This window comes from Lithobates pipiens, unplaced genomic scaffold (genome assembly GCF_037356315.1).
Source record: "Lithobates pipiens isolate NorthernLeopardFrog02 unplaced genomic scaffold, aLitPip1_a1.2 Scaffold_28, whole genome shotgun sequence".
NCBI classification, from domain to species: Eukaryota; Metazoa; Chordata; class Amphibia; order Anura; family Ranidae; genus Lithobates; species Lithobates pipiens.
This window is the reverse complement of record NW_027507789.1, coordinates 82042362-82289926: the sequence shown is the minus strand read 5'-3', so window position 1 is coordinate 82289926 and position 247565 is coordinate 82042362. Positions and strand designations below refer to the sequence as shown.

At 47.3% G+C, this 247565-nt stretch overlaps 63 pseudogenes; 31 read left to right on the top strand and 32 right to left on the bottom strand.

Annotated features, from left to right (window-relative positions):
* Positions 1-8406: 8406 nt before the first annotated feature.
* LOC143937023 (5S ribosomal RNA) lies at positions 8407-8525 on the top strand (annotated as a pseudogene).
* A 3531-nt stretch (positions 8526-12056) lies between these two features.
* On the top strand, positions 12057-12175 carry LOC143937493 (5S ribosomal RNA; annotated as a pseudogene).
* Positions 12176-12497: 322 nt separating this feature from the next.
* Positions 12498-12616, top strand: LOC143937305 (5S ribosomal RNA; annotated as a pseudogene).
* A 12122-nt stretch (positions 12617-24738) lies between these two features.
* LOC143937237 (5S ribosomal RNA) lies at positions 24739-24857 on the bottom strand (annotated as a pseudogene).
* Positions 24858-25185: 328 nt separating this feature from the next.
* LOC143937491 (5S ribosomal RNA) lies at positions 25186-25304 on the bottom strand (annotated as a pseudogene).
* A 3274-nt stretch (positions 25305-28578) lies between these two features.
* LOC143936429 (5S ribosomal RNA) lies at positions 28579-28697 on the bottom strand (annotated as a pseudogene).
* A 694-nt stretch (positions 28698-29391) lies between these two features.
* On the bottom strand, positions 29392-29510 carry LOC143936681 (5S ribosomal RNA; annotated as a pseudogene).
* A 15993-nt stretch (positions 29511-45503) lies between these two features.
* LOC143937051 (5S ribosomal RNA) lies at positions 45504-45623 on the bottom strand (annotated as a pseudogene).
* A 95-nt stretch (positions 45624-45718) lies between these two features.
* On the bottom strand, positions 45719-45837 carry LOC143936864 (5S ribosomal RNA; annotated as a pseudogene).
* A 3934-nt stretch (positions 45838-49771) lies between these two features.
* On the bottom strand, positions 49772-49890 carry LOC143937036 (5S ribosomal RNA; annotated as a pseudogene).
* Positions 49891-52832: 2942 nt separating this feature from the next.
* LOC143937743 (5S ribosomal RNA) lies at positions 52833-52951 on the bottom strand (annotated as a pseudogene).
* Positions 52952-53272: 321 nt separating this feature from the next.
* On the bottom strand, positions 53273-53391 carry LOC143937252 (5S ribosomal RNA; annotated as a pseudogene).
* Positions 53392-53711: 320 nt separating this feature from the next.
* On the bottom strand, positions 53712-53830 carry LOC143936411 (5S ribosomal RNA; annotated as a pseudogene).
* Positions 53831-54152: 322 nt separating this feature from the next.
* Positions 54153-54271, bottom strand: LOC143936387 (5S ribosomal RNA; annotated as a pseudogene).
* Positions 54272-62738: 8467 nt separating this feature from the next.
* Positions 62739-62857, bottom strand: LOC143936395 (5S ribosomal RNA; annotated as a pseudogene).
* Positions 62858-62960: 103 nt separating this feature from the next.
* On the bottom strand, positions 62961-63079 carry LOC143937395 (5S ribosomal RNA; annotated as a pseudogene).
* Positions 63080-66475: 3396 nt separating this feature from the next.
* On the bottom strand, positions 66476-66594 carry LOC143936963 (5S ribosomal RNA; annotated as a pseudogene).
* A 616-nt stretch (positions 66595-67210) lies between these two features.
* On the bottom strand, positions 67211-67329 carry LOC143936826 (5S ribosomal RNA; annotated as a pseudogene).
* A 13363-nt stretch (positions 67330-80692) lies between these two features.
* Positions 80693-80812, bottom strand: LOC143937082 (5S ribosomal RNA; annotated as a pseudogene).
* A 95-nt stretch (positions 80813-80907) lies between these two features.
* Positions 80908-81026, bottom strand: LOC143936782 (5S ribosomal RNA; annotated as a pseudogene).
* Positions 81027-84964: 3938 nt separating this feature from the next.
* LOC143936891 (5S ribosomal RNA) lies at positions 84965-85083 on the bottom strand (annotated as a pseudogene).
* A 1772-nt stretch (positions 85084-86855) lies between these two features.
* Positions 86856-86974, top strand: LOC143937343 (5S ribosomal RNA; annotated as a pseudogene).
* Positions 86975-87295: 321 nt separating this feature from the next.
* Positions 87296-87414, top strand: LOC143936360 (5S ribosomal RNA; annotated as a pseudogene).
* A 101-nt stretch (positions 87415-87515) lies between these two features.
* On the top strand, positions 87516-87634 carry LOC143936657 (5S ribosomal RNA; annotated as a pseudogene).
* An 8568-nt stretch (positions 87635-96202) lies between these two features.
* On the top strand, positions 96203-96321 carry LOC143936483 (5S ribosomal RNA; annotated as a pseudogene).
* Positions 96322-110918: 14597 nt separating this feature from the next.
* LOC143936825 (5S ribosomal RNA) lies at positions 110919-111037 on the top strand (annotated as a pseudogene).
* Positions 111038-111653: 616 nt separating this feature from the next.
* LOC143936962 (5S ribosomal RNA) lies at positions 111654-111772 on the top strand (annotated as a pseudogene).
* Positions 111773-115154: 3382 nt separating this feature from the next.
* On the top strand, positions 115155-115273 carry LOC143937394 (5S ribosomal RNA; annotated as a pseudogene).
* A 103-nt stretch (positions 115274-115376) lies between these two features.
* LOC143936713 (5S ribosomal RNA) lies at positions 115377-115495 on the top strand (annotated as a pseudogene).
* An 8638-nt stretch (positions 115496-124133) lies between these two features.
* LOC143937447 (5S ribosomal RNA) lies at positions 124134-124252 on the top strand (annotated as a pseudogene).
* A 322-nt stretch (positions 124253-124574) lies between these two features.
* Positions 124575-124693, top strand: LOC143936669 (5S ribosomal RNA; annotated as a pseudogene).
* Positions 124694-125013: 320 nt separating this feature from the next.
* LOC143937251 (5S ribosomal RNA) lies at positions 125014-125132 on the top strand (annotated as a pseudogene).
* Positions 125133-125453: 321 nt separating this feature from the next.
* LOC143937742 (5S ribosomal RNA) lies at positions 125454-125572 on the top strand (annotated as a pseudogene).
* A 2882-nt stretch (positions 125573-128454) lies between these two features.
* LOC143937035 (5S ribosomal RNA) lies at positions 128455-128573 on the top strand (annotated as a pseudogene).
* Positions 128574-132513: 3940 nt separating this feature from the next.
* Positions 132514-132632, top strand: LOC143936324 (5S ribosomal RNA; annotated as a pseudogene).
* Positions 132633-132727: 95 nt separating this feature from the next.
* LOC143936792 (5S ribosomal RNA) lies at positions 132728-132847 on the top strand (annotated as a pseudogene).
* Positions 132848-145320: 12473 nt separating this feature from the next.
* On the top strand, positions 145321-145439 carry LOC143936824 (5S ribosomal RNA; annotated as a pseudogene).
* Positions 145440-146132: 693 nt separating this feature from the next.
* LOC143936385 (5S ribosomal RNA) lies at positions 146133-146251 on the top strand (annotated as a pseudogene).
* A 3546-nt stretch (positions 146252-149797) lies between these two features.
* LOC143936558 (5S ribosomal RNA) lies at positions 149798-149916 on the top strand (annotated as a pseudogene).
* A 100-nt stretch (positions 149917-150016) lies between these two features.
* On the top strand, positions 150017-150135 carry LOC143937623 (5S ribosomal RNA; annotated as a pseudogene).
* Positions 150136-150457: 322 nt separating this feature from the next.
* On the top strand, positions 150458-150576 carry LOC143936420 (5S ribosomal RNA; annotated as a pseudogene).
* A 13888-nt stretch (positions 150577-164464) lies between these two features.
* On the bottom strand, positions 164465-164583 carry LOC143937304 (5S ribosomal RNA; annotated as a pseudogene).
* A 321-nt stretch (positions 164584-164904) lies between these two features.
* LOC143937711 (5S ribosomal RNA) lies at positions 164905-165023 on the bottom strand (annotated as a pseudogene).
* A 3581-nt stretch (positions 165024-168604) lies between these two features.
* LOC143937208 (5S ribosomal RNA) lies at positions 168605-168723 on the bottom strand (annotated as a pseudogene).
* Positions 168724-173516: 4793 nt separating this feature from the next.
* Positions 173517-173635, bottom strand: LOC143936428 (5S ribosomal RNA; annotated as a pseudogene).
* A 694-nt stretch (positions 173636-174329) lies between these two features.
* LOC143936823 (5S ribosomal RNA) lies at positions 174330-174448 on the bottom strand (annotated as a pseudogene).
* Positions 174449-178272: 3824 nt separating this feature from the next.
* Positions 178273-178391, top strand: LOC143936535 (5S ribosomal RNA; annotated as a pseudogene).
* A 7579-nt stretch (positions 178392-185970) lies between these two features.
* On the top strand, positions 185971-186090 carry LOC143936585 (5S ribosomal RNA; annotated as a pseudogene).
* Positions 186091-196082: 9992 nt separating this feature from the next.
* LOC143937455 (5S ribosomal RNA) lies at positions 196083-196201 on the bottom strand (annotated as a pseudogene).
* A 103-nt stretch (positions 196202-196304) lies between these two features.
* Positions 196305-196423, bottom strand: LOC143937490 (5S ribosomal RNA; annotated as a pseudogene).
* Positions 196424-208862: 12439 nt separating this feature from the next.
* Positions 208863-208981, bottom strand: LOC143937303 (5S ribosomal RNA; annotated as a pseudogene).
* A 322-nt stretch (positions 208982-209303) lies between these two features.
* On the bottom strand, positions 209304-209422 carry LOC143937489 (5S ribosomal RNA; annotated as a pseudogene).
* A 3526-nt stretch (positions 209423-212948) lies between these two features.
* LOC143936623 (5S ribosomal RNA) lies at positions 212949-213067 on the bottom strand (annotated as a pseudogene).
* Positions 213068-213733: 666 nt separating this feature from the next.
* On the bottom strand, positions 213734-213852 carry LOC143936672 (5S ribosomal RNA; annotated as a pseudogene).
* A 13692-nt stretch (positions 213853-227544) lies between these two features.
* On the bottom strand, positions 227545-227664 carry LOC143937081 (5S ribosomal RNA; annotated as a pseudogene).
* Positions 227665-227759: 95 nt separating this feature from the next.
* LOC143936939 (5S ribosomal RNA) lies at positions 227760-227878 on the bottom strand (annotated as a pseudogene).
* Positions 227879-231813: 3935 nt separating this feature from the next.
* Positions 231814-231932, bottom strand: LOC143936703 (5S ribosomal RNA; annotated as a pseudogene).
* A 1774-nt stretch (positions 231933-233706) lies between these two features.
* LOC143936808 (5S ribosomal RNA) lies at positions 233707-233825 on the top strand (annotated as a pseudogene).
* A 320-nt stretch (positions 233826-234145) lies between these two features.
* LOC143936359 (5S ribosomal RNA) lies at positions 234146-234264 on the top strand (annotated as a pseudogene).
* A 101-nt stretch (positions 234265-234365) lies between these two features.
* On the top strand, positions 234366-234484 carry LOC143936655 (5S ribosomal RNA; annotated as a pseudogene).
* A 3716-nt stretch (positions 234485-238200) lies between these two features.
* Positions 238201-238319, top strand: LOC143937182 (5S ribosomal RNA; annotated as a pseudogene).
* A 5609-nt stretch (positions 238320-243928) lies between these two features.
* On the top strand, positions 243929-244047 carry LOC143936482 (5S ribosomal RNA; annotated as a pseudogene).
* A 95-nt stretch (positions 244048-244142) lies between these two features.
* On the top strand, positions 244143-244262 carry LOC143936993 (5S ribosomal RNA; annotated as a pseudogene).
* Positions 244263-247565: the final 3303 nt, after the last annotated feature.

Here is a 247565-nt window from a genome sequence, read left to right as displayed (position 1 = left end):
CGGACTAGTGTAGACAGAGGACCGGCTAGTTTATACAGAGAGGTTAATGTGTACAAAAGACAGGCTAGTTTATACAGATAGGCTAGATTATACAGAAGAACGTCCTGGGTATGCAGAGATGGATGGCTAGTGTATACAGATAGGCTAGATTATACAGATAGGCTAGATTATACAGAAGAACGTCCTGGGTATGCAGAGATGGAGGCTAAGTTATACAGAGAGAGAGGCTAGAGTACGCATAATTGCTAGTGTATACAGATGGACTAGTGTATACAGAGGACCGGCTAGTTTATACAGAGAGGCTAATGTGTACAAAAGACAGGCTAGTGTATACAAATAGGCTAGATTATAGAGAAGAACGTCCTGGGTATGCAGAGATGGAGGCTGGGTTACACAGAGAGGCTAGTGTATGCAAGCTTGCTAGTGTATACAGACGGACTAGTGTATACAGTAGACCAGCTAGTTTATACAGGGAGGCTAATGTCTACAGAAGACCGGCTAGTGTATACACATAGGCTAGATTATAGAGAAGAACGTCCTGGGTATGCAGAGATGGAAGCTAAGGTATACAGAGAGAGAAGTTGAGTTACAAAGAGAGGATAGTGTAGGCAGACTTGCTAGTGTATACCGGTGGACTAGTGTATACAGAGAGGCTTGGGTATACAGAGAGCTGTATATGTATATGTATAAAGAGATGCTAGTGTATACAAAAGACAACCAAGAGTAGACAGTGAGGATCGTGTATACAGAAGACCGGCTACAGAGAAGCTAATTTGTACAAAAGACAGGCTAGTGTATACAGATAGGCTAGATTATACAGAGGAAGGTCCTGGGTATGCAGAGATGTAGGCTAGGGAATCCAGAGAGAGACTGTGTTACACAGAGAGGCTAGAGTATGCAGAAGAACGGCTATTTTTTTTACAGATAGGCTTGTGTATACAGAATACAGTCTGGGGAATTCAGTGAGGCTAGTGTATGCAGAGAGGCTGGGACACCAAGACTATTGTAAAAAGAAGGCAGGCTAGTGTATATAGATTACGGGCACCTGTATACAGAAGACAGAGAGGCTAGTCTATATTGAGTGGCTGGTGTACACAGAGAGATTAATGTATACAGAAAAGCTAGCGTGTAAAGAAGACAGGACTTTATTTTTTGCTAATGCAACTACTTTTGAAACATATAAAGTGCTTTTTTCATATTTTGGTGCTGTTAAAAAGTGGTGTATTGTCAGTGGTGATATCAATGTGACAGTTAATGTGGAGAACTACAACTATTCAAAATAGAGCAAAAGAGTGCTAAGTTTATTTTGTTAAGTCATTGACTGATAGACGTTAAGTAATTGGCCGTTATTGGTTTGGCAGTACATGGTTTATTTTGATGTAAGATAGTTTTATTCTCTACTTATAGCCGAGTTTTAGACGACTTTATTATTAGCATTATTCGCATTATTCATATATATTATGCAGAGTGTAAGTATTGCAGTGAGACGATATTGCTTTTAAAAGATTTGTATTATTATACATAGCATTGTTAGCAGACCAATAGGACAATTTACATGGCTTAATATTGCAGAGCGTAATTTATCAGGAAAGAGATTCAAAGCGTTAGTTGCAGTAGCTTCATAAAACTGAGAAATCGTTGCATTACTCTAAATTTAAAATATGTTCCGGCAGCACTGAAAAGACGATATTAGATGAGTGATCTACACATTTCGTTTACTATTTCACTATACCGGCTAAATGTTAATATGTTAATATGTGCTGCGTGTAAGGTAGAAATTTGATGGTTTAGTGTGAGCTGGTTTACCAGGATTTAGAGATAGTAATCTGTTTATACTAGTAATAAATATAGCAAAATAACTATAACGGGTTTAAGTGGAAATACACGAAATAACAGCAACAACGTGTGTAGGTTTTTATCAATCAAGTTCATTACGTGTCTTTAATCATGTAGTGAATATACCCCAATATTGGAGCACAAGGATGAGAAAGCATAATAACTAACAGAGGATGACATGGCAAAAAGACAAACTGCATTAGAAATGTGAATATGAATTAGAGTTGAAATGCCAATCGCCACGGCTACGTACAGCAAAGTGTGAGCTAAGCAGCTAAATATTCTGCAATAGCAGAGATTAAGTATTGCAGTCGAAATGAGATCGGAAGCGTTAGTTGCAGTAGCTCCAAAATGACTGAGAAATCATTTCATTACTCTAAATGTAAAAGTTATCCCGGTAGCACTGAGTGGACTGATATTAGATGAGTGATCGTTGTAGTACAAATTCAGTTTCCTATAGCAGAGAGATACCAGCTAAATGTGAGACGAGCAATTAAACTGTTCACGGTAGCATTGCATTACTCTTAATATGTGCAGCGTGTAAAGAAGCAATAAGATGGTTTTGTATTATCCTAAAATTAGCAGTATACGTAATAAAGGTGAGTAGGTAACCTGGATTTAGACATAGCAAACTCTATAATCTAATTTAGCAAAATTAGAAAAGATAATATTGAGAGAGTATATACAGGTCGAGTTTAAGTGGAAATACACAAAATATCTAGCTTACCTTTACATTGTTCAATAGAGCGTTGCAAAGAAATACCAAGGCAGAATGTCGGAATAGCAATTAGATGAGATGATTGCTGTAATCATGAAATATCAGCAACGCCTAGGTTAATATCGGATGAGAAAGTATAATAACTGGCAAAGTATGACATGGCAAAGAGACAAATTGCATTAGAGATGTGAGATGGACATGAAATGTCAATCCCCATTGGTTACTTACATGTAAACGCGGCTACATACAGCAAAGTGTGAGCTAAGCAGCTAAAGGGTATTTAAGAGTAAATTGACGTAGCTTGAAAATTCCAACGTGTAAATCGTTCCATTAATTATGTTACGCACGAAGACGGCTTACACTGACTGTTTTCCGTTTCCACTGGTCATCGGCATAATGTATCAGTAACCATGAACATTAATAATGATAGACAGCTTACATTAGGATGTATGCATGATGTGAATGTAAAATGAATGTAAAATAGTTGCATTATGTGTTATTAATGTATTGCTATGCTTTGCTACTGCAACCACTTCTCAATCAAGTAAACCGTCCCACTGCTTTTCTCACATTTTGCCGCTGTTAAAAAATGTGTTGCAAATGGTTATCAGTGTGACAGTTAATGTGGAGAAGAAGTAATACACAAAATAGAGTCAGAAAGAGAATCCTATTGCATAGAGGTAGCGAGATATGGTTGCATTAATCTTAATGTGCAGTGTGTAAAAGGTTTTAAAAAGATGGTTTTGTGTGACTTTTGCTTTAACGTAAAATTAGCTGTAGACATTATAACTTGTTACAATGATTTAGAGATAGTAATCTCTATAAAATAATAATAATAAGTATAGCAAAACAAATTAGGAAAATTCTGAGGCAGTATGTATAGGTCGAGATATAGTGAATACACAAAAGGGATCAAGGGATAGTAGCAAAGTCAAGGGATAAATGCAAAGGTACTCTATTTAACAGTAAATTGACGTAGCTTGCAAATTCCAACGTGTAAATCGTTCCATTCATTTTGCTGCTCAAGAAGACGGCTTACACTGACTGTTTTCCGTTTCCACTGGAAAGAGAATCCTATTGCATAGAGGTAGCGAGAGATGGTTGCATTACTCTTAATGTGTAAAGGTTTTAAAAAGATGGTTTTGTGTGAATTTTGCTTTAACGTAAAATTAGCTGTGGACATTATAACTATGGTTAGGTTTACAATGATTTAGAGTTAGTAATCTCTATGATATAATAATAATAAGTATAGCAAAACAAATTAGGAAAATATTGAGGCAGTATATATAGGTCGAGATAAAGTGAATACACAAAAGGGATCAAGGGATAGTTGCAAAGTCAAGGGATAAATGCAAAGGTACTCTATTTAATAGTAAATTGACGTAGCTTGCAAATTCTAACGTGTAAATCGTTCCATTAATTTTGTTACGCACGAAGACGGCTTACACTGACTGTTTTCCGTTTCCAATGGAAAGAGAATCCTATTGCATAGAGGTAGCGAGAGATGGTTGCATATGGCAGAAAGACGGCTTACACTGCTTTTCTCACATTTTGCTGCGGTAAAAAGAAATGTTTTGTCACTGTGTTTTAACTGTGACAGATAAGGTGGAGAAAAAGAAGTAATACAGAAAATAGAGTCAAAACGTGGAAACGTTTATTTGTCATGACAGCTGATACTGGTTGAGCAATAAAACTGTTTTATTAAGATGTAAGACTAGTTTTATTCTCTACATGTAGGCTTTTAACCGAGTTGTATAATATAGGCGACCAATAGGACATTTAAATGGCTTAATATTGTAGGGAGGAAGTATCGCTGTTCAAAGGTAAGAGATTGAAAGCTTAGCTTGAAAATGGCCGAGAAATAGTTGCGTTAGTCTAAATTTAAAGGATATGCCGGTACCAATGAGAAAGCTTATTGATTGACTAGTTGATCTTTGCATTACACAATCCTATTATTATTATTATTATTAAGATCATAGTGCAGAGAGATACTCAGTTAATGTCAGAGATACTCGGTCAATGTCAGAAAAGCAATAAAACTGTTTACATCGTTAGAGAGCGATGGTTACATTACTCTTAGTATGTGCAGCATGTCTGGTAGCAAAAAGCGGTAGAAGTGAATAGATTTAAGCGGATTTTGAGATAGTACTCTCCATTTCTAATAAGAAATAAAGAAAAATAAGTCAGGATGGTGTGTCAGGACTGTCACATACTCAAGGTCCCGGTACAAATATGCAAAATAGAGCAAAAGAGTACATGGTTTATTTTGATGTATGATAGTTTTATTGCATGCTTGATGTGGATGATTAAAATCGTGTAGTGATCTATATTTAGCATAAGAATGAAAAGGCATAACATGGCAATGAGACAAACTCCATTAGAGATGTGAGCTAGATGAAATGATGAAATGTCTCTGTATAGCCCAGATTGTCTTCTGTTATCACTTAGCCTACCCTCTAAATTCACTAGCCTCTCTATATACACCAGCATGTTTACACTAGCCGGTCTTCTGCATACAATAGCCTGTCTTCGATATACACTAGCCTATGTTCTGAATACACTAGCCCGTCTTCTGTCTTCTGTATGCCCTAGCCTGTCTTCTGTATACATTAGTCTCTCTGTATAAACTAGCATCTCTGTATACCCCAAACTGTCTTCTGTAAAAACTTGTCTCTCTTTATAGCCTGTCTAGCCTTTCTTCTGTACACACTAGCTTCTCTGTATACACTAACCAGGCTTCTATATACAATAGCTTCACTCTATGCACTAGCCTCTCTGTATAATCTAGCCTCTCTATATACCCTCTATATACCCTCTCTCTATATATAGTGTTCTAGTGGTATAGTGGTAGCCTCTCCGTAGAAGCCAGCCTTTATTCTGTATTCACTAGCCTTTCTTCTGTATGCTGTAGTCTTTTATATATACTAGCTTCTCTGTACACCCTTGCATCTCTGTAATACACTAAACCCTCTGTATACCACAGCCTGTCTTCTGTATACACTAGACTGTAAACACTAGCTAGAATACACCAGCCTGTCTTCTGTACCCACTAGAATCTCTGTATACACTACCCAGTCTTCTGTATACACTGTCAGCTTGGATGTATACCCAAGCCTGTCTTCTGTATACACTCGACTCTCTCTATACACTAACCTCTCTATATACACTAACATCTTTGTATATACTAGCCTCTCTTTAAATTAGCCTCTCTGTGTACCCCAGCCTCATTGTTTACTCTAGCATCTCTGTATACTCAAGCCTATCTGCATTCACTAGCCTGTATTCACTAGCCTAATATATACTAGCTTCCTGCTTCTCTGTACACCCTTGCATCTCTGTACACTAGACTCTCTGAATACACTAAACCCTCAGTATACCACAGCCTGTCTTCTGTATACATTAGACTGTAAAAACTAGCTAGAATACACCAGCCTGTCTTCTTTACCCAATAGACTCTCTGTATGCACTACCCAGTCTTCTGTATACACTGTCAGCTTTGATGTATACCCAAGCCTGTCTTCTGTATACACTAGTTTCTCTATATGCACTGTCCTTTCTGTATACTCTCGACCCTCTAATTTATACCCTCTCCTTTATACACTCTATATACACTAACATCTTTGTATATACTAGCCTCTCTTTAAATTAGCCTCACTGTTTACTCTAGCATCTCTGTATACTCAAGCCTATCTACATACACGAGTCTTCTGTATTGTGTATTAACTAGCCTTTCTTCTGTATGCTGTAGTCTTCTATATATACCAGCTTCTCTGTACACCCTTGCATCTCTGTAAACACTGTGTAAACTAGCCAGTCTTATGTATACACTCGCCGACTGTATACACTAGACTCTCTGAATACACTAAACTCTCTGTATACCACAGCCTGTCTTCTGTATACACTAGACTGTAAAAACTAGCTAGAATACACCAGCCTGTCTTCTGTACCCACTAGACTCTCTGTATACACTACCCAGTCTTCTGTATAGAATGTCAGCTTTCATGTATACCCTTTCTGTATACACTAGCTTCTCTATATGCACTGTCCTTTCTGTATACACTCGACTCTCTCTATACACTAACCTCTCTATATACACTAACATCTTTGTATTTGTCTTTAAACTAGCCTCTCTGTGTACCCCAGCCTCACTGTTTACTCTAGCATCTCTGTATACTCAAGCCTATCTACATACACGAAACCTGTATTCTGTATTCACTAGCCTTTCTTCTGTATGCTGTAGTCTTCTATATATACCAGCTTCTCTGTACACCCTAGCACTGTAACAGTACTAGGTTCCTGTATTACAGAAACAGAACACCAGCAATAAGGTGTATACTGTGCAGGAGGCACACAACACCGACTCTAACTTCTGCACTGCAGATGCATGTATTGCAGAAATTGAACACCAGTAATAAAGGGTAGCTTCAGGTGTGTACTGTGCAGGAGGCACATAACACCCATTGTAACAGTGCTAGGTTCCCAAGCAGTAAAGACACTGTCCCTGCCTATCGTCCTCTTTCCCTGACCACCGCAACACACTATACAAGGCCGCCATGCTGGCGGCCTTATATAGTGTGGGGTGTGTACTAAACCCCCCTGAGCTATAATTGGCCGCAGGAATCCTGCCTGTGGTGAATTGTGGCTCTCCTCACACAGGATGTCACATCTGTTCTTATTATATAGAACCTATTATGCTCCTCGTAAACTTTTTCAGTTTGGCCAAACGGCCGGACGCAAGTTGCCCCCGGTGCGGGAACATGGGGGGAGACATGATGCACATGTTTTGGAGATGCCCGAAGTTGATCCGCTACTGGACAGAGGTGACAGGAACCATTGATCGGGTGGTTGGAACCTCCACCATGATGGAGGCAAAGTATTGTCTCCTGGGATTAGTTGAAGGAGTTGGAAACCCGGGAAGTAGCCAGATGGCAGTTCTGAGATGCCTATTTCAGGCAAGGAAACTGATTGCCCAACCCTGCTTAGCCTCCAATGTTGGCAATGACTTGGTTTTTTTCGCTTGTTTCCCAAGATGACCATGTTGGCGTTTGTCAAGATGGTTGAGAGTGCCCGAAGAGATCGCCTATGGCCCCATCACCTTGAAAGTGCCTGATCTTGTCTGATCTCGGAGGCTAAGCATTGTCGGGCCTGATTAGTAACTGGATGGGAGACCAACTGGGAATACCAGGTGCCGTAGCATTCTTTTTATGTTGTTGGCGTTGACATGCTTTTTTTTTTCCGCTTGTTTCCCAAGGTGATCATCTTGGCATTTGTCAAGAGGGCTGAGAGAGCCCAAAGAAATCTCTTACGGCCACATCCCCCTGAAAGCGCCCGATCTCATCTGATCTCAGAGGCTAAGCAGGGTCCGGCCTGGATAGTACTTTGACCTGTTTTTCTTTCGCTTGTTTCCCAAGGTGACCATTTTAGCATCAGTCAAGAGTTTTGAGTATGTCCCAAAGCGTTCGCCTGAGGTCACATCACCCTGAAAGCGCCCGATCTCAGAGGCTAAGCAGGGTCTGGGTCAGATGGGAGACCGCCAGGGTCTATGTTGTTGGCGTTGACCTTTTTTTTTTCACTTGTTTCCCAAGATAACCATCTTGGTATTTGTCAAGAGGGTTGAGAGTGTCTAAATAGAACACCTATGGCCACATCACCCTGAAAGTGCACAATCTCATCTGATCTCGGAGGCCTAGCAGTGTACGGCCTGGTTAATACCTGTATGGGAGACCATCTGTGAATACCAGGTGCCGTAGGCTTCTTTTTATGTTGTTGGCATTTACCTGTTTATTTTCGCTTGTTTCCCAAGGTGACCATCTTGGTGTTTAACAAGAGGGTTGAGAGTGCCCAAAGAGATCACCTACGGCCCCATCACCCTGAAAGCGCCCAATCTCATCTGATCTCAGAGGCTAAACAGTGTCGGGCCTGGTTAGTACCTGAATGGGAGACCGCCTGGAAATACCAGGTGCCATAGACTTCTTTTTTTGTTGTTGGCTTTGAACTGTTTTTTTCGCTTGTTTCTCAAGGCGACCATCTTGGCGTTTGTCAAGAGGGTTGGCCGTGTCTTGAAGAGAACGCTTACGGCCACATCACACTGAAAGCACCCGATCTCGTCTGATTTCAGAGGCTTAGCAGCATCAGGCCTGGTTAGTACCTGGATGGGAGACTGCCTGGGAAGACCAGGTTACATAGAAGGATCTGGTCTGGTAGTGTCTTGATTGGGAGATCGCCTGGGAATACCGGATGCCGTAGGATTCTTTTTATGTTGTTGGCTTTGACCTGTTTTTTTTCCCTTTTTTCCCAAGGTGACCATCTTGGCATTTGTCAAGAGGGTTAAGAGTACACAAAGAAATTGCCTACGGGCACAACACCCTGAAAGCGCCCAATCTCGTTTGGTCTCAGAGGCTAAGCAGGGTTGGGCCTGGTTTGTACCTGGATGGGAGACCGCCTGGGTTTTCCAAATGCTGCAGGCTTCTTTTTATGTTGTTGGCATTGACTTGTTTTTTTTTGTTTGTTTCCCAAGGTGACCATCTTGGCGTTTGTCAAGAGGGTTGAGCGTGCATTTGATCTCAGAGGCTAAGCAGGGTTGGGACCTGGTTAGTACCGGGATGGGAGACCGCCTGGGATTTCTCGATGCCATAGGCTTTTTTTTTAAGTTGTTGGCATTGACTTATTTATTTTTTTTGTTTTATTCTTTTATTAAGTATAAGTAGAACAATATAAATATAACAGTCAACCATACAGCATGACCCAGGGTCACAATTACATGCTAACAAAAAATAGGCAGCCAAATAACTCTGGGTTCTCAGAGGGGAGTCCTACAGTTTCATGCAGAAAATAGAGAAACCCCACCTCCGACATGTAGTACAGTATAACTAGTGCAGCTCCGTTCGGACAAATGTAATCATGGAGAACAACTGGGACCACAGCGAGCCAGCTTATCATGACCTACGTGAACCAGAGCAAAATATGAGCCGGTCATGTCCAGAACCCTGGGGTTCTTCTGGGTCCCGAAGGCTAGTAAGGAGACAAGGCATAGTCAAAAGGGAGGACGGGGGAAGAAGAGAGTGCAAAGACGGAGAGAAGAGGAGGTGGGGGGATGGCGACGGGGAAAAAAAGAAAAATAAAGACAAAAAGGAGGGGGGGAATGCCACCCAGGGCAGACATGGCCTACGTAGGTAAACGTTAGATGTTCAGTCGTTTTCTGGGACGGAGGCACTGCTCACCTCCCGAATGTAGTCTCGAGTACCAGTAAAATACGTCCAGGGCCTCCATGTAACACTAAATGCCTCTTCAGTGTTGTGAAGGGTGGCGGTCAATTCTTCCATCCGGAGAATATGATTGACTTTGGAATACCACAGCACCTTGGATGGGGGCTGAGGCTGCCTCCACAGTGCGGGAATGCAGGCCCGGGCGGCATTCAGGAGTTGCATCGTGAGGGTTTTTTTGTATTTTCGAACAGGCTGTTCGGTCAAGTGTAGAAGGCACGCTACTGGGAACCCAAAAGTTCCTCAAGGTCGGGCATGCCCAGAAAAGGTGTCCCATGGTCCCCATATCTGAATTTCACCTCCAACAAACATCCGGGATCGATCTATCCATTTTATTCAGAAGGTATGGGACTCTATACCAGCGTGAGACTATCTTGTATCTTGATATTGGTTTGCGATGGAAGCTTTATGTACTAAGGTCAGGATCTTCCCTATCTGTTGTGGGGTAAATGTGATGCCTAAGTCCCTCTCCCATTTGTGGATAAATGGTGGGGGTCGACTCCTCCTTCTGACTACTCAATAGGTTGTACAGGAGGGAGAGGGTGTGTCGCACAGGTTCCCTTTTGTGACAGATGGATTTATAGGGTGTCAGGTCTCTAGGAGTGTAGGGGGCCCTTTGTATGGCCAGAAGAAAGTGACGAAGTTGATAAGCACTAAACAAGTCAAGCGGAGGGTCAGAAAGCTCGGCGACAGTTTACGTGGTCGGGAGCCCTCCCGTGGGCCACACCTCTCCCAGACGCTGTTTCCCCACCACTGTCAACTGTCGCAGTTTCTTGTTGGTAAATCCCGATGGGAAGTCTGGATTACCTATAACCGGAGTCATTGGTGATGGCAGGGGAGCAATGTGTGTGCAGCGGAACAACCTCCGCACAACAGCCAACGTAGCTCCCACTACGGGGTGACCTCTGAGGTCTTTTGGTAGGGAGGACAGGAGCCACGGGGAGGTCAATAGGGGAATGGATCCATCCTCAATCTCCATCTCCACCCACTGCTTGTATGGGCCATTACAATGCCAATCAACGACTCTCGCTAGCAGAGTCACTCTGTAGTATTGTCTGAGATCTGGGAGACCCAGACCCCCCTTGTCCTTTGGTCTGGCAAGCAATTGCAAACGGGCTCTGGGCGGTTTGCGCGCCCAAATAAAGTCCCGGAGCAGCACCTGCAGTTGTCTGAAAAAAATTGGGGGTAACCGGATCGGTAATGTCTGGAACATGTATAAGATCCGAGGGAGGGCCATCATTTTGAATGCATTACAGCGCCCGAACCAGGTCAGTGTTAAAGCATTCCAGTTTCCCAAATCAGATTTCAGTCTATCCAGGAGAGGGACAAAATTAAGCAGGTACAATTGCGCTAAATCCGCTGCGATGTCAACGCCCAGTTAACGTATAGATTTTTCAGCCCAGTAGAATGGAAAAGAGGAGCGGAGCCTCTTGGCCTCACCATCCGGAACCGATATATTCAATACATATAGGCTGTCGTGTCGCTGTAGAGACGCAAGTATTTTGGGAAGCAAAATGTGTGGATTGGAGACAGAAAAAATTAGATCGTCAGCGTACGCCGCAATTTTGTGGTGTGCCGAGGGTTTGGATATGCCAGTAATATTCGGGTCATTCCGAACGTGACACATAAGTGGTTCCAGTGTCAGAATTAAAATTAGGGGAGACAGAGGGCACCCCTGCCTCGTCCCATTAGTGATGGGGAAAGAGTCCGAGCACCACTCGGTCACCCGTACCGCTGCCGATGGCGTGGAGTAAAGCGAAATTACCCAGCTCATCATGTTGGGGCCAAGACCTATATGTTCCAGGGTGGCCTGCATAAAGTGCCAGGCCACCCTGTCAAAGGCCTTCTCCGTGTCCGTTGACAACATAAGCAAGGGCCTTCCCTGTACATGCGCCGCATGGATTAAATTGAGGACTCGGGCCGTATTGTCTCTAGCTTCCGACTTATTTTTATTTTTTTGCTTGTTTCCCAAGGTGACTATCTTGGCGTTTGTCAAGAGGGTTGAAAGTGCCTGAAGAGATTGCCTACGGGCACATCACCCTGAAAGCACCCGATCTCGTTTGATGTTGGAGGCTAATAGAGTCGGGCCTTGTTAGTACCTGGATGGGAGACCGCCTGGGAATACCAGGTGTCGTAGACTTCTTTTTATGTTGTTGGCGTTGACCTGTTTTTTTTTCGCTTATTTCCCAAAGTGACCATCTTGGTGTTTGTCAAGAGGGTTGAGAGTGCCTGAAGAGATTGCCTATGGCCACATCACTCTGAAAGCACCCAATCTCGTCTGATCTTGGAGGCTAAGAAGAGTCGGGCCTGGTTAGTACCTGGATGGGAGACCACCTGGGATTACCAGTTATTGTAGGCTTCTTTTTATGTTGTTGGCGTTGATTCGTTTTTTTTTTTTTGCTTGTTTCCCAAGGTGACCATCTTGGCATTTGTCAAGAGGGTTGAGAGTGCCCAAAGAGATCGCTTACAGCAGCATCACCCTGAAAGAGCCCTATCTCTTCTCTTTTCTGAGGCTAAGAAGGGTTGGGCCTTGTTAGTACCTGGATGGGAGATGGCGTTGGAATACCAGGTGCCGTATTCTTCTTTTTATGTTGTTGACATTGACCTGTTTTTTTTTCACTTGTTTCCCAAGGTGACCATCTTGGCATTTGTCAAGAGGGTTGAGAGTGCCCGAAGAGATCACCTACGGCCCCATCACCCTGAAAGCGCCCAATCTCGTCTGATCTCGGATGCTAAACAGTGTCGGGCCTGGTTAGTACCTGGATGGGAGACCGCCTGGGAATACCAGGTGCCATAGGCTTCTGTTTTTTTTGTTTTTTTATTTAGTAGTATGCGACATACAATGCAAAGGCAACTTCACAGAATGTGTGATACAAATAGTTACAAACAAACGATCATATTGCATGGATATCAGAGCCAATGGTAAGAAGTCTGAGGAGAATAGCACGTGTACAGCTTTACGGTCATATCAAGATGAGATTAAAGCTCCATCTCGTTGGGATCCTCTACCACTTAAAATATTATTGATACTAGCCCTGCTACCCTCGAAGAGTTTAGATATCCATAGATAGGGGAAGAGTATTGTGTAGTAGTCAAATGGGGTCGGAACATACCATTTTCTTTTCCCTTTTTTGAGTTAAGAAGGGAAATAGTAGAACTGAAAGGAGGGAGAAGGGGAAAGAGAAGATTGGGGAAGGAAATGGCAGAAAAGGAAAAGAAGGGGTAAGGGGGTGTCGTGGGTAGAGTGGATAGTGTGGGGTCCCCTCCCAGGGAGCAAGAGACGCCCTCGGCTCACCAGTTCATCAGCTGTCCAACGTTTGGAACAGCGATCTCCAACGATCACCATGAGCTTACTATGTCTCGCGGAGGTATTCTTCCGAAAAGCGAAACTGGGTCCAGTAGAACCATCTGTTCCCATGCTCCTCCGTTTTATCCCTCATTGTGGCAGTCAGGTCTTCCATTCGTTCAATATCATTTACCCTTGCGAACCACTGGGTCACCATTGGAGCAGATTGCTCTTTCCACTGACTTGGGATGCAGGCCCTAGCTGCATTGAGGAGATGTTTAAGTAAGGACTTATGATAACGCTTTCTCGACATAGGAGTTAGATTGAGAAGAACTGCTGCGGGATCATTGGCTAAGGAAATGTCTGTGAACTTGTGGATGAGTCTCAGGACAGGCTGCCAGAATGTTTGTAATTTAGGGCATTCCCAGAAAATGTGGAGAATGGTGCCAGTCTGTTGCCCACAGTGACAGCAGCGGTCAGATTGACCGGGGAATATTTTGGCCAACACCACCGGTGTACGATACCAGCGTGTGATCAGCTTATATGAGATCTCCTGATATTTACTGCAGAGTGACGACTTATGGGCGAAAAAGAGTATTCTGTCCTTCTGTGGTTTGGAGAATGTAGTTTGTAAGTCCCTTTTCCATTTAGCTAGGAAGGGTGGATCCGTTGAGGATTGTGCGTCTGTCAGGATTTGGTAGGACCTAGAGAGGGAACCACGAATTGGGCCATCATCCAGGCAAAGTTCCTCGAAGGGGTGGAATTGTCTAGAGAAGAACGAATGGTTAGGTAGTGATCCGAGGAAATGGATTAGCTGTCTAGCTCTCCAGCTATCCAATGCAACAGGTACTTGCTCTAGCAGTATGGTCCCCACGGGAATCAAGCCCGTGGGTCCAAAAATAGGGCTGCTCTCAGAAGCCCTTTCGAGGCTTGCCTGGTAAAGGCCTGGTCAGACAGGCCCGGAGGGAATCTAGGATGTCCAATAATTGGGGTCATAGGAGAAGGGAAGTTAGTCAGGTGGGAAAGGTGAAAAAAACTATCCATCTCGGCGAGCGAGGGGCCAATTAACGGGTGAGTAGTCACACAGGGCTCCAATGGCCTCCCCGCCCAAGGCAGACCAGCCAGTGGAACCCGCGCCATCTCCTGCTCTAGCTTGACCCATAGCTTCAGTTCCCCATGCCGGTGTTTTATCACATATGGTCCCCCATCGGATAGTGTCCGCTGTGTACTGCGCATGCGCAGTACACAGCAACACAGATTCCGAAAATTGCGGAGCATGAACGGCGCCTGCGCACTGAGTCCAGGTTCTATCCCCACTATCCAAGTGGACATAGAGTAAGAATATAAAAGAGGCGAGCGCAGCGAGGCCGAGCCCGAAGCGTGGCGAGCAAAGCTCGCCTGCGAGGGACCCTCTAATATTCACAACCCTATGTCCGCTTGGATGGTGGGGCTACCACCTCCACTCACCGCGCAGGCGCCGTTCAGCTTCGGAGATTTTCCGAAGCTTCGTCTGCTCCGTACTGCGTATGCGCAGTACGGCGCGGACACTATATCATGGCCGGACAGTATATGGCAGAACACCGGCACCAGTCAACCACCGGTGTCATGTGCGTCGCTGTGTAATATAGAGCAGGGTCCGGGAAGCCATTACCTCCCCGCAATTTCGGTCGCAATAGCATTGTCCTACCAATACGCTTATGTTTTCCGCGCCAGAGGAACTTGATAAAGATTGAGCGAACCGCATGAAAGAAAGTCTGGGGTATTTTGATAGGTAAGGCTTGTAGTAGATACAGAAGTCGTGGCATCGCGTTCATCTTCAACACATTACAGCGTCCGAACCATGACAGAGCTAGTGGGTCCCATCTTTTAAGGTCCGCTGTAAGCCCATAGGCTTCTTTTTATGTTGTTTTTTGCTTGTTTCTCAAGGCGACCATCTTGGCGTTTGTCAAGAGGGTTGGGCGTGTCTTGAAGAGAACGCTTACGGCCACATCAACCTGAAAGCACCCGATGTCGTCTGATTTCAGAGGCTAAGCAGCGTCAGGCCTGGTTAGTACCTGGATGGGAGACTCCCTGGGAAGACCAGGTGCCATAGAAGGATCTGGTCTGGTCTGGTTAGTGTCTTTTTTTTTTTTTTATTCTTTATTTACGGATTGCAGGTAATACAGAGACAAACTTTAAAAGACATAGATCCCTCAGTTTTCCAGGTTAACAAAAATACATAGTTAATACTTCGTGGGGGACCGGGGGAAACCTAACAACTTATGTCAGCAGCAGCCCCAGCCGTGGCTAGGCCACCACATTATCCCACTCTAATGATCTGGCACCCCAGTGTCTACTTATAAACCAGGGCAGTCCGCGGGGCGATCCCCCTCAAGGCCCAGATTGAGGGGCCTCTAACATCGGTCACCTTCATTCTATTGGTCAAAGAGCTCAGCCGGGACCACCCCGAGGGCCGCCAACCCCTGGCTGGGAAATCGAGGGAACAAAACGAAAAGATCCTTGCAATCACCATGTATTTTAATTATACTTGGGAGTTAGGGGGTAGGGAAAGAGGGGGGAGCAAATGGGCAGGAGAAGGGGATGGGGGGCTCCAAGACAACCAACGACAACCAACGAGCAGTGTGCTCTTCCTCCCTGTCGCCTAACGCTGATGTGAGCTGTTCCATACGGTAGATGTCGCAAACTCTTGCAAACCAGTGAGACACCAGTGGAGCGGCCTGCTGTTTCCACATGCTAGGTATACATGCCCTGGCCCCACTCAGAAGATGTTTTAAGAGAGATTTATGGTACTTCTTGCTCGAGAGTGGGGTCAGATTGAGGAAGATCGCAGCTGGGTTGTTCTGGAGATCAATAGCCGTGAGGTCATAAATGATATTGAGAACCTGTCTCCAGAAATGGGCCAGTTGAGGGCATTCCCAGAAGATATGTAGTAACGTGCCGGCTTGTTCACCGCATCTCCAGCACAAAGGGCTGTGACCGGGAAACATAGCCGCCAGGACAGTGGGGGTCCTGTACCATCGGGTCAAAATTTTATAAGCTATTTCCTGGTATTTACTGCATAGGGATGACTTGTGCGCAAAAAGAAGCGCGCGGTTCTTCTGGTCTGGCGAGAGCCGGATATGCAGGTCTTGCTCCCATTTTTCCACGAACACCAGGTTACCCTGGGAGAGTTGGTCAAGTAGGATGCGATATGACAGGGAAAGAGACCCTCGGGTCGGTCCCTCTCCTGAGCATACCTCCTCAAACGATGTTAGGGGTCTGCGGAATTCGCCACTGTTTGGCAAAGATTTCAAGAAGTGGGAGAGTTGGGCAAGCTTCCACTGTCCCAGGGCAGTGGTTGCTAACGCCTCGTACATAGTGGAGACCGCTGTCCACGTCCTAGGGCCAAGAAAAGAAGAGGCCCGCACAAGGTCCCGGTCAGGGTCGAGGCGGAAAGACTTTTCCGTCATGCCGGGTTCAAAGCGTGGGTGTCCAATAATAGGAGTCATGGGCGAAGGGAAACTGGGCACGCCCATCAGGGTAAAATATCTGTCTAGCTCTTGTAACATTGGCTCAATGAGTGGGTGTGCCTGCGTCGCTCCCGACCAGCCCGGTCCACTCCAGGGCAAACCTGGAAATGGTACGGATTCACGCTCCAGACGAACCCACAGCTTATCCTTCAGGTGTCTGCACCAGTCAACTACTCTGTTCATGTGCACCGCCGTATAGTACCATGCCGGATCTGGGAGGCCAATCCCTCCCTTGTCTTTTGATCTGAGCAGTAATGTTCGGCTGAGTCTTGGAGGCCTGCCCTGCCATACGTATCGAATAAAGATGGAGCGCATGGCTTTAAAAAATGATTGGGGGATTTTTATCGGTAAGGCTTGTAATAGGTACAAGAGTCTGGGCATTACATTCATTTTGAGCACATTGCATCTCCCAAACCAAGAGGTCGCCAACTTTGACCACCTCTCTAGATCTACGGCAAAATTTTTTAGAAGCGGCTGGAAATTCAATTGGAAAATCAGATGTGGGTCCGGGGGAACCTTGGTACCCAGATATTGTATAGCCCCAGTTGCCCAACGAAAGGGAAAATTAGTGCTTAGACTCGTCTGGGCGTTGGTAGACAGGGAGACGTTGAGTGCTTCCGATTTCTGTAAGTTAATTTTAAAATTTGACAGGGTGCCATATCGTCTTATTTCCGCTAAGAGATTCGGCAATGTAATGTGAGGCTCCGAGACATAGAACAAGAGGTCTGCAAAGGCTGCGACCTTATGGTGGTGTGAGGGGGTGTCCAGTCCCTTGATGTCTATGTTCTGCCTGATGTGGTGCAGCAAGGGTTCAAGCGATAGGACAAACAAAAGGGGGGACAATGGGCATCCCTGCCTCGTTCCATTGCCAATAGTGAAACGCGACGAGGCAAACCCATTGACCCTAACCATCGCCGTCGGTGACGAGTAAAGAGCTGTAACGCATGAAAGCATGGGGGGGTACACCCAAGCTTCGCAGGGTGGCTAGCAAAAAAGGCCAGCTCACCCTGTCAAACGTTTTTTCTGCGTCCACAGAGAGCAACATAATCGGTAGTTTAAGGCGTCTGACGCGTTCTATAACATTGATTGTCCTGGTAGTGTTGTCTCGGGCTTCCCTGTTACGAATAAACCCCACCTGATCCAGAGGTATCAGGCGTTGGAGAATGGGCGCCAACCGCTCCGCCAGTATCTTAGTGAAGAGCTTAAGGTCGCTGTTTAATAAGGAGATGGGCCTGTAGTTCGCACAGAGAAGCGGATCCTTCTCCGGCTTGAGTATGACCGAGATGCTTGCCTGCAACAGCTCCGGTGGAAAGGTCTGGCCCTCCAATAGGGCGTTAAAAGCTGACACAAACGGCGTGGACAACAGGGAGAGGAAGGCCTTATAATAAGGGACCGTAAACCCATCTGGGCCTGGTGCCTTGCCCTTGGGTGAGTCTCTTAACGCTGCCGACAATTCCTCCGGGGAGATAGGTTGCGAGAGAAGCTCTATCTCTTCCTGTGTCAGCGACGGGAGGTTTGCCGAAGCTAGGTACTCGTCAATGGCCGCTGTGCCGGCCTGGAGGGCGTCTCCTGAGTCCCGGGGGTGCAAGTTATAAAGGGCTTCATAGAAAGATCGGAAACACTCCGCTATCTCCCGTGAATCATGAAGCTTGGCACCCGAAGGGGAGGTTATGGTTGGAATGAAGGACGCGTTGCGTTGGGCACGCAGGGAGTTCGCTAGGGACCTACTACACCTGTCTCCATATTCATAATACGTCCTGCGAACCCACATGAGTCTGGTTCTAGCCTGAAAGAGAGAGAAATCTCTGATTTGTTCTCTAAGATCTCTCACCTCCACCTCCAGCGCAGCAGTCGGCTGGGATTTGTGTCGTTGTTCACACGCATGCAACTTGGCAATAAGTTTGGAGAGAGCATCAGTTTTGGCCACTTTGAGTCTATGACCATGTTTAATAAGAATGCCCCTAATGTAGCATTTATGAGCTGCCCATAACATGAGGGGGTTGGAAACAGAATCACGGTTATGATCAAAGTAACTTTCTAATTCCCTAAGCAGGTCTGCGTGGGTCTCAGGGTCCTTCAGGAGAGACTCGTTCAGTCTCCACCAGGACTGCCCACGCGACTCCTGTTGTAGCTTCAGCATCAAAGAAATCGGGGCATGGTCAGACAGGGCTATGTGGCCTATCTGAGCGTCTGTGACCGCCGGAATAGCATTGTGGGTGACTAAAAACATATCTATACGTGAGTAAGAACCATGAGCGGTGAAAAAGAATGTATAGTCCCTATCCTGTGGGTGAAGCGTACGCCACACATCGATCAGTCGGTGGGAGTGTAGCAGGTCTCTTATGTGTGAACGCGTTCTCGCAGAAATCGCAGAGGTGCCCGATGATGAGTCTCTGCGGGGGTCCAAGGTGAGGTTAAAGTCCCCCCCAACGATCAAAGTACCCTCCGAGAATGCAGCCAGGGCATCCAAGCATGCTTCTAAGGCCGGCAGCTAGTCCACATTTGGCATGTATAGGTTGGCAAGAGTAAAAGTTTGCGAGTGGAGAGTTCCCTTAATGAAGAGATATCTCCCTTCACTATCGGCTTGGACAGCTAACAGGCGCCACGGCAAGTTTTTAGCAAGAAGAACACACACTCCTCTCGATTTGGAAGTAGGGGACGTGCTGTGGTGGGCCAGGGGGAAGTGCTTACTATAAAGCCGTGGTATTTGGTCTGTCCTGAAATGGGTCTCCTGGAGGAAAACTATTTGGGGCTTCATCCGCCACAATTCTGTTAGGCAGCTGGACCTTTTTTCAGGTACATTCAGCCCTTTCACATTCCAGGAAACCAGCTTCAGGGCCATGACGGCAGTGGTACCCGGCCGGCGGTCTCCACCAGAGTCAGTAGTAGATATAGAGTTCAAGCACAGAGGAAGAGGAGGAGAAAAAGGAAAAGCAGTAACGAAGCGGAGAAGGTCCGGAGTTAGTAGGGAGGAGGAGGGTAGGAGGGGTGGGGATAGATCGGGGAATTGCTAAAGCTCCTATCAGAGAGAACCTGCCGGTTAGGGCAGAGGGGCCTAGTGGGGGAAGAGGTAAGGCACTGCAGAGGGAGGAACTCATCGGTGCAGTACCCCTCCAGCATCCCATGGTCCATGCAGTCGCAATCGGGCATGCACGGAGCTTCTTTGGCATCTTAACTACGACATCAAACGCATTATAGAACATCACTGCAGCAGGTATCGGGCAGTTAACAACAGTAGAACAGTGCATAATTAGACCAACATATTAAACTTTTCAACACAGAGTATAGATAACTTTATACCACCCAGGCACCCGCCCCTCCCCCCCCCAAAAAAAAAATGGAAAAAAGGGGGGGGGGGAGAGGGGGAGGGAGCGGGAACGCTGCCCAGGGGCACCCGGGGGGCACCACCAGGCAGTCCAAAAACACAAAGAGCGCCGAGACTAGGGCAAGTGTAGATAAACAGTAACGAGAATGGTGAACAGTACCGCCAATAACTCAGGGCTTCGTCCAGGAAGTGCAGTGTCCAACTCTGTTCTTCCAATGTCCTTCCTCTCCCCTAGCGGGGGCGCTGGGAACAATGGCCCGTGGCATGGTAAACAACACAAAGCTGGATACTCCAGCCGTCTATGTTGGTAGAGAAAAAGAAAACAAAAAAAAAAGGGTATAACACAGGAATAACGGAAAATTACTGTACTCTCTCAGGGTTCACGATCTTGAGGGGCCTGCGATCTCTGACGTTAGGATCGATGGTGGCGTCTCACTCTCTGTGGCCTGGTTGAGGGGTTGTTCGTCGGGGCCACTGCTCCCTGGGGGACAACAGGAGCCAACCAGTCGGGGACCTGAACCGAGGGCAGGCCCAAAGCCTCCAGAAAGGACGGGACCTCCGAAGGGTGTCGTAGCGCAAGGGGCCTCCCATTTTTGCGCACTATAAGGTGAAACGGATGGCCCCACTTGTATGGAATCCTCCGTTCAGTTAGGTGTTCCAGAAGGGGTCGCAGACAGCGTCTCATCTGGAAGGTCTTGCGGGATACATCTGGCAGAAGGGTGACTTGGGCCCCGTCAAAATCAATGCTGCCTTTGCGCCACGACGCTTGCAGGACATCCTCCCTAACTGAGTAATTGTGGAGACAGCATAAAACGTCACGTGGCCGGTTCTCTGTGGGGCTCCTGGGGCCCAGGGTCCTGTGGACTCTATCAATGGCTATTACTGTGTCAGCAGCGCGGTCCAGACAGGCGTTAAATATAGCTGTAACTGTGGCTTTGAGGTCTGCCTGGCCAGTGGCTTCGGGCAAGTCTCTGATCCTGATGTTGCGTCTGCGGTTGCGATTCTCAAGGTCATCCACTAGGAGTTGCAACTGTGCCACTCTGTCAGCAAGGGTATCATGTGCGGCTTGCAGGCCAGAAACATCAGTGGTCAGGGAGGTCACATCCGATGCCAGGGTGGTCACCCGCTCGTTCGTAGCCGACACGTCACGTTTGACCCCTGCGATTTCATGTCGCAAGGTCGTTTCAATCCTGGCTGCCATACAGCTAAAGTCTGCTTTAGTGGGAAGGTTTTGGAGTAAAGCTAGGATGGCCTTGTCCCCCAATAATGCCGGTGCTGGTGGCAGCGGTGGGTCCCCCTGTGTGTCTGAGGCGAGAGCAGCCTGGCCATTCGGTCCTGGGATGAGGCTTCCACTGCGGGAGGGTCTCTGGGACAGTTGGGAGTTGTGAGGGAACCAGGGTGGCAGGCCGCTATGGTCCGGGCTGTCAAGCGAGGCCATGGACAGTGAGCGTGGGAGACACGGGGACAAGTCACTAGGCGGGGAGAACGGGGGCATGTCGTGTCCCTGCATAGCAGTCTGCTCACCTTCCCTCTGTGCCTGGAGCGCCGGAGGCCGCGGGCGCCATCTTGGCTGGATCCGGCGTGGAGGCCGGAGGCTGCAGCGGGACCAAGTACCTGTCCATGGCAGCAGCGGCGGACCCCGCTCAGCTGGCTGTGTTCCGCCGAAGCGCGGGGATGTCGGCGATGCCGAAATATGCAACCAGACTGTGGTAAAGGGGTGCGGAGGGGTCACGGACCGGGAGCTCCAGAAAAGAGCGTCCTCACTCCTTCATGCCTAGGCCACGCCCCCCCTGGTTAGTGTCTTGATTGGGAGATCGCCTGGGAATACTGGATGCCGTAGGCTTCTTTTTATGTTGTTGGCTTTGACCTGTTTTTTTTAGCTTGTTTCCCAAGGTGACCATCTTGGCCTTTGTCAAGAGGCTTCAGAGTGCCCGAAGAGAGTGCCTACGGCCAAATCACCTATATAGTATCTTATATATAATAACTAAAAATATTATTTATTATTATAGATATAGATATATAGTATAGTGATTTGGTCGTAGGCACTCTCTTTGGGCACTCTGAAGCCTCTTGACAAAGGCCAAGATGGTCACCTTGGGAAGCAAGCTAAAAAAAACAGGTCAAAGCCAACAACATAAAAAGAAGCCTACGGCATCCAGTATTCCCAGGCAATCTCCCAATCAAGACACTAACCAGACCAGATCCTTCTATGGCACCTGGTCTTCCCAGGGAGTCTCCCATCCAGGTACTAACCAGGCCTGACGCTGCTTAGCCTCTGAAAACAGACGAGATCGGGTGCTTTCAGGTTGATGTGGCCGTAAGCGTTCTCCTCAAGACACGCCCAACCCTCTTGACAAACGCCAAGATGCTCACCTTGAGAAACAATCAAAAAAAAAACAGGTCAAAGCCAACAACATAAAAAGAAGCCTATGGGCTTACAGCGGACCTTAAAAGATGGGACCCACTAGCTCTGTCATGGTTCGGACGCTGTAATGTGTTGAAGATGAACGCGATTCCACGACTTCTGTATCTACTACAAGCCTTACCTATCAAAATACCCCAGACTTTCTTTCATGCGGTTCGCTCAATCTTTATCAAGTTCCTCTAGCGCGGAAAACATATGCGTATTGGTAGGGCAATGCTATTGCGACCGAAATTGCGGGGAGGTATTGGCTTCCCGGACCCTGCTCTATATTACACAGCGATGCACATGACACCGGTGGTTGACTGGTGCCGGTGTTCTGCCATATACTGTCCGGCCATGATATAGTGTCCGCGCCGTACTGCGCATGCGCAGTACGGAGCAGACGAAGCTTCGGAAAATCTCCGAAGCTGAACGGTGCCTGCGCGGTGAGTGGAGGTGGTAGCCCCACCATCCAAGCGGACATAGGGTTGTGAATATTAGAGGGCCCCTCGCAGGTGAGCTTCGCTCGCCACGCTTCGGGCTCGGCCTCGCTGCGCTCGGCTCTTTTATATTCTTACTCTATGTCCACTTGGATAGTGGGGATAGAACCTGGACTCAGTGCGCAGGCGCCGTTCATGCTCGGCAATTTTCGGAATCTGTGTTGCTGTGTACTGCGCATGCGCAGTACACAGCGGACACTATCCGATGGGGGACCATATGTGATAAGACACCGGCATGGGGAACTGAAGCTATGGGTCAAGCTAGAGCAGGAGATGGCACGGGTTCCACTGGCTGGTCTGCCTTGGGCGGGGAGGCCATTGGAGCCCTGTGTGACTACTCACCCGTTAATTGGCCCCTCGCTCGCCGAGATGGATAGTTTTTTTCACCTTTCCCACCTGACTAACTTCCCTTCTCCTATGACCCCAATTATTGGACATCCTAGATTCCCTCCGGGCCTGTCTGACCAGGCCTTTACCAGGCAAGCCCCGAAAGGGCTTCTGAGAGCAGCCCTATTTCTTGGACCCACGGGCTTGATTCCCACGGGGACCATACTGCTAGAGCAAGTACCTGTTGCATTGGATAGCTGGAGAGCTAGACAGCTAATCCATTTCCTCGGATCACTACCTAACCATTCGTTCTTCTCTAGACAATTCCACCCCTTCGAGGAACTTTGCCTGGATGATGGCCCAATTCGTGGTTCCCTCTCTAGGTCCTACCAAATCCTGACAGACGCACAATCCTCCACGGATCCACCCTTCCTAGCTAAATGGAAAAGGGACTTACAAACTACATTCTCCAAACCACAGAAGGACAGAATACTCTTTTTCACCCATAAGTCGTCACTCTGCAGTAAATATCAGGAGATCTCATATAAGCTGATCACACGCTGGTATCGTACACCGGTGGTGTTGGCCAAAATATTCCCCGGTCAATCTGACCTCTGCTGTCACTGTGGGCAACAGACTGGCACCATTCTCCACATTTTCTGTGAATGCCCTAAATTACAAACATTCTGGCAGCCTGTCCTGAGACTCATCCACAAGTTCACAGACATTTCCTTAGCCAATGATCCCGCAGCAGTTCTTCTCAATCTAACTCCTATGTCGAGAAAGCGTTATCATAAGCGTTATCATAAACATCTCCTCAATGCAGCTAGGGCCTGCATCCCAAGTCGTGGAAAGAGCAATCTGCTCCAATGGTGACCCAGTGGTTCGCAAGGGTAAATGATATTGAACGAATGGAAGACCTGACTGCCACAATGAGGGATAAAACGGAGGAGCATGGGAACTGATGGTTCTACTGGACCCAGTTTCGCTTTTCGGAGGAATACCTCCGCGAGACATAGTAAGCTCATGGTGATCGTTGGAGATCGCTGTTCCAAACGTTGGACAGCTGATGAGCTGGTGAGCCGAGGGCATCTCTTGCTCCCTGGGAGGGGACCCCACCCTATCCACTCTACCCACGACACCCCCTTACCCCTTCTTTTCCTTTTCTGCCATTTCCTTCCCCAATCTTCTCTTTCCCCTTCTCCCTCCTTTCAGTTCTACTATTTCCCTTCTTAACTCAAAAAAGGGAAAAGAAAATGGTATGTTCCGACCCCATTTGACTACTACACAATACTCTTCCCCTATCTATGGATATCTAAACTCTTCGAGGATAGCAGGGCTAGTATCAATAATAATTTAAGTGGTAGAGGATCCCAACGAGATGGAGCTTTAATCTCATCTTGATATGACCGCAAAGCTGTACACGTGCTATTCTCCTCAGACTTCTTACCATTGGCTCTGATATCCATGCAATATGATCATTTGTTTGTAACTATTTGTATCACACATTCTGTGAAGTTGCCTTTGCATTGTATGTCGCATACTACTAAATAAAAAATAAAAAAAACAGAAGCCTATGGCACCTGGTATTCCCAGGCGGTCGCCCATCCAGGTACTAACCAGGCCCGACACTGTTTAGCATCCGAGATCAGACGAGATTGGGCGTTTTCAGGGTGATGGGGCCATAGGTGATCTCTTCGGGCACTCTCAACCCTCTTGACAAATGCCAAGATGGTCACCTTGGGAAACAAGTGAAAAAAAAAACAGGTCAATGTCAACAACATAAAAAGAAGAATACGGCACCTGGTATTCCAACGCCATCTCCCATCCAGGTACTAACTAGGCCCAACCCTTCTTAGCCTCAGAGAAGAGAAGAGAAGAGATAGGGCTCTTTCAGGGTGATGCTGCTGTAAGCGATCACTTTGGGCACTCTCAACCCTCTTGACAAATGCCAAGATGGTCACCTTGGGAAACAAGCAAAAAAAAGAAAACGAATCAACGCCAACAACATAAAAAGAAGCCTACAATAACTGGTAATCCCAGGTGGTCTCCCATCCAGGTACTAACCAGGCCCGACTCTTCTTAGCCTCCAAGATCAGACGAGATTGGGTGCTTTCAGAGTGATGTGGCCATAGGCAATCTCTTCAGGCACTCTCAACCCTCTTGACAAACACCAAGATGGTCACTTTGGGAAATAAGCGAAAAAAAAACAGGTCAACGCCAACAACATAAAAAGAAGTCTACGACACCTGGTATTCCCAGGCGGTCTCCCATCCAGGTACTAACAAGGCCCGACTCTATTAGCCTCCAACATCAAACGAGATCGGGTGCTTTCAGGGTGATGTGCCCGCAGGCAATCTCTTCAGGCACTTTCAACCCTCTTGACAAACGCCAAGATGGTCACCTTGGGAAACAAGCAAAAAAATATAAATAAGTCGGAAGCTAGAGACAATACGGCCCGAGTCCTCAATTTAATCCATGCGGCGCATGTACAGGGAAGGCCCTTGCTTATGTTGTCAACGGACGCGGAGAATGCCTTTGACAGGGTGGCCTGGCACTTTATGCAGGCCACCCTGGAACATATAGGTCTTAGCCCCAACATGATGAGCTGGGTAATGTCGCTTTACTCCACGCCGTCGGCAGCGGTACGGGTGACCGAGGGGTGCTCGGACTCTTTCCCCATCACTAATGGGACAAGGCAGGGGTGCCCTCTGTCTCCCCTAATTTTAATTCTGACACTGGAACCACTTATGTGTCACGTTCGGAATGACCCGAATATTACTGGCATATCCAAACCCTCGGCACACCACAAAATTGCGGCGTACGCTGACGATCTAATTTTTTCCGTCTCCAATCCACACATTTTGCTTCCCAAAATACTTGCGTCTCTACAGCGACACGGCAGCCTATCAAACTATAAAAACAATTGCACCAAGTCGGCTGTATTGAATATATCGGTCCCGGATGGTGAGGCCAAGAGGCTCCGGTCCGCTTTTCCATTCTACTGGGCTGAAAAATCTATACGTTAACTGGGCGTTGACATCGCAGCGGATTTAGCGCAATTGTACCTGCTTAATTTTGTCCCTCTCCTGGATAGACTGAAATCTGATTTGGGAAACTGGCATGCTTTAACACTGACCTGGTTCGGGCGCTGTAATGCATTCAAAATGATGGCCCTCCCTCGGATCTTATACATGTTCCAGACATTACCGATCCGGTCACCCCCAATTTTTTTCAGACAACTGCAGGTGCTGCTCCGGGACTTTATTTGGGCGCGCAAACCGCCCAGAGCCCGTTTGCAATTGCTTGCCAGACCAAAGGACAAGGGGGGTCTGGGTCTCCCAGATCTCAGACAATACTACAGAGTGACTCTGCTAGCGAGAGTCGTTGATTGGCATTGTAATGGCCCACACAAGCAGTGGGTGGAGATGGAGATTGAGGATGGTTCCATTCTCCTATTGACCTCCCCGTGGCTCCTGTCCTCCCTACCAAAAGACCTCAGAGGTCACCCCGTAGTGGGAGCTACGTTGGCTGTTGTGCGGAGGTTGTTCCGCTGCACACACATTGCTCCCCTGCCATCACCAATGACTCCGGTTATAGGTAATCCAGACTTCCCACCGGGATTTACCAACAAGAAACTGCGACAGTTGACAGTGGTGGGGAAACAGCGTCTGGGAGAGGTGTGGCCCACGGGAGGGCTCCCGACCACGCAAACTGTCGCCGAGCTTTCTGACCCTCCGCTTGACTTGTTTAGTCCTTATCAACTTCGTCACTTTCTTCTGGCCATACAAAGGGCCCCCTACACTCCTAGAGACCTGACACCCTATAAATCCATCTGTCACAAAAGGGAACCTGTGCGACACACCCTCTCCCTCCTGTACAACCTATTGAGTAGTCAGGAGAAGGAGTCGACCCCCACCATTTATCCACAAATGGGAGAGGGACTTAGGCATCACATTTACCCCACAACAGATAGGGAAGATCCTGACCTTAGTACATAAAGCTTCCATCGCAAACCAATATCAAGATACAAGATAGTCTCACGCTGGTATAGAGTCCCATACCTTCTGAATAAAATGGATAGGTCGATCCCGGATGTTTGTTGGAGGTGAAATTCAGATATGGGGACCATGGGACACCTTTTCTGGGCATGCCCGACCTTGAGGAACTTTTGGGTTCCCAGTAGCGTGCCTTCTACACTTGACCGAACAGCCTGTTCGAAAATACAAAAAAAACCTCACGATGCAACTCCTGAATGCCGCCCGGGCCTGCATTCCCGCACTGTGGAGGCAGCCTCAGCCCCCATCCAAGGTGCTGTGGTATTCCAAAGTCAATCATATTCTCCGGATGGAAGAATTGACCGCCACCCTTCACAACACTGAAGAGGCATTTAGTGTTACATGGAGGCCCTGGAGGTATTTTACTGGTACTCGAGACTACATTCGGGAGGTGAGCAGTGCCCCCGTCCCAGAAAACGACTGAACATCTAACGTTTACCTACGTAGGCCATGTCTGCCCTGGGTGGCATTCCCCCCTCCCTTTTTGTCTTTATTTTTCTTTTTTTCCCCGCCGCCATCCCCCCACCTCCTCTCTCTCCGTCTTTGCACTCTCTTCTTCCCCCGTCCTCCCTTTAACTATGCCTTGTCTCCTTACTAGCCTTCAGGACCCAGAAGAACCCCAGGGTTCTGGACATGACCGGCTCATATTTTACTCTGGTTCACGTAGGTCATGATAAGCTGGCTCGCTGTGGTCCCAGTTGTTCTCCATGATTACATTTGTCCGAACGGAGCTGCACTAGTTATACTGTACTACATGTCGGAGGTGGGGTTTCTCTATTTTCTGCATGAAACTGTAGGACTCCCCTCTGAGAACCCAGAGTTATTTGGCTGCCTATTTTTTGTTAGCATGTAATTGTGACCCTGGGTCATGCTGTATGGTTGACTGTTATATTTATGTTGTTCTACTTAATAAAAGAATAATAAAAATAAAAAAAATAAGTCAATGCCAACAGCTTAAAACTAAAGCCTATGGCATTGAGAAATCCCAGGCGGTCTCCCATACAGGTACTAAGCATGTCCCAACCCTGCTTAGCCTCTGAGATCAAATGCACGCTCAACCCTCTTGACAAACGCCAAGATGGTCACCTTGGGAAACAAACAAAAAAAACAAGTCAACGCCAACAACATAAAAAGAAGCCTGCGGCATCTGGAAAACCCAGGCGGTCTCCCATCCAGGTACAAACCAGGCCCAACCCTGCTTAGCCTCTGAGACCAAACGAGATTGGGCGCTTTCAGGGTGTTGTGCCCATAGGCAATTTCTTTGTGCACTCTCAACCCTCTTGACAAATGCCAAGATGGTCACCTTGGGAAACAAGGGAAAAAAAACAGGTCAAAGCCAACAACAAAAAAAGAAGCCTATGGCACCTGGTATTTCCAGGCGGTCTCCCATCCAGGTACTAACCAGGCCCGACACTGTTTAGCCTCTGAGATCAGATGAGATTGGGCGCTTTCAGGGTGATGGGGCCGTAGGTGATCTCTTTGGGCACTCTCAACCCTCTTGTTAAGCGCCAAGATGGTCACCTTGGGAAACAAGCGAAAATAAACAGGTAAACGCCAACAACATAAAAAGAAGCCTACGGCACCTGGTATTCACAGATGGTCTCCCATACAGGTATTAACCAGGCCGTACACTGCTAGGCCTCCGAGATCAATGAGATTGTGCGCTTTCAGGGTGATGTGGCCATATGTGTTCTATTTAGACACTCTCAACCCTCTTGACAAATACCAAGATGGTTATCTTGGGAAACAAGTGAAAAAAAAAAGGTCAACGCCAACAACATAGACCCTGCCGGTCTCCCATCTGACCCAGACCCTGCTTAGCCTCTGAGATTGGGCGCTTTCAGGGTGATGTGACCTCAGGCGAACGCTTTGGGACATACTCAAAACTCTTGACTGATGCTAAAATGGTCACCTTGGGAAACAAGCGAAAGAAAAACAGGTCAAAGCCATTAATATAAAAAGATTCCTACGGCACCTTTAATTAGGTACTATCCAGGCCGGACCCTGCTTAGCCTCTGAGATCAGATGAGATCGGGCGCTTTCAGGGGGATGTGGCCGTAATAGATTTCTTTGGGCTCTCTCAGCCCTCTTGACAAATGCCAAGATGATCACCTTGGGAAACAAGCGGAAAAAATAAACCATGTCAACGCCAACAACATAAAAAGAATCCTACGGCACCTGGTATTCCCAGTTGGTCTCCCATCCAGTTACTAATCAGGCCCGACAATGCTTAGCCTCCGAGATCAGACAAGATCAGGCACTTTCAACGTGATGGGGCCATAGGCGATCTCTTCGGGCACTCTCAACCATCTTGACAAACGCCAACATGGTCATCTTGGGAAACAAGCGAAAAAAACCAAGTCATTGCCAACATTGGAGGCTAAGCAGGGTTGAGCAATCAGTTTCCTTGCCTGAAATAGGCATCTCAGAACTGCCATCTGGCTACTTCCCGGGTTTCCAACTCCTTCAACTAATCCCAGGAGACAATACTTCGCCTCCATCCTGGTGGAGGTTCCAACCACCCGATCAATGGTTCCTGTCACCTCTGTCCAGTAGCGGATCAACTTCGGGCATCTCCAAAACATGTGCATCATGTCTCCCCCCATGTTCCCGCACCGGGGGCAACTTGCGTCCGGCCGTTCGGCCAAACTGAAAAAGTTTACGAGGAGAATAATAGGTTCTATATAATAAGAACAGATGTGACATCCTCTGTGAAGAGAGCCACAATTCACCACAGGCAGGATTCCTGTGGCCAATTATAGCTCAGGGGGGTTTAGTACACACCCCACACTATATAAGGCCGCCAGCGCGGCGGCCTTGTATAGTGTGTTGCGGTGGTCAGGGAAAGAGGACTATAGGCAGGGACAGTGCCTTTACTGCTTGGGAACCTAGCACTGTTACAGTGGGTGTTATGTGCCTCCTGCACAGTACACATATTATTACTGGTGTTCAATTTCTGCAATACATGCATCTGCAGTGCAGAAGTTAGAGTCGGTGTTGTGTGCCTCCTGCACAGTATACACCTTATTGCTGGTGTTCTGTTTCTGTAATACAGGAACCTAGTACTGTTACAGTGCTAGGGTGTACAGAGAAGCTGGTATATATAGAAGACTACAGCATACAGAAGAAAGGCTAGTGAATACAGAATACAGGTTTCGTGTATGTAGATAGGCTTGAGTATACAGAGATGCTAGAGTAAACAGTGAGGCTGGGGTACACAGAGAGTCTAGTTTAAAGACAAATACAAAGATGTTAGTGTATATAGAGAGGTTAGTGTATAGAGAGAGTCGAGTGTATACAGAAAGGACAGTGCATATAGAGAAGCTAGTGTATACAGAAAGGGTATACATGAAAGCTGACATTCTATACAGAAGACTGGGTAGTGTATACAGAGAGTCTAGTGGGTACAGAAGACAGGCTGGTGTATTCTAGCTAGTTTTTACAGTCTAGTGTATACAGAAGACAGGCTGTGGTATACAGAGAGTTTAGTGTATTCAGAGAGTCTAGTGTATACAGTCGGCGAGTGTATACATAAGACTGGCTAGTTTACACAGTGTTTACAGAGATGCAAGAGTGTACAGAGAAGCTGGTATATATAGAAGACTACAGCATACAGAAGAAAGGCTAGTTAATACACAATACAGAAGACTCGTGTATGTAGATAGGCTTGAGTATACAGAGATGCTAGAGTAAACAGTGAGGCTGGGGTACACAGAGAGGCTAATTTAAAGAGAGGCTAGTATATACAAAGATGTTAGTGTATATAGAGAGGTTAATGTATAGAGAGGGTCGAGAGTATACAGAAAGGACAGTGCATATAGAGAAACTAGTGTATACAGAAGACAGGCTTGGGTATACATCAAAGCTGACAGTGTATACAGAAGACTGAGTAGTGCATACAGAGAGTCTATTGGGTAAAGAAGACAGGCTGGTGTATTCTAGCTAGTTTTTACAGTCTAATGTATACAGAAGACAGGCTGTGGTATACTGAGGGTTTAGTGTATTCAGAGAGTCTAGTGTACAGAGATGCAAGGGTGTACAGAGAAGCGAGAAGCTAGTATATATAAGGCTAGTGAATACAGGCTAGTGAATACAGAATACAGACTCGTGTAAGCAGATAGGCTTGAGTATACAGAGATGCTAGAGTAAACAATGAGGCTGGGGTACACAGAGAGGCTAATTTAAAGAGAGGCTAGTATATACAAAGATGTTAGTGTATATAGAGAGGTTAGTGTATAGAGAGAGTCGAGTGTATACAGATAGGACCGTGCATCTAGAGAGACTAGTGTATACAGAAGACAGGCTTGGGTATACATCCAAGCTGACAGTGTATACAGAAGACTGGGTAGTGTATACAGAGATTCTAGTGGGTACAGAAGACAGGCTGGTGTATTCTAGCTAGTGTTTACAGTCTAGTGTATACAGAAGACAGGCTGTGGTATACAGAGGGTTTAGTGTATTACAGAGATGCAAGGGTGTACAGAGAAGCTAGTATATATAGAAGACTACAGCATACAGAAGAAAGGCTAGTGAATACAGAATAAAGGCTGGCTTCTACGGAGAGGCTACCACTACGGAGATGCAGAACACTATCTAGGTTATATAGAGAGGCTAGATTATACAGAGAGGCTAGTGCATAGAGTGAAGCTATTGTATATAGAAGCCTGGTTAGTGTATACAGAGAAGCTAGTGTGTACAGAAGAAAGGCTAGACAGGCTATAAAGAGAGACACGTTTTTACAGAAGACAGTTTGGGGTATACAGAGATGCTAGTTTATACAGAGAGACTAATGTATACAGAAGACAGGCTAGGGCATACAGAAGACAGAAGACGGGCTAGTGTATTCAGAACATAGGCTAGTGTATATCGAAGACAGGCTATTGTATGCAAAAGACCGGCTAGTGTAAACATACTGGTGTATATAGAGAGGCTAGTGAATTTAGAGGGTAGGCTAAGTGATAACAGAAGACAATCTGGGCTATACAGAGACATCTCATCATTTCATCTAGCTCACATCTCTAATGGAGTTTGTCTCATTGCCATGTTATGCCTTTTCATTCTTATGCTAAATATAGATCACTACACGATTTTAATCATCCACATCAAGCATGCAATAAAACTATCATACATCAAAATAAACCATGTACGCTTTTGCTCTATTTTGCATATTTGTACCGGGACTGTGAGTATGTGACAGTCCTGACACACCATCCTGACTTATTTTTCTTTATTTCTTATTAGAAATGGAGAGTACTATCTCAAAATCCGCTTAAATCTATTCACTTCCATGAGTTCTACCGCTAATTGTACCTTAATGCAAAATGTTCACAAAACCATCCATTTGCTAGCAGACATGCTGCACATACTAAGAGTAATGTAACTATCGCTCTCTAACGATGTAAACAGTTTTATTGCTTTTCTGACATTGACCGAGTATCTCTGACATTAACTGAGTATCTCTCTGCACTATGATCTTAATAATAATAATAATAATAATAATAATAGGATTGTGTAATGCAAAGATCAACTAGTCTAATATAAGCTTTCTCATTGGTACCGGCATATCCTTTAAATTTAGACTAACGCAACTATTTCTCGGCCATTTTCAAGCTAAGCTTTCAATCTCTTACCTTTGAACTGCGATACTTCCTCCCTACAATATTAAGCCATTTAAATGTCCTATTGGTCGCCTATATTATACAACTCTCTGAAAAGCCTTATATGTAGAGAATAAAACTAGTCTTACATCTTAATAAAACAGTTTTATTACTCAACCAGTATCAGCTGTCATGTACTGTATTACTTCTTTTTCTCCACCTTATCTGTCACAGTTAAAACACAGTGACAAAACATTTCTTTTTACCGCAGCAAAATGTGAGAAAAGCAGTGTAAGCCGTCTTTCTGCCATATGCAACCATCTCTCGCTACCTCTATGCAATAGGATTCTCTTTCCAGTGGAAACGGAAAACAGTCAGTGTAAGCCGTCTTCGTGCGTAACAAAATTAATGGAACGATTTACACGTTAGAATTTGCAAGCTACGTCAATTTACTATTAAATAGAGTACCTTTGCATTTATCCCTTGACTTTGCAACTATCCCTTGATCCCTTTTGTGTATTCACTTTATCTCGACCTATCTATGCTGCCTCAATATTTTTCCTAATTTGTTTTGCTATACTTATTATTATTATATTATAGAGATTACTAACTCTAAATCTTTGTAAACCTAACCATATTTATAATGTCTACAGCTAATTTTACGTTAAAGCAAAATTCACACAAAACCATCTTTTTAAAACCTTTTACACACTGCACATTAAGATTAATGCAACCATCTCTCGCTACCTCTATGCAATAGGATTCTCTTTCCAGTGGAAACGGAAAACAGTCAGTGTAAGCCGTCTTCGTGCGCAGCAAAATTAATGGAACGATTTACACGTTGAAATTTGCAAGCTACGTCAATTTACTGTTAAATAGAGTACCTTTGCATTTATCCCTTGACTTTGCTACTATCCCTTGATCCCTTTTGTGTATTCACTATATCTCGACCTATACATACTGCCTCAAAATTTTCCTAATTTGTTTTGCTATACTTATTATTATTATTTTATAGAGATTACTATCTCTAAATCATTGTAACAAGTTATAATGTCTACAGCTAATTTTACGTTAAAGCAAAAGTCACACAAAACCATCTTTTTAAAACCTTTTACACACTGCACATTAAGATTAATGCAACCATCTCTCGCTACCTCTATGCAATAGGATTCTCTTTCTGACTCTATTTTGTGTATTACTTCTTCTCCACATTAACTGTCACACTGATAACCATTTGTAACACATAACACTTGCAACACATTTTTTAACAGCGGCAAGAAGTGGTTGCAGTAGCAAAGCAAAGCAATACAGTTTGGTTACATTAATAACACATAATGCAACTATTTTACATTCATTTTACATTCACATCATGCATACATCCTAATGTAAGCTGTCTATCACTATTAATGTTCATGGTTACTGATACATTATGCCGATGACCAGTGGAAACGGAAAACAGTCAGTGTAAGCCGTCTTCGTGCGTAGCATAATTAATGGAACGATTTACACGTTGGAATTTTCAAGCTACGTCAATTTACTCTTAAATACCCTTTAGCTGCTTAGCTCACACTTTGCTGTATGTAGCCGCGTTTACATGTAAGTAACCAATGGGGATTGACATTTCATGTCCATCTCACATCTCTAATGCAATTTGTCTCTTTGCCATGTCATACTTTGCCAGTTATTATACTTTCTCATCCGATAGAAACCTAGTCGTTGCTGATATTTCATGATTACAGCAATCATCTCATCTAATTGCTATTCCGACATTTTGCCTTGGTATTACTTTGCAACGCTCTATTGAACAATGTAAAGGTAAGCTAGATATTTTGTGTATTTCCAGTTAAACTCGACCTGTATATACTGTCTCAATATTATCCTTTCTAATTTTGCTAAATTAGATTATAGAGTTTGCTATGTCTAAATCCAGGTTACCTACTCACCTTTATTACGTATACTGCTAATTTTAGGATAATACAAAACCATCTTATTGCTTCTTTACACGCTGCACATGTTAAGAGTAATTGCAATGCTACCGTGAACAGTTTAATTACTCGTCTCACAGTAACTGGTATCTCTCTGCTATAGGAAACTGAATTTGTACTAGAACGATCACTCATCTAATATCAGTCCACTCAGTGCTACCGGGATAACTTTTAAATTTAGAGTAATGAAATGATTTCTCAGTCATTTTGGAGCTACTGCAACTAACGCTTCCGATCTCATTTCGACTGCAATACTTAATCTCTGCTATTGCAGAATATTTAGCTGCTGACACGTAATTAACTTGATTGATAAAAACCTACACACGTTGTTGCTGTTATTTCGTGTATTTCCACTTAAACCCGTTATAGTTATTTTGCTATATTTATTACTAGTATAAACAGATTACTATCTCTAAATCCTGGTAAACCAGCTCACACTAAACCATCTAATTTCTACCTTACACGCAGCACATATTAACATATTAACATTTAGCCGGTATAGTGAAATAGTAAACGAAATGTGTAGATCACTCATCTAATATCGTCTTTTCAGTGCTACCGGAACAACTTTTAAATTTAGAGTAATGCAACGATATCTCAGTTTTATGAAGCTACTGCAACTAACGCTTTGGATCTCTTTCCTGATAAATTACGCTCTGCAATATTAAGCCATGTAAATTGTCCTATTGGTCTGCTAACAATGCTATGTATAATAATACAAATCTGTTAAAAGCAATATCGTCTCACTGCAATACTTACACTCTGCATAATATATATGAATAATGCGAATAATGCTAATAATAAAGTCGTCTAAAACTCGGCTATAAGTAGAGAATAAAACTATCTTACATCAAAATAAACCATGTACTGCCAAACCAATAACGGCCAATTACTTAACGTCTATCAGTCAATGACTTAACAAAATAAACTTAGCACTCTTTTGCTCTATTTTGAATAGTTGTAGTTCTCCACATTAACTGTCACATTGATATCACCACTGACAACACACCACTTTTTAACAGCACCAAAATATGAAAAAAGCACTTTATATGTTTCAAAAGTAGTTGCATTAGCAAAAAATAAAGTCCTGTCTTCTTTACACGCTAGCTTTTCTGTATACATTAATCTCTCTGTGTACACCAGCCACTCAATATAGACTAGCCTCTCTGTCTTCTGTATACAGGTGCCCGTAATCTATATACACTAGCCTGCCTTCTTTTTATAATAGTCTCGGTGTCCCAGCCTCTCTGCATACACTAGCCTCACTGAATTCCCCAGACTGTCTTCTGTATACACAAGCCTATCTGTAAAAAAAAAAATAGCTGGTCTTCTGCATACTCTAGCCTCTCTGTGTAACACAGTCTCTCTCTGGATTCCCTAGCCTACATCTCTGCATACCCAGGACCTTCCTCTGTATAATCTAGCCTATCTGTATACACTAGCCTGTCTTTTGTACAAATTAGCTTCTCTGTAGCCGGTCTTCTGTATACATGAGCCTCACTGTCTACTCTTGGTTGTCTTTTGTATACACTAGCATCTCTTTATACATGAGCTCTCTGTATACCCAAGCCTCTCTGTATACACTAGTCCACCGGTATACATTAGCAAGTCTGCATACACTAGCCTCTCTTTGTAACTCAACTTCTCTCTCTGTATACCTTAGCCTCCATCTCTGCATACCCAGGACGTTCTTCTCTATAATCTAGCCTATGTGTATACACTAGCCGGTCTTCTGTATACACTAGTCCGCCTGTATACACTAGCAAGTATGCATACTCTAGCCTCTCTCTCTGTATACCCTAGCCTCCATCTCTGCATACCCAGGACGTTCTTCTGTATAATCTAGCCTATCTGTATACACTAGCCTGTCTTTTGTACACATTAGCCTCTCTGTGTAAACTAGCCGGTCTACTGTATACACTAGTCCATCTGTATACACTAGCAAGTCTGCATACTCCTGCCTCTCTGTGTAACCCAGCCTCGCTCTCTCTCTCTGTATACCCTAGCCTCCATCTCTGCATACCCAGGACGTTCTTCTGTATAATCTAGCCTATCTGTATAAACTATCCTGTCTTTTTTACACATCAACCTCTCTGTATAAACTAGCCGGTCCTCTGTATACACTAGTCCGTCGGTATACACTAGCATCTCTTTATACATTAGCTCTCTGTATACCCAAGCCTCTCTGTATACACTAGTCCACCGGTATACACTAGCAAGTCTGCATACACTAGCCTCTCTTTGTAACCCAACTTCTCTCTCTGCATACCCAGGACGTTCTTCTCTATAATATAGCCTATTTGTATACACTAGCCTGTCTTTTGTACACATTAGCCTCTCTGTATAAACTAGCCGGTCATCTGTATACACTAGCAAGTATGCGTACTCTAGCCTCTCTCTCTGTATACCTTAGCCTCCATCTCTGCATACCCAGGACGTTCTTCTGTATAATCTAGCCTATCTGTATAATCTAGCCTATCTGTATACACTAGCCATCCATCTCTGCATACCCAGGACGTTCTTCTCTATAATCTAGCCTATTTGTATACACTACACTGTCTTTTGTACACATTTGCCTCTCTGTATAAACTAACCGGTCTTCTGTATACACTAGTCCACCTGTATACACTAGCAAGTATGCATACTCTAGCCTCGCTCTCTGTATACCCTAGCAAGTCTGCATACTCCTGCCTCTCTGTGTAACCCAGCCTCACTCTCTCTCTGTATACCCTAGCCTCCATCTCTGCATACCCAGGACGTTCTTCTGTATAATCTAGCCTGTGTTTTGTACACTTTAGCCTCTCTGTATAAACTAGCCGGTCTTCTGCATACACGAGTCTCTCTGTATACCCTTGGATGTCTTTTGTATACACTAGCTGCTCTTTATACATTAGCTCTCTGTATACCCAAGCCTCTCTGTATACACTAGTCCGTCTGTATACACTAGCAAGTCTGCATACAGCAGCCTCTCTGTGTAACCCAGCCGCTCTCTCTGCATACCCAAGATGTTCTTCTCTATAATCTAGCCTATTTGTATACACTAGCCTGTCTTTTGCACACATTAGCCCCCCTATATAAACTAGCCGGTCTTCTGTATACACTAGTCCGTCTGTATACACTAGCAAGTATGCATACTCTAGCCTCTCTCTCTGTATACCCTAGCCTCCATCTATGCATACCCAGGACGTTCTTCTGTATAATCTAGCCTATCTGTATAAACTATCCTGTCTTTTTTACACATCAACCTCTCTGTATAAACTAGCCGGTCCTCTGTATACACTAGTCCGTCGGTATACACTAGTGTATACAGACAGACTAGTGTATACAGAGGACCGACTAATGTGTACAGATAGGCTAGATTATACAGAAGAACGTCCTGGGTATGCAGAGCGCTCAGCTTCAAGGTATGGCCAATGTGAGTAATATGAGGGACACTCCTCACCCCCGCCCCCACCTACCAGATCTGACTTTCATCCCCTTGCCCTCTCTGCCCCGGTCATCTGGTGGCAGTTTTATGCACTCCCTGGCCCCCACCCATTCATAATCCTTACCGACCTTTCTTTCCGCTGCTCACAGAAACACACTGGATGACTTGTCTAATTAACCAACTTGTACAAGACACAGCTATCCTCCTGTCTGACACCGGTCCCCCTTGGAGGCTTTACCCCTCACAGTTTGGGTGGTCCCTGCCTCTCCCTGGATGCTCCACATACTGTATACCACAACGACATTGTCAGAGGGGCACCACTTGACAGGACACGGGGCTTTCATTCCGGTGGCATCTCCCATTGGAGGAAGGGATGATGGCCCCAACCCCTTGGCAGCAGGTTCTTTCATGTACAGACCAGGGCGGCTCATCTTCCCTTCTGGAGTCTTCACCTTAGATGGGGGAGTTGCACTTTGGGGGGTCTGAGTGATACCTAATGCGCTGTACTGGAAGGGCTTGACATTCCCGCATATGTGTCCCCTCCCCCTGGATGCGCCCCTTGTCCCCCCCTCTGGCTCCCACCTACTCTTTGCCGACATTGCCTTCTGCAGCTTTCGGGGACCCTGGATGACTTATTTATTGAGCCTATTGGTATGAGACACTGCTTCCCTCCAGGGTGACTCTGGACCCCCCTGGAGGATTTACCCCTTACTGTTTGGGCGGTCCCAGCCTCCCTCTGGATTCTCTACACAGCCCCCGATGGCGATGCAGGAGAGACACTAATTGGCGGGCCCCAGGACTGCTGCTCGGGTGAAGCCTCTCATTGGATGGAGGGATGGTGGCACCAGCCCCTTGCCTGCCGGATTTTCCATGCACCGACCAGGGCTGCTCCTCTTTCATCTTGATGTGGTGACCATGAACTAACCGGTCTTCTGTATACACTAGTCCACCTGTATACACTAGCAAGTATGCATACTCTAGCCTCGCTCTCTGTATACCCTAGCAAGTCTGCATACTCCTGCCTCTCTGTGTAACCCAGCCTCACTCTCTCTCTGTATACCCTAGCCTCCATCTCTGCATACCCAGGACGTTCTTCTGTATAATCTAGCCTGTGTTTTGTACACTTTAGCCTCTCTGTATAAACTAGCCGGTCTTCTGCATACACGAGTCTCTCTGTATACCCTTGGATGTCTTTTGTATACACTAGCTGCTCTTTATACATTAGCTCTCTGTATACCCAAGCCTCTCTGTATACACTAGTCCGTCTGTATACACTAGCAAGTCTGCATACAGCAGCCTCTCTGTGTAACCCAGCCGCTCTCTCTGCATACCCAAGATGTTCTTCTCTATAATCTAGCCTATTTGTATACACTAGCCTGTCTTTTGCACACATTAGCCTCCCTATATAAACTAGCCGGTCTTCTGTATACACTAGTCCGTCTGTATACACTAGCAAGTATGCATACTCTAGCCTCTCTCTCTGTATACCCTAGCCTCCATCTCTGCATACCCAGGACGTTCTTCTGTATAATCTAGCCTATCTGTATACACTAGTGTATACAGACAGACTAGTATATACAGAGGACCGACTAATGTGTACAGATAGGCTAGATTATACAGAAGAACGTCCTGGGTATGCAGAGCGCTCAGCTTCAAGGTATGGCCAATGTGAGTAATATGAGGGACACTCCTCACCCCCGCCCCCACCTACCAGATCTGACTTTCATCCCCTTGCCCTCTCTGCCCCGGTCATCTGGTGGCAGTTTTATGCACTCCCTGGCCCCCACCCATTCATAATCCTTACCGACCTTTCTTTCCGCTGCTCACAGAAACACACTGGATGACTTGTCTAATTAACCAACTTGTACAAGACACCGCTATCCTCCTGTCTGACAACGGTCCCCCTTGGAGGCTTTACCCCTCACTGTTTGGGTGGTCCCTGCCTCTCCCTGGATGCTCCACATATACCACAACGACATTGTCAGAGGGGCACCACTTGACAGGACACGGGGCTGTCATGCCGGTGGCATCTCCCATTGGAGGAAGGGATGATGGCCCCAACCCCTTGGCAGCAGGTTCTTTCATGTACAGACCAGGGCGGCTCATCTTCCCTTCTGGAGTCTTGACCTTAGATGGGGGATTTGCACTTTGGGGGGTCTGAGTGATACCTAATGCGCTGTACTGGAAGTGCTTGACATTCCCGCATATGTGTCCCCTCCCCCTGGATGTGCCCCTTGTCCCCCCCTCTGGCTCCCACCTACTCTTTGCCGACATTGCCTTCTGCAGCTTTCGGGGACCCTGGATGACTTATTTATTGAGCCTATTGGTACGAGACACTGCTTCCCTCCAGGGTGACTCTGGACCCCCCTGGAGGATTTACCCCTTACTGTTTGGGCAGTCCCAGCCTCCCTCTGGAGATGCAGGAGAGACACTAATTGGCGGGCCCCAGGACTGCTGCTCGGGTGAAGTCTCCCATTGGATGGAGGGATGGTGGCCCCAGCCCCTTGCCTGCCGGGTTTTCCATGCACCGACCAGGGCTGCTTCTCTTTCATCTTGATGTGGTGACCATGGAGGGGAGGAGTTGAAATTTATGGGGTCCGGGTGTTTGCTGGTGGGAGTGCGCTAAAGGACTTGACATTTCTGCATGTTTGTCCCCTCTCCCCTGTTTCCCCCCTCCCTTCCCCCCCTTCCCACCCTTCCCTTCCCTCCTTTCCCTCCCCCTTTCCCCCTTCCACTCCCCCTTTCCCCCCTTCCACTCCCCCTTTCCCCCCTTCCCTGCCCCTTTTCCCCCCGGGGCGTGGACGGGGGAGCGGGGGTAAGGAGAGGACAATCTGCCAAAGGGAGAAAGGCATTTGTTTGGGGACTGCATGTACTTTAGGGGTATGGGACGGGGGGTGGTGGATCCCATTCTGTGATGCCTTTTCTGTTGTGACGGGCTCCCTCGTGCATGCCTACGTTTAGGGCGAGCCGAGGAGACCCCTCAGTGCTAACAGTTATATGCTCTACCTCTGTTTTGGTTATACTATTGTTTTTTGTTTCTTTGATGTTACTGATTGTCTTTTATTTGCATACCGGTATCAGACGTGACATTTACCACTGCCGGGGCTGGGGGGACTAGGATTCGGGGGCTCCCTCTCCAACCTGTCTACCCAATTACCCAAGTAGGACAGCGCGTTAAACCCAGTGTACATCTGGTAAGCGCTATAGCATAATTGTGCTGTTTTAGTATACCCTTCCTGTACTGTTGAGTGCGGACAACCCTTAATTTCCCTCTCCCCCTGGGGTTGAGGTGCCCGGCCTCTTTTTCCCTTTACCTTTCCTTGCATTTGCCCTTCCTTTCTCCCCCTTAGTTCCCACCATGCATTACCTACCCAAAACCTACCTTGGTTCAACTTTCTTTGCTTTTCTCTGATGTCCCCCCCCCCCCTCCCCGAGGAGCGATGGCAGACTCAGTCAAGGTCACCTCTCTAAACGTTAAGGGACTGAACTCCCCTGAAAAACGGTGGATCCTCCTGTGAGAACTGAACACATCCTGTACTGATGTGGCCTTTATACAAGAAACACATTTTAAAAATACTAGCCTCCCCTTTCTATGGTCGAGATCCTTCCCTAAGGTCTACCACTCTACTAACCCCTCCTCTCCATTCTGATCTCTAGCAGGCTCCCCTGGGTTCTCCAGGATTCTCTGGTGGACCCTGGGGGCCAATATCTTTTTCTTAGGGGCCACATTGGAGAGCGCCTTTTTACATTTGCCACTGTGTACGCTCCCAATGATCACCAAGACACGTTCCTCAGAACTACCCTGCACAGATGATGTGACTTTCGGGAGGGCCAATTGATATTAGGTGGGGACTTTAATGTCCCCTTTCGCCATCGGTTGACACTTCTGCCTCTTGCTCCTCGCTCCCTACCCCTCACCTAGGTCTCTATTCTGGCACCTTAATGAGAGCCTGCTCCAGATACCGGAAGTTTTAGCAGATGTGACCAGGGAATTGGACCTTTATTTCCAAGAAAACTAAAGCAGGACTGTGACCCGGGGATAATTTGGGAGGCTCACAAGTCAGTACTCCGCAGGGTACTTATCAGGCACGGGGCGCGCATCAAACGAACACGGAAGGAACAGCTTGCTAATCTGTTTCGTGAACTTGCCTCTGTGGAAGCGAAACATAAACATACCCCCTTACGGACCTTAGAGATTGAATTGGGGACACTCCATACCCATATTGCTGTCCTACTCCATTATAAAGCGAAAGCGGCACTCCAGTTTTGTCGTAAACTGACGTAGGAGTCAGAGGACAAATGCAGAAAAATCTTAGCCAGGTCGGTAAAGGAGTTGAAATCTGGCTCTTACATACCACAGTTGATAGATGAGAATGGCCAGAGGGCCTCTACCCCAACCCAAATAGTCGAAGTCTTTGAAAAATGTTACTCTGATCTCTACAACCTGCCCGATTCAGGGTCTGGACAGGACAATATAGACAGATATGTAACCGGTTCTGGTCTACCAACCCTCTCATCGGAATCACGGGAGTACTTGGAGGACCCGATCACACTGGAAGAAGTCCAGACGGCCGTGGGACCTCCGAAGGTGGGTAAGGCTCCGGGCCCTGACGGATATACCGCACAATACTTTAAGACCTTCCTCCCTATTCTCGGCCCGCGCTTGGTGAATTTATTTAATACTCTGAGCTCGAATGGGGATTTTCCTGAGGATACCCTTAGAGCCCACATCTCGTTGATACCTAAGGAGGGCAAAGACCCAGGCCTATGTGGGAGCTACAGACCCATTTCCCTCCAAAATTCGGTCCTAAAACTATTCTCTAACTCCTCGCCACGTGATTGGCACATCACTTGTAGTCCCTTATACATATTGACCAGTTAGGTTTTATTCCCACCAGGGAAGATAGGGACAACACCACTAAGGTGCTTACCCTGATCCGTAAAGCAAAGTCATCTGGGACCCCTTGTCTTTTCATGAGTACTGATATTGACCAGTTAGGTTTTATTCCCACCAGGGAAGATAGGGACAACACCACTAAGGTGCTTACCCTGATCCATAAAGCAAAGTCATCTGGGACCCCTTGTCTTTTCATGAGTACTGATGCCGAGAAGGCTTTTGATCGGGTCAAATGGACATTAATGTTCTCGGTCCTTCGCCATATAGGTCTGAGTGAACGGATGCTGGCATGGATAAGTAAGATATACTCACGTACTTACATTCCACCGGACATCGCGCGTACGTTTATGTTGAACTTCCCCCCACCCCTTGTCACTAAGATCCGCAGTTTGCTTCACGGGTGGCATTCTGGCCTCCATTCCTGGTTCAGCAGATGCAATCTCATTAAAATGAACATACTCCCTAAATTTACTTATCTTTTCCAAGCTCTCCCGATCCAGATTCCAGTCCTGTTTTTTAAGCAAGCTCAATCCTTGCTCACTCAATTTAACTGGGCCCACAAAAATCCCAGACTTAAGCGGTCACAGCTGACATTGTCTAAACAACAGGGAGTGTTGGTTCTCCCTAACTTGCGACGCTACTACCTGGCCTCCCATCTGGGGCGTGTATTGGACTGGAATCGAAACAAACTTTCTAAGCTCACTCCCGAATCCCGCTAAGAAGCGCCATGTGGTGCTATAAGTATTTACCCACAGAATTTATGTCACATCCCACTATAGGGGCTTAGTTGAAAGTCAGTCACCTGATCGCTACCCAAAACACACTCACGTCTTTGACTTCCCCCCTATTCCCTATACGTGGCCATCCAACCTTTGAACTGGGGACCCACTTAGAAATTCCAACCTAGACAATGCGTCTAAATTCGTCATTGATGGAAAATGGCCTTCTTTCTCAACCCTAACAGATCCGACAGGGCTTTTCCAACTGCCTTTTTGGAGAGCGGCGCAACGACATCATTTTCTCCATTCCATCCCCAATCCTCAAACGTTCGCCCGCCCTCAGACGGAGTTTGAGACTCTATGCAGGAGCGAAGGCCCTTTGGCCCACATTCTCTCTCAAACAGATTACCCACACTTAACCTGTCTGGCCAACTGGGAAAAGGACCTTAATTGCTAATTTTCCCCAGCACAGAGACAACGCATTATCACTTTGGCTCTCAAAATGTCGCTGTGCACGAAGATACAGGAGACGAATTTTAAACTTCTCACCAGGTGGTATTTGACACCATCAAAGCTGCAGAAATGTTTCCCCTCTTCCTCGAACATATGCTGGAGGTGTGGAGAAGAAGAGGGCACGTTGCTGCACATTTTTTGGTCCTGCCTCAGCTTGGTGGACTTCTGGACAGAGATCCGATGCATGACACAAAAATTCACAGACTTCTCCATCCAGGAAGAGGCTGCATTCTTTCTCTTGTACCATTCACAGATTCCCATTAAGAAGTACAAAAAAATCTATTTTACGGCATGTGATTAATGCGGCGAAATCCTGCATCCCTCTCTATTGGAAAAAATGTTCCCCCCCTTTCATTACTCACTGGCTTAGGAAAATAGAGGACATTAAAAAAAATGGAGGACTTGATCCTCACATCACAAGGTAAACAAGAATTTTTTAAACAAACCTGAGACATCTGGAATACCTTTATATTCTCGCTAGAAGGATGTCGCCTGCTATCGCCTTAGTGCTCTGAGCTTTCCTTGACTGGCCCCTTGGACAGTGGCTGCCATCGTGTCTCGTCCCCTCTTCTCCTTTTCTGATCTTTCAACCCTTCTCTTTTCGGCCTTCCTCCCCTATCTCTCACCCCCTCCACCCCCTCTCTCTTTTGGAAAGAGTGGAAAATTGGGAATGACGGCCCCACACCCCCCTCTGGATGGATTATGCCGGAGGGACCTGGGGTTTGTGTGACCCTGGATCTTGGTACAGTACTTTATCCGTGCCTCGAATCATTGTGATTGATGGAAGGCAGACTCACAGTTGCGAATATACCTGTATCAAGTATTGTTCAGCTGCTTTTTGCTCTGTATTTCTCTGTTGCATTATGTACTTGGGGGACCGTCTTCCCCTATTTGGAGAAAAAATTATATTTGAAAAAAAAAGAAGCCTACGACACCTGGTATTCCCAGGCGGTCTCCCATCCAGGCATTAACCAGGCCGGACCCTGCTTAGCCTCCAAGATCAGATGAGATGGAACAGATTCAGTGTGATGTGGCCATAGCCAATATCTTCAGGCACTCTCAACTCTCTTGACAAACACCAAGATGGTCACCTTGGAAACAAGCGGAAAAAAATAGGTCAATGGCCACAACATAAAAAGAAGCCTACGGCATCTGGAAATCCCAGGCGGTCTCCCATCCAGGTACTAAACTGGTCCCAACCCTGCTTAGCCTCTGAGATCAGATAAGATTGGGCTCTTTCAGGGTGGTGTGGCCGTAGGACATTTCTTCAGGCACTCTCAACCTTGACTAACGCCAATATGGTCACCTTGGGAAACAAACAAAAAAATCAAGTCAACGCCAACAACATGAGAAGAAGTCTACAGCACCTAGTATTCCCAGGTGGTCTCCCATCCAGGTATTAACAAGGCCCGACCCTGTTTAGTCTCTGAGAACAGACGAGATCTGGTGCTTTCAGGGTTATGTGGCCATAGGCGAGCTCTTCAAGCACTCTCAACCCTCTTGACAAACACCAAGATGGTCACCTTGGTAAACAAAAAAACAAGTCAACGCCAACAACATAAAAATAAGCCTCCAGCACCTAGTATTCCCAGGTGGTCTCCAATCCAGGTACTAGCAAGGCCCGACCCTGTTTAGCCTCTGAGATCAGAGGAGATCGGGCGCTTTCAGGCTTATGTGCCCATAGGCAATCTCTTTGGGCACTCTCAACCCTCTTGACAAATGCCAAGATAGTCACCTTGGGAAACAAGCGAAAAAAAAACAGGTCAATGTCAACAACATAAAAAGAAGACTACGGCACCTGGTATTCCAAAGCCATCTCCCATCCAGGGACTAACTAGGCCCAACCCTTCTTAGCCTCAGAGATGAGAAGAGATAGGGCTCTTTCAGGGTGATGCTGCTGTAAGCGAACTCTTTGGGCACTCTCAACCCTCTTGACAAATGCCAAGATGGTCACCTTGGGAAACAAGCGAAAAAAAAAAAAAACGAATCAAGGCCAACAACATAAAAAGAAGCCTACAATAACTGGTATTCCCAGGTGGTCTCCCATCCAGGTACTAACCAGGCCTGACTCTTCTTAGCCTCCAAGATCAGACGAGATTGGGTGCTTTCAGAGTGCTCGGACTCTTTCCCCATCACTAATGGGACGAGGCAGGGGTGCCCTCTGTCTCCCCTAATTTTTATTCTGACACTGGAACCACTTATGTGTCACGTTCGGAATGACCCGAATATTACTGGCATATCCAAACCCTCGGCACACCACAAAATTGCGGCGTACGCTAACGATCTAATTTCTTTTGTCTCCAATCCACACATTTCGCTTCCCAATATACTCGCGGCTCTCCGGCGATACGGCAGCCTATCAAACTATAAAATCAATTGCACCTTTGTCTGTATTGAATATATCGGTCCCGGATGGTGAGGCCAAGAGGCTACGCTCCGCTTTTCCATTCTACTGAGCTGAAAAATCTATACGTTACCTGGGCGTTGACATCGCAGCGGATTTGGCGCAATTGTACCCGCTTAATTTTGTCCCTCTCCTGAATAGACTGAAATCTGATTTGGGAAACTGGCATGCTTTAACACTGACCTGGTTCAGGCGCTGTAATGCATTCAAAATGACGGCCCTCCCGCGGATTTTATACTTGTTCCAGACATTACCGATCCGGTTACCCCCAATTTTTTTCAGACAACTGCAGGTGCTGCTCCGGGACTTTATTTGGCCGCGCAAACCGCCCAGAGCCCGTTTGCAATTGCTTGCCAGACCAAAGGACAAGGGGGGTCTGGGTCTCCCAGATCTGAGACAATACTACAGAGTGACTCTGCTAGCGAGAGTCGTTGATTGGCATTGTAATGGCCCACACAAGCAGTGGGTGGAGATGGAGATTGAGGATGGATCCATTCCCCTATTGACCTCCCCGTGGCTCCTGTCCTCCCTACCAAAAGACCTCAGAGGTCACCCCGTAGTGGGAGCTACGTTGGCTGTTGTGCGGAGGTTGTTACGCTGCACACACATTGCTCCCCTGCCGTCACCAATGACTCCGGTTATAGGTAATCCAGACTTCCCACCGGGATTTACCAACAAGAAACTGCAACAGTTGACAGTGGTGGGGAAACAGCGTCTGGGAGAGGTGTGGCCCTCGGGAGGGCTCCCGACCACGCAAACTGTCGCCAAGCTTTCTGACCCTCTGCTTGACTTGTTTAGTGCTTATCAACTTCATCACTTTCTTTTGGCCATACAAAGGGCCCCCTACACTCCTAGAGACCTGACGCCCTATGAATCCATCTGTCACAAAAAGGAACCTGTGCGACACACCCTCTCCCTCCTGTACAACCTATTAAGTAGTCAGGAGGAGGAGTCGACCCCCACCATTTATCCACAAATGGGAGAGGGACTTTGGCATCACATTTACCCCACAACAGATAGGAAAGATCCTGACATTAGTACATAAAGCTTCCATCGCAAACCAATATCAAGAATCAGGATACAAGATAGTCTCACGCTGGTATAGAGTCCCATACCTTCTGAATAAAATGAATAGATCGATCCCGGATGTTTGTTGGAGGTGCAATTCAGATACGGGGACCATGGGACACATTTTCTGGGCATGCCCGGCCTTGAGGAACTTTTGGGTGGAGGTGACCGAGACGATAAAAACTCTCAGAAATGTAGATATCGCAGACAACCCAGCAGCGTGCCTTCTACACTTGACCGAACAGCCTGTTCGAAAATACAAAAAAACACTCCCGATGCAACTACTGAATGCCGCCCGGGCCTGCATTCCCACACTGTGGAGGCAGCCTCAGCCCCCCATCCAAGGTGCTGTGGTATTCCAAAGTCAATCATATTCTCCGGATGGAAGAATTGACCGCCACCCTTCACAACACTGAAGAGGCATTTAGTGTTACATGGAGGCCCTGGAGGTATTTTTCTGGTACTTGAGACTACATTCGGAAGGTGAGCAGCGCCCCTGTCCCAGAAAAAGACTGAACATCTAACGTTTACCTACGTAGGCCATGTCTGCCCTGGGTGGCATCCCCCCCCTCCCTTTTTGTCTTTATTTTTCTATTTTTCCCCGCCGCCACCCCCCCCCTCCTCTCTCTCCGTCTTTGCACTCTCTTCTTCCCCCGTCCTCCCTTTTGACTATGCCTTGTCTCCTTACTAGCCTTTGGGACCCAGAAGAGCCCCAGGGTTCTGGACACGACCGGCTCATATTTTACTCTGGTTCACATAGGTCATGATAAGCTGGCTCGCTGTGGTCCCAGTTGCTCTCCATGATTACATTTGTCCGAACAGGGCTGCATTAGTTATACTGTACTACATGTCCGAGGTGGGGTTTCTCTCTTTTCTGCATGAAACTCTAGGACTCCCCTCTGAGAACCCAGAGTTATCTGGCTGCCTATTTTTTGTTACCATGTAATTGTGACCCTGGGTCATGCTGTATGGTTGACTGTTATATTTATGTTGTTCTACTTATACTTAATAAAAGAATAAAACAAAACAAAAAAAAATAAGTCAATGCCAACAACTTAACAAAAGCCTATGGCATCGAAAAATCCCAGGCGTTCTCCCATCCAGGTACTAAATAAGTCCCAACCCTGCTTAGCCTCTGAGATCAAATGAGATTTGGCTCTTTCAGGGTGATGCAGCCATAGTAGATTTTTTCAGGCACGCTCAACCCTCTTGACAAACGCCAAGATGGTCACCTTGGGAAACAAACAAAAAAAAACAAGTCAACGCCAACAACATAAAAAGAAGCCTACCGCACCTAGTATTTCCAGACGGTCTCCCATCCAGATATTAACAAGGCGCGACCCTTTCTAGCCTCTGAGATCAGCGGAGATTGGGCGCTTTCAGGGTGATGTGCCCATAGGCAATCTCTTTGGGCACTCTCATCCCTCTTGAAAAATGCCAAGATAGTCACCCTGGGAAACAAGCGAAAAAAAACAGGTCAACGCCAACAACATAGAAAGAAGACTACGGCACCTAGTATTCCAAGGCCGTCTCCCATTCAAGTACTAACTAGGCCCAACCCTTCTTAGCCTCTGAGATCAGAAGAGATAGGGTGCTTTCAGGGTGATGCGGCTGTAAGCGATCTCTTTAGGCACTCTCAACCCTCTTGACAAATGCCAAGATGATCACTTTGGGAAACAAGCGAAAAAAACAGGTCAACACCAACAACATAAAAATAAGCCTGCGGCATCTGGAAAACCAAGGCGGTCTCCCATCCAGGTACAAACCAGGCCCAACCCTGCTTAGCCTCTGAGACCAAACGAGATTGGGCGCTTTCAGGGTGTTGTGCTCGTAGGCAATTTCTTTGTGCACTCTCAACCCTCTGGACACATGCCAAGATGGTCACCTTGGGAAACAAGGGAAAATAAAACAGGTCAACGCCGACAACATAATGAGAAGCCTACGGCACCTGGTATTCCCAAGCTGTCTCCCATCCAGGTACTAACCAGGCCCATTGCTGCTTAGCCTCAGAGATCAGATGAGATTGGACTCTTTCAGGGTGATTTGGCCGTAGGCACTCTCTTTGGGCACTCTGAAGCCTCTTGACAAAGGCCAAGATGGTCACCTTGGAAAACAAGTTAAAAAAAACAGGTCAAAGCCAACAACATAAAAAGAAGCCTACGGCATCCAGTATTCCCAGGCGATCTCCCAATCAAGACACTAACCAGACCAGATCCTTCTATGGCACCTGGTCTTCCCAGGCAGTCTCCCATCCAGGTACAAACCAGGCCTGACGCTGCTTAGCCTCTGAAATCAGACAAGATCGGGTGCTTTCAGGTTGATGTGGCCGTAAGCATTCTCTTCAAGACACGCCCAACCCTCTTGACAAACGCCAAGATGGTCGCCTTGAGAAACAAGCAAAAAAAACAGGTCAAAGCCAACAACATAAAAAGAAGCCTATGGGCTTACAGCGGACCCTAAGAGATGGGACCCACTAGCTCTGTCATGGTTCGGACGCTGTAATATGAACGCAATGCCACGACATCTGTATCTACTACAAGCCTTACCTATCAAAATACCCCAGACTTTCTTTCATGCGGTTCGCTCAATCTTTATCAAGTTCCTCTGGCGCGGAAAACATATGCGTATTGGTAGGGCAATGCTGTTGCGACCGAAATTGCGGGGAGGTATTGGCTTCCCGGACCCTGCTCTATATTACACAGCGACGCACATGACACCGGTGGTTGACTGGTGCTGGTGTTCTGCCATATACTGTCCGGCCATGATATAGTGTCTGCGCCGTACTGCGCATGCCCAGTACGGAGCAGACGAAGCTTCGGAAAATCTCCGAAGCCGAACGGTAGCCCCACCATCCAAGCGGACATAGGGTTGTGAATATTAGAGGGCCCCTCGCAGGCGAGCTTCGCTCGCCACGCTTCGGGCTCGGCCTCACTGCGCTCGGCTCTTTTATATTCTTACTCTATGTCCACTTGGATAGTGGGGATAGAACCTGGACTCAGTGCGCAGGCGCCGTTCATGCTCGGCAATTTTCGGAATCTGTGTTGCTGTGTACTGCGCATGCGCAGCACACAGCGGACACTATCCGATGGGGGACCATATGTGATAAGACACCGGCATGGGGAACTGAAGCTAAGGGTCAAGCTAGAGCAGGAGATGGTGCGGGTTCCACTGACTGGTCTGCCTTGGGCGGGGAGGCCATTGGAGCCCTGTGTGACTACTCACCCGTTAATTGGCCCCTCGCTCGCCGAGATGGATAGTTTTTTTCACCTTTCCCACCTGACTAACTTTCCTTCTCCTATGACCCCAATTATTGGACATCCTAGATTCCCTCCGGGCCTGTCTGACCAGGCCTTTACCAGGCAAGCCCCCCGAAAGGGCTTCTGAGAGCAGCCCTATTTCTTGGACCCACGGGCTTGATTCCCATGGGGACCATACTGCTAGAGCAAGTACCTGTTGCATTGGATAGCTGGAGAGCTAGACAGCTAATCCATTTCCTCGGATCACTACCTAACCATTCGTTCTTCTCTAGACAATTCCACCCCTTCGAGGAACTTTGCCTGGATGATGGCCCAGTTCGTGGTTCCCTCTCTAGGTCCTACCAAATCCTGACAGACGCACAATCCTCCACGGATCCACCCTTCCTAGCTAAATGGAAAAGGGACTTACAAACTACATTCTCCAAACCACAGAAGGACAGAATACTCTTTTTCGCCCATAAGTCGTCACTCTGCAGTAAATATCAGGAGATCTCATATAAGCTGATCACACGCTGGTATCGTACACCGGTGGTGTTGGCCAAAATATTCCCCCGGTCAATCTGACCGCTGCTGTCGCTGTGGGCAACAGGCTGGCACCATTCTCCACATTTTCTGGGAATGCCCTAAATTACAAACATTCTGGCAGCCTGTCCTGAGACTCATCCACAAGTTCACAGACATTTCCTTAGCCAATGATCCCACAGCAGTTCTTCTCAATCTAACTCCTATGTCGAGAAAGCGTTATCATAAGTCCTTACTTAAACATCTCCTCAATGCAGCTAGGGCCTGTATCCCAAGTCAGTGGAAAGAGCAATCTGCTCCAATGGTGACCCAGTGGTTCGCAAGGGTAAATGATATTGAACGAATGGAAGACCTGACTGCCACAATGAGGGATAAAACGGAGGAGCATGGGAACAGATGGTTCTACTGGACCCAGTTTCGCTTTTCGGAAGAATACCTCCGCGAGACATAGTAAGCTCATGGTGATCGTTGGAGATCGCTGTTCCAAACGTTGGACAGCTGATGAGCTGGTGAGCCGAGGGTGTCTCTTGCTCCCTGGGAGGGGACCCCATCCTATCCACTCTACCCACGACACCCCCTTACCCCTTCTTTTCCTTTTCTGCCATTTCCTTCCCCAATCTTCTCTTTCCCCTTCTCCCTCCTTTCAGTTCTACTATTTCCCTTCTTAACTCAAAAAAGGGAAAAGAAAATGGTATGTTCCGACCCCATTTGACTACTACACAATACTCTTCCCCTATCTATGGATATCTAAACTCTTCGAGGATAGCAGGGCTAGTATCAATAATATTTTAAGTGGTAGAGGATCCCAACGAGATGGAGCTTTAATCTCATCTTGATATGACCGCAAAGCTGTACACATGCTATTCTCCTCTGACTTCTTACCATTGGCTCTGATATCCATGCAATATGATCGTTTGTTTGTAACTATTTGTATCACACATTCTGTGAAGTTGCCTTTGCATTGTATGTTGCATACTACTAAATAAAAAAAATAAAAAAAGAAGCCTATGGCACCTGGTATTCCCAGGCAGTCTCCCATCCAGGTACTGTTTAGCGTACTGTTTAGCATCCGAGATCAGACGAGATTGGGTGCTTTCAGGGTGATGGGGCCATAGGTAATCTCTTCGGGCACTCTCAACCCTCTTGACATACGCCAAGATGGTCACCTTGGGAAACAAGTGAAAAAAAAAACAGGTCAAGGCCAACAACATAAAAAGAAGCCTACAGCACCTAGTATTCCCAGGTGGTCTCCAATCCAGGTACTAGCAAGGCCCAACCCTGTTTAGCTTCTGAGATCAGAGGAGATCGGGTGCTTTCAGGGTTATGTGCCCATAGGCAATCTCTTTGGGCATTCTCAACCCTCTTGACAAATGCCAAGATAGTCACCTTGAGATACAAGCGATAAAAAACAGGTCAATGTCAACAACATAAAAAGAAGAATACGGCACCTGGTATTCCAACGCCATCTCCCATCCAGGTACAAACTAGGCCCAACCCTTCTTAGCCTCAGAGAAGAGAAGAGATAGGGCTCTTTCAGGGTGATGCTGCTGTAAGCGATCTCTTTGGGCACTCTCAACCCTCTTGACAAATGCCAAGATGGTCACCTTGGGAAACAAGCAAAAAAAAAAAACCGAATCAACGCAAACAACATAAAAAGAAGCCTACAATAACTGGTATTCCCTGGTGGTCTCCCATCCAGGTACTAACCAGGCCCGACTCTTCTTAGCCTCCAAGATCAGACGAGATTGGGTGCTTTCAGAGTGATGTGGCCATAGGCAAACTCTTCAGGCACTCTCAACCCTCTTGACAAACACCAAGATGGTCACTTTGGGAAACAAGCGAAAAAAAAACAGGTCAACGTCAACAACATAAAAAGAAGTCTACGACACCTGGTATTCCCAGGCGGTTTCCCATCCAGGTACTAACAAGGCCCGACTCTTCTTAGGCTCCAACATCAAACGAGATCGGGTGCTTTCAGGGTGATGTGCCCGTAGGCAATCTCTTCAGGCACTTTCAACCCTCTTGACAAAAGCCAAGATGGTCACCTTGGGAAACAAGTGGAAAAAAAAACAGGTCAAGGCCAACAACATAAAAGGAAGCCTACAGCACCTAGTATTCCCAGGTGGTCTCCAATCCAGGTACTAGCAAGGCCCAACCCTGTTTACCTTCTGAGATCAGAGGAGATCGGGTGCTTTCAGGGTTATGTGCCCATAGGCAATCTCTTTGGGCATTCTCAACCCTCTTGACAAATGCCAAGATAGTCACCTTGAGACACAAGCGAAAAAAAACAGGTCAATTTCAACAACATAAAAAGAAGAATACGGCACCTGGTATTCCAACGCCATCTCCCATCCAGGTACCCACTAGGCCCAACCCTTCTTAGCCTCAGAGAAGAGAAGAGATAGGGCTCTTTCAGGGTGATGCTGCTGTAAGTGATCTCTTTGGGCACTCTCAACCCTCTTGTCAAATGCCAAGATGGTCACCTTGGGAAACAAGCAAAAAAAAAAAAAACGAATCAACGCCAACAACATAAAAAGAAGCCTACAATAACTGGTATTCCCAGGTGGTCTCACATCCAGGTACTAACCAGGCCCGACTCTTCTTAGCCTCCAAGATCAGACGAGATTGGGTGCTTTCAGAGTGATGTGGCCATGGGCAATCTCTTCAGGCACTCTCAACCCATCTTGGCCTTTGTCAAGAGGCTTCAGAGTGCCCAAAGAGAGTGCCTACGGCCAAATCACTATACTATATATCTATATCTATAATAATAAATAATATTTTTAGTTATTATATATAAGATACTATATAGGTGATTTGGCCGTAGGCACTCTCTTTGGGCACTCTGAAGCCTCTTGACAAAGGCCAAGATGGTCACCTTGGGAATCAAGCTAAAAAAAACAGGTCAAAGCCAACAACATAAAAAGAAGCCTACGGCATCCAGTATTCCCAGGCGATCTCCCAATCAAGACACTAACCAGGGTGGGCGTGACCTAGGCATGAAGGAGTGAGGACGCTCTTTTCCGGAGCTCCCGGTCCGTGACCCCTCCACACCCCTTTACCACAGTCTGGTCGCATATTTCGGCATCGCCGACATCCCCGCGCTTCGGCGGAACACAGCCAGCCGAGCGGGGTCCGCCGCTGCTGCCATGGACAGGTACTTGGTCCCGCTGCAGCCTCCGGCCTCCACGCCGGATCCAGCCAAGATGGCGCCCGCGGCCTCCGGCGCTCCAGGACACGCGGTACAGAGGGAAGGTGAGCAGACTGCTATGCAGGGACACGACATGCCCCCGTTCTCCCCGCCTAGTGACTTGTCCCCGTGTCTCCCCCGCTCACTGTCCATGGCCTCGCTTGACAGCCCGGACCATAGCGGCCTGCCACCCTGGTTCCCTCACAACTCCCAACTGTCCCAGAGACCCTCCCGCAGTGGAAGCCTCATCCCAGGACCGAATGGCCAGGCTGCTCTTACCTCAGACACACAGGGGGACCCACCGCTGCCACCAGCACCGGCATTATTGGGGGACAAGGCCATCCTAACTTTACTCCAAAACCTTCCCACTAAAGCAGACTTTAGCTGTATGGCAGCCAGGATTGAAACGACCTTGCGACATGAAATCGCAGGGGTCAAACGTGACGTGTCGGCTACGAACGAGCGGGTGACCACCCTGGCATCGGATGTGACCTCCCTGACCACTGATGTTTCTGGCCTGCAAGCCGCACATGATACCCTTGCTGAAAGAGTCACACAGTTGCAACTCCTAGTGGATGACCTTGAGAATCGCAACCGCAGACGCAACATCAGGATCAGAGACTTGCCCGAAGCCGCTGGCCAGGCAGACCTCAAAGCCACAGTTACAGCTATATTTAACGCCTGTCTGGACCGCGCTGCTGACACAGTAATAGCCATTGATAGAGTCCACAGGACCCTGGGCCCCAGGAGCCCCACAGAGAACCGGCCACGTGACGTTTTATGCTGTCTCCACAATTACTCAGTTAGGGAGGATGTCCTGCAAGCGGCGTGGCGCAAAGGCAGCATTGATTTTGACGGGGCCCAAGTCACCCTTCTGCCAGATGTATCCCGCAAGACCCTCCAGATGAGACGCTGTCTGCGACCCCTTCTGGAACACCTAACTGAACGGAGGATTCCATACAAGTGGGGCCATCCGTTTCACCTTATAGTGCGCGTCGATCCCAACGTCAGAGATCGCAGGCCCCTCAAGATCGTGAACCCTGAGAGAGTACAGTAATTTTCCGTTATTCCTGTGTTATACCCTTTTTTTTTTTGTTTTCTTTTTCTCTACCAACATAGACGGCTGGAGTATCCAGCTTTGTGTTGTTTACCATGCCACGGGCCATTGTTCCCAGCGCCCCAGCTAGGGGAGAGGAAGGACATTGGAAGAACAGAGTTGGACACTGCGCTTCCTGGACGAAGCCCTGAGTTATTGGCGGTACTGTTCACCATTCTCGTTACTGTTTATCTACAGGTGCCCTAGTCTCGGCGCTCTTTGTGTTTTTGGACTGCCTGGTGGTGCCCCCGGGTGCCCCTGGGCGGCGTTCCTGCTCCCTCCCCCTCTCCTCCTCCCCCCCCCCCTTTTTTTCCTTTTTTTTTTTTCTGGGGGGGGGGGGGAGGGGTGGGTGCCTGGGTGGTATAAAGTTATCTATACTCTGTGTTGAAAAGTTTAATATGTTGGTCTAATTATGCACTGTTCTACTGTTGTTAACTGCCCGATACCTGCTGCAGTGATGTTCTATAATGCGTTTGATGTCGTAGTTAAGATGCCAAAGAAGCTCCGTGCACGCCCGATTGCGACTGCATGGACCATGGGATGCTGGAGGGGTACTGCACCGACGAGTTCCTCCCTCTGCAGTGCCTTACCTCTTCCCCCACTAGGCCCCTCTGCCCTAACCGGCAGGTTCTCTCCGATAGGAGCTTTAGCAATTCCCCGATCTATCCCCACCCCTCCTACCCTCCTCCTCCCTACTAACTCCGGACCTTCTCCGCTTCGTTACTGCTTTTCCTTTTTCTCCTCCTCTTCCTCTGTGCTTGAACTCTATATCTACTACTGACTCTGGTGGGGACCGCCGGCCGGGTACCACTGCCGTCATGGCCCTGAAGCTGGTTTCCTGGAATGTGAAAGGGCTGAATGTACCTGAAAAAAGGTCCAGCTGCCTAACAGAATTGTGGCGGATGAAGCCCCAAATAGTTTTCCTCCAGGAGACCCATTTCAGGACAGACCAAATACCACGGCTTTATAGTAAGCACTTCCCCCTGGCCCACCACAGCACGTCCCCTACTTCCAAATCGAGAGGAGTGTGTGTTCTTCTTGCTAAAAACTTGCCGTGGCGCCTGTTAGCTGTCCAAGCCGATAGTGAAGGGAGATATCTCTTCATTAAGGGAACTCTCCACTCGCAAACTTTTACTCTTGCCAACCTATACATGCCGAATGTGGACCAGCTGCCGGCCTTAGAAGCATCCTTGGATGCCCTGGCTGCATTCTCGGAGGGTACTTTGATCATTGGGGGGGACTTTAACCTCACCTTGGACCCCCGCAGAGACTCATCATCGGGCACCTTTGCGATTTCTGCGAGAACGCGTTCACACATAAGAGACCTGCTACACTCCCACCGACTGATCGATGTGTGGCGTACGCTTCACCCACAGGATAGGGACTATACGTTCTTTTCCACCGCTCGTGGTTCTTACTCACGTATAGATATGTTTTTAGTCGCCCACAATGCTATCCCGGCGGTCACAGACGCTCAGACGCTCAGGCCACATAGCCCTGTCTGACCATGCCCCGATTTCTTTGATGCTGAAGCTACAACAGGAGTCGCGTGGTCAGTCCTGGTGGAGACTGAACGAGTCTCTCCTGAAGGACCCTGAGACCCACGCAGACCTGCTTAGGGAATTAGAAAGTTACTTTGATCATAACCGTGATTCTGTTTCCAACCCCCTCATGTTATGGGCGGCTCATAAATGCTACATTAGGGGCATTCTTATTAAACATGGTCATAGACTCAAAGTGGCCAAAACTGAGGCTCTCTCCAAACTTATTGCCAAGTTGCATGCGTGTGAACAACGACACAAATCCCAGCCGACTGCTGCGCTGGAGGTGGAGGTGAGAGATCTTAGAGAACAAATCAGAGATTTCTCTCTCTTTCAGGCTAGAACCAGACTCATGTGGGTCCGCAGGACGTATTATGAATATGGAGTCAAGTGTAGTAGGTCCCTAGCGAACTCCCTGCGTGCCCAACGCAACGCGTCCTTCATTCCAACCATAACCTCCCCTTCGGGTGCCAAGCTTCATGATTCACGGGAGATAGCAGAGTGTTTCCGATCTTTCTATGAAGCCCTTTATAACTTGCACCCCCGGGACTCAGGAGACACCCTCCAGGCCGGCACAGCGGCCATTGACGAGTACCTAGCTTCGGCAAACCTCCCGTCGCTGGTTCCCCCGGACCCACATCTGATTTTCCAATTGAATTTCCAGCCGCTTCTAAAAAAATTTGCCGTAGATCTAGAGAGGTGGTCAAAGTTGGCGACCTCTTGGTTTGGGAGATGCAATGTGCTCAAAATGAATGTAATGCCCAGACTCTTGTATCTATTATAAGCCTTACCGATAAAAATCCCCCAATCATTTTTTAAAGCCATGCGCTCCATCTTTATTCGATACGTATGGCAGGGCAGGCCTCCAAGACTCAGCCGAACATTACTGCTCAGACCAAAAGACAAGGGAGGGATTGGCCTCCCAGATCCGGCATGGTAATATACGGCGGTGCACATGAACAGAGCAGTTGACTGGTGCAGACACCTGAAGGATAAGCTGTGGGTTCGTCTGGAGCGTGAATCCGTACCATTTCCACTTGAGGGTTTGCCCTGGAGTGGACCGGGCTGGTCGGGAGCGACGTGGGCACACCCACTCATTGAGCCAACGTTACAAGAGCTAGACAGATATTTTACCCTGACGGGCGTGCCCAGTTTCCCTTCGCCCATGACTCCTATTATTGGACACCCACGCTTTGAACCCGGCATGACGGAAAAGTCTTTCCGCCTCAACCCTGACCGGGACCTTGTGCGGGCCTCTTCTTTTCTTGGCCCTAGGACATGGACAGCGGTCTCCACTATGTACGAGGCGTTAGCAACCACGGCCCTGGGACAGTGGAAGCTTGCCCAACTCTCCCACTTCTTGAAATATTTGCCAAACAGTGGCGAATTCCGCAGACCCCTAACATCGTTTGAGGAGGTATGCTCAGGAGAGGAACCGACCCGAGGGTCTCTTTCCCTGTCATATCGCATCCTACTGGACCAACTCTCCCAGGGTAACCTGGTGTTCGTGGAAAAATGGGAGCGAGACCTGCATGTCCGGCTCTCGCCAGACCAGAAGAACCGCGTGCTTCTTTTTGCGCACAAGTCATCCCTATGTAGTAAATACCAGGAAATAGCTTATAAAATTTTGACCCGATGGTACAGGACCCCCACTGTCCTGGCGGCCATGTTTCCCGGTCACAGCCCTTTGTGCTGGAGATGCGGTGAACAAGCCGGCACGTTACTACATATCTTCTGGGAATGCCCTCAACTGGCCCATTTCTGGAGACAGGTTCTCAATATCATTTTTGACCTCACGGCTATTGATCTCCAGAACAACGCAGCTGCGATCTTCCTCAATCTGACCCCACTCTCGAGCAAGAAGTACCATAAAACTCTCTTAAAACATCTTCTGAGTGGGGCCAGGGCATGTATACCTAGCATGTGGAAACAGCAGGCCGCTCCACTGGTGTCTCACTGGTTTGCAAGAGTTTGCGACATCTACCGTATGGAACAGCTCACATCAGCGTTAGGCGACAGGGAGGAAGAGCACACTGCTCGTTGGTTGTCTTGGAGCCTGTTCAGGTTTTCCGACGCATACAGATCCTATCTGTAGGCTCTGGCACGTGTATAGAGGGAAGGGTCCGGTCGTGGGAACCCATCGGAGTCCTCTTTCTTTCTCTCCCTTCTCGTATACCACCCTGGTTCACTCTCTCCCCCGTCTGCCTCGTAGCACTGTTAGCCCCCTATAACTTTCATTCTTTCTACCCCCATACCCTTCTCCTGCCCATTTGCTCCCCCCTCTTTCCTTACCCCCTAACTCCCAAGTATAATTAAAATACATGGTGATTGCAAGGATCTTTTCGTTTTGTTCCCTCGATTTCCCAGCCAGGGGTTGGCGGCCCTCGGGGTGGTCCCGGCTGAGCTCTTTGACCAGTAGAATGAAGGTGACCGATGTTAGAGGCCCCTCAGTTTGGGCCTTGAGGGGGATCGCCCCGGGGACTGCCCTGGTTTATAAGTAGACACTGGGGTGCCAGATCATTAGAGTGGGATAATGTGGTGGCCTAGCCACGGCTGGGGCTGCTGCTGACATAAGTTGTTAGGTTTCCCCCGGTCCCCCACAAAGTATTAACTATGTATTTTTGTTAACCTGGAAAACTGAGGGATCTATGTCTTTTACAGTTTGTCTCTGTATTACCTGCAATCCGTAAATAAAGAATTAAAAAAAAAAAAGTCACTAACCAGACCAGATCCTTCTATGGCACCTGGTCTTCCCAGGGAGTCTCCCATCCAGGTACTAACCAGGCCTGACGCTGCTTAGCCTCTGAAAACAGACGACATCGGGTGCTTTCAGGTTGATGTGGCCGTAAGCGTTCTCTTCAAGACACGCCCAACCCTCTTGACAAACGCCAAGATGGTCGCCTTGAGAAACAAGCAAAAAAAAACAGGTCAAAGCCAACAACATAAAAAGAAGCCTATGGGCTTACAGCGGACCTTAAAAGATGGGACCCACTAGCTCTGTCATGGTTCGGACGCTGTAATGTGTTGAAGATGAACACGATGCCACGACTTCTGTATCTACTACAAGCCTTACCTATCAAAATACCCCAGACTTTCTTTCATGCGGTTCGCTCAATCTTTATCAAGTTCCTCTGGCACGGAAAACATATGCGTATTGGTAGGGCAATGCTATTGCGACCGAAATTGCGGGGAGGTATTGGCTTCCCGGACCCTGCTCTATATTACACAGCGACGCACATGACACCGGTGGTTGACTGGTGCCGGTGTTCTGCCATATACTGTCCGGCCATGATATAGTGTCCGCGCCGTACTGCGCATGCACAGTACGGAGCAGACGAAGCTTCGGAAAATCTCCAAAGCTGAACGGCGCCTGCGCGGTGAGTGGAGGTGGTAGCCCCACCATCCAAGCGGACATAGGGTTGTGAATATTAGAGGGTCCCTTGCAGGCGAGCTTCGCTCGCCACGCTTCGGGCTTTGCCTCGCTGCGCTCGGCTCTTTTATATTCTTACTCTATGTCCACTTGGATAGTGGGGATAGAACCTGGACTCAGTGCGCAGGCGCCGTTCATGCTCGGCAATTTTCGGAATGCGCAGTACACAGCGGACACTATCCGATGGGGGACCATATGTGATAAGACACCGGCATGGGGAACTGAAGCTATGGGTCAAGCTAGAGCAGGAGATGGCGCGGGTTCCACTGGCTGGTCTGCCTTGGGCGGGGAGGCCATTGGAGCCCTGTGTGACTACTCACCCGTTAATTGGCCCCTCGCTCGCCGAGATGGATAGTTTTTTTCACCTTTCCCACCTGACTAACTTCCCTTCTCCTATGACCCCAATTATTGGACATCCTAGATTCCCTCCGGGCCTGTCTGACCAGGCCTTTACCAGGCAAGCCCCGAAAGGGCTTCTGAGAGCAGCCCTATTTCTTGGACCCACGGGCTTGATTCCCATGGGGACCATACTGCTAGAGCAAGTACCTGTTGCATTGGATAGCTGGAGAGCTAGACAGCTAATCCATTTCCTCGGATCACTACCTAACCATTCGTTCTTCTCTAGACAATTCCACCCCTTCGAGGAACTTTGCCTGGATGATGGCCCAGTTCGTGGTTCCCTCTCTAGGTCCTACCAAATCCTGACAGACGCACAATCCTCCACGGATCCACCCTTCCTAGCTAAATGGAAAAGGGACTTACAAACTACATTCTCCAAACCACAGAAGGACAGAATACTCTTTTTCGCCCATAAGTCGTCACTCTGCAGTAAATGTCAGGAGATCTCATATAAACACGCTGGTATCGTACACCGGTGGTGTTGGCCAAAATATTCCCCGGTCAATCTGACCGCTGCTGTCGCTGTGGACCAAATGTGGCACCATTCTCCACATTTTCTGGGAAAGCCCTAAATTACAAACATTCTGGCAGCCTGTCCTGAGACTCATCCACAAGTTCACAGACATTTCCTTAGCCAATGATCCCGCAGCAGTTCTTCTCAATCTAACTCCTATGTCGAGAAAGCGTTATCATAAGTCCTTACTTAAACATCTCCTCAATGCAGCTAGGGCCTGCATCCCAAGTCAGTGGAAAGAGCAATCTGCTCCAATGGTGACCCAGTGGTTCACAAGGGTAAATGATATTGAACGAATGGAAGACCTGACTGCCACAATGAGGGATAAAACGGAGGAGCATGGGAACAGATGGTTCTACTGGACCCAGTTTCGCTTTTCGGAAGAATACCTCCGCGAGACATAGTAAGCTCATGGTGATCGTTGGAGATCGCTGTTCCAAACGTTGGACAGCTGATGAGCTGGTGAGCCGAGGGCGTCTCTTGCTCCCTGGGAGGGGACCCCATCCTATCCACTCTACCCACGACACCCCCTTACCCCTTCTTTTCCTTTTCTGCCATTTCCTTCCCCAATCTTCTCTTTCCCCTTCTCCCTCCTTTCAGTTCTACTATTTCCCTTCTTAACTCAAAAAAGGGAAAAGAAAATGGTATGTTCCGACCCCATTTGACTACTACACAATACTCTTCCCCTATCTATGGATATCTAAACTCTTCGAGGGTAGCAGGGCTAGTATCAATAATATTTTAAGTGGTAGAGGATCCCAACGAGATGGAGCTTTAATCTCATCTTGATATGACCGCAAAGCTGTACACGTGCTATTCTCCTCAGACGTCTTACCATTGGCTCTGATATCCATGCAATATGATCATTTGTTTGTAACTATTTGTATCACACATTCTGTGAAGTTGCCTTTGCATTGTATGTCGCATACTACTAAATAAAAAAACAAAAAAAACAGAAGCCTACGGCACCTGGTATTCCCAGGCGGTCTCCCATCCAGGTACTAACCAGGCCCGACACTGTTTAGCATCCGAGATCAGACGAGATTGGGCTCTTTCAGGGTGATGCTGCTGTAAACGATCTCTTTGGGCACTCTCAACCCTCTTGACAAATGCCAAGATGGTCACCTTGGGAAACAAGCAAAAAAAAGAAAACGAATCAACGCCAACAACATAAAAAGAAGCCTACAATAACTGGTAATCCCAGGTGGTCTCCCATCCAGGTACTAACCAGGCCCGACTCTTCTTAGCCTCCAAGATCAGATGAGATTGGGTGCTTTCAGAGTGATGTGGCCATAGGCAATCTCTTCAGGCACTCTCAACCCTCTTGACAAACACCAAGATGGTCACTTTGGGAAATAAGCGAAAAAAAAACAGGTCAACGCCAACAACATAAAAAGAAGTCTACGACACCTGGTATTCCCAGGCGGTCTCCCATCCAGGTACTAACAAGGCCCGACTCTATTAGCCTCCAACATCAAACGAGATCGGGTGCTTTCAGGGTGATGTGCCCGTAGGCAATCTCTTCAGGCACTTTCAACCCTCTTGACAAACGCCAAGATGGTCACCTTGGCACTTTATGCAGGCCACCCTGGAACATATAGGTCTTGGCCCCAACATGATGAGCTGAGTAATGTCGCTTTACTCCACGCCATCGGCAGCGGTACGGGTGACCGAGTGGTGCTCGGACTCTTTCCCCATCACTAATGGGACGAGGCAGGGGTGGTCTCTGTCTCCCCTAATTTTAATTCTGACACTGGAACCATTATGTGTCACGTTTGGAATGACCCGAATATTACTGGCATATCCAAACCCTCGGCACACCACAAAATTGCGGCGTACGCTGACGATCTAATTTTTTCCGTCTCCAATCCACACATTTTGCTTCCCAAAATACTTGCATCTCTACAGCGACACGGCAGCCTATCAAACTATAAAAACAATTACGCCAAGTCGGCTGTATTGAATATATCGGTCCCGGATGGTGAGGCCAAGAGGCTCCGCACCTCTTTTCCATTCTACTGGGCTGAAAAATCTATACGTTAACATCGCAGCGGATTTAGCGCAATTGTACCTGCTTAATTTTGTCCCTCTCCTGGATAGACTGAAATCTGATTTGGGAAACTGGCATGCTTTAACACTGACCTGGTTCGGGCGCTGTAATGCATTCAAAATGATGGCCCTCCCTCGGATCTTATACATGTTCCAGACATTACCGATCCGGTTACCCCCAATTTTTTTCAGACAACTGCAGGTGCTGCTCCGGGACTTTATTTGGGCGCGCAAACTGCCCAAAGCCCGTTTGCAATTGCTTGCCAGACCAAAGGACAAGGGGGGTCTGGGTCTCCCAGATCTCAGACAATACTACAGAGTGACTCTGCTAGAGAGAGTCGTTGATTGGCATTGTAATGGCCCACACAAGCAGTGGGTGGAGATGGAGATTGAGGATGGATCCATTCCCCTATTGACCTCCCCGTGGCTCCTGTCCTCCCTACCAAAAGACCTCAGAGGTCACCCCGTAGTGGGAGCTAGGTTGGCTGTTGTGCGGAGGTTGTTCCGCTGCACACACATTGCTCCCCTGCCATCACCAATGACTCAGGTTATAGGTAATCCAGACTTCCCACCGGGATTTACCAACAAGAAACTGCGACAGTTGACAGTGGTGGGGAAACAGCATCTGGGAGAGGTGTGGCCCACGGGAGGGCTCCCGACCACGCAAACTGTCGCCGAGCTTTCTGACCCTCCGCTTGACTTGTTTAGTGCTTATAAACTTTGTCACTTTCTTCTGGCCATACAAAGGGCCCCCTACACTCCTAGAGACCTGACACCCTATGAATCCATCTGTCACAAAAGGGAACCTGTGCGACACACCCTCTCCCTCCTGTACAACCTATTGAGTAGTCAGGAGGAGGAGTCGACCCCCACCATTTATCCACAAATGGGAGAGGGACTTAGGCATCACATTTACCCCACAACAGATAGGGAAGATCCTGACCTTAGTACATAAAGCTTCCATCGCAAACCAATATCAAGATACAAGATAGTCTCACGCTGGTATAGAGTCCCATACCTTCTGAATAAAATGGATAGATCGATCCCGGATGTTTGTTGGAGGTGAAATTCAGATATGGGGACCATGGGACACCTTTTCTGGGCATGCCCGACCTTGAGGAACTTTTGGGTTCCCAGTAGCGTGCCTTCTACACTTGACCGAACAGCCTGTTCGAAAATACAAAAAAACCCTCACAATGCAACTCCTGAATGCCGCCCGGGCCTGCATTCCCGCACTGTGGAGGCAGCCTCAGCCCCCATCCAAGGTGCTGTGGTATTCCAAAGTCAATCATATTCTCCGGATGGAAGAATTGACCGCCACCCTTCACAACACTGAAGAGGCATTTAGTGTTACATGGAGGCCCTGGAGGTATTTCACTGGTACTCGAAACTACATTCGGGAGGTGAGCAGTGCCTCCGTCCCAGAAAACGACTGAACATCTAACGTTTACCTACGTAGGCCATGTCTGCCCTGGGTGGCATTCCCCCCTCCCTTTTTGTCTTTATTTTTCTTTTTTTCCCCGTCGCCATCCCCCCACCTCCTCTCTCTCCGTCTTTGCACTCTCTTCTTCCCCCGTCCTCCCTTTTGACTATGCCTTGTCTCCTTACTAGCCTTCGGGACCCAGAAGAACCCCAGGGTTCTGGACATGACCGGCTCATATTTTACTCTAGTTCACGTAGGTCATGATAAGCTGGCTCGCTGTGGTCCCAGTTGTTCTCCATGATTACATTTGTCCGAACGGAGCTGCACTAGTTATACTGTACTACATGTCGGAGGTGGGGTTTCTCTATTTTCTGCATGAAACTGTAGGACTCCCCTCTGAGAACCCAGAAATATTTGGCTGCCTATTTTTTGTTAGCATGTAATTGTGACCCTGGGTCATGCTGTATGGTTGACTGTTATATTTATGTTGTTCTACTTAATAAAAGAATAATAAAAATAAAGAAAATAAGTCAATGCCAACAACTTAAAACTAAAGCCTATGGCATCGAGAAATCCCAGGCGGTCTCCCATCCAGGTACTAACCATGTCCCAACCCTGCTTAGCCTCTGAGATCAAATGCACGCTCAACCCTCTTGACAAACGCCAAGATGGCCACTTTGGGAAACAAACAAAAAAAACAAGTCAACGCCAACAACATAAAAAGAAGCCTGCGGCATCTGGAAAACCCAGGAGGTCTCTCATCCAGGTACAAACCAGGCCCAACCCTGCTTAGCCTCTGAGACCAAACGAGATTGGGCGCTTTCAGGGTGTTGTGCCCGTAGGCAATTTCTTTGTGCACTCTCAACCCTCTTGACAAATGCCAAGATGGTCACCTTGGGAAACAAGGGAAAAAAAACAGGTCAAAGCCAACAACATAAAAAGAATCCTACGGCATCCGGAATTCCCAGGCGATCTCCCAATCAAGACACTAACCAGGCCAGATCCTTCTATGTCACCTGGTCTTCCCAGGCAGTCTCCCGTCCAGGTACTAACCAGGCCTGATGCTGCTAAGCCTCTGAAATCAGACAAGATCGGGTGCTTTTAGGGTGATGTGGCCGTAAGCGTTCTCTTCAAGACACGCCCAACCCTCTTGACAAACGCCAAGATGGTCGCCTTGAGAAACAAGCGAAAAAAACAGTTCAAAGCCAACAACAAAAAAAGAAGCCTATGGCACCTGGTATTTCCAGGCAGTCTCCCATCCAGGTACTAACCAGGCCCGACACTGTTTAGCCTCTGAGATCAGATGAGATTGGGCGCTTTCAGGGTGATGGGGCCGTAGATGATCTCTTTGGGCACTCTCAACCCTCTTGTTGGGCACCTGGTATTCACAGATGGTCTCCCATACAGGTATTAACCAGGCCGTACACTGCTAGGCCTCCGAGATCAGATGAGATTGTGCGCTTTCAGGGTGATGTGGCCATAGGTGTTCTATTTAGACACTCTCAACCCTCTTGACAAATACCAAGATGGTTATCTTGGGAAACAAGTGAAAAAAAAAAGGTCAACGCCAACAACATAGACCCTGCCGGTCTCCCATCTGACCCAGACCCTGCTTAGCCTCTGAGATCGGGCGCTTTCAGGGTGATGTGACCTCAGGCGAACGCTTTGGGACATACTCAAAACTCTTGACTGATGCTAAAATGGTCACCTTGGGAAACAAGCGAAAGAAAAACAGGTCAAAGCCAACAATATAAAAAGATTCCTACGGCACCTTTAATACTATCTAGGCTGGACCCTGCTTAGCCTCTGAGATCAGATGAGATCGGGCGCTTTCAGGGGGATGTGGCCGTAGGAGATTTCTTTGGGCTCTCTCAGCCCTCTTGACAAATGCCAAGATGATCACCTTGGGAAACAAGCGGAAAAAAAAACCCATGTCAACGCCAACAACATAAAAAGAATCCTACGGCACCTGGTATTCCCAGTTGGTCTCCCATCCAGTTACTAATCAGGCCCGACAATGCTTAGCCTCCGAGATCAGACAAGATCAGGCACTTTCAAGGTGATGGGGCCATAGGCGATCTCTTCGGGCACTCTCAACCATCTTGACAAACGCCAACATGGTCATCTTGGGAAACAAGCGAAAAAAAACAAGTCATTGCCAACATTGGAGGCTAAACAGGGTTGAGCAATCAGTTTCCTTGCCTGAAATAGGCATCTCAGAACTGCCATCTGGCTACTTCCCGATTTTCCAACTCCTTCAACTAATCCCAGGAGACAATACTTCGCCCCCATCCTGGTGGAGGTTCCAACCACCCGATCAATGGTTCCTGTCACCTCTGTCCAGTAGCGGATCAACTTCGGGCATCTCCAAAACATGTGCATCATGTCTCCCCCCATGTTCCCGCACCGGGGGCAACTTGCGTCCGGCCGTTCGGCCAAACTGAAAAAGTTTACGAGGAGCATAATAGGTTCTATATAATAAGAACAGATGTGACATCCTGTGTGAGGAGAGCCACAATTCACCACAGGCAGGATTCCTGTGGCCAATTATAGCTCAGGGGGGTTTAGTACACACCCCACACTATATAAGGCCGCCAGCACGGCGGCCTTGTATAGTGTGTTGCGGTGGTCAGGGAAAGAGGACGATAGGCAGGGACAGTGTCTTTACTGCTTGGGAACCTAGCACTGTTACAGTGGGTGTTATGTGCCTCCTGCACAGTACACACCTGAAGCTACCCTTTATTACTGGTGTTCAATTTCTGCAATACATGCATCTGCAGTGCAGAAGTTAGAGTCGGTGTTGTGTGCCTCCTGCACAGTATACACCTTATTGCTGGTGTTCTGTTTCTGTAATACAGGAACCTAGCACTGTTACAGTGCTAGGGTGTACAGAGAAGCTGGTATATATAGAAGACTACAGCATACAGAAGAAAGGCTAGTGAATACAGAATACAGGTTTCGTGTATGTAGATAGGCTTGAGTATACAGAGATGCTAGAGTAAACAGTGAGGCTGGGGTACACAGAGAGGCTAGTTTAAAGACAAATACAAAGATGTTAGTGTATATAGAGAGGTTAGTGTATAGAGAGAGTCGAGTGTATACAGAAAGGACAGTGCATATAGAGAAGCTAGTGTATACAGAAAGGGTATACATGAAAGCTGACATTCTATACAGAAGACTGGGTAGTGTATACAGAGAGTCTAGTGGGTACAGAAGACAGGCTGGTGTATTCTAGCTAGATTTTACAGTCTAGTGTATACAGAAGACAGGCTGTGGTATACAGAGAGTTTAGTGTATTCAGAGAGTCTAGTGTATACATAAGACTGGCTAGTTTACACAGTGTTTACAGAGATGCAAGGGTGTACAGAGAAGCTGGTATATATAGAAGACTACAGCATACAGAAGAAAGGCTAGTTAATACACAATACAGAAGACTCGTGTATGTAGATAGGCTTGAGTATACAGAGATGCTAGAGTAAACAGTGAGGCTGGGGTACACAGAGAGGCTAATTTAAAGAGAGATATACAAAGATGTTAGTGTATATAGAGAGGTTAATGTATAGAGAGGGTCGAGAGTATACAGTAAGGACAGTGCATATAGAGAAACTAGTGTATACAGAAGACAGGCTTGGGTATACATCAAATCTGACAGTGTATACAGAAGACTGGGTAGTGCATACAGAGAGTCTATTGGGTAAAGAAGACAGGCTGGTGTATTCTAGCTAGTTTTTACAGTCTAATGTATACAGAAGACAGGCTGTGGTATACTGAGGGTTTAGTGTATTCAGAGAGTCTAGTGTACAGAGATGCAAGGGTGTACAGAGAAGCGAGAAGCTAGTATATATAAGGCTAGTGAATACAGGCTAGTGAATACAGAATACAAACTCGTGTACGCAGATAGGCTTGAGTATACAGAGATGCTAGAGTAAACAATGAGGCTGGGGTACACAGAGAGGCTAATTTAAAGAGAGGCTAGTATATACAAAGATGTTAGTGTATATAGAGAGGTTAGTGTATAGAGAGAGTCGAGTGTATACAGATAGGACAGTGCATATAGAGAGACTAGTGTATACAGAAGACAGGCTTGGGTATACATCCAAGCTGACAGTGTATACAGAAGACTGGGTAGTGTATACAGAGATTCTAGTGGGTACAGAAGACAGGCTGGTGTATTCTAGCTAGTGTTTACAGTCTAGTGTATACAGAAGACAGGCTGTGGTATACAGAGGGTTTAGTGTATTACAGAGATGCAAGGGTGTACAGAGAAGCTAGTATATATAGAAGACTACAGCATACAGAAGAAAGGCTAGTGAATACAGAATAAAGGCTGGCTTCTACGGAGAGGCTACCACTACGGAGATGCAGAACACTATCTAGGGTATATAGAGAGGCTAGATTATACAGAGAGGCTAGTGCATAGAGTGAAGCTATTGTATATAGAAGCCTGGTTAGTGTATACAGAGAAGCTAGTGTGTACAGAAGAAAGGCTAGACAGGTTATAAAGAGAGACAAGTTTTTACAGAAGACAGTTTGGGGTATACAGAGATGCTAGTTTATACAGAGAGACTAATGTATACAGAAGACGGGCTAGTGTATTCAGAACATAGGCTAGTGTATATCGAAGACAGGCTATTGTATGCAGAAGACCGGCTAGTGTAAACATGCTGGTGTATATAGAGAAGGCTAGTGAATTTAGAGGGTATGCTAAGTGATAACAGAAGACAATCTGGGCTATACAGAGACATTTCATCATTTCATCTAGCTCACATCTCTAATGGAGTTTGTCTCATTGCCATGTTATGCCTTTTCATTCTTATGCTAAATATAGATCACTACACGATTTTAATCATCCACATCAAGCATGCAATAAAACTATCATACATCAAAATAAACCATGTACTCTTTCGCTCTATTTTGCATATTTGTAACGGGACTGTGAGTATGTGACAGTCCTGACACACCATCCTGACTTATTTTTCTATATTTCTTATTAGAAATGGAGAGTACTATCTCAAAATCCGCTTAAATCTATTCACTTCGATGAGTTCTACCGCTAATTGTACCTTAATGCAAAATGTTCACAAAACCATCCATTTGCTACCAGACATGCTGCACATACTAAGAGTAATGTAAATATCGCTCTCTAACGATGTAAACAGTTGTATTGCTTTTCTGACATTGACCGAGTATCTCTGACATTAACTATGTCTCTCTCTGCACTTGGATCTTAATAATAATAATAATAATAATAGGATTGTGTAATGCAAACATCAACTAGTCTAATATAAGCTTTCTCATTGGTACCGGCATATCCTTTAAATTTAGACTAACGCAACTATTTCTCGGCCATTTTCAAGCTAAGCTTTCAATCTCTTACCTTTGAACAGCGATACTTCCTCCCTACAATATTAAGCCATTTAAATGTCCTATTGGTCGCCTATATTATACAACTCTCTGAAAACCCTATATGTAGAGAATAAAACTAGTCTTACATCTAAATAAAACAGTTTTATTGCTCAACCAAGTATCAGCTGTCATGACAAATAAAGTTTCCACTGTTTGACTCTATTTTCTGTATTACTTCTTTTTCGCTACCTCTATGCAATAGGATTCTCTTTCCAGTGGAAACGGAAAACAGTCAGTGTAAGCCGTCTTCTTGAGCATCAAAATTAATGGAACGATTTACACGTTGGAATTTGCAAGCTACGTCAATTTACTGTTAAATAGAGTACCTTTGCATTTATCCCTTGACTTTGCTACTATCCCTTGATCCCGATTTATACGTTGGAATTTGCAAGCTACGTCAATTTACTGTTAAATAGAGTACCTTTGCATTTATCCCTTGACTTTGCTACTATCCCTTGATCCCTTTTGTGTATTCACTATATCTCGACCTATACATACTGCCTCAAAATTTTCCTAATTTTTTTTCCTATACTTATTATTATTATTTTATAGAGATTACTATCTCTAAATCATTGTAACAAATTATAATGTCTACAGCTAATTTTACGTTAAATCAAAAGTCACACAAAACCATCTTTTTAAAACCTTTTACACACTGCACATTAAGATTAATGCAACCATCTCTCGCTACCTCTATGCAATAGGATTCTCTTTCTGACTCTATTTTGTGTATTACTTTTTCTCCACATTAACTGTCACACTGATAACCATTTGTAACACATAACACTTGCAACACATTTTTTAACAGCGGCAAAAAGTGAGAAAAGCAGTGGGACTTGATTGAGAAGTGGTTGCAGTAGCAAAGCATAGCAATACAGTTTGATTACATTAATAACACATAATGCAACTATTTTACATTCATTTTACATTCACATCATGCATACATCCTAATGTAAGCTGTCTATCACTATTAATGTTCATGGTTACTGAAACATTATGCCGATGACCAATGGAAACGGAAAACAGTCAGTGTAAGCCGTCTTCGTGCGTAACATATTTAATGGAACGATTTACACGTTGGAATTTTCAAGCTACGTCAATTTACTCTTAAATACCCTTTAGCTGCTTAGCTCACACTTTGCTGTATGTAGCCGCGTTTACATGTAAGTAACCAATGGGGATTGACATTTCATGTCCATCTCACATCTCTAATGCAATTTGTCTCTTTGCCATGTCATACTTTGCCAGTTATTATACTTTCTCATCCGATAGAAACCTAGTCGTTGCTGATATTTCATGATTACAGCAATCATCTCATCTAATTGCTATTCCTACATTCTGCCTTGGTATTACTTTGCAACGCTCTATTGAACAATGTAAAGGTAAGCTAGATATTTTGTGTATTTCCAGTTAAACTCGACCTGTATATACTGTCTCAATATTATCCTTTCTAATTTTGCTAAATTAGATTATAGAGTTTGCTATGTCTAAATCCAGGTTACCTACTCACCTTTATTACGTATACTGCTAATTTTAGGATAATACAAAACCATCTTATTGCTTCTTTACACGCTGCACATATTAAGAGTAATGCAAAGCTACCGTGAACAGTTTAATTGCTCGTCTCACATTTAGCTGGTATCTCTCTGCTATAGGAAACTGAATTTGTACTAGAACGATCACTCATCTAATATCAGTAGCACTCAGTGCTACCGGGATAACTTTTACATTTAGAGTAATGAAATGATTTCTCAGTCATTTTGGAGCTACTGCAACTAACGCTTCCGATCTCATTTCGACTGCAATACTTAATCTCTGCTATTGCAGAATATTTAGCTGCTTAGCTCACACTTTGCTGTACGTAGCCCTGGAGATTGGCATTTCAACTCTAATTCATATTCACATTTCTAATGCAGTTTGTCTTTTTGCCATGTCATCCTCTGTTAGTTATTATGCTTGCTCATCCTTGTGCTCCAATATCACTACATGATTAAAGACACGTAATGAACTTGATTGATAAAAACCTACACACGTTGTTGCTGTTATTTCGTGTATTTCCACTTAAACCCGTTATAATTATTTTGCTATATTTATATACTAGTATAAACAGATTACTATCTCTAAATCCTGGTAAACCAGCTCACACTAAACCATCTAATTTCTACCTTACACGCAGCACATATTAACATATTAACATTTAGCCGGTATAGTGAAATAGTAAACGAAATGTGTAGATCACTCATCTAATATCGTCTTTTCAGTGCAACCGGAACATATTTTAAATTTAGAGTAATGCAACGATTTCTCAGTTTTATGAAGCTACTGCAACTAACGCTTTGGATCTCTTTCCTGATAAATTACGCTCTGCAATATTAAGCCATGTAAATTGTCCTATTGGTCTGCTAACAATGCTATGTATAATAATCTGTATACACTAGCCTATCTTTTGTACACATTTGCCTCTCTGTATAAACTAACCGGTCTTCTGTATACACTAGTCCGCCTGTATACACTAGCAAGTCTGTGTAACCAAGCCTCTCTCTCTGCATACCCTAGCCTCCATCTCTTGCATAAACCAGGACCTTCTTCTGTATAATCTAGCCTAACTGTATACACTAGCCTGTATGCATACTCTAGCCTCTCTCTCTCTGTATACCCTCGCCTCCATCTCTGCATACCCAGGACGTTCTTCTGTATAATCTAGCCTATCTGTATACAATTGCCTTTCTTTTGTACACATTAGACTCTCTGTATAAACTAGCCGGTCCTCTGTATACGCTAGTCCGTCTGTATACACTAGCAAGTCTGTGTAACCAAGCCTCTCTCTCTGCATACCCTAGCCTCCATCTCTTGCATAAACCAGGACCTTCTTCTGTATAAATTAGCCTATCTGTATACACTAGCCTGTCTTTTGTACAGATTAGCCTCTCTGTGTAAACTAGCCGGTCTACTGTATACACTAGTCCATCTGTATACACTAGCAAGTCTGCATACTCCTTCCTCTCTGTGTAACCCAGCCTCGCTCTCTCTCTCTGTATACCCTAGCTTCCATCTCTGCATACCCAGGACGTTCTTCTGTATAATCTAGCCTATCTGTATAAACTAGCCTGTCTTTTGTACACATTAACCTCTCTGTATAAACTAGCCGGTACTCTGTATACACTAGTCCGTCTGTATACATTAGCAAGTCTGTGTAACCAAGCCTCTCTCTCTGCATACCCTAGCCTCCATCTCTTGCATAACTAGGACCTTCTTATGTATAATCTAGCCTATCTGTATACACTAGGCTGTCTTTTGTACACATTAGCCTCTCTGTATAAACTAGCCGGTCTACTGTATACACTAGTCCATCTGTATACAGTAGCAAGTCTGCATACTCCTTCCTCTCTGTGTATCACAGTCTCTCTCTCTGTATACCCTAGCCTCCATCTCTGCATACCCAGGACGTTCTTCTGTATAATCTAGCCTGTGTTTTGTACACTTTAGCCTCTCTGTATAAACTAGCCGGTCTTCTGCATACACGAGTCTATCTGTATACCCTTGGATGTCTTTTGTATTCACTAGCTGCTCTTTATACATTAGCTCTCTGTATACCCAAGCCTCTCTATACACTAGTCCGTCTGTATACACTAGCAAGTCTGCATACACCAGCCTCTCTGTGTAACCCAGCCTCTCTCTCTGCATACCCAAGATGTTCTTCTCTATAATCTAGCCTATTTGTATACACTAGCCTGTCTTTTGCACACATTAGCCTCCCTATATAAACTAGCCGGTCTTCTGTATACACTAGTCCGTCTGTATACACTAGCAAGTATGCATACTCTAGCCTCCATCTCTGCATACCCAGGACGTTCTTCTGTATAATCTAGCTTATCTGTATACACTAGTGTATACAGACAGACTAGTGTATACAGCGGACCGACTAATGTGTACAAAAGACAGGCTAATGTATACAGATAGGCTAGATTATACAGAAGAACGTCCTGGGTATGCAGAGCGCTCAGCTTCAAGGTATGGCCAACGTGAGTAATATGAGGGACACTCCTCACCCCCGCCCCCACCTACCAGATCTGAGTTTCATCCCCTTGCCCTCTCTGCCCCGGTCATCTGGTGGCAGTTTTATGCACTCCCTGGCCCCCACCCATTCATAATCCTTACCGACCTTTCTTTCCGCTGCTCACAGGAACACACTGAATGACTTGTCTAATTAACCAACTTGTACAAGACACCGCTATCCTCCTGTCTGACACCGGTCCCCCTTGGAGGCTTTACCCCTCACTGTTTGGGTGGTCCCTGCCTCTCCCTGGATGCTCCACATATACCACAACGACATTGTCAGAGGGGCACCACTTGACAGGACACGGGGCTTTCATTCCGGTGGCATCTCCCATTGGAGGAAGGGATGATGGCCCCAACCCCTTGGCAGCAGGTTCTTTCATGTACAGACCAGGGCGGCTCATCTTCCCTTCTGGAGTCTTGACCTTAGATGGGGGAGTTGCACTTTGGGGGGTCTGAGTGATACCTAATGCGCTGTACTGGAAGGGCTTGACATTCCCGCATATGTGTCCCCTCCCCCTGGATGCGCCCCTTGTCCCCCCCTCTGACTCCCACCTACTCTTTGCTGACATTGCCTTCTGCAGCTTTCGGGGACCCTGGATGACTTATTTATTGAGCCTATTGGTACGAGACACTGCTTCCCTCCAGGGTGACTCTGGACCCCCTGGAGGATTTACCCCTTACTGTTTGGGCGGTCCCAGCCTCCCTCTGGATGCTCTACACAGCCCCCGATGGCGATGCAGGAGAGACACTAATTGGCGGGCCCCAGGACTGCTGCTCGGGTGAAGTCTCCCGTTGGATGGAGGGATGGTGGCCCCAGCCCCTTGCCTGCCGGATTTTCCATGCACCGACCAGGGCTGCTCCTCTTTCATCTTGATGTGGTGACCATGGAGGGGAGGAGTTGAAATTTATGGGGTCCGGGTGTTTGCTGGTGGGAGTGCGCTAAAGGACTTGACATTTCTGCATGTTTGTCCCCTCTCCCCTGTTTCCCCCCTCCCTTCCCCCCCTTCCCACCCTTCCCTTCCCTCCTTTCCCTCCCCCTTTCCCCCTTCCACTCCCCCTTTCCCCCCTTCCACTCCCCCTTTCCCCCCTTCCCTGCCCCTTTTCCCCCCGGGCCGTGGACGGGGGAGAGGGGGGTAAGGAGAGGACAATCTGCCAAAGGGAGAAATGCATTTGTCCGGGGACTGCATGTACTTTAGGGGTATGGGACGGGGGGTGGTGGATCCCATTCTGTGATGCCTTTTCTGTTGTGACGGGCTCCCTCGTGCATGCCTATGTTTAGGGCGAGCCGAGGAGACCCCTCAGTGCTGACAGTTATATGCTCTACCTCTGTTTTGGTTATACTATTGTTTTTTGTTTCTTTCATGTTACTGATTGTCTTTTATTTGCATACCGGTATCAGACGTGACATTTACCACTGCCGGGACTGGGGGGACTAGGATTCGGGGGCTCCCTCTCCGACCTGTCTACCCAATAACCCAAGTAGGACAGCGCTTTAAACCCAGTGTACATCTGGTAAGCGCTATAGCATAATTGTGCTGTTTTAGTATACCCTTCCTGTACTGTTGAGTGCGGACAACCCTTAATTTCCCTCTCCCCCTGGGGTTGAGGTGCCCGGCCTCTTTTTCCCTTTACCTTTCCTTCCATTTGCCCTTCCTTTCTCCCCCTTAGTTCCCGCCATGCATTACCTACCCAAAACCTACCTTGGTTCAACTTTCTTTGCTTTTCTCTGATGTCCCCCTCCCCCTCCCCGAGGAGCGATGGCAGACTCAGTCAAGGTCACCTCTCTAAACGTTAAGGGACTGAACTCCCCTGAAAAATGGTGGATCCTCCTGTGAGAACTGAACACATCCTGTACTGATGTGGCCTTTATACAAGAAACACATTTTAAAAATACTAGCCTCCCCTTTCTATGGTCGAGATCCTTCCCTAAGGTCTACCACTCTACTAACCCCTCCTCTCCATTCTGATCTCTAGCAGGCTCCCCTGGGTTCTCCAGGATTCTCTGGTGGACCCTGGGGGCCAATATCTTTTTCTTAGGGGCCACATTGGAGAGCGCCTTTTTACATTTGCCACTGTGTACGCTCCCAATGATCACCAAGACATGTTCCTCAGAACTACCCTGCACAGATTATGTGACTTTCGGGAGGGCCAATTGATATTAGGTGGGGACTTTAATGTCCCCTTTCGCCATCGGTTGACACTTCTGCCTCTTGCTCCTCGCTCCCTACCCCTCACCTAGGTCTCTATTCTGGCACCTTAATGAGAGCCTCCTCCAGATACCGGAAGTTTTAGCAGATGTGACCAGGGAATTGGACCTTTATTTCCAAGAAAACTAAAGCAGGACTGTGACCTGGGGATAATTTGGGAGGCTCACAAGTCAGTACTCCGCAGGGTACTTATCAGGCACGGGGCGCGCATCAAACGAACACGGAAGGAACAGCTTGCTAATCTGTTTCATGAACTTGCCTCTGTGTAAGCGAAACATAAACATACCCCCTTACGGACCTTAGAGATTGAATTGGGGACACTCCATACCCATATTGCTGTCCTACTCCATTATAAAGCGAAAGCGGCACTCCAGTTTTGTCATAAACTGACGTAGGAATCAGAGGACACATGCAGAAAAATCTTAGCCAGGTCGGTAAAGGAGTTGAAATTTGGCTCTTACATACCACAGTTGATAGATGAGAATGGCCAGAGGGCCTCTACCCCAACCCAAATAGTCGAAGTCTTTGAAAAATGTTACTCTGATCTCTACAACCTGCCCGATTCAGGGTCTGGACAGGACAATATAGACAGATATGTAACCGGTTCTGGTCTACCAACCCTCTCATCGGAATCACGGGAGTACTTGGAGGACCCGATCACACTGGAAGAAGTCCAGACGGCCGTGGGACCTCCGAAGGTGGGTAAGGCTCCGGGCCCTGACGGATATACCGCACAATACTTTAAGACCTTCCTCCCTATTCTCGGCCTGCGCTTGGTGAATTTATTTTCCTGAGGATACCCTTAGAGCCCACATCTCGTTGATAACTAAGGAGGGCAAGGACCCAGGCCTATGTGGGAGCTACAGACCCATTTCCCTCCAAAATTCGGTCCTAAAACTATTCTCTAACTCCTCGCCACGTGATTGGCACATCACTTGTAGTCCCTTATACATATTGACCAGTTAGGTTTTATTCCCACCAGGGAAGATAGGGACAACACCACTAAGGTGCTTACCCTGATCCGTAAAGCAAAGTCATCTGGGACCCCTTGTCTTTTCATGAGTACTGATGCCGAGAAGGCTTTTGATCGGGTCAAATGGACATTAATGTTCTCGGTCCTTCGCCATATAGGTCTGAGTGAACGGATGCTGGCATGGATAAGTAAGATATACTCACGTACTTACATTCCACCGGACATCGCGCGTACGTTTATGTTGAACTTCCCCCCACCCCTTGTCACTAAGATCCGCAGTTTGCTTCACGGGTGGCATTCTGGCCTCCATTCCTGGTTCAGCAGATGCAATCTCATTAAAATGAACATACTCCCTAAATTTACTTATCTTTTCCAAGCTCTCCCGATCCAGATTCCAGTCCTGTTTTTTAAGCAAGCTCAATCCTTGCTCACTCAATTTAACTGGGCCCACAAAAATCCCAGACTTAAGCGGTCACAGCTGACATTGTCTAAACAACAGGGAGGGTTTGTTCTCCCTAACTTGCGACGCTACTACCTGGCCTCCCATCTGGGGCATGTATTGGACTGGAATCGAAACAAACTTTCTAAGCTCACTCCCGAATTCCGCTAAGAAGCGCCATGTGGTGCTATAAGTATTCCCCCACAGAATTTATGTCACATCCCACTATAGGGGCTTAGTTGAAAGTCAGTCACCTGATCGCTACCCAAAACACACTCACGTCTTTGACTTCCCCCCTATTCCCTATACGTGGCCATCCAACCTTTGAACTGGGGACCCACTTAGAAATTCCAACCTAGACAATGCGTCTAAATTCGTCATTGATGGAAAATGGCCTTCTTTCTCAACCCTAACAGATCCGACAGGGCTTTTCCAACTGCCTTTTTGGAGAGCGGCGCAACTACATCATTTTCTCCATTCCATCCCCAATCCTCAAACGTTCGCCCGCCCTCAGTCGGAGTTTGAGACTCTATGCAGGAGCGAAGGCCCTTTGGCCCACATTCTCTCTCAAACAGATTACCCACACTTAACCTGTCTGTCCAACTGGGAAAAGGACCTTAATTGCTAATTTTCCCCAGCACAGAGACAACGCATTATCACTTTGGCTCTCAAAATGTCGCTGTGCACGAAGATACAGGAGACGAATTTTAAACTTCTCACCAGGTGGTATTTGACACCATCAAAGCTGCAGAAATGTTTCTCCTCTTCCTCGAACATATGCTGGAGGTGTGGAGAAGAAGAGGGCACGTTGCTGCACATTTTTTGGTCCTGCCTCAGCTTGGTGGACTTCTGGACAGAGATCCGATGCATAACACAAAAATTCACAGACTTCTCCATCCAGGAAGAGGCTGCATTCTTTCTCTTGCACCATTCACAGATTCCCATTAAAGTGGAGGGCCGGTTATAAAAAAAAAAAAAAAAAAAAAAAAAGTCAGCAGCTGCAAACACTGCAGCTGCTGACTTAATAAACACACTCACCTGTCCAGGGCGCCCGCGATGTCGGCCGCCCGAGGCCGACCCGTCCCTCGGCTCTCGGGTCCCGGCGCCGCCATCCCTTGTAAGGGAAACAGGCAGCGGAGCCTTATGGCTTCACTGCCCGTTTCCTACTGCGCATGCGCGAGTACCGCAGCTACTGCGCATGCGCGAGTCCCACAGCGCTTTCTGAATGGGACGCGCTGTGTTCTGGAACACACAGTTCCCAGAACACAGCGCGACTCATTACCCAGAAGACGCCGCGACGAAGACAGAAGACAGAAGATCTCCGCGGAGGAGGAAGAGGAAGATTAGGAGAAAGTGCCTAGCAACAGGCATTTCTGGTAAGTAAAAAAAAAAAATTTTTTTTCATTTTTTTTTTTTTTAGATGTTTTGTAATTTTTAACATTTTTTTGTTTTTCAGGGTGGCCCTCCCCTTTAAGAAGTACAAAAAAATCTATTTTACGGCATGTGATAAATGCGGCGAAATCCTGCATCTCTCTCTATTGGAAAAAATGTTCCCCCCCTTTCATTACCCACTGGCTTAGGAAAATAGAGGACATTAAAAAAAATGGAGGACTTGATCCTCACATCACAAGGTATACAAGAATTTTTTAAAAAAACCTGAGACATCTGGAATACCTTTATATTCTTGCTGGAAGGATGTCGCCTGCTATCGCCTTAGTGCTCTGAGCTTTCCTTGACTGGCCCCTTGGACAGTGGCTGCCATCGTGTCTCGTCCCCTCTTCTCCTTTTCTGATCTTTCAACCCTTCTCTTTTCTGCCTACCTCCCCTATCTCTCACCCCCTCCACCCCCTCTCTCTTTTGGAAATAGTGGAAAATTGGGAATGACGGCCCCACACCCCCCTCTGGATGGATTATGCCGGAGGGACCTGGGGGTTTGTGTGACCCTGGATCTTGGTACAGTACTTTATCCGTGCCTCGAATCATTGTGATTGATGGAAGGCAGACTCACAGTTGCGAATATACCTGTATCAAGTATTGTTCAGCTGCTTTTTGCTCTGTATTTCTCTGTTGCATTATGTACTCGGGGGACCGTCTTCCCCTATTTGGAGAAAAAATTATATTTGAAAAAAAAAAAGAAGCCTACGACACCTGGTATTCCCAGGCGGTTTCCCATACAGGCATTAACCAGGCCTGCTGGTCTGCTTAGCCTCCAAGATCAGACGAGATGGAACAGATTCAGGGTGATGTGGCCGTAGCCGATATCTTCAGGCACTCTCAACTCTCTTGACAAACACCAAGATGGTCACCTTGGAAACAAGCGGAAAAAAATAGGTCAATGGCCACAACATAAAAAGATGCCTACGGCATCTGGAAATCCCAGGCGGTCTCCCATCCAGGTACTAAACTGGTCCCAACCCTGCTTAGCCTCTGAGATCAGATGAGATTGGGCTCTTTTAGGGTGGTGTGGCCGTAGGAGATTTCTTCAGGCACTCTCAACCTTGACTAACGCCAATATGGTCACCTTGGGAAACAAACAAAAAAATCAAGTCAACGCCAACAACATGAGAAGAAGTCTACAGCACCTAGTATTCCCAGGTGGTCTCCCATCCAGGTATTAACAAGGCCCGACCCTGTTTAGTCTCTGAGATCAGATGAGATCTGTTGCTTTCAGGGTTATGTGGCCATAGGCGAGCTCTTCAAGCACTCTCAACCCTCTTGACAAACACCAAGATGGTCACCTTGGTAAACAAACAAAAAAAAAAAAACAAGTCAACGCCAACAACATAAAAATAAGCCTTCAGCACCTAGTATTCCCAGGTGGTCTCCAATCCAGGTACTAGCAAGGCCCGACCCTGTTTAGCCTCTGAGATCAGAGGAGATCGGGCGCTTTCAGGCTTATGTGCCCATAGGCAATCTCTTTGGGCACTCTCAACCCTCTTGACAAATGCCAAGATAGTCACCTTGGGAAACAAGCGAAAAAAAAACAGGTCAATGTCAACAACATAAAAAGAAGACTACGGCACCTGGTATTCCAAAGCCATCTCCCATCCAGGGACTAACTAGGCCCAACCCTTCTTAGCCTCAGAGATGCGAAGAGATAGGGCTCTTTCAGGGTGATGCTGCTGTAAGCGAACTCTTTGGGCACTCTCAACCCTCTTGACAAATGCCAAGATGGTCACCTTGGGAAACAAGCGAAAAAAAAACAAAACGAATCAAGGCCAACAACATAAAAAGAAGCCTACAATAACTGGTATTCCCAGGTGGTCTCCCATCCAGGTACTAACCAGGCCTGACTCTTCTTAGCCTCCAAGATCAGATGAGATTGGGTGCTTTCAGAGTGCTCGGACTCTTTCCCCATCACTAATGGGACGAGGCAGGGGTGTACTCTGTCTCCCCTAATTTTTATTCTGACACTGGAACCACTTATGTGTCACGTTCGGAATGACCCGAATATTACTGGCATATCCAAACCCTCGGCACACCACAAAATTGCGGCATGCGCTGACGATCTAATTTTTTTCGTCTCCAATCCACACATTTCGCTTCCCAATATACTCGCGGCTCTCCGGCGATACGGCAGCCTATCAAACTATAAAATCAATTGCACCGTCGGCTGTATTGAATATATCGGTCCCGGATGGTGAGGCCAGGAGGCTACGCTCCGCTTTTCCATTCTACTGAGCTGAAAAATCTATACGTTACCTGGGCGTTGACATCGCAGCGGATTTGGCGCAATTGTACCCGCTTAATTTTGTCCCTCTCCTGAATAGACTGAAATCTGATTTGGGAAACTGGCATGCTTTAACACTGACCCGGTTCGGGCGCTGTAATGCATTCAAAATGACGGCCCTCCCGCGGATCTTATACTTGTTTCAGACATTACCGATCCGGTTACCCCCAATTTTTTTCAGACAACTGCAGCTGCTGCTCCGGGACTTTATTTGGGCACGCAAACCGCCCAGAGCCCGTTTGCAATTGCTTGCCAGACCAAAGGACAAGGGGGGTCTGGGTCTCCCAGATCTGAGACAATACAACAGAGCGACTCTGCTAGCGAGAGTCGTTGATTGGCATTGTAATGGCCCACACAAGCAGTGGGTGGAGATGGAGATTGAGGATGGATCCATTCCCCTATTGACCTCCCCGTGGCTCCTGTCCTCCCTACCAAAAGACCTCAGAGATCACCCCGTAGTGGGAGCTACGTTGGCTGTTGTGCGGAGGTTGTTCCGCTGCACACACATTGCTCCCCTGCCGTCACCAATGACTCCGGTTATAGGTAATCCAGACTTCCCACCGGGATTTACCAACAATAAACTGCGACAGTTGACAGTGGTGGGGAAACAGCGTCTGGGAGAGGTGTGGCCCTCGGGGAGGGCTCCCGACCACGCAAACTGTCGCCGAGCTTTCTGACCCTCCGCTTGAATTGTTTAATGCTTATCAACTTCGTCACTTTCTTCTGGCCATACAAAGGGCCCCCTACACTCCTAGAGACCTGACGCCCTATGAGTCATCTGTCACAAAAAGGAACCTGTGCGACACACCCTCTCCCTCCTGTACAACATATTAAGTAGTCAGGAGGAAGAGTCGACCCCACCATTTATCCACAAATGGGAGATTGCATTTGGCAACACATTTACCCCACAACAGATAGGGAAGATCCTGACATTAGTACATAAAGCTTCCATCGCAAACCAATATCAAGAATCAGGATACAAGATAGTCTCACGCTGGTATAGAGTCCCATACCTTCTGAATAAAATGAATAGATCGATCCCGGATGTTTGTTGGAGGTGCAATTCAGATACGGGGACCATGGGACACATTTTCTGGGCATGCCCGGCCTTGAGGAACTTTTGGGTGGAGGTGACCGGGACGATAAAAACTCTCAGAAATGTAGATATCGCAGACAACCCAGCAGCGTGCCTTCTACACTTGACCGAACAGCCTGTTCGAAAATACAAAAAAACCCTCACGATGCAACTCCTGAACGCCGCCCGGGTCTGCTTTCCCACACTGTGGAGGCAGCCTCAGCCCCCATCCAAGGTGCTGTGGTATTCCAAAGTCAATCATATTCTCCGGATGGAAGAATTGACCGCCACCCTTCACAACACTGAAGAGGCATTTAGTGTTACATGGAGGCCCTGGAGGTATTTTACTGGTACTTGAGACTACATTCGGGAGGTGAGCAGCGCCCCTGTCCCAGAAAACGACTGAACATTTAACGTTTACCTACGTAGGCCATGTCTGCCCTGGGTGGCATTCCCCCCCCCCCCTCATTTTTTGTCTTTATTTTTCTATTTTTCCCAGCCGCCATCCCCCCCCTCCTCTCTCTCCGTCTTTGCACTCTCTTCTTCCCCCGTCCTCCCTTTTGACTATGCCTTGTCTCCTTACTAGCCTTTGGGACCCAGAAGAACCCCAGGGTTCTGGACACGACCGGCTCATATTTTACTCTGGTTCACGTAGGTCATGATAAGCTGGCTCGCTGTGGTCCCAGTTGTTCTCCATGATTACATTTGTCCGAACGGAGCTGCATTAGTTATACTGTACTACATGTCGGAGGTGGGGTTTCTCTCTTTTCTGCATGAAACTCTAGGACTCCCCTCTGAGAACCCAGAGTTATTTGGCTGCCTATTTTTTGTTACCATGTAATTGTGACCCTGGGTCATGCTGTATGGTTGACTGTTACATTTGTGTTGTTCTACTTATACTTAGTAAAAGAATAAAACAAAAAATAAAAAATAAGTCAATGCCAACAACTTAAAAAAAAAGCCTATGGCATCGAGAAATCTCAGGCGGTCTCCCATCCACGTACTAACCAGGTCCCAAACCTGCTTAGCCTCTGAGATCAAATGAGATTTGGCTCTTTCAGGGTGATGCAGCCATAGTAGATTTTTTCAGGCACGCTCAACCCTCTTGACAAACGCCAAGATGGTCACCTTGGGAAACAAACAAAAAAAACAAGTCAATGCCAACATAAAAAGAAGCCTACCGCACCTAGTATTTCCACGCGGTCTCCCATCCAGGTATTAACAAGGCGCGTCCCTTTCTAGCCTCTGAGATCAGCGGAGATTGGGCGCTTTCAGGGTGATGTGTCCATAGGCAATCTCTTTGGGCACTCTCATCCCTCTTGAAAAATGCCAAAACCCTGGGAAACAAGCGAAAAAAAACAGGTCAACGCCAACAACATAAAAAGAAGAATACGGCACCTGGTATTCCAAGGCCGTCTCCCATTCAAGTACTAACTAGGCCCAACCCTTCTTAGCCTCTGAGATCAGAAGAGATAGGGTGCTTTCAGGGTGATGTGGCTGTAAGCGATCTCTTTAGGCACTCTCAACCCTCTTGACAAATGGCAAGATGATCACTTTGGGAAACAAGCGAAAAAAACAGGTCAACACCAACAACATAAAAAGAAGCCTGCGGCATCTGGAAAACCCAGGCGGTCTCCCATCCAGGTACAAACCAGGCCCAACCCTGCTTAGCCTCTGAGACCAAGCGAGATTGGGCGCTTTCAGGTTGTTGTGCTCGTAGGCAATTTCTTTGTGCACTCTCAACCCTCTTGACACATGCCAAGATGGTCACCTTGGGAAACAAGGGAAAATAAAACAGGTCAACGCCGACAACATAATGAGAAGCCTATGGCACCTGGTATTCCCAAGCTGTCTCCCATCCAGGAACTAACCAGGCCCATCGCTGCTTAGCCTTCGAGATCAGATGAGATTGGGCTCTTTCAGGGTGATTTGGCCGTAGGCACTCTCTTTGGGCACTCTGAAGCCTCTTGACAAAGGCCAAGATGGTCACCTTGGGAAACAAGCTAAAAAAAACAGGTCAAAGCCAACAACATAAAAAGAAGCCTACGGCATCCAGTATTCCCAGGCGATCTCCCAATCAAGACACTAACCAGACCAGATCCTTCTATGGCACCTGGTCTTCCCAGGCAGTCTCCCATCCAGGTACTAACCAGGCCTGATGCTGCTTAGCCTCTGAAATCAGACGAGATCGGGTGCTTTCAGGTTGATGTGGCCGTAAGCGTTCTCTTCAAGACACGCCCAACCCTCTTGACAAACGGCAAGATGGTCGCCTTGAGAAACAAGCAAAAAAAACAGGTCAAAGCCAACAACATAAAAAGAAGCCTATGGGCTTACAGTGGACCCTAAAAGATGGGACCCACTAGCTCTGTCATGGTTCGGACGCTGTAATGTGTTGAAGATGAACGCGTTGCCACGACTTCTGTATCTACTACAAGCCTTACCTATCAAAATACCCCAGACTTTCTTTCATGCGGTTCGCTCAATCTTTATCAAGTTCCTCTGGCGTGGAAAACATATGCGTATTGGTAGGGCAATGCTATTGCGACCGAAATTGCGGGGAGGTATTGGCTTCCCGGACCCTGCTCTTTATTACACAGCGACGCACATGACACCGGTGTTGACTGGTGCCGGTGTTCTGCCATATACTGTCCGGCCATGATATAGTGTCTGCGCCGTACTGCGCATGCGCAGTACGGAGCAGACGAAGCTTCGGAGATTTTCATGCGCGGTGAGTGGAGGTGGTAGCCCCACCATCCAAGTGGACATAGGGTTGTGAATATTAGAGGGCCCCTCGCAGGCGAGCTTCGCTCGCCACGCTTCGGGCTTGGCCTCGCTGCGCATGCGCAGTACACAGCGGACACTATCCGATGGGGGACCATATGTGATAAGACACCGGCATGGGGAACTGAAGCTATGGGTCAAGCTAGAGCAGGAGATGGTGCGGGTTCCACTGGCTGGTCTGCCTTGGGCGGGGAGGCCATTGGAGCCCTGTGTGACTACTCACCCGTTAATTGGCCCCTCGCTCGCCGAGATGGATAGTTTTTTTCACCTTTCCCACCTGACTAACTTCCCTTCTCCTATGACCCCAATTATTGGACATCCTAGATTCCCTCCGGGCCTGTCTGACCAGGCCTTTACCAGGCAAGCCCCGAAAGGGCTTCTGAGAGAAGCCCTATTTCTTGGACCCACGGGCTTGATTCCCATGGGGACCATACTGCTAGAGCAAGTACCTGTTGCATTGGATATATATATATATATTGGACCTATATGTTTCAGGGTGGCCTGCATAAAGTGCCAGGCCACCCTGTCAAAGGCCTTCTCCACGTCCGTTGACAACATAAGCAAGGGCCTTCCCTGTACATGCGCCGCATGGATTAAATTGAGGACTCGGGCCGTATTGTCTCTAGCTTCCGACTTATTTTTATTTTTTTGCTTGTTTCCCAAGGTGACCATCTTGGCGTTTGTCAAGAGGGTTGAAAGTGCCTGAAGAGATTGCCTACAGGCACATCACCCTGAAAGCACCCGATCACGTTTGATGTTGGAAGCTAAGAAGAGTCAGGCCTTGTTAGTACCTGGAGGGGAGACCGCCTGGGAATACCAGGTGTCGTAGACTTCTTTTTATGTTGTTGGCGTTGACCTGTTTTTTTTCCGCTTGTTTCCCAAAGTGACCATCTTGGTGTTTGTCAAGAGGGTTGAGAGTGCCTGAAGAGATTGCCTGTGGCCACATCACTCTGAAAGCACCCAATCTCGTCTGACCTTGGAGGCTAAGAAGAGTCGGGCCTGGTTAGTACCTGGATGGGAGACCACCTGGGAATACCAGTTATTGTAGGCTTCTTTTTATGTTGTTGGCGTTGATTCGTTTTTTTTTTTTTGCTTGTTTCCCAAGGTGACCATCTTGGCATTTGTCAAGAGGGATGAGAGTGCCCAAAGAGATCGCTTACAGCAGCATCACCCTGAAAGAGCCCTATCTCTTCTCTTCTCTGAGGCTAAGAAGGGTTGGGCCTAGTTAGTACCTGGATGGGAGATGGCGTTGGAATACCAGGTGCCGTATTCTTCTTTTTATGTTGTTGACATTGACCTGTTTTTTTTCGCTTGTATCTCAAGGTGACTATCTTGGCATTTGTCAAGAGGGTTGAGAATGCCCAAAGAGATTGCCTATGGGCACATAACCCTGAAAGCGCCCGATCTCCTCTGATCTCAGAAGCTAAACAGGGTTGGGCCTTGCTAGTACCTGGATTGGAGACCACCTGGGAATACTAGGTGCTGTAGGCTTCTTTTTATGTTGTTGGCCTTGACCTGGTTTTTTTTTCACTTGTTTCCCAAGGTGACCATCTTGGCGTTTGTCAAGAGGGTTGAGAGTACCCAAAGAGATCACCTACGGCCCCATCACCCTGAAAGCGCCCAATCTCGTCTGATCTCGGATGCTAAACAGTGTCGGGCCTGGTTAGTACCTGGATGGGAGACCGCCTGGAAATACCAGATGCCATAGGCTTTTTTTTTTTTTTTTTTATTTAGTAGTATGCGACATACAATGCAAAGGCAACTTCACAGAATGTGTGATACAAATAGTTACAAACAAACGATCATATTGCATGGATATCAGAGCCAATGGTAAGAAGTCCGAGGAGAATAGCACGTGTACAGCTTTGCGGTCATATCAAGATGAGATTAAAGCTCCATCTCGTTGGGATCCTCTACCACTTAAAATATTATTGATACTAGCCCTGCTACCTTCGAAGAGTTTAGATATCCATAGATAGAGGAAGAGTATTGTGTAGTAGTCAAATGGGGTCGGAACATACCATTTTCTTTTCCCTTTTTTGAGTTAAGAAGGGAAATAGTAGAACTGAAAGGAGGGAGAAGGGGAAAGAGAAGATTGGGGAAGGAAATGGCAGAAAAGGAAAAGAAGGGGTAAGGGGGTGTCGTGGGTAGAGTGGATAGGATGGGGTCCCCTCCCAGGGAGCAAGAGACGCCCTCGGCTCACCAGCTCATCAGCTGTCCAACGTTTGTAACAGCGATCTCCAACGATCACCATGAGCTTACTATGTCTCGCGGAGGTATTCTTCCGAAAAGCGAAACTGGGTACAGTAGAACCATCTGTTCCCATGCTCCTCCGTTTTATCCCTCATTGTGGCAGTCAGGTCTTCCATTCGTTCAATATCATTAACCCTTGCGAACCACTGGGTCACCATTGGAGCAGATTGCTCTTTCCACTGACTTGGGATGCAGGCCCTAGCTGCCTTGAGGAGATGTTTAAGTAAGGACTTATGATAACGCTTTATCGACATAGGAGTTAGATTGAGAAGAACTGCTGCGGGATCATTGGCTAAGGAAATGTCTGTGAACTTGTGGATGAGTCTCAGGACAGGCTGCCCGAATGTTTGTAATTTAGGGCATTCCCAGAAAATGTGGAGAATGGTGCCAGCGAATTGCGAGCATGAACGGCACCTGCGCACTGAGTACAGGTTCTATCCCCACTATCCAAGTGGACATAGAGTAAGAATATAAAAGAGCCGAGCGCAGCGAAGCCAAGCCCGAAGCGTGGCGAGCGAAGCTCGCCTGCGAGGGGCCCTCTAACCACTTTCAGACCGGACCAATTTGCTGGTCAAAGACCAGACCACTTTTTGCGATTCGGCACTGCGTCGCTTTAACTGACAATTGCGCGGTCGTGCGACGTGGCTCTCAAACAAAATTAACGTCCTTTTTTTCCCACAAATAGAGCTTTCTTTTGGTGGTATTTGATCACCCCTGCGGTTTTTATTTTTTGCGCTATAAACAAAAATAGAGCGACAATTTTGAAAAAAACGCATTATTTTTTTACCTTTTGTTATAATAAATATCCCCCAAAAATATATAAAAAAACATTTTTTTCCCTCAATTTAGGCCAATACGTATTCGTCTACATATTTTTGGTAAAAAAAATCGCAATAAGCGATTATTGATTGGTTTGCGCAAAAGTTATAGCGTTTACAAAATAGGGATAGTTTTATAGCATTTTTATTAATAATTTTTAATTATTTTATTTTTACTAGTAATGGCGGCGATCTGCGATTTTTATTGTGACTGCGACATTGTCGGGGACCCATCGGACATTTTTGACACATTTTTGGGACCATTGTCATTTATACAGTAATCACTGCTATATAAATGCAGTGATTCCTGTGTAAATGACACTGGCAGTGAAAGGGTTAACCAGTGGGTGGCAGTGTAGGGGTTAAGTGTTCCTAGGGGAGTGTTACTAACTGTGGGGGGGTTGGGCTTTCATTTAGTGTACACTGATCTCTGCTCCAATCACATGGAGCAGAGATCAGCGTCACTAGTTGCTAGGCAGAATGAGAAAATGTTGTTTATACAGCATTTCCTCACTTCCGCGGCTCCGTGAGACGATCGCGGGGATGCCCGCGGCGATCGAGTCCGCGGGTCCCGCGACCGGACTCACGGGGGTCCCGACCAGCGCGGGAGTGCGCCGCCGGCGGCGCGCTCCCGATGGCACGGCGGCAACGAATATTGGACGTACATGTACGCCAATATGCCTGCCCGTGCCATGCTGTCGACGTACATCGTCGTGCGCTGGTCGGGAAGTGGCTAATATTCACAACCCTATGTCCGCTTGGATGGTGGGGCTACCACCTCCACTCACCGCGCAGGAGCCGTTCAGCTTCGGAGTACACAGCGGACACTATATCATGGCCGGACAGTATATGGCAGAACACCGGCACCAGTCAACCACCGGTGTCATGTGCCTCGCTGTGTAATATAGAGCAGGGTCCGGGAAGCCAATACCTCCCCGCAATTTCGGTCGCAATAGCATTGCCCTACCAATACGCATATGTTTTCCGCGCCAGAGGAACTTGATAAAGATTGAGCGAACCGAATGAAAGAAAGTCTGGGGTATTTTGATAGGTAAGGCTTGTAGTAGATACAGAAGTCGTGGCAACGCGTTCATCTTCAACACATTACAGCGTCCGAAACATGACAGAGCTAGTGGGTCCCATCTTTTAAGGTCCGCTGTAAGCCCATAGGCTTCCTTTTATGTTGTTGGCTTTGTCTGTTGTTCTCAAGGCGACCATCTTGGCGTTTGTCAAGAGGGTTAGGCGTGTCTTGAAGAGAACGCTTACGGCCACATCAACCTGAAAGCACCCGATCTCGTCTGATTTCAGAGGCTAAGCAGCGTCAGGCCTGGTTAGTACCTGGATGGGAGACTGCCTGGGAAGACCAGGTGCCATAGAAGGATCTGGTCTGGTTAGTGTCTTGATTGGGAGATCGCCTGGGAATACTGGATGCCGTAGGCTTCTTTTTATGTTGTTGGCTTTGACCTGTTTTTTTTAGCTTGTTTCCCAAGGTGACCATCTTGGCCTTTGTCAAGAGGCTTCAGAGTGCCCAAAGAGAGTGCCTACAGCCAAATCACCCTGAAAGAGCCTAATCTCATCTGATCTCGGAGGCTAAGCAGCGATGGGCCTGGTTAGTACCTGGATGGGAGAAAGCTTGGGAATACCAGGTGCCATAGGCTTCTCATTATGTTGTCGCGTTGACCTGTTTTTTTTCCCTTGTTTCCCAAGGTGACCATCTTGGCATGTGTCAAGAGGGTTGAGAGTGCACAAAGAAATTGCCTATGGGCACAACACCCTGAAAGCGCCCAATCTCGTTTGGTCTCAGAGGCTAAGCAGGGTTGGGCCTGGTTTGTACCTGGATGGGAGACCGCCTGGGTTTTCCAGATGCCGCAGGCTTCTTTTTATGTTGTTGGTGTTGACCTGTTTTTTTCACTTGTTTCCCAAAGGGATCATCTTGGCATTTGTCAAGAGGGTTGAGAGTGCCTAAAGAGATCGCTTACAGCCACATCACCCTGAAAGCACCCTATCTCTTCTGATCTCAGAGGCTAAGAAGGGTTGGGCCTAGTTAGTACTTGAATGGGAGACGGCCTTGGAATACCAGGTGCCGTATTCTTCTTTTTATGTTGTTGGCGTTGACCTGTTTTTTTTCGCTTGTTTCCCAGGGTGACTATCTTGGCATTTTTCAAGAGGGATGAGAGTGCCCAAAGAGATTGCCTATGGGCACATCCCCCTGAAAGCGCCCAATCTCTGCTGATCTCAGAGGCTAGAAAGGGTCGCGCCTTGTTAATACCTGGATGGGAGACCGCCTGGAAATACTAGGTGCGGTAGGCTTCTTTTTATGTTGTTGGTGTTGACTTGTTTTTTTTGTTTGTTTCCTAAGGTGACCATCTTGGCATTTGTCAAGACGGTTGAGCGTGCCTGAAAAAATCTACTATGGCTGCATCACCCTGAAAGAGCCAAATCTCATTTGATCTCAGAGCAGGGCCGGCGCTACCACTAGGCGAAGTAGGCAGCCGCCTAGGGCGCACTACCACCTAGGGCGCAACTACGGCCTCTGCCCAGTGTGAGCTCCTCTTCTACTCTCTCGCCCCCCCTGTGGTGTTCCACCGGCGCCACCAATCCCCCATGTTTCCCGCTGAGCGCCCCACCGTACTCATCTCACAGCGCCGCTCCGGGACTCCTTTGCTCCAGCCTGTCCCTCTGGAGCTGCGCTGTGTGTCTGTGTGAGTGCAGCGGAGGGGCGGGGCTCGGCGGAGATGGGAGCTTCGAGAGGTCGGTCAGCTGACCTCCTGCCCGGCGGGGACATCATGGAGCGGGGTTGACGGCGCTGGCCTGGTCCCGGCGGGGATATGATGGAGGCGGAGCGGATGGATGGCGCTGGTGTGGCCCCGGCGGAGAGGGTGGACGGCGCTGGTGTGGCCCCGGCGGAGCGGATGGATGGCGCTGGCAGTGCGGAGGAGTCGGAGAGGCCCGGTGGGATGATGGTCGCTGAAGGCAGCATCAAAGAGCAGAGGTAAGGAGGAGGATTGATCCATTGAGCTGTATGGAGGGGGTTTGTGTGTGAGTAATGCAGGAAGTAGGAGTCAGGTAGGTCAGTGTGATGTGTGTCAGTGTCATGCCAGTGTGGTGTGTCTGTGTATGTGTCATGTCAGTGTGAAGTGTCTGTGTATGTGTCATGTCAGTGTGATGTGTCTGTGTATGTGTCATGCCAGTGTGATGTGTCTGTGTATGTGTCATGTCAGTGTGATGTGTCTGTGTATGTGTCATGTCAGTGTGATGTGTCTGTGTATGTGTCATGTCAGTGTGATGTGTCTGTGTATGTGTCATGTCAGTGTAATGTGTCAGTGTATGTGTCATGTCAGTGTAATGTGTCAGTGTATGTGTCATGCCAGTGTGATGTGTCAGTGTATGTGTCGTGTCAGTGTATGTGTCATGTCAGTGTAATGTGTCAGTGTATGTGTCATGTCAGTGTAATGTGTCTGTGTATGTGTCATGTCAGTGTGATGTGTCTGTGTATGTGTCATGTCATTGTGATGTGTCTGTGTATGTGTCATGCCAGTGTGATGTGTCAGTGTATGTGTCATGTCAGTGTATGTGTCATGTCAGTGTAATGTGTCAGTGTATGTGTCATGTCAGTGTGATGTGTCAGTGTATGTGTCATGTCAGTGTGATGTGTCTGTGTATGTGTCATGTCAGTGTATGTGTCATGTCAGTGTGATGTGACTGTGTATGTGTCATGCCAGTGTGATGTGTCTGTGTATGTGTCATGCCAGTGTGATGTGTCAGTGTATGTGTCATGCCACTGTATGTGTCATGCCAGTGTGATGTGTCGTGTCAGTGTATGTGTCGTGTCAGTGTAATGTGTCAGTGTATGTGTCGTGTCAGTGTATGTGTCATGTCAGTGTATGCGTCAGTGTATGCGTCAGTGCCATTTTATGTGTCAGGGTATGTGTTTTCAGGGTATGTGTTTTCAGGGTATGTGTTTTCAGGGTAGGTGTCAGCGTGATGGTCAGTGTAGGTGTCAGCGTGATGGTCAGTGTAGGTGTCAGCGTGATGGTCAGTGTAGGTGTCAGCGTGATGGTCAGTGTAATTGGCAGTGTAGGTGCCAGGTGGGTTGGTGTAGGTGCCAGGTGGGTCGGTGTAATTATCAGGTGGGTCAGTGTAGGGGTCAATGTGATGTGAGTAGTGCAGGAAGTAGGAGTCAGGTGGATTAGTTTATGTGTCAGGGGGTCAGTGTAGGGGTCAGATAGGTCATGTGTAGCAAGGGCAGGGTAAGGTGGAGTCATGGGCGCAGCCGGGGGGGGTGGCAAAATTAGGTTTTCGCCTAGGGTGTCAACGATCCTTGCACCAGCCCTGTCTCAGAGGCTAAGCAGGGTTGGGACCTGGTTAGTACCGGGATGGGAGACCGCCTGGGATTTCTCGATGCCATAGGCTTTTTTTTTAAGTTGTTGGCATTGACTTATTTTTTTTTTTTTTGTTTTATTCTTTTATTAAGTATAAGTAGAACAACATAAATATAACAGTCAACCATACAGCATGACCCAGAGTCACAATTACATGGTAACAAAAAATAGGCAGCCAAATAACTCTGGGTTCTCAGAGGGGAGTCCTAGAGTTTCATGCAGAAAAGAGAGAAACCCCACCTCCGACATGTAGTACAGTATAACTAATGCAGCTCCGTTCGGACAAATGTAATCATGGAGAACAACTGGGACCACAGCGAGCCAGCTTATCATGACCTACGTGAACCAGAGTAAAATATGAGCCGGTCGTGTCCATAACCCTGGGGTTCTTCTGGGTCCCAAAGGCTAGTAAGGAGACAAGGCATAGTCAAAAGGGAGGACGGGGGAAGAAGAGAGTGCAAAGACGGAGAGAGAAGAGGGGGGGGGATGGCGGCAGGGAAAAAAAGAAAAAAAAGACAAAAAGGGAAGGGGGGGGAATGCCACCCAGGGCAGACTTGGCCTACGTAGGTAAACGTTAGATGTTCAGTCGTTTTCTGGGACAGGGGCGCTGCTCACCTCCCAAATGTAGTCTCAAGTACCAGTAAAATACCTCCAGGGCCTCCATGTAACACTAAATGCCTCTTCAGTGTTGTGAAGGGTGGCGGTCAATTCTTCCATCCGGAGAATATGATTGACTTTGGAATACCACAGCACCTTGGATGGGGGCTGAGGCTGCCTCCACAGTGTGGGAATGCAGGCCCGGGCGGCGTTCAGGAGTTGCATTGTGAGGGTTTTTTTGTATTTTCGAACAGGCTGTTTTTATTGTCCCGGTCACCTCCACCCAAAAGTTCCTCAAGGCCGGGCATGCCCAGAAAATGTGTCCCATGGTCCCCGTATCTGAATTGCACCTCCAACAAACATCCGGAATCGATCTATTCATTTTATTCAGAAGGTATGGGACTCTATACCAGCGTGAGACTATCTTGTATCCTGATTCTTGATATTGGTTTGCGATGGAAGCTTTATGTACTAATGTCAGGATCTTCCCTATCTGTTGTGGGGTAAATGTGATGCCAAATGCAATCTCCCATTTGTGGATAAATGGTGGGGTCGACTCCTCCTCCTGACTACTTAATAGGTTGTACAGGAGGGAGAGGGTGTGTTGCACAGGTTCCTTTTTGTGACAGATGGATTCATAGGGCGTCAGGTCTCTAGGAGTGTAGGGGGCCCTTTGTATGGCCAGAAGAAAGTGACGAAGTTGATAAGCATTAAACAAGTCAAGCGGAGGGTCAGAAAGCTCGGCGACAGTTTGCGTGGTCGGGAGCCCTCCCGAGGACCACACCTCTCCCAGACGCTGTTTCCCCACCACTGTCAACTGTCGCAGTTTCTTGTTGGTAAATCCCGGTGGGAAGTCTGGATTACCTATAACCGGAGTCATTGGTGACGGCAGGGGAGCAATGTGTGTGCAGCGGAACAACCTCCGCACAACAGCCAACGTAGCTCCCACTACGGGGTGATCTCTGAGGTCTTTTGGTAGGGAGGACAGGAGCCACGGGGAGGTCAATAGGGGAATGGATCCATCCTCAATCTCCATCTCCACCCACTGCTTGTGGTGGCCATTACAATGCCAATCAACGACTCTCGCTAGCAGAGTCGCTCTGTTGTATTGTCTCAGATCTGGGAGACCCAGACCCCCCTTGTCCTTTGGTCTGGCAAGCAATTGCAAACGGGCTCTGGGCGGTTTGCGCGCCCAAATAAAGTCCCGGAGCAGCACCTGCAGATGTCTGAAAAAGATTGGGGGTAACCGGATCGATAATGTCTGGAACAAGTATAAGATCCGCGGGAGGGCCGTCATTTTGAATGCATTACAGCGCCCGAACCAGGTCAGTGTTAAATCATGCCAGTTTCCCAAATCAGATTTCAGTCTATTCAGGAGAGGAAGAAAATTAAGCGGGTACAATTGCACCAAATCCGCTGCGATGTCAACGCCCAGGTAACGTATAGATTTTTCAGCTCAGTAGAATGGAAAAGCGGAGCATAGCCTCTTGGCCTCACCATCCGGGACCGATATATTCAATACAGCCGATGGTGCAATTGATTTTATAGTTTGATAGGCTGCCGTATCGCCGGAGAGCCACGAGTATATTGGGAAGCGAAATGTGTGGATTGGAGACGAAAAAAATTAGATCGTCAGCGTACGCCGCAATTTTGTGGTGTGCCGAGGGTTTGGATATGCCAGTAATATTCGGGTCATTCCGAACATGACACATAAGTGGTTCCAGTGTCAGAATAAAAATTAGGGGAGACAGAGGGCACCCCTGCCTCGTCCCATTAGTGATGGGGAAAGAGTCCGAGCACTCTGAAAGCACCCAATCTCGTCTGATCTTGGAGGCTAAGAAGAGTCAGGCCTGGTTAGTACCTGGATGGGAGACCACCTGGGAATACCAGTTATTGTAGGCTTCTTTTTATGTTGTTGGCCTTGATTCGTTTTGTTTTTTTTTCGCTTGTTTCCCAAGGTGACCATCTTGGCATTTGTCAAGAGGGTTGAGAGTGCCCAAAGAGATTGCCTATGGGCACATAAGCCTGAAAGCGCCCGATCTCCTCTGATCTCAGAGGCTAAACAGGGTCGGGCCTTGCTAGTACCTGGATTGGAGACCACCTGGGAATACTAGGTGCTGAAGGCTTATTTTTATGTTGTTGGCGTTGACTTGTTTTTTTTTTTTTGTTTGTTTACCAAGGTGACCATCTTGGTGTTTGTCAAGAGGGTTGAGAGTGCTTGAAGAGCTCGCCTATGGCCACATAACCCTGAAAGCACCAGATCTCGTCTGATCTCAGAGACTAAACAGGGTCGGGCCTTGTTAATACCTGGATGGGAGACCACCTGGGAATACTAGGTGCTGTAGACTTCTTCTCATGTTGTTGGCGTTGACTTGATTTTTTTGTTTGTTTCCCAAGGTGACCATATTGGCGTTAGTCAAGGTTGAGAGTGCCTGAAGAAATCTCCTACAGCCACACCACCCTAAAAGAGCCCAATCTCATCTGATCTCAGAGGCTAAGCAGGGTTGGGACCAGTTTAGTACCTGGATGGGAGACCGCCTGGGATTTCCAGATGCCGTAGGCTTCTTTTTATGTTGTGGCCGTTGACCTATTTTTTTCCGCTTGTTTCCAAGGTGACCATCTTGGTGTTTGTCAAGAGAGTTGAGAGTGCCTGAAGATATCGGCTACGGCCACATCGCCCTGAATCTGTTCCATCTCGTCTGATCTTGGAGGCTAAGCAGGGTCAGGCCTGGTTAATGCCTGGATGGGAAACTGCCTGGGAATACCAGGTGTCGTAGGCTTCTTTTTTTTTTTAAATATAATTTTTTCTCCAAATAGGGGAAGACGGTCCCCCGAGTACATAATGCAACAGAGAAATACAGAGCAAAAAGCAGCTGAACAATACTTGATACAGGTATATTCGCAACTGTGAGTCTGCCTTCCATCAATCACAATGATTCGAGGCACGGATAAAGTACTGTACCAAGATCCAGGGTCACACAAACCCCCAGGTCCCTCCGGCATAATCCATCCAGAGGGGGGTGTGGGGCCGTCATTCCCAATTTTCCACTCTTTCCAAAAGAGAGAGGGGGTGGAAGGGGTGAGAGATAGGGGAGGAAGGCAGAAAAGAGAAGGGTTGAAAGATCAGAAAAGGAGAAGAGGGGACGAGACACGATGGCAGCCACTGTCCAAGGGGCCAGTCAAGGAAAGCTCAGAGCACTAAGGCGATAGCAGGCGACATCCTTCCAGTGAGAATATAAAGGTATTCCAGATGTCTCAGGTTTGTTTAAAAAATTCTTGTATACCTTGTGATGTGAGGATCAAGTCCTCCATTTTTTTTAATGTCCTCTATTTTCTTAAGTCAGTGAGTAATGAAAGGGGAGGAACATTTTTTCCAATAGAGAGGGATGCAGGATTTCGCCGCATTTATCACATGACGTAAAATAGATTTTTTTGTACTTCTTAATGGGAATCTGTGAATGGTGCAAGAGAAAGAATGCAGCCTCCTCCTGGATGGAGAAGTCTGTGAATTTTTGTGTTATGCATCGGATCTCTGTCCAGAAGTCCACCAAGCTGAGGCAGGACCAAAAAATGTGCAGCAACGTGCCCTCTTCTTCTCCACACCTCCAGCATATGTTCGAGGAAGAGGAGAAACATTTCTGCAGCTTTGATGGTGTCAAATACCACCTGGTGAGAAGTTTAAAATTCGTCTCCTGTATCTTCGTGCACAGCGACATTTTGAGAGCCAAAGTGATAATGCGTTGTCTCTGTGCTGGGGAAAATTAGCAATTAAGGTCCTTTTCCCAGTTGGACAGACAGGTTAAGTGTGGGTAATCTGTTTGAGAGAGAATGTGGGCCAAAGGGCCTTCGCTCCTGCATAGAGTCTCAAACTCCGTCTGAGGGCGGGCGAACGTTTGAGGATTGGGGATGGAATGGAGAAAATGATGTCGTTGCGCCGCTCTCCAAAAAGGCAGTTGGAAAAGCCCTGTCGGATCTGTTAGGATTGAGAAAGAAGGCCATTTTCCATCAATGACGAATTTAGACGCATTGTCTAGGTTGGAATTTCTAAGTGGGTCCCCAGTTCAAAGGTTGGATGGCCACGTATAGGGAATAGGGGGGAAGTCAAAGACGTGAGTGTGTTTTGGGTAGCGATCAGGTGACTGACTTTCAACTAAGCCCCTATAGTGGGATGTGACATAAATTCTGTGGGTAAATACTTATAGCACTACATGGCGCTTCTTAGCGGAATTCGGGAGTGAGCTTAGAAAGTTTGTTTCGATTCCAGTCCAATACACGCCCCAGATGGGAGGCCAGGTAGTAGCGTCGCAAGTTAGGGAGAACCAACCCTCCCTGTTGTTTAGACAATGTCAGCTGTGACCGCTTAAGTCTGGGATTTTTGTGGGCCCAGTTAAATTGAGTGAGCAAGGATTGAGCTTGCTTAAAAAACAGGACTGGAATCTGGATCGGGAGAGCTTGGAAAAGATAAGTAAATTTAGGGAGTATGTTCATTTTAATGAGATTGCATCTGCTGAACCAGGAATGGAGGCCAGAATGCCACCCGTGAAGCAAACTGCGGATCTTAGTGACAAGGGGTGGGGGGAAGTTCAACATAAACGTACGCGCGATGTCCGGTGGAATGTAAGTACGTGAGTATATCTTACTTATCCATGCCAGCATCCGTTCACTCAGACCTATATGGCAAAGGACCGAGAACATTAATGTCCATTTGACCCGATCAAAAGCCTTCTCGACATCAGTACTCATGAAAAGACAAGGGGTCCCAGATGACTTTGCTTTACGGATCAGGGTAAGCACCTTAGTGGTGTTGTCCTTATCTTCCCTGGTGGGAATAAAACCTAACTGGTCAATATGTATAAGGGACTACAAGTGATGTGCCAATCACGTGGCGAGGAGTTAGAGAATAGTTTTAGGACCGAATTTTGGAGGGAAATGGGTCTGTAGCTCCCACATAGGCCCGGGTCTTTGCCCTCCTTAGGTATCAACGAGATGTGGGCTCTAAGGGTATCCTCAGGAAAATCCCCATTTGAGCTCAGAGTATTAAATAAATTCACCAAGCGCGGGCCGAGAATAGGGAGGAAGGTCTTAAGGTATTGTGCGGTATATCCGGCAGTGCCCGGAGCCTTACCCACCTTCGGAGGTCCCACGGCCGTCTGGACTTCTTCCAGTGTGATCGGGTCCTCCAAGTACTCCCGTGATTCCGATGAGAGGGTTGGTAGACCAGAACCGGTTACATATCTGTCTATATTGTCCTGTCCAGACCCTGAATCGGGCAGGTTGTAGAGATCAGAGTAACATTTTTCAAAGACTTCAACTATTTGGGTTGGGGTAGAGGCCCTCTGGCCATTCTCATCTATCAACTGTGGTATGTAAGAGCAAGATTTCAACTCCTTTACCGACCTGGCTAAGATTTTTCTGCATTCTCTGGTGGACCCTCTGACTCCTACGTCAGTTTACGACAGAACTGGAGTGCCGCTTTCGCTTTATAATGGAGAAGGACAGCAATATGGGTATGGAGTGTCCCCAATTCAATCTCTAAGGTCCGTAAGGGGGTATGTTTATGTTTCGCTTCCACAGAGGCAAGTTCACGAAACAGATTAGCAAGCTGTTCCTGATAAGTACCCTGCGGAGTACTGACTTGTGAGCCTCCCAAATTATCCCCGGGTCACAGTCCTGCTTTAGTTTTCTTGGAAATAAAGGTTCAATTCCCTGGTCACATCTGCTAAAACTTCCGGTATCTGGATGAGGCTCTCATTAAGGTGCCAGAATAGAGACCTAGGTGAGGGGTAGGGAGCGAGGAGCAAGAGGCAGAAGTGTCAACCGATGGCGAAAGGGGACATTAAAGTCCCCACCTAATATCAATTGGCCCTCCCGAAAGTCACATAATCTGTGCAGGGTAGTTCTGAGGAACGTGTCTTGGTGATCATTGGGAGCGTACACAGTGGCAAATGTAAAAAGGCGCTCTCCAATGTGGCCCCTAAGAAAAAGATATTGGCCCCCAGGGTCCACCAGAGAATCCTGGAGAACCCAGGGGAGCCTGCTAGAGATCAGAATGGAGAGGAGGGGTTAGTAGAGTGGTAGACCTTAGGGAAGGATCTCGACCATAGAAAGGGGAGGCTAGTATTTTTAAAATGTGTTTCTTGTATAAAGGCCACATCAGTACAGGATGTGTTCAGTTTTCCCAGGAGGATCCACCGTTTTTCAGGGGAGTTCAGTCCCTTAACGTTTAGAGAGGTGACCTTGACTGAGTCTCCCATCGCTCCTCGGGGAGGGGGAGGGGGACGTCAGAGAAAAGCAAAGAAAGTTGAACCAAGGTAGGTTTTGGGTAGGTAATGCATGGCGGGAACTAAGGGGGAGAAAGGAAGGGCAAATGGAAGGAAAGGTAAAGGGAAAAAGAGGCCGGGCACCCCAACCCCAGGGGGAGAGGGAAATTAAGGGTTGTCCGCACTCAACAGTACAGGAAGGGTATACTAAAACAGCACAATTATGCTATAGCGCTTACCAGATGTACACTGGGTTTAAAGCGCTGTCCTACTTGGGTTATTGGGTAGACAGGTCGGAGAGGGAGCCCCCGAATCCTAGTCCCCCCAGTCCCGGCAGTGGTAAATGTCACGTCTGATACCGCTATGCAAATAAAAGACAATCAGTAACATCAAAGAAACAAAAAACAATAGTATAACCAAAACAGAGGTAGAGCATATAACTGTCAGCACTGAGGGGTCTCCTCGGCTCGCCCTAAACATAGGCATGCACGAGGGAGCCCGTCACAACAGAAAAGGCATCACAGAATGGGATCCACCACCCCCCATCCCATACCCCTAAAGTACATGCAGTCCCCGAACAAATGCATTTCTCCCTTTGGCAGATTGTCCTCTCCTTACCCCCTCTCCCCTGTCCACGCCCCGGGGGGAAAAGGGGCAGGGAAGGGGGAAAGGGGGAGTGGAAGGGGGGAAAGGGGGAGTGGAAGGGGGAAAGGGGGAGGGAAAGGAGGGAAGGGAAGGGTGGGAAGGGGGGGAAGGGAGGGGGGAAACAGGGGAGAGGGGACAAACATGCAGAAATGTCAAGTCCTTTAGCGCACTCCCACCAGCAAACACCCGGACCCCATAAATTTCAACTCCTCCCCTCCATGGTCACCACATCAAGATGAAAGAGGAGCAGCCCTGGTCGGTGCATGGAAAATCCGGCAGGCAAGGGGCTGGGGCCACCATCCCTCCATCCAATGGGAGACTTCACCCGAGCAGCAGTCCTAGGGCCCGCCAATTAGTGTCTCTCCTGCATCGCCATCGGGGGCTGTGTAGAGCATCCAGAGGGAGGCTGGGACCGCCCAAACAGTAAGGGGTAAATCCTCCAGGGGGGTCCAGAGTCACCCTGGAGGGAAGCAGTGTCTCGTACCAATAGGCTCAATAAATAAGTCATCCAGGGTCCCCGAAAGCTGCAGAAGGCAATGTCGGCAAAGAGTAGGTGGGAGCCAGAGGGGGGGACAAGGGGCACATCCAGGGGGAGGGGACACATATGCGGGAATGTCAAGCCCTTCCAGTACAGCGCATTAGGTATCACTCAGACCCCCCAAAGTGCAACTCCCCCATCTAAGGTCAAGACTCCAGAAGGGAAGATGAGCCGCCCTGGTCTGTACATGAAAGAACCTGCTGCCAAGGGGTTGGGGCCATCATCCCTTCCTCCAATGGGAGATGCCACCGGAATGAAAGCCCTGTGTCCTGTCAAGTGGTGCCCCTCTGACAATGTCGTTGTGGTATATGTGGAGCATCCAGGGAGAGGCAGGGACCACCCAAACAGTGAGGGGTAAAGCCTCCAAGGGGGACCGGTGTCAGACAGGAGGATAGCTGTGTCTTGTACAAGTTGGTTAATTAGACAAGTCATCCAGTGTGTTCCTGTGAGCAGCGGAAAGAAAGGTCGGTAAGGATTATGAATGGGTGGGGGCCAGGGAGTGCATAAAACTGCCACCAGATGACCGGGGCAGAGAGGGCAAGGGGATGAAACTCAGATCTGGTAGGTGGGGGCGGGGGTGAGGAGTGTCCCTCATATTACTCACGTTGGCCATACCTTGAAGCTGAGCGCTCTGCATACCCAGGACGTTCTTCTGTATAATCTAGCCTATCTGTATACATTAGCCTGTCTTTTGTACACATTAGTCGGTCCTCTGTATACACTAGTCTGTCTGTATACACTAGTGTATACAGATAAACTAGATTATACAGAAGAACGTCCTGGGTATGCAGAGATGGAGGCTAGGGTATACAGAGAGAGAGGCTAGAGTATGCATACTTGCTAGTGTATACAGACGGACTAGTGTATACAGAAGACCGGCTAGTTTATATAGGGAGGCTAATGTGTGCAAAAGACAGGCTAGTGTATACAAATAGGCTAGATTATAGAGAAGAACATCTTGGGTATGCAGAGAGAGAGGCTGGGTTACACAGAGAGGCTGGTGTATGCAGACTTGCTAGTGTATACAGACGGACTAGTGTATAGAGAGGCTTGGGTATACAGAGAGCTAATGTATAAAGAGCAGCTAGTGTATACAAAAGACATCCAAGGGTATAAAGAGAGACTCGTGTATGCAGAAGACCGGCTAGTTTATACAGAGAGGCTAAAGTGTACAAAACACAGGCTAGATTATACAGAAGAACGTCATGGTTATGCAGAGATGGAGGCTAGGGTATACAGAGAGAGAGACTGTGTTACACAGAGAGGCAGGAGTATGCAGACTTGCTAGTGTATACAGATGGACTAGTGTATACAGTAGACCGGCTAGTTTATATAGAGAGGCTAATGTGTACAAAAGACAGGCTAGTTTATACAGATAGGCTAGATTATACAAAAGAACGTCCTGGGTATGCAGAGATGGAGGCTAGGGTATACAGAGAGAGAGTGAGGCTGGGTTACACAGAGAGGCAGGAGTATGCAGACTTGCTAGTGTATACAGGGGGACTAGTGTAATACAGAAGACCGGTTAGTTTATACAGAGAGGCAAATGTGTACAAAAGACAGGCTAGTGTATACAAATAGGCTAGATTATAGAGAAGAACGTCCTGGGTATGCAGAGATGGATGGCTAGTGTATACAGATAGGCTAGATTATACAGATAGGCTAGATTATAGAGAAGAACGTCCTGGGTATGCAGAGAGAGCAGTTGGGTTACAAAGAGAGGCTAGTGTAGGCAGACTTGCTAGTGTATACCGGTGCACTAGTGTATACAGAGAGGCTTGGGTATACAGAGAGCTAATGTATAAAGAGATGCTAGTGTATATCGACGGACTAGTGTATACAGAGGACCGGCTAGTTTATACAGAGAGGTTAATGTGTACAAAAGACAGGCTAGTTTATACAGATAGGCTAGATTATACAGAAGAACGTCCTTGGTATGCAGAGATGGAGGCTAGGGTATACAGAGAGAGAGAGCGAGGCTGGGTTACACAGAGAGGCAGGAGTATGCAGACTTGCTAGTGTATACAGATGGACTAGTGTATACAGTAGACCGGCTAGTTTACACATAGAGGCTAATGTGTACAAAAGACAGGCTAGTGTATACAGATAGGCTAGATTATGCAGAAGAAGGTCCTGGTTTATGCAAGAGATGGAGGCTAGGGTATGCAGAGAGAGAGGCTTGGTTACACAGACTTGCTAGTGTATACAGACGGACTAGTATATACAGAGGACCGGCTAGTTTATACAGAGAGGTTAATGTGTACAAAAGACAGGCTAGTTTATACAGATAGGCTAGATTATACAGAAGAACGTCCTGGGTATGCAGAGATGGATGGCTAGTGTATACAGATAGGCTAGATTATACAGATAGGCTAGATTATACAGAAGAACGTCGTGGGTATGCAGAGATGGAGGCTAAGTTATACAGAGAGAGAGGCTAGAGTACGCATACTTGCTAGTGTATACAGATGGACTAGTGTATACAGAGGACCGGCTAGTTTATACAGAGAGGCTAATGTGTACAAAAGACAGGCTAGTGTATACAAATAGGCTAGATTATAGAGAAGAACGTCCTGGGTATGCAGAGATGGAGGCTGGGTTACACAGAGAGGCTAGTGTATGCAAGCTTGCTAGTGTATACAGACGGACTAGTGTATACAGTAGACCAGCTAGTTTATACAGGGAGGCTTATGTCTACAGAAGACCGGCTAGTGTATACACATAGGCTAGATTATAGAGAAGAACGTCCTGGGTATGCAGAGATGGAAGCTAAGGTATACAGAGAGAGAAGTTGAGTTACAAAGAGAGGATAGTGTAGGCAGACTTGCTAGTGTATACCGGTGGACTAGTGTATACAGAGAGGCTTGGGTATACAGAGAGCTGTATATGTATATGTATAAAGAGATGCTAGTGTATACAAAAGACAACCAAGAGTAGACAGTGAGGATCGTGTATACAGAAGACCGGCTACAGAGAAGCTAATTTGTACAAAAGACAGGCTAGTGTATACAGATAGGCTAGATTATACAGAGGAAGGTCCTGGGTATGCAGAGATGTAGGCTAGGGAATCCAGAGAGAGACTGTGTTACACAGAGAGGCTAGAGTATGCAGAAGAACGGCTATTTTTTTTTAAAGATAGCCTTGTGTATACAGAACACAGTCTGGGGAATTCAGTGAGGCTAGTGTATGCAGAGAGGCTGGGACACCGAGACTATTGTAAAAAGAAGGCAGGCTAGTGTATATAGATTACGGGCACCTGTATACAGAAGACAGAGAGGCTAGTCTATATTGAGTGGCTGGTGTACACAGAGAGATTAATGTATACAGAAAAGCTAGCGTGTAAAGAAGACAGGACTTTATTTTTTGCTAATGCAACTACTTTTGAAACATATAAAGTGCTTTTTTCATATTTTGGTGCTGTTAAAAAGTGGTGTATTGTCAGTGGTGATATCAATGTGACAGTTAATGTGGAGAACTACAACTATTCAAAATAGAGCAAAAGAGTGCTAAGTTTATTTTGTTAAGTCATTGACTGATAGACGTTAAGTAATTGGCCGTTATTGGTTTGGCAGTACATGGTTTATTTTGATGTAAGATAGTTTTATTCTCTACTTATAGCCGAGTTTTAGACGACTTTATTATTAGCATTATTCGCATTATTCATATATATTATGCAGAGTGTAAGTATTGCAGTGAGACGATATTGCTTTTAAAAGATTTGTATTATTATACATAGCATTGTTAGCAGACCAATAGGACAATTTACATGGCTTAATATTGCAGAGCGTAATTTATCAGGAAAGAGATTCAAAGCGTTAGTTGCAGTAGCTTCATAAAACTGAGAAATCGTTGCATTACTCTAAATTTAAAATATGTTCCGGCAGCACTGAAAAGACGATATTAGATGAGTGATCTACACATTTCGTTTACTATTTCACTATACCGGCTAAATGTTAATATGTTAATATGTGCTGCGTGTAAGGTAGAAATTTGATGGTTTAGTGTGAGCTGGTTTACCAGGATTTAGAGATAGTAATCTGTTTTTACTAGTAATAAATATAGCAAAATAACTATAACGGGTTTAAGTGGAAATACACGAAATAACAGCAACAACGTGTGTAGGTTTTTATCAATCAAGTTCATTACGTGTCTTTAATCATGTAGTGAATATACCCCAATATTGGAGCACAAGGATGAGAAAGCATAATAACTAACAGAGGATGGCATGGCAAAAAGACAAACTGCATTAGAAATGTGAATATGAATTAGAGTTGAAATGCCAATCTCCAGGGCTACGTACAGCAAGGTGTGAGCTAAGCAGCTAAATATTCTGCAATAGCAGAGATTAAGTATTGCAGTCGAAATGAGATCGGAAGCGTTAGTTGCAGTAGCTCCAAAATGACTGAGAAATCATTTCATTACTCTAAATGTAAAAGTTATCCCGGTAGCACTGAGTGGACTGATATTAGATGAGTGATCGTTCTAGTACAAATTCAGTTTCCTATAGCAGAGAGATACCAGCTAAATGTGAGACGAGCAATTAAACTGTTCACGGTAGCTTTGCATTACTCTTAATATGTGCAGCGTGTAAAGAAGCAATAAGATGGTTTTGTATTATCCTAAAATTAGCAGTATACGTAATAAAGGTGAGTAGGTAACCTGGATTTAGACATAGCAAACTCTATAATCTAATTTAGCAAAATTAGAAAAGATAATATTGAGACAGTATATACAGGTCGAGTTTAACTGGAAATACACAAAATATCTAGCTTACCTTTACATTGTTCAATAGAGCGTTGCAAAGTAATACCAAGGCAGAATTGTCGGAATAGCAATTAGATGAGATGATTGCTGTAATCATGAAATATCAGCAACGACTAGGTTTCTATCGGATGAGAAAGTATAATAACTGGCAAAGTATGACATGGCAAAGAGACAAATTGCATTAGAGATGTGAGATGGACATGAAATGTCAATCCCCATTGGTTACTTACATGTAAACGCGGCTACATACAGCAAAGTGTGAGCTAAGCAGCTAAAGGGTATTAAAGAGTAAATTGACGTAGCTTGAAAATTCCAACGTGTAAATCGTTCCATTAAATATGTTACGCACGAAGACGGCTTACACTGACTGTTTTCCGTTTCCATTGGTCATCGGCATAATGTATCAGTAACCATGAACATTAATAGTGATAGCCAGCTTACATTAGGATGTATGCATGATGTGAATGTAAAATGAATGTAAAATAGTTGCATTATGTGTTATTAATGTAATCAAACTGTATTGCTATGCTTTGCTACTGCAACCACTTCTCAATCAAGTCCCACTGCTTTTCTCACTTTTTGCCGCTGTTAAAAAATGTGTTGCAAGTGTTATGTGTTACAAATGGTTATCAGTGTGACAGTTAATGTGGAGAAAAAGTAATACACAAAATAGAGTCAGAAAGAGAATCCTATTGCATAGAGGTAGCGAGAGATGGTTGCATTAATCTTAATGTGCAGTGTGTAAAAGGTTTTAAAAAGATGGTTTTGTGTGACTTTTGCTTTAACGTAAAATTAGCTGTAGACATTATAATTTGTTACAATGATTTAGAGATAGTAATCTCTATAAAATAATAATTATAAGTATAGCAAAACAAATTAGGAAAATTTTGAGGCAGTATGTATAGTCGAGATATAGTGAATACACAAAAGGGATCAAGGGATAGTAGCAAAGTCAAGGGATAAATGCAAAGGTACTCTATTTAACAGTAAATTGACGTAGCTTGCAAATTCCAACGTGTAAATCGTTCCATTAATTTTGATGCTCAAGAAGACGGCTTACACTGACTGTTTTCCGTTTCCACTGGAAAGAGAATCCTATTGCATAGAGGTAGCGAGAGATGGTTGCATATGGCAGAAAGACGGCTTACACTGCTTTTCTCACATTTTGCTGCGGTAAAAAGAAATGTTTTGTCACTGTGTTTTAACTGTGACAGATAAGGTGGAGAAAAAGAAGTAATACAGAAAATAGAGTCAAACAGTGGAAACTTTATTTGTCATGACAGCTGATACTTGGTTGAGCAATAAAACTGTTTTATTTAGATGTAAGACTAGTTTTATTCTCTACATATAGGGTTTTCAGAGAGTTGTATAATATAGGCGACCAATAGGACATTTAAATGGCTTAATATTGTAGGGAGGAAGTATCGCTGTTCAAAGGTAAGAGATTGAAAGCTTAGCTTGAAAATGGCCGAGAAATAGTTGCGTTAGTCTAAATTTAAAGGATATGCCGGTACCAATGAGAAAGCTTATATTAGACTAGTTGATCTTTGCATTACACAATCCTATTATTATTATTATTATTAATAAGATCCAAGTGCAGAGAGATACTCAGTTAATGTCAGAGATACTCGGTCAATGTCAGAAAAGCAATAAAACTGTTTACATCGTTAGAGAGCGATATTTACATTACTCTTAGTATGTGCAGCATGTCTGGTAGCAAATGGATGGTTTTGTGAACATTTTGCATTAAGGTACAATTAGCGGTAGAACTCATCGAAGTGAATAGATTTAAGCGGATTTTGAGATAGTACTCTCCATTTCTAATAAGAAATATAGAAAAATAAGTCAGGATGGTGTGTCAGGACTGTCACATACTCACAGTCCCGTTACAAATATGCAAAATAGAGCAAAAGAGTACATGGTTTATTTTGATGTATGATAGTTTTATTGCATGCTTGATGTGGATGATTAAAATCGTGTAGTGATCTATATTTAGCATAAGAATGAAAAGGCATAACATGGCAATGAGACAAACTCCATTAGAGATGTGAGCTAGATGAAATGATGAAATGTCTCTGTATAGCCCAGATTGTCTTCTGTTATCACTTAGCATACCCTCTAAATTCACTAGCCTTCTCTATATACACCAGCATGTTTACACTAGCCGGTCTTCTGCATACAATAGCCTGTCTTCGATATACACTAGCCTATGTTCTGAATACACTAGCCCGTCTTCTGTATACATTAGTCTCTCTGTATAAACTAGCATCTCTGTATACCCCAAACTGTCTTCTGTAAAAACTTGTCTCTCTTTATAACCTGTCTAGCCTTTCTTCTGTACACACTAGCTTCTCTGTATACACTAACCAGGCTTCTATATACAATAGCTTCACTCTATGCACTAGCCTCTCTGTATAATCTAGCCTCTCTATATACCCTAGATAGTGTTCTGCATCTCCGTAGTGGTAGCCTCTCCGTAGAAGCCAGCCTTTATTCTGTATTCACTAGCCTTTCTTCTGTATGCTGTAGTCTTCTATATATACTAGCTTCTCTGTACACCCTTGCATCTCTGTAATACACTAAACCCTCTGTATACCACAGCCTGTCTTCTGTATACACTAGACTGTAAACACTAGCTAGAATACACCAGCCTGTCTTCTGTACCCACTAGAATCTCTGTATACACTACCCAGTCTTCTGTATACACTGTCAGCTTGGATGTATACCCAAGCCTGTCTTCTGTATACACTAGTCTCTCTATATGCACTGTCCTATCTGTATACACTCGACTCTCTCTATACACTAACCTCTCTATATACACTAACATCTTTGTATATACTAGCCTCTCTTTAAATTAGCCTCTCTGTGTACCCCAGCCTCATTGTTTACTCTAGCATCTCTGTATACTCAAGCCTATCTGCGTACACGAGTCTGTATTCTGTATTCACTAGCCTGTATTCACTAGCCTTATATATACTAGCTTCTCGCTTCTCTGTACACCCTTGCATCTCTGTACACTAGACTCTCTGAATACACTAAACCCTCAGTATACCACAGCCTGTCTTCTGTATACATTAGACTGTAAAAACTAGCTAGAATACACCAGCCTGTCTTCTTTACCCAATAGACTCTCTGTATGCACTACCCAGTCTTCTGTATACACTGTCAGATTTGATGTATACCCAAGCCTGTCTTCTGTATACACTAGTTTCTCTATATGCACTGTCCTTACTGTATACTCTCGACCCTCTCTATACATTAACCTCTCTATATACACTAACATCTTTGTATATCTCTCTTTAAATTAGCCTCTCTGTGTACCCCAGCCTCACTGTTTACTCTAGCATCTCTGTATACTCAAGCCTATCTACATACACGAGTCTTCTGTATTGTGTATTAACTAGCCTTTCTTCTGTATGCTGTAGTCTTCTATATATACCAGCTTCTCTGTACACCCTTGCATCTCTGTAAACACTGTGTAAACTAGCCAGTCTTATGTATACACTAGACTCTCTGAATACACTAAACTCTCTGTATACCACAGCCTGTCTTCTGTATACACTAGACTGTAAAATCTAGCTAGAATACACCAGCCTGTCTTCTGTACCCACTAGACTCTCTGTATACACTACCCAGTCTTCTGTATAGAATGTCAGCTTTCATGTATACCCTTTCTGTATACACTAGCTTCTCTATATGCACTGTCCTTTCTGTATACACTCGACTCTCTCTATACACTAACCTCTCTATATACACTAACATCTTTGTATTTGTCTTTAAACTAGCCTCTCTGTGTACCCCAGCCTCACTGTTTACTCTAGCATCTCTGTATACTCAAGCCTATCTACATACACGAAACCTGTATTCTGTATTCACTAGCCTTTCTTCTGTATGCTGTAGTCTTCTATATATACCAGCTTCTCTGTACACCCTAGCACTGTAACAGTGCTAGGTTCCTGTATTACAGAAACAGAACACCAGCAATAAGGTGTATACTGTGCAGGAGGCACACAACACCGACTCTAACTTCTGCACTGCAGATGCATGTATTGCAGAAATTGAACACCAGTAATAAAGGGTAGCTTCAGGTGTGTACTGTGCAGGAGGCACATAACACCCACTGTAACAGTGCTAGGTTCCCAAGCAGTAAAGACACTGTCCCTGCCTATCGTCCTCTTTCCCTGACCACCGCAACACACTATACAAGGCCGCCGTGCTGGCGGCCTTATATAGTGTGGGGTGTGTACTAAACCCCCCTGAGCTATAATTGGCCACAGGAATCCTGCCTGTGGTGAATTGTGGCTCTCCTCACACAGGATGTCACATCTGTTCTTATTATATAGAACCTATTATGCTCCTCGTAAACTTTTTCAGTTTGGCCGAACGGCTGGACGCAAGTTGCCCCCGGTGCGGGAACATGGGGGGAGACATGATGCACATGTTTTGGAGATGCCCGAAGTTGATCCGCTACTGGACAGAGGTGACAGGAACCATTGATCGGGTGGTTGGAACCTCCACCAGGATGGGGGCGAAGTATTGTCTCCTGGGATTAGTTGAAGGAGTTGGAAACTCGGGAAGTAGCCAGATGGCAGTTCTGAGATGCCTATTTCAGGCAAGGAAACTGATTGCCCAGCCCTGCTTAGCCTCCAATGTTGGCAATGACTTTTTTTTTTTCGCTTGTTTCCCAAGATGACCATGTTGGCGTTTGTCAAGATGGTTGAGAGTTCCCGAAGAGATCGCCTATGGCCCCATCACCTTGAAAGTGCCTGATCTTGTCTGATCTCGGAGGCTAAGCATTGTCGGGCCTGATTAGTAACTGGATGGGAGACCAACTGGGAATACCAGGTGCCGTAGGATTCTTTTTATGTTGTTGGCGTTGACATGGGGTTTTTTTTCCGCTTGTTTCCCAAGGTGATCATCTTGGCATTTGTCAAGAGGGCTGAGAGAGCCCAAAGAAATCTCCTACGGCCACATCCCCCTGAAAGCGCCCGATCTCATCTGATCTCAGAGGCTAAGCAGGGTCCGGCCTAGATAGTATTAAAGGTGCCGTAGGAATCTTTTTATATTGTTGGCTTTGACCTGTTTTTCTTTCGCTTGTTTCCCAAGGTGACCATTTTAGCATCAGTCAAGAGTTTTGAGTATGTCCCAAAGCGTTCGCCTGAGGTCACATCACCCTGAAAGCGCCCGATCTCAGAGGCTAAGCAGGGTCTGGGTCAGATGGGAGACCGGCAGGGTCTATGTTGTTGGCGTTGACCTTTTTTTTTTCACTTGTTTCCCAAGATAACCATCTTGGTATTTGTCAAGAGGGTTGAGAGTGTCTAAATAGAACACCTATGGCCACATCACCCTGAAAGCGCACAATCTCATCTGATCTCGGAGGCCTAGCAGTGTACGGCCTGGTTAATACCTGTATGGGAGACCATCTGTGAATACCAGGTGCCCAACAAGAGGGTTGAGAGTGCCCAAAGAGATCATCTACGGCCCCATCACCCTGAAAGCGCCCAATCTCATCTGATCTCAGAGGCTAAACAGTGTCGGGCCTGGTTAGTACCTGGATGGGAGACTGCCTGGAAATACCAGGTGCCATAGGCTTCTTTTTTTGTTGTTGGCTTTGAACTGTTTTTTTCGCTTGTTTCTCAAGGCGACCATCTTGGCGTTTGTCAAGAGGGTTGGGCGTGTCTTGAAGAGAACGCTTACGGCCACATCACCCTAAAAGCACCCGATCTTGTCTGATTTCAGAGGCTTAGCAGCATCAGGCCTGGTTAGTACCTAGACGGGAGACTGCCTGGGAAGACCAGGTGACATAGAAGGATCTGGCCTGGTTAGTGTCTTGATTGGGAGATCGCCTGGGAATTCCGGATGCCGTAGGATTCTTTTTATGTTGTTGGCTTTGACCTGTTTTTTTTCCCTTGTTTCCCAAGGTGACCATCTTGGCATTTGTCAAGAGGGTTGAGAGTGCACAAAGAAATTGCCTACGGGCACAACACCCTGAAATCGCCCAATCTCGTTTGGTCTCAGAGGCTAAGCAGGGTTGGGCCTGGTTTGTACCTGGATGAGAGACCTCCTGGGTTTTCCAGATGCCGCAGGCTTCTTTTTATGTTGTTGGCGTTGACTTGTTTTTTTTGTTTGTTTCCGAAAGTGGCCATCTTGGCGTTTGTCAAGAGGGTTGAGCGTGCATTTGATCTCAGAGGCTAAGCAGGGTTGGGACATGGTTAGTACCTGGATGGGAGACCGCCTGGGATTTCTCGATGCCATAGGCTTTAGTTTTAAGTTGTTGGCATTGACTTATTTTTTTATTTTTATTATTCTTTTATTAAGTAGAACAACATAAATATAACAGTCAACCATACAGCATGACCCAGGGTCACAATTACATGCTAACAAAAAATAGGCAGCCAAATAACTCTGGGTTCTCAGAGGGGAGTCCTACAGTTTCATGCAGAAAATAGAGAAACCCCACCTCCGACATGTAGTACAGTATAACTAGTGCAGCTCCGTTCGGACAAATGTAATCATGGAGAACAACTGGGACCACAGCGAGCCAGCTTATCATGACCTACGTGAACTAGAGTAAAATATGAGCTGGTCATGTCCAGAACCCTGGGGTTCTTCTGGGTCCCGAAGGCTAGTAAGGAGACAAGGCATAGTCAAAAGGGAGGACGGGGGAAGAAGAGAGTGCAAAGACGGAGAGAGAGGAGGTGGGGGGATGGCGACGGGGAAAAAAAGAAAAATAAAGACAAAAAGGGAGGGGGGGAATGCCACCCAGGGCAGACATGGCCTACGTAGGTAAACGTTAGATGTTCAGTCGTTTTCTGGGACGGAGGCACTGCTCACCTCCCGAATGTAGTCTCGAGTACCAGTGAAATACCTCCAGGGCCTCCATGTAACACTAAATGCCTCTTCAGTGTTGTGAAGGGTGGCGGTCAATTCTTCCATCCGGAGAATATGATTGACTTTGGAATACCACAGCACCTTGGATGGGGGCTGAGGCTGCCTCCACAGTGCGGGAATGCAGGCCCGGGCGGCATTCAGGAGTTGCATTGTGAGGGTTTTTTTGTATTTTCGAACAGGCTGTTCGGTCAAGTGTAGAAGGCACGCTACTGGGAACCCAAAAGTTCCTCAAGGTCGGGCATGCCCAGAAAAGGTGTCCCATGGTCCCCATATCTGAATTTCACCTCCAACAAACATCCGGGATCGATTTATCCATTTTATTCAGAAGGTATGGGACTCTATACCAGCGTGAGACTATCTTGTATCTTGATATTGGTTTGCGATGGAAGCTTTATGTACTAAGGTCAGGATCTTCCCTATCTGTTGTGGGGTAAATGTGATGCCTAAGTCCCTCTCCCATTTGTGGATAAATGGTGGGGGTCGACTCCTCCTCCTGACTACTCAATAGTTTGTACAGGAGGGAGAGGGTGTGTCGCACAGGTTCCCTTTTGTGACAGATGGATTCATAGGGTGTCAGGTCTCTAGGAGTGTAGGGGGCCCTTTGTATGGCCAGAAGAAAGTGACAAAGTTTATAAGCACTAAACAAGTCAAGCGGAGGGTCAGAAAGCTCGGCGACAGTTTGCGTGGTCGGGAGCCCTCCCGTGGGCCACACCTCTCCCAGATGCTGTCAACTGTCGCAGTTTCTTGTTGGTAAATCCCGGTGGGAAGTCTGGATTACCTATAACCGGAGTCATTGGTGATGGCAGGGGAGCAATGTGTGTGCAGCGGAACAACCTCCGCACAACAGCCAACCTAGCTCCCACTACGGGGTGACCTCTGAGGTCTTTTGGTAGGGAGGACAGGAGCCACGGGGAGGTCAATAGGGGAATGGATCCATCCTCAATCTCCATCTCCACCCACTGCTTGTGTGGGCCATTACAATGCCAATCAACGACTCTCTCTAGCAGAGTCACTCTGTAGTATTGTCTGAGATCTGGGACACCCAGACCCCCCTTGTCCTTTGGTCTGGCAAGCAATTGCAAACGGGCTTTGGGCAGTTTGCGCGCCCAAATAAAGTCCCGGAGCAGCACCTGCAGTCGTCTGAAAAAAATTGGGGGTAACCGGATCGGTAATGTCTGGAACATGTATAAGATCCGAGGGAGGGCCATCATTTTGAATGCATTACAGCGCCCGAACCAGGTCAGTGTTAAACCATGCCAGTTTCCCAAATCAGATTTCAGTCTATCCAGGAGAGGAACAAAATTAAGCAGGTACAATTGCGCTAAATCCGCTGCGATGTTAACGTATAGATTTTTCAGCCCAGTAGAATGGAAAAGAGGTGCGGAGCCTCTTGGCCTCACCATCCGGGACCGATATATTCAATACAGCCGACTTGGCGCAATTGTTTTTATAGTTTGATAGGCTGCCGTGTCGCTGTAGAGACGCAAGTATTTTGGGAAGCAAAATGTGTGGATTGGAGACGGAAAAAATTAGATCGTCAGCGTACGCCGCAATTTTGTGGTGTGCCGAGGGTTTGGATATGCCAGTAATATTCGGGTCATTCCAAACGTGACACATAAATGGTTCCAGTGTCAGAATTAAATTAGGGGAGACAGAGACCACCCCTGCCTCGTCCCATTAGTGATGGGGAAAGAGTCCGAGCACCACTCGGTCACCCGTACCGCTGCCGATGGCGTGGAGTAAAGCGACATTACCCAGCTCATCATGTTGGGGCCAAGACCTATATGTTCCAGGGTGGCCTGCATAAAGTGCCAAAGTGACCATCTTGGCGTTTGTCAAGAGGGTTGAAAGTGCCTGAAGAGATTGCCTACGGGCACATCACCCTGAAAGCACCCGATCTCGTTTGATGTTGGAGGCTAATAGAGTCGGGCCTTGTTAGTACCTGGATGGGAGCCCGCCTGGGAATACCAGGTGTCGTAGACTTCTTTTTATGTTGTTGGCGTTGACCTGTTTTTTTTTCGCTTATTTCCCAAAGTGACCATCTTGGTGTTTGTCAAGAGGGTTGAGAGTGCCTGAAGAGATTGCCTATGGCCACATCACTCTGAAAGCACCCAATCTCATCTGATCTTGGAGGCTAAGAAGAGTCGGGCCTGGTTAGTACCTGGATGGGAGACCACCTGGGATTACCAGTTATTGTAGGCTTCTTTTTATGTTGTTGGCGTTGATTCGTTTTCTTTTTTTTGCTTGTTTCCCAAGGTGACCATCTTGGCATTTGTCAAGAGGGTTGAGAGTGCCCAAAGAGATCGCTTACAGCAGCATCACCCTGAAAGAGCCCAATCTCGTCTGATCTCGGATGCTAAACAGTGTCGGGCCTGGTTAGTACCTGGATGGGAGACCGCCTGGGAATACCAGGTGCCATAGGCTTCTGTTTTTTTTGTTTTTTTATTTAGTAGTATGCGACATACAATGCAAAGGCAACTTCACAGAATGTGTGATACAAATAGTTACAAACAAATGATCATATTGCATGGATATCAGAGCCAATGGTAAGACGTCTGAGGAAAATAGCACGTGTACAGCTTTGCGGTCATATCAAGATGAGATTAAAGCTCCATCTCGTTGGGATCCTCTACCACTTAAAATATTATTGATACTAGCCCTGCTACCCTCGAAGAGTTTAGATATCCATAGATAGGGGAAGAGTATTGTGTAGTAGTCAAATGGGGTCGGAACATACCATTTTCTTTTCCCTTTTTTGAGTTAAGAAGGGAAATAGTAGAACTGAAAGGAGGGAGAAGGGGAAAGAGAAGATTGGGGAAGGAAATGGCAGAAAAGGAAAAGAAGGGGTAAGGGGGTGTCGTGGGTAGAGTGGATAGGATGGGGTCCCCTCCCAGGGAGCAAGAGACGCCCTCGGCTCACCAGCTCATCAGCTGTCCAACGTTTGGAACAGCGATCTCCAACGATCACCATGAGCTTACTATGTCTCGCGGAGGTATTCTTCCGAAAAGCGAAACTGGGTCCAGTAGAACCATCTGTTCCCATGCTCCTCCGTTTTATCCCTCATTGTGGCAGTCAGGTCTTCCATTCGTTCAATATAATTTACCCTTGCGAACCACTGGGTCACCATTGGAGCAGATTGCTCTTTCCACTGACTTGGGATGCAGGCCCTAGCTGCATTGAGGAGATGTTTAAGTAAGGACTTATGATAACGCTTTCTCGACATAGGAGTTAGATTGAGAAGAACTGCTGCGGGATCATTGGCTAAGGAAATGTCTGTGAACTTGTGGATGAGTCTCAGGACAGGCTGCCAGAATGTTTGTAATTTAGGGCTTTCCCAGAAAATGTGGAGAATGGGGCCACATTTGGTCCACAGCGACAGCAGCGGTCAGATTGACCGGGGAATATTTTGGCCAACACCACCGGTGTACGATACCAGCGTGTGATCAGCTTATATGAGATCTCCTGACATTTACTGCAGAGTGACGACTTTTGGGCGAAAAAGAGTATTCTGTCCTTCTGTGGTTTGGAGAATGTAGTTTGTAAGTCCCTTTTCCATTTAGCTAGGAAGGGTGGATCCGTGGAGGATTGTGCGTCTGTCAGGATTTGGTAGGACCTAGAGAGGGAACCACGAACTGGGCCATCATCCAGGCAAAGTTCCTCGAAGGGGTGGAATTGTCTAGAGAAGAACGAATGGTTAGGTAGTGATCCGAGGAAATGGATTAGCTGTCTAGCTCTCCAGCTATCCAATGCAACAGCTCCTTGCTCTAGCAGTATGGTCCCCATGGGAATCAAGCCCGTGGGTCCAAGAAATAGGGCTGCTCTCAGAAGCCCTTTCGGGGCTTGCCTGGTAAAGGCCTGGTCAGACAGGCCCGGAGGGAATCTAGGATGTCCAATAATTGGGGTCATAGGAGAAGGGAAGTTAGTCAGGTGGGAAAGGTGAAAAAAACTATCCATCTCGGCGAGCGAGGGGCCAATTAACGGGTGAGTAGTCACACAGGGCTCCAATGGCCTCCCCGCCCAAGGCAGACCAGCCAGTGGAACCCGCGCCATCTCCTGCTCTAGCTTGACCCATAGCTTCAGTTCCCCATGCCGGTGTCTTATCACATATGGTCCCCCATCGGATAGTGTCCGCTGTGTACTGCGCATTCCGAAAATTGCCGAGCATGAACGGCGCCTGCGCACTGAGTCCAGGTTCTATCCCCACTATCCAAGTGGACATAGAGTAAGAATATAAAAGAGCCGAGCGCAGCGAGGCAAAGCCCGAAGCGTGGCGAGCGAAGCTCGCCTGCAAGGGACCCTCTAATATTCACAACCCTATGTCCGCTTGGATGGTGGGGCTACCACCTCCACTCACCGCGCAGGCGGCGTTCAGCTTTGGAGATTTTCCGAAGCTTCGTCTGCTCCGTACTGTGCATGCGCAGTACGGCGCGGACACTATATCATGACCGGACAGTATATGGCAGAACACCGGCACCAGTCAACCACCGGTGTCATGTGCGTCGCTGTGTAATATAGAGCAGGGTCCGGGAAGCCAATACCTCCCCGCAATTTCGGTCGCAATAGCATTGCCCTACCAATACGCATATGTTTTCCGCGCCAGAGGAACTTGATAAAGATTGAGCGAACCGCATGAAAAAAAGTCTGGGGTATTTTGATAGGTAAGGCTTGTAGTAGATACAGAAGTCGTGGCATCGTGTTCATCTTCAACACATTACAGCGTCCGAACCATGACAGAGCTAGTGGGTCCCATCTTTTAAGGTCCGCTGTAAGCCCATAGGCTTCTTTTTATGTTGTTGGCTTTGACCTGTTTTTTTTGCTTGTTTCTCAAGGCGACCATCTTGGCGTTTGTCAAGAGGGTTGGGCGTGTCTTGAAGAGAACGCTTACGGCCACATCAACCTGAAAGCACCCGATGTCGTCTGATTTCAGAGGCTAAGCAGCGTCAGGCCTGGTTAGTACCTGGATGGGAGACTCCCTGGGAAGACCAGGTGCCATAGAAGGATCTGGTCTGGTTAGTGACTTTTTTTTTTTTTTAATTCTTTATTTACGGATTGCAGGTAATACAGAGACAAACTGTAAAAGACATAGATCCCTCAGTTTTCCAGGTTAACAAAAATACATAGTTAATACTTTGTGGGGGACCGGGGGAAACCTAACAACTTATGTCAGCAGCAGCCCTAGCCGTGGCTAGGCCACCACATTATCCCACTCTAATGATCTGGCACCCCAGTGTCTACTTATAAACCAGGGCAGTCCCCGGGGCGATCCCCCTCAAGGCCCAAACTGAGGGGCCTCTAACATCGGTCACCTTCATTCTACTGGTCAAAGAGCTCAGCCGGGACCACCCCGAGGGCCGCCAACCCCTGGCTGGGAAATCGAGGGAACAAAACGAAAAGATCCTTGCAATCACCATGTATTTTAATTATACTTGGGAGTTAGGGGGTAGGGAAAGAGGGGGGAGCAAATGGGCAGGAGAAGGGTATGGGGGTAGAAAGAATGAAAGTTATAGGGGGCTAACAGTGCTACGAGGCAGACGGGGGAGAGAGTGAACCAGGGTGGTATACGAGAAGGGAGAGAAAGAAAGAGGACTCCGATGGGTTCCCGCGACCGGACCCTTCCCTCTATACACGTGCCAGAGCCTACAGATAGGATCTGTATGCATCGGAAAACCTGAACAGGCTCCAAGACAACCAACGAGCAGTGTGCTCTTCCTCCCTGTCGCCTAACGCTGATGTGAGCTGTTCCATACGGTAGATGTCGCAAACTCTTGCAAACCAGTGAGACTTCAGTGGAGCGGCCTGCTGTTTCCACATGCTAGGTATACATGCCTTGGCCCCACTCAGAAGATGTTTTAAGAGAGATTTATGGTACTTCTTGCTCGAGAGTGGGGTCAGATTGAGGAAGATCGCAGCTGCGTTGTTCTGGAGATCAATAGCCGTGAGGTCAAAAATGATATTGAGAACCTGTCTCCAGAAATGGGCCAGTTGAGGGCATTCCCAGAAGATATGTAGTAACGTGCCGGCTTGTTCACCGCATCTCCAGCACAAAGGGCTGTGACCGGGAAACATAGCCGCCAGGACAGTGGGGGTCCTGTACCATCGGGTCAAAATTTTATAAGCTATTTCCTGGTATTTACTACATAGGGATGACTTGTGCGCAAAAAGAAGCATGCGGTTCTTCTGGTCTGGCGAGAGCCGAACATGCAGGTCTCGCTCCCATTTTTCCACGAACACCAGGTTACCCTGGGAGAGTTGGTCCAGTAGGATGCGATATGACAGGGAAAGAGACCCTCGGGTCGGTTCCTCTCCTGAGCATACCTCCTCAAACGATGTTAGGGGTCTGCGGAATTTGCCACTGTTTGGCAAAGATTTCAAGAAGTGGGAGAGTTGGGCAAGCTTCCACTGTCCCAGGGCCGTGGTTGCTAACGCCTCGTACATAGTGGAGACCGCTGTCCACGTCCTAGGGCCAAGAAAAGAAGAGGCCCGCACAAGGTCCCGGTCAGGGTCGAGGCGGAAAGACTTTTCCGTCATGCCGGGTTCAAAGCGTGGGTGTCCAATAATAGGAGTCATGGGCGAAGGGAAACTGGGCACGCCCGTCAGGGTAAAATATCTGTCTAGCTCTTGTAACGTTGGCTCAATGAGTGGGTGTGCCCACGTCACTCCCGACCAGCCCGGTCCACTCCAGGGCAAACCCTCAAGTGGAAATGGTACGGATTCACGCTCCAGACGAACCCACAGCTTATCCTTCAGGTGTCTGCACCAGTCAACTACTCTGTTCATGTGCACCGCCGTATATTACCATGCCAGGTCTGGGAGGCCAATCCCTCCCTTGTCTTTTGGTCTGAGCAGTAATGTTCGGCTGAGTCTTGGAGGCCTGCCCTGCCATACGTATCGAATAAAGATGGAGCGCATGGCTTTAAAAAATGATTGGGGGATTTTTATCGGTAAGGCTTGTAATAGATACAAGAGTCTGGGCATTACATTCATTTTGAGCACATTGCATCTCCCAAACCAAGAGGTCGCCAACTTTGACCACCTCTCTAGATCTACGGCAACATTTTTTAGAAGCGGCTGGAAATTCAATTGGAAAATCAGATGTGGGTCCGGGGGAACCAGCGACGGGAGGTTTGCCGAAGCTAGGTACTCGTCAATGGCCGCTGTGCCGGCCTGGAGGGCGTCTCCTGAGTCCCGGGGGTGCAAGTTATAAAGGGCTTCATAGAAAGATCGGAAACACTCCGCTATCTCCCGTGAATCATGAAGCTTGGCACCCGAAGGGGAGGTTATGGTTGGAATGAAGGACGCGTTGCGTTGGGCACGCAGGGAGTTCGCTAGGGACCTACTACACTTGACTCCATATTCATAATACGTCCTGCGGACCCACATGAGTCTGGTTCTAGCCTGAAAGAGAGAGAAATCTCTGATTTGTTCTCTAAGATCTCTCACCTCCACCTCCAGCGCAGCAGTCGGCTGGGATTTGTGTCGTTGTTCACACGCATGCAACTTGGCAATAAGTTTGGAGAGAGCCTCAGTTTTGGCCACTTTGAGTCTATGACCATGTTTAATAAGAATGCCCCTAATGTAGCATTTATGAGCCGCCCATAACATGAGGGGGTTGGAAACAGAATCACGGTTATGATCAAAGTAACTTTCTAATTCCCTAAGCAGGTCTGCGTGGGTCTCAGGGTCCTTCAGGAGAGACTCGTTCAGTCTCCACCAGGACTGACCACGCGACTCCTGTTGTAGCTTCAGCATCAAAGAAATCGGGGCATGGTCAGACAGGGCTATGTGGCCTATCTGAGCGTCTGTGACCGCCGGGATAGCATTGTGGGCGACTAAAAACATATCTATACGTGAGTAAGAACCACGAGCGGTGGAAAAGAACGTATAGTCCCTATCCTGTGGGTGAAGCGTACGCCACACATCGATCAGTCGGTGGGAGTGTAGCAGGTCTCTTATGTGTGAACGCGTTCTCGCAGAAATCGCAAAGGTGCCCGATGATGAGTCTCTGCGGGGGTCCAAGGTGAGGTTAAAGTCCCCCCCAATGATCAAAGTACCCTCTGAGAATGCAGCCAGGGCATCCAAGGATGCTTCTAAGGCCGGCAGCTGGTCCACATTCGGCATGTATAGGTTGGCAAGAGTAAAAGTTTGCGAGTGGAGAGTTCCCTTAATGAAGAGATATCTCCCTTCACTATCGGCTTGGACAGCTAACAGGCGCCACGGCAAGTTTTTAGCAAGAAGAACACACACTCCTCTCGATTTGGAAGTAGGGGACGTGCTGTGGTGGGCCAGGGGGAAGTGCTTACTATAAAGCCGTGGTATTTGGTCTGTCCTGAAATGGGTCTCCTGGAGGAAAACTATTTGGGGCTTCATCCGCCACAATTCTGTTAGGCAGCTGGACCTTTTTTCAGGTACATTCAGCCCTTTCACATTACAGGAAACCAGCTTCAGGGCCATAACGGCAGTGGTACCCGGCCGGCGGTCCCCACCAGAGTCAGTAGTAGATATAGAGTTCAAGCACAGAGGAAGAGGAGGAGAAAAAGGAAAAGCAGTAACGAAGCGGAGAAGGTCCGGAGTTAGTAGGGAGGAGGAGGGTAGGAGGGGTGGGGATAGATCGGGGAATTGCTAAAGCTCCTATCGGAGAGAACCTGCCGGTTAGGGCAGAGGGGCCTAGTGGGGGAAGAGGTAAGGCACTGCAGAGGGAGGAACTCGTCGGTGCAGTACCCCTCCAGCATCCCATGGTCCATGCAGTCGCAATCGGGCGTGCACGGAGATTCTTTGGCATCTTAACTACGACATCAAACGCATTATAGAACATCACTGCAGCAGGTATCGGGCAGTTAACAACAGTAGAACAGTGCATAATTAGACCAACATATTAAACTTTTCAACACAGAGTATAGATAACTTTATACCACCCAGGCACCCACCCCTCCCCCTCCCCCAGAAAAAAAAAAAGGAAAAAAAGGGGGGGGGGAGGAGGAGAGGGGGAGGGAGCAGGAACGCCGCCCAGGGGCACCCGGGGGCACCACCAGGCAGTCCAAAAACACAAAGAGCGCCGAGACTAGGGCACCTGTAGATAAACAGTAACGAGAATGGTGAACAGTACCGCCAATAACTCAGGGCTTCGTCCAGGAAGCGCAGTGTCCAACTCTGTTCTTCCAATGTCCTTCCTCTCCCCTAGCTGGGGCGCTGGGAACAATGGCCCGTGGCATGGTAAACAACACAAAGCTGGATACTCCAGCCGTCTATGTTGGTAGAGAAAAAGAAAACAAAAAAAAAAGGGTATAACACAGGAATAACGGAAAATTACTGTACTCTCTCAGGGTTCACGATCTTGAGGGGCCTGCGATCTCTGTTGTTGGGATCGACGGTGGCGTCTCACTCTCTGTTGCCTGGTTGAGGGGTTGTTCGTCGGGGCCACTGCTCCCTGGGGGACAACAGGAGCCAACCAGTCGGGGACCTGAACCGAGGGCAGGCCCAAAGCCTCCAGAAAGGACGGGACCTCCGAAGGGTGTCGTAGCGCAAGGGGCCTCCCATTTTTGCGCACTATAAGGTGAAACGGATGGCCCCACTTGTATGGAATCCTCCGTTCAGTTAGGTGTTCCAGAAGGGGTCGCAGACAGCGTCTCATCTGGAGGGTCTTGCGGGATACATCTGGCAGAAGGGTGACTTGGGCCCCGTCAAAATCAATGCTGCCTTTGCGCCACGCCGCTTGCAGGACATCCTCCCTAACTGAGTAATTGTGGAGACAGCATAAAACGTCACGTGGCCGGTTCTCTGTGGGGCTCCTGGGGCCCAGGGTCCTGTGGACTCTATCAATGGCTATTACTGTGTCAGCAGCGCGGTCCAGACAGGCGTTAAATATAGCTGTAACTGTGGCTTTGAGGTCTGCCTGGCCAGCGGCTTCGGGCAAGTCTCTGATCCTGATGTTGCGTCTGCGGTTGCGATTCTCAAGGTCATCCACTAGGAGTTGCAACTGTGTGACTCTTTCAGCAAGGGTATCATGTGCGGCTTGCAGGCCAGAAACATCAGTGGTCAGGGAGGTCACATCCGATGCCAGGGTGGTCACCCGCTCGTTCGTAGCCGACACGTCACGTTTGACCCCTGCGATTTCATGTCGCAAGGTCGTTTCAATCCTGGCTGCCATACAGCTAAAGTCTGCTTTAGTGGGAAGGTTTTGGAGTAAAGCTAGGATGGCCTTGTCCCCCAATAATGCCGGTGCTGGTGGCAGCGGTGGGTCCCCCTGTGTGTCTGAGGTAAGAGCAGCCCGGCCATTCGGTCCTGGGATGAGGCTTCCACTGCGGGAGGGTCTCTGGGACAGTTGGGAGTTGTGAGGGAACCAGGGTGGCAGGCCGCTATGGTCCGGGCTGTCAAGCGAGGCCATGGACAGTGAGCGGGGGAGACACGGGGACAAGTCACTAGGCGGGGAGAACGGGGGCATGTCGTGTCCCTGCATAGCAGTCTGCTCACCTTCCCTCTGTACCGCGTGTCCTGGAGCGCCGGAGGCCGCGGGCGCCATCTTGGCTGGATCCGGCGTGGAGGCCGGAGGCTGCAGCGGGACCAAGTACCTGTCCATGGCAGCAGCGGCGGACCCCGCTCGGCTGGCTGTGTTCCGCCGAAGCGCGGGGATGTCGGCGATGCCGAAATATGCGACCAGACTGTGGTAAAGGGGTGTGGAGGGGTCACGGACCGGGAGCTCCGGAAAAGAGCGTCCTCACTCCTTCATGCCTAGGTCACGCCCACCCTGGTTAGTGTCTTGATTGGGAGATCGCCTGGGAATACTGGATGCCGTAGGCTTCTTTTTATGTTGTTGGCTTTGACCTGTTTTTTTTAGCTTGTTTCCCAAGGTGACCATCTTGGCCTTTGTCAAGAGGCTTCAGAGTGCCCAAAGAGAGTGCCTACGGCCAAATCACCTATATAGTATCTTATATATAATAACTAAAAATATTATTTATTATTATAGATATAGATATATAGTATAGTGATTTGGCCGTAGGCACTCTCTTTGGGCACTCTGAAGCCTCTTGACAAAGGCCAAGATGGGTTGAGAGTGCCTGAAGAGATTGCCCATGGCCACATCACTCTGAAAGCACCCAATCTCGTCTGATCTTGGAGGCTAAGAAGAGTCGGGCCTGGTTAGTACCTGAATGGGAGACCACCTGGGAATACCAGTTATTGTAGGCTTCTTTTTATGTTGTTGGCGTTGATTCGTTTTTTTTTTTTTTGCTTGTTTCCCAAGGTGACCATCTTGGCATTTGACAAGAGGGTTGAGAGTGCCCAAAGAGATCACTTACAGCAGCATCACCCTGAAAGAGCCCTATCTCTTCTCTTCTCTGAGGCTAAGAAGGGTTGGGCCTAGTGGGTACCTGGATGGGAGATGGCGTTGGAATACCAGGTGCCGTATTCTTCTTTTTATGTTGTTGAAATTGACCTGTTTTTTTTCGCTTGTGTCTCAAGGTGACTATCTTGGCATTTGTCAAGAGGGTTGAGAATGCCCAAAGAGATTGCCTATGGGCACATAACCCTGAAAGCGCCCGATCTCCTCTGATCTCAGAAGGTAAACAGGGTTGGGCCTTGCTAGTACCTGGATTGGAGACCACCTGGGAATACTAGGTGCTGTAGGCTTCCTTTTATGTTGTTGGCCTTGACCTGTTTTTTTTTCCACTTGTTTCCCAAGGTGACCATCTTGGCTTTTGTCAAGAGGGTTGAAAGTGCCTGAAGAGATTGCCTACGGGCACATCACCCTGAAAGCACCCGATCTCGTTTGATGTTGGAGCCTAAGAAGAGTCGGGCCTTGTTAGTACCTGGATGGGAAACCGCCTGGGAATACCAGGTGTCGTAGACTTCTTTTTATGTTGTTGGCGTTGACCTGTTTTTTTTTCGCTTGTTTCCCAAAGTGACCATCTTGGTGTTTGTCAAGAGGGTTGAGAGTGCCTGAAGAGTTTGCCTATGGCCACATCACTCTGAAAGCACCCAATCTCGTCTGATCTTGGAGGCTAAGAAGAGTCGGGCCTGGTTAGTACCTGGATGGGAGACCACCAGGGAATACCAGTTATTGTAGGCTTCTTTTTATGTTGTTGGCGTTGATTCGTTTTTTTTTTTTTGCTTGTTTCCCAAGGTGACCATCTTGGCATTTGTCAAGAGGGTTGAGAGTGCCCAAAGAGATCGCTTACAGCAGCATCACCCTGAAAGAGCCCTATCTCTTCTCTTCTCTGAGGCTAAGAAGGGTTGGGCCTAGTTAGTACCTGGATGGGAGATGGCGTTGGAATACCAGGTGCCGTATTCTTCTTTTTATGTTGTTGACATTGACCTGTTTTTTATCGCTTGTATCTCAAGGTGACTATCTTGGCATTTGTCAAGAGGGTTGAGAATGCCCAAAGAGATTGCCTATGGGCACATAACCCTGAAAGCACCCGATCTCCTCTGATCTCAGAAGCTAAACAGGGTTGGGCCTTGCTAGTACCTGGATTGGAGACCACCTGGGAATACTAGGTGCTGTAGGCTTCTTTTTATGTTGTTGGCCTTGACCTGTTTTTTTTTTCACTTGTTTCCCAAGGTGACCATCTTGGCGTATGTCAAGAGGGTTGAGAGTGCCCGAAGAGATTACCTATGGCCCCATCACCCTGAAAGCACACAATCTCGTCTGATCTCGGATGCTAAACAGTACGCTAAACAGTACCTGGATGGGAGACTGCCTGGGAATACCAGGTGCCATAGGCTTCTTTTTTTTTTTTTTATTTAGTAGTATGCAACATACAATGCAAAGGCAACTTCACAGAATGTGTGATACAAATAGTTACAAACAAACGATCATATTGCATGGATATCAGAGCCAATGGTAAGAAGTCAGAGGAGAATAGCATGTGTACAGCTTTGCGGTCATATCAAGATGAGATTAAAGCTCCATCTCGTTGGGATCCTCTACCACTTAAAATATTATTGATACTAGCCCTGCTATCCTCGAAGAGTTTAGATATCCATAGATAGGGGAAGAGTATTGTGTAGTAGTCAAATGGGGTCGGAACATACCATTTTCTTTTCCCTTTTTTGAGTTAAGAAGGGAAATAGTAGAACTGAAAGGAGGGAGAAGGGGAAAGAGAAGATTGGGGAAGGAAATGGCAGAAAAGGAAAAGAAGGGGTAAGGGGGTGTCGTGGGTAGAGTGGATAGGATGGGGTCCCCTCCCAGGGAGCAAGAGACACCCTCGGCTCACCAGCTCATCAGCTGTCCAACGTTTGGAACAGCGATCTCCAACGATCACCATGAGCTTACTATGTCTCGCGGAGGTATTCTTCCGAAAAGCGAAAACTGGGTCCAGTAGAACCATCTGTTCCCATGCTCCTCCGTTTTATCCCTCATTGTGGCAGTCAGGTCTTCCATTCGTTCAATATCATTTACCCTTGCGAACCACTGGGTCACCATTGGAGCAGATTGCTCTTTCCACTGACTTGGGATACAGGCCCTAGCTGCATTGAGGAGATGTTTAAGTAAGGACTTATGATAACGCTTTCTCGACATAGGAGTTAGATTGAGAAGAACTGCTGTGGGATCATTGGCTAAGGAAATGTCTGTGAACTTGTGGATGAGTCTCAGGACAGGCTGCCAGAATGTTTGTAATTTAGGGCATTCCCAGAAAATGTGGAGAATGGTGCCAGCCTGTTGCCCACAGCGACAGCAGCGGTCAGATTGACCGGGGAATATTTTGGCCAACACCACCGGTGTACGATACCAGCGTGTGATCAGCTTATATGAGATCTCCTGATATTTACTGCAGAGTGACGACTTATAGGCGAAAAAGAGTATTCTGTCCTTCTGTGGTTTGGAGAATGTAGTTTGTAAGTCCCTTTTCCATTTAGCTAGGAAGGGTGGATCCGTGGAGGATTGTGCGTCTGTCAGGATTTGGTAGGACCTAGAGAGGAAACCACGAACTGGGCCATCATCCAGGCAAAGTTCCTCGAAGGGGTGGAATTGTCTAGAGAAGAACGAATGGTTAGGTAGTGATCCGAGGAAATGGATTAGCTGTCTAGCTCTCCAGCTATCCAATGCAACAGGTACTTGCTCTAGCAGTATGGTCCCCATGGGAATCAAGCCCGTGGGTCCAAGAAATAGGGCTGCTCTCAGAAGCCCTTTCGGGGGGCTTGCCTGGTAAAGGCCTGGTCAGACAGGCCCGGAGGGAATCTAGGATGTCCAATAATTGGGGTCATAGGAGAAGGAAAGTTAGTCAGGTGGGAAAGGTGAAAAAAACTATCCATCTCGGCGAGCGAGGGGCCAATTAACGGGTGAGTAGTCACACAGGGCTCCAATGGCCTCCCCGCCCAAGGCAGACCAGTCAGTGGAACCCGCACCATCTCCTGCTCTCGGATAGTGTCCGCTGTGTGCTGCGCATGCGCAGTACACAGCAACACAGATTCCGAAAATTGCCGAGCGTGAACGGCGCCTGCGCACTGAGTCCAGGTTCTATCCCCACTATCCAAGTGGACATAGAGTAAGAATATAAAAGAGCCGAGCGCAGTGAGGCCGAGCCCGAAGCGTGGCGAGCGAAGCTCGCCTGCGAGGGGCCCTCTAATATTCACAACCCTATGTCCGCTTGGATGGTGGGGCTACCGTTCGGCTTCGGAGATTTTCCGAAGCTTCGTCTGCTCCGTACTGGGCATGCGCAGTACGGCGCAGACACTATATCATGGCCGGACAGTATATGGCAGAACACCAGCACCAGTCAACCACCGGTGTCATGTGCGTCGCTGTGTAATATAGAGCAGGGTCCGGGAAGCCAATACCTCCCCGCAATTTCGGTCGCAACAGCATTGCCCTACCAATACGCATATGTTTTCCGCGCCAGAGGAACTTGATAAAGATTGAGCGAACCGCATGAAAGAAAGTCTGGGGTATTTTGATAGGTAAGGCTTGTAGTAGATACAGATGTCGTGGCATTGCGTTCATATTACAGCGTCCGAACCATGACAGAGCTAGTGGGTCCCATCTCTTAGGGTCCGCTGTAAGCCCATAGGCTTCTTTTTATGTTGTTGGCTTTGACCTGTTTTTTTTGCTTGTTTCTCAAGGCGACCATCTTGGCGTTTGTCAAGAGGGTTGGGCGTGTCTTGAAGAGAATGCTTACGGCCACATCAACCTGAAAGCACCCGATCTTGTCTGATTTCAGAGGCTAAGCAGCGTCAGGCCTGGTTTGTACCTGGATGGGAGACTGCCTGGGAAGACCAGGTGCCATAGAAGGATCTGGTCTGGTTAGTGTCTTGATTGGGAGATCGCCTGGGAATACTGGATGCCGTAGGCTTCTTTTTATGTTGTTGGCTTTGACCTGTTTTTTTTAACTTGTTTCCCAAGGTTACCATCTTGGCCTTTGTCAAGAGGCTTCAGAGTGCCCAAAGAGAGTGCCTACGGCCAAATCACCCTGAAAGAGTCCAATCTCATCTGATCTCTGAGGCTAAGCAGCAATGGGCCTGGTTAGTACCTGGATGGGAGACAGCTTGGGAATACCAGGTGCCGTAGGCTTCTCATTATGTTGTCGGCGTTGACCTGTTTTATTTTCCCTTGTTTCCCAAGGTGACCATCTTGGCATGTGTCCAGAGGGTTGAGAGTGCACAAAGAAATTGCCTACGAGCACAACACCCTGAAAGCGCCCAATCTCGTTTGGTCTCAGAGGCTAAGCAGGGTTGGGCCTGGTTTGTACCTGGATGGGAGACCGCCTGGGTTTTCCAGATGCCGCAGGCTTATTTTTATGTTGTTGGTGTTGACCTGTTTTTTTCGCTTGTTTCCCAAAGTGATCATCTTGGCATTTGTCAAGAGGGTTGAGAGTGCCTAAAGAGATCGCTTACAGCCGCATCACCCTGAAAGCACCCTATCTCTTCTGATCTCAGAGGCTAAGAAGGGTTGGGCCTAGTTAGTACTTGAATGGGAGACGGCCTTGGAATACTAGGTGCCGTAGTCTTCTTTCAATGTTGTTGGCGTTGACCTGTTTTTTTTCGCTTGTTTCCCAGGGTGACTATCTTGGCATTTTTCAAGAGGGATGAGAGTGCCCAAAGAGATTGCCTATGGGCACATCACCCTGAAAGCGCCCAATCTCCGCTGATCTCAGAGGCTAGAAAGGGTCGCGCCTTGTTAATACCTGGATGGGAGACCGTCTGGAAATACTAGGTGCGGTAGGCTTCTTTTTATGTTGTTGGCGTTGACTTGTTTTTTTTTGTTTGTTTCCCAAGGTGACCATCTTGGCGTTTGTCAAGAGGGTTGAGCGTGCCTGAAAAAATCTACTATGGCTGCATCACCCTGAAAGAGCCAAATCTCATTTGATCTCAGAGGCTAAGCAGGGTTGGGACTTGGTTAGTACCTGGATGGGAGAACGCCTGGGATTTTTCGATGCCATAGGCTTTTTTTAAGTTGTTGGCATTGACTTATTTTTTTTTGTTTTGTTTTATTCTTTTATTAAGTATAAGTAGAACAACATAAATATAACAGTCAACCATACAGCATGACCCAGGGTCACAATTACATGGTAACAAAAAATAGGCAGCCAGATAACTCAGGTTCTCAGAGGGGAGTCCTAGAGTTTCATGCAGAAAAGAGAGAAACCCCACCTCGGACATGTAGTACAGTATAACTAATGCAGCCCTGTTCGGACAAATGTAATCATGGAGAGCAACTGGGACCACAGCGAGCCAGCTTATCATGACCTATGTGAACCAGAGTAAAATATGAGCCGGTCGTGTCCAGAACCCTGGGGCTCTTCTGGGTCCCAAAGGCTAGTAAGGAGACAAGGCATAGTCAAAAGGGAGGACGGGGGAAGAAGAGAGTGCAAAGACGGAGAGAGAGGAGGGGGGGGTGGCGGCGGGGAAAAATAGAAAAATAAAGACAAAAAGGGAGGGGGGGGATGCCACCCAGGGCAGACATGGCCTACGTAGGTAAACGTTAGATGTTCAGTCTTTTTCTGGGACAGGGGCGCTGCTCACCTCCCGAATGTAGTCTCAAGTACCAGAAAAATACCTCCAGGGCCTCCATGTAACACTAAATGCCTCTTCAGTGTTGTGAAGGGTGGGGGTCAATTCTTCCATCCGGAGAATATGATTGACTTTGGAATACCACAGCACCTTGGATGGGGGGCTGAGGCTGCCTCCACAGTGTGGGAATGCAGGCCCGGGCGGCATTCAGTAGTTGCATCGGGAGTGTTTTTTTGTATTTTCGAACAGGCTGTTCGGTCAAGTGTAGAAGGCAGGCTGCTGGGTTGTCTGCGATATCTACATTTCTGAGAGTTTTTATCGTCTCGGTCACCTCCACCCAAAAGTTCCTCAAGGCCGGGCATGCCCAGAAAATGTGTCCCATGGTCCCCGTATCTGAATTGCACCTCCAACAAACATCCGGGATCGATCTATTCATTTTATTCAGAAGGTATGGGACTCTATACCAGCGTGAGACTATCTTGTATCCTGATTCTTGATATTGGTTTGCGATGGAATCTTTATGTACTAATGTCAGGATCTTTCCTATCTATTGTGGGGTAAATGTGATGCCAAAGTCCCTCTCCCATTTGTGGATAAATGGTGGGGGTCGACTCCTCCTCCTGACTACTTAATAGGTTGTACAGGAGGGAGAGGGTGTGTCACACAGGTTCCTTTTTGTGACAGATGGATTCATAGGGCGTCAGGTCTCTAGGAGTGTAGGGGGCCCTTTGTATGGCCAGAAGAAAGTGATGAAGTTGATAAGCACTAAACAAGTCAAGCAGAGGGTCAGAAAGCTTGGCGACAGATTGCGTGGTCGGGAGCCCTCCCGAGGGCCACACCTCTCCCAGACGCTGTTTCCCCACCACTGTCAACTGTTGCAGTTTCTTGTTGGTAAATCCCGGTGGGAAGTCTGGATTACCTATAACCGGAGTCATTGGTGACGGCAGGGGAGCAATGTGTGTGCAGCGTAACAACCTCCGCACAACAGCCAACGTAGCTCCCACTACGGGGTGACCTCTGAGGTCTTTTGGTAGGGAGGACAGGAGCCACGGGGAGGTCAATAGGGGAATGGATCCATCCTCAATCTCCATCTCCACCCACTGCTTGTGTTGGCCATTACAATGCCAATCAACGACTCTCGCTAGCAGAGTCACTCTGTAGTATTGTCTCAGATCTGGGAGACCCAGACCCCCCTTGTCCTTTGGTCTGGCAAGCAATTGCAAACGGGCTCTGGGCGGTTTGCGCGGCCAAATAAAGTCCCGGAGCAGCACCTGCAGTTGTCTGAAAAAAATTGGGGGTAACCGGATCGGTAATGTCTGGAACAAGTATAAAATCCGCGGGAGGGCCGTCATTTTGAATGCATTACAGCGCCTGAACCAGGTCAGTGTTAAAGCATGCCAGTTTCCCAAATCAGATTTCAGTCTTTTCAGGAGAGGGACAAAATTAAGCGGGTACAATTGCGCCAAATCCGCTGCGATGTCAACGCCCAGGTAACGTATAGATTTTTCAGCTCAGTAGAATGGAAAAGCGGAGCGTAGCCTCTTGGCCTCACCATCCGGGACCGATATATTCAATACAGACAAAGGTGCAATTGATTTTATAGTTTGATAGGCTGCCGTATCGCTGGAGAGTCGCGAGTATATTGGGAAGCGATATGTGTGGATTGAAGACGAAAGAAATTAGATCGTCAGCGTACGCCGCAATTTTGTGGTGTGCCGAGGGTTTGGATATGCCAGTAATATTCGGGTCATTCCGAACGTGACACATAAGTGGTTCCAGTGTCAGAATAAAAATTAGGGGAGACAGAGGGCACCCCTGCCTCGTCCCATTAGTGATGGGGAAAGAGTCCGAGCACTCTGAAAGCACCCAATCTCGTCTGATCTTGGAGGCTAAGAAGAATCAGGCCTGGTTAGTACCTGGATGGGAGACCACCTGGGAATACCAGTTATTGTAGGCTTCTTTTTATGTTGTTGGCCTTGATTCGTTTTTGTTTTTTTTCGCTTGTTTCCCAAGGTGACCATCTGGGCATTTGTCAAGAGGGTTGAGAGTGCCCAAAGAGTTCGCTTACAGCAGCATCACCCTGAAAGAGCCCTATCTCTTCTCATCTCTGAGGCTAAGAAGGGTTGGGCCTAGTTAGTCCCTGGATGGGAGATGGCTTTGGAATACCAGGTGCCGTAGTCTTCTTTTTATGTTGTTGACATTGACCTGTTTTTTTTTTCGCTTGTTTCCCAAGGTGACTATCTTGGCATTTGTCAAGAGGGTTGAGAGTGCCCAAAGAGATTGCCTATGGGCACATAAGCCTGAAAGCGCCCGATCTCCTCTGATCTCAGAGGCTAAACAGGGTCGGGCCTTGCTAGTACCTGGATTGGAGACCAACTGGGAATACTAGGTGCTGGAGGCTTATTTTTATGTTGTTGGCGTTGACTTGTTTTTTTTTTTTTTGTTTACCAAGGTGACCATCTTGGTGTTTGTCAAGAGGGTTGAGAGTGCTTGAAGAGCTCGCCTATGGCCACATAACCCTGAAAGCACCAGATCTCGTCTGATCTCAGAGACTAAGCAGGGTCGGGCCTTGTTAATACCTGGATGGGAGACCACCTGGGAATACTAGGTGCTGTAGACTTCTTCTCATGTTGTTGGCGTTGACTTGATTTTTTTGTTTGTTTCCCAAGGTGACCATATTGGCGTTAGTCAAGGTTGAGAGTGCCTGAAGAAATCTCCTACGGCCACACCACCCTGAAAGAGCTCAATCTCATCTGATCTCAGAGGCTAAGCAGGGTTGGGACCAGTTTAGTACCTGGATGGGAGACCGCCTGGGATTTCCAGATGCCGTAGGCTTCTTTTTATGTTGTGGCCATTGACCTATTTTTTTCTGCTTGTTTCCAAGGTGACCATCTTGGTGTTTGTCAAGAGAGTTGAGAGTGCCTGAAGATATTGGCTACGGCCACATCACCCTGAATCTGTTCCATCTTGTCTGATATTGGAGGCTAAGCAGGGTCGGGCCTGGTTAATGCCTGGATGGGAGACCGCCTGGGAATACCAGGTGTCGTAGGCTTCTTTTTTTTTTCAAATATAATTTTTTCTCCAAATAGGGGAAGACGGTCCCCCGAGTACATAATGCAACAGAGAAATACAGAGCAAAAAGCAGCTGAACAATACTTGATACAGGTATATTCGCAACTGTGAGTCTGCCTTCCATCAATCACAATGATTCGAGGCACGGATAAAGTACTGTACCAAGATCCAGGGTCACACAAACCCCAGGTCCCTCCGGCATAATCCATCCAGAGGGGGGTGTGGGGCCGTCATTCCCAATTTTCCACTCTTTCCAAAAGAGAGAGGGGGTGGAGGGGGTGAGAGATAGGGGAGGAAGGCAGAAAAGAGAAGGGTTGAAAGATCAGAAAAGGAGAAGGGGGGACGAGACACGATGGCAGCCACTGTCCAAGGGGCCAGTCAAGGAAAGCTCAGAGCACTAAGGCGATAGCAGGCGACATCCTTCCAGCGAGAATATAAAGGTATTCCAGATGTCTCAGGTTTGTTTAAAAAATTCTTGTTTACCTTGTGATGTGAGGATCAAGTCCTCCATTTTTTTTAATGTCCTCTATTTTCCTAAGCCAGTGAGTAATGAAAGGGGGGGAACATTTTTTCCAATAGAGAGGGATGCAGGATTTCGCCGCATTTATCACATGCCGTAAAATAGATTTTTTTGTACTTCTTAATGGGAATCTGTGAATGGTGCAAGAGAAAGAATGCAGCCTCTTCCTGGATGGAGAAGTCTGTGAATTTTTGTGTCATGCATCGGATCTCTGTGCAGAAGTCCACCAAACTGAGGCAGGACCAAAAAATGTGCAGCAACGTGCCCTCTTCTTCTCCACACCTCCAGCATATGTTCGAGGAAGAGGGGAAACATTTCTGCAGCTTTGATGGTGTCAAATACCACCTGGTGAGAAGTTTAAAATTCGTCTCCTGTATCTTCGTGCACAGCGACATTTTGAGAGCCAAAGTGATAATGCGTTGTCTCTGTGCTGGGGAAAATTAGCAATTAAGGTCCTTTTCCCAGTTGGCCAGACAGGTTAAGTGTGGGTAATCTGTTTGAGAGAGAATGTGGGCCAAAGGGCCTTCGCTCCTGCATAGAGTCTCAAACTCCGTCTGAGGGCGGGCGAACGTTTGAGGATTGGGGATGGAATGGAGAAAATGATGTCGTTGCGCCGCTCTCCAAAAAGGCAGTTGGAAAAGCCCTGTCGGATCTGTTAGGGTTGAGAAAGAAGGCCATTTTCCATCAATGATGAATTTAGACGCATTGACTAGGTTGGAATTTCTAAGTGGGTCCGCAGTTCAAAGGTTGGATGGCCACGTATAGGGAATAGGGGGGAAGTCAAAGACGTGAGTGTGTTTTGGGTAGCGATCAGGTGACTGACTTTCAACTAAGCCCCTATAGTGAGATGTGACATAAATTCTGTGGGTAAATACTTATAGCACCACATGGCGCTTCTTAGCGGAATTCGGGAGTGAGCTTAGAAAGTTTGTTTCGATTCCAGTCCAATACACGCCCCAGATGGGAGGCCAGGTAGTAGCGTCGCAAGTTAGGGAGAACCAACCCTCCCTGTTGTTTAGACAATGTCAGCTGTGACCGCTTAAGTCTGGGATTTTTGTGGGCCCAGTTAAATTGAGTGAGCAAGGATTGAGCTTGCTTAAAAAACAGGACTGGAATCTGGATCGGGAGAGCTTGGAAAAGATAAGTAAATTTAGGGAGTATGTTCATTTTAATGAGATTGCATCTGCTGAACCAGGAATGGAGGCCAGAATGCCACCCGTGAAGCAAACTGCGGATCTTAGTGACAAGGGGTGGGGGGAAGTTCAACATAAACGTACGTGCGATGTCCGGTGGAATGTAAGTACGTGAGTATATCTTACTTATCCATGCCAGCATCCGTTCACTCAGACCTATATGGCGAAGGACCGAGAACATTAATGTCCATTTGACCCGATCAAAAGCCTTCTCGGCATCAGTACTCATGAAAAGACAAGGGGTCCCAGATGACTTTGCTTTATGGATCAGGGTAAGCACCTTAGTGGTGTTGTCCCTATCTTCCCTGGTGGGAATAAAACCTAACTGGTCAATATGTATAAGGGACTACAAGTGATGTGCCAATCACGTGGCGAGGAGTTAGAGAATAGTTTTAGGACCGAATTTTGGAGGGAAATGGGTCTGTAGCTCCCACATAGGCCCGGGTCTTTGCCCTCCTTAGGTATCAACGAGATGTGGGCTCTAAGGGTATCCTCAGGAAAATCCCCATTCGAGCTCAGAGTATTAAATAAATTCACCAAGCGCGGGCCGAGAATAGGGAGGAAGGTCTTAAAGTATTGTGCGGTATATCCGTCAGGGCCCGGAGCCTTACCCACCTTCGGAGGTCCCACGGCCGTCTGGACTTCTTCCAGTGTGATCGGGTCCTCCAAGTACTCCCGTGATTCCGATGAGAGGGTTGGTAGACCAGAACCGGTTACATATCTGTCTATATTGTCCTGTCCAGACCCTGAATCGGGCAGGTTGTAGAGATCAGAGTAACATTTTTCAAAGACTTCGACTATTTGGGTTGGGGTAGAGGCCCTCTGGCCATTCTCATCTATCAACTGTGGTATGTAAGAGCCAGATTTCAACTCCTTTACCGACCTGGCTAAGATTTTTCTGCATTTGTACAGTACAGTACAGGAAGGGTATACTAAAACAGCACAATTATGCTATAGCGCTTACCAGATGTACACTGGGTTTAACGCGCTGTCCTACTTGGGTAATTGGGTAGACAGGTTGGAGAGGGAGCCCCCGAATCCTAGTCCCCCCAGTCCCGGCAGTGGTAAATGTCACGTCTGATACCGGTATGCAAATAAAAGACAATCAGTAACATCAAAGAAACAAAAAACAATAGTATAACCAAAACAGAGGTAGAGCATATAACTGTTAGCACTGAGGGGTCTCCTCGGCTCGCCCTAAACGTAGGCATGCACGAGGGAGTCCGTCACAACAGAAAAGGCATCACAGAATGGGATCCACCACACCCCGTCCCATACCCCTAAAGTACATGCAGTCCCCGAACAAATGCATTTCTCCCTTTGGCAGATTGTCCTCTCCTTACCCCCTCTCCCCCGTCCACGCCCCGGGGGGAAAAGGGGCAGGGAAGGGGGGAAAGGGGGAGTGGAAGGGGGGAAATGGGGAGTGGAAGGGGGAAAGGGGGAGGGAAAGGAGGGAAGGGAAGGATGGGAAGGGGGGGAAGGGAGGAGGGAAACAGGGGAGAGGGGACAAACATGCAGAAATGTCAAGTCCTTTAGCGCACTCCCACCAGCAAACACCCGGACCCCATAAATTTCAACTCCTCCCCTCCATGGTCACCACATCAAGATGAAAGAGAAGCAGCCCTGGTCGGTGCATGGAAAATCCAGCAGGCAAGGGGCTGGGGCCACCATCCCTCCATCCAATGGGAGACTTCACCCGAGCAGCAGTCCTGGGGCCCGCCAATTAGTGTCTCTCCTGCATCGCCATCGGGGGCTGTGTAGAGCATCCAGAGGGAGGCTGGGACTGCCCAAACAGTAAGGGGTAAATCCTCCAGGGGGGTCCAGAGTCACCCTGGAGGGAAGCAGTGTCTCGTACCAATAGGCTCAATAAATAAGTCATCCAGGGTCCCCGAAAGCTGCAGAAGGCAATGTCGGCAAAGAGTAGGTGGGAGCTAGAGGGGGGGACAAGGGGCGCATCCAGGGGGAGGGGACACATATGCGGGAATGTCAAGCCCTTCCAGTACAGCGCATTAGGTATCACTCAGACCCCCCAAAGTGCAAATCCCCCATCTAAGGTCAAGACTCCAGAAGGGAAGATGAGCCGCCCTGGTCTGTATATGAAAGAACCTGCTGCCAAGGGGTTGGGGCCATCATCCCTTCCTCCAATGGGAGATGCCACCGGCATGACAGCCCCGTGTCCTGTCAAGTGGTGCCCCTCTGACAATGTCGTTGTGGTATATGTGGAGCATCCAGGGAGAGGCAGGGACTACCCAAACAGTGAGGGAGTAAAGCCTCCAAGGGGGACCGGTGTCAGACAGGAGGATAGCGGTGTCTTGTACAAGTTGGTTAATTAGACAAGTCATCCAGTGTGTTTCTGTGAGCAGCGGAAAGAAAGGTCGGTAAGGATTATGAATGGGTGGGGGCCAGGGAGTGCATAAAACTGCCACCAGATGACCGGGGCAGAGAAGGCAAGGGGATGAAAGTCAGATCTGGTAGGTGGGGGCGGGGGTGAGGAGTGTCCCTCATATTACTCGCGTTGGCCATACCTTGAAGCTGAGCGCTCTGCATACCCAGGACGTTCTTCTGTATAATCTAGCCTATCTGTACACATTAGTCGGTCCTCTGTATACAGAGAGGAGAGAGGCTTGGGTATACAGAGAGCTAATGTATAAAGAGCAGCTAGTGTATACAAAAGACATCCAAGGTTATACAGAGAGACTCGTGTATGCAGAAGACCGGCTAGTTTATACAGAGAGGCAAAGTGTACAAAACACAGGCTAGATTATACAGAAGAACGTCCTGGGTATGCAGAGATGGAGGCTAGGGTATACAGAGAGAGAGACTGTGTTACACAGAGAGGCAGGAGTATGCAGACTTGCTAGTGTATACAGATGGACTAGTGTATACAGTAGACCGGCTAGTTTATACAGAGAGGCTAATGTGTACAAAAGACAGGCTAGTTTATACAGATAGGCTAGATTATACAAAAGAACGTCCTGGGTATGCAGAGATGAAGGCTAGGGTATACAGAGAGAGAGTGAGGCTGGGTTACACAGAGAGGCAGGAGTATGCAGACTTGCTAGGGTATACAGAGAGAGAGGCTAGAGTATGCATACTTGCTAGTGTATACAGGCGGACTAGTCTATACAGAAGACCGGTTAGTTTATACAGAGAGGCAAATGTGTACAAAAGACAGGCTAGTGTATACAAATAGGCTAGATTATAGAGAAGAACGTCCTGGGTATGCAGAGATGGATGGCTAGTGTATACAGATAGGCTAGATTATACAGAAGAACGTCCTGGGTATGCAGAGATGGAGGCTAAAGTATACAGAGAGAGACGCTAGAGTACGCATACTTGCTAGTGTATACAGATGGAATAGTGTATACAGAGGATCGGCTAGTTTATACAGAGAGGCTAATGTGTACAAAAGACAGGCTAGTGTATACAAATAGGTTAGATTATAGAGAAGAACGTCCTGGGTATGCAGAGAGAGAAGTTGGGTTACAAAGAGAGGCTAGTGTATGCAGACTTGCTAGTGTATACCGGTGGACTAGTGTATACAGAGAGGCTTGGGTATACAGAGAGCTAATGTATAAAGAGATGCTAGTGTATATCGACGGACTAGTGTATACAGAGGACCGGCTAGTTTATACAGAGAGGTTAATGTGTACAAAAGACAGGCTAGTTTATACAGATAGGCTAGATTATACAGAAGAAGGTCCTGGTTTATGCAAGAGATGGAGGCTAGGGTATGCAGAGGGAGAGGCTTGGTTACACAGACTTGCTAGTGTATACAGACGGACTAGTGTATACAGAGGACCGGCTAGTTTATACAGAGAGGCTAATGTGTACAAAAGAGAGGCTAGTGTATACAGATAGGCTAGATTATACAGAAGAACGTCCTGGGTATGCAGAGATGGAGGCTAGGGTATACAGAGAGAGAGGCTAGAGTATGCATACTTGCTAGTGTATACAGGCGGACTAGTGTATACAGAAGACCGGTTAGTTTATACAGAGAGGCTAATGTCTACAGAAGACCGGCTAGTGTATACACATAGGCTAGATTATAGAGAAGAACGTCCTGGGTATGCAGAGATGGAGGCTAAGGTATACAGAGAGAGAAGTTGAGTTACAAAGAGAGGCTAGTGTATGCAGACTTGCTAGTGTATACCGGTGGACTAGTGTATACAGAGAGGCTTGGGTATACAGAGAGCTAATGTATAAAGAGATGCTAGTGTATACAAAAGACAACCAAGAGTAGACAGTGAGGCTCGTGTATACAGAAGACAGGCTACAGAGAAGCTAATTTGTACAAAAGACAGGCTAGTGTATACAGATAGGCTAGATTATACAGAGGAAGGTCCTGGGTATGCAGAGATGTAGGCTAGGGAATCCAGAGAGAGACTGTGTTACACAGAGAGGCTAGAGTATGCAGAAGACCGGCTATTTTTTTTTCACAGATAGGCTTGTGTATACAGAAGACAGTCTGGGGAATTCAGTGAGGCTAGTGTATGCAGAGAGGCTGGGACACCGAGACTATTGTAAAAAGAAGGCAGGCTAGTGTATATAGATTACGGGCACGGGATCTAAGATAGTTTTATTCTCTACTTATAGCCGAGTTTTAGACGACTTTATTATTAGCATTATTCACATTATTCATATATATTATGCAGAGTGTAAGTATTACAGTGAGACGATATTGCTTTTAAAAGATTTGTATTATTATACATAGCATTTTTAGCAGACCAATAGGACAATTTACATGGCTTAATATTGCAGAGCGTAATTTATCAGGAAAGAGATCCAAAGCGTTAGTTGCAGTAGCTTCATAAAACTGAGAAATCGTTGCATTACTCTACATTTAAAAGTTGTTCCGGTAGCACTGAAAAGACGATATTAGATGAGTGATCTACACATTTCGTTTACTATTTCACTATACCGGCTAAATGTTAATATGTTAATATGTGCTGCGTGTAAGGTAGAAATTAGATGGTTTAGTGTGAGCTGGTTTACCAGGATTTAGAGATAGTAATCTGTTTATACTAGTAATAAATATAGCAAAATAACTATAACGGGTTTAAGTGGAAATACACGAAATAACAGCAACAACGTGTGTAGGTTTTTATCAATCAAGTTCATTACGTGTCAGCAGCTAAATATTCTGCAATAGCAGAGATTAAGTATTGCAGTCGAAATGAGATCGGAAGCGTTAGTTGCAGTAGCTCCAAAATTACTGAGAAATCATTTCATTACTCTAAATGTAAAAGTTATTCCGGTAGCACTGAGTGGACTGATATTAGATGAGTGATCGTTCTAGTACAAATTCAGTTTCCTATAGCAGAGAGATACCAGCTAAATGTGAGACGAGCAATTAAACTGTTCACGGTAGCATTGCATTACTCTTAATATGTGCAGCGTGTAAAGAAGCAATAAGATGGTTTTGTATTATCCTAAAATTAGCAGTATACGTAATAAAGGTGAGTAGGTAACCTGGATTTAGACATAGCAAACTCTATAATCTAATTTAGCAAAATTAGAAAGGATAATATTGAGACAGTATATACAGGTAGAGTTTAAGTGGAAATACACACAATATCTAGCTTACCTTTACATTGTTCAATAGAGCGTTGCAAAGTAATACCAAGGCAAAATGTCGGAATAGCAATTCGATGAGATGATTGCTGTAATCATGAAATATCAGCAACGACTAGGTTTCTATCGGATGAGAAAGTATAATAACTGGCAAAGTATGACATGGCAAAGAGACAAATTGCATTAGAGATGTGAGATGGACATGAAATGTCAATCCCCATTGGTTATTTACATGTAAACGCGGCTACATACAGCAAAGTTGTGAGCTAAGCAGCTAAAGGGTATTTAAGAGTAAATTGACGTAGCTTGAAAATTCCAACGTGTAAATCGTTCCATTAATTATGTTACGCACGAAGACGGCTTACACTGACTGTTTTCCGTTTCCACTGGTCATCGGCATAACGTATCAGTAACCATGAAAATTAATAGTGATAGACAGCTTACATTAGGATGTATGCATAATGTGAATATAAAATGAATGTAAAATAGTTGCATTATGTGTTATTAATGTAATCAAACTGTATTGCTATGCTTTGCTACTGCAACCACTTCTGAATCAAGTAAACCGTCCCACTGCTTTTCTCACATTTTGCCGCTGTTAAAAAATGTGTTGCAAATGTTATGTGTTACAAATGGTTATCAGTGTGACAGTTAATGTGGAGAAGAAGTAATAAACAAAATAGAGTCAGAAAGAGAATCCTATTGCATAGAGGTAGCGAGAGATTAATCTTAATGTGCAGTGTGTAAAAGGTTTTAAAAAGATGGTTTTGTGTGACTTTTGATTTAACGTAAATTTAGCTGTAGACATTATAACTTGTTACAATGATTTAGAGATAGTAATCTCTATAAAATAATAATAATAAGTATAGCAAAACAAATTAGGAAAATTTTGAGGCAGTATGTATAGGTCGAGATATAGTGAATACACAAAAGATCAAGGGATAGTAGCAAAGTCAAGGGATAAATGCAAAGGTACTCTATTTAACAGTAAATTGACGTAGCTTGCAAATTCCAACGTGTAAATCGTTCCATTAATTTTGCGGCGCACGAAGACGGCTTACACTGACTGTTTTCCGTTTCCACTGGAAAGAGAAACCTATTGCATAGAGGTAGCGAGAGATGATTGGATTAATCTTAATGTGATGTGTGTAAAAGGTTTTAAAAAAATGGTTTTGTGTGAATTTTGCTTTAACGTAAAATTAGTTGTAGACATTATAACTATGGTTAGGTTTACAAAGATTTAGAGTTAGTAATCTCTATAATATAATAATAATAAGTATAGCAAAACAAATTAGGAAAATATTGAGGCAGTATATATAGGTCGAGATAAAGTGAATACACAAAAGGGATCAAGGGATAGTAGCAAAGTCAAGGGATAAATGCAAAGGTACTCTATTTAACAGTAAATTGACGTAGCTTGCAAATTCTAACGTGTAAATCGTTCCATTAATTTTGTTACGCACGAAGACGGCTTACACTGACTGTTTTCCGTTTCCACTGGAAAGAGAATCCCATTGCATAGAGGTAGCGAGAGATGGTTGCATATGGCAGAAAGACGGCTTACACTGCTTTTCTCACATTTTGCTGCGGTAAAAAGAAATGTTTTGTCACTGTGTTTTAACTGTGACAGATAAGGTGGAGAAAAAGAAGTAATACAGTACATGACAGCTGATACTGGTTGAGTAATAAAACTGTTTTATTAAGATGTAAGACTAGTTTTATTCTCTACATATAGGCTTTTCAGAGAGTTGTATAATATAGACGACCAATAGGACATTTAAATGGCTTAATATTGTAGGGAGGAAGTATCGCTGTTCAATGGTAAGAGATTGAAAGCTTAGCTTGAAAATGGCCGAGAAATAGTTGCGTTAGTCTAAATTTAAAGGATATGCCGGTACCAATGAGAAAGCTTATATTAGACTAGTTGATCTTTGCATTACACAATCCTATTATTATTATTATTATTATTATTAATAAGATCATAGTGCAGAGAGATACTCAGTTAATGTCAGAGATACTCGGTCAATATCAGAAAAGCAATAAAACTGTTTACATCGTTAGAGAGCGATGGTTACATTACTCTTAGTATGTGCAGCATGTCTGGTAGCAAATGGATGGTTTTGTGAACATTTTGCATTAAGGTACAATTAGCGGTAGAACTCATGGAAGTGAATAGATTTAAGCGGATTTTGAGATAGTACTCTCCATTTCTAATAAGAAATAAAGAAAAATAAGTCAGGATGGTGTGTCAGGACTGTCACATACTCACAGTCCCGGTACAAATATGCAAAATAGAGCAAAAGCGTACATGGTTTATTTTGATGTATGATAGTTTTATTGCATGCTTGATGTGGATGATTAAAATCGTGTAGTGATCTATATTTAGCATAAGAATGAAAAGGCATAACATGGCAATGAGACAAACTCCATTAGAGATGTGAGCTAGATGAAATGATGAGATGTCTCTGTATAGCCCAGATTGTCTTCTGTTATCACTTAGCCTACCCTCTAAATTCACTAGCCTCTCTATATACACCAGTATGTTTACACTAGCCGGTCTTCTGCATACAATAGCCTGTCTTCGATATACACTAGCCTATGTTCTGAATACACTAGCCCGTCTTCTGTCTTCTGTATCCTCTGTATAAACTAGCATCTCTGTATACCCCAAACTGTCTTCTGTAAAAACTTGTCTCTCTTTATAGCCTGTCTAGCCTTTCTTCTGTACACACTAGCTTCTCTGTATACACTAACCAGGCTTCTATATATACAATAGCTTCACTCTATGCACTAGCCTCTCTGTATAATCTAGCCTCTCTATATACCCTAGATAGTGTTCTGCATCTCCGTAGTGGTAGCCTCTCCGTAGAAGCCAGCCTTTATTCTGTATTCGCTAGCCTTTCTTCTGTATGCTGTAGTCTTCTATATATACTAGCTTCTCTGTACACCCTTGCATCTCTGTAATACACTAAACGTGTATGGGAGACTATCTGTGAATACCAGGTGCCGTACATCTTTGTATATACTAGCCTCTCTTTAAATTAGCCTCTCTGTGTACCCCAGCCTCATTGTTTACTCTAGCATCTCTGTATACTCAAGCCTATCTGCATACACGAGTCTGTATTCTGTATTCACTAGCCTGTATTCACTAGCCTTATATATACTAGCTTCTCGCTTCTCTGTACACCCTTGCATCTCTGTACACTAGACTCTCTGAATACACTAAACCCTCAAGTATACCACAGCCTGTCTTCTGTATACATTAGACTGTAAAAACTAGCTAGAATACACCAGCCTGTCTTCTTTACCCAATAGACTCTCTGTATGCACTACCCAGTCTTCTGTATACACTGTCAGCTTTGATGTATACCCAAGCCTGTCTTCTGTATACACTAGTTTCTCTATATGCACTGTCCTTTCTGTATACTCTCGACCCTCTCTATACATTAACCTCTCTATATACACTAACATCTTTGTATATACTAGCCTCTCTTTAAATTAGCCTCTCTGTGTACCCCAGCCTCACTGTTTACTCTAGCATCTCTGTATACTCAAGCCTATCTACATACACGAGTCATCTGTATTGTGTATTAACTAGCCTTTCTTCTGTATGCTGTAGTCTTCTATATATACCAGCTTCTCTGTACACCCTTGCATCTCTGTAAACACTGTGTAAACTAGCCAGTCTTATGTATACACTCGCCGACTGTATACACTAGACTCTCTGAATACACTAAACTCTCTGTATACCACAGCCTGTCTTCTGTATACACTAGACTGTAAAAACTAGCTAGAATACACCAGCCTGTCTTCTGTACCCACTAGGCTCTCTGTATACACTACCCAGTCTTCTGTATAGAATGTCAGCTTTCATGTATACCCTTTCTGTATACACTAGCTTCTCTATATGCACTGTCCTTTCTGTATACACTCGACTCTCTCTATACACTAACCTCTCTATATACACTAACATCTTTGTATTTGTCTTTAAACTAGCCTCTCTGTGTACCCCAGCCTCACTGTTTACTCTAGCATCTCTGTATACTCAAGCCTATCTACATACACGAAACCTGTATTCTGTATTCACTAGCCTTTCTTCTGTATGCTGTAGTCTTCTATATATACCAGCTTCTCTGTACACCCTAGCACTGTAACAGTGCTAGGTTCCTGTATTACAGAAACAGAACACCAGCAATAAGGTGTATACTGTGCAGGAGGCACACAACACCGACTCTAACTTCTGCACTGCAGATGCATGTATTGCAGAAATTGAACACCAGTAATAAAGGGTAGCTTCAGGTGTGTACTGTGCAGGAGGCACATAACACCCACTGTAACAGTGCTAGGTTCCCAAGCAGTAAAGACACTGTCCCTGCCTATCGTCCTCTTTCCCTGACCACCACAACACACTATACAAGGCCGCCGTGCTGGCGGCCTTATATAGTGTGGGGTGTGTACTAAACCCCCCTGAGCTATAATTGGCCACAGGAATCCTGCCTGTGGTGAATTGTGGCTCTCCTCACAGAGGATGTCACATCTGTTCTTATTATATAGAACCTATTATGCTCCTCGTAAACTTTTTCAGTTTGGCCGAACGGCCGGACGCAAGTTGCCCCCGGTGCGGGAACATGGGGGGAGACATGATGCACATGTTTTGGAGATGCCCGAAGTTGATCCGCTACTGGACAGAGGTGACAGGAACCATTGATTGGGTGGTTGGAACTTCCACCAGGATGGAGGCGAAGTATTGTCTCCTGGGATTAGTTGAAGGAGTTGGAAACCCGGGAAGTAGCCAGATGGCAGTTCTGAGATGCCTATTTCAGGCAAGGAAACTGATTGCTCAACCCTGCTTAGCCTCCAAGGTTGGCAATGACTTGTTTTTTTTCGCTTGTTTCCCAAGATGACCATGTTGGCGTTTGTCAAGATGGTTGAGAGTGCCCGAAGAGATCGCCTATGGCCCCATCACCTTGAAAGTGCCTGATCTTGTCTGATCTCGGAGGCTAAGCATTGTCGGGCCTGATTAGTAACTGGATGGGAGACCAACTGGGAATACCAGGTGCCGTAGGATTCTTTTTATGTTGTTGGCGTTGACATGGTTTTTTTTTTCCGCTTGTTTCCCAAGGTGATCATCTTGGCATTTGTCAAGAGGGCTGAGAGAGCCCAAAGAAATCTCCTACGGCCACATCCCCCTGAAAGCGCCCAATCTCATCTGATCTCAGAGGCTAAGCAGGGTCCGGCCTGGATAGTACCTAATTAAAGGTGCCGTAGGAATCTTTTTATATTGTTGGCTTTGACCTGTTTTTCTTTCGCTTGTTTCCCAAGGTGACCATTTTAGCATCAGTCAAGAGTTTTGAGTATGTCCCAAAGCGTTCGTCTGAGGTCACATCACCCTGAAAGCGCCAAATCTCAGAGGCTAAGCAGGGTCTGGGTCAGATGGGAGACCGCCAGGGTCTATGTTGTTGGCGTTGACCTTTTTTTTTCACTTGTTTCCCAAGATAACCATCTTGGTATTTGTCAAGAGGGTTGAGAGTGTCTAAATAGAACACATATGGCCACATCACCCTGAAAGCGCACAATCTCATTGATCTCGGAGACCTAGCAGTGTACGGCCTGGTTAATACCTGTATGGGAGACTATCTGTGAATACCAGGTGCCGTAGGCTTCTTTTTATGTTGTTGGCGTTTACCTGTTTATTTTCGCTTGTTTCCCAAGGTGACCATCTTGGCGCTTAACAAGAGGGTTGAGAGTGCCCAAAGAGATCACCTACGGCCGCATCACCCTGAAAGTGCCCAATCTCATCTGATCTCAGAGGCTAAACAGTGTCGGGCCTGGTTAGTACCTGGATGGGAGACCGCCTGGAAATACCAGGTGCCATAGGTTTCTTTTTTTGTTGTTGGCTTTGAACTTGTTTCTCAAGGCGACCATCTTGGCGTTTGTCAAGAGGGTTGGGCGTGTCTTGAAGAGAACACTTACGGCCACATCACCCTGAAAGCACCCGATCTCATCTGATTTCAGAGGCTTAGCAGCATCAGGCCTGGTTAGTACCTGGATGGGAGACTGCCTGGGAAGACCAGGTGACATAGAAGGATCTGGTCTGGTTAGTGTCTTGATTGGGAGATCGCCTGGGAATACCGGATACCGTAGGATTCTTTTTATGTTGTTGGCTTTGACCTGTTTTTTTTCCCTTGTTTCCCAAGGTGACCATCTTGGCATTTGTCAAGAGGGTTGAGAGAGCACAATGAAAATGTTTACCGTCACAACACCCTGAAAGCGCCCAATCTCGTTTGGTCTCAGAGGCTAAGCAGGGTTGGGCCTGGTTTGTACCTGGATGGGAGACCGCCTGGGTTTTCCAGATGCCGCAGGCTTCTTTTTATGTTGTTGGCGTTGACTTGTTTTTTTTGTTTGTTTCCCAAGGTGACCATCTTGGCGTTTGTCAAGAGGGTTGAGCGTGCATTTGATCTCAGAGGCTAAGCAGGGTTGGGACATGGTTAGTACCTGGATGGGAGACCGCCTGGGATTTCTCGATGCCATAGGCTTTAGGTTTAAGCTGTTGGCATTGACTTATTTTTTTTATTTTTTTTTATTCTTTTATTAAGTAGAACAACATAAATATAACAGTCAACCATACAGCATGACCCAGGGTCACAATTACATGCTAACAAAAAATAGGCAGCCAAATAACTCTGGGTTCTCAGAGGGGAGTCCTACAGTTTCATGCAGAAAATAGAGAAACCCCACCTCGGACATGTAGTACAGTATAACTAATGCAGCCCTGTTCGGACAAATGTAATCATGGAGAGCAACTGGGACCACAGCGAGCCAGCTTATCATGACCTATGTGAACCAGAGTAAAATATGAGCCGGTCGTGTCCAGAACCCTGGGGCTCTTCTGGGTCCCAAAGGCTAGTAAGGAGACAAGGCATAGTCAAAAGGGAGGACGGGGGAAGAAGAGAGTGCAAAGACGGAGAGAGAGGAGGTGGGGGGATATCGGCGGGGAAAAAAAGAAAAATAAAGACAAAAAGGGAGGGGGGGGAATGCCACCCAGGGCAGACATGGCCTACGTAGGTAAACGTTAGATGTTCAGTCGTTTTCTGGGACGGGGGCACTGCTCACCTCCCGAATGTAGTCTCGAGTACCAGTAAAATACCTCCAGGGCCTCCATGTAACACTAAATGCCTCTTCAGTGTTGTGAAGGGTGGCGGTCAATTCTTCCATCCGGAGAATATGATTGACTTTGGAATACCACAGCACCTTGGATGGGGGCTGAGGCTGCCTCCACAGTGCGGGAATGCAGGCCCGGGCGGCATTCAGGAGTTGCATTGTGAGGGTTTTTTTGTATTTTCGAACAGGCTGTTCGGTCAAGTGTAGAAGGCACGCTACTGGGAACCCAAAAGTTCCTCAAGGTCGGGCATGCCCAGAAAAGGTGTCCCATGGTCCCCATATCTGAATTTCACCTCCAACAAACATCCGGGATCGATCTATCCATTTTATTCAGAAGGTATGGGACTCTATACCAGCGTGAGACTATCTTGTATCTTGATATTGGTTTGCGATGGAAGCTTTATGTACTAAGGTCAGGATCTTCCCTATCTGTTGTGGGGTAAATGTGATGCCTAAGTCCCTCTCCCATTTGTGGATAAATGGTGGGGTCGACTCCTCCTCCTGACTACTCAATAGGTTGTACAGGAGGGAGAGGGTGTGTCGCACAGGTTCCCTTTTGTGACAGATGGATTTATAGGGTGTCAGGTCTCTAGGAGTTTAGGGGGCCCTTTGTATGGCCAGAAGAAAGGGACGAAGTTGATAAGCACTAAACAAGTCAAGCGGAGGGTCAGAAAGCTCGGCGTCAGTTTGCGTGGTCGGGAGCCCTCCCGTGGGCCACACCTCTCCCAGACGCTGTTTCCCCACCACTGTCAACTGTCGCAGTTTCTTGTTGGTAAATCCCGGTGGGAAGTCTGGATTACCTATAACCGGAGTCATTGGTGATGGCAGGGGAGCAATGTGTGTGCAGCGGAACAACCTCCGCACAACAGCCAATGTAGCTCCCACTACGGGGTGATCTCTGAGGTCTTTTGGTAGGGAGGACAGGAGCCACGGGGAGGTCAATAGGGGAATGGATCCATCCTCAATCTCCATCTCCACCCACTGCTTGTGTGGGCCATTACAATGCCAATCAACGACTCTCGCTAGCAGAGTCACTCTGTAGTATTGTCTGAGATCTGGGAGACCCAGACCCCCCTTGTCCTTTGGTCTGGCAAGCAATTGCAACCGGGCTCTGGGCGGTTTGCGCGCTCAAATAAAGTCCCGGAGCAGCACCTGCAGTTGTCTGAAAAAAATTTGGGGGTAACCAGATCGGTAATGTCTGGAACATGTATAAGATCCGAGGGAGGGCCATCATTTTGAATGCATTACAGCGCCCGAACCAGGTCAGTGTTAAAGCATGCCAGTTTCCCAAATCAGATTTCAGTCTATCCAGGAGAGGGACAAAATTAAGCAGGTACAATTGCGCTAAATCCGCTGCGATGTCAACGCCCAGTTAACGTATAGATTTTTCAGCCCAGTAGAATGGAAAAGCGGACCGGAGCCTCTTGGCCTCACCATCCGGGACCGATATATTCAATACAGCCGACTTGGCGCAATTGTTTTTATAGTTTGATAGGCTGCCGTGTCACTGTAGAGACGCAAGTATTTTGGGAAGCAAAATGTGTGGATTGGAGACGGAAAAAATTAGATCGTCAGCGTACGCCGCAATTTTGTGGTGTGCCGAGGGTTTGGATATGCCAGTAATATTCGGGTCATTCCGAACGTGACACATAAGTGGTTCCAGTGTCAGAATTAAAATTAGGGGAGACAGAGGGCACCCCTGCCTCGTCCCATTAGTGATGGGGAAAGAGTCCGAGCACCCCTCGGTCACCCGTACCGCTGCCGACGGCGTGGAGTAAAGCGACATTACCCAGCTCATCATGTTGGGGCCAAGACCTATATGTTCCAGGGTGGCCTGCATAAAGTGCCAGGCCACCCTGTCAAAGTCCTTCTCCGCGTCCGTTGACAACATAAGCAAGGGCCTTCCCTGTTAATGCGCCGCATGGATTAAATTGAGGACTCGGGCCGTATTGTCTCTAGCTTCCGACTTATTTATATTTTTTTGCTTGTTTCCCAAGGTGACCATCTTGGCGTTTGTCAAGAGGGTTGAAAGTGCCTGAAGAGATTGCCTACGGGCACATCACCCTGAAAGCACCCGATCTCGTTTGATGTTGGAGGCTAATAGAGTCGGGCCTTGTTAGTACCTGGATGGGAGACCGCCTGGGAATACCAGGTGTCGTAGACTTCTTTTTATGTTGTTGGCGTTGACCTGTTTTTTTTTCCGCTTATTTCCCAAAGTGACCATCTTGGTGTTTGTCAAGAGGGTTGAGAGTGCCTGAAGAGATTGCCTATGGCCACATCACTCTGAAAGCACCCAATCTCGTCTGATCTTGGAGGCTAAGAAGAGTCTGGCCTGGTTAGTACCTGGATGGGAGACCACCTGGGATTACCAGTTATTGTAGGCTTCTTTTTATGTTGTTGGCGTTGACCTGTTTTTTTTTCGCTTGTTTCCCAAAGTGACCATCTTGGTGTTTGTCAAGAGGGTTGAGAGTGCCTGAAGAGTTTGCCTATGGCCACATCACTCTGAAAGCACCCAATCTCGTCTGATCTTGGAGGCTAAGAACAGTCGGGCCTGGTTAGTACCTGGATGGGAGACCACCAGGGAATACCAGTTATTGTAGGCTTCTTTTTATGTTGTTGGCGTTGATTCGTTTTTTTTTTTTCTTGTTTCCCAAGGTGACCATCTTGGCATTTGTCAAGAGGGTTGAGAGTGCCCAAAGAGATCGCTTACAGCAGCATCACCCTGAAAGAGCCCTATCTCTTCTCTTCTCTGAGGCTAAGAAGGGTTGGGCCTAGTTAGTACCTGGATGGGAGATGGCGTTGGAATACCAGGTGCCGTATTCTTCTTTTTATGTTGTTGACATTGACCTGTTTTTTTTTTTCACTTGTTTCCCAAGGTGACCATCTTGGCATTTGTCAAGAGGGTTGAGAGTGCCCGAAGAGATCACCTATGGCCCCATCACCCTGAAAGCGCCCAATCTCGTCTGATCTCGGATGCTAAACAGTGTCGGGCCTGGTTAGTACCTGGATGGGAGACCGCCTGGGAATACCAGGTGCCATAGGCTTCTGTTTTTTTTATTTTTTATTTAGTAGTATGCGACATACAATGTAAAGGCAACTTCACAGAATGTGTGATACAAATAGTTACAATCAAATGATCATATTGCATGGATATCAGAGCCAATGGTAAGAAGTCTGAGGAGAATAGCATGTGTACAGCTTTGCGGTCATATCAAGATGAGATTAAAGCTCCATCTCGTTGGGATCCTCTACCACTTAAAATATTATTGATACTAGCCCTGCTACCCTCGAAGAGTTTAGATATCCATAGATAGGGGAAGAGTATTGTGTAGTAGTCAAATGGGGTCGGAACATACCATTTTCTTTTCCCTTTTTTGAGTTAAGAAGGGAAATAGTAGAACTGAAAGGAGGGAGAAGGGGAAAGAGAAGATTGGGGAAGGAAATGGCAGAAAAGGAAAAGAAGGGGTAAGGGGGTGTCGTGGGTAGAGTGGATAGGGTGGGGTCCCCTCCCAGGGAGCAAGAGACGCCCTCGGCTCACCAGCTCATCAGCTGTCCAACGTTTGGAACAGCGATCTCCAACGATCACCATGAGCTTACTATGTCTCGCGGAGGTATTCTTCCGAAAAGCGAAACTGGGTCCAGTAGAACCATCTGTTCCCATGCTCCTCCGTTTTATCCCTCATTGTGGCAGTCAGGTCTTCCATTCGTTCAATATCATTTACCCTTGCGAACCACTGGGTCACCATTGGAGCAGATTGCTCTTTCCACTGACTTGGGATGCAGGCCCTAGCTGCATTGAGGAGATGTTTAAGTAAGGACTTATGATAACGCTTTCTCGACATAGGAGTTAGATTGAGAAGAACTGCTGCGGGATCGTTGGCTAAGGAAATGTCTGCGAACTTGTGGATGAGTCTCAGGACAGGCTGCCAGAATGTTTGTAATTTAGGGCATTCCCAGAAAATGTGGAGAATGGTGCCAGTCTGTTGCCCACAGTGACAGCAGCGGTCAGATTGACCGGGGAATATTTTGGCCAACACCACCGGTGTACGATACCAGCGTGTGATCAGCTTATATGAGATCTCCTGATATTTACTGCAGAGTGACGACTTATGGGCGAAAAAGAGTATTCTGTCCTTCTGTGGTTTGGAGAATGTAGTTTGTAAGTCCCTTTTCCATTTAGCTAGGAAGGGTGGATCCGTGGAGGATTGTGCGTCTGTCAGGATTTGGTAGGACCTAGAGAGGGAACCACGAATTGGGCCATCATCCAGGCAAAGTTCCTCGAAGGGGTGGAATTGTCTAGAGAAGAACGAATGGTTAGGTAGTGGTCCGAGGATATGGATTAGCTGTCTAGCTCTCCAGCTATCCAATGCAACAGGTACTTGCTCTAGCAGTATGGTCCCCGTGGGAATCAAGCCTGTGGGTCCAAGAAATAGGGCTGCTCTCAGAAGCCCTTTCGGGGCTTGCCTGGTAAAGGCCTGGTCAGACAGGCCCGGAGGGAATCTAGGATGTCCAATAATTGGGGTTATAGGAGAAGGGAAGTTAGTCAGGTGGGAAAGGTGAAAAAAACTATCCATCTCGGCGAGCGAGGGGCCAATTAACGGGTGAGTAGTCACACAGGGCTCCAATGGCCTCCCCGCCCAAGGCAGACCAGCCAGTGGAACCCGCGCCATCTCCTGCTCTAGCTTGACCCATAGCTTCAGTTCCCCATGCCGGTGTCTTATCACATATGGTTCCCCATCGGATAGTGTCCGCTGTGTACTGCGCATGCGCAGTACACAGCAACACAGATTCCGAAAATTGCCGAGCATGAACGGCGCCTGCACACCGAGTCCAGGTTCTATCCCCGCTATCCAAGTGGACATAGAGTAAGAATATAAAAGAGCCGAGCGCAGCGAGGCCGAGCCCGAAGCGTGGCGAGCAAAGCTCGCCTGCGAGGGACCCTCTAATATTCACAACCCTATGTCCGCTTGGATGGTGGGGCTACCACCTCCACTCACCGCGCAGGCGCCGTTCAGCTTCGGAAATTTTCCGAAGCTTCGTCTGCTCCGTACTGCGCATGCGCAGTACACAGCGGACACTATATCATGGCCGGACAGTATATGGCAGAACACCGGCACCAGTCAACCACCGGTGTCATGTGCGTCGCTGTGTTATATAGAGCAGGGTCCGGGAAGCCAATACCTCCCCGCAATTTCGGTCGCAATAGCATTGCCCTACCAATACGCATATGTTTTCCGCACCAGAGGAACTTGATAAAGATTGAGCGAACCGCATGAAAGAAAGTCTGGGGTATTTTGATAGGTAAGGCTTGTAGTAGATACAGAAGTCGTGGCATCGCGTTCATCTTCAACACATTACAGCGTCCGAACCATGACAGAGCTAGTGGGTCCCATCTTTTAAGGTCCGCTGTAAGCCCATAGGCTTCTTTTTATGTTGTTGGCTTTGACCTGTTTTTTTTGCTTGTTTCTCAAGGCGACCATCTTGGCGTTTGTCAAGAGGGTTGGGCGTGTCTTAAAGAGAACGCTTACGGCCACATCAACCTGAAAGCACCCGATGTCGTCTGATTTCAGAGGCTAAGCAGCGTCAGGCCTGGTTAGTACCTGGATGGGAGACTCCCTGGGAAGACCAGGTGCCATAGAAGGATCTGGTCTGGTTAGTGTCTTTTTTTTTTTTTATTCTTTATTTATGGATTGCAGGTAATACAGAGACAAACTGTAAAAGACATAGATCCCTCAGTTTTCCAGGTTAACAAAAATACATAGTTAATACTTCGTGGGGGACCGGGGGAAACCTAACAACCTATGTCAGCAGCAGCCCCAGCCGTGGCTAGGCCACCACATTATCCCACTCTAATGATCTGGCACCCCAGTGTCTACTTATAAACCAGGGCAGTCCCCGGGGCGATCCCCCTCAAGGCCCAGACTGAGGGGCCTCTAACATCGGTCACCTTCATTCTATTGGTCAAAGAGCTCAGCCGGGACCACCCCGAGGGCCGCCAACCCCTGGCTGGGAAATCGAGGGAACAAAACGAAAAGATCCTTGCAATCACCATGTATTTTAATTATACTTGGGAGTTAGGGGGTAGGGAAAGAGGGGGGAGCAAATGGGCAGGAGAAGGGGATGGGGGTAGAAAGAATGAAAGTTATAGGGGGCTAACAGTGCTACGAGGCAGACGGGGGAGAGAGTGAACCAGGGTGGTATACGAGAAAGGAGAGAAAGAAAGAGGACTCCGATGGGTTCCCACGGCCGGACCCTTCCCTCTATACACGTGCCAGAGCCTACAGATAGGATCTGTATGCGTCGGAAAACCTGAACAGGCTCCAAGACAACCAACGAGCAGTGTGCTCTTCCTCCCTGTCGCCTAACGCTGATGTGAGCTGTTCCATACTGTAGATGTCGAGTCCAGGTTCTATCCCCACTATCCAAGTGGACACAGAGTAAGAATATAAAAGAGCCGAGCGCAGCGAGGCCGAGCCCGAAGCGTGGCGAGCGAAGCTCGCCTGCGAGGGGCCCTCTAATATTCACAACCCTATGTCCGCTTGGATGGTGGGGCTACCACCTCCACTCACCGCGCAGGCGCCGTTCAGCTTCGGAGATTTTCCGAAGCTTCGTCTGCTCCGTACTGCGCATGCGCAGTACGGCGCGGACACTATATCATGGCCGGACAGTATATGGCAGAACACCGGCACCAGTCAACCACCGGTGTCATGTGCATCGCTGTGTAATATAGAGCAGGGTCCGGGAAGCCAATACCTCCCCGCAATTTCGGTCGCAATAGCATTGCCCTACCAATACGCATATGTTTTCCGCGCCAGAGGAACTTGATAAAGATTGAGTGAACCGCATGAAAGAAAGTCTGGGGTATTTTGATAGGTAAGGCTTGTAGTAGATACAGAAGTCGTGGCATCGCGTTCATCTTCAACACATTACAGCGTCCGAACCATGACAGAGCTAGTGGGTCCCATCTTTTAAGGTCCGCTGTAAGCCCATAGGCTTCTTTTTATGTTGTTGGCTTTGACCTGTTTTTTTTTGCTTGTTTCTCAAGGTGAGCATCTTGGCGTTTGTCAAGAGGGTTGGGCGTGTCTTGAAGAGAACGCTTACGGCCACATCAACCTGAAAGCACCCGATCTCGTCTGATTTCAGAGGCTAAGCAGCGTCAGGCCTGGTTAGTACCTGGATGGGAGACTCCTTGGGAAGACCAGGTGCCATAGAAGGATCTGGTCTGGTTAGTGTCTTGATTGGGAGATCGCCTGGGAATACTGGATGCCATAGGCTTCTTTTTATGTTGTTGGCTTTGACCTGTTTTTTTTAGCTTGTTTCCCAAGGTGACCATCTTGGCCTTTGTCAAGAGGCTTCAGAGTGCCCAAAGAGAGTGCCTACGGCCAAATCACTATACTATATATCTATATCTATAATAATAAATAATATTTTTAGTTATTATATATAAGATACTATATAGGGGATTTGGCCGTAGGCACTCTCTTTGGGCACTCTGAAGCCTCTTGACAAAGGCCAAGATGGTCACCTTGGGAAACAAGCTAAAAAAAACAGGTCAAAGCCAACAACATAAAAAGAAGCCTACGGCATCCAGTATTCCCAGGCGATCTCCCAATCAAGACACTAACCAGGGGGGGCGTGGCCTAGGCATGAAGGAGTGAGGACGCTCTTTTCCGGAGCTCCCGGTCCGTGACCCCTCCGCACCCCTTTACCACAGTTTGGTCGCATATTTCGGCATCGCCGACATCTCCGCGCTTCGGCGGAACACAGCCAGCCGAGCGGGGTCCGCCGCTGCTGCCATGGACAGGTACTTGGTCCCGCTGCAGCCTCCGGCCTCCACGCCGGATCCAGCCAAGATGGCGCCCGCGGCCTCCGGCGCTCCAGGACACGCGGCACAGAGGGAAGGTGAGCAGACTGCTATGCAGGGACACGACATGCCCCCGTTCTCCCCGCCTAGTGACTTGTCCCCGTGTCTCCCCCGCTCACTGTCCATGGCCTCGCTTGACAGCCCGGACCATAGCGGCCTGCCACCCTGGTTCCCTCACAACTCCCAACTGTCCCAGAGACCCTCCCGCAGTGGAAGCCTCATCCCAGGACCGAATGGCCAGGCTGCTCTCGCCTCAGACACACAGGGGGACCCACCGCTGCCACCAGCACCAGCATTATTGGGGGACAAGGCCATCCTAGCTTTACTCCAAAACCTTCCCACTAAAGCAGACTTTAGCTGTATGGCAGCCAGGATTGAAACGACCTTGCGACATGAAATCGCAGGGGTCAAACGTGACGTGTCGGCTACGAACGAGCGGGTGACCACCCTGGCATCGGATGTGACCTCCCTGACCACTGATGTTTCTGGCCTGCAAGCCGCACATGATACCCTTGCTGACAGAGTGGCACAGTTGCAACTCCTAGTGGATGACCTTGAGAATCGCAACCGCAGATGCAACATCAGGATCAGAGACTTGCCCGAAGCCACTGGCCAGGCAGACCTCAAAGCCACAGTTACAGCTATATTTAACGCCTGTCTGGACTGCGCTGCTGACACAGTAATAGCCATTGATAGAGTCCACAGGACCCTGGGCCCCAGGAGCCCCACAGAGAACCGGCCACGTGACGTTTTATGCTGTCTCCACAATTACTCAGTTAGGGAGGATGTCCTGCAAGCATCGTGGCGCAAAGGCAGCATTGATTTTGACGGGGCCCAAGTCACCCTTCTGCCAGATGTATCCCGCAAGACCTTCCAGATGAGACGCTGTCTGCGACCCCTTCTGGAACACCTAACTGAACGGAGGATTCCATACAAGTGGGGCCATCCGTTTCACCTTATAGTGCGCAAAAATGGGAGGCCCCTTGCGCTACGACACCCTTCGGAGGTCCCGTCCTTTCTGGAGGCTTTGGGCCTGCCCTCGGTTCAGGTCCCCGACTGGTTGGCTCCTGTTGTCCCCCAGGGAGCAGTGGCCCCGACGAACAACCCCTCAACCAGGCCACAGAGAGTGAGACGCCACCGTCGATCCCAACGTCAGAGATCGCAGGCCCCCCAAGATCGTGAACCCTGAGAGAGTACAGTAATTTTCCGTTATTCCTGTGTTATACCCTTTTTTTTTTGTTTTCTTTTTCTCTACCAACATAGACGGCTGGAGTATCCAGCTTTGTGTTGTTTACCATGCCACGGGCCATTGTTCCCAGTGCCCCCGCTAGGGGAGAGGAAGGACATTGGAAGAACAGAGTTGGACACTGCGCTTCCTGGACGAAGCCCTGAGTCATTGGCGGTACTGTTCACCATTCTCGTTACTGTTTATCTACAGGTGCCCTAGTCTCGGCGCTCTTTGTGTTTTTGGACTGCCTGGTGGTGCCCCCCGGGTGCCCCTGGGCGGCGTTCCCGCTCCCTCCCCCTCTCCCCCCCCCCCCCCCCTTTTTCCATTTTTTTTTGGGGGGGGGGGAGGGGCGGGTGCCTGGGTGGTATAAATTTATCTATACTCTGTGTTGAAAAGTTTAATATGTTGGTCTAATTATGCACTGTTCTACTGTTGTTAACTGCCCGATACCTGCTGCAGTGATGTTCTATAATGCGTTTGATGTCGTAGTTAAGATGCCAAAGAAGCTCCGTGCACGCCCGATTGCGACTGCATGGACCATGGGATGCTGGAGGGGTACTGCACCGACGAGTTCCTCCCTCTGCAGTGCCTTACCTCTTCCCCCACTAGGCCCCTCTGCCCTAACCGGCAGGTTCTCTCCGATAGGAGCTTTAGCAATTCCCCGATCTATCCCCACCCCTCCTACCCTCCTCCTCCCTACTAACTCCGGACCTTCTCCGCTTCGTTACTGCTTTTCCTTTTTCTCCTCCTCTTCCTCTGTGCTTGAACTCTATATCTACTACTGACTCTGGTGGGGACCGCCGGCCGGGTACCACTGCCGTCATGGCCCTGAAGCTGGTTTCCTGGAATGTGAAAGGGCTGAATGTACCTGAAAAAAGGTCCAGCTGCCTAACAGAATTGTGGCGGATGAAGCCCCAAATAGTTTTCCTCCAGGAGACCCATTTCAGGACAGACCAAATACCACGGCTTTATAGTAAGCACTTCCCCCTGGCCCACCACAGCACGTCCCCTACTTCCAAATCGAGAGGAGTGTGTGTTCTTCTTGCTAAAAACTTGCCGTGGCGCCTGTTAGCTGTCCAAGCCGATAGTGAAGGGAGATATCTCTTCATTAAGGGAACTCTCCACTCGCAAACTTTTACTCTTGCCAACCTATACATGCCGAATGTGGACCAGCTGCCGGCCTTAGAAGCATGCTTGGATGCCCTGGCTGCATTCTCGGAGGGTACTTTGATCGTTGGGGGGGACTTTAACCTCACCTTGGACCCCCGCAGAGACTCATCATCGGGCACCTCTGCGATTTCTGCGAGAACGCGTTCACACATAAGAGACCTGCTACACTCCCACCGACTGATCGATGTGTGGCGTACGCTTCACCCACAGGATAGGGACTATACGTTCTTTTCCACCGCTCATGGTTCTTACTCACATATAGATATGTTTTTAGTCGACCCACAATGCTATCCCGGCGGTCACAGACACTCAGATAGGCCACATAGCCCTGTCTGACCATGCCCCGATTTCTTTTATGCTGAAGCTACAACAGGAGTCGCGTGGTCAGTCCTGGTGGAGACTGAACGAGTCTCTCCTGAAGGACCCTGAGACCCACGCAGACCTGCTTAGGGAATTAGAAAGTTACTTTGATCATAACCGTGATTCTGTTTCCAACCCCCTCATGTTATGGGCGGCTCATAAATGCTACATTAGGGGCATTCTTATTAAACATGGTCATAGACTCAAAGTGGCCAAAACTGAGGCTCTCTCCAAACGTATTGCCAAGTTGCATGCGTGTGAACAACGACACAAATCCCAGCCGACTGCTGCGCTGGAGGTGAGAGATCTTAGAGAACAAATCAGAGATTTCTCTCTCTTTCAGGCTAGAACCAGACTCATGTGGGTCCGCAGGACGTATTATGAATATGGAGACAAGTGTAGTAGGTCCCTAGCGAACTCCCTGCGTGCCCAACGCAACGCGTCCTTCATTCCAACCATAACCTCCCCTTCGGGTGCCAAGCTTCATGATTCACGGGAGATAGCGGAGTGTTTCCGATCTTTCTATGAAGCCCTTTATAACTTGCACCCCCGGGACTCAGGAGATGCCCTCCAGGCCGGCACAGCAGCCATTGATGAGTACCTAGCTTCGGCAAACCTCCCGTCGCTTACACAGGAAGAGATAGAGCTTCTCTCGCAACCTATCTCCCCGGAGGAATTGTCGGCAGCGTTAAGAGACTCACCCAAGGGCAAGGCACCAGGCCCAGATGGGTTTACGGTCCCTTATTATAAGGCCTTCCTCTCCCTGTTGTCCACGCCGTTTGTGTCAGCTTTTAACGCCCTATTGGAGGGCCAGACCTTTCCACCGGAGCTGTTGCAGGCAAGCATCTCGGTCATACCCAAGCCGGAGAAGGATCCGCTTCTCTGTGCGAACTACAGGCCCATCTCCTTATTAAACAGCGACCTTAAGCTCTTCACTAAGATACTGGCGGAGCGGTTGGTGCCCATTCTCCAACGCCTGATACCTCTGGATCAGGTGGGGTTTATTCGTAACAGGGAAGCCCGAGACAACACTACCAGGACAATCAATGTTATAGAACGCGCCAGACGCCTTAAACTACCGATTATGTTGCTCTCTGTGGACACAGAAAAAGCGTTTGACAGGGTGAGCTGGCCTTTTTTGCTAGCCACCCTGCGAAGCCTGGGTGTACCCCCCCCATGCTTTCATGGGTTACAGCTCTTTACTCGTCACCGACGGCGATGGTTAGGGTCAATGGGTTTGCCTCTTCGCGTTTCACTATTGGCAATGGAACGAGGCAGGGATGCCCGTTGTCCCCCCTTTTGTTTGTCCTATCGCTTGAACCCTTGCTGCACCACATCAGGCAGAACATAGACATCAAGGGACTGGACACCCCCTCACACCACCATAAGGTCGCAGCCTTTGCAGATGACCTCTTGTTCTATGTCTCAGAGCCTCACATTACATTGCCGAATCTCTTAGCGGAAATAAGACGATATGGCACCCTGTCAAATTTTAAAATTAACTTACAGAAATCGGAAGCACTCAACGTCTCCCTGTCTACCAATGCCCAGACGAGTCTAAGCACTAATTTTCCCTTTCGTTGGGCAACTGGGGCTATACAATATCTGGGTACCAAGGTTCCCCCGGACCCACATCTGATTTTCCAATTGAATTTCCAGCCGCTTCTAAAAAAATTTGCCGTAGATCTAGAGAGGTGGTCAAAGTTGGCGACCTCTTGGTTTGGGAGATGCAATGTGCTCAAAATGAATGTAATGCCCAGACTCTTGTACCTATTACAAGCCTTACCGATAAAAATCCCCCAATCATTTTTTAAAGCCATGCGCTCCATCTTTATTCGATACGTATGGCAGGGCAGGCCTCCAAGACTCAGCCGAACATTACTGCTCAGACCAAAAGACAAGGGAGGGATTGGCCTCCCAGATCCGGCATGGTACTATACGGCGGTGCACATGAACAGAGTAGTTGACTGGTGCAGACACCTGAAGGATAAGCTGTGGGTTCGTCTGGAGCATGAATCCGTACCATTTCCACTTGAGGGTTTGCCCTGGAGTGGACCGGGCTGGTCGGGAGCGACGCGGGCACACCCACACATTGAGCCAACGTTACAAGAGCTAGACAGATATTTTACCCTGACGGGCGTGCCCAGTTTCCCTTCGCCCATGACTCCTATTATTGGACACCCACGCTTTGAACCCGGCATGACGGAAAAGTCTTTCCGCCTCGACCCTGACTGGGACCTTGTGCGGGCCTCTTCTTTTCTTGGCCCTAGGACGTGGACAGCGGTCTCCACTATGTACGAGGCGTTAGCAACCACGGCCCTGGGACAGTGGAAGCTTGCCCAACTCTCCCACTTCTTAAAATCTTTGCCAAACAGTGGCGAATTCCGCAGACCCCTAACATCGTTTGAGGAGGTATTCTCAGGAGAGGGACCGACCCGAAGGTCTCTTTCCCTGTCATATCGCATCCTACTGGACCAACTCTCCCAGGGTAACCTGGTGTTCGTGGAAAAATGGGAGCGAGACCTGCATGTCCGGCTCTCGCCAGACCAGAAGGACCGCGCGCTTCTTTTTGCGCACAAGTCATCCCTATGTAGTAAATACCAGGAAATAGCTTATAAAATTTTGACCCGATGGTACAGGACCCCCACTGTCCTGGCGGCTATGTTTCCCGGTCACAGCCCTTTGTGCTGGCGATGCGGTGAACAAGCCGGCACGTTACTACGTATCTTCTGGGAATGCCCTCAACTGGCCCATTTCTGGAGACAGGTTCTCAATATCATTTATGACCTCACGGCTATTGATCTCCAGAACAACCCAGCTACGATCTTCCTCAATCTGACCCCACTCTCGAGCAAGAAGTACCATAAATCTCTCTTAAAACATCTTCTGAGTGGGGCCAGGGCATGTATACCTAGCATGTGGAAACAGCAGGCCGCTCCACTGGTGTCTCACTGGTTTGCAAGAGTTTGCGACATCTACCGTATGGAACAGCTCACATCAGCGTTAGGCGACCGGGAGGAAGAGCACACTGCTTGTTGGTTGTCTTGGAGCCTGTTCAGGTTTTCCAACGCATACAGATCCTATCTGTAGGCTCTAGCACGTGTATAGAGGGAAGGGTCCGGCCGTGGGAACCCATCGGAGTCCTCTTTCTTTCTCTTCCTTTTCGTATACCACCCTGGTTCACTCTCTCCCCCGTCTGCCTCGTAGCACTGTTAGCCCCCTATAACTTTCATTCTTTCTACCCCATCCCCTTCTCCTGCCCATTTGCTCCCCCCTCTTTCCCTACCCCCTAACTCCCAAGTATAATTAAAATACATGGTGATTGCAAGGATCTTTTCGTTTTGTTCCCTCGATTTCCCAGCCAGGGGTTGGCGGCCCTCGGGGTGGTCCCGGCTGAGCTCTTTGACCAATAGAATGAAGGTGACCGATGTTAGAGGCCCCTCAGTCTGGGCCTTGAGGGGGATCGCCCCGCGGACTGCCCTGGTTTATAAGTAGACACTAGGGTGCCAGATCATTAGAGTGGGATAATGTGGTGGCCTAGCCACGGCTGGGGCTGCTGCTGACATAAGTTGTTAGGTTTCCCCCAGTCCCCCACGAAGTATTAACTATGTATTTTTGTTAACCTGGAAAACTGAGGGATCTATGTCTTTTACAGTTTGTCTCTGTATTACCTGCAATCCGTAAATAAAGAATAAAAAAAAAAAAAAGACACTAACCAGACCAGATCCTTCTATGGCACCTGGTCTTCCCAGGGAGTCTCCCATCCAGGTACTAACCAGGCCTGACGCTGCTTAGCCTCTGAAATCAGACGACATTGGGTGCTTTCAGGTTGATGTGGCCGTAAGCGTTCTCTTCAAGACACGCCCAACCCTCTTGACAAACGCCAAGATGGTCGCCTTGAGAAACAAGCAAAAAAAACAGGTCAAAGCCAACAACATAAAAAGAAGCCTATGGGCTTACAGCGGACCTTAAAAGATGGGACCCACTAGCTCTGTCATGGTTCGGACGCTGTAATGTGTTGAAGATGAACGCGATGCCACGACTTCTCTATCTACTACAAGCCTTACCTATCAAAATACCCCAGACTTTCTTTCATGCGGTTCGCTCAATCTTTATCAAGTTCCTCTGGCGCGGGAAACATATGCGTATTGGTAGGGCAATGCTATTGCGACCGAAATTGCGGGGAGGTATTGGCTGCCCGGACCCTGCTCTATATTACACAGCAACGCACATGACACCGGTGGTTGACTGGTGCCGGTGTTCTGCCATATACTGTCCGGCCATGATATAGTGTCCGGAGCAGACGAAGCTTCGGAAAATCTCCGAAGCTGAACGGCGCCTGCGCGGTGAGTGGAGGTGGTAGCCCCACCATCCAAGCGGACATAGGGTTGTGAATATTAGAGGGCCCCTCGCAGGCGAGCTTCGCTCGCCACGCTTCGGGCTCGGCCTCGCTGCGCTCGGCTCTTTTATATTCTTACTCTATGTCCACTTGGATAGTGGGGATAGAACCTGGACTCAGTGCGCAGGCGCCGTTCATGCTCGGCAATTTTCGGAATCTGTGTTGCTGTGTACTGCGCATGCGCAGTACACAGCGGACACTATCCGATGGGGGACCATATGTGATAAGACACCGGCATGGGGAACTGAAGCTATGGGTCAAGCTAGAGCAGGAGAAGGCGCGGGTTCCACTGGCTGGTCTGCCTTGGGCGGGGAGGCCATTGGAGCCCTGTGTGACTACTCACCCGTTAATTGGCCCCTCGCTCGCCGAGATGGATAGTTTTTTTCATCTTTCCCACCTGACTAACTTCCCTTCTCCTATGACCCCAATTATTGGACATCCTAGATTCCCTCCGGGCCTGTCTGACCAGGCCTTTACCAGGCAAGCCCCGAAAGGGCTTCTGAGAGCAGCCCTATTTCTTGGACCCACGGGCTTGATTCCCATGGGGACCATACTGCTAGAGCAAGTACCTGTTGCATTGGATAGCTGGAGAGCTAGACAGCTAATCCATTTCCTCAGATCACTACCTAACCATTCGTTCTTCTCTAGCCAATTCCACCCCTTCGAGGAACTTTGCCTGGATGATGGCCCAATTCGTGGTTCCCTCTCTAGGTCCTACCAAATCCTGACAGACGCACAATCCTCCACGGATCCACCCTTCCTAGCTAAATGGAAAAGGGACTAACAAACTACATTCTCCAAACCACAGAAGGACAGAATACTCTTTTTCGCCCATAAGTCGTCACTCTGCAGTAAATATCAGGAGATCTCATATAAGCTGATCACACGCTGGTATCGTACACCGGTGGTGTTGGCCAAAATATTCCCCGGTCAATCTGACCGCTGCTGTCGCTGTGGGCAACAGATTGGCACCATTCTCCACATTTTCAGGGAATGCCCTAAATTACAAACATTCGGGCAGCCTGTCCTGAGACTCATCCACAAGTTCACAGACATTTCCTTAGCCAATGATCCCGCAGCAGTTCTTCTCAATCTAACTCCTATGTCGAGAAAGCGTTATCATAAGTCCTTACTTAAACATCTCCTCAATGCAGCTAGGGCCTGCATCCCAAGTCAGTGGAAAGAGCAATCTGCTCCAATGGTGACCCAGTGGTTCGCAAGGGTAAATGATATTGAACGAAAGGCAGACCTGACTGCCACAATGAGGGATAAAACGGAGGAGCATGGGAACAGATGGTTCTACTGGACCCAGTTTCGCTTTTCGGAAGAATACCTCCGCGAGACATAGCAAGCTCATGGTGATCGTTGGAGATCGCTGTTCCAAACGTTGGACAGCTGATGAGCTGGTGAGCCGAGGGCGTCTCTTGCTCCCTGGGAGGGGACCCCACCCGACCACACCCTATCCACTCTACCCAAGACACCCCCTTACCCCTTCTTTTCCTTTTCTGCCATTTCCTTCCCCAATCTTCTCTTTCCCCTTCTCCCTCCTTTCAGTTCTACTATTTCCCTTCTTAACTCAAAAAAGGGAAAAGAAAATGGTATGTTCAGACCCCATTTGACTACTACACAATACTCTTCCCCTATCTATGGATATCTAAACTCTTCGAGGGTAGCAGGGCTAGTATCAATAATATTTTAAGTGGTAGAGGATCCCAACGAGATGGAGCTTTAATCTCATCTTGATATGACCGCAAAGCTGTACACGTGCTATTCTCCTCAGACTTCTTACCATTGGCTCTGATATCCATGCAATATGATCGTTTGTTTATAACTATTTGTATCACACATTCTGTGAAGTTGCCTTTGCATTGTATGTCGCATACTACTAAATAAAAAAACAAAAAAAACAGAAGCCTATGGCACCTGGTATTCCCAGGCGGTCTCCCATCCAGGTACTAACCAGGCCCGACACTGTTTAGCATCCGAGATCAGACGAGATTGGGCGCTTTCAGGGTGATGGGGCCGTAGGTGATCTCTTCGGGCACTCTCAACCCTCTTGACAAATGCCAAGATGGTCACCTTGGGAAACAAGTGAAAAAAAAACAGGTCAATGTCAACAACATAAAAAGAAGAATACGGCACCTGGTATTCCAACGCCATCTCCCATCCAGGTACTAACTAGGCCCAACCCTTCTTAGCCTCAGAAAAGAGAAGAGATAGGGCTCTTTCAGGGTGATGCTGCTGTAAGCGATCTCTTTGGGCACTCTCAACCCTCTTGACAAATGCCAAGATGGTCACCTTGGGAAACAAGCAAAAAAAAGAAAACGAATCAACGCCAACAACATAAAAGAAGTCTACAATAACTGGTAATCCCAGGTGGTCTCCCATCCAGGTACTAACCAGGCCCGACTCTTCTTAGCCTCCAAGATCAGATGAGATTGGGTGCTTTCAGAGTGATGTGGCCATAGGCAATCTCTTCAGGCAATCTCTTCAGGCAATCTCTTCAGGCACTCTCAACCCTCTTGACAAACACCAAGATGGTCACTTTGGGAAATAAGCGAAAAAAAAACAGGTCAACGCCAACAACATAAAAAGAAGTCTACGACACCTGGTATTCCCAGGCGGTCTCCCATCCAGGTACTAACAAGGCCCGACTCTATTCGCCTCCAACATCAAACGAGATCGGGTGCTTTCAGGGTGATGTGCCCGTAGGCAATCTCTTCAGGCACTTTCAACCCTCTTGACAAATGCCAAGATGGTCACCTTAGGAAACAAGCAAAAAAATAAAAATAAGTCGGAAGCTAGAGACAATACGGCCCGAGTCCTCAATTTAATCCATGCGGCGCATGTACAGGGAGGGCCCTTGCTTATGCTGTCAACGGACGCGGAGGAGGCCTTTGACAGGGTGGCCTGGAACTTTATGCAGGCCACCCTGGAACATATAGGTCTTGGCCCCAACATGATGAGCTGGGTAATGTCGCTTTACTCCACGCCATCGGCAGCGGTACGGGTGACCGAGTGGTGCTCGGACTCTTTCCCCATCACTAATGGGACGAGGCAGGGGTGCCCTCTGTCTCCCCTAATTTTTATTCTGACACTGGAACCACTTATGTGTCACGTTCGGAATGACCCGAATATTACTGGCATATCCAAACCCTCGGCACAGCACAAAATTGCGGCGTACGCTGATGATCTAATTTTTTCCATCTCCAATCCACACATTTTGCTTCCCAAAATACTTGCGTCTCTACAGCGACACGGCAGCCTATCAAACTATAAAAACAATTGCGCCAAGTCGGCTGTATTGAATATATCGGTCCCGGATGGTGAGGCCAAGAGGCTCCGCTCCTCTTTTCCATTCTACTGGGCTGAAAAATCTATACGTTAACTGGGCGTTGACATCGCAGCCGATTTAGCGCAATTGTACCTGCTTGATTTTGTCCCTCTCCTGGATAGACTGAAATCTGATTTGGGAAACTGGCATGCTTTAACACTGACCTGGTTCGGGCGCTGTAATGCATTAAAAATGATGGCCCTCCCTCGGATCTTATACATGTTCCAGACATTACCGATCCGGTTACCCCCAATTTTTTTCAGACAACTGCAGGTGCTGCTCCGGGACTTTATTTGGGCGCGCAAACTGCCCAAAGCCCATTTGCAATTGCTTGCCAGACCAAAGGACAAGGGGGGTCTGGGTCTCCCAGATCTCAGACAATACTACAGAGTGACTCTGCTAGCGAGAGTCGTTGATTGGCATTGTAATGGCCCACACAAGCAGTGGGTGGAGATGGAGATTGAGGATGGATCCATTCCCCTATTGACCTCCCCGTGGCTCCTGTCCTCCCTACCAAAAGACCTCAGAGGTCACCCCGTAGTGGGAGCTACGTTGGCTGTTGTGCGGAGGTTGTTCCGCTGCACACACATTGCTCCCCTGTCATCACCAATGACTCCGGTTATAGGTAATCCAGACTTCCCATCGGGATTTACCAACAAGAAACTGCGACAGTTGACACTGGTGGGGAAACAGCGTCTGGGAGAGGTGTGGCCCATGGGAAGGCTCCCGACCACGCAAACTGTCGCCGAGCTTTCTGACCCTCCGCTTGACTTGTTTAGTGCTTATCAACTTCGTCACTTTCTTCTGGCCATACAAAGGGCCCCCTACACTCCTAGAGACCTGACACCCTATAAATCCATCTGTCACAAAAGGGAACCTGTGCGACACACCCTCTCCCTTCTGTACAACCTATTGAGTAGTCAGGAGGAGGAGTCGACCCCCACCATTTATCCACAAATGGGAGAGGGACTTAGGCATCACATTTACCCCACAACAGATAGGGAAGATCCTGACCTTAGTACATAAAGCTTCCATCGCAAACCAATATCAAGATACAAGATAGTCTCACGCTGGTATAGAGTCCCATACCTTCTGAATAAAATGGATAGATCGATCCCGGATGTTTGTTGGAGGTGAAATTCAGATATGGGGACCATGGGACACCTTTTCTGGGCATGCCCGACCTTGAGGAACTTTTGGGTTCCCAGTAGCGTGCCTTCTACACTTGACCGAACAGCCTGTTCGAAAATACAAAAAAAACCCTCACGATGCAACTCCTGAATGCCGCCCGGGCCTGCATTCCCGCACTGTGGAGGCAGCCTCAGCCCCCATCCAAGGTGCTGTGGTATTCCAAAGTCAATCATATTCTCCGGATGGAAGAATTGACCGCCACCCTTCACAACACTGAAGAGGCATTTAGTGTTACATGAAGGCCCTGGAGGTATTTTACTGGTACTCGAGACTACATTCGGGAGGTGAGCAGTGCCTCCGTCCCAGAAAACGACTGAACATCTAACGTTTACCTACGTAGGCCATGTCTGCCCTGGGTGGCATTCCCCCCCTCCTTTTTGTCTTTATTTTTCTTTTTTTCCCCGTCGCCATCCCCCCACCTCCTCTCTCTCCGTCTTTGCACTCTCTTCTTCCCCCGTCCTCCCTTTTGACTATGCCTTGTCTCCTTACTAGCCTTCGGGACCCAGAAGAACCCCAGGGTTCTGGACATGACCGGCTCATATTTTACTCTGGTTCACGTAGGTCATGATAAGCTGGCTCGCTGTGGTCCCAGTTGTTCTCCATGATTACATTTGTCCGAACGGAGCTGCACTAGTTATACTGTACTACATGTCGGAGGTGGGGTTTCTCTATTTTCTGCATGAAACTGTAGGACTCCCCTCTGAGAACCCAGAGTTATTTGGCTGTCTATTTTTTGTTAGCATGTAATTGTGACCCTGGGTCATGCTGTATGGTTGACTGTTATATTTATGTTGTTCTACTTAATAAAAGAATAATAAAAATAAAGAAAATAAGTCAATGCCAACAACTTAAAACTAAAGCCTATGGCATCGAGAAATCCCAGGCGGTCTCCCATCCAGGTACTAACCATGTCCCAACCCTGCTTAGCCTCTGAGATCAAATGCATGCTCAACCCTCTTGACAAACCCAAAGATGGTCACCTTGGGAAACAAACAAAAAAAACAAGTCAACGCCAACAACATAAAAAGAAGCCTGCGGCATCTGGAAAACCCAGGCGGTCTCCCATCCAGGTACAAACCAGGCGCAACCCTGCTTAGCCTCTGAGACCAAACGAGATTGGGCGCTTTCAGGGTGTTGTGCCCATAGGCAATTTCTTTGTGCACTCTCAACCCTCTTGACAAATGCCAAGATGGTCACCTTGGGAAACAAGGGAAAAAAAACAGGTCAAAGCCAACAACATAAAAAGAATCCTACGGCATCCGGTATTCCCAGGCGATCTCCCAATCAAGACACTAACCAGACCAGATCCTTCTATGTCACCTGGTCTTTCCAGGCAGTCTCCCACCCAGGTACTAACCAGTCCTGATGCTCCTAAGCCTCTGAAATCAGACGAGATCGGGTGCTTTCAGTGTGATGTGGCCGTAAGCGTTCTCTTCAAGACACGCCCAACCCTCTTGACAAACGCCAAGATGGTCGCCTTGAGAAACAAGCGAAAAAAACAGTTCAAAGCCAACAACAAAAAAAGAAGTCTATGGCACCTGGTATTTCCAGGCGGTCTCCCATCCAGGTACTAACCAGGACCGACACTGTTTAGCCTCTGAGATCAGATGAGATTGGGCGCTTTCAGGGTGATGGGGCCGTAGGTGATCTCTTTGGGCACTCTCAACCCTCTTGTTAAACACCAAGATGGTCACCTTGGGAAACAAGCGAAAATAAACAGGTAAAAGCCAACAACATAAAAAGAAGCCTACGGCACCTGGTATTCACAGATGGTCTCCCATACAGGTATTAACCAGGCTGTACACTGCTAGGCCTCCGAGATCAGATGAGATTGTGCACTTTCAGGGTGATGTGGCCATAGGTGTTCTATTTAGACACTCTCAACCCTCTTGACAAATACCAAGATGGTTATCTTGGGAAACAAGTGAAAAAAAAAAGGTCAACGCCAACAACATAGACCCTGGCGGTCTCCCATCTGACCCAGACCCTGCTTAGCCTCTGAGATCGGGCGCTTTCAGGGTGATGTGACCTCAGGCGAACGCTTTGGGACATACTCAAAACTCTTGACTGATGCTAAAATGGTCACCTTGGGAAACAAGCGAAAGAAAAACAGGTCAAAGCCAACAATATAAAAAGATTCCTACGGCACCTTTAATTAGGTACTATCCAGGCCGGACCCTGCTTAGCCTCTGAGATCAGATGAGATCGGGCACTTTCAGGGGGATGTGGCCGTAGGAGATTTCTTTGGGCTCTCTCAGCCCTCTTGACAAATGCCAAGATGATCACCTTGGGAAACAAGCGGAAAAAAAAAACCATGTCAACGCCAACAACATAAAAAGAATGCTACGGCACCTGGTATTCCCAGTTGGTCTCCCATCCAGTTACTAATCAGGCCCGACAATGCTTAGCCTCCGAGATCAGACAAGATCAGGCACTTTCAAGGGGATGGGGCCATAGGCGATCTCTTCGGGCACTCTCAACCATCATGACAAACGCCAACATGGTCATCTTGGGAAACAAGCGAAAAAAAACAAGTCATTGCCAACATTGGAGGCTAAGCAGGGTTGGGCAATCAGTTTCCTTGCCTGAAATAGGCATCTCAGAACTGCCATCTGGCTACTTCCCGGGTTTCCAACTCCTTCAACTAATCCCAGGAGACAATACTTCGCCTCCATCCTGGTGGAGGTTCCAACCACCCGATCAATGGTTCCTGTCACCTCTGTCCAGTAGCGGATCAACTTCGGGCATCTCCAAAACATGTGCATCATGTCTCCCCCCATGTTCCCGCACCGGGGGCAACTTGCGTCCGGCCGTTCGGCCAAACTGAAAAAGTTTACGAGGAGCATAATAGGTTCTATATAATAAGAACAGATGTGACATCCTGTGTGAGGAGAGCCACAATTCACCACAGGCAGGATTCCTGTGGCCAATTATAGCTCAGGGGGGTTTAGTACACACCCCACACTATATAAGGCCGCCAGCATGGCGGCCTTGTATAGTGTGTTGCGGTGGTCAGGGAAAGAGGACGCTCTTTACTGCTTGGGAACCTAGCACTGTTACAGTGGGTGTTATGTGCCTCCTGCACAGTACACACCTGAAGCTACCCTTTATTACTGGTGTTCAATTTCTGCAATACATGCATCTGCAGTGCAGAAGTTAGAGTCGGTGTTGTGTGCCTCCTGCACAGTATACACCTTATTGCTGGTGTTCTGTTTCTGTAATACAGGAACCTAGTACTGTTACAGTGCTAGGGTGTACAGAGAAGCTGGTATATATAGAAGACTACAGCATACAGAAGAAAGGCTAGTGAATACAGAATACAGGTTTTGTGTATGTAGAGAGGCTTGAGTATACAGAGATGCTAGAGTAAACAGTGAGGCTGGGGTACACAGAGAGGCTAGTTTAAAGACAAATACAAAGATGTTAGTGTATATAGAGAGGTTAGTGTATAGAGAGAGTCGAGTGTATACAGAAAGGACAGTGCATATAGAGAAGCTAGTGTATACAGAAAGGGTATACATGAAAGCTGACATTCTATACAGAAGACTGGGTAGTGTATACAGAGAGTCTAGTGGGTACAGAAGACAGGCTGGTGTATTCTAGCTAGTTTTTACAGTCTAGTGTATACAGAAGACAGGCTGTGGTATACAGAGAGTTTAGTGTATTCAGAGAGTCTAGTGTATACAGTCGGCGAGTGTATACATAAGACTGGCTAGTTTACACAGTGTTTACAGAGATGCAAGGGTGTACAGAGAAGCTGGTATATATAGAAGACTACAGCATACAGAAGAAAGGCTAGTTAATACACAATACAGAAGACTCGTGTATGTAGATAGGCTTGAGTATACAGAGATGCTAGAGTAAACAGTGAGGCTGGGGTACACAGAGAGGCTAATTTAAAGAGAGGCTAGTATATACAAAGATGTTAGTGTATATAGAGAGGTTAATGTATAGAGAGGGTCGAGAGTATACAGAAAGGACAGTGCATATAGAGAAACTAGTGTATACAGAAGACAGGCTTGGGTATACATCAAAGCTGACAGTGTATACAGAAGACTGGGTAGTGCATACAGAGAGTCTATTGGGTAAAGAAGACAGGCTGGTGTATTCTAGCTAGTTTTTACAGTCTAATGTATACAGAAGACAGGCTGTGGTATACTGAGGGTTTAGTGTATTCAGAGAGTCTAGTGTACAGAGATGCAAGGGTGTACAGAGAAGCGAGAAGCTAGTATATATAAGGCTAGTGAATACAGGCTAGTGAATGCAGATAGGCTTGAGTATACAGAGATGCTAGAGTAAACAATGAGGCTGGGGTACACAGAGAGGCTAATTTAAAGAGAGGCTAGTATATACAAAGATGTTAGTGTATATAGAGAGGTTAGTGTATAGAGAGAGTCGAGTGTATACAGATAGGACAGTGCATATAGAGAGACTAGTGTATACAGAAGACAGGCTTGGGTATACATCCAAGCTGATAGTGTATACAGAAGACTGGGTAGTGTATACAGAGATTCTAGTGGGTACAGAAGACAGGCTGGTGTATTCTAGCTAGTGTTTACAGTCTAGTGTATACAGAAGACAGGCTGTGGTATACAGAGGGTTTAGTGTATTACAGAGATGCAAGGGTGTACAGAGAAGCTAGTATATATAAAAGACTACAGCATACAGAAGAAAGGCTAGTGAATACAGAATAAAGGCTGGCTTCTACGGAGAGGCTACCACTACGGAGATGCAGAACACTATCTAGGGTATATAGAGAGGCTAGATTATACAGAAAGGCTAGTGCATAGAGTGAAGCTATTGTATATAGAAGCCTGGTTAGTGTATACAGAGAAGCTAGTGTGTACAGAAGAAAGGCTAGACAGGCTATAAAGAGAGACAAGTTTTTACAGAAGACAGTTTGGGATGCAGAGATGCAGAAGACAGAGATGCTAGTTTATACAGAGAGACTAATGTATACAGAAGACAGGCTAGGGCATACAGAAGACAGAAGACGGGCTAGTGTATTCAGAACATAGGCTAGTGTATATCGAAGACAGGCTATTGTATGCAGAAGACCGGCTAGTGTAAACATGCTGGTGTATATAGAGTGGCTAGTGAATTTAGAGGGTAGGCTAAGTGATAACAGAAGACAATCTGGGCTATACAGAGACATTTCATCATTTCATCTAGCTCACATCTCTAATGGAGTTTGTCTCATTGCCATGTTATGCCTTTTCATTCACTTGATCGAACAGCCTGTTCGAAAATACAAAAAAAACCTCACGATGCAACTCCTGAATGCCGCCCGGGCCTGCATTCCCGCACTGTGGAGGCAGCCTCAGCCCCCATCCAAGGTGCTGTGGTATTCCAAAGTCAATCATATTCTCCGGATGGAAGAATTGACCGCCACCCTTCACAACACTGAAGAGGCATTTAGTGTTACATGGAGGCCCTGGAGGTATTTTACTGGTACTCGAGACTACATTCGGGAGGTGAGCAGTGCCCCCGTCCCAGAAAACGACTGAACATCTAACGTTTACCTACGTAGGCCATGTCTGCCCTGGGTGGCATTCCCCCCCTCCCTTTTTGTCTTTATTTTTCTTTTTTTCCCCGCCGCCATCCCCCCACCTCCTCTCTCTCCGTCTTTGCACTCTCTTCTTCCCCCGTCCTCCCTTTTAACTATGCCTTGTCTCCTTACTAGCCTTCAGGACCCAGAAGAACCCCAGGGTTCTGGACATGACCGGCTCATATTTTACTCTGGTTCACGTAGGTCATGATAAGCTGGCTCGCTGTGGTCCCAGTTGTTCTCCATGATTACATTTGTCCGAACGGAGCTGCACTAGTTATACTGTACTACATGTCGGAGGTGGGGTTTCTCTATTTTCTGCATGAAACTGTAGGACTCCCCTCTGAGAACCCAGAGTTATTTGGCTGCCTATTTTTTGTTAGCATGTAATTGTGACCCTGGGTCATGCTGTATGGTTGACTGTTATATTTATGTTGTTCTACTTAATAAAAGAATAATAAAAATAAAAAAAATAAGTCAATGCCAACAGCTTAAAACTAAAGCCTATGGCATTGAGAAATCCCAGGCGGTCTCCCATACAGGTACTAACCATGTCCCAACCCTGCTTAGCCTCTGAGATCAAATGCACGCTCAACCCTCTTGACAAACGCCAAGATGGTCACCTTGGGAAACAAACAAAAAAAACAAGTCAACGCCAACAACATAAAAAGAAGCCTGCGGCATCTGGAAAACCCAGGCGGTCTCCCATCCAGGTACAAACCAGGCCCAACCCTGCTTAGCCTCTGAGACCAAACGAGATTGGGCGCTTTCAGGGTGTTGTGCCCGTAGGCAATTTCTTTGTGCACTCTCAACCCTCTTGACAAATGCCAAGATGGTCACCTTTTGAAACAAGGGAAAAAAACCAGGTCAAAGCCAACAACAAAAAAAGAAGCCTATGGCACCTGGTATTTCCAGGCGGTCTCCCATCCAGGTACTAACCAGGCCCGACACTGTTTAGCCTCTGAGATCAGATGAGATTGGGCGCTTTCAGGGTGATGGGGCCGTAGGTGATCTCTTTGGGCACTCTCAACCCTCTTGTTAAGCGCCAAGATGGTCACCTTGGGAAACAAGCGAAAATAAACAGGTAAACGCCAACAACATAAAAAGAAGCCTACGGCACCTGGTATTCACAGATGGTCTCCCATACAGGTATTAACCAGGCCGTACACTGCTAGGCCTCCGAGATCAATGAGATTGTGCGCTTTCAGGGTGATGTGGCCATATGTGTTCTATTTAGACACTCTCAACCCTCTTGACAAATACCAAGATGGTTATCTTGGGAAACAAGTGAAAAAAAAAAGTTCAACGCCAACAACATAGACCCTGCCGGTCTCCCATCTGACCCAGACCCTGCTTAGCCTCTGAGATTGGGCGCTTTCAGGGTGATGTGACCTCAGGCGAACGCTTTGGGACATACTCAAAACTCTTGACTGATGCTAAAATGGTCACCTTGGGAAACAAGCGAAAGAAAAACAGGTCAAAGCCATTAATATAAAAAGATTCCTACGGCACCTTTAATTAGGTACTATCCAGGCCGGACCCTGCTTAGCCTCTGAGATCAGATGAGATTGGGCGCTTTCAGGGGGATGTGGAAATAGGAGATTTCTTTGGACTCTCTCAGCCCTCTTGACAAATGCCAAGATGATCACCTTGGGAAACAAGCGGAAAAAATAAACCATGTCAACGCCAACAACATAAAAAGAATCCTACGGCACCTGGTATTCCCAGTTGGTCTCCCATCCAGTTACTAATCAGGCCCGACAATGCTTAGCCTCCGAGATCAGACAAGATCAGGCACTTTCAAGGTGATGGGGCCATAGGCGATCTCTTCGGGCACCCTCAACCATCTTGACAAACGCCAACATGGTCATCTTGGGAAACAAGCGAAAAAAACCAAGTCATTGCTAACATTGGAGGCTAAGCAGGGTTGAGCAATCAGTTTCCTTGCCTGAAATAGGCATCTCAGAACTGCCATCTGGCTACTTCCCGGGTTTCCAACTCCTTCAACTAATCCCAGGAGACAATACTTCGCCTCCATCCTGGTGGAGGTTCCAACCACCCGATCAATGGTTCCTGTCACCTCTGTCCAGTAGCGGATCAACTTCGGGCATCTCCAAAACATGTGCATCATGTCTCCCCCCATGTTCCCGCACCGGGGGCAACTTGCGTCCGGCCGTTCGGCCAAACTGAAAAAGTTTACGAGGAGCATAATAGGTTCTATATAATAAGAACAGATGTGACATCCTCTGTGAGGAGAGCCACAATTCACCACAGGCAGGATTCCTGTGGCCAATTATAGCTCAGGGGGGTTTAGTACACACCCCCCACTATATAAGGCCGCCAGCGCGGCGGCCTTGTATAGTGTGTTGCGGTGGTCAGGGAAAGAGGACTATAGGCAGGGACAGTGTCTTTACTGCTTGGGAACCTAGCACTGTTACAGTGGGTGTTATGTGCCTCCTGCACAGTACACACCTGAAGCTACCCTTTATTACTGGTGTTAAATTTCTGCAATATATGCATCTGCAGTGCAGAAGTTAGAGTCGGTGTTGTGTGCCTCCTGCACAGTATACACCTTATTGCTGGTGTTCTGTTTCTGTAATACAGGAACCTAGTACTGTTACAGTGCTAGGGTGTACAGAGAAGCTGGTATATATAGAAGACTACAGCATACAGAAGAAAGGCTAGTGAATACAGAATACAGGTTTCGTGTATGTAGATAGGCTTGAGTATACAGAGATGCTAGAGTAAACAGTGAGGCTGGGGTACACAGAGAGGCTAGTTTAAAGACAAATACAAAGATGTTAGTGTATATAGAGAGGTTAGTGTATAGAGAGAGTCGAGTGTATACAGAAAGGACAGTGCATATAGAGAAGCTAGTGTATACAGAAAGGGTATACATGAAAGCTGACATTCTATACAGAAGACTGGGTAGTGTATACAGAGAGTCTAGTGGGTACAGAAGACAGGCTGGTGTATTCTAGCTAGTTTTTACAGTCTAGTGTATACAGAAGACAGGCTGTGGTATACAGAGAGTTTAGTGTATTCAGAGAGTCTAGTGTATACAGTCGGCGAGTGTATACATAAGACTGGCTAGTTTACACAGTGTTTACAGAGATGCAAGAGTGTACAGAGAAGCTGGTATATATAGAAGACTACAGCATACAGAAGAAAGGCTAGTTAATACACAATACAGAAGACTCGTGTATGTAGATAGGCTTGAGTATGCTAGAGTAAACAGTGAGGCTGGGGTACACAGAGAGGCTAATTTAAAGAGAGGCTAGTATATACAAAGATGTTAGTGTATATAGAGAGGTTAATGTATAGAGAGGGTCGAGAGTATACAGAAAGGACAGTGCATATAGAGAAACTAGTGTATACAGAAGACAGGCTTGGGTATACATCAAAGCTGACAGTGTATACAGAAGACTGAGTAGTGCATACAGAGAGTCTATTGGGTAAAGAAGACAGGCTGGTGTATTCTAGCTAGTTTTTACAGTCTAATGTATAAAGAAGACAGGCTGTGGTATACTGAGGGTTTAGTGTATTCAGAGAGTCTAGTGTACAGAGAAGCGAGAAGCTAGTATATATAAGGCTAGTGAATACAGGCTAGTGAATACAGAATACAGACTCGTGTAAGCAGATAGGCTTGAGTATACAGAGATGCTAGAGTAAACAATGAGGCTGGGGTACACAGAGAGGCTAATTTAAAGAGAGGCTAGTATATACAAAGATGTTAGTGTATATAGAGAGGTTAGTGTATAGAGAGAGTCGAGTGTATACAGATAGGACAGTGGATATAGAGAGACTAGTGTATACAGAAGACAGGCTTGGGTATACATGCAAGCTGACAGTGTATACAGAAGACTGGGTAGTGTATACAGAGATTCTAGTGGGTACAGAAGACAGGCTGGTGTATTCTAGCTAGTGTTTACAGTCTAGTGTATACAGAAGACAGGCTGTGGTATACAGAGGGTTTAGTGTATTACAGAGATGCAAGGGTGTACAGAGAAGCTAGTATATATAAAAGACTACAGCATACAGAAGAAAGGCTAGTGAATACAGAATAAAGGCTGGCTTCTACGGAGAGGCTACCACTACGGAGATGCAGAACACTATATATAGAGAGAGGGTATATAGAGAGGCTAGATTATACAGAGAGGCTAGTGCATAGAGTGAAGCTATTGTATATAGAAGCCTGGTTAGTGTATACAGAGAAGCTAGTGTGTACAGAAGAAAGGCTAGACAGGCTATAAAGAGAGACAAGTTTTTACAGAAGACAGTTTGGGGTATACAGAGATGCTAGTTTATACAGAGAGACTAATGTATACAGAAGACAGGCTAGGGCATACAGAAGACAGAAGACGGGCTAGTGTATTCAGAACATAGGCTAGTGTATATCGAAGACAGGCTATTGTATGCAGAAGACCGGCTAGTGTAAACATGCTGGTGTATATAGAGAGGCTAGTGAATTTAGAGGGTAGGCTAAGTGATAACAGAAGACAATCTGGGCTATACAGAGACATTTCATCATTTCATCTAGCTCACATCTCTAATGGATTTTGTCTCATTGCCATGTTATGCCTTTTCATTCTTATGCTAAATATAGATCACTACACGATTTTAATCATCCACATCAAGCATGCAATAAAACTATCATACATCAAAATAAACCATGTACTCTTTTGCTCTATTTTGCATATTTGTACCGGGACTGTGAGTATGTGACATAGAGTAAGAATATAAAAGAATATAAAAGAGCCGAGCGCAGCGAGGCCAAGCCCGAAGCTCGCCTGCGAGGGGCCCTCTAATATTCACAACCCTATGTCCACTTGGATGGTGGGGCTACCACCTCCACTCACCGCGCATGAAAATCTCCGAAGCTTCGTCTGCTCCGTACTGCGCATGCGCAGTACGGCGCAGACACTATATCATGGCCGGACAGTATATGGCAGAACACCGGCACCAGTCAACCACCGGTGTCATGTGCGTCGCTGTGTAATATAGAGCAGGGTCCGGGAAGCCAATACCTCCCCGCAATTTCGGTCGCAATAGCATTGCCCTACCAATACGCATATGTTTTCCGCGCCAGAGGAACTTGATAAAGATTGAGCGAACCGCATGAAAGAAAGTCTGGGGTATTTTGATAGGTAAGGCTTGTAGTAGATACAGAAGTCGTGGCATTGCGTTCATCTTCAACACATTACAGCGTCCGAACCATGACAGAGCTAGTGGGTCCCATCTTTTAGGGTCCGCTGTAAGCCCATAGGCTTCTTTTTATGTTGTTGGCTTTGACCTGTTTTTTTTGCTTGTTTCTCAAGGCGACCATCTTGGCGTTTGTCAAGAGGGTTGGGCGTGTCTTGAAGAGAAAGCTTACGGCCACATCAACCTGAAAGCACCCGATCTCGTCTGATTTCAGAGGCTAAGCAGCGTCAGGCCTGGTTAGTACCTGGATGGGAGACTGCCTGGGAAGACCAGGTGCCACAGAAGGATCTGGTCTGGTTAGTGTCTTAATTGGGAGATCGCCTGGGAATACTGGATGCCGTAGGCTTCTTTTATGTTGTTGGCTTTGACCTGTTTTTTTTAGCTTGTTTCCCAAGGTGACCATCTTGGCCTTTGTCAAGAGGCTTCAGAGTGCCCAAAGAGAGTGCCTACGGCCAAATCACCCTGAAAGATCCCAATCTCATCTGATCTCGAAGGCTAAGCAGCGATGGGCCTGGTTAGTTCCTGGATGGGAGACAGCTTGGGAATACCAGGTGCCGTAGGCTTCTCATTATGTTGTCGGCGTTGACCTGTTTTATTTTCCCTTGTTTCCCAAGGTGACCATCTTGGCATGTGTCAAGAGGGTTGAGAGTGCACAAAGAAATTGCCTACGAGCACAACACCCTGAAAGCGCCCAATCTCGCTTGGTCTCAGAGGCTAAGCAGGGTTGGGCCTGGTTTGTATCTGGATGGGAGACCGCCTGGGTTTTCCAGATGCCGCAGGCTTCTTTTTATGTTGTTGGTGTTGACCTGTTTTTTTCGCTTGTTTCCCAAAGTGATCATCTTGGCATTTGTCAAGAGGGTTGAGAGTGCCTAAAGAGATCGCTTACAGCCACATCACCCTGAAAGCACCATATCTCTTCTGATCTCAGAGGCTAAGAAGGGTTGGGCCTAGTTAGTACTTGAATGGGAGACGGCCATGGAATACCAGGTGCCGTATTCTTCTTTTTATGTTGTTGGCGTTGACCTGTTTTTTTTCGCTTGTTTCCCAGGGTGACTATATTGGCATTTTTCAAGAGGGATGAGAGTGCCCAAAGAGATTGCCTATGGGCACATCACCCTGAAAGCGCCCAATCTCCGCTGATCTCAGAGGCTAGAAAGGGCCGCGTCTTGTTAATACCTGGATGGGAGACCGCCTGGAAATACTAGGTGCGGTAGGCTTCTTTTTATGTTGTTGGTGTTGACTTGTTTTTTTTGTTTGTTTCCTAAGGTGACCATCTTGGCATTTGTCAAGAGGGTTGAGCGTGCCTGAAAAAATCTACTATGGCTGCATCACCCTGAAAGAGCCAAATCTCATTTGATCTCAGAGGCTAAGCAGGGTTGGGACCTGGTTAGTACCGGGATGGGAGACCGCCTGGGATTTCTCGATGCCATAGGCTTTTTTTTTAAGTTGTTGGCATTGACTTTTTTTTTTTTTTTGTTTTATTCTTTTATTAAGTATAAGTAGAACAACATAAATATAACAGTCAACCATACAGCATGACCCAGGGTCACAATTACATGGTAACAAAAAATAGGCAGCCAAATAACTCTGGGTTCTCAGAGGGGAGTCCTAGAGTTTCATGCAGAAAAGAGAGAAACCCCACCTCCGACATGTAGTACAGTATAACTAATGCAGCTCCGTTCGGACAAATGTAATCATGGAGAACAACTGGGACCACAGCGAGCCAGCTTATCATGACCTATGTGAACCAGAGTAAAATATGAGCCGGTCGTGTCCAGAACCCTGGGGTTCTTCTGGGTCCCAAAGGCTAGTAAGGAGACAAGGCATAGTGAAAAGGGAGGACGGGGGAAGAAGAGAGTGCAAAGACGGAGAGAGAAGAGGGGGGCGGGATGGCGGCGGGGAAAAAAAGAAAAATAAAGACAAAAAGGGAGGGGGGGAATGCCACCCAGGGCAGACTTGGCCTACGTAGGTAAACGTTAGATGTTCAGTCGTTTTCTGGGACAGGGGCGCTGCTCACCTCCCAAATGTAGTCTCAGGTACCAGTAAAATACCTCCAGGGCCTCCATGTATCACTAAATGCCTCTTCAGTGTTGTGAAGGGTGGCGGTCAATTCTTCCATCCGGAGAATATGATTGACTTTGGAATACCACAGCACCTTGGATGGGGGCTGAGGCTGCCTCCACAGTGTGGGAATGCAGGCCCGGGCGGCGTTCAGGAATTGCATCGTGAGGGTTTTTTTGTATTTTTGAACAGGCTGTTCGGTCAAGTGTAGAAGGCACGCTGCTGGGTTGTCTGCGATATCTACATTTCTGAGAGTTTTTATCGTCCCGGTCACCTCCACCCAAAAGTTCCTCAAGGCCGGGCATGCCCAGAAAATGTGTCCCATGGTCCCCGTATCTGAATTACACCTCCAACAAACATCCGGAATCGATCTATTCATTTTATTCAGAAGGTATGGGACTCTATACCAGCGTGAGACTATCTTGTATCCTGATTCTTGATATTGGTTTGCGATGGAAGCTTTATGTACTAATGTCAGGATCTTCCCTATCTGTTGTGGGGTAAATGTGATGCCAAATGCAATCTCCCATTTGTGGATAAATGGTGGGGTCGACTCCTCCTCCTGACTACTTAATAGGTTGTACAGGAGGGAGAGGGTGTGTTGCACAGGTTCCTTTTTGTGACAGATGGATTCATAGGGCGTCAGGTCTCTAGGAGTGTAGGGGGCCCTTTGTATGGCCAGAAGAAAGTGACGAAGTTGATAAGCATTAAACAAGTCAAGCGGAGGGTCAGAAAGCTCGGCGACGGTTTGCGTGGTCGGGAGCCCTCCCGAGGACCACACCTCTCCCAGACGCTGTTTCCCTACCACTGTCAACTGTCAACTGTCGCAGTTTCTTGTTGGTAAATCCCGGTGGGAAGTCTGGATTACCTATAACCGGAGTCATTGGTGACGGCAGGGGAGCAATGTGTGTGCAGCGGAACAACCTCCGCACAACAGCCAACGTAGCTCCCACTATGGGGTGATCTCTGAGGTCTTTTGGTAGGGAGGACAGGAGCCACGGGGAGGTCAATAGGGGAATGGATCCATCCTCAATCTCCATCTCCACCCACTGCTTGTGTGGGCCATTACAATGCCAATCAACGACTCTCGCTAGCAGAGTCGCTCTGTTGTATTGTCTCAGATCTGGGAGACCCAGACCCCCCTTGTCCTTTGGTCTGGCAAGCAATTGCAAACGGGCTCTGGGCGGTTTGTGCGCCCAAATAAAGTCCCGGAGCAGCACCTGCAGATGTCTGAAAAAGATTGGGGGTAACCGGATCGGTAATGTCTGGAACAAGTATAAGATCCGCGGGAGGGCCGTCATTTTGAATGCATTACAGCGCCTGAACCAGGTCAGTGTTAAAGCATGCCAGTTTCCCAAATCTATTCAGGAGAGGGACAAAATTAAGCGGGTACAATTGCGCCAAATCCGCTGCGATGTCAACGCCCAGGTAACGTATAGATTTTTCAGCTCAGTAGAATGGAAAAGCGGAGCGTAGCCTCTTGGCCTCACCATCCGGGACCGATATATTCAATACAGCCAAAGGTGCAATTGATTTTATAGTTTGATAGGCTGCCGTATCGCCGAAGAGTCGCGAGTATATTGGGAAGCGAAATGTGTGGATTGGAGACGAAAGAAATTAGATCGTCAGCGTACGCCGCAATTTTGTGGTGTGCCGAGGGTTTGGATATGCCAGTAATATTCGGGTCATTCCGAACGTGACAAATAAGTGGTTCCAGTGTCAGAATAAAAATTAGGGGAGACAGAGGGCACCCCTGCCTCGTCCCATTAGTGATGGGGAAAGAGTCCGAGCACTCTGAAAGCACCCAATCTCATCTGATCTTGGAGGCTAAGAAGAGTCAGGCCTGGTTAGTACCTGGATGGGAGACCACCTGGGAATACCAGTTATTGTAGGCTTCTTTTTATGTTGTTGGCCTTGATTTGTTTTTTTTTTTTTCACTTGTTTCCCAAGGTGACCATCTTGGCATTTGTCAAGAGGGTTGAGAGTGCCCAAAGAGTTCGCTTACAGCAGCATCACCCTGAAAGAGCCCTATCTCTTCTCATCTCTGAGGCTAAGAAGGGTTGGGCCTAGTTAGTCCCTGGATGGGAGATGGCTTTGGAATACCAGGTGCCGTAGTCTTCTTTTTATGTTGTTGACATTGACCTGTTTTTTTTTCGCTTGTTTCCCAAGGTGACTATCTTGGCATTTGTCAAGAGGGTTGAGAGTGCCCAAAGAGATTGCCTATGGGCAGGGCCAGATTAAGAACATTGTGGGCCTGGTGCTGAGGATTTTGATGGGGCCTTTTATAAACAATAAATAAATAAAAATGCAAACTATTTTTTGTTATAACAAATTAAATGAAAGAGAGAGAGGGGATGAAAGAGGTGTGAGGGGTAAGGGAGGGAGGATGAGAGAGAAAGGGGGGGATGGGAGAAAGAGGGAATGACATCAACGCAGCCTGGCCAAGGCAAATGACGGAAGGCACAGAACCCAGAACGAAGACCGGGTGAAGATGGAAGTGCCCGGGCCCCGCCGGACTGATCACAGCACAGCACTGGAGGTCTGACAGGTAAGTGTACCCTAATGTGCTAATATGCTGGGCACACTTGTACATTATGGCATAACCTCCCCAAGGGCCTCTAAAAAGTAGTAATGTTAGAAAAGTTTACTACCGCTTTACTATCACCGGAGCCTCTCATGGGGCCCTACTGACCCTGTGGCCCTTGGGCAGTGCCTAAGTACATGGTTGTCAACATTTCAAATATATTTTAGGGTTGCTTTTTTTACAAGTGCTATATTTAGAGTAGCTGACATCCCCCGTGTTCCTCTATACATCACAATAGTCATTACAAAATAAAATAAGTACTAATAATGGGGCAGAACAAATATGAGGACTGTGAGATTTCCTTTAGTTGAACTGACAAAAGTGCCCATTCTAGAGCTGGTAACATTGAGGAACATATAATTTTAACATATAATTTTAAAGAACAGTTTTTTGTGGGTAAGAGGCATAAGGGAGGAGTGTGGATGGTATAAAAGTGGGAAGTATGTGCAGGTGAGGGAGAGGAATGTGGAAGTTCTAACAGTGGGCACTATGTACATGAGAGGAGTGCAGAGGGTATGGCAGAAGGCACTATGTACAGGAGAGGAGTGTGAAGGGTAAGACAGTGGGCAGTATGCACAGCAGAGGAGTGTAGAGGGTATGAAATTGGGCACTATGTATAAGAGAAGAGTGTGGAGGGTATGACAGTGGGCACTATGTACAGGAGAGTAGGACAGTAAGCAGTAATTACAGGAGAGGAGTGTGGAGGGAGGATATGACGGTGGGCACTATGTATAGGAGAGGAGTATGGAGGGTATGAAAGTTAGTAGTATGTACAGGAGTGGAGGGTATGATAGTGGGCACTATGTATAGGAGAGAAGTGTTGGAGGTATGGCAGTGGGCACTATGTATAGGAGAGAAGTGTTGGAGGTATGACAGTGGGCACTATGTATAGGAGAGGAGTGTGGAGGGTATGACAGTGAGTAGTATGTACAGGAGAGGAGTATGGAGGGTATAGCGGTGGGCACTATGTATAGGAGAGGAGTATGGAGGGTATGGCGGTGGGCACTATGTATAGGAGAGGAGTATGGAGGGTATGTCGGTGGGCACTGTATAGGAGAGGAGTGTGAAGGGTACGACAGTGGACACTATGTACAGGAGAGAAGTGTATGACAGCGGGCACTATGTATATGAGAGGAGTATGGAGGGTATGATAGTGAGTAGTATGTACAGGAGAGGAGTGTGGAGGGTATGACAGTGGGCACTATGTATAGGAGAGAAGTGTTGGAGGTATGGCAGTGGGCACTATGTATAGGAGAGAGGTGTTGGAGGTATGACAGTGGGCACTATGTATAGGAGAGGAGTGTGAAGGGTATGACAGTGAGTAGTATGTACAGGAGAGGAGTATGGAGGGTATAGCGGTGGGTACTATGTATAAGAGAGGAGTATGGAGGGTATGGCGGTGGGCACTATGTATAGGAGAGGAGTATGGAGGGTATGTCGGTGGGCACTGTATAGGAGAGGAGTGTGAAGGGTACGACAGTGGACACTATGTACAGGAGAGAAGTGTATGACAGTGGGCACTATGTACAGGTGAGGAGAGTGTAGGATATGACAGCGGGCGTTATGTATAAGAGAGAAGTGTGGAGGGTATGACAGTGAGCAGTATGTACAGGAGAGAAGTGTGGAGAGTATGACAGTGGACACTATGTATAGGAGAGAAGTGTGGAGAGTATGACAGTGGGCACTATGTATAGGAGAGAAGTGTGGAGAGTATGACAGTGGGCACTATGTATAGGAGAGAAGTGTGGAGAGTATGACAGTGGGCACTATGTATAGGAGAGAAGTGTGGAGAGTATGACAGTGGGCACTATGTATAGGAGAGAAGTGTGGAGAGTATGACAGTGGGCACTATGTATAGGAGAGAAGTGTGGAGGGTATGACAGTGGGCACTATGTATAGGAGAGAAGTGTGGAGAGTATGACAGTGGGCACTATGTATAGGAGAGGAGGATGAAGTAATCTGGGAAGGAAAAATGTAAAGGTTTGTGGAAGGATGTTTAGGGGCTGTGTAGTGGTTAAGCGGGCCAGACATGGATTGAAATTACACCAATTAGGCAGAGACCAGCCATAGTCGATCTATGTATGGGCTAGCTGGTTTTACACAAGTCAACCTATTAACCGACTTGAGTGCAACCAGCCTGTCAGGTTTTCCCCAAAATAATCAGTGCTGCCACCTATAGTTAGCAACACTAATCATTGTATTCACTGGCAGAACACAATAACACTGCGGGAGTGATTGAATAACACTGCGGGAGTGATTGCCCCATTCACAGGGCAGCAGGTAAGAGGGTGTGTGGGGACAGGCTGGGAGAGATACTAGTCAGTCCCTGGGTAGGCACCGGTTAGTATCAGAGCCAGATACACACAGGTTACATACGCCAAGATCATTAGAGCGAGAGCAATAATTCTAGCACTAGACCTCCTCTGTAACTCTAAACATGTAAACTGTAAAAAAATGTAAAGCATCGCTTAGTACACAACAAAAAATCGTCCTAACTTTAGTGTTTTTTTTTATGAATGAAACAGTTTCTTTCCAACATAAAAAGTTGCAAATACCACCATTTTATTCCATAGGGTCTCTGCTAAAACAATATATAATGTTTGAGGGTTCTGAGTAATTTTCTAGCATAAAAAAATGATGATTTTTACATGTAGGAGAGAAGTCTCAGAATGGGCCTGGTTGCCAAGGGGTTAATTATCATAAGTAATATACAAATAATTATTATGAGCTCTGTGAGTTCATCCTCTCAGTCTGCTGCAGAGTGTTCCAGCTTGTATTTATACTGCCGCTCTGTATGTAGCTTCTGACAGGCTGCGCAAGGAACCCTGTATCTCCGGAACCATAGATGATAGCAGCCCCATATTTTAACCAGTGCTGGGGTGGGTCTTTAGCTACATACCCACCAAATATGGGGTCTCTGTGACTCCTGGTCGCCGAGCTAAAATCCTCTAGGTCGATATTTTTTTTTTTTTTTGATTTTTTTTTTTTTTGGGCAAATGGGCCTATCTTGAGAAAGGGGCCTGGAGCTGCAGCTCCAATAGCCCCTATGTTAATCCGGCCCTGCCTATGGGCACATAAGCCTGAAAGCGCCCGATCTCCTCTGATCTCAGAGGCTAAACAGGGTCGGGCCTTGCTAGTACCTGGATTGGAGACCACCTGGGAATACTAGGTGCTGAAGGCTTATTTTTATGTTCTTGGCGTTGACTTGTTTTTTTTTTTTGTTTGTTTACCAAGGTGACCATCTTGGTGTTTGTCAAGAGGGTTGAGAGTGCTTGAAGAGCTCGCCTATGGCCACATAACCCTGAAAGCACCAGATCTCGTCTGATCTCAGAGACTAAACAGTGTCGGGCCTTGTTAATACCTGGATGGGAGACCACCTGGGAATACTAGGTGCTGCAGACTTCTTCTCATGTTGTTGGCGTTGACTTGATTTTTTTGTTTGTTTCCCAAGGTGACCATATTGGCGTTAGTCAAGGTTGAGAGTGCCTGAAGAAATCTCCTACGGCCACACCACCCTGAAAGAGCCCAATCTCATCTGATCTCAGAGGCTAAGCAGGGTTGGGACCAGTTTAGTACCTGGATGGGAGACCGCCTGGGATTTCCAGATGCCGTAGGCTTCTTTTTATGTTGTTGCCGTTGACCTATTTTTTTCCGCTTGTTTCCAAGGTGACCATCTTGGTGTTTGTCAAGAGAGTTGAGAGTGCCTGAAGATATTGGCTACGGCCACATCACCCTGAATCTGTTCCATCTTGTCTGATATTGGAGGCTAAGCAGGGTCGGGCCTGGTTAATGCCTGGATGGGAGACCGCCTGGGAATACCAGGTGTCGTAGGCTTCTTTTTTTTTTCAAATATAATTTTTTCTCCAAATAGGGGAAGACGGTCCCCCGAGTACATAATGCAACAGAGAAATACAGAGCAAAAAGCAGCTGAACAATACTTGATACAGGTATATTCGCAACTGTGAGTCTGCCTTCCATCAATCACAATGATTCGAGGCACGGATAAAGTACTGTACCAAGATCCAGGGTCACACAAACCCCAGGTCCCTCCGGCATAATCCATCCAGAGGGGGGTGTGGGGCCGTCATTCCCAATTTTCCACTCTTTCCAAAAGAGAGAGGGGGTGGAGGGGGTGAGAGATAGGGGAGGAAGGCAGAAAAGAGAAGGGTTGAAAGATCAGAAAAGGAGAAGGGGGGACGAGACACGATGGCAGCCACTGTCCAAGGGGCCAGTCAAGGAAAGCTCAGAGCACTAAGGCGATAGCAGGCGACATCCTTCCAGCGAGAATATAAAGGTATTCCAGATGTCTCAGGTTTGTTTAAAAAATTCTTGTTTACCTTGTGATGTGAGGATCAAGTCCTCCATTTTTTTTAATGTCCTCTATTTTCTTAAGCCAGTGGGTAATGAAAGGGGGGGAACATTTTTTCCAATAGAGAGGGATGCAGGATTTCGCCGCATTTATCACATGCCGTAAAATTGATTTTTTTGTACTTCTTAATGGGAATCTGTGAATGGTGCAAGAGAAAGAATGCAGCCTCTTCCTGGATGGAGAAGTCTGTGAATTTTTGTGTTATGCATCGGAGCTCTGTCCAGAAGTCCACCAAGCTGAGGCAGGACCAAAATTTGTGCAGCAACGTGCCCTCTTCTTCTCCACACCTCCAGCATATGTTCGAGGAAGAGGGGAAACATTTCTGCAGCTTTGATGGTGTCAAATACCACCTGGTGAGAAGTTTAAAATTCGTCTCCTGTATCTTCGTGCACAGCGACATTTTGAGAGCCAAAGTGATAATGTGTTGTCTCTGTGCTGGGGAAAATTAGCAATTAAGGTCCTTTTCCCAGTTGGACAGACAGGTTAAGTGTGGGTAATCTGTTTGAGAGAGAATGTGGGCCAAAGGGCCTTCGCTCCTGCATAGAGTCTCAAACTCCGTCTGAGGGCGGGCGAACGTTTGAGGATTGGGGATGGAATGGAGAAAATGATGTCGTTGCGCAGCTCTCCAAAAAGGCAGTTGGAAAAGCCCTGTCGGATCTGTTAGGGTTGAGAAAGAAGGCCATTTTCCATCAATGACGAATTTAGACGCATTGTCTAGGTTGGAATTTCTAAGTGGGTCCCCAGTTCAAAGGTTGGATGGCCACGTATAGGGAATAGGGGGGAAGTCAAAGACGTGAGTGTGTTTTGGGTAGCGATCAGGTGACTGACTTTCAACTAAGCCCCTATAGTGGGATGTGACATAAATTCTGTGGGTAAATACTTATAGCACCACATGGTGCTTCTTATCGGAATTTGGGAGTGAGCTTAGAAAGTTTGTTTCGATTCCAGTCCAATACACGCCCCAGATGGGAGGCCAGGTAGTAGCGTTGCAAGTTAGGGAGAACCAACACTCCCTGTTGTTTAGACAATGTCAGCTGTGACCGCTTAAGTCTGGGATTTTTGTGAGCCCAGTTAAATTGAGTGAGCAAGGATTGAACTTGCTTAAAAAACAGGACTGGAATCTGGATCAGGAGAGCTTGGAAAAGATAAGTAAATTTAGGGAGTATGTTCATTTTAATGAGATTGCATCTGCTGAACCAGGAATGGAGGCCAGAATGCCACCCGTGAAGCAAACTGCGGATCTTAGTGACAAGGGGTGGGGGGAAGTTCAACATAAACGTACGCGCGATGTCCGGTGGAATGTAAGTACGTGAGTATATTTTACTTATCCATGCCAGCATCCGTTCACTCAGACCTATATGGCGAAGGACCGAGAACATTAATGTCCATTTGACCCGATCAAAAGCCTTCTCGGCATCAGTACTCATGAAAAGACAAGGGGTCCCAGATGACTTTGCTTTACGGATCAGGGTAAGCACCTTAGTGGTGTTGTCCCTATTTTCCCTGGTGGGAATAAAACCTAACTGGTCAATATGTATAAGGGACTACAAGTGATGTGCCAATCACGTGGCGAGGAGTTAGAGAATAGTTTTAGGACCGAATTTTGGAGGGAAATGGGTCTGTAGCTCCCACATAGGCCCGGGTCTTTGCCCTCCTTAGGTATCAACGAGATGTGGGCTCTAAGAGTATCCTCAGGAAAATCCCCATTCGAGCTCAGAGTATTAAATAAATTCACCAAGCGCGGGCCGAGAATAGGGAGGAAGGTCTTAAAGTATTGTGCGGTATATCCGTCAGGGCCCGGAGCCTTACCCACCTTCGGAGGTCCCACAGCCGTCTGGACTTCTTCCAGTGTGATCGGGTCCTCCAAGTACTCCCGTGATTCCGATGAGAGGGTTGGTAGACCAGAACCGGTTACATATCTGTCTATATTGTCCTGTCCAGACCCTGAATCGGGCAGGTTGTAGAAAACAGAGTAACATTTTTCAAAGACTTCGACTATTTGGGTTGGGGTAGAGCCCTCTGGCCATTCTCATCTATCAACTGTGGTATGTAAGAGCCAGATTTCAACTCCTTTACCGACCTGGCTAAGATTTTTCTGCATTTGTCCTCTGACTCCTACGCCAGTTTACGACAAAACTGGAGTGCCGCTTTCGCTTTATAATGGAGTAGGACAGCAATATGGGTATGGAGTGTCCCCAATTCAATCTCTAAGGTCCGTAAGGGGGTATGTTTATGTTTCGCTTCCACAGAGGCAAGTTCACGAAACAGATTAGCAAGCTGTTCCTTCCGTGTTCGTTTGATGCGCGCCCCGTGCCTGATAAGTACCCTGCGGAGTACTGACTTGTGAGCCTCCCAAATTATCCCCGGGTCACAGTCCTGCTTTAGTTTTCTTGGAAATAAAGGTCCAATTCCCTGGTCACATCTGCTAAAACTTACGGTATCTGGAGGAGGCTCTCATTAAGGTGCCAGAATACAGACCTAGGTGAGGGGTAGGGAGCGAGGAGCAAGAGGCAGAAGTATCAACCGATGGCGAAAGGGGACATTAAAGTCCCCACCTAATATCAATTGGCCCTCCCGAAAGTCACATAATCTGTGCAGGGTAGTTCTGAGGAACGTGTCTTGGTGATCATTGGGAGCGTACACAGTGGCAAATGTAAAAAGGCGCTCTCCAATGTGGCCCCTAAGAAAAAGATATTGGCCCCCAGGGTCCACCAGAGAATCCTGGAGAACCCAGGGGAGCCTGCTAGAGATCAGAATGGAGAGGAGGGGTTAGTAGAGTGGTAGACCTTAGGGAAGGATCTCGACCATAGAAAGGGGAGGCTAGTATTTTTAAAATGTGTTTCTTGTATAAAGGCCACATCAGTACAGGATGTGTTCAGTTCTCACAGGAGGATCCACCATTTTTCAGGGGAGTTCAGTCCCTTAACGTTTAGAGAGGTGACCTTGACTGAGTCTCCCATCGCTCCTCGGGGAAGGGGAGGGGGACGTCAGAGAAAAGCAAAGAAAGTTGAACCAAGGTAGGTTTTGGGTAGGTAATGCATGGCGGGAACTAAGGGGGAGAAAGGAAGGGCAAATGGAAGGAAAGGTAGAGGGAAAAAGAGGCCGGGCACCTCAACCCCAGGGGGAGAGGGAAATTAAGGGTTGTCCGCACTCAACAGTACAGGAAGGGTATACTAAAACAGCACAATTATGCTATAGCGCTTACCAGATGTACACTGGGTTTAAAGCGCTGTCCTACTTGGGTTATTGGGTAGACAGGTCGGAGAGGGAGCCCCCGAATCCTAGTCCCCCCAGTCCCGGCAGTGGTAAATGTCACGTCTGATACCGGTATGCAAATAAAAGACAATCAGTAACATCAAAGAAACAAAAAACAGTAGTATAACCAAAACAGAGGTAGAGCATATAACTGTCAGCACTGAGGGGTCTCCTCGGCTCACCCTAAACATAGGCATGCACGAGGGAGCCCGTCACAACAGAAAAGGCATCACAGAATGGGATCCACCACCCCCGTCCCATACCCCTAAAGTACATGCAGTCCCCGAACAAATGCATTTCTCCCTTTGGCAGATTGTCCTCTCCTTACCCCCTCTCCCCCGTCCACGCCCCGGGGGGAAAAGGGGCAGGGAAGGGGGGAAAGGGGGAGTGGAAGGGGGAAAGGGGGAGTGTAAGGGGGAAAGGGGGAGGGAAAGGAGGGAAGGGAAGGGTGGTAAGGGAGGGAAGGGAGGGGGAAACAGAGGAGAGGGGACAAACATGCAGAAATGTCAAGTCCTTTAGCGCACTCCCACCAGCAAACACCCGGACCCCATAAATTTCAACTCCTCCCCTCCATGGTCACCACATCAAGATGAAAGAGGAGCAGCCCTGGTCGGTGCATGGAAAATCCGGCAGGCAAGGGGCTAGGGCCACCATCCCTCCATCCAATGGGAGACTTCACCCGAGCAGCAGTCCTGGGGCCCGCCAATTAGTGTCTCTCCTGCATCGCCATCGGGGGCTGTGTAGAGCATCCAGAGGGAGGCTGGGACCGCCCAAACAGTAAGGGGTAAATCCTCCAGGGGGGTCCAGAGTCACCCTGGAGGGAAGCAGTGTCTCGTACCAATAGGCTCAATAAATAAGTCATCCAGGGTCCCCGAAAGCTGCAGAAGGCAATGTCGGCAAAGAGTAGGTGGGAGCCAGAGGGGGGGACAAGGGGCGCATCCAGGGGGAGGGGACACATATGCGGGAATGTCAAGCCCTTCCAGTACAGCGCATTAGGTATCACTCAGACCCCCCAAAGTGCAACTCCCCCATCTAAGGTGAAGACTCCAGAAGGGAAGATGAGCCGCCCTGGTCTGTACATGAAAGAACCTGCTGCCAAGGGGTTGGGGCCATCATCCCTTCCTCCAATGGGAGATGCCACCGGAATGACAGCCCCGTGTCCTGTCAAGTGGTGCCCCTCTGACAATGTCGTTGTGGTATATGTGGAGCATCCAGGGAGAGGCAGGGACCACCCACACAGTGAGGGGTAAAGCCTCCAAGGAGGACCGGTGTCAGACAGGAGGATAGCGGTGCCTTGTACAAGTTGGTTAATTAGACAAGTCATCCAGTGTGTTCCTGTGAGCAGCGGAAAGAAAGGTCAGTAAGGATTATGAAAGGGTGGGGGCCAGGGAGTGCATAAAACTGCCACCAGATGACCGGGGCAAAGAGGGCAAGGGGATGAAACTCAGATCTGGTAGGTGGGGGCGGGGGTGAGGAGTGTCCCTCATATTACTCACGTTGGCCATACCTTGAAGCTGAGCGCTCTGCATACCCAGGACGTTCTTCTGTATAATCTAGCCTATCTGTATACATTAGCCTGTCTTTTGTACACATTAGTCGGTCCTCTGTATACACTAGTCTGTCTGTATACACTAGTGTATACAGATAAGCTAGATTATACAGAAGAACGTCCTGGGTATGCAGAGATGGAGGCTAGGGTATACAGAGAGAGAGGCTAGAGTATGCATACTTGCTAGTGTATACAGACGGACTAGTGTATACAGTAGACCGGCTAGTTTATATAGGGAGGCTAATGTGTGCAAAAGACAGGCTAGTGTATACAAATAGGCTAGATTATAGAGAAGAACATCTTGGGTATGCAGAGAGAGAATCTGGGTTACACAGAGAGGCTGGTGTATGCAGACTTGCTAGTGTATACAGACGGACTAGTGTATAGAGAGGCTTGGGTATACAGAGAGCTAATGTATAAAGAGCAGCTAGTGTATACAAAAGACATCCAAGGGTATACAGAGAGACTCGTGTATGCAGAAGACCGGCTAGTTTATACAGAGAGGCTAAAGTGTACAAAACACAGGCTAGATTATACAGAAGAACGTCCTGGGTATGCAGAGATGGAGGCTAGGGTATACAGAGAGAGAGACTGCGTTACACAGAGAGGCAGGAGTATGCAGACTTGCTAGTGTATACAGATGGACTAGTGTATACAGTAGACCGGCTAGTTTATACAGAGAGGCTAATGTGTACAAAAGACAGGCTAGTGTATACAGATAGGCTAGATTATACATAAGAAGGTCCTGGTTATGCAAGAGATGGAGGCTAGGGTATGCAGAGAGAGAGGCTTGGTTACACAGACTTGCTAATGTATACAGACGGACTAGTGTATACAGAGGACCGGCTAGTTTATATAGAGAGGCTAATGTGTACAAAAGACAGGCTAGTTTATACAGATAGGCTAGATTATACAAAAGAACGTCCTGGGTATGCAGAGATGGAGGCTAGGGTATACAGAGAGAGAGTGAGGCTGGGTTACACAGAGCGGCAGTAGTATGCAGACTTGCTAGGGTATACAGAGAGAGAGGCTAGAGTATGCATACTTGCTAGTGTATACAGGCGGACTAGTGTATACAGAAGACCGGTTAGTTTATACAGAGAGGCAAATGTGTACAAAAGACAGGCTAGTGTATACAAATAGGCTAGATTATAGAGAAGAACGTCCTGGGTATGCAGAGATGGATGGCTAGTGTATACAGATAGGCTAGATTATACAGATAGGCTAGATTATACAGAAGAACGTCCTGGGTATGCAGAGATGGAGGCTAAGGTATACAGAGAGAGAGGCTAGAGTACGCATACTTGCTAGTGTATACAGATGGACTAGTGTATACAGAGGACCGGCTAGTTTATACAGAGAGGCTAATGTGTACAAAAGACAGGCTAGTGTATAAAAATAGGCTAGATTATAGAGAAGAACGTCCTGGGTATGCAGAGAGAGAAGTTGGGTTACAAAGAGAGGCTAGTGTATACCGGTGGACTAGTGTATACAGAGAGGCTTGGGTATACAGAGAGCTAATGTATAAAGAGATGCTAGTGTATACCGACGGACTAGTGTATACAGAGGACCGGCTAATTTATACAGAGAGGTTAATGTGTACAAAAGACAGGCTACTTTATACAGATAGGCTAGATTATACAGAAGAACGTCCTGGGTATGCAGAGATGGAGGCTAGGGTATACAGAGAGAGAGAGCGAGGCTGGGTTACACAGAGACGCAGGAGTATGCAGACTTGCTAGTGTATACAGATGGACTAGTGTATACAGTAGACCGGCTAGTTTACACAGAGAGGCTAATGTGTACAAAAGACAGGCTAGTGTATACAGATAGGCTAGATTATACAGAAGAAGGTCCTGGTTTATGCAAGAGATGGAGGCTAGGGTATGCAGAGAGAGAGGCTTGGTTACACAGACTTGCTAGTGTATACAGACGGACTAGTGTATACAGAGGACCGGCTAGTTTATACAGAGAGGCTAATGTGTACAAAAGACAGGCTAGTGTATACAGATAGGCTAGATTATACAGAAGAACGTCCTGGGTATGCAGAGATGGAGGCTAGGGTATACAGAGAGAGAGGCTAGAGTATGCATACTTGCTAGTGTATACAGGCGGACTAGTGTATACAGAAGACCGGTTCGTTTATACAGAGAGGCTAATGTGTACAAAAGACAGGCTAGTGTATACAAATAGGCTAGATTATAGAGAAGAACGTCCTGGGTATGCAGAGAGAGAAGTTGGGTTACAAAGAGAGGCTAGTGTATGCAGACTTGCTAGTGTATACCGGTGGACTAGTGTATACAGAGAGGCTTGGGTATACAGAGAGCTAATGTATAAAGCGATGCTAGTGTATACCGACGGACTAGTGTATACAGAGGACCGGCTAGTTTATACAGAGAGGTTAATGTGTACAAAAGACAGGCTACTTTATACAGATAGGCTAGATTATACAGAAAAACGTCCTGGGTATGCAGAGATGGAGGCTAGGGTATACAGAGAGAGAGAGCGAGGCTGGGTTACAGAGAGAGGCAGGAGTATGCAGACTTGCTAGTGTATACAGATGGACTAGTGTATACAGTAGACCGGCTAGTTTACACAGAGAGGCTAATGTGTACAAAAGACAGGCTAGTGTATACAGATAGGCTAGATTATACAGAAGAAGGTCCTGGTTTATGCAAGAGATGGAGGCTAGGGTATGCAGAGAGAGAGGCTTGGTTACACAGACTTGCTAGTGTATACAGATGGACTAGTGTATACAGAGGACCGGCTAGTTTATACAGAGAGGCTAATGTGTACAAAAGACAGGCTAGTGTATACAGATAGGCTAGATTATACAGAAGAACGTCCTGGGTATGCAGAGATGGAGGCTAGGGTATACAGAGAGAGAGGCTAGAGTATGCATACTTGCTAGTGTATACAGGCGGACTAGTGTATACAGAAGACCGGTTAGTTTATACAGAGAGGCAAATGTGTACAAAAGACAGGCTAGTGTATACAGATAGGCTAGATTATACAGATAGGCTAGATTATACAGAAGAACGTCCTGGGTATGCAGAGATGGAGGCTAAGGTATACAGAGAGAGAGGCTAGAGTACGCATACTTGCTAGTGTATACAGATGGACTAGTGTATACAGAGGACCGGCTAGTTTATACAGAGAGGCTAATGTGTACAAAAGACAGGCTAGTGTATACAAATAGGCTAGATTATAGAGAAGAACGTCCTGGGTATGCAGAGATGGAGGCTGGGTTACACAGAGAGGCTAGTGTATGCAAGCTTGCTAGTGTATACAGACGGACTAGTGTATACAGTAGACCAGCTAGTTTATACAGGGAGGCTAATGTCTACAGAAGACCGGCTAGTGTATACACATAGGCTAGATTATAGAGAAGAACGTCCTGGGTATGCAGAGATGGAGGCTAAGGTATACAGAGAGAGAAGTTGAGTTGCAAAGAGAGGCTAGTGTATGCAGACTTGCTAGTGTATACCGGTGGACTAGTGTATACAGAGAGGCTTGGGTATACAGAGAGCTAATGTATAAAGAGATGCTAGTGTATACAAAAGACAACCAAGAGTAGACAGTGAGGCTCGTGTATACAGAAGACCGGCTACAGAGAAGCTAATTTGTACAAAAGACAGGCTAGTGTATACAGATAGGCTAGATTATACAGAGGAAGGTCCTGGGTATGCAGAGATGTAGGCTAGGGAATCCAGAGACTGTGTTACACAGAGAGGCTAGAGTATGCAGAAGACCGGCTATTTTTTTTTACAGATAGGCTTGTGTATACAGAAGACAGTCTGGGGAATTCAGTGAGGCTAGTGTATGCAGAGAGGCTGGGACACCGAGACTATTGTAAAAAGAAGGCAGGCTAGTGTATATAGATTACGGGCACCTGTATACAGAAGACAGAGAGGCTAGTCTATATTGAGTGGCTGGTGTACACAGAGAGATTAATGTATACAGAAAAGCTAGCGTGTAAAGAAGACAGGACTTTATTTTTTGCTAATGCAACTACTTTTGAAACATATAAAGTGCTTTTTTCATATTTTGGTGCTGTTAAAAAGTGGTGTGTTGTCAGTGGTGATATCAATGTGACAGTTAATGTGGAGAACTACAACTATTCAAAATATTTGTTAGACATTTGACTACTACAAAATACTCTTCCCCTATCTATGGATATCTAAACTCTTCGAGGGTAGCAGGGCTAGTATCAATAATATTTTAAGTGGTAGAGGATCCCAACGAGATGGAGCTTTAATCTCATCTTGATATGACCGCAAAGCTGTACACGTGCTATTCTCCTCAGACTTCTTACCATTGGCTCTGATATCCATGCAATATGATCATTTGTTTGTAACTATTTGTATCACACATTATGTGAAGTTGCCTTTGCATTGTATGTCGCATACTACTAAATAAAAAATAAAAAAAACAGAAGCCTATGGCACCTGGTATTCCCAGGCGGTCTCCCATCCAGGTACTAACCAGGCCCGACACTGTTTAGCATCCGAGATCAGACAAGATTGGGCGTTTTCAGGGTGATGGGGCCATAGGTGATCTCTTCGGGCACTCTCAACCCTCTTGACAAATGCCAAGATGGTCACCTTGGGAAACAAGCAAAAAAAAGAAAACGAATCAACGCCAACAACATAAAAAAAAGCCTACAATAACTGGTAATCCCAGGTGGTCTCCCATCCAGGTACTAACCAGGCCCGACTCTTCTTAGCCTCCAAGATCAGACGAGATTGGGTGCTTTCAGAGTGATGTGGCCATAGGCAATCTCTTCAGGCACTCTCAACCCTCTTGACAAACACCAAGATGGTCACTTTGGGAAATAAGCGAAAAAAAAACAGGTCAACGCCAACATCATAAAAAGAAGTCTACGACACCTGGTATTCCCAGGCGGTCTCCCATCCAGGTACTAACAAGGCCCAACTCTATTAGCCTCCAACATCAAACGAGATCGGGTGCTTTCAGGGTGATGTGCAAGCAGGCAATCTCTTCAGGCACTTTCAACCCTCTTGACAAACGCCAAGATGGTCACCTTGGGAAACAAGCAAAAAAATATAAATAAGTCGGAAGCTAGAGACAATACGGCCCGAGTCCTCAATTTAATCCATGCGGCGCATGTACAGGGAAGGCCCTTGCTTATGTTGTCAACGGACGCGGAGAAGGCCTTTGACAGGGTGGCCTGGCACTTTATGCAGGACACCCTGGAACATATAGGTCTTGGCCCCAACATGATGAGCTGGGTAATGTCGCTTTACTCCACGCCGTCGGCAGCGGTACGGGTGACCGAGGGGTGCTCGGACTCTTTCCCCATCACTAATGGGACGAGGCAGGGGTGCCCTCTGTCTCCCCTAATTTTAATTCTGACACTGGAACCACTTATGTGTCACGTTCGGAATGACCCGAATATTACTGGCATATCCAAACCCTCGGCACACCACAAAATTGCAGCGTACGCTGACGATCTAATTTTTTCCGTCTCCAATCCACACATTTTGCTTCCCAAAATACTTGCGTCTCTACAGCGACACGGCAGCCTATCAAACTATAAAAACAATTGCGCCAAGTCGGCTGTATTGAATATATTGGTCCCGGATGGTGAGGCCAAGAGGCTCCGGTCCGCTTTTCCATTCTACTGGGCTGAAAAATCTATACGTTAACTGGGCGTTGACATCGCAGCGGATTTAGCGCAATTGTACCTGCTTAATTTTGTCCCTCTCCTGGATAGACTGAAATCTGATTTGGGAAACTGGCATGCTTTAACACTGACCTGGTTCGGGCGCTGTAATGCATTCAAAATGATGGCCCTCCCTCGGATCTTATACATGTTCCAGACATTACCGATCCGGTTACCCCCAATTTTTTTCAGACAACTGCAGGTGCTGCTCCGGGACTTTATTTGGGCGCGCAAACCGCCCAGAGCCCGTTTGCAATTGCTTGCCAGACCAAAGGACAAGGGGGGTCTGGGTCTCCCAGATCTCAGACAATACTACAGAGTGACTCTGCTAGCGAGAGTCGTTGATTGGCATTGTAATGGCCCACACAAGCAGTGGGTGGAGATGGAGATTGAGGATGGTTCCATTCTCCTATTGACCTCCCCGTGGCTCCTGTCCTCCCTACCAAAAGACCTCAGAGGTCACCCCGTAGTGGGAGCTACGTTGGCTGTTGTGCGGAGGTTGTTCCGCTGCACACACATTGCTCCCCTGCCATCACCAATGACTCCGGTTATAGGTAATCCAGACTTCCCACCGGGATTTACCAACAAGAAACTGCGACAGTTGACAGTGGTGGGGAAACAGCGTCTGGGAGAGGTGTGGCCCACGGGAGGGCTCCCGACCACGCAAACTGTCGCCGAGCTTTCTGACCCTCCGCTTGACTTGTTTAGTGCTTATCAACTTCGTCACTTTCTTCTGGCCATACAAAGGGCCCCCTACACTCCTAGAGACCTGACACCCTATAAATCCATCTGTCACAAAAGGGAACCTGTGCGACACACCCTCTCCCTCCTGTACAACCTATTGAGTAGTCAGGAGGAGGAGTCGACCCCACCATTTATCCACAAATGTGAGAGGGACTTAGGCATCACATTTACCCCACAACAGATAGGGAAGATCCTGACCTTAGTACATAAAGCTTCCATCGCAAACCAATATCAAGATACAAGATAGTCTCACGCTGGTATAGAGTCCCATACCTTCTGAATAAAATGGATAGATCGATCCCGGATGTTTGTTGGAGGTGAAATTCAGATATGGGGACCATGGGACACCTTTTCTGGGCATGCCCGACCTTGAGGAACTTTTGGGTTCCCAGTAGCGTTTCAACACAGATTCCGAAAATTGCCGAGCATGAACGGCGCCTGCGCACTGAGTCCAGGTTCTATCCCCACTATCCAAGTGGACATAGAGTAAGAATATAAAAGAGCCGAGCGCAGCGAGGCCAAGCCCGAAGCGTGGCGAGCGAAGCTCGCCTGCGAGGGGCCCTCTAATATTCACAACCCTATGTCCGCTTGGATGGTGGGGCTACCACCTCCACTCACCGCGCAGGCGCCGTTCAGCTTCGGAGATTTTCCGAAGCTTCGTCTTCTCCATACTGTGCATGCACAGTACGGCGCGGACACTATATCATGGCCGGACAGTATATGGCAGAACACCGGCACCAGTCAACCACCGGTGTCATGTGCGTCGCTGTGTAATATAGAGCAGGGTCCGGGGGCCAATACCTCCCCGCAATTTCGGTCGCAATAGCATTGCCCTACCAATACGCATATGTTTTCCGCGCCAGAGGAACTTGATAAAGATTGAGCGAACCGCATGAAAGAAAGTCTGGGGTATTTTGATAGGTAAGGCTTGTAGTAGATACAGAAGTCGTGGCATCGCGTTCATCTTCAACACATTACAGCGTCCGAACCATGACAGAGCTAGTGGGTCCCATCTTTTAAGGTCCGCTGTAAGCCCATAGGCTTCTTTTTATGTTGTTGGCTTTGACCTGTTTTTTTTTTGTTTGTTTCTCAAGGTGAGCATCTTGGCGTTTGTCAAGAGGGTTGGGCGTGTCTTGAGGAGAACGCTTACGGCCACATCAACCTGAAAGCACCCGATCTCGTCTGATTTCAGAGGCTAAGCAGCGTCAGGCCTGGTTAGTACCTGGATGGGAGACTCCCTGGGAAGACCAGGTGCCATAGAAGGATCTGGTCTGGTTAGTGTCTTGATTGGGAGATCGCCTGGGAATACTGGATGCCGTAGGCTTCTTTTTATGTTGTTGGCTTTGACCTGTTTTTTTTAGCTTGCTTCCCAAGGTGACCATCTTGGCCTTTGTCAAGAGGCTTCAGAGTGCCCAAAGAGAGTGCCTACGACCAAATCACTATAATATATATCTATATCTATAATAATAAATAATATTTTTAGTTATTATATATAAGATACTATATAGGTGATTTGGCCGTAGGCACTCTCTTCGGGCACTCTGAAGCCTCTTGACAAAGGCCAAGATGGTCACCTTGGGAAACAAGCTAAAAAAAACAGGTCAAAGCCAACAACATAAAAAGAAGCCTACGGCATCCAGTATTCCCAGGCGATCTCCCAATCAAGACACTAACCAGGGGGGCGTGGCCTAGGCATGAAGGAGTGAGGACACTCTTTTCCGGAGCTCCCGATCCGTGACCCCTCCGCACCCCTTTACCACAGTCTGGTCGCATATTTTGGCATCGCCGACATCCCCGCGCTTCGGCGGAACACAGCCAGCCGAGCGGGGTCCGCCGCTGCTGCCATGGACAGGTACTTGGTCCCGCTGCAGCCTCCGGCCTCCACGCCGGATCCAGCCAAGATGGCGCCCGCGGCCTCCGGCGCTCCAGGACACGCGGCACAGAGGGAAGGTGAGCAGACTGCTATGCAGGGACACGACATGCCCCCGTTCTCCCCGCCTAGTGACTTGTCCCCGTGTCTCCCCCGCTCACTGTCCATGGCCTCGCTTGACAGCCCGGACCATAGCGGCCTGCCACCCTGGTTCCCTCACAACTCCCAACTGTCCCAGAGACCCTCCCGCAGTGGAAGCCTCATCCCAGGACCGAATGGCCAGGCTGCTCTCGCCTCAGACACACAGGGGGACCCACCGCTGCCACCAGCACCGGCATTATTGGGGGACAAGGCCATCCTAGCTTTACTCCAAAACCTTCCCACTAAAGCAGACTTTAGCTGTATGGCAGCCAGGATTGAAACGACCTTGCGACATGAAATCGCAGGGGTCAAACGTGACGTGTCGGCTACGAACGAGCGGGTGACCACCCTGGCATCGGATGTGACCTCCCTGACCACTGATGTTTCTGGCCTGCAAGCCGCACATGATACCCTTGCTGACAGAGTGGCACAGTTGCAACTCCTAGTGGATGACCTTGAGAATCGCAACCGCAGACGCAACATCAGGATCAGAGACTTGCCCGAAGCCACTGGCCAGGCAGACCTCAAAGCCACAGTTACAGCTATATTTAACGCCTGTCTGGACCGCGCTGCTGACACAGTAATAGCCATTGATAGAGTCCACAGGACCCTGGGCCCCAGGAGCCCCACAGAGAACCGGCCACGTGACGTTTTATGCTGTCTCCACAATTACTCAGTTAGGGAGGATGTCCTGCAAGCGTCGTGGCGCAAAGGCAGCATTGATTTTGACGGGGCCCAAGTCACCCTTCTGCCAGATGTATCCCGCAAGACCTTCCAGATGAGACGCTGTCTGCGACCCCTTCTGGAACACCTAACTGAACGGAGGATTCCATACAAGTGGGGCCATCCGTTTCACCTTATAGTGCGCAAAAATGGGAGGCCCCTTGCGCTACGACACCCTTCGGAGGTCCCGTCCTTTCTGGAGGCTTTGGGCCTGCCCTCGGTTCAGGTCCCCGACTGGTTGGCTCCTGTTGTCCCCCAGGGAGCAGTGGCCCCGACGAACAACCCCTCAACCAGGCCACAGAGAGTGAGACGCCACCGTCGATCCCAACGTCAGAGATCGCAGGCCCCTCAAGATCGTGAACCCTGAGAGAGTACAGTAATTTTCCGTTATTCCTGTGTTATACCCTTTTTTTTTTGTTTTCTTTTTCTCTACCAACATAGACGGCTGGAGTATCCAGCTTTGTGTTGTTTACCATGCCACGGGCCATTGTTCCCAGCGCCCCCGCTAGGGGAGAGGAAGGACATTGGAAGAACAGAGTTGGACACTGCGCTTCCTGGACGAAGCCCTGAGTTATTGGCGGTACTGTTCACCATTCTCGTTACTGTTTATCTACAGGTGCCCTAGTCTCGGCGCTCTTTGTGTTTTTGGACTGCCTGGTGGTGCCCCCCGGGTGCCCCTGGGCGGCGTTCCCGCTCCCTCCCCCTCTCCTCCCCCCCCCCTTTTTTCCATTTTTTTTTTTGGGGGGGGGGGAGGGGCGGGTGCCTGGGTGGTATAAAGTTATCTATACTCTGTGTTGAAAAGTTTAATATGTTGGTCTAATTATGCACTGTTCTACTGTTGTTAACTGCCCGATACCTGCTGCAGTGATGTTCTATAATGCGTTTGATGTCGTAGTTAAGATGCCAAAGAAGCTCCGTGCACGCCCGATTGCGACTGCATGGACCATGGGATGCTGGAGGGGTACTGCACCGACGAGTTCCTCCCTCTGCAGTGCCTTACCTCTTCCCCCACTAGGCCCCTCTGCCCTAACCGGCAGGTTCTCTCCGATAGGAGCTTTAGCAATTCCCCGATCTATCCCCACCCCTCCTACCCTCCTCCTCCCTACTAACTCCGGACCTTCTCCGCTTCGTTACTGCTTTTCCTTTTTTTTCCTCCTCTTCCTCTGTGCTTGAACTCTATATCTACTACTGACTCTGGTGGGGACCGCCGGCCGGGTACCACTGCCGTCATGGCCCTGAAGCTGGTTTCCTGGAATGTGAAAGGGCTGAATGTGCCTGAAAAAAGGTCCAGCTGCCTGACAGAATTGTGGCGGATGAAGCCCCAAATAGTTTTCCTCCAGGAGACCCATTTCAGGACAAACCAAATACCACGGCTTTATAGTAAGCACTTCCCCCTGGCCCACCACAGCACGTCCCCTACTTCCAAATCGAGAGGAGTGTGTGTTCTTGCTAAAAACTTGCCGTGGCGCCTGTTAGCTGTCCAAGCCGATAGTGAAGGGAGATATCTCTTCATTAAGGGAACTCTCCACTCGCAAACTTTTACTCTTGCCAACCTATACATGCCGAATGTGGACCAGCTGCCGGCCTTAGAAGCATGCTTGGATGCCCTGGCTGCATTCTCAGAGGGTACTTTGATCGTTGGGGGGGACTTTAACCTCACCTTGGAGCCCCGCAGAGACTCATCATCGGGCACCTCTGCGATTTCTGCGAGAACGCGTTCACACATAAGAGACCTGCTACACTCCCACCGACTGATCGATGTGTGGCGTACGCTTCACCCACAGGATAGGGACTATACGTTCTTTTTCACCGCTCATGGTTCTTACTCACGTATAGATATGTTTTTAGTCACCCACAATGCTATCCCGGCGGTCACAGACGCTCAGATAGGCCACATAGCCCTGTCTGACCATGCCCCGATTTCTTTGATGCTGAAGCTACAACAGGAGTCGCGTGGTCAGTCCTGGTGGAGACTGAACGAGTCTCTCCTGAAGGACCCTGAGACCCACGCAGACCTGCTTAGGGAATTAGAAAGTTACTTTGATCATAACCGTGATTCTGTTTCCAACCCCCTCATGTTATGGGCGGCTCATAAATGCTACATTAGGGGCATTCTTATTAAACATGGTCATAGACTCAAAGTGGCCAAAACTGAGGCTCTCTCCAAACTTATTGCCAAGTTGCATGCGTGTGAACAACGACACAAATCCCAGCCGACTGCTGCGCTGGAGGTAGAGGTGAGAGATCTTAGAGAACAAATCAGAGATTTCTCTCTCTTTCAGGCTAGAACCAGACTCATGTGGGTCCGCAGGACGTATTATGAATATGGAGACAAGTGTAGTAGGTCCCTAGCGAACTCCCTGCGTGCCCAACGCAACGCGTCCTTCATTCCAACCATAACCTCCCCTTCGGGTGCCAAGCTTCATGATTCACGGGAGATAGCGGAGTGTTTCCGATCTTTCTATGAAGCCCTTTATAACTTGCACCCCCGGGACTCAGGAGACGCCCTCCAGGCCGGCACAGCGGCCATTGACGAGTACCTAGCTTCGGCAAACCTCCCGTCGCTGACACAGGAAGAGATAGAGCTTCTCTCGCAACCTATCTCCCCGGAGGAATTGTCGGCAGCGTTAAGAGACTCACCCAAGGGCAAGGCACCAGGCCCAGATGGGTTTACGGTCCCTTATTATAAGGCCTTCCTCTCCCTGTTGTCCACGCCGTTTGTGTCAGCTTTTAACGCCCTATTGGAGGGCCAGACCTTTCCACCGGAGCTGTTGCAGGCAAGCATCTCGGTCATACTCAAGCCGGAGAAGGATCCGCTTCTCTGTGCGAACTACAGGCCCATCTCCTTATTAAACAGCGACCTTAAGCTCTTCACTAAGATACTGGCGGAGCGGTTGGCGCCCATTCTCCAACGCCTGATACCTCTGGATCAGGTGGGGTTTATTCGTAACAGGGAAGCCCGAGACAACACTACCAGGACAATCAATGTTATAGAACGCGCCAGACGCCTTAAACTACCGATTATGTTGCTCTCTGTGGACCCAGAAAAAGCGTTTGACAGGGTGAGCTGGCCTTTTTTGCTAGCCACCCTGCGAAGCTTGGGTGTACCCCCCCATGCTTTCATGGGTTACAGCTCTTTACTCGTCACCGACGGCGATGGTTAGGGTCAATGGGTTTGCCTCGTCGCGTTTCACTATTGGCAATGGAACGAGGCAGGGATGCCCGTTGTCCCCCCTTTTGTTTGTCCTATCGCTTGAACCCTTGCTGCACCACATCAGGCAGAACATAGACATCAAGGGCCTGGACAGCCCCTCACACCACCATAAGGTCGCAGCCTTTGCAGATGACCTCTTGTTCTATGTCTCGGAGCCTCACATTACATTGCCGAATCTCTTAGCGGAAATAAGACGATATGGCACCCTGTCAAATTTTAAAATTAACTTACAGAAATCGGAAGCACTCAACGTCTCCCTGTCTACCAACGCCCAGACGAGTCTAAGCACTAATTTTCCCTTTCGTTGGGCAACTGGGGCTATACAATATCTGGGTACCAAGGTTCCCCCGGACCCACATCTGATTTTCCAATTAAATTTCCAGCCGCTTCTAAAAAATTTTGCCATAGATCTAGAGAGGTGGTCAAAGTTGGCGACCTCTTGGTTTGGGAGATGCAATGTGCTCAAAATGAATGTAATGCCCAGACTCTTGTACCTATTACAAGCCTTACCGATAAAAATCCCCCAATCATTTTTTAAAGCCATGCGCTCCATCTTTATTCGATACGTATGGCAGGGCAGGCCTCCAAGACTCAGCCGAACATTACTGCTCAGATCAAAAGACAAGGGAGGGATTGGCCTCCCAGATCCGGCATGGTACTATACGGCGGTGCACATGAACAGAGTAGTTGACTGGTGCAGACACCTGAAGGATAAGCTGTGGGTTCGTCTGGAGCGTGAATCCGTACCATTTCCAGGTTTGCCCTGGAGTGGACCGGGCTGGTCGGGAGCGACGCGGGCACACCCACTCATTGAGCAAACGTTACAAGAGCTAGACAGATATTTTACCCTGACGGGCGTGCCCAGTTTCCCTTCGCCCATGACTCCTATTATTGGACACCCACGCTTTGAACCCGGCATGACGGAAAAGTCTTTCCGCCTCGACCCTGACCGGGACCTTGTGCGGGCCTCTTCTTTTCTTGGCCCTAGGATGTGGACAGCGGTCTCCACTATGTACGAGGCGTTAGCAACCACGGCCCTGGGACAGTGGAAGCTTGCCCAACTCTCCCACTTCTTGAAATCTTTGTCAAACAGTGGCGAATTCCGCAGACCCCTAACATCGTTTGAGGAGGTATGCTCAGGAGAGGGACCGACCCGAGGGTCTCTTTCCCTGTCATATCGCATCCTACTGGACCAACTCTCCCAGGGTAACCTGGTGTTCGTGGAAAAATGGGAGCGAGACCTGCATGTCCGGCTCTCGCCAGACCAGAAGAACCGCGCGCTTCTTTTTGCGCACAAGTCATCCCTATGTAGTAAATACCAGGAAATAGCTTATAAAATTTTGACCCGATGGTACAGGACCCCCACTGTCCTGGCGGCTATGTTTCCCGGTCACAGCCCTTTGTGCTGGAGATGCGGTGAACAAGCCGGCACGTTACTACATATCTTTTGGGAATGCCCTCAACTGGCCCATTTCTGGAGACAGGTTCTCAATATCATTTATGACCTCACGGCTATTGATCTCCAGAACAACCCAGCTGCGATCTTCCTCAATCTGACTCCACTCTCGAGCAAGAAGTACCATAAATCTCTCTTAAAACATCTTCTGAGTGGGGCCAGGGCATGTATACCTAGCATGTGGAAACAGCAGGCCGCTCCACTGGTGTCTCACTGGTTTGCAAGAGTTTGCGACATCTACCGTATGGAACAGCTCACATCAGCGTTAGGCGACAGGGAGGAAGAGCACACTGCTCGTTGGTTGTCGTTGGTTGTCTTGGAGCCCCCCATCCCCTTCTCCTGCCCATTTGCTCCCCCCTCTTTCCCTACCCCCTAACTCCCAAGTATAATTAAAATACATGGTGATTGCAAGGATCTTTTCGTTTTGTTCCCTCGATTTCCCAGCCAGGGGTTGGCGGCCCTCGGGGTGGTCCCGGCTGAGCTCTTTGACCAATAGAATGAAGGTGACCGATGTTAGAGGCCCCTCAGTCTGGGCCTTGAGGGGGATCGCCCCGCGGACTGCCCTGGTTTATAAGTAGACACTGGGGTGCCAGATCATTAGAGTGGGATAATTTGCTGGCCTAGCCACGGCTGGGGCTGCTGCTGACATAAGTTGTTAGGTTTCCCCCGGTCCCCCACGAAGTATTAACTATGTATTTTTGTTAACCTGGAAAACTGAGGGATCTATGTCTTTTACAGTTTGTCTCTGTATTACCTGCAATCCGTAAATAAAGAATTAAAAAAAAAAAAGACACTAACCAGACCAGATTCTTCTATGGCACCTGGTCTTCCCAGGGAGTCTCCCATCCAGGTACTAACCAGGCCTGACGCTGCTTAGCCTCTGAAATCAGACGGCATCGGGTGCTTTCAGGTTGATGTGGCCGTAAGCGTTCTCTTCAAGACACGCCCAACCCTCTTGACAAATGCCAAGATGGTCGCCTTGAGAAACAAGCAAAAAACAACATAAAAAGAAGCCTATGGGCTTACAGCGGACCTTAAAAGATGGGACCCACTAGCTCTGTCATGGTTCGGACGCTGTAATGTGTTGAAGATGAACGCGAGGCCACGACTTCTGTATCTACTACAAGCCTTACCTATCAAAATACCCCAGACTTTCTTTCATGCGGTTCGCTCAATCTTTATCAAGTTCCTCTGGCGCGGAAAACATATGCGTATTGGTAGGGCAATGCTATTGTGACCGAAATTGCGGGGAGGTATTGGCTTCCCGGACCCTGCTCTATATTACACAGCGACGCACATGACACCGGTGGTTGACTGGTGCCGGTGTTCTGCCATATACTGTCCGGCCATGATATAGTGTCCGCGCCGTACTGCGCATGCGCAGTATGGAGCAGACGAAGCTTCGGAAAATCTCCGAAGCTGAACGGCGCCTGCGCGGTGAGTGGAGGTGGTAGCCCCACCATCCAAGCGGACATAGGGTTGTGAATATTAGAGGGTCCCTCGCAGGCGAGCTTTGCTCGCCACGCTTCGGGCTCGGCCTCGCTGCGCTCGGCTCTTTTATATTCTTACTCTATGTCCACTTGGATAGTGGGGATAGAACCTGGACTCAGTGCGCAGGCGCCGTTCATGCTCGGCAATTTTCTGAATCTGTGTTGCTGTGTACTGCGCATGCGCAGTACACAGCGGACACTATCCAATGGGGGACCATATGTGATAAGACACCGGCATGGGGAACTGAAGCTATGGGTCAAGCTAGAGCAGGAGATGGCGCGGGTTCCACTGGCTGGTATGCCTTGGGCGGGGAGGCCATTGGAGCCCTGTGTGACTACTCACCCGTTAATTGGCCCCTCGCTCGCCGAGATGGATAGTTTTTTTCACCTTTCCCACCTGACTAACTTCCCTTCTCCTATGACCCCAATTATTGGACATCCTAGATTCCCTCCGGGCCTGTCTGACCAGGCCTTTACCAGGCAAGCCCCGAAAGGGCTTCTGAGAGCAGCCCTATTTCTTGGACCCACGGGCTTGATTCCCATGGGGACCATACTGCTAGAGCAAGTACCTGTTGCATTGAATAGCTGGAGAGCTAGACAGCTAATCCATTTCCTCGGATCACTACCTAACCATTCGTTCTTCTCTAGACAGTTCCACCCCTTCGAGGAACTTTGCCTGGATGATGGCCCAATTCGTGGTTCCCTCTCTAGGTCCTACCAAATCCTGACAGACGCACAATCCTCCACGGATCCACCCTTCCTAGCTAAATGGAAAAGGGACTTACAAACTACATTCTCCAAACCACAGAAGGACAGAATACTCTTTTTCGCCCATAAGTCGTCACTCTGCAGTAAATATCAGGAGATCTCATTTAAGCTGATCACACGCTGGTATCGTACACCGGTGGTGTTGGCCAAAATATTCCCCGGTCAATCTGACCGCTGCTGTCGCTGTGGGCAACAGACTGGCACCATTCTCCACATTTTCTGGGAATGCCCTAAATTACAAACATTCTGGCAGCCTGTCCTGAGACTCATCCACAAGTTCACAGACATTTCCTTAGCCAATGATCCCGCAGCAGTTCTTCTCAATCTAACTCCTATGTCGAGAAAGCGTTATCATAAGTCCTTACTTAAACATCTCCTCAATGCAGCTAGGGCCTGCATCCCAAGTCAGTGGAAAGAGCAATCTGCTCCAATGGTGACCCAGTGGTTCGCAAGGGTAAATGATATTGAACGAATGGAAGACCTGACTGCCACAATGAGGGATAAAACATGGGAACAGATGGTTCTACTGGACCCAGTTTCGCTTTTCGGAAGAATACCTCCGTGAGACATAGTAAGCTCATGGTGATCGTTGGAGATCGCTGTTCCAAACGTTGGACAGCTGATGAGCTGGTGAGCCGAGCGCGTCTCTTGCTCCCTGGGAGGGGACCCCACCCTATCCACTCTACCCACGACACCCCCTTACCCCTTCTTTACCTTTTCTGCCATTTCCTTCCCCAATCTTCTCTTTCCCCTTCTCCCTCCTTTCAGTTCTACTATTTCCCTTCTTAACTCAAAAAAGGGAAAAGAAAATGGTATGTTCCGACCCCATTTGACTACTACACAATACTCTTCCCCTATCTATGGATATCTAAACTCTTCGAGGGTAGCAGGGCTAGTATCAATACTATTTTAAGTGATAGAGGATCCCAACGAGATGGAGCTTTAATCTCATCTTGATATGACCGCAAAGCTGTACACGTGCTATTCTCCTCAGACTTCTTACCATTGGCTCTGATATCCATGCAATATGATTGTTTGTTTGTAACTATTTGTATCACACATTCTGTGAAGTTGCCTTTGCATTGTATGTCGCATACTACTAAATAAAAAAAAAAAAAAACAGAAGCCTATGGCACCTGGTATTCCCAGGCGGTCTCCCATCCAGGTACTAACCAGGCCCGACACTGTTTAGCATCCGAGATCAGACGAGATTGGGCGCTTTCAGGGTGATGGGGCCGTAGGTGATCTCTTCGGGCACTCTCAACCCTCTTGACAAATGCCAAGATGGTCACCTTGGGAAACAAGTGAAAAAAAAACAGGTCAATGTCAACAACATAAAAAGAAGAATACGGCACCTGGTATTCCAACGCCATCTCCCATCCAGGTACTAACTAGGCCCAACCCTTCTTAGCCTCAGAAAAGAGAAGAGATAGGGCTCTTTCAGGGTGATGCTGCTGTAAGCGATCTCTTTGGGCACTCTCAACCCTCTTGAGAAATGCCAAGATGGTCACCTTGGGAAACAAGCAAAAAAAAGAAAACGAATCAACGCCAACAACATAAAAAGAAGCCTACAATAACTGGTAATCCCAGGTGGTCTCCCATCCAGGTACTAACCAGGCCCGACTCTTCTTAGCCTCCAAGATCAGACGAGATTGGGTGCTTTCAGAGTGATGTGGCCATAGGCAATCTCTTCAGGCACTCTCAACCCTCTTGACAAACACCAAGATGGTCACTTTGGGAAATAAGCGAAAAAAAAACAGGTCAACGCCAACAACATAAAAAGAAGTCTACGACACCTGGTATTCCCAGGCGTTCTCCAATCCAGGTACTAACAAGGCCCGACTCTATTAGCCTCCAACATCAAACGAGATCGGGTGCTTTCAGGGTGATGTGCCCGTAGGCAATCTCTTCAGGCACTTTCAACCCTCTTGACAAACGCCAAGATGGTCACCTTGGGAAACAAGCAAAAAAATAAAAATAAGTCGGAAGCTAGAGACAATACGGCCCGAGTCCTCAATTTAATCCATGCAGCGCATGTACAGGGAAGGCCCTTGCTTATGTTGTCAACGGACGCGGAGAAGGCCTTTGACAGGGTGGCCTGGCACTTTATGCAGGCCACCCTGGAACATATAGGTCTTGGCCCCAACATGATGAGCTGGGAAATGTCGCTTTACTCCACGCCATCGGCAGCGGTACGGGTGACCGAGTGGTGCTCGGACTCTTTCCCCATCACTAATGGGACGAGGCAGGGGTGCCCTCTGTCTCCCCTAATTTTAATTCTGACACTGGAACCACTTATGTGTCACGTTTGGAATGACCCGAATATTACTGGCATATCCAAACCCTCGGCACACCACAAAATTGCGGCGTACGCTGACGATCTAATTTTTTCCGTCTCCAATCCACACATTTTGCTTCCCAAAATACTTGCGTCTCTACAGCGACACGGCAGCCTATATGTATTGAATATATCGGTTCCGGATGGTGAGGCCAAGAGGCTCCGCTCCTCTTTTCCATTCTACTGGGCTGAAAAATCTATACGTTAACTGGGCGTTGACATCGCAGCGGATTTAGCGCAATTGTACCTGCTTAATTTTGTCCCTCTCCTGGATAGACTGAAATCTGATTTGGGAAACTGGCATGCTTTAACACTGACCTGGTTCGGGCGCTGTAATGCATTCAAAATGATGGCCCTCCCTCGGATCTTATACATGTTCCAGACATTACCGATCCGGTTACCCCCAATTTTTTTCAGACAACTGCAGCTGCTGCTCCGGGACTTTATTTGGGCGCGCAAACTGCCCAAAGCCCATTTGCAATTGCTTGCCAGACCAAAGGACAAGGGGGGTCTGGGTCTCCCAGATCTCAGACAATACTACAGAGGGACTCTGCTAGCGAGAGTCGTTGATTGGCATTGTAATGGCCCACACAAGCAGGGGGTGGAGATGGAGATTGAGGATGGATCCATTCCCCTATTGACCTCCCCGTGGCTCCTGTCCTCCCTACCAAAAGACCTCAGAGGTCACCCCGTAGTGGGAGCTACGTTGGCTGTTGTGCGGAGGTTGTTCCGCTGCACACACATTGCTCCCCTGCCATCACCAATGACTCCGGTTATAGGTAATCCAGACTTCCCACCGGGATTTACCAACAAGAAACTGCGACAGTTGACAGTGGTGGGGAAACAGCGTCTGGGAGAGATGTGGCCCACGGGAGGGCTCCCGACCACGCAAACTGTCGCCGAGCTTTCTGACCCTCCGCTTGACTTGTTTAGTGCTTATCAACTTCGTCACTTTCTTCTGGCCATACAAAGGGCCCCCTACACTCCTAGAGACCTGACACCCTATGAATCCATCTGTCACAAAAGGGAACCTGTGCGACACACCCTCTCCCTCCTGTACAACCTATTGAGTAGTCAGGAGGAGGAGTCAACCCCCACCATTTATCCACAAATGGGAGAGGGATTTTGGCATCACATTTACCCCACAACAGATAGGGAAGATCCTGACCTTAGTACATAAAGCTTCCATCGCAAACCAATATCACGATACAAGATAGTCTCACGCTGGTATAGAGTCCCATACCTTCTGAATAAAATGGATAGATCGATCCCGGATGTTTGTTGGAGGTGAAATTCAGATATGGGGACCATGGGACACCTTTTCTGGGCATGCCCGACCTTGAGGAACTTTTGGGTTCCCAGTAGTGTGCCTTCTACACTTGACCGAACAGCCTGTTCGAAAATACAAAAAAACCCTCACGATGCACCTCCTGAATGCCGCCCGGGCCTGCATTCCCGCACTGTGGAGGCAGCCTCAGCCCCCATCCAAGGTGCTGTGGTATTCCAAAGTCAATCATATTCTCCGGATGGAAGAATTGACCGCCACCCTTCACAACACTGAAGAGGCATTTAGTGTTACATGGAGGCCCTGGAGGTATTTTACTGTTACGCGAGACTACATTCAGGAGGTGAGCAGTGCCTCCGTCCCAGAAAACGACTGAACATCTAACGTTTACCTACGTAGGCCATGTCTGCCCTGGGTGGCATTCCCCCCCTCCCTTTTTGTCTTTATTTTTCTTTTTTTTCCCCGCCGCCATCCCCCCACCTCCTCTCTCTCCGTCTTTGCACTCTCTTCTTCCCCCGTCCTCCCTTTTGACTATGCCTTGTCTCCTTACTAGCCTTCGGGACCCAGAAGAACCCCAGGGTTCTGGACATGACCGGCTCATATTTTACTCTGGTTCACGTAGGTCATGATAAGCTGGCTCGCTGTGGTCCCAGTTGTTCTCCATGATTACATTTGTCCGAACGGAGTTGCACTAGTTATACTGTACTACATGTCGGAGGTGGGGTTTCTCTATTTTTTGCATGAAACTGTAGGACTCCCCTCTGAGAACCCAGAGTTATTTGGCTGCCTATTTTTTGTTAGCATGTAATTGTGACCCTGGCTCATGCTGTATGGTTGACTGTTATATTTATGTTGTTCTACTTAATAAAAGAATAATAAAAATTAAAAAAATAAGTCAATGTCAACAACTTAAAACTAAAGCCTATGGCATCGAGAAATCCCAGGCGGTCTCCCATCCATGTACTAACCATGTCCCAACCCTGCTTAGCCTCTGAGATCAAATGCACGCTCAACCCTCTTGACAAACGCCAAGATGGTCACCTTGGGAAACAAACAAAAAAAACAAGTCAACGCCAACAACATAAAAAGAAGCCTGCGGCATCTGGAAAACCCAGGCGGTTTCCCATCCAGGTACAAACCAGGCCCAACCCTGCTTAGCCTCTGAGACCAAACGAGATTGGGCGCTTTCAGGGTGTTGTGCCCGTAGGCAATTTCTTTGTGCACTCTCAACCCTCTTGACAAATGCCAAGATGGTCACCTTGGGAAACAAGGGAAAAAAAACAGGTCAAAGCCAACAACATAAAAAGAAGCCTACGGCATCCGGAATTCCCAGGCGATCTCCCAATCAAGACACTAACCAGGCCAGATCCTTCTATGTCACCTGGTCTTCCCAGGCAGTCTCCCATTCAGGTACTAACCAGGCCTGATGCTGCTAAGCCTCTGAAATCAGACGAGATCGGGTGCTTTCAGGGTGATGTGGCCGTAAGCGTTCTCTTCAAGACACGCCCAACCCTCTTGACAAACGCCAAGATGGTCGCCTTGAGAAACAAGCGAAAAAAACAGTTCAAAGCCAACAACAAAAAAAGTAGCCTATGGCACCTGGTATTTCCAGGCGGTCTCCCATCCAGGTACTAACCAGGCCCGACACTGTTTAGCCTCTGAGATCAGATGAGATTGGGCGCTTTCAGGGTGATGGGGCCGTAGATGATCTCTTTGGGCACTTTCAACCCTCTTGTTAAACGCCAAGATGGTCACCTTGGGAAACAAGCGAAAATAAACAGGTAAACGCCAACAACATAAAAAGAAGCCTACGGCACCTGGTATTCACAGATGGTCTCCCATACAGGTATTAACCAGGCCGTACACTGCTAGGCCTCCGAGATCAGATGAGATTGTGCGCTTTCAGGGTGATGTGGCCATAGGTGTTCTATTTAGACACTCTCAACCCTCTTGACAAATACCAAGATGGTTATCTTGGGAAACAAGTGAAAAAAAAAAGGTCAACGCCAACAACATAGACCCTGGCGGTCTCCCATCTGACCCAGACCCTGCTTAGCCTCTGAGATCGGGCGCTTTCAGGGTGATGTGACCTCAGGCGAACGCTTTGGGACATACTCAAAACTCTTGACTGATGCTAAAATGGTCACCTTGGGAAACAAGCGAAAGAAAAACAGGTCAAAGCCAACAATATAAAAAGATTCCTACGGACCCTGCTTAGCCTCTGAGATCAGATGAGATCGGGCGCTTTCAGGGGAATGTGGCCGTAGGAGATTTCTTTGGGCACTCTCAGCCCTCTTGACAAATGCCAAGATGATCACCTTGGGAAACAAGCGGAAAAAAAAAAACATGTCAACGCCAACAACATAAAAAGAATCCTACGGCACCTGGTATTCCCAGTTGGTCTCCCATCCAGTTACTAATCAGGCCCGACAATGCTTAGCCTCTGAGATCAGACAAGATCAGGCACTTTCAAGGTGATGGGGCCATAGGCGATCTCTTCGGGCACTCTCAACCATCTTGACAAACGCCAACATGGTCATCTTGGGAAACAAGCGAAAAAAACCAAGTCATTGCCAACATTGGAGGCTAAGCAGGGTTGGGCAATCAGTTTCCTTGCCTGAAATAGGCATCTCAGAACTGCCATCTGGCTACTTCCCGGGTTTCCAACTCCTTCAACTAATCCCAGGAGACAATACTTCGCCTCCATCCTGGTGGAGGTTCCAACCACCCGATCAATGGTTCCTGTCACCTCTGTCCAGTAGCGGATCAATTTTGGGCCTCTCCAAAACATGTGCATCATGTCTCCCCCCATGTTCCCGCACCGGGGGCAACTTGCGTCCGGCCGTTCGGCCAAACTGAAAAAGTTTACGAGGAGCATAATAGGTTCTATATAATAAGAACAGATGTGACATCCTGTGTGAGGAGAGCCACAATTCACCACAGGCAGGATTCCTGTGGCCAATTATAGCTCGGGGGGTTTAGTACACACCCCACACTATATAAGGCCGCCAGCACGGCGGCCTTGTATAGTGTATTGCGGTGGTCAGGGAAAGAGGACGATAGGCAGGGACAGTGTCTTTACTGCTTGGGAACCTAGCACTGTTACAGTGGGTGTTATGTGCCTCCTGCACAGTACACACCTGAAGCTACCCTTTATTACTGGTGTTCAATTTCTGCAATACATGCATCTGCAGTGCAGAAGTTAGAGTCGGTGTTGTGTGCCTCCTGCACAGTATACACCTTATTGCTGGTGTTCTGTTTCTGTAATACTGTTACAGTGCTAGGGTGTACAGAGAAGCTGGTATATATAGAAGACTACAGCATACAGAAGAAAGGCTAGTGAATACAGAATACAGGTTTCGTGTATGTAGATAGGCTTGAGTATACAGAGATGCTAGAGTAAACAGTGAGGCTGGGGTACACAGAGAGGCTAGTTTAAAGACAAATACAAAGATGTTAGTGTATATAGAGAGGTTAGTGTATAGAGAGAGTCGAGTGTATACAGAAAGGAAAGTGCATATAGAGAAGATAGTGTATACAGAAAGGGTATACATGAAGGCTGACATTCTATACAGAAGACTGGGTAGTGTATACAGAGAGTCTAGTGGGTACAGAAGACAGGCTGGTGTATTCTAGCTAGTTTTTACAGTCTAGTGTATACAGAAGACATAGAGCTTAGTGTATTCAGAGAGTCTAGTGTATACAGTCGGCGAGTGTATACATAAGACTGGCTAGTTTACACAGTGTTTACAGAGATGCAAGGGTGTACAGAGAAGCTGGTATATATAGAAGACTACAGCATACAGAAGAAAGGCTAGTTAATACAGAATACAGAAGACTCGTGTAGGCTTGAGTATACAGAGATGCTAGAGTAAACAGTGAGGCTGGGGTACACAGAGAGGCTAATTTAAAGAGAGGCTAGTATATACAAAGATGTTAGTGTATATAGAGAGGTTAATGTATAGAGAGGGTCGAGAGTATACAGAAAGGACAGTGCATATAGAGAAACTAGTTTATACAGAAGACAGGCTTGGGTATACATCCAAGCTGACAGTGTATACAGAAGACTGGGTAGTGTATACAGAGATTCAAGTGGGTACAGAAGACAGGCTGGTGTATTCTATCTAGTGTTTACAGTCTAGTGTATACAGAAGACAAGCTGTGGTATACAGAGGGTTTAGTGTATTACAGAGATGCAAGGGTGTACAGAGAAGCTAGTATATATAGAAGACTACAGCATACAGAAGAAAGGCTAGTGAATACAGAATAAAGGCTGGCTTCTACGGAGAGGCTACCACTACGGAGATGCAGAACACTACCTAGGGTATATAGAGAGGCTAGATTATACAGAGAGGCTAGTGCATAGAGTGAAGCTATTGTATATAGAAGCCTGGTTAGTGTATACAGAGAAGCTAGTGTGTACAGAAGAAAGGCTAGACAGGCTATAAAGAGAGACAAGTTTTTATAGAAGACAGTTTGGGGTATACAGAGATGCTAGTTTATACAGAGAGACTAATGTATACAGAAGACAGGCTAGGGCATACAGAAGACAGAAGACGGGCTAGTGTATTCAGAACATAGGCTAGTGTATATCGAAGACAGGCTATTGTATGCAGAAGACCGGCTAGTGTAAACATGCTGGTGTATATAGAGAGGCTAGAGAATTTAGAGGGTAGGCTAAGTGATAACAGAAGACAATCTGGGCTATACAGAGACATTTCATCATTTCATCTAGCTCACATCTCTAATGGAGTTTGTCTCATTGCCATGTTATGCCTTTTCATTCTTATGCTAAATATAGATCACTACACGATTTTAATCATCCACATCAAGCATGCAATAAAACTATCATACATCAAAATAAACCATGTACTCTTTTGCTCTATTTTGCATATTTGTACCGGGACTGTGATTATGTGACAGTCCTGACACACCATCCTGACTTATTTTTCTTTATTTCTTATTAGAAATGGAGAGTACTATCTCAAAATCCGCTTAAATCTATTCACTTCCATGAGTTCTACCTCTAATTGTACCTTAATGCAAAATGTTCACAAAACCATCCATTTGCTACCAGACATGCTGCACATACTAAGAGTAATGTAACTATCGCTCTCTAACGATGTAAACAGTTTTATTGCTTTTCTGACATTGACCGAGTATCTCTGACATTAACTGAGTATCTCTCTGCACTATGATCTTAATCATAATAATAATAATAATAGGATTGTGTAATGCAAAGATCAACTAGTCTAATATAAGCTTTCTCATTGGTACCGGCATATCCTTTAAATTTAGACTAACGCAACTATTTCTCGGCCATTTTCAAGCTAAGCTTTCAATCTCTTACCTTTGAACAGCGATACTTCCTCCCTACAATATTAAGCCATTTAAATGTCCTATTGGTCGCCTATATTATACAACTCTTTGAAAAGCCTATATGTAGAGAATAAAACTAGTCTTACATCTTAATAAAACAGTTTTATTGCTCAACCAGTATCAGCTGTCATGACAAATAAACGTTTCCACTGTTTGACTCTATTTTCTGTATTACTTCTTTTTCTCCACCTTATCTGTCACAGTTATCTGTCACCTTATCTGTCACAGTGACAAAACATTTCTTTTTACCGCAGCAAAATGTGAGAAAAGCAGTATAAGCCGTCTTTCTGCCATATGCAACCATCTCTCGCTACCTCTATGCAATAGGATTCTCTTTCCAGTGGAAACGGAAAACAGTCAGAAAACAGTCAGTGTAAGCCGTCTTCGTGCGTAACAAAATTAGTGGAACGATTTACACGTTGGAATTTGCAAGCTACGTCAATTTACTGTTAAATAGAGTACCTTTGCATTTATCCCTTGACTTTGCAACTATCCCTTGATCCCTTTTGTGTATTCACTTTATCTCGACCTATATATAATGCCTCAATATTTTCCTAATTTGTTTTGCTATACTTATTATTATATTATAGAGATTACTAACTCTAAATCATTGTAAACCTAACCATAGTTATAATGTCTACAGCTAATTTTACGTTAAAGCAAAATTCACACAAAACCATCTTTTTAAAACCTTTACACATTAAGAGTAATGCAACCATCTCTCGCTACCTCTATGCAATAGGATTCCCTACAATATTAAGCCATTTAAATGTCCTATTGGTCGCCTATATTATACAACTCTCTGAAAACCCTATATGTAGAGAATAAAACTAGTCTTACATCTAAATAAAACAGTTTTATTGCTCAACCAAGTATCAGCTGTCATGACAAATAAAGTTTCCACTGTTTGACTCTATTTTCTGTATTACTTCTTTTTCGCTACCTCTATGCAATAGGATTCTCTTTCCAGTGGAAACGGAAAACAGTCAGTGTAAGCCGTCTTCTTGAGCATCAAAATTAATGGAACGATTTACACGTTGGAATTTGCAAGCTACGTCAATTTACTGTTAAATAGAGTACCTTTGCATTTATCCCTTGACTTTGCTACTATCCCTTGATCCCGATTTATACGTTGGAATTTGCAAGCTACGTCAATTTACTGTTAAATAGAGTACCTTTGCATTTATCCCTTGACTTTGCTACTATCCCTTGATCCCTTTTGTGTATTCACTATATCTCGACCTATACATACTGCCTCAAAATTTTCGTAATTTGTTTTGCTATACTTATTATTATTATTTTATAGAGATTACTATCTCTAAATCATTGTAACAAGTTATAATGTCTACAGCTAATTTTACGTTAAAGCAAAAGTCACACAAAACCATCTTTTTAAAACCTTTTACACACTGCACATTAAGATTAATGCAACCATCTCTCGCTACCTCTATGCAATAGGATTCTCTTTCTGACTCTATTTTGTGTATTACTTCTTCTCCACATTAACTGTCACACTGATAACCATTTGTAACACATAACACTTGCAACACATTTTTTAACAGCGGCAAAATGTGAGAAAAGCAGTGGGACGGTTTACTTGATTGAGAAGTGGTTGCAGTAGCAAAGCATAGGAATACAGTTTGATTACATTAATAACACATAATGCAACTATTTTACATTCATTTTACATTCACATCATGCATACATCCTAATGTAAGCTGTCTATCACTATTAATGTTCATGGTTACTGAAACATTATGCCGATGACCAGTGGAAACGGAAAACAGTCAGTGTAAGCCGTCTTCGTGCGTAACATAATTAATGGAACGATTTACACGTTGGAATTTTCAAGCTACGTCAATTTACTCTTAAATACCCTTTAGCTGCTTAGCTCACACTTTGCTGTATGTAGCCGCGTTTACATGTAAGTAACCAATGGGGATTGACATTTCATGTCCATCTCACATCTCTAATGCAATTTGTCTCTTTGCCATGTCATACTTTGCCAGTTATTATACTTTCTCATCCGATAGAAACCTAGGCGTTGCTGATATTTCATGATTACAGCAATCATCTCATCTAATTGCTATTCCGACATTCTGCCTTGGTATTACTTTGCAATGCTCTATTGAACAATGTAAAGGTAAGCTAGATATTTTGTGTATTTCCAGTTAAACTCGACCTGTATATACTGTCTCAATATTATCCTTTCTAATTTTGCTAAATTAGATTATAGAGTTTGCTATGTCTAAATCCTACTCACCTTTATTACGTATACTGCTAATTTTAGGATAATACGAAACCATCTTATTGCTTCTTTACACGCTGCACATATTAAGAGTAATGCAATGCTACCGTGAACAGTTTAATTGCTCGGGATAACTTTTACATTTAGAGTAATGAAATGATTTCTCAGTTTTTTTGGAGCTACTGCAACTATCGCTTCCGATCTCATTTCGACTGCAATACTTAATCTCTGCTATTGCAGAATATTTAGCTGCTGACACGTAATTAACTTGATTGATAAAAACCTACACACGTTGTTGCTGTTATTTCACGTATTTCCACTTAAACTAGTTATAGTTATTTTGCTATATTTATTACTAGTATAAACAGATTACTATCTCTAAATCCTGGTAAACCAGCTCACACTAAACCATCTAATTTCTACCTTACACGCAGCACATATTAACATATTAACATTTAGCCGGTATAGTGAAATAGTAAACGAAATGTGTAGATCACTCATCTAATATCGTCTTTTCAGTGCTACCGGAACAACTTTTAAATTTAGAGTAATGCAACGATTTCTCAGTTTTATGAAACTACTGCAACTAACGCTTTGGATCTCTTTCCTGATAAATTACGCTCTGCAATATTAAGCCATGTAAATTGTCCTATTGGTCTGCTAACAATGCTATGTATAATAATACAAATCTTTTAAAAGCAATATCGTCTCACTGCAATACTTACACTCTGCATAATATATATGAATAATGCGAATAATGCTAATAATAAAGTCGTGTAAAACTCGGCTATAAGTAGAGAATAAAACTATCTTACATCAAAATAAACCATGTACTGCCAAACCAATAATGGCCAATTACTCAACGTCTATCAGTCAATGACTTAACAAAATAAACTTTAGCACTCTTTTGCTCTATTTTGAATAGTTGTAGTTCTCCACATTAACTGTCACATTGATATCACCACTGACAACACACCACTTTGTAACAGCACCAAAATATGAAAAAAGCATTTTACATGTTTCAGAAGTAGTTGCATTAGCAAAAAATAAAGTCCTGTTTTCTTTACACGCTAGCTTTTCTGTATACATGAATCTCTCTGTGTACACTAGCCACTCAATATAGACTAGCCTCTCTGTCTTCTGTATACAGGTGCCCGTAATCTATATACACTAGCCTGCCTTCTTTTTACAATAGTCTCGGTGTCCCAGCCTCTCTGCATACACTAGCCTCACTGAATTCCCCAGACTGTCTTCTGTATACACAAGTCTATCTGTAAAAAAAATAGCCGGTCTTCTGCATACTCTAGCCTCTCTGTGTAACACAGTCTCTCTCTGGATTCCCTAGCCTACATCTCTGCATACCCAGGACCTTCCTCTGTATAATCTAGCCTATCTGTATACACTAGCCTGTCTTTTGTACAAATTAGCTTCTCTGTAGCCGGTCTAGCCTCTCTTTGTAACTCAACTTCTCTCTCTGTATACCTTAGCCTCCATCTCTGCATACCCAGGACGTTCTTCTCTATAATCTAGCCTATGTGTATACACTAGCCGGTCTTCTGTAGACATTAGCCTCCCTGTATAAACTAGCTGGTCTACTGTATACACTAGTCCGTCTGTATACACTAGCAAGCTTGCATACACTAGCCTCTCTGTGTAACCCAGCCTCCATCTCTGCATACCCAAGACGTTCTTCTCTATAATCTAGCCTATTTGTATACACTAGCCTGTCTTTTGTACACATTAGCCTCTCTGTATAAACTAGCCGGTCCTCTGTATACACTAGTCCATCTGTATACACTAGCAAGTATGCGTACTCTAGCCTCTCTCTCTCTGTATACCTTAGCCTCCATCTCTGCATACCCAGGACGTTCTTCTGTATAATCTAGCCTATCTGTATACAATTGCCTGTCTTTTGTACACATTAGACTCTCTGTATAAACTAGCCGGTCCTCTGTATACACTAGTCCGTCTGTATACACTAGCAAGTCTGTGTAACCAAGCCTCTCTCTCTGCATACCCTAGCCTCCATCTCTTGCATAAACCAGGACCTTCTTCTGTATAATCTAGCCTATCTGTATACACTAGCCTGTCTTTTGTACAGATTAGCCTCTCTGTGTAAACTAGCCGGTCTACTGTATACACTAGTCCATCTGTATACACTAGCAAGTCTGCATACTCCTGCCTCTCTGTGTAACCCAGTCTCTCTCTCTGTATACCCTAGCCTCCATCTCTGCATACCCAGGACGTTCTTCTGTATAATCTAGCCTGTGTTTTGTACACTTTAGCCTCTCTGTATAAACTAGCCGGTCTTCGGCATACACGAGTCTCTCTGTATACCATTGGATGTCTTTTGTATACACTAGCTGCTCTTTATACATTAGCTCTCTGTATACCCAAGCCTCTCTATACACTAGTCCGTCTGTATACACTAGCAAGTCTGCATACACCAGCCTCTCTTTGTAACCCAGCCTCTCTCTCTGCATACCCAAGATGTTCTTCTCTATAATCTAGCCTATTTGTATACACTAGCCTGTCTTTTGCACACATTAGCCTCCCTATATAAACTAGCCGGTCTTCTGTATACACTAGTCCGTCTGTATACACTCTAGCCTCCATCTCTGCATACCCAGGACGTTCTTCTGTATAATCTAGCTTATCTGTATACACTAGTGTATACAGACAGACTAGTGTATACAGAGGACCGACTAATGTGTACAAAAGACAGGCTAATGTATACAGATAGGCTAGATTATACAGAAGAACGTCCTGGGTATGCAGAGCGCTCAGCTTCAAGGTATGGCCAACGTGAGTAATATGAGGGACACTCCTCACCCCCGCCCCCACCTACCAGATCTGAGTTTCATCCCCTTGCCCTCTCTGCCCCGGTCATCTGGTGGCAGTTTTATGCACTCCCTGGCCCCCACCCATTCATAATCCTTACCGACCTTTCTTTCCGCTGCTCACAGGAACACACTGAATGACTTGTCTAATTAACCAACTTGTACAAGACACCGCTATCCTCCTGTCTGACACCGGTCCCCCTTGGAGGCTTTACCCCTCACTTTTTGGGTGGTCCCTGCCTCTCCCTGGATGCTCCACATATACCACAACGACATTGTCAGAGGGGCACCACTTGACAGGACACGGGGCTTTCATTCCGGTGCCATCTCCCATTGGAGCTTTCGGGGACCCTGGATGACTTATTTATTGAGCCTATTGGTACGAGACACTGCTTCCCTCCAGGGTGACTCTGGACCCCCCTGGAGGATTTACCCCTTACTGTTTGGGCGGTCCCAGCCTCCCTCTGGATGCTCTACACAGCCCCCGATGGCGATGCAGGAGAGACACTAATTGGCGGGCCCCAGGACTGCTGCTCGGGTGAAGTCTCCCGTTGGATGGAGGGATGGTGGCCCCAGCCCCTTGCCTGCTGGATTTTCCATGCACCGACCAGGGCTGCTCCTCTTTCATCTTGATGTGGTGACCATGGAGGGGAGGAGTTGAAATTTATGGGGTCCGGGTGTTTGCTGGTGGGAGTGCGCTAAAGGACTTGACATTTCTGCATGTTTGTCCCCTCTCCCCTGTTTCCCCCCTCCCTCCCCCCTTCCCACCCTTCCCTTCTCTCCTTTCCCTCCCCCTTTCCCCCTTCCACTCCCCCTTTCCCCCCTTCCACTCCCCCTTTCCCCCCTTCCCTGCCCCTTTTCCCCCCGGGGCGTGGACGGGGGAGAGGGGGGTAAGGAGAGGACAATCTGCCAAAGGGAGAAATGCATTTGTCCGGGGACTGCATGTACTTTAGGGGTATGGGACGGGGGGTGGTGGATCCCATTCTGTGATGCCTTTTCTGTTGTGACGGGCTCCCTCGTGCATGCCTATGTTTAGGGCAAGCCGAGGAGACCCCTCAGTGCTGACAGTTATATGCTCTACCTCTGTTTTGGTTATACTATTGTTTTTTGTTTCTTTGATGTTACTGATTGTCTTTTATTTGCATACCGGTATCAGACGTGACATTTACCACTGCCGGGACTGGGGGGACTAGGATTCGGGGGCTCCCTCTCCGACCTGTCTACCCAATAACCCAAGTAGGACAGCGCTTTAAACCCAGTGTACATCTGGTAAGCGCTATAGCATAATTGTGCTGTTTTAGTATACCCTTCCTGTACTGTTGAGTGCGGACAACCCTTAATTTCCCTCTCCCCCTGGGGTTGAGGTGCCCGGCCTCTTTTTCCCTTTACCTTTCCTTCCATTTGCCCTTCCTTTCTCCCCCTTAGTTCCCGCCATGCATTACCTACCCAAAACCTACCTTGGTTCAACTTTCTTTGCTTTTCTCTGATGTCCCCCTCCCCCTCCCCGAGGAGCGATGGCAGACTCAGTCAAGGTCACCTCTCTAAACGTTAAGGGACTGAACTCCCCTGAAAAATGGTGGATCCTCCTTTGAGAACTGAACACATCCTGTACTGATGTGGCCTTTATACAAGAAACACATTTTAAAAATACTAGCCTCCCCTTTCTATGGTCGAGATCCTTCCCTAAGGTCTACCACTCTACTAACCCCTCCTCTCCATTCTGATCTCTAGCAGGCTCCCCTGGGTTCTCCAGGATTCTCTGGTGGACCCTGGGGGCCAATATCTTTTTCTTAGGGGCCACATTGGAGAGCGCCTTTTTACATTTGCCACTGTGTACGCTCCCAATGATCACCAAGACACGTTCCTCAGAACTACCCTGCACAGATTATGTGACTTTCGGGAGGGCCAATTGATATTAGGTGGGGACTTTAATGTCCCCTTTCGCCATCGGTTGACACTTCTGCCTCTTGCTCCTCGCTCCCTACCCCTCACCTAGGTCTCTATTCTGGCACCTTAATGAGAGCCTCCTCCAGATACCGTAAGTTTTAGCAGATGTGACCAGGGAATTGGACCTTTATTTCCAAGAAAACTAAAGCAGGACTGTGACCCGGGGATAATTTGGGAGGCTCACAAGTCAGTACTCCGCAGGGTACTTATCAGGCACGGGGCGCGCATCAAACGAACACGGAAGGAACAGCTTGCTAATCTGTTTCGTGAACTTGCCTCTGTGTAAGCGAAACATAAACATACCCCCTTACGGACCTTAGAGATTGAATTGGGGACACTCCATACCCATATTGCTGTCCTACTCCATTATAAAGCGAAAGCGGCACTCCAGTTTTGTCATAAACTGACGTAGGAATCAGAGGACACATGCAGAAAAATCTTAGCCAGGTCCGTAAAGGAGTTGAAATTTGGCTCTTACATACCACAGTTGATAGATGAGAATGGCCAGAGGGCCTCTACCCCAACCCAAATAGTCGAAGTCTTTGAAAAATGTTACTCTGATCTCTACAACCTGCCCGATTCAGGGTCTGGACAGGACAATATAGACAGATATGTAACCGGTTCTGGTCTACCAACCCTCTCATCGGAATCACGGGAGTACTTGGAGGACCCGATCACACTGGAAGAAGTCCAGACGGCCGTGGGACCTCCGAAGGTGGGTAAGGCTCCGGGCCCTGACGGATATACCGCACAATACTTTAAGACCTTCCTCCCTATTCTCGGCCTGCGCTTGGTGAATTTATTTTCCTGAGGATACCCTTAGAGCCCACATCTCGTTGATAACTAAGGAGGGCAAGGACCCAGGCCTATGTGGGAGCTACAGACCCATTTCCCTCCAAAATTCGGTCCTAAAACTATTCTCTAACTCCTCGCCACGTGATTGGCACATTACTTGTAGTCCCTTATACATATTGACCAGTTAGGTTTTATTCCCACCAGGGAAGATAGGGACAACACCACTAAGGTGCTTACCCTGATCCGTAAAGCAAAGTCATCTGGGACCCCTTGTCTTTTCATGAGTACTGATGCCGAGAAGGCTTTTGATCGGGTCAAATGGACATTAATGTTCTCGGTCCTTCGCCATATAGGTCTGAGTGAACGGATGCTGGCATGGATAAGTAAGATATACTCACGTACTTACATTCCACCGGACATCGCGCGTACGTTTATGTTGAACTTCCCCCCACCCCTTGTCACTAAGATCCGCAGTTTGCTTCACGGGTGGCATTCTGGCCTCCATTCCTGGTTCAGCAGATGCAATCTCATTAAAATGAACATACTCCCTAAATTTACTTATCTTTTCCAAGCTCTCCCGATCCAGATTCCAGTCCTGTTTTTTAAGCAAGCTCAATCCTTGCTCACTCATTTTAACTGGGCCCACAAAAATCCCAGACTTAAGCGGTCACAGCTGACATTGTCTAAACAACAGGGAGGGTTTGTTCTCCCTAACTTGCGACGCTACTACCTGGCCTCCCATCTGGGGCATGTATTGGACTGGAATCGAAACAAACTTTCTAAGCTCACTCCCGAATTCCGCTAAGAAGCGCCATGTGGTGCTATAAGTATTCCCCCACAGAATTTATGTCACATCCCACTATAGGGGCTTAGTTGAAAGTCAGTCACCTGATCGCTACCCAAAACACACTCACGTCTTTGACTTCCCCCCTATTCCCTATACGTGGCCATCCAACCTTTGAACTGGGGACCCACTTAGAAATTCCAACCTAGACAATGCGTCTAAATTCGTCATTGATGGAAAATGGCCTTCTTTCTCAACCCTAACAGATCCGACAGGGCTTTTCCAACTGCCTTTTTGGAGAGCGGCGCAACTACATCATTTTCTCCATTCCATCCCCAATCCTCAAACGTTCGCCCGCCCTCAGTCGGAGTTTGAGACTCTATGCAGGAGCGAAGGCCCTTTGGCCCACATTCTCTCTCAAACAGATTACCCACACTTAACCTGTCTGTCCAACTGGGAAAAGGACCTTAATTGCTAATTTTCCCCAGCACAGAGACAACGCATTATCACTTTGGCTCTCAAAATGTCGCTGTGCACGAAGATACAGGAGACGAATTTTAAACTTCTCACCAGGTGGTATTTGACACCATCAAAGCTGCAGAAATGTTTCGAACATATGCTGGAGGTGTGGAGAAGAAGAGGGCACGTTGCTGCACATTTTTTGGTCCTGCCTCAGCTTGGTGGACTTCTGGACAGAGATCCGATGCATAACACAAAAATTCACAGACTTCTCCATCCAGGAAGAGGCTGCATTCTTTCTCTTGCACCATTCACAGATTCCCATTAAAGTGGAGGGCCGGTTATAAAAAAAAAAAAAAAAAAAAAAAAAAAAGTCAGCAGCTGCAAACACTGCAGCTGCTGACTTAATAAACACACTCACCTGTCCAGGGCGCCCGCGATGTCGGCCGCCCGAGGCCGACCCGTCCCTCGGCTCTCGGGTCCCGGCGCCGCCATCCCTTGTAAGGGAAACAGGCAGCGGAGCCTTATGGCTTCACTGCCCGTTTCCTACTGCGCATGCGCGAGCCCCGCAGCTACTGCGCATGCGCGAGTCCCGCAGCGCTTTCTGAATGGGACGCGCTGTGTTCTGGAACACACAGTTCCCAGAACACAGCGCCACTCATTACCCAGAAGACGCCGCGACGAAGACAGAAGACAGAAGATCTCCGCGGAAGAGGAAGATTAGGAGAAAGTGCCTAGCAACAGGCATTTCTGGTAAGTAAAAAAAAAAAAATTTTTTCATTTTTTTTTTTTTTAGATTTTTTGTAATTTTTAACATTTTTTTGTTTTTCAGGGTGGCCCTCCCCTTTAAGAAGTACAAAAAAATCTATTTTACGGCATGTGATAAATGCGGCGAAATCCTGCATCCCTCTCTATTGGAAAAAATGTTCCCCCCCTTTCATTACCCACTGGCTTAGGAAAATAGAGGACATTAAAAAAAATGGAGGACTTGATCCTCACATCACAAGGTATACAAGAATTTTTTAAACAAACCTGAGACATCTGGAATACCTTTATATTCTCGCTGGAAGGATGTCGCCTGCTATCGCCTTAGTGCTCTGAGCTTTCCTTGACTGGCCCCTTGGACAGTGGCTGCCATTGTGTCTCGTCCCCTCTTCTCCTTTTCTGATCTTTCAACCCTTCTCTTTTCTGCCTACCTCCCCTATCTCTCACCCCCTCCACCCCCTCTCTCTTTTGGAAAGAGTGGAAAATTGGGAATGACGGCCCCACACCCCCCTCTGGATGGATTATGCCGGAGGGACCTGGGGGTTTGTGTGACCCTGGATCTTGGTACAGTACTTTATCCGTGCCTCGAATCATTGTGATTGATGGAAGGCAGACTCACAGTTGCGAATATACCTGTATCAAGTATTGTTCAGCTGCTTTTTGCTCTGTATTTCTCTGTTGCATTATGTACTCGGGGGACCGTCTTCCCCTATTTGGAGAAAAAATTATATTTGAAAAAAAAAAAGAAGCCTACGACACCTGGTATTCCCAGGCGGTTTCCCATACAGGCATTAACCAGGCCTGCTGGTCTGCTTAGCCTCCAAGATCAGACGAGATGGAACAGATTCAGGGTGATGTGGCCGTAGCCGATATCTTCAGGCACTCTCAACTCTCTTGACAAACACCAAGATGGTCACCTTGGAAACAAGCGGAAAAAAATAGGTCAATGGCCACAACATAAAAAGATGCCTACGGCATCTGGAAATCCCAGGCGGTCTCCCATCCAGGTACTAAACTGGTCCCAACCCTGCTTAGCCTCTGAGATCAGATGAGATTGGGCTCTTTTAGGGTGGTGTGGCCGTAGGAGATTTCTTCAGGCACTCTCAACCTTGACTAACGCCAATATGGTCACCTTGGGAAACAAACAAAAAAATCAAGTCAACGCCAACAACATGAGAAGAAGTCTACAGCACCTAGTATTCCCAGGTGGTCTCCCATCCAGGTATTAACAAGGCCCGACCCTGTTTAGTCTCTGAGATCAGACGAGATCTGTTGCTTTCAGGGTTATGTGGCCATAGGCGAGCTCTTCAAGCACTCTCAACCCTCTTGACAAACACCAAGATGGTCACCTTGGTAAACAAAAAAAAAAAAAAAAACAAGTCAACGCCAACAACATAAAAATAAGCCTTCAGCACCTAGTATTCCCAGGTGGTCTCCAATCCAGGTACTAGCAAGGCCCGACCCTGTTTAGCCTCTGAGATCAGAGGAGATCGGGCGCTTTCAGGCTTATGTGCCCATAGGCAATCTCTTTGGGCACTCTCAACCCTCTTGACAAATGCCAAGATAGTCACCTTGGGAAACAAGCGAAAAAAAAACAGGTCAATGTCAACAACATAAAAAGAAGACTACGGCACCTGGTATTCCAAAGCCATCTCCCATCCAGGGACTAACTAGGCCCAACCCTTCTTAGCCTCAGAGATGCGAAGAGATAGGGCTCTTTCAGGGTGATGCTGCTGTAAGCGAACTCTTTGGGCACTCTCAACCCTCTTGACAAATGCCAAGATGGTCACCTTGGGAAACAAGCGAAAACAAAACAAAACGAATCAAGGCCAACAACATAAAAAGAAGCCTACAATAACTGGTATTCCCAGGTGGTCTCCCATCCAGGTACTAACCAGGCCTGACTCTTCTTAGCCTCCAAGATCAGATGAGATTGGGTGCTTTCAGAGTGCTCGGACTCTTTCCCCATCACTAATGGGACGAGGCAGGGGTGTACTCTGTCTCCCCTAATTTTTATTCTGACACTGGAACCACTTATGTGTCACGTTCGGAATGACCCGAATATTACTGGCATATCCAAACCCTCGGCACACCACAAAATTGCGGCATGCGCTGACGATCTAATTTTTTTCGTCTCCAATCCACACATTTCACTTCCCAATATACTCGCGGCTCTCCGGCGATACGGCAGCCTATCAAACTATAAAATCAATTGCACCGTCGGCTGTATTGAATATATCGGTCCCGGATGGTGAGGCCAGGAGGCTACGCTCCGCTTTTCCATTCTACTGAGCTGAAAAATCTATACGTTACCTGGGCGTTGACATCGCAGCGGATTTGGCGCAATTGTACCCGCTTAATTTTGTCCCTCTCCTGAATAGACTGAAATCTGATTTGGGAAACTGGCATGCTTTAACACTGACCCGGTTCGGGCGCTGTAATGCATTCAAAATGACGGCCCTCCCGCGGATCTTATACTTGTTCCAGACATTACCGATCCGGTTACCCCCAATTTTTTTCAGACAACTGCAGCTGCTGCTCCGGGACTTTATTTGGGCACGCAAACCGCCCAGAGCCCGTTTGCAATTGCTTGCCAGACCAAAGGACAGGGGGGGTCTGGGTCTCCCAGATCTGAGACAATACAACAGAGCGACTCTGCTAGCGAGAGTCGTTGATTGGCATTGTAATGGCCCACACAAGCAGTGGGTGGAGATGGAGATTGAGGATGGATCCATTCCCCTATTGAGCTCCCCGTGGCTCCTGTCCTCCCTACCAAAAGACCTCAGAGATCACCCCGTAGTGGGAGCTACGTTGGCTGTTGTGCGGAGGTTGTTCCGCTGCACACACATTGCTCCCCTGCCGTCACCAATGACTCCGGTTATAGGTAATCCAGACTTCCCACCGGGATTTACCAACAATAAACTGCGACAGTTGACAGTGGTGGGGAAACAGCGTCTGGGAGAGGTGTGGCCCTCGGGAGGGCTCCCGACCACGCAAACTGTCGCCGAGCTTTCTGACCCTCCGCTTGAATTGTTTAATGCTTATCAACTTCGTCACTTTCTTCTGGCCATACAAAGGGCCCCCTACACTCCTAGAGACCTGACGCCCTATGAGTCATCTGTCACAAAAAGGAACCTGTGCGACACACCCTCTCCCTCCTGTACAACATATTAAGTAGTCAGGAGGAAGAGTCGACCCCACCATTTATCCACAAATGGGAGATTGCATTTGGCAACACATTTACCCCACAACAGATAGGGAAGATCCTGACATTAGTACATAAAGCTTCCATCGCAAACCAATATCAAGAATCAGGATACAAGATAGTCTCACGCTGGTATAGAGTCCCATACCTTCTGAATAAAATGAATAGATCGATCCCAGATGTTTGTTGGAGGTGCAATTCAGATACGGGGACCATGGGACACATTTTCTGGGCATGCCCGGCCTTGAGGAACTTTTGGGTGGAGGTGACCGGGACGATAAAAACTCTCAGAAATGTAGATATCGCAGACAACCCAGCAGCGTGCCTTCTACACTTGACCGAACAGCCTGTTCGAAAATACAAAAAAACCCTCACGATGCAACTCCTGAACGCCGCCCGGGTCTGCATTCCCACACTGTGGAGGCAGCCTCAGCCCCCATCCAAGGTGCTGTGGTATTCCAAAGTCAATCATATTCTCCGGATGAAAGAATTGACCGCCACCCTTCACAACACTGAAGAGGCATTTAGTGTTACATGGAGGCCCTGGAGGTATTTTACTGGTACTTGAGACTACATTCGGGAGGTGAGCAGCGCCCCTGTCCCAGAAAACGACTGAACATTTAACGTTTACCTACGTAGGCCATGTCTGCTCTGGGTGGCATTCCCCCCCTCCCTTTTTGTCTTTATTTTTCTATTTTTCCCCGCCGCCATCCCCCCCCTCCTCTCTCTCCGTCTTTGCACTCTCTTCTTCCCCCGTCCTCCCTTTTGACTATGCCTTGTCTCCTTACTAGCCTTTGGGACCCAGAAGAACCCCAGGGTTCTGGACACGACCGGCTCATATTTTACTCTGGTTCACGTAGGTCATGATAAGCTGGCTCGCTGTGGTCCCAGTTGTTCTCCATGATTAAATTTGTCCGAACGGAGCTGCATTAGTTATACTGTACTACATGTCGGAGGTGGGGTTTCTCTCTTTTCTGCATGAAACTCTAGGACTCCCCTCTGAGAACCCAGAGTTATTTGGCTGCCTATTTTTTGTTACCATGTAATTGTGACCCTGGGTCATGCTGTATGGTTGACTGTTACATTTGTGTTGTTCTACTTATACTTAGTAAAAGAATAAAACAAAAAATAAAAAATAAGTCAATGCCAACAACTTAAAAAAAAAGCCTATGGCATCGAGAAATCCCAGGCGGTCTCCCATCCACGTACTAACCAGGTCCCAAACCTGCTTAGCCTCTGAGATCAAATGAGATTTGGCTCTTTCAGGGTGATGCAGCCATAGTAGATTTTTTCAGGCACGCTCAACCCTCTTGACAAACGCCAAGATGGTCACCTTGGGAAACAAACAAAAAAAACAAGTCAATGCCAACAACATAAAAAGAAGCCTACCGCACCTAGTATTTCCACGCGGTCTCCCATCCAGGTATTAACAAGGCGCGTCCCTTTCTAGCCTCTGAGATCAGCGGAGATTGGGCGCTTTCAGGGTGATGTGTCCATAGGCAATCTCTTTGGGCACTCTCATCCCTCTTGAAAAATGCCAAAACCCTGGGAAACAAGCGAAAAAAAACAGGTCAACGCCAACAACATAAAAAGAAGAATACGGCACCTGGTATTCCAAGGCCGTCTCCCATTCAAGTACTAACTAGGCCCAACCCTTCTTAGCCTCTGAGATCAGAAGAGATAGGGTGCTTTCAGGGTGATGTGGCTGTAAGCGATCTCTTTAGGCACTCTCAACCCTCTTGACAAATGGCAAGATGATCACTTTGGGAAACAAGCGAAAAAAACAGGTCAACACCAACAACATAAAAAGAAGCCTGCGGCATCTGGAAAACCCAGGCGGTCTCCCATCCAGGTACAAACCAGGCCCAACCCTGCTTAGCCTCTGAGACCAAGCGAGATTGGGCGCTTTCAGGTTGTTGTGCTCGTAGGCAATTTCTTTGTGCACTCTCAACCCTCTTGACACATGCCAAGATGGTCACCTTGGGAAACAAGGGAAAATAAAACAGGTCAACGCCGACAACATAATGAGAAGCCTATGGCACCTGGTATTCCCAAGCTGTCTCCCATCCAGGAACTAACCAGGCCCATCGCTGCTTAGCCTTCGAGATCAGATGAGATTGGGCTCTTTCAGGGTGATTTGGCCATAGGCACTCTCTTTGGGTACTCTGAAGCCTCTTGACAAAGGCCAAGATGGTCACCTTGGGAAACAAGCTAAAAAAAACAGGTCAAAGCCAACAACATAAAAAGAAGCCTACGGCATCCAGTATTCCCAGGCGATCTCCCAATCAAGACACTAACCAGACCAGATCCTTCTATGGCACCTGGTCTTCCCAGGCAGTCTCCCATCCAGGTACTAACCAGGCCTGACGCTGCTTAGCCTCTGAAATCAGACAAGATCGGGTGCTTTCAGGTTGATGTGGCCGTAAGCGTTCTCTTCAAGACACGCCCAACCCTCTTGACAAACGGCAAGATGGTCGCCTTGAGAAACAAGCAAAAAAAACAGGTCAAAGCCAACAACATAAAAAGAAGCCTATGGGCTTACAGTGGACCCTAAAAGATGGGACCCACTAGCTCTGTCATGGTTCGGACGCTGTAATGTGTTGAAGATGAACGCGTTGCCACGACTTCTGTATCTACTACAAGCCTTACCTATCAAAATACCCCAGACTTTCTTTCATGCGGTTCGCTCAATCTTTATCAAGTTCCTCTGGCGTGGAAAACATATGCGTATTGGTAGGGCAATGCTATTGCGACCGAAATTGCGGGGAGGTATTGGCTTCCCGGACCCTGCTCTATATTACACAGCGACGCACATGACACCGGTGTTGACTGGTGCCGGTGTTCTGCCATATACTGTCCGGCCATGATATAGTGTCTGCGCCGTACTGCGCATGCGCAGTACGGAGCAGACGAAGCTTTGGAGATTTTCATGCGCGGTGAGTGGAGGTGGTAGCCCCACCATCCAAGTGGACATAGGGTTGTGAATATTAGAGGGCCCCTCGCAGGCGAGCTTCGCTCGCCACGCTTCGGGCTTGGCCTCGCTGCGCATGCGCAGTACACAGCGGACACTATCCGATGGGGGACCATATGTGATAAGACACCGGCATGGGGAACTGAAGCTATGGGTCAAGCTAGAGCAGGAGATGGTGCGGGTTCCACTGGCTGGTCTGCCTTGGGCGGGGAGGCCATTAGAGCCCTGTGTGACTACTCACCCGTTAATTGGCCCCTCGCTCGCCGAGATGGATAGTTTTTTTCACCTTTCCCACCTGACTAACTTCCCTTCTCCTATGACCCCAATTATTGGACATCCTAGATTCCCTCCGGGCCTGTCTGACCAGGCCTTTACCAGGCAAGCCCCGAAAGGGCTTCTGAGAGAAGCCCTATTTCTTGGACCCACGGGCTTGATTCCCATGGGGACCATACTGCTAGAGCAAGTACCTGTTGCATTGGATATATATATATATATATTGGACCTATATGTTTCAGGGTGGCCTGCATAAAGTGCCAGGCCACCCTGTCAAAGGCCTTCTCCACGTCCGTTGACAACATAAGCAAGGGCCTTCCCTGTACATGCGCCGCATGGATTAAATTGAGGACTCGGGCCGTATTGTCTCTAGCTTCCGACTTATTTTTATTTTTTTGCTTGTTTCCCAAGGTGACCATCTTGGCGTTTGTCAAGAGGGTTGAAAGTGCCTGAAGAGATTGCCTACAGGCACATCACCCTGAAAGCACCCGATCACGTTTGATGTTGGAAGCTAAGAAGAGTCAGGCCTTGTTAGTACCTGGAGGGGAGACCGCCTGGGAATACCAGGTGTCGTAGACTTCTTTTTATGTTGTTGGCGTTGACCTGTTTTTTTTCCGCTTGTTTCCCAAAGTGACCATCTTGGTGTTTGTCAAGAGGGTTGAGAGTGCCTGAAGAGATTGCCTATGGCCACATCACTCTGAAAGCACCCAATCTCGTCTGACCTTGGAGGCTAAGAAGAGTCGGGCCTGGTTAGTACCTGGATGGGAGACCACCTGGGAATACCAGTTATTGTAGGCTTCTTTTTATGTTGTTGGCGTTGATTCGTTTTCTTTTTTCGCTTGTTTCCCAAGGTGACCATCTTGGCATTTGTCAAGAGGGATGAGAGTGCCCAAAGAGATCGCTTACAGCAGCATCACCCTGAAAGAGCCCTATCTCTTCTCTTCTCTGAGGCTAAGAAGGGTTGGGCCTAGTTAGTACCTGGATGGGAGATGGCGTTGGAATACCAGGTGCCGTATTCTTCTTTTTATGTTGTTGACATTGACCTGTTTTTTTTCGCTTGTATCTCAAGGTGACTATCTTGGCATTTGTCAAGAGGGTTGAGAATGCCCAAAGAGATTGCCTATGGGCACATAACCCTGAAAGCGCCCGATCTCCTCTGATCTCAGAAGCTAAACAGGGTTGGGCCTTGCTAGTACCTGGATTGGAGACCACCTGGGAATACTAGGTGCTGTAGGCTTCTTTTTATGTTGTTGGCCTTGACCTGGTTTTTTTTTCACTTGTTTCCCAAGGTGACCATCTTGGCGTTTGTCAAGAGGGTTGAGAGTGCCCAAAGAGATCACCTACGGCCCCATCACCCTGAAAGCGCCCAATCTCGTCTGATCTCGGATGCTAAACAGTGTCGGGCCTGGTTAGTACCTGGATGGGAGACCGCCTGGAAATACCAGATGCCATAGGCTTTTTTTTTTTTTTTTTTTTTTTATTTAGTAGTATGCGACATACAATGCAAAGTCAACTTCACAGAATGTGTGATACAAATAGTTACAAACAAACGATCATATTGCATGGATATCAGAGCCAATGGTAAGAAGTCCAAGGAGAATAGCACGTGTACAGCTTTGCGGTCATATCAAGATGAGATTAAAGCTCCATCTCGTTGGGATCCTCTACCACTTAAAATATTATTGATACTAGCCCTGCTACCTTCGAAGAGTTTAGATATCCATAGATAGAGGAAGAGTATTGTGTAGTAGTCAAATGGGGTCGGAACATACCATTTTCTTTTCCCTTTTTTGAGTTAAGAAGGGAAATAGTAGAACTGAAAGGAGGGAGAAGGGGAAAGAGAAGATTGGGGAAGGAAATGGCAGAAAAGGAAAAGAAGGGGTAAGGGGGTGTCGTGGGTAGAGTGGATAGGATGGGGTCCCCTCCCAGGGAGCAAGAGACGCCCTCGGCTCACCAGCTCATCAGCTGTCCAACGTTTGGAACAGCGATCTCCAACGATCACCATGAGCTTACTATGTCTCGCGGAGGTATTCTTCCGAAAAGCGAAACTGGGTCCAGTAGAACCATCTGTTCCCATGCTCCTCCGTTTTATCCCTCATTGTGGCAGTCAGGTCTTCCATTCGTTCAATATCATTAACCCTTGCGAACCACTGGGTCACCATTGGAGCAGATTGCTCTTTCCACTGACTTGGGATGCAGGCCCTAGCTGCCTTGAGGAGATGTTTAAGTAAGGACTTATGATAACGCTTTATCGACATAGGAGTTAGATTGAGAAGAACTGCTGCGGGATCATTGGCTAAGGAAATGTCTGTGAACTTGTGGATGAGTCTCAGGACAGGCTGCCCGAATGTTTGTAATTTAGGGCATTCCCAGAAAATGTGGAGAATGGTGCCAGCCTGTTGCCCACAGCGACAGCAGCGGTCAGATTGACCGGGGAATATTTTGGCCAACACCACCGGTGTACGATACCAACATGTGATCAGCTTATATGAGATCTCCTGATATTTACTGCAGAGTGACGACTTATGGGCGAAAAAGAGTATTCTGTCCTTCTGTGGTTTGGAGAATGTAGTTTGTAAGTCCCTTTTCCATTTAGCTAGGAAGGGTGGATCCGTGGAGGATTGTGCATCTGTCAGGATTAGGTAGGACCTAGAGAGGGAACCATGAATTGGGCCATCATCCAGGCAAAGTTCCTTGAAGGGGTGGAATTGTCTAGAGAAGAACGAATGGTTAGGTAGTGATCCGAGGAAATGGATTAGCTGTCTAGCTCTCCAGCTATCCAATGCAACAGGTACTTGCTCTAGCAGTATGGTTCCCATGGGAATCAAGCCTGTGGGTCCAAGAAATAGGGCTGCTCTCAGAAGCCCTTTCGGGGCTTGCCTGGTAAAGGCCTGGTCAGACAGGCCCGGAGGGAATCTAGGATGTCCAATAATTGGGGTCATAGGAGAAGGGAAGTTAGTCAGGTGGGAAAGGTAAAAAAAACTATCCATCTCGGCGAGCGAGGGGCCAATTAATGGGTGAGTAGTCACACAGGGCTCCAATGGCCTCCCCGCCCAAGGCAGACCAGCCAGTGGAACCCGCGCCATCTCCTGCTCTAGCTTGACCCATAGCTTCAGTTCCCCATGCCGGTGTCTTATCACATATGGTCCCCCATCGGATAGTGTCCGCTGTGTACTGCGCATGCGCAGTACACAGCAACACAGATTTCAAAAATTGCGAGCATGAACGGCACCTGCGCACTGAGTACAGGTTCTATCCCCACTATCCAAGTGGACATAGAGTAAGAATATAAAAGAGCCGAGCGCAGCGAAGCCAAGCCCGAAGCGTGGCGAGCGAAGCTCGCCTGCGAGGGGCCCTCTAACCACTTTCAGACCGGACCAATTTGCTGGTCAAAGACCAGACCACTTTTTGCGATTCGGCACTGCGTCGCTTTAACTGACAATTGCGCGGTCATGCGACGTGGCTCTCAAACAAAATTAACGTCCTTTTTTTCCCACAAATAGAGCTTTCTTTTGGTGGTATTTGATCACCCCTGCGGTTTTTATTTTTTGCGCTATAAACAAAAATAGAGCGACAATTTTGAAAAAAACGCATTATTTTTTACTTTTTGTTATAATAAATATCCCCCAAAAATATATAAAAAAACATTTTTTTCCCTCAATTTAGGCCAATACGTATTCATCTACATATTTTTGGTAAAAAAAATCGCAATAAGCGATTATTGATTGGTTTGCGCAAAAGTTATAGCGTTTACAAAATAGGGATAGTTTTATAGCATTTTTATTAATATTTTTTTATTATTTTATTTTTACTAGTAATGGCGGCGATCTGCGATTTTTATTGTGACTGCGACATTGTCGGGGACCCATCGGACATTTTTGACACATTTTTGGGACCATTGTCATTTATACAGTAATCACTGCTATATAAATGCAGTGATTCCTGTGTAAATGACACTGGCAGTGAAAGGGTTAACCAGTGAGTGGCAGTGTAGGGGTTAAGTGTTCCTAGGGGAGTGTTACTAACTGTGGGGGGGTTGGGCTTTCATTTAGTGTACACTGATCTCTGCTCCAATCACATGGAGCAGAGATCAGCGTCACTAGTTGCTAGGCAGAATGAGAAAATGTTGTTTATACAGCATTTCCTCACTTCCGCCGCTCCGTGAGACGATCGCGGGGATGCCCGCGGCGATCGAGTCCGCGGGTCCCGCGACCGGACTCACGGGGGTCCCGACCAGCGCGGGAGCGCGCCGCCGCCGGCGCGCTCCCGATGGCACGGCGGCAACGAATATTGGACGAACATGTACGCCAATATGCCTGCCCGTGCCATGCTGTCGACGTACATCGTCGTGCGCTGGTCGGGAAGTGGCTAATATTCACAACCCTATGTCCGCTTGGATGGTGGGGCTACCACCTCCACTCACCGCGCAGGAGCCGTTCAGCTTCGGAGTACACAGCGGACACTATATCATGGCCGGACAGTATATGGCAGAACACCGGCACCAGTCAACCACCGGTGTCATGTGCCTCGCTGTGTAATATAGAGCAGGGTCCGGGAAGCCAATACCTCCCCGCAATTTCGGTCGCAATAGCATTGCCCTACCAATACGCATATGTTTTCCGCGCCAGAGGAACTTGATAAAGATTGAGCGAACCGAATGAAAGAAAGTCTGGGGTATTTTGATAGGTAAGGCTTGTAGTAGATACAGAAGTCGTGGCAACGCGTTCATCTTCAACACATTACAGCGTCCGAACCATGACAGAGCTAGTGGGTCCCATCTTTTAAGGTCCGCTGTAAGCCCATAGGCTTCCTTTTATGTTGTTGGCTTTGTCTGTTGTTCTCAAGGCGACCATTTGGCGTTTGTCAAGAGGGTTAGGCGTGTCTTGAAGAGAACGCTTACGGCCACATCAACCTGAAAGCACCCGATCTCGTCTGATTTCAGAGGCTAAGCAGCGTCAGGCCTGGTTAGTACCTGGATGGGAGACTGCCTGGGAAGACCAGGTGCCATAGAAGGATCTGGTCTGGTTAGTGTCTTGATTGGGAGATCGCCTGGGAATACTGGATGCCGTAGGCTTCTTTTTATGTTGTTGGCTTTGACCTGTTTTTTTTAGCTTGTTTCCCAAGGTGACCATCTTGGCCTTTGTCAAGAGGCTTCAGAGTGCCCAAAGAGAGTGCCTACAGCCAAATCACCCTGAAAGAGCCTAATCTCATCTGATCTCGGAGGCTAAGCAGCGATGGGCCTGGTTAGTACCTAGATGGGAGAAAGCTTGGGAATACCAGGTGCCGTAGGCTTCTCATTATGTTGTCGCGTTGACCTGTTTTTTTTCCCTTGTTTCCCAAGGTGACCATCTTGGCATGTGTCAAGAGGGTTGAGAGTGCACAAAGAAATTGCCTATGGGCACAACACCCTGAAAGCGCCCAATCTTGTTTGGTCTCAGAGGCTAAGCAGGGTTGGGCCTGGTTTGTACCTGGATGGGAGACTGCCTGGGTTTTCCAGATGCCGCAGGCTTCTTTTTATGTTGTTGGTGTTGACCTGTTTTTTTCGCTTGTTTCCCAAAGGGATCATCTTGGCATTTGTCAAGAGGGTTGAGAGTGCCTAAAGAGATCGCTTACAGCCACATCACCCTGAAAGCACCCTATCTCTTCTGATCTCAGAGGCTAAGAAGGGTTGGGCCTAGTTAGTACTTGAATGGGAGACGGCCTTGGAATACCAGGTGCCGTATTCTTCTTTTTATGTTGTTGGCGTTGACCTGTTTTTTTTCGCTTGTTTCCCAGGGTGACTATCTTGGCATTTTTCAAGAGGGATGAGAGTGCCCAAAGAGATTGCCTATGGGCACATCCCCCTGAAAGCGCCCAATCTCTGCTGATCTCAGAGGCTAGAAAGGGTCGCGCCTTGTTAATACCTGGATGGGAGACCGCCTGGAAATACTAGGTGCGGTAGGCTTCTTTTTATGTTGTTGGTGTTGACTTGTTTTTTTTGTTTGTTTCCTAAGGTGACCATCTTGGCATTTGTCAAGAGGGTTGAGCGTGCCTGAAAAAATCTACTATGGCTGCATCACCCTGAAAGAGCCAAATCTCATTTGATCTCAGAGCAGGGCCGGCGCTACCACTAGGCGAAGTAGGCAGCCGCCTAGGGCGCACTACCACCTAGGGCGCAACTACGGCCTCTGCCCAGTGTGAGCTCCTCTTCTGCTCTCTCGCCCCCCCTGTGGTGTTCCACCGGCGCCACCAATCCCCCATGTTTCCCGCTGAGCGCCCCACCGTACTCATCTCACAGCGCCGCTCCGGGACTCCTTTGCTCCAGCCTGTCCCTCTGGAGCTGCGCTGTGTGTCTGTGTGAGTGCAGCGGAGGGGCGGGGCTCGGCGGAGATGGGAGCTTCGAGAGGTCGGTCAGCTGACCTCCTGCCCGGCGGGGACATCATGGAGCGGGGTTGACGGCGCTGGCCTGGTCCCGGCGGGGATATGATGGAGGCGGAGCGGATGGATGGCGCTGGTGTGGCCCCGGCGGAGCGGGTGGACGGCGCTGGTGTGGCCCCGGCGGAGCGGATGGATGGCGCTGGCGTGGCCCCGGCGGAGCGGGTGGACGGCGCTGGCAGTGCGGAGGAGTCGGAGAGGCCCGGTGGGATGATGGTCGCTGAAGGCAGCATCAAAGAGCAGAGGTAAGGAGGAGGATGGATCCATTGAGCTGTATGGAGGGGGTTTGTGTGTGAGTAATGCAGGAAGTAGGAGTCAGGTAGGTCAGTGTGATGTGTGTCAGTGTCATGCCAGTGTGGTGTGTCTGTGTATGTGTCATGTCAGTGTGATGTGTCTGTGTATGTGTCATGTCAGTGTGATGTGTCTGTGTATGTGTCATGCCAGTGTGATGTGTTTGTGTATGTGTCATGTCAGTGTGATGTGTCTGTGTATGTGTCATGTCAGTGTGATGTGTCTGTGTATGTGTCATGTCAGTGTGATGTGTCTGTGTATGTGTCATGTCAGTGTAATGTGTCAGTGTATGTGTCATGTCAGTGTAATGTGTCAGTGTATGTGTCATGCCAGTGTGATGTGTCAGTGTATGTGTCGTGTCAGTGTATGTGTCATGTCAGTGTAATGTGTCAGTGTATGTGTCATGTCAGTGTAATGTGTCTGTGTATGTGTCATGTCAGTGTGATGTGTCTGTGTATGTGTCATGTCAGTGTGATGTGTCTGTGTATGTGTCATGTCATTGTGATGTGTCTGTGTATGTGTCATGCCAGTGTGATGTGTCAGTGTATGTGTCGTGTCAGTGTATGTGTCATGTCAGTGTAATGTGTCAGTGTATGTGTCATGTCAGTGTGATGTGTCAGTGTATGTGTCATGTCAGTGTGATGTGTCTGTGTATGTGTCATGTCAGTGTATGTGTCATGTCAGTGTGATGTGTCTGTGTATGTGTCATGCCAGTGTGATGTGTCTGTGTATGTGTCATGCCAGTGTGATGTGTCAGTGTATGTGTCATGCCACTGTATGTGTCATGCCAGTGTGATGTGTCGTGTCAGTGTATGTGTCGTGTCAGTGTAATGTGTCAGTGTATGTGTCGTGTCAGTGTATGTGTCATGTCAGTGTATGCGTCAGTGTATGCGTCAGTGTATGCGTCAGTGCCATTTTATGTGTCAGGGTATGTGTTTTCAGGGTATGTGTTTTCAGGGTATGTGTTTTCAGGGTATGTGTTTTCAGGGTAGGTGTCAGCGTGATGGTCAGTGTAGGTGTCAGCGTGATGGTCAGTGTAGGTGTCAGCGCGATGGTCAGTGTAATTGGCAGTGTAGGTGCCAGGTGGGTTGGTGTAGGTGCCAGGTGGGTCGGTGTAATTATCAGGTGGGTCAGTGTAGGGGTCAATGTGATGTGAGTAGTGCAGGAAGTAGGAGTCAGGTGGATTAGTTTATGTGTCAGGGGGTCAGTGTAGGGGTCAGATAGGTCATGTGTAGCAAGGGCAGGTGGAGTCATGGGCGCAGCCGGGGGGGGGTGGCAAAATTAGGTTTTCGCCTAGGGTGTCAACGATCCTTGCACCAGCCCTGTCTCAGAGGCTAAGCAGGGTTGGGACCTGGTTAGTACCGGGATGGGAGACCGCCTGGGATTTCTCGATGCCATAGGCTTTTTTTTTAAGTTGTTGGCATTGACTTATTTTTTTTTTTTTTGTTTTATTCTTTTATTAAGTATAAGTAGAACAACATAAATATAACAGTCAACCATACAGCATGACCCAGGGTCACAATTACATGGTAACAAAAAATAGGCAGCCAAATAACTCTGGGTTCTCAGAGGGGAGTCCTAGAGTTTCATGCAGAAAAGAGAGAAACCCCACCTCCGACATGTAGTACAGTATAACTAATGCAGCTCCGTTCGGACAAATGTAATCATGGAGAACAACTGGGACCACAGCGAGCCAGCTTATCATGACCTACGTGAACCAGAGTAAAATATGAGCCGGTCGTGTCCAGAACCCTGGGGTTCTTCTGGGTCCCAAAGGCTAGTAAGGAGACAAGGCATAGTCAAAAGGGAGGACGGGGGAAGAAGAGAGTGCAAAGACGGAGAGAGAAGAGGGGGGGGATGGCGGCAGGGAAAAAAAGAAAAATAAAGACAAAAAGGGAAGGGGGGGAATGCCACCCAGGGCAGACTTGGCCTACGTAGGTAAACGTTAGATGTTCAGTCGTTTTCTGGGACAGGGGCGCTGCTCACCTCCCAAATGTAGTCTCAAGTACCAGTAAAATACCTCCAGGGCCTCCATGTAACACTAAATGCCTCTTCAGTGTTGTGAAGGGTGGCGGTCAATTCTTCCATCCGGAGAATATGATTGACTTTGGAATACCACAGCACCTTGGATGGGGGCTGAGGCTGCCTCCACAGTGTGGGAATGCAGGCCCGGGCGGCGTTCAGGAGTTGCATCGTGAGGGTTTTTTTGTATTTTCGAACAGGCTGTTTTTATTGTCCCGGTCACCTCCACCCAAAAGTTCCTCAAGGCCGGGCATGCCCAGAAAATGTGTCCCATGGTCCCCGTATCTGAATTGCACCTCCAACAAACATCCGGAATCGATCTATTCATTTTATTCAGAAGGTATGGGACTCTATACCAGCGTGAGACTATCTTGTATCCTGATTCTTGATATTGGTTTGCGATGGAAGCTTTATGTACTAATGTCAGGATATTCCCTATCTGTTGTGGGGTAAATGTGATGCCAAATGCAATCTCCCATTTGTGGATAAATGGTGGGGTCGACTCCTCCTCCTGACTACTTAATAGGTTGTACAGGAGGGAGAGGGTGTGTTGCACAGGTTCCTTTTTGTGACAGATGGATTCATAGGGCGTCAGGTCTCTAGGAGTGTAGGGGGCCCTTTGTATGGCCAGAAGAAAGTGACGAAGTTGATAAGCATTAAACAAGTCAAGCGGAGGGTCAGAAAGCTCGGCGACAGTTTGCGTGGTCGGGAGCCCTCCCGAGGACCACACCTCTCCCAGACGCTGTTTCCCCACCACTGTCAACTGTCGCAGTTTCTTGTTGGTAAATCCCGGTGGGAAGTCTGGATTACCTATAACCGGAGTCATTGGTGACGGCAGGGGAGCAATGTGTGTGCAGCGGAACAACCTCCGCACAACAGCCAACGTAGCTCCCACTACGGGGTGATCTCTGAGGTCTTTTGGTAGGGAGGACAGGAGCCACGGGGAGGTCAATAGGGGAATGGATCCATCCTCAATCTCCATCTCCACCCACTGCTTGTGTGGGCCATTACAATGCCAATCAACGACTCTCGCTAGCAGAGTCGCTCTGTTGTATTGTCTCAGATCTGGGAGACCCAGACCCCCCTTGTCCTTTGGTCTGGCAAGCAATTGCAAACGGGCTCTGGGCGGTTTGCGCGCCCAAATAAAGTCCAGGAGCAGCACCTGCTGATGTCTGAAAAAGATTAGGGGTAACCGGATCGATAATGTCTGGAACAAGTATAAGATCCGCGGGAGGGCCGTCATTTTGAATGCATTACAGCGCCCGAACCAGGTCAGTGTTAAATCATGCCAGTTTCCCAAATCAGATTTCAGTCTATTCAGGAGAGGAAGAAAATTAAGCGGGTACAATTGCACCAAATCCGCTGCGATGTCAACGCCCAGGTAACGTATAGATTTTTCAGCTCAGTAGAATGGAAAAGCGGAGCATAGCCTCTTGGCCTCACCATCCGGGACCGATATATTCAATACAGCCGATGGTACAATTGATTTTATAGTTTGATAGGCTGCCGTATCGCCGGAGAGCCACGAGTATATTGGGAAGCGAAATGTGTGGATTGGAGACGAAAAAAATTAGATCGTCAGCGTACGCCGCAATTTTGTGGTGTGCCGAGGGTTTGGATATGCCAGTAATATTCGGGTCATTCCGAACGTGACACATAAGTGGTTCCAGTGTCAGAATAAAAATTAGGGGAGACAGAGGGCACCCCTGCCTCGTCCCATTAGTGATGGGGAAAGAGTCCGAGCACTCTGAAAGCACCCAATCTCGTCTGATCTTGGAGGCTAAGAAGAGTCAGGCCTGGTTAGTACCTGGATGGGAGACCACCTGGGAATACCAGTTATTGTAGGCTTCTTTTTATGTTGTTGGCCTTGATTCGTTTTGTTTTTTTTTCGCTTGTTTCCCAAGGTGACCATCTTGGCATTTGTCAAGAGGGTTGAGAGTGCCCAAAGAGATTGCCTATGGGCACATAAGCCTGAAAGTGCCCGATCTCCTCTGATCTCAGAGGCTAAACAGGGTCGGGCCTTGCTAGTACCTGGATTGGAGACCACCTGGGAATACTAGGTGCTGAAGGCTTATTTTTATGTTGTTGGCGTTGACTTGTTTTTTTTTTTTGTTTGTTTACCAAGGTGACCATCTTGGTGTTTGTCAAGAGGGTTGAGAGTGCTTGAAGAGCTCGCCTATGGCCACATAACCCTGAAAGCACCAGATCTCGTCTGATCTCAGAGACTAAACAGGGTCGGGCCTTGTTAATACCTGGATGGGAGACCACCTGGGAATACTAGGTGCTGTAGACTTCTTCTCATGTTGTTGGCGTTGACTTGATTTTTTTGTTTGTTTCCCAAGGTGACCATATTGGCGTTAGTCAAGGTTGAGAGTGCCTGAAGAAATCTCCTACGGCCACACCACCCTAAAAGAGCCCAATCTCATCTGATCTCAGAGGCTAAGCAGGGTTGGGACCAGTTTAGTACCTGGATGGGAGACCGCCTGGGATTTCCAGATGCCGTAGGCTTCTTTTTATGTTGTGGCCGTTGACCTATTTTTTTCCGCTTGTTTCCAAGGTGACCATCTTGGTGTTTGTCAAGAGAGTTGAGAGTGCCTGAAGATATCGGCTACGGCCACATCGCCCTGAATCTGTTCCATCTCGTCTGATCTTGGAGGCTAAGCAGGGTCAGGCCTGGTTAATGCCTGGATGGGAAACCGCCTGGGAATACCAGGTGTCGTAGGCTTCTTTTTTTTTTTCAAATATAATTTTTTCTCCAAATAGGGGAAGACGGTCCCCCGAGTACATAATGCAACAGAGAAATACAGAGCAAAAAGCAGCTGAACAATACTTGATACAGGTATATTCGCAACTGTGAGTCTGCCTTCCATCAATCACAATGATTCGAGGCACGGATAAAGTACTGTACCAAGATCCAGGGTCACACAAACCCCCAGGTCCCTCCGGCATAATCCATCCAGAGGGGGGTGTGGGGCCGTCATTCCCAATTTTCCACTCTTTCCAAAAGAGAGAGGGGGTGGAGGGGGTGAGAGATAGGGGAGGAAGGCAGAAAAGAGAAGGGTTGAAAGATCAGAAAAGGAGAAGAGGGGACGAGACACGATGGCAGCCACTGTCCAAGGGGCCAGTCAAGGAAAGCTCAGAGCACTAAGGCGATAGCAGGCGACATCCTTCCAGTGAGAATATAAAGGTATTCCAGATGTCTCAGGTTTGTTTAAAAAATTCTTGTATACCTTGTGATGTGAGGATCAAGTCCTCCATTTTTTTTAATGTCCTCTATTTTCTTAAGCCAGTGAGTAATGAAAGGGGGGGAACATTTTTTCCAATAGAGAGGGATGCAGGATTTCGCCGCATTTATCACATGACGTAAAATAGATTTTTTTGTACTTCTTAATGGGAATCTGTGAATGGTGCAAGAGAAAGAATGCAGCCTCTTCCTGGATGGAGAAGTCTGTGAATTTTTGTGTTATGCATCGGATCTCTGTCCAGAAGTCCACCAAGCTGAGGCAGGACCAAAAAATGTGCAGCAACGTGCCCTCTTCTTCTCCACACCTCCAGCATATGTTCGAGGAAGAGGAGAAACATTTCTGCAGCTTTGATGGTGTCAAATACCACCTGGTGAGAAGTTTAAAATTCGTCTCCTGTATCTTCGTGCACAGCGACATTTTGAGAGCCAAAGTGATAATGCGTTGTCTCTGTGCTGGGGAAAATTAGCAATTAAGGTCCTTTTCCCAGTTGGACAGACAGGTTAAGTGTGGGTAATCTGTTTGAGAGAGAATGTGGGCCAAAGGGCCTTCGCTCCTGCATAGAGTCTCAAACTCCGTCTGAGGGCGGGCGAACGTTTGAGGATTGGGGATGGAATGGAGAAAATGATGTCGTTGCGCCGCTCTCCAAAAAGGCAGTTGGAAAAGCCCTGTCGGATCTGTTAGGGTTGAGAAAGAAGGCCATTTTCCATCAATGACGAATTTAGACGCATTGTCTAGGTTGGAATTTCTAAGTGGGTCCCCAGTTCAAAGGTTGGATGGCCACGTATAGGGAATAGGGGGAAAGTCAAAGACGTGAGTGTGTTTTGGGTAGCGATCAGGTGACTGACTTTCAACTAAGCCCCTATAGTGGGATGTGACATAAATTCTGTGGGTAAATACTTATAGCACTACATGGCGCTTCTTAGCGGAATTCGGGAGTGAGCTTAGAAAGTTTGTTTCGATTCCAGTCCAATACACGGCCCAGATGGGAGGCCAGGTAGTAGCGTCGCAAGTTAGGGAGAACCAACCCTCCCTGTTGTTTAGACAATGTCAGCTGTGACCGCTTAAGTCTGGGATTTTTGTGGGCCCAGTTAAATTGAGTGAGCAAGGATTGAGCTTGCTTAAAAAACAGGACTGGAATCTGGATCGGGAGAGCTTGGAAAAGATAAGTAAATTTAGTGAGTATGTTCATTTTAATGAGATTGCATCTGCTGAACCAGGAATGGAGGCCAGAATGCCACCCGTGAAGCAAACTGCGGATCTTAGTGACAAGGGGTGGGGGGAAGTTCAACATAAACGTACGCGCGATGTCCGGTGGAATGTAAGTACGTGAGTATATCTTACTTATCCATGCCAGCATCCGTTCACTCAGACCTATATGGCAAAGGACCGAGAACATTAATGTCCATTTGACCCGATCAAAAGCCTTCTCGGCATCAGTACTCATGAAAAGACAAGGGGTCCCAGATGACTTTGCTTTACGGATCAGGGTAAGCACCTTAGTGGTGTTGTCCTTATCTTCCCTGGTGGGAATAAAACCTAACTGGTCAATATGTATAAGGGACTACAAGTGATGTGCCAATCACGTGGCGAGGAGTTAGAGAATAGTTTTAGGACCGAATTTTGGAGGGAAATGGGTCTGTAGCTGCCACATAGGCCCGGGTCTTTGCCCTCCTTAGGTATCAACGAGATGTGGGCTCTAAGGGTATCCTCAGGAAAATCCCCATTTGAGCTCAGAGTATTAAATAAATTCACCAAGCGCGGGCCGAGAATAGGGAGGAAGGTCTTAAAGTATTGTGCGGTATATCCGTCAGGGCCCGGAGCCTTACCCACCTTCGGAGGTCCCACGGCCGTCTGGACTTCTTCCAGTGTGATCGGGTCCTCCAAGTACTCCCGTGATTCCGATGAGAGGGTTGGTAGACCAGAACCGGTTACATATCTGTCTATATTGTCCTGTCCAGACCCTGAATCGGGCAGGTTGTAGAGATCAGAGTAACATTTTTCAAAGACTTCAACTATTTGGGTTGGGGTAGAGGCCCTCTGGCCATTCTCATCTATCAACTGTGGTATGTAAGAGCCAGATTTCAACTCCTTTATCGACCTGGCTAAGATTTTTCTGCATTTGTCCTCTGACTCCTACGTCAGTTTACGACAGAACTGGAGTGCCGCTTTCGCTTTATAATGGAGAAGGACAGCAATATGGGTATGGAGTGTCCCCAATTCAATCTCTAAGGTCCGTAAGGGGGTATGTTTATGTTTCGCTTCCACAGAGGCAAGTTCACGAAACAGATTAGCAAGCTGTTCCTGATAAGTACCCTGCGGAGTACTGACTTGTGAGCCTCCCAAATTATCCCCGGGTCACAGTCCTGCTTTAGTTTTCTTGGAAATAAAGGTCCAATTCCCTGGTCACATCTGCTAAAACTTCCGGTATCTGGATGAGGCTCTCATTAAGGTGCCAGAATAGAGACCTAGGTGAGGGGTAGGGAGCGAGGAGCAAGAGGCAGAAGTGTCAACCGATGGCGAAAGGGGACATTAAAGTCCCCACCTAATATCAATTGGCCCTCCCGAA